Raw genomic sequence first — 234,127 nt, forward strand, 5'->3', positions numbered from 1 at the left:
GGGTGCAATTGCATGTTTGTTTAAAAATAATAGGAAGAGACAGATGTAAATGTTCTGATTATACCCTAATAAGCCCCCTCCCAGGTTTCAGTACCTCAGGTGTGACGGCTGAAGCATAATTTTGTTTCTTTTCTTGGGGGGGCTGTTAGGGTGTTCAGTATGTCTGCAGCACATTGCCTAACTCAGTGGTTCCCAAACTTTCTCTGCAGGGCCCCCTTTTCTAGATAGGAACATTATTGAGCCCCCCCCATTCAAACTACACAGGTTCAGATTCAAACTTTATTTGAAATACAACTCCCTTTTCTAATTGAGCAAAACAAATGCAATTACAAAATACAAATGGTGCAATTTCACCACTGAGAAAAAAAGAGCAATCAATTAAAAATAAAAGTCCAGCATAAGTTTGAAATTATGCTAATGCAGATTTAACATTCCTGTTAATATTCATTGGCGTACACAAATTAAAGTTTGTCTTATGATTACCACATTTTGTTTTTAATGATTACTGCAGGTTTCAGCCTAAACTATGGCACAAAACACTAAAACATACCCATTAATTGATAGTCTCCCTGCTCTTCATGTAGAAAATTTTAAACCACGTTTTTCATGATATGGTTAGATTTTTTTGTCCGGCACTGCAAAACGTCCTCACGCGTCACTATGTCACATGGTACATAAACCTTGCAAGAGCAAGACGACTTAAGACAGATCGTACAGCACCTCTCAGCCAGCTGAACAAACTGGAACAACCTCCGTCACAACACAACTTTCCCTTATTGACTGAAGAATGAGACATTTGGATGACGTTTGTATCCCAGGAAGTTCCGATGTGTTATCTATTTCTCCCGAATATCACGTAAAGTAGTGAGAACTGGTTTTCAGTTAATTTACCTGGTAAAATAAAGTTTAAATTACATGAATGCTCTAATAGTACACATTAGTGGTTTATTTGTTAGTTACTGTAATGTTGTGCTGCTTTATTTGTTTAATCGTCCAGTCTGTGAAGAGATTATTTTAGTGTGGCACATGCCCCTGAGGCTATCCCATTGGTGCACCCCTCCGCAGGGCACGCCCCCCAGTTTGGGAACCACTGGCCTAACTGGACCTTGACAAAAACAAACTAGAGTAACACAACACAAATGCACATCAAGTGAGGTGCATTAAAAAGGCCCCATTGCTCTGCTATCAAAGAGAAATTCAGAGAAACAGGCACACCAGGTCTGCAAACAAAACATCACTTTTTATTTATTTCCAGTATTGTTTAGAAACTGAGACAATTCAGGCAAACAAATGGAGATCACAAAAAATGTATAAGGCAGCACAGTAAACGAAAAATAAGGGATCATAAGCCCAGCACAAAAATTTACATTCTGTGGAGGGAAAAAAAACCATGACAAAAGGATGAAAACTCCTTTATTCAATTATTAAATAAATCACAACAAAAACAACAAATGAAACACATCAAACCGATTTCTAGGTTATGAAGAGCTACGAATGATTCACAGGTAAGACACTGACTTGCATCGGGTCACTCAGGCCCGTGGGGTGGCGAGGTTCCCACAGCCCCAAGACACCTGTTCCTGCGGGCAGCCACAACATTTAATGGGTCTTGGTGGTCAGAGAGTCAAAGAGACAGAGATAGATACAGGTAGAGGTGGGCGGGAAGCAGGGCGGGCGACCAAAATGTCCAGTCAACAAACTGGAAACACGCTGCAGTGACAGAGAAGGAATATCGTTAGGGCATGTCGTGGAAGAAAGCCAACTAAATCAAGTGTGTCACAATGCCACGTTTGCTTGCCACCTTAGAACACAGATCCATTTTAATGGATTAGTGGTGAGCTTTGGCAACATGGCTGATTAGCACTGTTGCCTCAAACCACCAGGGTTGGCTGTTCGAAACCCAACTCCGTTCTGTGTGTGAAGGTTGCATGTTTTCCCCGTGTCCCATGAATTTCCACAGTGTATTCTGGTTCCCTCCCGCAGTCCAAACACATGCGGTTAAGCTAACTGTTGTCTCTATATCACCTGTGGTATATGACTGTGTGAGTATATGGGTATGCATGACCCTGACAAAAATAAATGATTAGAACAGAGTTCCCCAATCTGGTCCTCGGGGACCCACAGACAGTCCACGGTTTTGCTCCCTCCCAAATCACTACTGGGAGTTGGGAGGAAGCAAAAACATGAACTGACTGTGGGTCCCCAAGGACCGGATTGGACAACACTGGATTAGAAGATGGATGGCAATGATGTCATTTAAAGGGCAAAAGAGCAATCTACAGTGCTCACAGAAAGTCTTGGAATGCTTGCCTAATTCAATAAAAATATTGCTAATCTATTGTTTTAGTAACAAAAATCATCACTTTATTAATTTTTAATGTAATATATATCACATCAGAAACAACCATTAGCTTTAAGTGAAAAATGTATTTCAAGCAGTAATAAATTGAAACCCATGATGTTCTGAGTTTAAAAGTTCATTGACAAGCAGGCTCATTGGGTGCTTTTTAAATAGTAACACCTTTGTTAAGATGCCAAACATTTGTGTTTAGTGTCACTTTGGGAGCCAATGACTACAATTGCAATCAATAGCAAAATGGAAAAAACAGAACTGAATGAGTCAGTCAAAAAAATTATGACACTTAATAAAAAGAAAATGTCTGAGTGGAATACGAACATTCCTTGTGAATGGACTTGTGAAATGACACCAATAAATCTGAAACATTTTTACAGAATTAAGCAAGCACCCAAGACTTTCCGTCAGCACTGTAACTGCTCATCCAAGTGTACCACAGGCTTTTGGTACCTACCATACGTGATTTGATAGTCTTTCCATATAAAATAAGTTCATATGACATTCTTCCATTATCTTGCTGAGGTAATTGGGCGACTGGATCTTACCATTGGAAGTTGTCCTTCCATTCTGTGAACTTGTGACGAACCATGAAGATTGAAAGAGCCTCAGCTACCTGACAGGGAAAAACCAATACTGTGAGATGGGGGGGGGGTTTCGTGGTGGTGGTGAGTGAAAAACTTAGCGGGGGTGGGGGGGGAGCAGTGATTCTTACTTTGTCAGGGGCATCTTCGTGGACAGCGTGGCCACACTGTGGGAGCACCTGCATCTGAAACTTCCCTGGAATTAACACACAGATTAACATGTATTATAGGCACCCATCACATATCATTACATTATACTCATGTATTTTAATTTTTACGTTCACCTTACCTTAATATGGCTTCTTATCATTTGATTGTGTTATTTTATTACCATTTATTTTGATCCTATTTAGTTTTTATTTCTTTTAGTTTTTATTATTTGTTATTTGCACTCTCTGTAAAGCACATTGAGCTGCGTTCAGGTGTTTTAAAGGTGCTATAATAAATAAAGCTATTCTTATGAGGTGAAAAATTGTCATTGTTGACACACCACAGCACACAGAGCACAACAATGAAATGTGTCCTCTGCATTTAACTCATATGTGACATAGCAGTGGCCAACTAATTCAGAGCCCTAGGAGCAGTGCTTGGGAGCGGTACCTTGTTCAGGGTACCTCAGTGGTACTTTGCTGGTCAGGGTTATAAATTAGCAATATTTTGAAGTGCACGTCCCTAACCATTAGCCCACCACTGCCCACTATTAGTACTTATTATTATTATTGTTTACTACTACTACTGATTAAGAAAAAGGAGTCTGGTTATAATTTGTGTTACATGGACCGAATTTTCTGTGACGAGTCCTAGTGCTGATAGCGTACCTTGCATCTGTCCAATAGTGAGGTCTTTGTCCAATCTGTCTACACCTGCACCAGTTAAAAAAAAAAAAAAAAAAAAAAAGGCAAACAAAACATTGGGAAAATGTTACATACAGTAACTACCAGGCACCTACAGAACCTGAACACCCAGCTAGAGCACTGTGGTATTACAGTAGACCACAATACTTTGAGTAAAAAGTGGTATTTTTAAATCTCGGCGACAAAATTAGCCATTCGAGGAAAATGTATCATACTCACCGCCCTCTCCACTCAGTGAATTTTACTGTGAGGGATTAATGCTCGGGAAATTTGACCAAGGGGGACCTTGCACAATACCAAACAGCGCTGTTTTTGAAATTACCATCAAAATACCGTATACTATAGGCGGTATGATGGTTCAAAAAATTAGACACTGCCCAAGCCTACCCTTGTTAATACATGGCTACCCAGGTGTCAGCTATAGCACATGCAGGCCCTGGAGATGCCACACCCAAACGTGACCCGACCCCCTGCCTCACACCTGCTAACAGCAACAGCTTGGGCACCGGACAGCTGAGGAAGAGGGAGGATAGGCCACGGAACCAGCCATCCCAGAAGCGCTCAGTCTTAGCCAGCTCAATACGCCAGGTAAAAAGGCTCTCCTTCTTCACCTGAGAATGCAAAAAAGGAGGAGCTCAGAGCAGGTATGACCACGTAAGTACGGATGCCGCACACAAACACATCATAAACACCTCACTAAACAGACTCACTCTAGAATGCCAGGGCCCTACAGCACTGGAAACCAAACTTGTTCCAGGAAACATAGGGTATATGGATTTTCTTCTACAATCTGGCCATTGATTAAACCGTTCACTTCAGTTTGAATTATGTAAATATTTCATGCCATTTTGTCTGAGAGCAAAAAGCTGTAACATTTGCAAAACTTCACATCTGTACCTATTAATTGACTGACATCTAGTTCGGTATCTTGATAGAGTCAGATGACGCCTAATGAATTAAAAGGCTGGTTGGAGCAGAACCAGAACAAATAGGGAGGTTCCCTGTACTGGAGCTGTAAAACAGGCTCTCCTGCACAGAAGAACTTTAACACCCTGATCTGTAAAGTGCAGCTATTAAAGTACTGCCACACCTCCCCTCCCAGACATTGTTAAACCACACCATTTAACAACCTCTTGGTCATCATCCTTCTTCCTTTTGTGATTAGACTCATCACAGCCTTCATCATCCTCATCCTCCTCCTCTTCCTCAATGATGCCTTCACTGATACCTTTTGGGATGCTGGGGCTGGCCAGAGGTTCCTCACACCTGAAAATGGATAGAGTGAGTCAGGGTCTCACCTGTCCCAGACTAATTGTACCCATTAGTCCAGTGTTAATGAAGGTTTTCCTGTTCTGTCATCTACAACTCACATAATGTCACATTTATTTATGGAGAAGTAGTAAACCCTCATAAGCACCAGTGGTTATGTGAAGAAATCAGATTTCCACAGAAAATTCAGGTCTTGTAGACTGACCTTTTCACTTGGCCCACCATGGAGACTCTCGCAGACTCCACATTTCTTATCTGCCCACTCTTCACACTGTCAGGAGCAGGACCCATGTGATTGGACAGCAAACTGAGACTTCCTGCCATTCTGTTAAAGCAAACTGTTTTGTTCTTCCCACTCACCTCCACTCTACGGCACTCTCCACCGACTTAAAGGTTCTTGGTCGACTCCGCAGGAAGTTCTGCATGCTGTTCAAGGCATCCATGGCTGTTCCTGGATGTTACAAGCAACAAACCAAATGACAACTCATTCAAGTGGCCAACTGACCAAATGACAACTGGACAATTCATTCAAGTAGCCAACTGACCAGTAAAGCAAGCAGCCACTTAATCAATCAGATCACATGCTTGAGCATTAATTCCAAGTCAAAGAAAAAAAATACATACAAGTAAAGTCATTCTGAGGAATATCCCTACATTTTTCCCCAACATACCTTCTACCACGTCAATCACACAAAGGCCCAATAAAGATGGCACATGATTGGCTGCAGCAGTGTGAACAGCAATGGCTCCACCCATGCTGTGTCCAATTATCAGGACTGGTGGAGGATTTTCACCATAAAGAGCTTCAACTACTTTGCCCACATCCCTAAAGAAGACACCACAAGCAATTAATTATGGCATTTGGAACACATCTTAAACTTTCTGTAGATTCACCACACACTGCAATCACGTAAATGTAGACGGCTCAGACATTATTCATAAAAAAACACCACCCTCCGATGATTCCCACCTCGATGAACTTACTTGGCCAAAGTCTCTGCTGAAAGATCCTCACTGTTCTTCACTTTTGTGTCACCTGCAAACAACAAGAGAAGTGCAAAATCTGAAAGGATGAGAGCTGCCCTCTCTTGCTGAGCAGCAACATGACCTTTAACACCCCTGTATATGGTTCCTCACCATGTCCCCTGAGGTCCACTGCCACCACTCTGCAAATGATGCGGCTACAGATTGCGGTCTGGAGGGAAACAAACTATGTATATGTTCTGCTGAATACTGACACAGGTAGAAGAACCTTGTTAAAATCACCATGTAACCTTCTATTCACATGTCTGGCTCCACAATCGCCATGACACCCACTCACTACATGGTTGCTCACCGTGAACACAGCCCAGGAGAGAGCAGAATGTCCCCCACCATGTAGAAGGAGCAGCACTGGACCCTGAGAACCACAGCTATAGATCCGGAAAGTGTGCAGTGTAGTCAAGGTCACAGACAAAGCAGTGGCACAATGTCCCCTGGATATCAATGAAACATAAACATGACTCCCCCTATGGCCATTTACAGTATTACAATAGGGAATATTTCAGCTCATTAAAAAAAAAAATCACATAAAACACATACAAATAAAAGTAATATTAAACTCCATAAGAATTTATAACCAAAGTCGACTGACGTTATTAAAATTCATCCAGAAGCAGATATTATTTGTTGCTTTTATATTAATCACAGTCGGGGAACAGAGACAAATGGGATTTGTATTTCTGGATTAGACTTCTTTGGAACAGACTGCGATGATCCAGTCCAAGAACGGGACTGACGCAGAACAGGAAATTAACTTACATGCATGGCGGTCATCCTACTTTGGCAGAAGCATCACCAATACAGCCACAGAGGTCCTCAATTTACCAGAGCAAGTAATCCTAGCTACCAAAAGTATCTTATTATTTACAGAGGAATTAAAAAAAGTTTCAAAGAATCCAAAGATGTTAACTGTGTCACAAAATGCTACAGGAAATTCTGGTAAAGAAACTCATGTTTACATGTGGACATGTTTTAACAAAACCCGCTTTGTTTTCATTTGACCAGTAGTCATTATAGCATCTTGGGAGATGACAAATGCTTCTCTCCTCCACACCTGTGTTGTTATTACTTTTATACTTTGTACTATTTGTCATGAGAAATCATTAGATCCCATTTCACAAAAGTGTCGTTAAGGGTCATGGGAGTCTTTCCAGCAAATAAATTTATTTGTTCACGGTTTTGAAAATTTGAATATGCCCATCACCTGTCAAAGACGACATGGGCAAACATTAGTAGTAACAACAAGAGTGAATTAATCTCCCCCCCCACCCTGCTTCTCAGTACCCCCCCATTCTTTTATGTTAACGCCACAGCTTTAAAGGATATGTCCTTGCCGTTGCCATTTTCAACTTCGACATCTTCCATGGTTTCAAAGTACTGGCTCCAGGGCAATGGGGAGAAATCACGCTTCCTCCCAGGACTGGGAAACAGTCATGTTAAGTTAACAAAACGGTGAACCCACCCCTGGTTCTACTCAAGACTGCACTTTCAGCAGCATGGTCTTTTATTAACACAGCTGGCGCCGTTTCATGTTAAGTGTAATAATGCATCTACATATGAAGCTATAAATTTCGTCTTCGGGGTGCATTTGGCTGTATTTGTCACAGCAAGTCGGCACATCGACAGACCCTGAGTCACGACAAAGCACGATCGCTTCCGAAAAGGCGGGGCTGTGCGGCTCATCCAGACCAGCATAGCCGGCGGGGAGCGCAGAGACGCACGATTCCCCCCGCAACGGTGCACACGCGAGTCGTGATTAGCTGAAACGGTGGGCGAGCAGCGTCACCACTACGGGGTCATCGCCTCCCTGATCGCCAGCAAATCGCTTCGGTCTCCAATTTGCTTCAATATGTCAGCGGATGCTGCTGAATAATATGGAGCCAAATGCAACGCATTCCTATCGTGTCGAGGGCAGCACTGTCTTTTCAATAACATTAAATAACGATAAAGTCGTTAGACATAAAATATATTTCTCGTTATTAAACAAACTAACTAGACAGCAAGTTAACCATCCACCCGATAAACTACTAACAACAGTTTCAAAATATTTAACTGCAATATTAGACTGACCATCGATAATTCAGCGACTTAAATCAATATTATGCGGGTTCAGTAATGATACTAAATTGCACTAAGTAATGGTGCTACTTTAATTAAATAACGAGACATCATATATCTTAATTCACTTTTCAGTGGAACGCAGATTATAGCTTTCTAGCTGCCATTCCTAGTGGTGAGCACACACTGAACTGTATTTGGACCATGCGAAACATTTCATTAACTGACATTATAAACTGATCACTTTACCAATGAGGTACAATCAATATCTATAACTCACCCCATTCTCATTTTTGACCCAGATTGCAAGGCTTCCGGCATCGATGGTCTAGATGACAGTAAATTAAGATGCAACTGCTTCTCCATGATGCTAGGTGGAGGTATCCTGCCTTCTTTTGGGCTCTGGTTCTAACACGGTGAATTCTCTCACCAGCGGAACCCAAACCAACCAACACTTCTAATCTCAACTGTGGATTAAATGAGTATCTCCTACCGCACTGCCTTTTCTGCCGCGCAGCATTCTGGGAGATATAGTTACTCATTGCCGATGCCTCCGTTTGAATTCACACGCAACACCGATCGTAAGACACTATACTTCCCAGAGTGCATTGTGAAGCGTCCTGTTAAAACCTAAAAGGTGACGTAATGCTTTACAGGACAGGAATACCACCAGAGAAGTTGCCATTATATTGAGAAATGTATGTCTTTTAATATGTTTTGGTTTAATAATCATCTTTACCTAAAATAATCTTACCCGTTTATACGCATATAATTGCAATATACACGGTGTTTTATTCATTTTAATTAGCTAGTAGAGGATAAACGTGAAACACGTGCTGGGCATATGTCGATTTTAAATGTGTCTAGATTGACTGTAATTGAATTAGACAATTACATCAACTGGGGAAGCCCATGTACCGATTTGGGATAATCTTCCTACCTTTATCGGCGTAAAAGCTGAAGTATCCAGTAGAGGGCAGCATTCTTTGATTGCAAATATTGTTGATGAGTTTACCATGCACTGTTTACACTGTAGAAGTGATTGGACTAATTTAAGCAGCAAAGAATAATTCGATGATACAATTAAGATTGTGGTACGCTTTACGGGGCACACAGTAAAATATATGATGAGTGGAATTCGAATTAACTGTACCAACGCTAATTTCCCAAGTTTTATTGTAATTTTACAAAATTACTAAATATTTCAAGAGCAATGCTACCTATGGAGCGAGTGAAGAACTACTTCAAGATCACATCAAGAGCTTCGCGAGGGGCCATGTAACGCGTGCCGCAGCAGATGTGTAATAGAAATATGGGGATTCTGGAACCGTATGACACAGCCTGTTTCTTGGAAGAGCGCCTTTATCGTTGGTGTCTTGTGCCTTGCACTGCACTTTTATTTCAGAAGGGGGCAGCAGAGGAAAGAATAACATCAAAAGTAGATAAAAATTCAGGTTTGAACAGTGAGACTGATCCCTGCAGAGTAGACGATTATCTTAATTTTCTCTGACTAAAGCAAATTAGCAACCAGTAACTGAATCACTGGTGCTCATCTGTAGCTCAGATGGGTGTTTATGTTCATCTGATGTGAAGATAAACATGTACAAGAACTCAGGCACACAAACAAGAGATGGGGAGAGGCCCAGGCAAGCACACCATTGTGTCTGTCTCTTTTTCAGATAAACCGACAGAAGCTCAGGTACTGTCATGCATTGTTTATCATCCTAAAGCAGGTTCATAGCTGCAATTCACATGTTGGTGGGGCATCATGAAGCATCATAAAGAACAGGCTGTTTTAGTTCCTGCACATGTCAAGACAAAGTTGTACTAGGTACTGTCAGGTAAATGCATTAACAGGAGGAAAGAGTAAAAACAGGCCCAAAACACTTATTCAACTAGTCATTTATCCATCCAGAAATGTGACATTTAAATAATTCTTCATAAACATAAGGGATATTTCTTATTCTTTTTGCCAACCTGTGACTTTCTCTTTATTTCTTTCAATAACTGCACAGAAATTATACATTGATCAAAGTGTCCGTGTGTGTCAACGTCTAAATGAAATGCATTATCTTTTTTGTTCCACGCATACAGTTATATGAAAAGGCTGCCCTGACCTTAGTATTACAAGTATCGTTAAGCATATCTTACATATGCTGGAGAATCAATACAGGTAACAAGCTGTTTTCTGCAGGAGAAACCGATAGTCTGTTACTGCGGCAACCAGACAAGTACACAGAGGTTGGCCTATGCACCTGATGACATTAGCATGACTTAGCAGTTTTATATGGGTTTGGGGTGCAGCTTGTCACTGTCAGCCAGCCGCTGCACCTCCCATCCCAGACTGGAAACTTCGAGGGTAGCGTGGCTTTCCACCCCAGGCTTGACTAAATGTTTTCCTGCCAGTTTAATGACACGATATGTGCTTGACCTACATTCTCTGCTGTCTTCCGGCAGCACAAGAAAGCAAACACAGACCTGTAGGATTCTTTGACGACTTGGTTCCGTCAAATTTCTATACAAAATGCCTCCCACTGTTGAAAGTCAGCAATATCATCAGTCTGAAATCATGTAAATATTTCAACATGCATTTCTCAACACTTGCTCACATATCTACATGTATTTGTGCCTGACTGTGTGTCCAAAGGTTTGAATATGGATTTCTTTTGCAAAATCAGTGCGATCCAGTGAAAACCGTACAGATTTCCTCACTAACTCACAGATATGCATAATCAAAGGGTTCATGTCTGTTTGCTCTACAGTCTGCAAATCAATGGGAACCATCACATTAATAAAAGATGTTAATAAAACATACAAAAATATAGTACAATAAATGATACCTGTATTAGTGGGGAATCCTTAGTAAGTTTCTGCAGACATTTCTGTGTGTTTGTAGAAATGATTTGAGAAAATGTCCCCACAAAAGGAGTAATTCTAACATCAGATATTGCCGAAAAACACCATTTTGTTTGGGGGGAAAATTTTCGTTTATCTGTTCGTGGTAGTTTTGGTGAGGGGTTACTGGAGGAGAGTGAGTGGGAGGTATTCAGTCAGACAAAAATACAACTGGACACCTGGCGCTGCCATATTCACAAACTGTTTGCCATCTAGATGTAAAGCAGCTCCAGCCAATGGACCCATAATAGGGCATGTTGCTGTTGACCATGTTGTGGTGACGGCTTCTGTCTTCACTGACATTTCCTTAGGTTACTGTAATAAGAGACCCAGCTTTCCGTGAAGGACAGATGCCACCCCCATGCTGCTCTTCGAAGGTGCTTGCTTGGGGATTCGCCACTGTTATATGCATTCTTCTTTCACGTGCTGTTTTTTCCTGACCATTTTGATTGCACCATATACAGCCATGGAAAAAATTAAGAGACCACTCTATATTTTTAAATAAATTTGCATTCTTAAATCCCAGTTTAATTCTGGTTCTGCTGGCAGAAGGCTATACTGAGTATCAGGATGCTTCAAGATTCAAAATTTCTAGGACAGCAGTACATAAGAATAAGGTGAAACAGGAAACACTGGGAACAACCAGAAGCCAGACAGGTGAAGGGCAGAAGCGACTTTCTAATGCCAGAGATAACCGTTAACTTATCCAACAGGTTCTCATGAATCGTAGGATGGCATCAAGTGACCTTTAAAAGGAACGGGAAACATTAAGTGCAGGTGGGAAGTGCACTGCTAAGACATATCAGGCTCCTAGAAGCAGGACTGAAGACCCATAAAGCAAGGATGAAGCCCTTTATCAATGAGAAGCATGGAAGAACCAGGCTGCAGTTTGCAAAAAAAAAAACAATATTCACAGATGCACACCCATAAATTGAGAAATGAGAGAAAAAAATTGTGCTGTGGTTTTTTTCCACGGCTGTATATGTCACACTAGGGGCCACTGGGTGCTACTGCTTACATTTACATCATTAAGAAGACAATTGTTTTTATAATAATACAAAACACCCAATATGATATAACTTACTAATCCCTGGGGGATATTCTTATGAAAAATATTAGGGGTTTTAAATACTATTTACAGTGTAGAATAACCATTCAATATACCTTTTATGGTTGTTTTTATAAAGAGGCAGGCAGGAGATGATTAAGCACAGTTCCTGTATCGTTAAATCGATGCTCTAGTGTCTGGCAGTGGGGTTACGAGGGGCAAATTTAAAAATAGTGCTGAAAATATATTTTTTGGATAGGACAGAGATGGAGCAGAAGGTCATAGGCTGGGGAAGGTGAAGGGATGTTCCACCATGTGACATTCTTGCCAGGGTTTTCTGAGACTAATGTCTGCAGGCTGAGGTCACCAACCTGGCACAGACCGAAGCGGCGACAGAATAGGCGGGGCTGGGGTTGACGGGTAAGCATGGAAAAATTATGATGAACCACAACAGAAGAAGTGCATCGGTCCATTCACAGATGGACGTGTGGTTTAGCTAAATGGTTCTCATTCCTGTTCCTGGCACCTCCTCCTGCCTGTACTCCTCTTTCAGCCTGCTACATTTATTATAAACCTATTTAACACCACATGAGCCTGACTGAGGAAGTGTTGGAACAAAAATATTCCAGCAGGGGAGGGGAGCCAGGAACAGGATTGCAAACCACTGGATTAGCCAGTCCTGCACCAGCAGCCAGAAAATAGACCCACATTCCCCTGTAAATTGAGGCCAGATATAGGAAGATCTACCATACAGTTTGTTAAAGCATTGTTTTGTGCATATTCAATCAATCAGTGTTTTTTCACACACAGTTATACTGAACACTGTGTTGAGTTATGCTTGGTTGTCCAGTTCCCGGACTGTGAAACAGAAGACATGAGTGTAAAGAAACAAAACATCATAAATAACTATAAAAGCGTGCAATTAGAAGTAAAGTGAGAGGTGGTGGTGCACAGAGTCAAATGAATAAGTCAATATTTACATATGTAAGCTGTAGAGTGGGAGTGAATATGGGGCTGGGCAAGTATATGCTGAGTAGGCTGTAGTGAAACATTGTTTATGCAAAGGTCCTAGACACTGTCCTCATTAAGGATCTGAATTACCTGGGGAAAAAAGCTCTTCCTCAGCCTTTCTGCGACAGCCTCCAGATGGTAGCAGCATTTTCCTATCCTCAGCACAGAGCAGAGGAAATTGTAAGGGTGACTGGGGTCTGTAATGATATTTCTGGTCTTGGACCTGCATCATCTGATATAGATGTTCTGGAGGTTGGGCAGTGCTTACCTGCCGTCAGCAGAGCATTGCGGTCCTGCCTTGCAGCAAATTTCTTTAATGCGGTAAACTAAATAATGACTTATTGCAGACATCTGAAATGAACTGCTATTAGAACCTGCGTTCAGGTATTCATGATCTTGAACATTAAGAGTTGACAGAGTGGCATGGCACCCCAGAGGGGTGTGCTGTCGCCTCATCACCTCCAGGTTTCTCCTGGGGCTCCGATTTCCTCTTATCATCCAAAGACATACAGTTAGGCTAAGCAGCAGCTCTAAATTGCCCGCAGTGTGTGACTGTGCATGTATGTATGTGCCAAATAATAACCTACTAAGTACCAATTCCCCTTAGGCTGATTGGAGACCATCCTAACGCTGTAATGGTGGGTGTTAAGCATCAGGCAGAGCTGACTGGTCCTGATGAACCAGCAGTGACTCTCGGGTCCCTGCCAGAATGTTTGCGAATATTCATAATATTTATTTATTTATAGGTGCTGGACAATTTGTGTGTGCATTTTCTTTTTAATGTAATGTTAATGCATTTTATACATTCATTTGTATGCCATTTTAAAATAATGAAAACTTTTGCTGGAAGCTCTTACTAACAGCTGCTGTCCTGCTCAGTCTTGCCCTGTGAGAGACTTCAGCTGGAGCCAGATATGGGTCTTACAGGATTACATAACGGGGGCACGCACAAAAAAACAAGCCTGTCCCCATGAAAAGTCAGTCTGTCGAGTGACCTTTGTGTCTCAGTGCAACACAAAAGGAACAAGTAGGGCTCTAATTCACACTTCTAGCACAAAAAGTACTGTTTTGTGAGGGGGACAGGATATCTGAGTTTTATATTGCCCTTGGAGACTATGGTGACATTTAGCCGCAAGCCAGACACCACTTTCTCAGAGAACACTGCTCTGCCTTCTTCAGCTGGAGTCTCTTTGTTATCTCTAAGGTCCATTTACGTGCTTTGTACAGTTAAATTTCACAAATGTAGCCAAATATCCTTCAATAGTTTTACGTTTCGGGGCAGGAGGGACACAAAGTTTCTTGGCTACCACTGGGGAAACTTCAGTCTCATCTGTATTCCCAAGATAGTTGCTGAAACTGCTGTTTCATTAGAACATTATTGTGCTCTCAGGGTCTCAGGTCATAGGTAAACTGCTGATCTCTCAATCCTCCTTAGTCTGAAATTTGAGGCCACTCATTTGGACCACACAAAATGTATCTAGACACAGTAGAACTATCTGCAAAGGTGACAGTAAAAAGCAGGTGAGATCACGGGTAACCTATGTTCTGTCATATCACTCAATTGATTACTTTAAACCTTGGTAAACAGTAATGCCATTATTACAATTTTATTTTTTATGATGAAGCATTATGCTTTAGGGTCCTAGACTCTGTGCCACAGTAACCTTTATTTAGAGGAACCTGTGCTTATTTATAGTTTTACTGTTATTTTTTATCCATATACAAGTTCTATGTTGGTTGGGGCGGAATGCTTGTGCGTCAGCCAGGGTAACCTCTATCCAATTTCAAACAGGGTGGGGGAGACAGGCGGGGGGGGCTGGAGGGGAGTTTCCGGAGAGAGCAGTTGCAGTTGTTTACCATGAAACGTGTACCTAAATGTGCTAAGGGAGAACCGGTTTTAGCTGGATTCAACTGATAGCTGACAAAGCAGGGCTGGAGAGCTCAAAGCTGTTCCAATGTTTATGTGTATATTTTGAAGGCACCAGCATGTCCTATGGCATGTTTCAAGTGCTTAAGGGACCACAATAATGTTTCATACTGTTCATTCAAGTAAGAGAACTGCTAAAAACAAAAACATAACATTTATATACAGCTCTGGAAAAAATTAAGAGACCACAGCAAAATTTTCAGTTTCACTCATTTCTCAGTTTATGGGTATACACCTGTGTAAAATATACATTTTTTTTGTTGCAAACTCCTGCCTGGCTGTTCCCTGTTTCTCATTAACGAAGGGCTTCTTCTGTGTTTTATGGGACTTCAGTCCTGCTTCTAGCTCTGATATGAACTGTCCTAGCAGTGCACTTCATGTCTGCACTTAATGTTTCCCATTCTTTTTGAAAGTCACTTGAGGTCATCCTCCAATTTACAAGGCACTGCCGGATAAGCTGACAGTCATCTCTGGCATTAGAAAGTCGCTTCTATCCTCTATCTGGCTGATTTCTGGTCATTCCCAGTGTCTCCTGCTTTTCCATCTTCTTGTTTACTGCTGTCTTAGAAGCTTTGGGCCTGGAAGCAACCTGCTGCGCAGTGTAGCCTTCTACCAGCAAAACCAGGATTAAACCAGGAAAAATGCAAATTTAAAACAATATAGAGTGCTCTCTTCATTTTTTCCAGAGCTGTATATGATACTATAATATAAATCATTGCAGGTTTCTCAGGTTATCCATTCTGAACGATTTAGTGAAGCTAGTCTTTGGAGAAGATTTACGTCTAATCATTCGTGGAGACAGTGGACCATTATGTGTCGTGCAAAAATTTCACAGACCAGAGTATTACACATGATTAATAGGGAACCATCATCAGTATCATAGCTTATATCATGCTTGTTCGCATGTTTGCCTTTCTGCTCACTTCTGTTCAGTGGCAGACACAGACAGTCTGAAGGATAAAAAGGGCAGTCATTGTATGATGTACACACCCTGGAGTAGATCAATGGTCACTGTGTGTGGTAAATTAGTGTTCTAGCATGTATCACATAGTGGCAGCATATCTTATTTTCTTCACTAGAAGGGCACTCTATCTCTGTTACAATGGCACTTCATCAAGTTCCCTCACCTGTAAGGGCACCCTAGAGCAGCGATTCTCAACCCATGTGTTGCGACCCAAATTTGGGTCGTGGCAAGTTCCTGAAAGGGTCGCGAGGAAATGTATGCAAGTTCCTATGCTGATCCAGGATCAGATTTCCTAGCCCCAATCCTAGAATTAACCTATATAAACAGGTTTTGGGTCTGTAAACACTTAGCACAAAATTAGTGAACACTCAACCAATCCAAGAAGCCAAACCACAGATGCGTAATTTAAAATTCACTGGCACATCCGATACGAGTTGCATGATAGGCATCAATTGGCATAACTTCAGAGCACACTGCATGCTTGACCATAGCGGTAATATAAACCTATACTTGATATAGGGTTGCAACTGAGCTGGCATGGTAAAAATTGGGTGCCTGAGGGCACTTCAGGAGGTTTTCCCCTAGAAAGGCACCCAGAGGGCACCTCAGGTTTACCCAGGTGAACGGGCACCATATATGGCATTATGTTACATTTATAATGCAATATAATATAAGGACAGCCTAGACCATTGTAAGGGCACCTTATAGGGCATCGCATTCTCTCCATTGGTAGGACACTAGGCCCTGGATGCACCAGATATTTACAGGCACATCAAAATACTATTTCACATGAAGGGGGGCATGCAGTCAACTTTCCCCATGTGATGGGAAGCCAATAGTGATATTTTTGCTTCTTTAGAGATCACTTTGGTGCGGTTTTTTCAACCATACCCCCCTCCCCCCTAGTGCTACTGCTGGTTCTAGGGGCACACACAGATTGAGCTTGTGTGTGTGTGTGTGTGTGTGTGTTGGGGGGGGGGGGCAGATTTAGTCCTAATTAAAAAAAAGAAACCTTGAAAACAAATGCTTTCTTTTGGAAATTAACCAACCCCTCCCCTATGCATTAATACTACCTTCTTCCCGTCTTATGCTTTAAATGACACTCATCGACAATTAAAACACTGGCGAAAGTTATGGTAAATTGGCTCAATGCACACGCTTATGGGCGTATTGAACTTTAAGTGTCAAAGCTATTAGGCCTACATGAAGGTAGACTTGTGATTAAATAACTATTGTGAACTTTTCTGTTAAATCAAAGCTATATTATACCGTTGTAACTGGATGTTTGTTACATTATCCAGCAATAGAAAAATAAGCCTAATTCTACCTGTAATTTTTTGCATTAGTTTTCTCATCGTCTTACGTAGCATTACAAGGAAAAGCTGTTGCCGGTGTTCGGACGAGTTGAGCTACCTATCGAGACGTACTATCGAGCCGTTTTGCGCATTTGCAGTTCCACCGTTTGGGGGTTAGGGTTAGGTTTTAGGGGTTTGGGTTAGGGTTATGGTAAGGGTTTTTAGGGGGTTTTGGGGGGTTAGGGTTAGGGTAAGAGTTAGGGTTAGGGCTATCGATTAACACTACGGTAGCCTAACTCGACAAAGTAGCTCAACTCGACAGAACACCGGTGACGACTTTCATGTTCTTATAAATCCTTACACATTTATAAGTTGATGCATAGATATGTTAGTTTTAATAATATTCAGAAGTAAGTACGCGCAAAACTACACCAGTGTTTTAATTTGCGTTATTCACGTGTTCCGATTTCTTCATTCCTATTTTGTTTTCGTCAAGGCTAGAAGCTACATAGTGTTCCTCACTGTAAACATCTTAGATAAGACTGGCGTAATACGGGCTCACAAGTGCTACTCAACGGAATGCCATTAGGGGGTCTGTCTAGGAGGCGCGTCTATAAATTGTACAGGTCCCTGCTTGGTCTCGGGCAGTTAAGGTGGCCCAGTGCAAGACGCATCACCAAAAGGAATATTGCTTCTAAATCCTTATCGTGGACGAAAAACATATAGGTAAATTTGAAAGGATGACATTTACTTTAATTGACATTTATGTTACTTTATAACAAATTTACTAATCATGTAATATGTTATTACAGTAATTTTGCCTTGTTGGCATTTATTATTATTATTATTATTATTATTATTATTATTATTATTATGCATACTAATAATAATATTTTGATGTTATTTTATCAAGACGTGTTATGCTGTTTTGGGAATTGAGTCCTCTGGAGTTGTATGGACCCGCACAAGCCGGACTGAAAACGATCTCACGAAATAACGTTCTCATAGTCACAGACCTGACTATACGGCCGCAGCGCCTCAGCAGGTAAACTATCACAAAGCGCTGCACTTGAAGACATGTATATACTTCTTAGCTTTCTACAGCGAGAAACAGTTCTAAGATATACATCATTACGATGATTTGTTCTATTTCTATGTATCGTTGTTTAGCAAAATATTTATTATGTGGAAATAATCTATCCTACCTACACATTAATTTGAAATCAGAGCAATGCTGAGTACCAAATATAGGAGACTAATGATCTTGAAGTACCGGAATGACTTTGGACGAACTAGTGATATGAACAGGAACTAATACTTTACATTTCGTGTTGAGACTGATTACAAATACATATTCATGTCATTATGGGGGCAGCTACTAAAGTTTGTTGTACTTGTATAACCTACTTGACAAATATAATTCTTTGATCCTTGATATTCTAGGAGATTACTTCACAAAAAAAAGTTGCATCATCAGAAAAAGAGGGAAAAATCTATAATCCATTTTACGACTATATTTTTTATTCTGCAAACTTGCAGTTTGTTAGATGAGGTATTGCATTGTGGTTCTTGATCTATGACATTCTTGCATACATATAATTTGTGTGTAATTAAGTTACCATCTCTCTGTCTACCATCTCTCCCTTTAAGGTAGTAAAGATCCATTTTGTCACCTTTGAGCTTTGGAAGTCGTCAGTCACCACAGCTATGGTTGTAGTCAGGCCCGCAGATCTTGCCCCCACAGCCACTGTTAAGTTCTTCGGTGCTGGGACCGCAGCTTGCATCGCTGACCTGGTCACCTTCCCACTGGACACGGCCAAAGTTCGCTTGCAGGTAAGGCCAATCAATGAATCTAGGAGCATAAATGGTGATGCGCTATTTGTACATGGGGGCTTCTGAGCAGGTGCAGGCATTGTTCAGCCGGAAATCCTGGAAGCATTTACTTTCTCGTAGTCCTTCATGGAGCAAGGAAAACCGCATGTGAGCAGACCTCAGAGTAACCATAGCTATTCCTATCACTTAGATTCAGGGGGAATCCAAGGCAGTAGAGGAAGTGGGGAAGGCGGCACGCTACCGTGGCGTGTTTGGCACCATCACCACCATGGTGCGCACAGAAGGGGCCCGTAGTCTCTACAACGGCCTGGTGGCGGGTCTCCAGAGGCAGATGAGCTTCGCCTCCGTCCGCATCGGCCTGTATGACACCATGAAGCAATTCTACACCCGCGGCTCAGACAGTGAGTGACCCCTGACACACTTAAAACCCCCACCCCCCCACGGGGGTTGTTTCCCTGCCAGTTCCTGTTTAAAGTGGGCGGAGTCTCTAATTATACCCACCCACAGGCGACAGTGCTTGTGGCATGCATTAAAGTCACATCACACACCGGAGTGTGAAATGCGCACATGGTCTCTCCAGTTTCTAAGTATCTGAGCTCCAAATAGCCTCTATAAGCCTCTTATTTACATTCAAAGAAAAAAAAAACTCATGAACAGCAAATAGCAAAGACAATAAACATGAATTAAGAATAATAAATCTACTCAATCAGAAATTACTAATTTGTTTTTCTGAAGTATTAGTTGTAATATTTTGTTTCATACAAAAAAGACCTGCGTGTTTCACCTGCCATTGTTAGTTGTTTTAGTGTTTGTTGAGTTGACCCCATACACCTTGGGTGTTATTTTTAGATGGTAGTTCTTAGACTCACTGTCACATGGGACTGTGTGGCAGCAGCACATTTGCAACAGGACCACTTCTTCTCTCCAGACTCAAACATCGTGATTCGGCTTCTGGCCGGCTGCACGACGGGGGCGATGGCTGTGATGTTTGCCCAGCCCACCGATGTGGTCAAGGTGCGATTCCAGGCCCAGGTGAGAGTTGCGGATGGCGCCAAGCGGTACAACAGCACCATGGATGCCTATCGGACCATAGCCCGGGACGAGGGAGTCCGGGGACTTTGGAGAGGTAGGGAGTGTCAGGGCCCGATCCCAGCCTGTGCTTCCGAGTTTGACAGTAACATTTGTATATCAGAGACACAAAACAACATTTTCTTTGCTCACTCTGTTCTAGGCTGTCTGCCCAACATAACACGGAATGCCATTGTGAACTGTGCAGAGCTAGTCACCTATGACATCATCAAGGAGCTCATTCTGAAGTATGACATCATGACAGGTAAGGCTGCCTTTGGAAGTTGAAGGCGAAGCAGGACTAAGAGGCACACGGAGCACTTACCAATTGCCGCATGTGTGTCCCTCAGACAACCTGCCCTGCCACTTCACTGCCGCCTTTGGAGCGGGCTTCTGCACCACCATCGTGGCGTCACCGGTCGATGTAGTGAAGACGCGCTTCATGAACTCCGCAGCAGGACAGTACAGCAGTGCCATCAACTGTGCTCTCACCATGTTGACCAAGGAAGGACCAACTGCCTTCTACAAGGGGTATAAGCTTTCCCTTTCCAAAGATGTATTACATCATCTGCCTGTCATTTTGCTAACATTAATGGTAATGTGGAAAGAAATATTGGCATCATGATGCTTAGCTTTTGCATTGAAGCACTAACATGTCATTCATCTCTTGAGCATTATACTTTTCATTGATCATTTTGATATTTTAATCGTTATCTTTTTTTTTGATTGCTAAGTACCCTCAGTGGCACAGTGGCAGGATTCATTCAGAGGCTGAGTTTACTTACAGCCCCCTGCATTTATCTGACAACTGTTCACATGGTATGTTCTCTCCTATCCCATTCCAGGTTCATGCCGTCCTTCCTTCGCCTAGGATCCTGGAACATCGTCATGTTCGTATCATATGAGCAGATCAAGCGTGCAGTAATGCGGGCACAGCAGTCGTGGGAGTCCCCTTTCTGAACCGGCACTCTTGGACACTGAGTGCCTTTATTGATCTACAGACAAGGAGGAAGTTGAATGTCTTGGGCAGGCACGTACTGGGACGGGGGGGGGGGGGGGGCGGAGGGTGGTCTGTAAGCACCTGAGCACATACCCCCTTTGCCCAAGCGATCCAAATTGCCCCAATGACTATCCACCCCCCTCAAGCCAAGGAGGACCCCCCCCCCTCAAGTGTTATTGAGCACAGATGACCATCACACTGAATTAACCAAGGTGGGGGGGATCCCGCCATCCTCAGTCGAGCACCTGCCCCTCAAAAAGTCTCTGCAGGGCACTGGTCATCAGACGGTGCCCAAGGAGGTGGGGCTTGCCTGTGCTTCTGAGGTGGACGACATTCTGACGCACAAGTGGGATTCCCGGTCAACCCCTGGTGTGATGTGTATGCACACTTCTCCTCCCCCACTTTGAGAGGAACACTGGACAGTGTTGAGGACATTGCGCCACTAGACCATATTCCAGAATTATGGTGTTATTGGTTAAGGGTCAAAGACTTCAATATCTCTTTGATAAACTCTATGGCCAAGAGCTATATCAGTTATAAACATACGGATGCAGATTTTAAAGAAGACAAGAAGCAATGTCAAAGTGTCGCCACACCAGAGGAATTGTTTACAGTTTCTAGTGTCTGACTATTCCAAATTTGTAGTTACAAATGTATTATATATGACGTATTGATCTATTTTTTTAATTGTTAATGTTCTGTGTATCGCTGGTCGAAACAATCAGTCCTTATATTCCTATTTGTATCTGGTCCTGTCTTATATAAATGTCAATAGTATTGCCTTGATTTGCTTGCATTCTTTAAAAAACCCGAAGAGCATTGGTTTATCATGAACAGCAGCCTTCACAACACTCAACACAGCTGAGGCAGCTGCAGACCATGTTTGAGTATGTCTGTTTCACATTCTTACAACAGTGCTGTTAAAAACGGGCTTTACTTTAAAGGTGCAGTTGGGTGGGAGCAATGTGTGGCTCTGCGGATCAGCACTCTGTGTCTGTAATCAGAAGGTTACTGATGCAAATCCTGTGCGAGACAGAGTCCTTTAACTGTAGGACCATTGAGCAAGGTCCTTAACCCCAGTTGGTCCAGGGACTGGCTGACCCTGCTTGCTTCATCAATTGTATGTGATTTTGGTTTAAAAAAAAGCTGAAACCTGTGAACTGGTGTATTGTAACCGTGGGACATGTACCCCCTAATATTTAATATGGAATCATGCATCCCCACTATAAATACCATAGTATTTAAATTGTGCCACCCCCCAACATCAAACTCTCTTTTACACTGTTGCCTGTGAAGAAATAACAGAGAGAGTGTAATTCTGCCCCTTAAACTGGGATTTGCACGGATGTTTCAGTTTTCACTGCCAGAAGTCATGACAGCTACTTCCGAAGTGAACTGTTCAATTTTTGCGAGCTGGCACTCTAGGCAGCTGCCTATGTCACTTGATGGAGTGACTGACACTATGTGTGGGAATTTCAGAGAATGTCACTGAGTGCCACCCCTGCGTCCTTCGACAATTTGCCGGTAGGCAACAGGTATAGTTCATTATTTTCCTTGTAGAAATAGCTCTCACGATAAATAAGGTTGGAGACCCATTTCTACATGTATGTAAACTGGTTGCACTTTCATGTAATGCTCTGACCTCGGACCGGTGGATTCCCCCTGACTTCTGACATATTCCGAACACTGATGTGGATAAGCCTGAAAAGCGTCGCATCCTGTTTTTTAGACAATTTTATTGCGTTCCAAGAAATAACGGTACAAGCATTATCGAAGAACTACGTTTTTTTTCTAGGACCTTATCAAACATGCACTTTCTCATACCTAATAGGATCAGCTGAGGGTTAAGACGGCCAAATGAAGATTACAGCGGAGGATTTTCGACCAATCGTACAGTTACGCATTGTCAGCAAGTACAAAAAAACGATTGGATGCCCGCATATGTCGCGTCTTCCGCACCACTCTAACAAGAAGTACCTTTGTTCTGTGACGTAGGAGCGCTAATTACGAGGCACTATAAAAGACATTCGATAGGTTGTTGATTGTATCAAGCCGGCTAGCTGTTACGGGGTACGGAAGTATCGCTGAAGCGACACAAAGCAATTTTTTTCCCCCCTTCCTCATTGTTTCAACTTTACATTTACGGTAATTACGCTTTATAATTTATTTTTTTGTCGTATTGCATTATATGGTTATGGTTTTGGCAGGTTTTGTTTTCACGTTTATGGTATTTAATTCTGGTTAAGAATTGTGTTAATGAATGCTAATTAAACTACGTCTTTTTCAGATCTTGGAGCATGTTTTTTGAGTGTTTCGTTTTTCAACGACTTTCTATGGAAGACCAAATCAACCAAATTATAGTTGAAAGTAATTTCAACGAGAGGGATACTTTTAGAGAATCCTGATCATCGCTTTTCATCCTGGGCATACTTGAAGGTAATATTTAAAACTTGAGAAAATAAAACCGGTAGTCGTTCCCAAAACCCGGAATGATGTCGTCAGTCGTGCGTGAAATTAATCGGAAAAATGAACAAACTTTAAAAAATAATGGCATGGTTGAGTTGTTACAAATGTTTAATTACTGCAGTCAGATGGAAATTTTTAAAATCCTGAATCCGTCTTGTCCTGCGTCCACCGCTCTACTGAACCGAATAATTGTGAGAAGCGGCGTAATTCGTATATATTTTATTTTCGACAGTAGTTTCCTTAATTCCTTTTGATTTTGATCGGAATTACTCCATTGTATTTTTTTCCTCGTTGCGCTCAACTGGTGGTGGAGGGGTTTCCAGTAGCCATTTCCCTTTTGAATAGCGCACTAGCATGGCAACAGGGCGAAGCCAATGAGCGCACGACAAAACCGCATACAGTTTCGCTCCCCCACGGGGTCACAAGCGGAACAAGCTTTGTTTAGGAAACTCCACCCCTGACGGAACAGTACATTCTGTGGTTTTCATAGCGTGCCTCGGCCCTGTTTGTTCCGGGGGCGGCACGTGAAGAGAAGGGTGACGGTGGCCTCTCCTGGCTTTAATTCTGAAAAGTCAATCACTTAATCATGCCTCTCTATACTTCAAAGACGTGCTCATTTAATCCATTAATTTCTGCTCCATCAGAGCATTGGGTGCTGGAGTACCTGCTTTCCTCCAGTTCAACATTCCACCTTTGAGTTAGCTTCTGTCACTGCTGAAAAGAGGGAGAGGGGAAAATGGTTGGATTCGCACCTGTCGATGTACCACCAACTGCTATGGTGAAGTTCTTTGGCGCTGGAGCTGCCGCCTGCATCGCTGACCTGGTCACCTTTCCCCTGGATACGGCCAAAGTTCGACTTCAGGTGAGGGCTGGTCTGTGGGTGGTAGTGTAGGACAAAAGTGGTACTCTGTGATGCTGTACCTTTGAAACTTAGGATACAAGTAATGCATTTTTTTAAAGGTTTTGTACTTAACAACCCCCCCCCCCCCACTTCACTGTTAAGTGGATTGACTTGAGATTAATTGGGGGGGGGGGGGGGTAGAGGGGACTCGAACTACTGGCCCATCTCTTGGTGCCTGCAAAAATCCACCATACATGTCACTAGTTCTTGGACAAGTTCTTCCCCGTAAGCTAGTGAAACTTGTACATGTTTATGATATGTTATGCATATACATTATAGCCTAAACCCTGGCATAGGGAGTCATCTCCATGCCGGTATCATGGTGATGAGGGCTGGTGTGGTGGTTTTGTTCTATACTGCAGTTCCTCCTCAGAGGAACCTTTCAGTATGCTAGTGAGAGCTTGTCTGCTGAATTTGGAACCATCTAATTCCTGGATGGGTAGGAGTGACCTCCATTTCATCAATCTGTAGCCATTACCGTTTTTGGTTAGTTGAGATGGGGAGTCTCATTTATACTTGCACTGATGGCAATCTCCTTGGCTCTCTCCAACCCCACACTTTAGCGTAAGCCGTTCCAGGAGCTGATTCCCATGGCCCTAGGAGAATCCAGAGTTGGGATCCGTGGATGCTGTTGACCTGCTACTAGGGGGTTTTCTGACCCCCCCCCCCCCTTCCTCATGGGCCCCTCCCAGTTTCTGTAAAGTCTCTCCTTGCCCCCGTTTGTCCTGCACAGATCCAGGGAGAGGCCCAGTCCTCTGCTGCAGTGGCAGTACGCTACCGTGGTGTGTTTGGCACCATCGCTACCATGGTGCGCACAGAGGGGCCCCGCAGCCTCTACAATGGCCTGGTGGCGGGTCTCCAGAGGCAGATGAGCTTTGCCTCCGTCCGCATCGGCCTCTACGACTCTGTCAAGCAATTCTACACCAAAGGATCTGAGCGTGAGTGGTTTCTGGTTCTTGACATGTTCACTTCACATCTACCCAGCCAACGCATAACATTTCAGAACTCTTGAATAATGTAGTTCCCCCTCCCCAGACTCATTTTGGCTTGAGCTGTTTCTTAATGTGTGGTATGCAGTTCTATGTTCTAGATCATACACAACCCTAGTCTAACCTCCATGCATCGCCCCTAGATGTGGGGATTGGCAGTCGGCTGCTTGCAGGATGCACCACCGGGGCGCTGGCAGTGGCTGTGGCCCAGCCTACTGATGTTGTCAAGGTCCGGTTCCAGGCACAGGCAGGGGCTACTGGAGTTGGCAGACGTTACCAGGGAACCATGGATGCCTATAAGACAATAGCTAGGGAGGAAGGCATTCGTGGGCTGTGGAGAGGTAAGTCTTGGTTGGAGGTGAAGGTGCCCCTTGCTTTGGATTCTATTGGGTCCTTGAATTCTTTGTCTTGCAGGTACATCTCCCAATATTGCCCGCAATGCCATTGTGAACTGTACAGAGCTGGTGACTTACGATCTAATCAAAGACCAGCTACTGAGAACAACTCCAATGACTGGTAAAGGCCTGTTTATGCAAAGCTAACTTGGCATTGCAAATCTTCATTGTGGCACTTGCATGTGTGACAACCTGATTCGTATTCCAGATAACCTCCCCTGCCACTTCACCTCTGCATTTGGAGCGGGTTTCTGTACAACTGTCATCGCCTCTCCTGTGGATGTGGTGAAGACGAGATGCATGAACTCGGCCTGTGGCCAGTACAGCAGTGCCTTAAACTGTGCCCTCACAATGTTGACTAAGGAGGGGCCCTTGGCTTTCTATAAGGGGTAATGCAACAGCCTAGAGTTCCTGGGGCTTTTTTTTTTTTTTAAATACCAACAACTCCTGAACTGATTTCTATCCATGTATGCTACAAAGCTAGACTAATTGCTTTCTGTTTACAGGTTCATGCCATCTTTCCTACGGCTGGGATCCTGGAACGTGGTGATGTTCGTGACCTATGAGCAGCTCAAGCGAGCCATGATGGTGGCCCGTAACAACCGGCCAGTGCCTCTCTGAAGACCTGAGCAACATCTTCAGGTTTCCCTTTTGAAACCTGATCCAGTGTAGCATTAGATGTTTTAAGGTGCAAGTATGTCAAACTGCAATGCTCCAAGTTCGAGGTACCAAAATCACGTTTTAATCACAAAGCACTTTTTTTTTTTTTTTTTTAATTAATGCTGTTGTGTTTTTCATGATTCCAAACTATCAGGTCTTAACACTGAAATAAATGCATTTCACAAAATCTTGTTTGCTCAAGTAAATTATAAAAAGAAAATGTCTTTGGTCAGGTGAGTACTTTACCAAGCTGTTATGGAATAGTAACACAATGATGTGGCAATTGTAGGGGCTTTGACCCTTACAGTTCATGCTCCTCTTGCCCAAGTGTTATGGTGCATGTGATGTTAATTTCAGCTGAACTTGTACATGTTTGTGCAGACTGTCTAAATTTTTGGTCTTGCAGACTTGTTGCATGTTGGTGTGATGTGTTGACAGCAAGGAATTGCATTACTAGGCATTTCCAGTAGGTGGAATCTGCTGGTCTCTTGTGTTCTAACCCCTGGACCATGGTACCAGTTAGTATTCCACCAGAAAATTAGGGGTAGAGTTACCATCCATCCTGTATATTATGAGAATCCCATACTGAAATGTGGAATGCCTTGATCATGAAAACGTGATTTGTCCCATATTTCTGTACTCCCATTTTTTAATATCTCCAATTTTTTGTACAAACTTCAGTGGCCATTGAAAGGTCTACATGCTGCTTGTGTGGACTGTAATGGTATGCAGACAAGTGGAGTATGAACCAGACTTGGTGTACAGTTGACTTGCACCTTCAGAGGGTGAGGGCTTGCTTGATCAGTCTTTTCCCTTTGAGTGAGAGCTTCTCTGGGAACTTGACATGGAACTTGACGATGAGGTCTCCCCTGCAACTGGGGTCAGCTGACTGAGGCATTCCTTCTCCAGGCACCACCTTGGTGTAGTTGGAACTGGAGAAAAAACAAGTATGTAATATAGGAACATGTAAGACTATCACTGGTGTTTGCTATGTCACTTTCAGCCCATCTGAACTCTAGCCTTAGAGATTGGCCTTGTGGCCCCTGCTTCTGTGAGCTGATGATTTTTTTTGCACATTTCCCCCCTCACTGTGTGGGGGTGGGCCAGTGATAAGTGCTTGGAAGTAGGCTAAAGAACCCATTAACAGCCACATGCTCAGGAACTGACCCAACCTCCTAAGTTTAGAGCTATAATTGGAAAGAATTGCAACATTCACAATCAGCACATATCCAAGGCAATGTACAATTGAGAAAAAAGGGTCAGACAGTCCCTGGAGCAATTTGGGGGACTGGGTTAAGCACCTTGCTCAGGGGCTCAACATTGCGATCATTCTGCTGATCACAGGATTTGAACAAACAACATTCTGACCATGGGCACAGGATCCTACTCCACTGAGCTGCACACCACCCCAAACCTATGTGTAGGGTGACCAGGTAGTCTATACTAGGGAGGACATTTTGAGCTATGACTGGATTTGAAATCTATAATTTCAATTAAAAGGTGCTGGATTTCTCTTGAATGCTGAGTTCTTGCTGTGTGCTGGTAGAGCAGTCTCCTATAATCATGCATGTGTCACTAGTCTTTCAGTCAAGGAAGCAAACCAGTAAAGGCGCAAGAACTGAAGTTTAGCCAAGCACAGTAACCTTTCAGTTTTAACGTAGCTTATAAAACCTGAAGTAACTCAATGTCCTCCCTGACATGAATTTTCTAGTCACTCTAAGAATCTGTGTTTAAAAGAAATGGGACTTCAGTCTCAACTGCAGTCTTTAAATCCAGGTTTATGAAGGCATTTTTGGCAGGCCTGCATGAAAAAAACAAATTATACTATATATTGAATGTGCTTTAGTCTTCCCTTGTGATTTATGCCACGTGACATAAATGCATTTACTCAACATTGCAGCAAACCTAAGTGAAACAAAAACTGAAACACTCTGACAGAGGCCTTAAAGAGAATGAAGCTCTACTCACTGTACTATGTCATTCACGGGAATGTTGAGTAGTCTGCCATCTAGTGTCTCTATCTCCATGGAGAAGCTGGTCAGGGCCTGAATGATTAAGAAGGATCGTATTTTGGCTTTATGTCAAACAGCTCCAGGACCATCCTGATGCTACCAACAACATTTTCAAGAAAGAACAATAATACTATAAGAAGAATTATTGATTCTGCAATGACTGTTCCCCCAAACCAGGTGTGGGGAACCTGATCCATGGAGAGCTGGTCCAGGTTTTTGGGATGACCACTTAATCAGCCAATAATAGTGGGTCCCCGGGGCTGGAGTTGGGAACCCCTGCTTAATTATTGGCTGATTGAGAGGTCATCCCAAAAACCCGCACCCACACCAGCTCTCCGTGGATGAGGTTCCCTACCTCTGCCCCAAATTGAGGCAGGTTTTTAATAACTGTTAAGTATCAGAAAGTGTAGGTAGTCAATTGGATTTAAAATTCTCCAGAATGGAATTCATAATGTAAATGTGTACATAAATGCGCTCTGCTCAGAATATAAGGTCATTTAAAAAATGAAACATAGGGGTGTGGTCACAGGCACCCTCACCTTCTCCAGGTCAATGTCATAAGTGTAAATTAGGTTATGTTCTTGTCTGGAGAACCTTGGATGGTTCTTCTGTTGCACAACAAATATGATGTCAGCTGGGATACAGTTGGGTCCCTTTGCAACAAAATGAAGAACATGAGGTGAATTAAAGAATTTGATACATGTGTTAAGATGTTAACATGTGTTTAACTACATCTGAAAATTTTTAAGTTGGCATATTTTGTTTGTGGTCACCTGGTCACCCTCTTTTTCAAATATTATCCTTGTGCCCTGTCTCCAGCCTGGTTTAATGTTAATACTTAGAATCTTGTCCTTGATGCTTGATGTGTATCCATCTTCGTTCATAACCTGGCCAGAAGAGAAAAAGCAGACTAAAAAAAATCTGAAAAGTGCCACACTATTCTTTACATCCAAATGCACGACTTACTCGCCGAGATATTTTCATTTTTTTGGTGCATCCGTGAAACAGGTCCTCTAGGGCCAGGTGTAGGTCTCTCTCAATGGGCGCGTCCTGCTTCCTCATGCCTCGCCCACACAGACCTCCAAACCCCACGTCGATGTCACTGCCGTCCTCCGCGTAAAAGTCTGGTGAGCAAAAATACAGGACTAAGAGCAACTAAACGATACTGAGAGGAATAAATGGTTTAATTCAATTTCATATTCAATTATTTAATATCTGTTTGCTTACACGAATATTTCCTACATTAATCACACTTACAGCAAAGCTATATATAAACACACGTTGACTATTGCTAAATAAAGAAATTAATAAAATATTCGTATGCTTGCCTCCAAATGGGTTGTCTCCCCCGAAAAAGCTCCTGAAAATTTTCTCCGGGTTCCCATGGAATGTGTAACCTTCTGTCCAAGCCCCATTTACACCGAGATCGGATGGGATACCTCTTTTTAAGCCCTCTTCGCCAAATTTGTCATAAGTTGCCTTCTTCCTAGCTAGACATTACAAGGAATACACAGAGTGTTTTTTTTACAGTTTTCATTGGTTAGTCGGCGTTTTTTTCTGTTTGTTACTCTCCAATGATCCAAAATAATTATACATATACCGACATTTAGCCTAAATATTGAATTCTGGTAGCTACGTACGGTCACTTAAAACATGGTAAGCCTCCGCGATCTCACTGAATTTCTCATAGGCTTCGGAATCACTGCTTTTGTCAGGGTGGTACTTCAGTGCAAGTCTTCGGTACCTACAAATAAATACATACATAAATATACCTAATAACCTATTCAAGAAGTGCAATAATGTTTACTTACGCCTTTTTGATGTCTGCGTCGGTCGCATTTCTGTTTATTTCCAAAGAGACATAGTAATCCCCACCCATTGTTAAATTTGTTTATATATTTTCTGATAAAGTTTAGATATCTACCAGTTTTTAAGATGATCAGTTTGTGGTCGGTTTGTGGATTTATATGATTACTGAAAATTACGATTTGTTCCTACAAATTAGCTTCATCGAAGTTATTGTATTTCGGAGTCCGGTTGCCAAGGACGCTCTAAGCTGAAAGGGTTTCTGGGTTACCATTAAACGTCACGTGATTCATCTAAATATCTCTCCGAAACAAAAATACGCTTCTCATATAAATAGTTAAAAACTGAATTTTGGGTTTTTGTATGAAAGATTATTTTTTCCTGTTATGTAAAAACGCAAAAGCACAGCATCCTATGGTACAACTCCGATAACGTTACATTGTCATTATATTAGTTTGACCATCTAATCCAAGCAACACTTGCGAAATTACATATTTAAGCATTTTGCAGATGGGAAAAACACATAGGCCTATCATGTTTCGATAATTTGAAACAATGGAGTATGCAATTTTACGTTAATAGCCTTAGCATTATACAGGAAACTTGCTTGTAAATTACGTATCCTGGATTTGCTTTATATGTTACCTGGAACAAAAATCTAATTTAAATTGTACTATAAGAAGGGTATGCAACAAAGCAAGACTCTTAGGTCTTAAGACATAAGAATTCCATAATTTTTGGGATATCTAACCTGTTTTTTATTATTGTGAGTTTAACAAAACCAAAGAGAGAATGATAAGAACAACAATTGCTCCAACCAGATGTTTCTGCTAACCTAAACGTCTCTCCCTGTTCTACATAAGTACATAAGAAATTTACAAATGAGAGGAGGCCATTCAGCCCATCCATCTTGTTTGGGGAGAACTTAACTAATAGCTCAGAGTTGTTAAAATCTTATCTAGCTCTGATTTAATGGAACCCATAAGTTACTCATGTTCTCTACTGTAAACACCCGTATAAAATAATCATTAAACTCATTTGCTATATCAATTTCATTTTCAATTATAAGGCCCTTATTATCCTGCAAATTAGTGATTTCAGCTTTTAGAGGTCTTTTGGAGTTAAAATATTGGAAGAAACTTTTATTGCCTCTCCTTGGATTTGCCACCTTATCATGGTGGAGGGGTTTGCGTGCCTCAGTGACCCTGGGGGCTATGTTTTCGGGGGCAATAGCCCCTGGTAGGGTCTTCCAAGGCAAAAAGGTCCTAGGGGAGGGGCCAGACAAAGAGCAATCCGAAAGAACCCTATTATAAAGAATTCTACCAAGGTCTCGTTTCCCTCGCCCGGACTAGGGTCACTGGGGCCCCACCCTGGGGCCAGGCCTGGCGGAGGGGCCCATTGGCGAGCGCCTGGTGGCTGGGCCTTGGCCCGTGGGGCCCGGCCAGGCATTGCCCGAAAGGGGCACGCGGGATTGTCCCCAGGTGGGCATGTCAGGGGTCGGTGCATTGTGGATCGGGTGGCGGCCAAGGGAGGCCCTGGCGGTCTGACAAAACTGGCTTTCGGGACATGGAATGTCACCTCTCTGGTGGGGAAGGAGCCTCAGCTTGTGCGTGAGGTTGAGAGATATTGACTGGATATAGTCGGGCTCACCTCAACGCATAGCGTGGGTTCTGGAACCAATCTCCTGGAGAGGGGCTGGAAGCACTTTTCTTCTGAAGTTGTGGCAGGTGAGCGACGCTGGGCTTGGGTGAGGCTACTGTTGGCCCCACAGCTCGGTGCATTAACAATGGAGTTTACCCCGTTGAACGAGAGGGCTGTCTCCCTGTGCCTTCGGGTCGGGGATAGGCCTTTGACTGTCTGCGCTTATGTGCAAATGACGGTTCAGAGTACCCGGCCTTCTTGGATTCCATTAGTGGTATGCTGGTTAGCGCGCCATGAGGGGATTCCATCATTTTACTGGGGGACTTCAACGCTCACGTGGGCAATGACAGTGTGACCTGGAGGGGGGTGATTGGGAGGAACGGCCTCCCTGATCTGAACCCGAGTGCTGTTCTGTTAATGGACTTTTGTGCAATGCATGGTTTGTCCATAACGAACACCATGTTCGAGCATAAGGGTGTCCATAAGTGGACACGGTACGAACATGCCCGGGGCTACAAGTCGAAGATCGTATCATCTGATCTGCGGCCTTCTGTCTTGGACACTCAGGTAAAGAGAGGGGTAGAGCTGTTAACTGATCACCACCTGGTGGTGAGTTGGCTCAGGTGGCGGGGGAGGAAGCTATTCAGACCTGGTAGGCCCAAGCGCATAATGAGGGTCGGCTGGGAACGTCTGGCAGAGGCTCCTGTTCTCCGGAACAGACGGCAGTGCCAGTCATGGCGGTAACCCTCGTACCCGATGGTGGGCACCAGAGGTGAGGGGGGCTGTCAAGCTGAAGAAGGAGGCCTACCGAGAATTATTAGCCTGGGGGTCTCCGGAGGCAGCTGACGGGTACTGGCAGGCCAGGCGGAACGCAGCTCGGGCAGTGGCAGAAGCAAAAACCCGAGCATGGGAGGAGTTCGGTGAGGCCATGGAAAGTGAGGGGGAAGCAGCTCCTGGTTCCTACTATTTAAAGTGGGGAGGGGGTGCTGTTGACCTCACCTGGGGACATCACTCAACCCTGCCTCAGATCCATCTACGCACACTGCCTTTGAGACATCTGAGGGCACAGAGCCCAAAGGTGCTGGGGGGGGCTTGCCCATCACTGGGGCTGAGGTGGCCAGGGTGGTTAAAGAGCTACATGGTGGCTGGGCCCCGGGGGTGGACGAGATCCACCCGGAGTACCTAAAGGCTCTGGATGTTGTGGGGCTGTCATGGCTGACACGCCTTCTCAACAGCAAGTGGAGGCCAGGGACAGTGCAAAGCGGCGGGGATGAGGATTAGTACCTCCAAGTCCGAGACGATGGTTCTCAGCCGGGAAAAGGGTGGATTGCCCTCGTCAGGTCAGGGAAGAGGTACTGGCTCAAGTGGAGGAGTTCAAGTATCTCGGATCTTGTTCACGAGTGAGGGTAGGCGAGATCGGGAGCTGTACAGATGGAGCGGCGTCTACAGTTTTGCAGGCGATTAACCGGTTCGTCGTGGCTAAGAAAGAACTGAGCCGGAAAGCAAAGCTCTCGATCTATTGGTCCATCTACGTCCCTACCCTCACCTATGGCCGTGAGCTATGGGTAATGACCGAAAGAATGAGATCACGAATACAGGCGGCCAAAATTAGGTTACTCCGCAGGTGGTTTGGACATCTGGCGCAGATGCCTCCTGGGCGGCTACCCGGAGAGGTTTTCCGTGCATGTCCTACAGGGAGGAGGCAGACCCAGGACACGCTGGAGGGATTATATCTCTCGGCTGGCCTGGGAACGCCTCGGCATCCTCCCTGAAGAGCTGGTAGAGGTAGCTGGGGAGAGGGAGGTCTGGGTATCTCTCCTGAAGCTGCTACCCCCGTGACCCGAACCCCGGACAAGCGGTAGTTAATGGATGGATGGACTATTATTGTCATCCTTAGCCTCCAATGCAATTTTTCTTTCTACATTCCCCTTAGAGAGTCTAGTGTTATTTTTTAACTCAACCTGTAGACTTAGATACTCCTGCTTAATTTTGAAATCATTAGTTATTTTCCATTTGTGGAACAGAACCCTTTTCCTCCTGACTTTATTCTTAATTTCCTTAGTAAACCACCTTGGATGTGGTTTCCTAGATTTAGTTTTGCTGGAAACAGGTATGAAGACCTCTTGCACTTGCAACAATGTGCTTTTAAAAAATTCCCATGCCTAGTTTCTAGTTTCAGTCTCATACCATAAAAGTTAGCCTTCCTAACACTGTATACTTTTATCTTGGACTTTGTTCTTCGGACACTAAAATTAACCTCGAATTTAACCATGTTATGATGACTACCGTCCAATGGTTCCAATCCTATCCTGGTTATTAGAGATAACAAGTAGGGGTGTTAACAAACTGAGTAAAAAGCAATCCTGTACTAATTCCACCATCTCAAGATCATTTACAGAAGAGCCAGAGACCACTTTATCCCAGGTAAATTAAAATCACCCATAACCACCAAATCATTTTTATTACTCATAATCCTCATATCGTCATATAACATTCTGCTTTCCTCTGCAGCTACATTAGATGCTCTATAACAAACCCCGACAATTAGGCCATTTGAGTTTTTAGCATCGTTTTATCCATACAGCTTCTGTACTTTCATTTTACGTATACTGCAACACCACCTCCCTTCTTGTCTATACGGTCTCTACGGAACAATGTATAACCATCCATATTATATTCTTCATCATCATTGTTACTCATCCATGTTTCATCCATTATAGGTTATTCCTATAATGCCGTATGTGTCCGATGAAATTAAAGCCTCTAAATCATGAGTTTTGTTTCTAATACTAGTAGCATTTAAATACATATAGGTTTGGTCTGATTGATTTCACACAGGGCAACTTAACGCGCGCAATAGCCATTTGCATGATGAAAGCAGCGCGATTCTTGCTGCAGGGCTAATCTGAAATAAGCGGCAAACAGCTGAACTGATGGCAGACCCCTCGCCATCCACCCCTCATCCAGTGGTACTGACTGAATCCTCATGCTCTGAAACAGTGGCACTGGTGTATTCATAGGAAGGAAAAACCAGCGGCTTACTGCCGCCTAGTGGCGCTCCTTGGGGACACAGCTGACAGTGGTGGAAATCTGAATTAGACGAGCCGTGAAGCGGAACTAAACAGATTAGCTGCCATTTAGGGAGAGTGTTACTATTCCTTCGCAGAGAACATCTACAATGGTGGCGAAAAAAGAGAAGGTCAGGTAAGTCAGGTGATTAATTCATCTAACACTTCAACTGGAAGCCCATGGGAGAGTAATGAACGGCGGCAGCTGTGTAGATGGAGAAATGCTGAATTGCGGCGCAATCCACATCAGGGTAGAGCAACAAGGAAACCATCAGGCATCAGAACTGCGATGGGACATCAAATCACATGGACACATCCTGCTAGTACTTAGCCATGAGCCTGTATGCCCATCTCATAAGAAGACCTTAAAAATAACCATCCTTAACCTACTTTAGTTTCTTGGAAATGATCAACAAAGCATTTGTATTCTAAAGAATTAATTCTTTCTCTTTCGCTTCAGCATTTTCAGTGAACCGCTGTGAACGTGTCCAGTATTTTCCAAAGAGATGAAATGACTGGCAAATGCATCCTTTGGTGGTCAGTTACAGCCCATCAACTGGAAAAAATAAATAAATAAAAAGGATCAGAGACACAGATTCTTAATAACATACTTTTATTAAATGTATTTACTTGCTTCAGACCAGGAAAATGGGAGACTACATTGGCAAGCTTTGGGCAGCAGGCTATGACAGTTAGCCGTTCAGCTTTGCTAGGAGCTCCTCCATCTCCGGGCGAGATTTGAAGCGTGCCCTGAAATCAGCCTCTGTGTGCTACATGACGAAATGGGGATAAAGGAAAAAATATATTTTAACAGCATCCATACTAATGCTGTTCTTCAACACTGCATTAAGAACGACTGAATCCAAAGTCTAAATTTAAGCAAAGATAAGCCTAAGAAAAACAGCATTAGGCCTAGTTCATACTTCTCAGGGTTTCGTGCTGGACAGCTGTGGATGATGCGCGTGTAGCAGATTGGTTTTTTTGTCCCCCGGAAATCATGTGCAGCTATTGTGCATGTGCAAGATAACTGACTAGGTATTTCCTGTAGGTGGCAGCACCAACTTTCACAGACCAGAGGTCGACCAAAAAAGATCAGAGGATGAATAGTAGTTGTTGTTGTAGAAGGTATGGTAAACAGCTATATGATGGGGTGTAGAAGTAACCACTTATCTAATTTTTCATACTGTCCAGTCATTTTACTGCAGTATACAGTTATTTTCAAAATCAAACCTATTCTACGCATTTTAAAATTTTGGTGATAAAATTCGTCAAGTAGAATTTGGATGGGTGCCGGATAATTTTGTCATAGGGATTTTTAAGACTATTCATAAAAGGTTTACCCATTTCAGTACATTGCGTATATTTGTGTTTGTTGTAATATCTAAGCACTCCCCTGGTCTGGTGGAATATCACTACTGTAAGCACCGATCATGACCATCCGCAGCTATGGCCAAATGTAGTATGAACACAAGACTCCGCGCATAAGACCGTCCGTGGCCGAAAGCGCCAAAGTAAAGTATGAACTAGCCTTAAGACTAACTCTCAGATTATACTGTAGAATTGACTGTAAATTACTAAGGGTTCTACAGTGCATTACAAAGACTTCAGAATGATGACATAATGACCAGGATAGCAGAGACAAATCCAAAATTTCTATTTTGCAACATTTACTGAAACCACAGTACAAAAAAGAGAAATGTATAGAACATAATGGATGCTGCTTTCTCTAAAGTCTTTAACCAATCACGGGATATTACTCTAGAAAGGCCTGGTTGAAGGTGGTATCTGGACCCACTGACTTTTAGCACGAAGCAGTCCCGAAATTAGTTTGATTTCTCAAAGCCGCCTCTCTTGGGCAGGTTCACTCACCTCCTTCACCAACAGATCAACTCCCTCTGGCTGGTTTTTCAGCAGGACTTCAAAAAAAACAGGACAAATGGTGGCACTCAAGCCCTTGATCTGAAACAGAGCCAATAAGTGATTAGAAAAGGTGGACAGGGAGAAGTCCACCAACACTGCTATGCATAGACAACCGGTGGTGTACTGGTTAAAAACCTGATCTGCTCAGTAAAACAGTAAAAAGTTAACCTATGTAACTTTGTACAAAACTGTTTACTAAGCCATTAAATAACCAACCCATGACACCTGAACTCACTTGAATGACACGAAAGTGGGTCTTAAGGACAGCATCCACCACCATCTTAGTGCTGTGGTCCTTTGTTACCAAGATCTCTGTGGTCTTTGTTGGCAAAGCATAACTGTAAGAAGCAAAAAAAAATAAAATAAAATCCCCAAAAATACACACATGATATCAAGCTTCAAATGACAAGCATGAGAATTTAGCACAAAACAGTAACTGATTCTCACCAGCAAAATGAAAAACACAGTGTGGCTTAACCACATTTCATCGGATTTGCTGTTTAATTGCTGAATTTAACACATTCAGGCAAGCTGAAGGAAGAGATGCCATGGTCAGAAACCCATCTCACCTTCGGCAGACGTGAACCCGGAGGCGGTTGCAGAGGTGATGGGCGTACTGGGCATATCTAGAAATGAGGTTCATGTCGTAGCCAGAGATGGTTAAATTCAGCAGCCCATACTCCGTCTCTGTCCCCTCATCAATTGGCTTCATCTTTAAAGATTTTCTCCTCCTCTTCTTCACCTTCCAGGGTGTGAACTGAGATTGTGCAGAAATATCTGTATTATTATGTAGGCACATCTAACTGTATGTTTATGCATATAATCAGTACAAACATAGATACATCCCCCATAGAGACAGAACCTACTAATGAACAATCTGGTGTAGCAGATACTGAACTAGCGGCTCAGCAGCTACAGCGGGATCTTAATTTAATTAGTGACTGGGCTGACACCTGGCAGATGAAATTTAACATAGACAAATGTAAGGTACTCCATGTAGGGAGCAGAAATATAAAGTACAGGTATTTTATGGGACCTACTGAAATAAAGGTAGCTGATTATGAGAAAGACCTTGGTGTGTATGTTGATGCTTCCATGTCTCATTCTCGCCAGTGCGGGGAAGCAATAAAAAAGACCAATAGGATGTTGGGGTATATCTCCAGGTGTGTGGAGTTTAAGTCAAGGGAGGTAATGCTAAGATTATACAATTCCTTGGTGAGACCTCACCCAGAATATTGTGTACAGGTTTGGTCACCATATCTTAAAAAGGACATAGCGGCCTTAGAAAAGGTGCAGCGTAGGGCCACAAGAATGATTCCTGGTCTTAGAGGAATGTCATACGAGGAAAGGTTATTTGAGCTAAATCTGTTCAGCCTCAAGCAAAGGAGACTGAGGGGGGACATGATCCAGGTCTATAAGATTCTAACAGGTTTGGATGCTGTTCAACCGAATAGTTACTTCAGCATTAGTTCAAATACAAGAACTCGTGGCCATAGGTGGAAATTAGCGGGAGAACATTTCAAACTGGATTTAAGGAAGCACTTCTTTACACAGCGTGTAGTCAGAGTATGGAATAGTCTTCCTGATAACGTAGTGCAAGCTGAATCCTTGAGTTCCTTTAAATCAGAGCTAGATAAGATTTTAACAACTCTGAGCTATTAGTTAAGTTCTCCCCAAGCGAGCTCGATGGGCCGAATGGCCTCCTCTCGTTTGTATAGTTCTTATGTTCTTATGTTCAAACAAAGCTTGTAGAAAAAAGCAAAAGAATACTCAACACTAGCTTTGGAGTTGTTTGAAACTTTATACTTTATAGTAGGGCTGGGTGATATGACCTCAAATCAATATCACGATTAACTGAACACTTTACCTTGATTACAATTAATGAATGATTATTATTATTATTATTTATTTTATTTTTTTTACATATTTCACTGACAAGGTTTGCACTGTAAATATGCTCAACCATTAAACCTGTGATATTTTTTCTAATGAAAGACTGTATTCTTTATTATTTTAAAATAACTGGAGGAAATGAACCTTTATTTATTGAATATTTTGAACAACTGAAATCAACACAAATCACTTAAAATGAAAACATCTTATTAAAAAAGTCACATTTTAGTTTTAATGTAAAGAGCAAGTAGAAAATAAATAGTTTGCATTTCTTGCAAACAAAATAAATTACAGTGGAAACTAGGGATGCTCATTTCGATTAATTTTCCCAACCGACAACCGCCGTTCGTTAACCGAACATTAACCGTTAACTGATTAGATTAGAATATTAAATTCCTCTGGGGCCGGCGGTCCCGCCGGCGGGATCTGACAGAAATTTCGCCAAACCATTTAAATAACTCTGCGAGGTTTTATCATATACACATTTAAAAAACACCCTCAGAAACCTTGGACGGTCTACTTTTCAAATATATATATATATATATATAGGTAGAAACTAAATATATTTTTATAGCTTCGTGATACGAATAGAAAGAACAAGAGTGACTGACTTAAGCGTCTGCGTCTCGAAGCAGCTCTGATCGCCTTCCCACTTGCAAATTGCGCTATTCGCATGATAACAACATGATAATCCGACAGTTAGTATTGGATAAAGAAATATGTGAATAGGCCCATTGTAACCGAAATAAAACAAGAGCACATGTCTGGGTAGTGTTTACACCGATCGGCTACAATATAGCACACGGATACGTCTCTGCCGCTGAAGCTTTGCGCCAATGTTTCCATTTTCAGCAGCAAAGCTTGTACCTGTGTTCATGGCTCAGTGGGCTAAGCCTGTGTGCCTGTAATCACAGTCGCCGATTCAAATCCAGTGTATTTAGAACGTGAAAAGCGATCTTCAGCTGAGATGCCACAAAACTACTACTACTAATAATTAAAATATATATAAAAACATTTTAAACCGTTTAACTGATAGTAATATTCGGTCAAAATTAATTATTTCGGTTAACGGTTAAACGGTCAAAAGGAGCATCCCTAGTGGAAACCATTTATACTAATTATCACATCTGTCTGGGTGAAATTGATCACTATAAGTTGATGATCATTATTTTTTTTTCCTTTTTCTTTATGTCTCTGGCAGACTTCCATCTAATTGACATCTGTATATTTATTACATCCATATAAGGTAATAAAAAGGACAGTGTCACTATTTATTGAATTTTATTGAGTCTTTCAAAATATAGTACAGCTGTTTCAAACGCTTTTCAAAGTATAGTACCGTACAAATTAAATTACCGAACTGTGTATAATTCAAATATGCTACAATACAGTATGAGACTAGGTAAAACTTAATTTAATGTAGTTTTGCTGCTGCATCTCGTTGGCTTGTTTTTGGCAGTTTATCATAAACTTTGATAAGTCTATATCTGTCATTGAGAAGAAAATTACTTTCTTTTTCCCGTCATGTTTGCTCTGCATGCAGTATTAACCTCAGGTAGCTAGCCAGAAGCAAACGGGTTATACAGCATTTTTCCTTGGCACAAACTGCTTGAGTTGACCAGTCGGCAAGTCATGTGACAAAATACACAGTAGTATGTTTTTAAGGGGACAGTATATGAACACACACTGAGGAAAGTATTGACAGATTTTATTTTAAGCATTAATAGAATAAAAAAAATGAAGTATCTGGCATGGGCAAGATTACATCGATTAGAGGTTCGGAATTTCAGCTTTGATTAATTTTCAATGAATTGCCCAGCCCTACTTCATAGTACTATAGTAGTACAGTCAAACAGCTAATGGTTCTCACACTGTCTGGAATGACCTCAAGGCCTACAGTATATCCTTATACATATTCAATATGGTAATAATTGGTCCAGCAGATATAATCCCATGAGAGGATTTGCTGCTGTATCTATAACAAGTTCCCTACATATATAGCGTGTTTTAATAAAATAAACCATATAAACTGGGTCTTGCCGTATTTCTTGGTATTAGGTGAGAATATCGTCCAATCCCATGGGTTGGCATGGACTTGTACTCCCTCCCATCACTGGGCAACAGACTCCCTGTTGAGGGGAAAGGAAAACTCAGATTGTTCCGGCAATTCAGAAGCAGAAGATTGCTAATATAAACTCATGTTTCTCTGCAAACTCCAGAACTGTCAATATATCCATTCACACATTTAAAAATTACACACTGGATCATTTTAATCAGAAAATCAGAATGGGGAAGAGTTCTTACCAAGGAGTGGATGTTGTTTTGAGACCACAGCCCTTACAAAACAAAAACATGAGGCTAAAGAGATGCTGCACTGATTACAAAAAGACATACCTAACAGATTATAAACAGCAGATGGTTTTGTCATGAGATAACAGTTAATGTCTCCACAAAATATTACAATCATGAGTCTTTTGGGTAAGTGTATGGTAACTTTGAACATCTGAATCATGCAGTATTCACCCAGTCTTCCCACCAATATTCATAATTGCAGCACTTAGATTTGTATATTTTTGTTTAAGGCTATTTTACTGATGCTTTGAAATTTGAATTTGTCCGAGATACACATCTTTTGGAAAACAAGAATTTCCCTAGACTGCAGTCCATCCATTCTTCCCAACCTGTTCCCATCTGTCTTTCCCAATGCATTTAGATGGATATTATTGCATATTATTTTCACTTCAGAGTGCACAAGGTGTTATCTGTGTTGAAATGACATGTACTGTATTTCCACCAAATATTTGTCTGATAACACTCCTGATTTTCCCACAACATAGAATTTTACAACAAACTCTGCCTTGCAAATACAGTTTCAAATAGATTGTGCATAGCAGTGGAAACATTTTATTGCATCATATTTCACCAATAGCCATTGAAAAGTGACAAAACGTCTGAGGGTAAATTACATAATGCTTTTGTTTAATTCTGGATTAACACTGGCTACCAAGCTTATTAAGGATGCAACTAAAAAGTGCAGCTTTTCTGATTTCTAAAATTGTGTTACCCAAATAAGAATCCTTTCCGGCATGTTTGTTGCGAAAATGAAATCAGTAACTGGAAAGAAAAGAATAAATCACAAATTAGCTTAGTTTAAAAACATGAATTCAAATGTTTAGTTGAAATGGTCTGGTTATCCACTGTACATGTACGACTACGTGACATTTAACGCAGCAGGGCGAAAATCCCCAAAACAACGTAGAAAAAGAAATCTAAGGAAATGTAATTTCTGCATTGTATCTATATATCGAGGCATATCAATGCATAAATATTACCATGCGATCTATTTGACCTTTTCCGTTAGTCTTGATTATACGGTATGCTCAGCATATACGTTTAAATAAAAAATAATAATAATAATACATTACCTTTGTGAATAGATGATTCATTGCTCTGTATATCTTGTTCTATAATTCCCAAATTAATGCTACAGCAAATCAGAAAATATGTCCCAGTCATAAGAAAGACGACAGTTGGGCCATTTCCGTTATGTCCGCCGATGTAAAAAGCACATAGAAACTCAGAGCGGAATATTTCGTTCCGGCTGCTATTGCATATGATGGACAACGACCTATTTAATTGTACAGAATGAAACAATATATATCACTTTAACGTTTATGATTTACAATATGATAATTACTTTCTAAACTATTTATCATACAAATGCATGACTTAAAAAAATATATAGTTAAAGAATCTAATAGGATCGAATCAGGAGTGTGTGTGTGTGTGTGAGGGGGGGGGGGGGGTATTTGTTCACCTGGACTGGAGGGGGCCCGGTCGGCCGAGTATTTCTTCCTTCGCCCCTGGATCGTATAACACGTACGTAATTAAGTGCAATGGTTGTGTTATGCTGCAAACACTAAATATTATTAGACTACAGATTTTAAAAATAAATCACGGATATTAAATCCTTTATTCAGTTAGTTTGACGTGGTATTGAATGACATCATTGCTTAAATGTGCAGCATAGCGTGGGAATCAAGGGCAACTTTCTTAATAAAATATACTCACACCCGCATTTCCTCTTTATCTGATTCACGCTGCGAGAATGACGTCGCCAAGCTCAAAGTCCTCAGATGACGTTGCCATGTGACGTTAGAGAACAACGTGGCGTCTCTATCAACCAACCTAACCCAGCGGAACGCGAATCTCCGCCTCTCTGACCAGATTAACGCTGCTGTGGTCTAATGTGGAAAAAACAAGCGAATCTGAATCTGAGCTCCCCTTTAGTATTTTCGTATATATTTCAAATGTTGTCATAATTTAGAATGTTGCCAGGTGTTCTATCATAAAATACTACCTATCGAGACGTGCTATCGAGCCTTTCTGCGCATGTGCAGTTCCACCGTTTTGGGATTAGGGGGTTTTAGGGGTTAGGGTTAGGGTTAAGGTAAGGGTTTTAGGGGTTTTGGGTGGGTTAGGGTTAGGGTTAGGGCTATCGATTAGCACTACGGTAGCATTTTTCGACAAGGCAGCTTATATCGACAGAACACCGGTTCTCATACTAAAACCTACAAACACTCATGATCCATAAAACGTTGCCGAAAATAAAAGCACATTTTTGGAATTACGATGAATTGATAAACACATCACCCAAAACCTCTAGCGTTTAAATGCCCATTGATGATCATTTCATATGCAATAATACCCTATAATAATATACATTACTTCAACACAAGACGTGTCACGCAGCATTACAGATTAATTATAATTGTTAGTATTATAAATGGTAATGGTGCACAGTTCATGTGGAAATTAACAGTCAATGAACTTTTTTAAAGGGGGGAGACAGAGTTATGGAATTTTACATTACATCTGTACATACAATCAGTGCGGCCGCAGCATTAAGGAAACGGGCTCAGGGGCTGTTCTCTGATTGGTCCATCTGCCTGTCAATCAAGCGGTCGCGTACGAGCACTTTCGGTTGTGGCCTCTCCCCTTAGTAACAGCACAGTCAGTGGAGAGGAGAGGAGGCTTAGGCATTCATATGAGCAAGAGGCATACACAAGCAACGAACAGACAGTTTAATGCGGAGGCGATCCACCTAAGCCAACAACGATCCGTCTTTCTCTCCTGCTGGATTAGCGGGTTTCTGCTGCGTTCCAGCGTCGAGTGTGGAGCCGCTCTTCGTCACGACTCGGGCTCGGTGGCTGGAAGGTGGGACGGTGCGCCATGTCTGCGGCTGGGGACTTCGGGAACCCGCTGAGGAAGTTCAAGCTGGTCTTCCTGGGCGAGCAGAGCGGTCAGTTTCATGATTTTTTCTTAATAAATTGTGCATTTTTAAAAAATATGTCCTTTATATGGAGCTCGTCGCTTGGCTTGCTGCCGCAGCGGTAATGGGTCGAAAAACCGACGCATTTCCAAAGATACCACTTAGGGATCTGCTGGACTAACTTATTTAACCTGCTAGTTAGCGGCCCTACTATGTGAAGTCACGTAATCTATATTATTTTTTTCCTTAAAATGATCGGATAAAAACCGGGCAGCCCGATTGATTGTTTTATTTTCAACTAGGCAGCCGCTTGTGTTTTCATCAGTGTCGTCGTGGATAGTTGGGTGATGACTAGTAAACTAGTATTGAAGTTGTTACCAAAATGTCTCGGCAGCTGGTTGGTGTGGTTGACAGTGTCGGCATTCAAACCTTTTATTTTTAAGGTTAACACGGATTTAACCGTCTAACCCTGAAGAGCTGCTACACCCACAGAGAGAAGACGTAACGCAGGAATAACTACATGTTAATATTGGTTTACTGCAACCAGTTAACTCGTTAAATTGGGGACTTGCCAATCAGAGATTAGTATCTGGTTACACGAGATCATCAGAAAAGCCATTTTGTGAGGTATTTTATAACCAGAGATGAGGGGTTTTATGTCGAGATTGTCGTTTAGGTGGAGATTATGTGACTGTCTAGGAAGTAACATCTTGAAGACGATGCATGACAATGAACTAATGACTCGAAATTATGTTGGGTGGGGGGGAGGGACACGATGCCGATTTTTGCTGTCATTATCATACTTGACCTTTGAAATTGCAACGGAGTGTTCTTCTGTCTTATCACACATAGTTATTCTATACAAACAACTGGATTTGTCTTGTTTTACAAAATAAACACCAGTACCCTCCATAAATTAAACGCTGGTGGGTACTCTGCTTTTAAGGACACAAATTTGTGGAATTTATATGGCACCGGTAGACTGCTTTAGTGAAAAGTGAACATGCATAGGGTGCAGAGTGCTGGGAGCTGTCCAGTCAGGTCTGCAACCAGTCCAAGTGACTGTGGAACACAGTCAGCCCTGCATTCGGTCTGATGCGTTGGCTAGATTTATATAACATGGGATGTAATGCATCATGATTAAACCAGAATTTCATAAACCATCTCTCTGTGACCCATATCTCTAATGCCCTGGGTATTGAGTGATTTTTGTGTTTTCTAAATTGTTCATGACGTGGTTTTTTTCCTTAGTGTTGTGTACAGTACATATTGAAAAAAACATTCTTTGTGTCAGGTTTTGTTCCATGCTCCCTGTGGATCTCTCTGTACCTGGCACATATACTGCTAGGGGCACATTTTCCCAATAGTGCAAGTCATGTTCTTGTTTTATGGGTTTATTTTTTTGACAGGACAGCACAGAGTGGTTCTTAGAATGTTGTGTCATATACTATGAATTAAGCCAATCAGTTGTTACTTAGGAAAGGAAACCAGAATCAGACGTTTAAGAAAATACTATTCAGATCATTTTTACGAGGTTGCTGATTATGTTATTGGTCTGTTTCACATGGCAGTGTGCTCTGAAAAAGCAGGTAGCGGTGATTTAGTCCATTGCTATCAATGATGACATCATTGCTTAAACTTTCAGTATATAAGTTTGTAGTATATAGGTTTATGATATGATTATTTCTGTGCATTTAAGATGGTCATTTAACGGCTTTATAATCTGTGTGACTGGGTGTATCACACCTTCTTCCTGTTTGCTAATCAGAGTGCACAATTGATTGCATCACACTGTGTTAATTCACCTGGAGAAATCAAATTATGTGCGAAATGTGGCTGACTTTAACTGTGCTTTTAGCTGAGGTGAAAACTTTGGTCTTTGGTCCAGTATTAGCTCATAGGTATCAGTTCCTGTCTCGGGTCAGGTGATTCGATGACCTGCTTGTTCATTGGCTGGCTGAAAGAAAGCAGCCTATGAAATATGAATTTTGCTGCTGTTCCCTGTTTGTTATGGAAAGATGAGCCAAATAAATACCTTGGATGCGAAATTTGGTCCTTCAGGCAGATGATGATGTTCCTTCACCAGTAGCCCAACATAATGCAGTGGCTGCATCCTTTGTATTCCCAGTATAAACTAGGTACTTGTTGTGATGTCGCCTCCAGACTGGGCTGGACTTTCTTGTCCCTCTCCTTGTCAAAGAACCTGCATAACTCATTTGTCAGTTGAATAATAGCTGTATTAATAATATAAAAAGGTAAACTGTGATTGAATGGGCTGCATTTTAATGCATATGGTCATTGAGCTGCTGATGTATGAGCCCTGAGCCATTGGTCAGTAAGAATGAACGTTTATTGGTGAGAATGGAGCCAGCTGCTGTTGAGAATCAGCCCAGTTGATCATGAATAAGATCATGCAGCAGGTCATTTCAGCCATTGATGGATGTGGTTGATCACTGAAGGATTAAGTGGTGATGGGAGAAGATAAGAGACCCAGTGATGAAAGCCAGCGGGGGGTCTGAAGGTGAAAGCCTTTCTGCCGAAGTGAGGTTTCTCCGAAAAGTAGGTCACCCACTTTATGAAGGAGATTTGTGCTGGTGGACAGGCCTGACTGACTTGTTATGGTTTCAGTTAGGTGGTCATGAGATGGTTAATTCAAATGCTTGCTTTTTTTTGTTGTTTAGGTATGTCACTTAAGTCTGCTTATTCATACTTTCATTGCTGCTTAACCAGCTGTCCATCATCCTGAAAAGCAAGAATTTACAGTTCATAAACGTCAGGTTTAAGATCTTGATGTGTATCTTTTTTCAGGAACCTTTTTAGTAGGTAATTACCCTGGTGGGGTCTGCTGTTTGTGGGCTTGGGCCATAAAGACAGCATGGCTGAGTAGGATGTGACTTGCTAGTATACTCAAGTGGCAAGCATAGCCAACATTCTGTAATTAACTCAAGGGTCAATTATAGCGTGTAGCCTGCGGCTTGTCAGCTCTCTGCTGGCTGTGTTGTCTCTGTGAGTACAGTTGTTTTATGTTTTATTTGTTTAATATTTGGTCTCATTCCTTTTTGGAGTGTCTTCACTTGTATTCTACTTCTCAGATGGAGACCTTGTTCTAGAGATTAAGTTTATGTATATAAAAACATTACTTACATGTTGTAAAGCTGGACTGCACAGCTTTCCTTTTCTGTTTTGGTGGATAACAGTCTGATATTTTTCCTTCTGAGGTTTAGTAATCAGGCTGACAGTGATCATTCATCAGGAACGGTGTCCTTCAGAAAATGAATATTGAACTTTTTTCCATGTCTGCAGCTGATTAGCTGTGAGTCCTTGGTGCTAATGCACTTTAGCTTTCACTGACAATTGGAGCATTGCTTTTTCAAGAACCACTCCTCCCCCCCTTTTTTCATTGTGGTTCTCTGTCCAGTTTCAGCTTGTAGTGGTTGCAGAAACCAAACTACTGGCATTTATGGCCTAGAAATAAAACAATTATTTTGAGAGATGTTGTGGGTGTAGGTGACGGTATGAATGTGACTGTTGCATTTAATAATTGCTATCAAGAAGTATGTTTTAATTTGAATTTTTACTTCCATTTTTTTCCATGGTCTGATTTGAATGCTAGTTATTGGAAAGGTCAGTAAACCAATGAGCGTCTTGGTTGGATGTATGATCTTTGTAGTTTATGGTGCTCTATATAGCCAGAAGATCAGTGAAAGTAAATTAGTTTTGAACTTTCTTGGTTTCCTGGTTGCTTTGGTAATTGTTGTGATTCCATGTCTCTTGACTTGAACTAAACATGTAATTTACTTTGAAACAGTAAGCCTCAGATGTCTGAAAAGGCAGCCGGCTCTCTAATTTGTTAAGAGCCTTCTTGGTCAGGAATCCAGGATCCACCTGTCCTACCCTGCCTGACTCTTGTAAAAGCATGTACTCAGCAGGTGTTGCATAGCTGCGTGGTGTCCTGCATTCTTCATACATGTCTGTGTCCACATATGGAGGCCCTGGTGGGACTGGCAACAGACCAGGCCGGTTAACATGTCATATCACCCTCTGCCAAGCACCAACCAGAGGTTATGGGCAGTCAACAATGTACAATTAAACCTGCAATAAAGGGTGGTAGTATCAAAGGGGGGGTTTTCATCTTTTTAAATTTCTTATAATGAATTTCTAGTCATGTGATCTTAAAACCTCCCAAGCCAGTTGCATAGTGGCATTTCCTTTGTCATTTTTGTACCTTTTTTGTACAACCATTCATACAGCCTCACTTATGACATCTCAGAGTTAAGCAGTAAGTGCTGTTACAGTCCTCCATCTTGGTAAATCCTGTAGGAAGCTGATCCATGGTATCATGTTCCAGAGCTGTTGCTCCACTGATGTCGGAGTGAAGATTTTGCATCCTGGTAACCAGGACAAGAACAGACGAGATGGAGGCAGGAAGTTTGATGTTTGCCAGAAGCTTTTAGTGCAGTTTGTAGCCAGTTTGCCCAATGAATACAATGCCCAATGGCTTCCCCTCCCATCCTGTTCAGTCTAGCCCGGACTGTCACTTCCTCCCAGACATGAGAAGAAAAATACAAGCCCAGAACATCGCCTGTACAATAAACTGTGCACTGCACTTGCTACGTACAGTGATTGTGTTATTTGATGCACTTATCTTATGACCGAACCAATAATGCACTAAAAACGTCTGTGACACGGATGTGTGTAAGTGTACCCTGATCCAGCAGATGACGACCTTGTCCTTATGGAAACACACAAAACCAAGAATCCAGGGACTACTAATGGCCTACTATGCTACACAAAACCTGGCATCCAAAATGTGAGGAACGCACAAATACTACTTTCTGGAACGCTGCTTGTAAGACGGTTAAAGGAAAATGTCAGTGGGTATCCAGGGAAGAGAATATGAATATATTGGAGGTATTTACACTAAATTAGACGAGGGAATACACTGAGATGGTTCACCTTTCAGGATATTTCGTATCATTTGGCAATTATTTTACCAGTAGACCTACAGCAGTGATGCATTGTGGGTAACTCATAAAAATAGGGAGTAAAGTCATGACAGGGGAAAACAGGCTGCAAGCCCAGCTAATAGGACTTGTCCTTGGCAGAGATATCTCTGCGTGTGTGTATGTATGTGTATATTGTATGAAGTGTATATATATTGTGATCAGATCAATGTGGTGGGAGTGACGGCTAACCTGAGCAAACGGGTACGGAGGACCGTAAAAATCCCTGGATGTTTGTTGTTCTTGCCCAAATGAGAACAGTCCCATGATTCATTGCATCCCAAGTTCATTCTTGGAACCAAGTTAGCAAGTACATTCTTTGCATTCTTGGTATTGATAAACACCCTTTGAAAAAGTGGTTCCCCTCCACCCACCAGGCTGGCAGTATTGTGTATGACCTCATGCAGGTCAAATGTCGAACTGCCCTGTCATCTTATGGGTGTTTGGCTGATGTTAAGCAGTGGCGTTCCTGCTGTCTGCACACCCGTTTGTCAGTCCCGCACCGTACCATCTTAGCTTGACTACGGGGATGTGTGAGTAAGGACAGCAAGTGCCATTGTGCTTGAGTCTTTCTTTTCGTTCATTGTCCGCTTTGTCAGCATATGGGGTGGGGGTTATACCTTTTGTCACAAGGCCTTTTGTATATGCGTGTCTGCTGTGGGCAGTAGAGGGTGGGGGTGGCAGGAGAGAGTTGGCACCTCTCCCATGGCACTGGTTTGGTGTCACAGAAGTCCTTTTTTGGAGTTTAGGGTCAAGGCTACACGTCTGGTGTCCATTTGCTGTCCTCCATCCAATAAAGCAGAAATAACTCAGGAGTATTCTAGAATTCTGTCCTTTGGCCTCCTGGGGTGGGGTCTGTTGGTATGTGTTAGGGCTGGGACTGAGCTCAGGGAAGCATTTTGTTTCCTGCTAGATGTGAAAAAGGGCTCTTTGTTTCGCCAGCGGCGGGGGGTACTTCATCTCTCCCCCGTCTTGTCGTTTCCCTCCACGACCCCATCAATGTCTGCGTTGCTTGCCTCTCTCCGCACTCTCCGAATGGGTATTGCTCATCCATGAGGTTCCGGAAGCAGCTGTTAAGAGTAAGTGCTCATCTACCCCTGGCGACCTCAGCCTGGGCTTGGGCCTGCAGTGGGGGTTCTCTGACCTGTTTTATGCAGAAGCATTTCACAGTGTTTCTGTGCTCCAAAACAGTCATTTTAAATTGCTTGTTAGTCATTATTTATGGCCTTCTCTTTTACCACTGCAGAATGTTATTTAAGGCTGGTTTCTGGCTTAGTGCAGATTATTATATTTTAAATGGTGAAAGCGACCGTAAAGAAAGAGAAGGTATGTTACACCATGCAAGCTCACCTTCCTCCATTGTAAATGACTGGGCAGCCTGGGTCCCAGGATGCAGTTGGTTGCTTTTATTTTTCAGTAAATAAAATGAAGATGTGCAGAGTTAGTGTTGTAGCCCCAGTGTGCGGCGTTTGCTAGGCCGGAGGGGCAGGCCTCTTCCTCCGCAGTGTTGGCGGTGTCATGGCTCGCTGACGCACCGATTTTTCGGAGCCGTGGGCTTGGTGCCTCTGCTAGCGTACCTGTAGGTGGGGGAGGGGCATGCTCGATGGCCACGAAAAGGCTTTATAAAAACTGCCAGGCACTGATCTAATTTCTGCAGAGCCTTAAACAGAACTTTTTGCCATGAAGACACACACAGAAGCGCAATCTGGGCCTGTGTGTTTCTGTGTGTGTGTGTGTGAATGAGGGAAAGAGAGAGTGTGCGTGTGCTGCTACTGACCGCATAGAGCCATTTGGCGAAGTACTGCAGAAACCCAGCTTCATCAGTAGGCAGTTTCCTGTCCTAAGGATGTGCTTCCTGCCTACACAGGTGACAGTACATTCATACCCAGTGGGTGGCCGCGTCCCGACCCAGCCTGGGGCGGCACAAGCATAGCTTGTCCTTCCTGCTGAACTTCACCTCTTCCACCGGAGCCTCGCTTGTTTTCCAGAACGCCTCCTCATGGCATGACAGGAGCCCTGTTTGTTTTTCGACTGCCTGTGTGGGATTGTGTCCGGGCCTGTGGAATACTGCACTGGCACAAAGCTCTAATCACACACCCATATCAAGAGGTCCCATGCTGCTGTAAGCGTGTGTGTGGGTTATGTATAATTGTATATATTATATTGTGGGGACCAAATCTCCCCACAGTGTGATAAAAAACCTGTTACTTTGACCCACTGAATTCTATAAAAATATGTGACTGCAATTAAAACTATGAATACCAAAAGTGTTGCATTTTGTTTGGTTACTTATGGTTAAGGTTAGGGCTGGGTAGGGGTTAAGGTTGTCATTGTTGGGATTAAGGTTTTGCCCATAGAAATGAATGGACGGTCCCCACAAAGGTGTATGTGTGTGTGTGTGTGTGTGTGTGTGGGTGGGCACTCTGAGAAGAACTTAATAATAGTTAATAATAGTTTAGATTGTAATCATGGTCCAGCCATTGATTTTTCTGAGAGGATGAATCTCATTCCTGTGTTGCTAAAGCTAGAAATGAAGGTACATTTTGCTTGGGAATGCTGTGTGACAGCAAGGATGAGTGACGGCAACCTGAGCAAACAGGCCCTCGTGGTTTTTAGTCTAGCACAGAAGCTTAGGTAGGAACAGGTCGGTAGGGCAAACCAGAACTGGATTTAATAAAACACAAGCTTTTTAGCTGTTACGTTCCCTTTTGAACATCACTGCCATGCCTGCATCATCTTCTGCTGACGCATACGTTCTGTATGTTCTCTTACAGTGGGGAAAACGTCGCTCATCACCAGGTTCATGTATGACAGCTTCGACAACACCTACCAGGTAAAACCCCCACCTTCAGAATGTGACTCGGCGAGTAATTCAGGATGACCAATGGAAAAATACTAGCCCCACATTTGTTTTTTGTTGTCCCAGTGTGCGACTGATTTTATTAAACATCATAATTATCTCAGACCCCTCTGTGAAGGTAAATTGCTTAATACATTATCATAAAAGATCTGATGGACCACATACAGCCCGGGCAGAAAAATGCATTTCAGACAGATGTGCTTGGCTGTTCCTAGTCCCAGTTCTGTTTATACAGTTTGATATTTCAGAGATTTTATTGAGCTGTACTGCATCAGGAGTGCAGCAGCCTTACCCTTGTTCTTAAGTCCTTGCCCTTAACCACTGTGCCCCCTGCTGTATATGTGTAACTCAGGGCAAGACCAGCAAACAGGTGAACCAGAAATAAAGTTTCTCGTGTTGCAGAGCTTGATGGCTGTAATAGTGGTTGGGGGATGGGGGTTGTTGGACAGCTCTTTGTCTTGGGGGGTGCTGTCTCTGTGCCGCGCCCAGTCCCCAAGCAGAACAATGCAGTTGCCCTCTCCTCCTGCGTTCCCTGCAGTGGAAACAGACCATAGTTCTACTGGGCTGCTGTTGCCAGGGTAACGCTTAAGGGTCTTGGTGTTGGGCAAGGTCGCTTTTCGTCCAGGAGACGTATTCGTTTTTATTTGATTAAAGGTTGGGGCTGTCTCCTCACCTGCTCTCTCTCTCTCTCTCTCTCTCTCTCTCTCCGCTTCTTTGTCTTAGGCCACAATAGGAATCGACTTTTTGTCAAAAACGATGTACCTGGAAGACAGAACAGTAAGTGACGTTTTCAAATGTTTCCCCCCCACAGGAAGGAGTACAATGTGGAGCTGTGATTTATTAAAATGAATGAACTGTAATGATATTTGGGATGGTGGGATTTATCCATCTCATAACAGTGGTCTGCTTGGAAGAGCAATGCCCCACAGGTTTCTGCAAAACACGCAAAGAATTCAGTCTGTGCTTTTGAGAGGACAAATTTGACCACTATACAGGTGGCATTTAAAATTGGCTTTTAGTGAAAAAGGACATGTTTACATTTCATTGGTCATGTTACCAATCATGTGATATTGGTGTATGAAATAGTTTTTCTGGGGATCTCACCTTGTGTCATCTGTGTTCCTATTTTGGACTGTCTGGGTCAAGGATTTGGGCAAAAGCAGCAATAAAATCACTGTAATCTTAAATTTTGGCCGGTGAATGCTAATTAATAGATTTTTTCCAAATCAGGCAGGATTGTTGCTGTTACTGAGTCAGCCCCTGAGCACGATCCAGGCCTTCTTAATACGAGTGACGTATATATGTGTTCATTAAGACAGAATAATAAACAATGACTATTTTAATATCAATATTATTCCTGCTTTGCTGGGCAGTGTGTGGCTCACAGAGCTAAGCCTGTGTGCCTGTAATCACAAGGTCGCCGGTCAAACCCAGCCTCAGCACGTCTGCGGGTCCTTGAGCAAGGCCCTTAACCCCCAGCTCCCTGGGCACCGCTATTGTTAATTAATGTAGCTTTCCAGTAGAACAGACTTTCTCAGCCCAATCCTCATTCTTCCTCGCTCCCTCCCATATCCCAAGTCAACATGCCCGTTCACTTCTACTGCCTAGACACACTTCGTCTGATTAGTTGACTCTATGTTATCTGTGTAAGGTGTGGGGAGGTGGGGGGCTTGAGGACTATGAGAAGCACTGCAGTAGAACCCAAGCCCTCAGTGGCAGCCAGAGATGGAAAGTTCAGGTTCAGAAAGTAAAAATCCAGTCCAAGATTTTGCTTCAACCAACCAGTTGAGTATAGTTACAGTTACAGAGGTGCTCAAATCATTAGTTGAAACAATCTTGCCCTGTATTTTTACTTTCTGGAACTGATCTATCCACCACTGGCAGCGGCCCAGATGGTGTACATCCCTTAACTTAGGTCCACGTTCTCTCTGGGCTGCCTGGACACATGGAGTTGGTCTACTTCCCCTATTTCACAGTCCTTTGTACAACCCTGTCCGTATCCTGGCTTGGAGAATAAATCCTGTGCAGTAGTAATGAAGAAAGGTACAGAGTGCAGGCCGAATCATTCTGAATGTTCTTCATCCTCTAGCTCCTGTGAAGGGCTATGGCTTTGACACTCACCCCCCACATGCTTTCTTCACGGGCCACTTTTATTCTTTTCATTTGCTTTACCTTATGCTTCATCCTTTTATTTTTCTAAATCATTGCAGGACTGAATGATAACTACCCCCCCCCCCCCCACGCAGAGACATACACACGCTCGATGCATGCTGTTTTCATATGCATGGTTCTGGTTTATTTGAGCATTTTGCCGTTTTTTTTGTTGTTTCGCCTCATATCATGTTTCATTTTTCCCCCTCCTTTTTTTGTTGGGTGTTTTGCTCGCCGTCCTCGCCCCGTCCGTCCCGTACAGATCAGACTGCAGTTGTGGGACACGGCGGGACAGGAACGATTCCGCAGCCTCATCCCCAGCTACATCCGTGACTCCGCCGCTGCCGTCGTCGTGTACGACATCACAAGTAGGTCCCCCCCCCCTTGTTCCCTCTCATGACTGGCTCTCTCTCCCCCCTTTCCTCTTCTCTGCTTCGCGCACCTGTGGCTCACCTGACCGGCCAGGTGCGGCTGCAGCTGTGGGACACGGCCGGACAGGAACGCTTCCGGAGTCTTATCCCTAGCTACATACGGGACTCCACTGTGGCGGTCGTGGTGTATGACATCACAAGTGAGTGCCGGTGGTGGTCTGTAACATCACAAGTCAGCTGCTTTGGTCACCTATGACATCAGTTTGAGTGCTGGTGCTGTCATTGACATCATTGAAAAGGGAGTGGCTGGAGTTGCCTGTGACATCACTGGGGAGAGGCAGTGTGTCACATTGCTGTCGATACGAAATGGTGTTGCCCTCTGACAAGACATGGCAGTTGAAGCAACCTTGGCACTTTATGGTCCCAGAAGTTAACTCTTGTTCTGGTTTAGTGTCTTGCGTTACCTCTTATTTTTTTAAATGTATTTATTTATATATTTAAAACGGGGGGGGGGTTGTCTTCAAATGCAGTCCATAGAGCTGCAGGTACCGAAATGCCCCTCGTTATTCTGGAGGTCTGTGTTTGTTAACTGGAATATTCCATCTTATGTCTATCCCAAAAGAGGGAGAGGGAGCCTGAGATTGTCAGTGCTCAGTCCTCCTCAGTGTCAGTATCAAATCTCAAAGGAGACTCCAGCCAGAAGATGCAGAAGCCCACACGATTTCCTGATCCTTGCTGCAAGACCGGTTAAAATCTGTTTGTTTGTGTGAAGTGCCCCCACCCCCAGAGCAGGATACAGCCAGATACTGCTTGTTCTGTAAAGAACTAGTAATGTCTGTTCCTGAGAGTCCTGACCAATCCATATTTTTGCACCCTGCTACATCAGGCTCAACACTGCTACCTCTTAATGGCATTCATGTGTGTGTGTTCACATGTGTGCTTGTGCAAGGAATCCAGCATTCAATTGTGTGGTCAGGGTCTGTCACTGAGGGACCACTCCATTGACAGCCTGATGTCTGTGTGCCCCCATCAGATGTCAACTCCTTCCAGCAGACCACAAAATGGATCGACGACGTCCGAACGGAGAGAGGAAGCGATGTCATCATCATGCTGGTGGGAAACAAGACGGACCTCGCAGACAAAAGGTGTGATGCGGGCATCCTTTAGGTCAGACCGGGCTGTTAGCCCACATTGTAAAGTAACACATCAGGAGTTAAATGTGTATCAGCTAATTGGTGCATCGAAGAAAAGCTTTGAATTTTGTTTTTCAGGAATCAAGCATTTTGAAAGAGAAAAATCACTGATTAAAGAATAATAGATCAGATTTATATTAAATTAACTTTATTGGTCCTAGCAGGAAATTCTTGTGCATACAGCAGCAAGTACGTAGAGCACAAGCGAACATGCAGTACTGTGCAGAAGTGTTAGGCAGTCTAAGAAAATTATTAAATGATCTTTATGTTGGTGTAATTCCATGACATTATGTCTGTAAGTCTATCAGCTTAGCCATTTCAATACCTCTTCTACAGTCACCCCAATATTTGTAGCAACCATTCAATACAACCCCACATCATATGGCATATTTGCTGACTTTTTAAACTAATTTAATTAATGAATTAAGTGAGCTGATGATGATAATTTAATACATTGTATTGCTGAAGTGTCACTGAGGAGAGGTTTGGGATCAAAGCGATGTTCATCTAGCCATCCAATAAGGTATCAGTAACTTTTTGTAGATAAGTTCCTGTTACTTTTTATTGTGTTAATCTTAATTTGCACATGTTCTAATGTTAAATTGTATTTTTTTTTGTTCTGAACAAATACTACTCAGATAAATGAACATTTGCTTCGACTGCCTAAGACTTTTGCACAGTGCTGTACATTCAATGCAGAATGGGCCAGGTGCAAAGGCAGTGCATCTTGCAAAGAAGTAAATATAGTGCAAATGAATTAAAAAAATCCTGAAAAAAAGTTTAATATGGAGTAATAGATCAGTAAGAGATCATCACTAGAGCAGTAGATTAGCCATTTTTGTTCTGCACTATTAAAAATCATTCATCATGTGAGATTTTTCCTGATTTTCTGCCTATTTAAAATGCCAGCATATTTACGGGTAGCCCATGTGTTTTTGCTCACATCCCCGTAGGCAAGTATCAATTGAGGAGGGTGAGAAGAAGGCCAAAGAGCTGAACGTAATGTTTATAGAAACTAGCGCTAAGGCAGGATACAACGTAAAGCAGGTGAGTGTGTTTGTGGGAAGAGGCACGCCACCGCAACCCTGCCTGCTGCTGCCGCTGCCATGCGCCGACTGCAGGGGGCGCCACTCGCAGAGTGATCTGAAGGTCAAACTCCTTTTTGACAGTTTACTGTCAAACCTCCCAGTTTATAATTTGTTAATTTACTAATGGAGTTGTATGGGACAGGAGGTAATTGGTCCTGGGATAGGGGCGGAGCCTCGGCTGCAGGCAGGTGGCGGGACGTGTCCCTGTACTGGTTAGGAATTCATATTCTGTTGTGTTTTTGTTTCCCGTTGCTGGATGTGTGTGCATGGTTGTATGTGGCCGGATGCGTGCGCGTGTTTCTGTGTGCATGTGTATCGGCCCTCCCCATCACAGACATGTCTCCACTGAGGAAGGGGAGCAGAGGGCGCAGGAAATGAACGTTCTGTTTATCGAAACGAGCGCAAAGACAGGCTACGGTGTGAAGCAGGTAGAGAGCGAGCTGGCATCAGAAGCGGTGCGGGTGGAGTGTCTTACCTTTCCTGCCGTGACGCTGCGTGTGCGTACCTGCGTGAGCTCGATGTACAATTCGTGCCTCACCATGGATTCCTTTCGAAACTCTGCGCCACCTGGCTGTGGTCCTAAAAACTGGCCTGGGTGTGGACCTCGTTCTCTGGCTAGACCCCTGTGTCAAGACCTTGAAACATGAAGTGGTCTTTGTGCCACGTCACAGCACGACGGTGGTTCAGAGTCTGGATTCAGTACTGTCTCTGAGCCTTTCGCTGAGGTGACCTTCCTGAGCTCGTTTTCCTGGAAATCTGCACATCCTTGGTGCTTGGGATCCCTTGGGTGTGTCACGGAGCAGACGAATTTGGTGTCTGTCTGTTGCTGTGCTGTGCTCAGTGTGCCTCGGTGTCCAGAATCGTGAACATCACCCACACCTATCTCTCCTAGCTTTAATTTGATTTTGCACATGTAATGTGTTTGGAATTGTGGGTAATGGGGTCTTAAGGGCAGAGGGACTTTCTCAATACAAACTGAGATGAACCTGGAGACCTGTGATGTCAATCTATGATTGAAAAGATATTTGATAACATTATGTAGTCCTTTTTAATTTCTTGTAATGGTCTGATTTTTACTCGGGGGTCAATTTTTCAATTGGCCCTTTGGAAACGATGTGAATGGAGTTTAAAGAATGTGGTCCTTGTCTTGGCTTTTACTTTCATTGAAAAGTAGAATGGGATTTATTTTCACTCTCTCAGCTCCCTGCTGGACAGTCCACATTTTTGCTCCCTCTCAGCTCCCAGGCAAAAGCATGGACTGTCTGTGGGTCCCCCGGGACCGGGTTGGGAAACACTGTTCTAGATAAAGACTCAAAGGTCAGAGCTTAACCAGCCTCCAGGTTCACCACGGTATTATTTCTGGTCACTCGCAGTAAGGCATGTGGTTCTTCTCTCTGGCAGCTTAATGTGTATCCAAACTGCGTGATACCTTGATTGTGAAGGTATGGGTGGGGTGCAGGCGGCGGGGGGGGGGGTCCTCCTGCCTTCCACTACCTGCTGTCTGAAGAAGCAGCCCCCAGAGTTTGTCACTGACTGTTCTTGCCTCCGTCCCCAGCTCTTCCGCCGTGTGGCGGCCGCCTTGCCTGGAATGGAGAGCACACAGGACAAGAACAGGGAAGACAGTATCCTTTACGGGAAGTTACAGCACTGGCTGCTTTTGCAAACCTAGTCCTTGGTTGGACTTTTAAGAACAGACAATAACAGCAATTATTGATGCCTATAGGAATACTTGGCTTTGCACCCACTGTTTCCAGGATAGGCTCCAGACCCCCTCAACCCAGTATAGGACAAGCGTGTAGAATGTGATGATGAATGGAGTATTTGGCAGTTTAAGCTTACGCCTGTTGTCAGGCCTGAAGTGACCAATCGGGAGACTAGGGAGAATTCCACGTGGGCCGCTTAGCTGTTATGCAGAAACAAAATTATTTTATAGCTTTAAAATTCTAAAACAACACTTCAGAATGTTAAGTAGTGAGTCTTCTCACACATACACACACAATAGATCTTAAGTGCTCAGCATAGAGAAACACCAAATACACAGCACATGCGTCAGTATGATCACTATAACTGAGTGATCACAGTGTGCTGCCACCAATAATCGTTTGCTATTCTTAATTACTGGAACTTTCTCAAACGATGGATGTTAGAAAGGGACTAGGCCAGGCTAAAAAAAAGTCTGACTGCTTGAACAGATCAATATGCTGTTTATTTTCTTCTTGAAATATCGGTAATACATTTTCTGGGATAATAAAAATTGAACTATGGCATCATTTATCAAAGTTCTCCCTGGAACAAAGAAAACAGGCTGGTCCTAGGCTGAAAATTAGTCCCACTCTGTGCCTGTCTGTTGATACAGCTGTTGAACCATCATTCTTTATAAAGTTTTTTTTTTTTTTTATAACCATTTTTTGCATACCTTGTAGCAGAAAAATTGGTGCCATTTAGCCCAAAGCATGCCTTGCTGGTACCACAATATATTGAGGTGGAAATCTAGAGGAGATGAGACCAACCAATCAGATGTCTTGGTCCCACCTCCTCCAGTTGCTTGGAACCACCTCCTCTGCAATGTGATTGGTTCAGAGAGGTAACCAATCATTTTTCATTCTGCCCTCAGAACGTTTTTGTGTAAGTATAAGTCCCACGAGCGATGCGTACAGCCTCGTTTGATGCGTCTCCTTGACAGCTTGCTTCCAGTGATCGACATAAAGCTGGAGAAGCCGCCAGAGCAGCCTGTCAGTGAAACAGGATGCTCCTGTTAATGCTGAACGACTCTCCCTGCCTCTCCTCCTCCTCTCTCGCTCCCCCTCTTTCATCCAGTGTCTCAGCTTTGTCTCCCACCCCAATCAGCTGCAGTATCAGTATCAAGATTGTAACTCCCAGGCAGACTGAAAAAGAACACTACTTGTTTGTCGTTGTCGTTATGCTGACTTACTCAGAACCTTAAGCTTCACGAGCACAAGGTGGACACTAATGGTGTTGTAATATTTTATTATTATTTTTTGATTGCTTGTTGTGGGTTTCACTTATTCTGTTTTTTCCCCATTACTTTTGTGCCGATCCTGCACTTCAGGTTTTGGCAGATCTTTGTCATTACAGCAGCTGTCAGAGTTGGATACAGAATTCTCAGTCTTGCTGCTACGGTAACCTGTGCAAAGCGTCCCGCATGACTAAAACTCATAATTCCGTTAATTTCAGAGCAGATCTGAACTTGCAGGAATAATGTTGCGTTAACTTTGAGGTGGAAATGTTTGAATGACCAAGTTCCGATATTCTAAGCCAATAATACTGCGATTTAGAGGTGTGGAATTGTAGCTACTTTTTCTCATGGGTGGAAGGTTTTAAGTATGTAAAAAGATCCAAAAGGATGAAGCAAGATGTTAAGATTCCTTCAAAATGATAGTGGTTTGGAAAGGAGTTGGAATAAATTGAATTTGGGAAAAAATTGCTCTTTCTAATGAAGATGTTCTTATTTTTGTCTCCATTCTTCATATATGATATCTTTTGTCTCTGAGGATTGCATCTGAGTAGATGGGTAAATGATTGCAGTAGATTTTAACATGCATGAGGCTTGTTGAATAAGGGAAGTGTGTTCAATGAATTGTTTTGTTCTTTTAACATCCATCCATTGGGCTTCCATTTTTTTTCTAGCTTTATTAACTTTGGTTTAGCGTAATTCTCAGCACAACTTGTCTTTTTGTTAACTTGTCTATTTAACACCACCCTGAAATCATCTATTTTCTGTAATGTTTATTTTTGCCGGATCCTGTGGTGGTCTGCCACTCATGAGTAATTATATTTATCATCGTCTCCATGTTGCCGTTTTTTTTTGCCTGAAGCCTCCTATTTGATGTTCAGTCTGACATTTTCCTTTAATTTTCCTCTCCAGCTGCCCAGCAATGCAGTGTTTTTCTGGAGTGGGTCTACTGCTTTTGTCTCCTAGGGTGCAACCCTTTTCTTTTTTTTTTATTTTTTATTTTTATCATTTTTAACAGACTAGTGATGAGTTTCCGCTATGTGCCGCTTTGCACAATAGCTCATATTTGCACTGCTAGAATCCATTGTGACACGGTTGTGTCTTTGTCATCCATAATAAAGATCTGTATTTAGTTACTATGGAAAAAGCTTTTTTTTTTTTTTTTTTTTTTTTGGTGGGGATCTGAGGAGGAGATTTGGAGAGGAAGACAGAATCAGGATTGAAAAGGACATTGTTAGCAGGGTGACTGTTCTGCATTGCATAGGAGGGACAGTTGAAGGCATGGTCCTTGGGAGAAAAATATATATAAAACATTCATTACAACTAAGTCGTACATATATTAATCACACACACACACACAAACGGAACTTAAGAACCATAATGTTTTCCTGTTTTTGTCAAATATGACATATTATGAAGACCTGTGGTATTCTACATGTACTGCTAACAAATCCAGGATCTAATCTTGTGCAAATGGACCCTTTTCTCATGGTACAATCCCCCATTTTAATATGCTAACTTTATGTATGTTTGTTTATATAGCTCACTGTACACATTTATATATATATATATTTATGACATACAGGTTGGGCCCTGCAATGGTGTGTACCCCTGCTTTTTGCCCTGTGCTGCCTGGGATAAGCCCCACCCCCCACTATCCTGACTAGGATAATCAGTTAGAAGATGGATGGATGTTAACATTCCTCACAGAAGTGGTAAACTTCGTGCTGCCTTGCTTGGTTCCGAGCGGAATCTCGCAGGGGTGACTTCGGCAAAAACGCATTTCTGGCACGGGCTCGGACAGGTCCGCTGCCCCCGCGGCAGCTGTGAGCAGCTCTCTGATGGCCGCGCTCCTCCTACGCCGTCTGCCTCAGCTGCTGAGTCACGCAGGCGTGGTGCCGCTGGCCCACGCGCCGCGTGCCAACGGGGCTCTGCTTTGTGTGCGCATCATGCTCATACTGTCTTATAAACAAGTATCACGTTAAAATAGACAAACTGCTGCATTTGACTGGGTGACACAATGTCTATGCAAGACCAAAATAAAACAGTCGTCACTTAGATTCCAAATAAGTTTAATATGATTTGATATAGATTTCCACCAACTAGATCATCAATATATTGTGGTGCCGGTGAGCCTGGGTTCAACACACATCACAGCATCATCTTTTTTGGTTCATTAAAATATATCATGAGAAGTAGCCATAAACAAAAACTGTTTGAAATATGAAGTGATTTCAAACCATGGATGTCATTAAAAGAATTTGAATCAAGTTTAAATGAATACTGTAGAAATACTTAAAAGTTTTGCATGTTTGTTGGATAAAAGGAAGAAAAATGAATGAATACCATCTTAAGCTTAAGGAAATAGATATTCCCAATTACTATTCCTAACCTCTGATTTGAATGAATACTCTGCTATTAGTTACCTGAGGGACATAAAATAGGCAACAGATTGAAGAAAATGGAGGCTAATTTATATGTCAGCGTGCATTTCAAGTGCAAGATGAAAATCATTACATACAAACCATACCGGATTAGTGTTCTTGCCTCGCACCTCTAGGGATGCAATTTTCATGCGAAGCCAACTGCTCGAAGATCAGTCGTCTCTTTTTATTATATTTAGATCTGCGTGGGTGAAGTTGCCAACATTCAACTGATTAATCACTAGTCACTATGCACGTGGCGGTACTACAGACTAGACAGCGATTAAGCTGTCAAAAGGAGAAAAGACTTTAATCTGATGTGTTTTAAGGGTCTTGTAAGTGTAATACATAGCCAAATATTTTTTGATGCAATTCCCAACCGACTGAGACTACCGAAGTTATAACGTTACCTATAATCATGCTGCAAAGTTCTTTTTTAAGATTGTAATAACGTTATTAAAACCGCTGCAAACTTAACGGCAAACCAAAGCACGTTATTTGTCTCCACCTAGTGGTGATTATAACAAATTGCCGACGATCTGGAAAACATTACTCTAACGGGACTCTGCACTTTCGACTCCCAGTGTGAAGTGTGACTGTGTAAAAGGACATACCTTTTCAACAATATCCTCCTGAGACCCAAGGAGAAAAGTGTCCTTCAATTTTAGATTACTTGTCTTTTGGGGTAAATAAGACATCTTACAATTTAGATTTTTTCTAAATTATTTTTATTTTTAATTTCACAGCATGTCCTCTTTAGTGTACAACAGGAATAAATACGTTTCCTTACATCAGTGAAAAGATAGATGCAAAAACAAAATGTCCACTACAATGGACATAAATGAATGGGTGGGGTCTCAAGAGGTTACAACAAAAAATTTACATACCAAAATATACTTTTTTCATTTTTTTTATTCAGTGTTGCAGAAGTAATTGCATTATGCAACACAAAGTCCAGGGCCTGTATGCACAAAACTTCTCAGAGTAAAATTTCACTCTTAAATGTGTCACAATTCTAAGAGTGGCGTGATTTTGCTCCTACTCCCAGACTTAAGAATAAGTGGCATGCATAAACATTCTTAAGTGTTAAGACTTGGTCTCAGCTCCTAAATTATTTAAGAGAGCTGGAGAGGACTCCTAAGCCAGTTAGGAATTGAATGATGGCAGCTGCACTACGCGCACCCAGACGGAGACCGCGCACTTTCCGTCGAAGAAAGGACCTCCTGCAGACGTACGACAATAATGAATTGATAAAAAGGTACAGGCTCGATCATGAGGGCATTCTTTTTGTTACCAACCTAATTAGGAACCGGATACAATCTCCTACGTCACCTAAAAATGCACTTACAGTTGAACTGAAGGTGTAAATGATGCTACGTTTTTGGCAACTGGAAAATATAATAATTATTATTATTATTATCATCATCATCTATTATAGCGAGGGTCAAAAGAGCAATATAAGTAATGACACAAACCTGTAGCTTGCATGCTTGCTTTATAAACTGTGATTTCCTTTCGGGAGGTCGATAAAACATTATACCACCTTTTTTCACATTCCTCTGCTGAACGCCTTGTCCGAGGTGACGCAGCATTTACGGAGCTTGCAATAGCCTCCTAAGCTTTTTTGTCCGTGCTTGTAACAGCTGGGCCACACTTTCCTCGCACTACCTCCTTCCATTTAAGCACCAACTGTGCCAAAAGAACCGTTTTGTTTGTCGTCCAGTTTGGTTTTCTTTTAGAATCCAATGTCTTGCTATGAGTTTTGCGTTTGACCCGTAATTTCTACAACATGTGCATCTATTAGTGGAAATTGATTGGTGATGTGCTAGGTAGATTTTCATACAACCAATTAAAGGTATGATCACAGAAAGGTATGTTGTATAAAGCCCTACATTAACGGTTTAATGTCACTAATATATTCACCGTGCAGCTCCTCTATTGGTTGAACTTAGTATTTGGGGCGGGATTTTATTTGTAGTCCTCATTTCACGACACTTAAATGCTGGCTCCGTCAGCACTTAGGAATTGGGCTTAGACTTTGCTGAAAGCTACTTTTAGCAGCTTTATACAATGCTCTTAGGTCCTGTTTTTTGCTAAGATTTTTTTAACTCTTAAGTCCAAGTGTACGATCATTCTTAGGAAGTTTTATGCATACCGGCCCAGGTTACAATCAATGGAGCAGATGTGCTTAGTGATCAGCTGGTATCTGCATCCAAACATCTATCTTTGATGGTGCTAAGGCCAACCCACAAAAGTCTGCTTCTTTATGATCAAATCACTGGATCACTGTGAATCTCAGGCAAAAGACCGCATGAATCACATTTTATTTAGTGGGTGTTGCACAAGAGCCTCTTCAGTAATATTATGTACTTTAATAGGGTTCATTTAATGAGGGATTCTATTAAATTACACTATGGCTGAACTAGAATACATGCTGACAGGTACAACCTGTATCAGTTTTGGTTTAGTGCATAGATTTCACAGACAGTTATAAAACATCAAAAACTGTATACTGGAAGTGCAGATGTTTTTAGTTAAGAAAATAATAATTCTAGATTCACAAAGATGATTTAAGACTGACACCATAACAGGGCAAGATCATCCTGAAATGCCTTACAGGTAAATGAGGGTCATAAATGTCCCTTGCAAGAGCAGATTGTCTTTGTAAAGGACTGTAATGTATCACCACGGGTCACACTGAGACCCCTAGTCCCTGCTGTTTCTCATACATCAACATTTTCCAGTACAGTGAGACTGACAGCAGTGGTTCAACCTCCCCTAAGTCCTTCAGCAAAACCAGAAGGGCATGCACAAGAAAGACCGCATTGCCGCCCCTGTGGCCATCCCAGCCAGGAGCCCCAGTGCCACCTGTTCCCCTATCCCATCTCTGCGCTGCTGATGGACCAGTATGTGGTGAATGCCTATTAAGGACAGGAGGTGAAGAGGAAGAGCAGGGTCAGCATCACTTCACACATGGAGGTTTCCTTTTTACATAATAAATTAGTGCTAACAGTAGCAAGCAATCTAGTACCTCATGCAAGTTTTACTTACACAAAAATGAAAAATGATTGGTTCAAAGAAATAATCAATCAGATTGTAGAGGAGGTGGGTCCAAGACATCTGATTGATCTGTCCCACCTCCTCTACAATCTGATTGGTCATCTCTCTGAACCAATCATTTTTCATTCTGCCATCAGAAAGTTTTTGTGTAAGTAAAACTCCTGTGAGCAATTTAGTATGAAAGACTATAGTAAAAAGTTACATTTACAGGCTAAGATAAGGTCAAATACACTGTATGGATGGAACAGACGTGTGCTGTGGTGTTACCTCCGTTGGCATAATCAGGATTTATGTAGACGGCGTTGTGACTGTCCACTGAGACATACTGGTATCCATCATCATAGGGGTTGTACATGTATACCTGAGGAACAGAGTATCACTCCACTAAAAATAGCTGGTCCAGATTCTAGCTTCCTATAGAAGAACTACCTCATTCTGCCTTTGGCATGTTCAGCCTTGGGTTCTTTGCATATAATTGTCCTGTGACCTCAGCAAGCATTCAGTGATCCTTGAAAACACACCACATTGGCAACAGGTATAGCACCATCCAGATGTTACATCTATACTACCACAAATAGTGTGACTAACCAGGCAGTAAATGATCATGGAAACAATAAAATTTTTGTCCAACTTCAGAGCTCAGAAGTGTTGTTCTAGTAGGCCCTGTTTCCTCCATAAAGCACACAGCCTTTCACTCACTACGGTAAACAAAAACTTACTGTATTTCTTTTGGCCTCCATCATTGTCAGCTTCCATGCCCTGCAAGTAGCAATCAGAAATGACCTGGAGGGTGTTTTCCTAATGGACAAGGAGGAAGAGCTAAAACATAAATGGATGACTCACAGTGATTCATCCTCACTGCTGGCACACATCACAATGGAGGATCTGTCTCTCAGAACCACCACCACCAAATTCTCCTTTGGATGTCCCTCTGGGGGAATGACACCTAAACATGATATATACTAGAGCTGAATCAATGCTGCAATTAACCGGGTTACACTTTATTTGACGGGGCACAAATAATGTAGTACTATACTATTACTTATGTATTAATTAACCACAAATGAAATCTTAGTTACAAACTAATCTCATGTTAATTCATCATTAAAGAATCATGACACGTTTTATCTCAAGCAGTTACTATATTTGTTACTATATCTGTTTATTCTGTAAACCTTTGTGAACTACTCAAGGAACAAGTAATGAATAACTCAAGTGAAATACTGATCTCATGTTTGTTCATCATTAACTAATCGTGACGTATCTTTTATCTCAAGTAGCAACTATATTTGTTCATGATTTGTTCATAAATTGTACTTCAGTAGTAACTGAGTTATTACTAATTGTTTGTGTCCCATCAGGTAGTTACCATTAATTGATATATTGCTATTAAGTTTGTCACGGTTCTTCATGAATATTTTAAATATTTGCATTGAATTCTTAATTTATTGCAGTACCGTTTAACATCGGCAGATGGTACAGTCAAATGTTTTAAATCACAAACATTTTTCAACATTTGTTGATTAAAAATATGCTGTTTATGTAGCCTAAGCTAAGTGATGTCTACCTCTGAAATATTAAAGCACAAATCAAATCATTCATTCTACATGTTTTTTTCCAAATTGGCTGTTTTAAAAACAAAATGTGCACTTTATGTATGCACAAAGATATGCAGAGTCTAAGCAAAGCGGAGATGAAGTGTACAACATCTTCATTCATACTGACAAATTCCTGGTAGTTACATGCTGTTCTTGCCTGTTAATTAAATTTGACCTGTTTTAAATTGCAGTAGTTCCATTATGTCAATTTTGGAATGTTAACTATCAGGATACAGTGGTGATATCGTGATGCATTGTGATATACTGAATCGTGACACTGGTATCGTGATGAGTGTTTTATCGTGAGTTGATTGGCAAAAACTAGCCCTAGTACATACAGTCATGGCCAAAATTATCGGCACCCCTAGAATTTTTCCAGAAAATGCACCATTTGTCCCTGAAAATTGTTGCAATTAGAAATGTTTTGGTATACACATGTTTATTTCCTTTGTGTGCATTGGACCAACACAAAAAATGGGATGGACAAAAATATTGCCACCTTTTCAAAATTGTGGATAAATCGTGTGGAAATTTCTCATCTCATCTGTGGCAAGAAACAGGTGCTAGCAATATAGCAATGACACCCAAAGCCAGTTAAAATGGAGAAAAGTTGACTCAACCTTTCTGTTGTGTGTCTGTGTGTGCCACACTAAGCATGGGGAACAGAAAGAAGAGCAGAGAATTGTCTGAGGACTTCAGAACAAAAATTCTGGAAAAATATCAACAATCTCAAGACTACAAGTCCATCCCCAGAGATATTCATATTCCTTTGTCCACTGCGCGCAACATAATCAAGAAGTTCACAACACATGGCACTGTAGCTAATCTCCCTGGACGTGGACGGAAGAGAAAAATTGATAAAAGACTGCAATGGTCCGAATGGTGGATAAACAGCCCCAATCAACTTCTAAACAAATTCAAGCTGTTCTGCAAACTCAGGGTGCAACAATGTCAGCTCAAACTATCCGTCAACCTCTGAATGAAATGAAATGCTATGGCAGGAGACCCAGGAGAACCCCACTGCTGCCAAATTGTACTTGAGGAAGCCAAAATAATTCTGGGAGAATGTCTTGTGGACAGATGAGACCAAGGTAGAGCATTTTGGTAAAGCTCATCATTCTACTGTTTACAGAAAACTAAATGGGGCCTGCAAAGAAAGAACACAGTACCTACAGTCAAATGTAGTGGAGGTTCTAAGATGATTTGGGGATGTTTTGCTGCCTCTGGCTCTGGATGCCTTGATTGTGTGCAAGGCATCATGAAATCTGAAGACTACCAAAAGATTTTGGGGCGCAATGTAAAGCTGGGTCTGCATCAGAGGTCATGGGTGCTCCAGCAAGACAATGACCCCAAACATACCTCTAATAGCACCCAGAAATGGTTGAAGACAAAGCGCTGGAGAGTTCTGAAGTGGTCAGCAATGAGTCTGGATCTAAATTCGATTGAACACTTATGGAGAGATCTCAGAATTGTTGTTGAGCGAAGGCACCCTTCAAATCTGAGAGACCTTGAGCAGTTTGCAAAAGAAGAGTGGTCGAAAATTCCAGTTGAGAAGTGTAACAAGCTTGTTGATGGTTATAGGAAACGATTCATTTCAATTTTTTCCAAAGGGCATGCAACCAAATATTAAGTTGAGGGTGCCAATAATTTTGTTTTTGAGTTCACTATATTTCAAATTTGGCTTTTTTTCTCAATTTTTTGTGTTGTTCCAATGCACATAAAGGAAATAAACATGTGTATACCAAAACATTTGTAATTGTAACAATTTTCTGGGAGAAATTGTGCATTTTCTGGAAAAATTCCAGGGGTGGCAAAAATTTCGGTAATTTCGGTCATGACTTGGCCCTGCAAATAATACATAGCTGGTGTTATACTCACACCTGGTATCTTGCGTCACGTCATATCAACACACATACACACAGAAGTAAGTAGTCCAATTGTAAGACGTTTCATGAGAATCTGACTACCAGGGGTCTATCCAGTTGACATATGTTTCTTTTCATGCTGTGGTGTGCAGCACTGTCACCCACCCATACATTCCAGTCCTGCTTTTACATCCACGGACTGGATTTTCAGGCGGATGCGGCTCTCGTGGTTCCGCCGGCTCTCCGTTTTGTAAAACATCAAACTGCCATCGATCCACAGATCACACCAGTTCATCTTCCAGCGTTTGAGGATGGAGCCTTAGGGTCATAAGGTCAAAGTGTGAAACATACTAAAAACATTGAATTCCCAGCTGGGAACTCTGCCCCCATGGGGAGCATTTCTGGACCATGCCTCCTCTCCCCCCCAAAATGCCACCCCCCAAGGACAATGTCATTTTATTTATTTTATTTCTTAAGATGTTCATCCTAAAATAAATAAACCCTGGTCTGTCCCATGGGTGTGGCTATGGATCATCAGCTTATCTAACCCACAGTGCCCCAATCAACAACTTTACCATTGCCGCCCCCTCCATTACAACCTTTTCCAGTGTGTACTCCATCTAATATCTTAACTGAATAATGTAACAGTTTCACATTGAAAGTGATTTAACTACATAGATTAATAGACTGATATAATATCAGTTGTGTGAGCATATTCACCCTACTTGTAATTTCCGTTACATCATATTCCAGATTTCCATCTGACACACCCAGAAAAGTGTTCACATACTCCAGACACCTATGTACATACACAGAATTATATATGTAAGTAACCAGTCACATTTTAAAGCTACAGATGTTGCAGGCTGCAACATGCCTAGTAATTTATTTCTGTGTGTATTACACACTTCTCTGTGTCTGAAATATAGTACTTTGTTAATTAAACAAATTTCTGTTGACAAATTTATTTGCATGTAATGAATCTCTGAAAGTGTGGCTTCATCCTCCCCCAACTCACCCTTCTCTTGGCCAAGTAATTGGATTAGAAAGACTTTAACACAAGCACATGTGTGTGTGTGGGGGGGGGGGGGGGCACTGAGGGTGCCAGAGGCCCCTGCCCCTTTTGACCAAATGATCGAAAATGTCCCTCTTTTGAGGTTCTGAGTGCCCCTTTTCAATCACTGACAATCACGCAAAATTTACCCCTTGGAAAGTCACTGCTTAACGAATTCAAGTTTCATAACTTTAGTACCTCTGGGTATCCCAAAAAAATTCTATTTAGTTCTTCTTTCAACTGCAGAAGCAAAATGAAAATGAGACAATTACAGCCCTGTTAATTGAGGATTTCTGGCACACAAAGAAATGCTTCCTTTCCGGTCATCTAACGTTAACAGCAACCAAGTAGTCCATCACTCTGTTTTGGTATCATCTGTTTCCCTTGTGAATTCATCCTATATTTAGACCATTATGCTCCTTATCCCCGTCTCACTTTTCATCTCCATTTCACTGCTGCTACTGCATCTGATTTAAAGGGAAATTGGACACCATAAAGCAGCCCTGCGCTCCAGTCGAGTGGCAATCTATGTCAGGCATGAAGTCAAACCAGCAATCAAAACCAAATACATCTGCATCTCATTGTGCTGACACTACCATCAGTCTGATATGCTCCTGAGGCCTGCTTCTTAGTGCTATATTTGTTATTTGAACCCAACAGATGGGTCAGGTTATTTCAGCTTTTAATCCTGCCCTTAGTTCACAAGCATGGCTGCAGATATCCAAATGCTCCAAAGATTCCTGATGGAAACCAGGGAGAAGAAGCTGAAAGACTCACTTTGCCTCCAGAGCCACCCAGACTTCATCAACGCCATGCTGCTTGTTTGGTTCCAGTCCACGATATGCAGTGAAGTGTGTTGAGAATGTTGTAGTCCACAGGGAGCTGATAGCTCTGTGGCTTAAGCAATGACACGTGAGAATTACTTTACCTTGACCCCACCCACTTCTAACCTACCAGAACTGTGACCTGAATCTGTTCCTGGCAACAAGAGATAATTCTCTCTTTGCCCAGTCGTTTCACAGGGGTCCAGGTGCTGCACAGCAAAAAGTCAGGAGATCTGCAGATGTATTTATTACCGAATGCTCATATTAGTATATATATAGTGTGTTATGTTACTATATTAAAGATAGTATAAAGATTATATATTTCACATATATCATATATTTTCTGTTTGATTTCTTTATATCTTTTAAATTTACATTCTCTATTATATATATGTACAGTAGTAATTATTATTCTTGCATTAATAATCACTTTGACCTATACCATTTGCACAACATCCATAGATGCACTCTCTACCTCAGCAATCCTAGTGTTATTCTATTGTGTATTTTATGTACTTCGGCAAGTTTCCTTCAGAATCAATAAAATCTATCTATCTGTTATGAATATTTTGTAGTAGTCAAGATAACAGTTTCCATGTTAATTAAGTAGAAGAGCTCACAAAAAACCGGTTTTGGCTTGAACAATAAATGCATTCATAACCAACACTAGTCCAACTGATCAACGGAACAATTGCCCACAGAAAAAGAAGTTTATCCTCCTTTTCGATTCCCTAATTACAAACTGCCAGACCCTGACAACCGGCACCGCAGTTTGATCGACACCTCGCTGGATTATCCATATTAATCATTGCACTACGTATATTTTTGTGTTATCCTTCAAGGGTTTTATTAGCGTTTGGATGACTAATTCAGTACATTTTGAAAACGGAAACCCATAGGGTGAAATAGCAAACAACAACAACAACAAAAAAAAAACGCATCGTGGTAAAGATGATTAATCCCACTGGGGTCGAAAATCTGCAAACAAGCACATGACCAAGAAGTCCAATCGTAAATTACCTCATTGTGTTACATCATAGGACTGCGACTCTTTACGGTTTTATTCTTATAATATGAAATGAAAATATTGTCGTGTATGTATAACGCCGTGTAATGTCATGGTTATTTATATCTGATGGTAATATATGTAGGTATACAAATTATTGAAGATAAACACCCTACTTTGCTGCTTCTACTATCCTCTATCAAAACAATTATTGTTGCACGTATCAGTGAAGAAATTTCGATGGTAATTCCATGACCTTCAGTAGTCCTTTTCTGTCATAAACACATTTTATTCACTAGGTGGAGCCATTAGCCACATTTTAAGTACGTCTCCCTTTGATACACATTTTAATCACTAGGGTGCGCCATTGTTCAATAGCAAACTGTGCTATTGTAGCAGACTAGAATATTACCAAACCATAGCTAAAGAATGCAGAATAATTCGAATCGGGCTAACAAATGCCGAGGAACTGTTGAGAGGGATCTAAAAATAAATCCATAATTTTGTGGGGAGGTAATCTGCAGGATCGATGAGTTTCTATAGTTTTACCATTCAATCGTATCGTTAGTGATGTGACAAAAGATTAAATTTATGCGTTTTGTAGTTTTGAAAGTGAAATAAGAAACACATAACACAGACTGTATCCAAAATGATAAAAGTGAACAAAAATAACTATAACAAATATTATGGTAAACAGTTGAATTGCCACTTTCATTAAATTGGGTGTAAGGTTGAATCTGGAATTTAAAGTAGAAATTTGGCTAAAATAAAACGAAAAGAACGAGGCGGAGAAAACTGTCTTGTGTCACTTTTCAGTTTGCGCTACGTCCACTGGCCGCACACTTCCCCTTAAAATAGAAACATTAAAACATTGCTATAACAACATCTCTTAATTAAAGAAAATTGATTTTTTTTCTTCCAGTCTGATGATATAGTCTGTCAAGCGAATCGATACAACCAGCAACGCATGAACAACAGACAAATTTTCGATCAAAACCAATGCAGGACAAGGAAGACTACGATTCTATGTTCTCATATTGCTTTTGTAGCAGCACTGACTTGATGTAACGGAGCAGCTTTCTAGCCGCCTAAAAAGGGCATGTGTCTGTTGCTTGGGACAAGCCACGCCTTTCCTCTGCTTGCTCGAGATAACAGGCTTTTCCTGCCACAGACATTGCTGGGACTAAACAATCGGAGATATTATGTTGAAACTCGAATTCCGTTTGCTTCTGTAATGGATGGCGCCGGGTTCAAGTCAAAGGATCACAGGCTGCTGTTCTTCAGTGAATTACTTGACATAATTGTTTACTGATTTTATGTGGTGAACGGTGTTTTGCTGTGGTGTAACAGTCGACGCAATGTCTGTTTTAACCCCCTGAACGAATTTACACTTTAGTTAAGGCACCATGTGTTATAATAATCCATCCATAACTGCTTATTCAGGTGAACCTAATGTCTGTTCTAGGGCACAAGGCAAGAGATACACTGGGTGGGATGTCAATCCACCACTATAGGCAGTTACGTTAATTTGAATTTATCAAAATACCGTTATGTTGTAGACCTAATTACACTTCCACATCGCAGTGCAACACAAGCCTTAAATCCAAATATTTCACCCACACTACGAATATATGTGTATGCGTGTGTGTGTGCCACAGCCATATATATATTTATATTAAATCGCTCAGCGTTAAATTGCTTTCGTTTCGTGGAATCCAAGTCGATCCAGGAGCGATCGAGAAAACGCGAAAGCTATTAGCAGAGACACTGGCTTGTATGCGCTCTGCGGCCGCTCTCCGACGCGTCAGCGGGAAGGTCCTCCCCCTTTGGTTTTCTGGCCCGCTGGCCCTCTAAATCTCCCCCTCCCTGCATCCCCATCCCCCACCTGAGTGTGTCGATGTTACCGACGTCGCTCTCAAAAAGCTGCGGAGAAGAAACTAGAGGACACGGCGAGTGATTGAAAGCAAATCCGGGGGATAAGATCCGAGGGGGTTGGCAAGCGCACGGCTACAGTAAATTCACCGAGATCATCCGGTAAGTTAGGAGACGCGCGTTTGGCGTTTTTATGCGGTGTTTCATGTTGCTGTTTCTATTCTTCTAACAAATGACAATCGAGCGGTGCAATGGGTATGATGCAAGCGGAAAAGTGACAGAAACGGCGCAGATACTTGGCTCTCTAGAATGGTCATAAGCAGTAGGGTGGCCATGTGAGAAAAGAACAACGGAAGGACACGAACAACAAACTCCAGCACAAACCTTGATCGGTGTGCTTTTTCCATTAAATGAGCTGCAATATGTGATAAATATATGGATCAGAAGAATGCACAAAAAGTAAAACACGGCAGGTCGCTTGTGTGTGGATGCAGCGGGGTCGTTTCCTCTCGCCACTTTCCCTGGCTGTAAGCTGCGTTTCCCCCCTTGTCATACAACAGTCCAATGAGGAAATGTGCTTCTCAAAATGGTGCCTGGAGTTTGTGTGACCATTTTAAAACCAATGGATTTCCGATTGCGGCGCTCATTCCAGAAACCTGGTGCATATAGCAAAGCTTGAAGATGGAGGAGGGAAAAAAAATTAACGTGTAATTTTATGCAAACTATCCGAGTTAAATACGGATACAGTTTGATAACTGTGCAATGCACGGTGGCCAGCTGTAACTGTCCGTGGCGGTAGCAGCGGTGCAGAGTTAGCTTATTAGCTAAAGAAGCTGTGCCATTTTTACCCAGTTACTTCGTAATTGTGTCGTTTTGACCTTTGTCAGCTTCTGTATTTTTGAAGGCAGTTGTTATACAGGTTTAGTGAATTTATTTTTTATCAGAAAATTATCAAACTAGATGCTTATTTTTGAAGGCAGAACTGCCATTTTATTATGTTATTGATGGTCAATATCTCGAAAACCCTGAAATCTGCTTCATTATACTGAATGTTGCATTAATCGCACAGTTATCATTAAATTAAATATTTACCCTCGAAAAGTTTGGCATGATCTCGGCTGTGCATGAAACCAGAACAGATGAAATTTAGTGCTTTTTGCATGCGTGAAGGAACCTTTTTTGTTGGAATATAAACGTTGCATGTAGGCTTATATGGAAATTATTGCTTAAGAGTAATTTTCAGATGCTGTTGCGTGCAACGGTGCTAGTTGAAAGTCGAATCTGGATTGTTCAGTCATGTTTGGATCACAGTTACTTTTTGTTCCTTGTGGTGTAAAACCCTCGGTATATTTTGCGGGCTACGCAATTGCGTATTCCCGTCAATCTCGCTTGTCATCATGCATCACCTAACTGCCAGCTGGCCTTCATCGATTAATGACACTCCAGAGAATTGTTCCAGACGTCACGTATCCAAAATCATAATATAGCTGTAAGATATGTGCAAATAAAGATAACGGAGTATTGTACTGTATATATTTTCTCCATGTATGTGGTTGGTATGAGTTTATTGACGCACAGCTGACAATTAGGTAGTTGTAACTGATTGATTTATTGACTGAAATTATCAGTCAAAGACGTGCAGGGATCCGATGAGTCGTTTTACGATCTGTAAGGTTGCATAGCATAACTTGAGTTTTACAGCGGTTAATTAAATCCAATTAAATACTATAGAATTGTTATAAAAACTATTAATGTAAGCTCACAGCCACCCCCTGGCTATTTTGCCCATCCGAGAGCCATTGCCATCATACCAATGTAGGCTTTTACGACGTTCGCCCATCACCAAAGATTGCTTATGACTTGTTTCCCCCTGTTATTTTTCTGTATACGACGCTCTTTATTGGGCGTAGTAATTACGGTTTGTTCTTATTTCATCCAACACACTGACCAGGAACTGAACTGGTGCTTAGGCTGAACGGCCTGCGTGCCTCCCTTCGTGCGGCGCGGAGCCACTGACCCGTTTGGAACTTGCAGTACTGTATTATGAACGCTTGGTGGCGCCAGGAAAACGCGTGTCCTAAGTGGTTTTAGCGCATTAATCGTTCGGTTGATTTGTTGTACCTGTCATGACGTTAGACTGTTTCGCACATGCTGGAATGTGCTCTTTGTGTGTGTTAGAGACGGACTACCATTTTGGATTCTGTTTCAGCATACTTCTGTGACACTGTGTAAATGTTATATAGAGATAATGCGGGTGAGGTCCTGTTGTTATCCAATATTGATAGATGGTTATATACATCGATCCAGTTTTTTTTTTTTTTTAATTTTTTTTTTTTATGAAGCCCAAAATATATCAGCATTCTTAAATAAGACTTGAGTCATGATAAACATTTGGAAGCATCACCTGAGAGATTAAATCAGAGGTTGGTGGTTGCAATTCCCGTTATGTTATGTGTATATATAATGTGTGTAATTAGTCTTTCGTGCTGATGACAACGATGACGGTAATTTGTGTAGGGGTTAGAGAACTGCTAGTACGCAGGAGACTGAGGTGATTTTTATTTTATTTATTTATTTTTGCATTTTCGCTTTAACTTGTATCAAGGCTGAGTTAGGTTGACTTTTTTGTCTATTTGTGCCTTAAAGTCTTCAACTATAAGTTAAGTCAGTTGGTTAACAATAAAAGTGACCGGCTGTGTGCTACATCAGGTAAAATTAGTTGCCGGGACACTGTCTTCTAAATGCTGTCAGATAAACTAAGCAGTAAAACAAGCCCAACAAAAAACACTGGAAATCTCTCATATCCTTATAGCTGCCTATTAATGCTGCAACTTGCAAGGGAAGGCTTTTTGCTCCGGTCTACCATAAAATTCTCGACTGCGGTAGAAATAAATGATCATTTATACACATATATACTTAGCTGTCAATCTCCCGAAAGAAAATAACACCTGACATCCAACACAGTTGGAAAAAATGGTGCAGCCCTGGTACAGTTTTGTTCCCCAAGGTACAGACAACATTAATGTGGGCCCAGTGATACAAAAATGTTCTTCAGAGTCCATTTCTGTACCTTAAATTAGACTTAAAAAGTACATTTAACTTCAGCTAGGGTACATTGAAGCTGTACCCTCAAGGGTCTGCCAAGTGACATGTAATTCACTTGTAATTCATACCATTCTATACAAATTGGTATGAGCTAAGGAATCCCGCGGGTCGCTCAGTCCCACCTACCGTTTTGTAGCATCTCAGTAGGTATGACCATGGGGTGGGATGAAGCTGAAGAACCCAGATGCTTAACCAACCTTTTGGCACATAGAGAAACTCTGATTTTGGATCTTCTGGGCAATTGCTATGGTAAGGTTTCTGTAACGTTTGGGCTTCTCGAGGATACAGCAGACTTCTCCATAGGGTTTTCATCTTCTCTTCAGCACACAGGGGATTACTGGGTGTCATTAGCGGTGATGAGAAACATTGACCCTGTTGTCTATACGATGACAATGGCTTCTTTATTTTGGTCTGACTTTACAGTAACCTGAAGGGAATTAATTACACCAGCCAATAATTGTCAGTACAGGGTAATTTTGCCAAGTGGGTCATTTCTATTAGCCCTAATCTTTCCGCTTAAAATGATTTAGATAAGTTTTAGCACTACTGAGCGATTAATGGTGCATGGTAGTCAGAAGATGAAGGATATGGCTGCTGGGGGAAAGAAGCTTGTGTCTGATAGTCTGGTCTCAGTTTTTCGTGAAAGTTTTAACCTGGATATTTTCTTGAGTTATTTTTTGCTGTGCTGTTGTCATTGCTGTAGCCCCAGTGATGAGAGCTTTCTGGCTGAAGCTGGGATATATTAAAGGGCACTTTTTATGGAGTGCTGGTTTAGCCATAGCCCAGTACATAAGCCCTGACCGTCTAACCATGGTGCCCCCTTGTGTATGCAGAATCACACTGCATAGCATGCTAATTCTAATGCAAATTCTGAATGACTGTTTCCTGCCTTGTAAACTTGTAGTCCTTCACTGGTGCATTCTGGGAAGTCCGATCCATAGACATGCATCCTCACTCAAGATGAAATGGTCCTAGAAAAAGTAATTAAAACAGGGGTGGCCAAAATTACCCACAAAGGGCTGGTGTGTATATAGGTTTTTGGTATAACCTGTAGGTCAGCTGTTCAAACCCAGGTGTGAGGACTCTTCAGCCAATCAGTCCTCTAATTAGTAATCTAATTAGGGAGTTGCAGCGAAAACCTGCATACACAACCGGACCTTTTTGGATAAGATTGGCCACCCCTGAATTAGAAGAATGTATGATTAAGTAAGTGCAGTTAATTGTTGGCCTGTTTGCCAAATTGTGTTGTGTTTTTACCCTTTATTTGCAAAACCGCTCATCAGGACCGATTTATCTAAAAATGTTTTGTCATTGTCTGGGGATGATTTAAAATAGATGCTGGCATTTAATCCACTTTGAAATTTATTGTACCAAATAATTGGGTTAACTGGTAAATTGTAAGCTGTGCAAGGTAAGAAAGTGTGCCGAGTGAATAACTGACCATAAAATAAGATAGAAAAGAAATTCAATTAATAGAACAAAGTAGAACCGTGGTGCCAGCAGAAAACAGAAGCAGCATCCTGTTGCCTAGGATACAAGCCCCTCCCCCTTCAGGAGCTTGTTTATATCTGGCCACCAGTTCAATATGAGTGGGGTATCACTGTTGTCCTCCATGGTGAAATGACTTCCATAATGTGCTGCTCCCCTCCTCTAATTTCTATGGGATTTAAATGGGAGGAGCCTCATGGGATCAATGGAATCCTGTGTGAATTTTCCAGAGACCTTTGCATGAGTCAGTAGTATTTCACTGATAATTTTCCAGAAGATCAAGTGAGATGGTGTCGCTCCCTGCCAGGAACTTCAGGTTACTTTAACCGCCCCCCCCCATCTCTGGCAGAGAGCCCGCCGTGTCCCTCTGCTGTAGAGGTTCTGGCTGCTCTCTTCAGGCTGACCTGTATGAACTTGGCATGCGCTCAGGATGAGCAGTGCATAAAGACCGCTTCCCATTACATCACCCAGGTATTCCCTGGTGTTGGTCCTGCGGTTAGAGCTGCTTGGATGCGGCCAGAACCTACCATGGACTTAGGTAACGGTGATGCAAAATTATGAAGGTGACATTTCTTTGTTCTTAATTATGTGCTGTAATAATTGCAAACCATTTAAAAAAAATTATCCCCTAATTCCTGGATGTGAGGAATATGTAATACGTTAAGGGGTAGGTACTGTCTGCATTATAGGAAAAATTTCGATATTGCAATACAATTTTTTGCAGTACAATATTGTGGTGATTTTTTTATTTTTTTTTAATGGAATCCCAAATACATACAGCAGAAGACACATTTTTTTTTTTTTAATAACCAGTTGTTTTTTGCCTTTCTCCTTCTCATATACTGGATAATCTTTAAAAGGCACAGTCATTAAAATCGCTAAGCTTGCCAAGTTTTGTTTCTTGCGACAGAATTAAAACGCAGTATATTGAATCTTGGCAACCAAATTAGCGGGGATGGTGGTTCCCTACGATAAAACGTGCCATTTGGCAGAATTTTATCATAAGGGACCTACTGCTCGCTTGGTGAATTTTATCACCAAGATTTCAAACACTAGGATAGTGTTGCTTTTGAAAAATACCATATACCATGGTACAATGTCTGAGCAGTATGACAGTATGAAAAACTTAATAGCACCGAAGCCTTATCTATTGTGGTCCTTGTATGTAATATGAAATGTTGATATTAACATCACAAATCATGCTGGTCTAATGTGTATGTTGGGTTTTTGAGGATTTATGATCAGTTCTTAAGATATATTTTGATTTATGAGCTGTTGCGTAAATCTTTAAAAATAAGTAATTAAAGCAATGCAATGTTATGACATCATAAGACTGGTGCGTGGGTGTGTGCACTCACATCTATAGACTCTATCTGCTCGCCTACAGAAACCAGGTCAACATTTGTCATTTTGTCATTAATGTAATCTTTTGTAAATCTTGAATGGTGTATGTAGGCAGCAGCTTGGGGTGTTGAACAATTAATATTATTAATATTGATGATAATAATAATCAGCATTGTCATAATAATCAATCATAGTAATAATAAAGGTGTTTCCTTTGTTCACTGATTACTGTTGCTCTTGAGATCCATGAGTAATGTGAAATAAACTTCTCTCTGAATAATAGCTGTCTGCAGCACGTGTTAAAAACGTGTTATTGACTTGTTTTAATGATCAGCAGAATTTCCTTCGTCTGCCAGCAGGTTTGAGACACACTTTACTGCCACCAGCTCCCTGGCCCTAAACTACCTCACATTTGTTTATATTCACAAGCAAGCTTAGTGCACCCTTCCTGGCTTACGTTGCAGTCATCTATCTGTCAACTCCTGGTTTGTTTGTAGCCTTCATAAATATTCTGTCACTTTGTCCTAAAGCTTTTTATTTGACATGACAAAGTGTCTTGTGTAATTTCAGCTGTGATATCCTTAGGCGCTTATGCAACATCTTATCTGCCTTACACTTTCATGTTTATTATCCGAATGCATCGTAAATGCTTTCCTTGTGCCTGGGCTATCGATGTCTCTCTTCATCCTTCCTTTTATATTTACTGTAAGCGGGTGTGCCGTTTCACTTGTCACTGATTCTCCCAGACCTTCTGCTTTTGGACTCATATTTAAACAATTGAAACACCAAACATTCTAGAAGTGTCTTATGTCATAGTCAGAGGCAGACATTTCAGGTCCAGAAAGTAAAAATCCAATCCAGGATTTTGTTTCAGCAAACCAGTTGAGTACTCTGTGGCTCTTTATGCTCAACTGGAATTTTACTTTCCACCTCTAGTCATATTCCTGGTGGTTTATGGGGGGGGGGGCAGGGTATGGTATTTTACAGGGTGTGTATGTTGTATGGTTTCCATCTAGCTATTTTATAAATAAATCTTGAGAGAATGAGGGGACCTCCAAGCTTTATGTGCCTTTGGGTGCTGCATTTCCTGCAGAGCCATGATATTCGATGATCATGGTTTTTCAGATCCACTCACGTGTTCCATTTTGCTTTCTGCAGCACAGGCTGACCATCTTCTGCCATGAACCCTGTTTACAGCCCCGTGCAGGCGGGGGCCCCATACGGAAACCCCAAGAACGTGGCATATGCAGGTGAGTGTCCTGCCCAAATTGTCTTATTTCATAAAGCAATGTGCTTAATGTGAGGTTTTGTTTAAGAACCTGTTTAATGCTGATTTTATAGGGTCAACCTGAGTCTGTAAGAAAGAAGCCAGATGGCTTGAATCTGACTTGTGCATCTGCCGATTTGTGTATCCGCCAACTGCCCAAAGGCGCCCGGTCTTCCTTGTGTTACCAGTTAGGCTCCTTCACTCAACGCCAAAAGGCGGGATTGCACAAAACAAAACCGATCGAGGCACCAGTTCGGTTAATTCAACTTCACCCTCGGACCTGAACAACTGTAAAATGAGAGAATAGTTCCAACTACGGACGTTCCCTGAGTTACGATAGGTTAATTGGAACGTAATCCCATCATATGGCGAAAATGCATTTTAATATAGTACACCTAACCTTACAAACATCATAGCCTAGCTTAAACATGCTTAGACATGTTAGGGCGATGGTGGTGCAGGAGGTAGTGCTACCATTCGGAGGGTTGCAGGTTCGAGCCCCGGGTCCTCCTGACCCCATTGAAGTGTCCTTGAGCAAGACACTGAACCCCAAATTGCTCCCGGTGTGCTGGTTGGTGCCTTGCATGGTAGCCTCCGCCACCGGTGTGTGAATGCATGTGAATGGGTGAATGTGAGGCATAACTGTAAAGCGCTTTGAGTGCTCGAAAGACTAGCAAAAATGTGCTATATAAATGCAATCCATTTACCATTTAGAACACTTACATTAGCCTACAGTTGGGTGAAATCATTAACACAAAGCCTATTTTATAATAAATTGTTGAATGTCTGATGTAATTTATTGAATGATCATTCCCATCGCAAAGTCGAATTGTCATAACATGGACCATCGTAACCCGGGAAGCGTCTGTACACAGAGTATATTGGCTTTAAGTCCCAGGAGAAGCCATTGGTGCTGTTCTGAATTTCTGAAAATAGCCTGCTGCATAGATGGGGAAAGTCATGTTGGATAAAGGCATTAAATGTCTTTTCGATTAAATAACGTCAGTTGATTTGAAGTTCCATGTGGTGAAGTGAAAGGCTTGACGGCAAAATAAAATGGCAAAGTACAAAAATATACAATGCAAACAGAAACAATGTTATCTGACTTTTTTTTTTTGTAAAGTTCACATTTCTGCAAACTTTAATCCGCAGCATGTGGACATGTCTATAGTATATTGGTGCCAAGAACTGAGCCGTACCATGAACTGACTGTTTTCCATTGCAAATTATGCGAACCGTACCCGAGCCGTACCCATCCTGATATGACCCTACAGTAGAGCTTAGATCGGGCCCAAAAAATTAAACCCGACCCTACCCGAGCCCGTGCACCTTGTGTCCGAGCCCGACCCGGTCCGACACATTAACTGTAATTATGAGCCCGAGCCCGATTTAAACCCGACTATTTTTTAATACGTGAGCCGTTGTAACAGACGTTCTCAACTACAATTCTAAGTTGTTTGAACTACAGAAATTAGTTTAGATTTATCTTAATGAAAAATGCAACAAGGACGAAGCATGTAAACTGCATTGTTTGTTTATTCAGAATGGATTTTTGAGACACGTTTAGAAGAAAAGCACGTTTTCACTTATCCAGTTCGCTTGCTGCTGGAACCAGTTCGTGTGCTCGGCATCGAACTTTAAGTAAAGGGTTAAGAAAAAGGTTAAATCCTTCCGTAAGCAGCCAACGAGGTATGTGTTAATTAAGTTTTAGTTAAGTTTGTTGTATTTAGCCATGTAAATGTAAATGCTAACTGAGGTTCGTGTTAACTGTATATGAATTCTCTAAGCTGTCTTTATTGTTATTTATGTTTATATTTCATTTGAATTTCAATGTTTGTTAGCTAATATTGTAAGTAAATGTGCTTGATTTTGTGTTTCCGTATCTGTATTTAGTTCTCACGTCTGCCATGATGGTGATAATAACGAAGCCACTGTCTTTCGAATAAACCGTCGGCTCAGTTAAATGCAAAGGACTCTTGTGCTCGTGTCTTACGGGAGGGAGCTACATTTATAATTATGGCATAGCTCTCCACCCAATTAGGCTAATTAAGTAATGATTTAAAAAAAAAAAAAAAACCACACACAAATGCTTGATCATGGCCCCGCCCAGGCCGGCCCGGCCCGGCCCGGCCCGAAGATAGTGGCAGGAAATATCGGCCCGACCCGGCCCACGGGTCGGGTCGGGTCGGGTCTGGGCTCGGGCTCGGGCAGAGAATCTAAACTCTACCCTACAGTATTTCCCCTAGGATTACAGCTTTGGGGGGGGGGGCAGATGGACACCGACAGGGTTCATGTATTTCTTTTGATGACAGTGTTTTAAAAAACCCCAGATATTTTTGCCTGCTTTTCAGGTGGTTGACGCGTCATATTTTCCGACATGTGCTCTCTGTCCACTGGTGGGAGTCTGCTCACCTGTGTGTGTACACGTGTCTGTGCGAGCGCATCGGGGCAGAACTCCGCCATGCGTGATACAGAGAGCAGAGGAGAATTGTAAATGCGTGACCGTGTAGAGACAAAAATTACAAGCTGTTGTGTAAATAAGATAAATAACATAAGGCTATTTAGTTTGTTTAATAAAAGGACAATGTATAGACCTGTTCTATAGAAAAGGTAACCTTAAATGACTTCTGTTGTGATCTGGCGCTATATAGAAAATAAATTAAATCAAATTAACGACCTTCAAGGGGGTGCGGGAGGTGCCGTTGTCGGGGCGGGGGCGGGGGCCCCCCCTAATATAATGGTAGGGAAAACACTGTCCTACTTACTACTGGAGCCCAAAGGATGACTAAACCAAGCTGGTTGCATCATCACTACCATCTGATTGGTCAAAATGCATCAAGATTCTGGTTATCTGCATTGATATGTAAGGACTATCTGAAAGAATAGAAATGTGTATATTATTCATTATTAGAAGCATTGCATATTGTGATAACTTTCCAACCTCCTAAGTACTAGAGAAAGGCCGAACAGTATGGATTCGTAATGCAGATTTATGCAAGCTAATGTTAATTCCACTAGCATAATGGACATGCTGGCAGAAATTAGCACAAAGTAGATTATAATGTACACTGTGTGAATAGTAAATAAGCATCTCTTCGGTTTTACATCACTGTCACTCTCCAAACCTGCCAACGCCTTTATCAAGACAACTCTTCTGCAGCGGAAAACCGAAGCGAGTTGAAACCTCGTTGTAATTATTCTCTTTTTTTGGTGCAGGTTGGGTACGTTATGGTTTCTGTACGCCATTGGAAAAGTGCTACATGTGTGCCAGAATGAATTTCTACAGATTTAGGGTGGCTCTCCCCCCCCCCCCCCCCCCCCCCTTTCAATAACCAGCTTATACTGTATTTGCTAGTCCCAATACCTGTCAGATGTGGATGGGAAATCCAAGCTCTTCGCTCTTTGTGCACCCCCAGTCCTCACTGCTATGAATTTTTGGTCACGGATGCTGAAAGTCTCTGTTGCTGAGGTGCCGTTTGGTTTCAGGTGATGCCCCTCATTTCCATTCCAGCAGCCAGCTGAAGAGCAACATATTGCTATGGAAAAAACATGGATGAGGCACTGTGGCTTTAAGAAAATTAATTATGGTAAAGGAATGTGTAAGTAGAGTAGCAAAGACTAATAACTAAGCAGTAAGGGATTGACAGTAAATAATTTAATCTTCCAGGTCGTAGTCTAATCTTCCTCGATCCTCTTTGATGAAGCTGATGGCCCAATTGGCATTGTTGCAGTATGATTTCTGATGAGCCGAATTAAACTGCAGGAGATGTTAAGTCTGTCCGTATGTGTTTGTTCATACTTGAACCTATAATATGCTTTAGTGATAGTTACTGGTGAAGCAGGTAAATTGCATACAGTGAGAAGAATGCACACAGTAAAGCAAAAATGCAGAAATGTCATTTCTTATACACAACAAAGAACTGACACAAAAAAATCTAGGAAACGTCCAAAAATTATACCCTGAAGAGTGGAGTACGCAAGCTACAGTCGAACCTCGGTACAACGTACCCTGTTTATAACGTTTACACCAATACAACGTTCAAATTTCAATGTCCCGAATTCGCGTAATGCATTATTCCATTTGCCGGTATCGCTTAGAACGTACACCTTTACAGCGTAAACTTCGATATAACGTATGATTTTCAGAAGAAAATAGGCAAACTGACCTTCGTTACAACGTACAGCCTCATCTTCCGAGCACGCGCACAATTCAGAATCGGCTGTTGCCAGCCATCTACATCGCTTAGCAACGCCTAACTGTATGAACCTATCCTCACGAAGCATTCCATGCCGGCCGGACTCCTTGCACGCAGCCCCCGTTTTTTCATGGTTTTGCATGGTGTCATGGTATCGAAATTTATTTCAGCCAATTGAATCATACAGGTGCATAATTTCGGTTTGACATTAGGTTACAGTAAGGCGATTTGAACGATAAGCCGGCAGTGGATTTTGCGTTATTTCGGCTGTCTATGAGTAACTGATATTAACATACACTCACCTAAAGGATTATTAGGAACACCTGTTCAATTTCTCATTAATGCAATTATCTATTCAACCAATCACATGGCAGTTGCTTCAATGCATTTAGGGGTGTGGTCCTGGTCAAGACAATCTCCTGAACTCCAAACTGAATGTCAGAATGGGAAAGAAAGGTGATTTAAGCAATTTTGAGCGTGACATGGTTGTTGGTGTCAGACGGGCCGGTCTGAGTATTTCACAATTTGCTCAGTTACTGGGATTTTCACGCACAACCATTTCTAGGGTTTACAAAGAATGGTGTGCAAAGGGAAAAACATCCAGTATGTGGCAGTCCTGTGGGCGAAAATGCCTTGTTGATGTTAGAGGTCAGAGGAGAATGGGCCGACTGATTCAAGCTGATAGAAGAGCAACTTTGACTGAAATAACCACTCGTTACAACCGTGGTATGCAGCAAAGCATTTGTGAAGCCACAATACGCACAACCTTGAGGCGGATGGGCTACAAAAGCAGAAGACCCCACCGGGTACCACTCATCTCCACTACAAATAGGAAAAAGAGGCTACAATTTGCACGAGCTCACCAAAATTGGACAGTTGAAGACTGGAAAAATGTTGCCTGGTCTGATGAGTCTCGATTTCTGTTGAGACATTCAAATGGTAGAGTCAGAATTTGGCGTAAACAGAATGAGAACATGGATCCATCATGCCTTGTTACCACTGTGCAGGCTGGTGGTGGTGGTGTAATGGTGTGGGGGATGTTTTCTTGGCACACTTTAGGCCCCTTAGTGCCAATTGGGCATCGTTTAAATGCCACGGCCTACCTGAGCACTGTTTCTGACCATGTCCATCCCTTTATGACCACCATGTACCCATCCTCTGATGGCTACTTCCAGCAGAATAATGCACCATGTCACAAAGCTCGAATCATTTCAAATTGGTTTCTTGAACATGACAATGAGTTCACTGTACTACAATGGCCCCCACAGTCACCAGATCTCAACCCAATAGAGCATCTTTGGGATGTGGTGGAACGGGAGCTTCGTGCCCTGGATGTGCATCCCACAAATCTCCATCAACTGCAAGATGCTATCCTATCAATATGGGCCAACATTTCTAAAGAATGCTTTCAGCACCTTGTTGAATCAATGCCACGTAGAATTAAGGCAGTTCTGAAGGCGAAAGGGGGTCAAACACCGTATTAGTATGGTAATAATCCTTTAGGTGAGTGTAGTTTGAAGAATATAGTTCCTATTTAGAATAGGAACTATATTCCTCAAACTACACAAGCTGTATGTCATAGTGTCAACTTGAGGGGTGTTTTATAAAAGTTTTTTTATATACATTTTGTGTTCTATCATTCATTTTGAGGGACTTGGTTACAACGTACTATGGTTGTAACGTACAAATTCTTAATGTCCCCCGAGGTACGTTGTAACGAAGTTCGACTGTACGTTGCTTTGGCATGGAACTCACCTGAGCGCCATTGTCTCAAGGTAGATCTACATATCAGACTTAGTCCCTGGCCCACTCTTGTCTCCTGTTGCCATGGTAATAAACTCAAGTTTGGCAAGAGTGTGTGTGTGTGGAGCGGCTTAAGGGAAGTTGATGAGTATGATCCGTGTCTCTGGGTTACATAGAGGAGATGCAAAAAGACAGAAAAGAAGATGAGAAGGACCTGTATGAAGGAGTGGGTGTGTGTGGATGCCTAGAAAGTTCTGGGTTGTGGTGATGATATATGTAAGCGGGATGAAAGCATTCAGCAGTGCTAAACTGCAGAGTTTGCCTGGGCCTCTTGCCAGGAGTAGATCAATAATGACAGCATTACGGCGAAGAAGTGGAGGAGGTGCAATAAGCTGTTCTTGTGGACCATGTGGAACATCTGGGCATACAGCCTCTTCAGCTACTGCTGATGTTACCTTGGCTGCGCTATCCCTGCTAAGCTCTCCCTGATATGCTAAACCGTCTTTGCTATGCCTGCTAAATTATCCTCGCTAAGTGTACTCTTTTGCCTCACTAAGGCTGTCCTTGCCACACTAACACAGCTAAGCTTCGTCTGCTGAACTACACCTACTAGGCCGTCCCCACTATGCTGCCTCATCTGTGCTGTAGCCGTTGTGCTCGGCCCACCTGGCTGTCTGCGTTACACCACTTCAGCTAAGCTCTGTGTGCTACTCTATGCCAACTACGCTGCAGTTGCCAAAGGCTGAATGTGAAATGCAGGTCTTCATAAATATATAACCTAACCCATTCAGTGGATAGCTACTTTTCAGAGCTGCCGCTTCATATTAAATCTTTATATTTAAAGTGATGAACTGAGTGATAAACTTGTGTTCCCATAAGTCTGAACTAGGTTGTTCTGTCTTATGGTGCCAGTTACTAAGAGCCTTTCTTGATAAAAAATGGCATCGGTGGGTGTTTGAGTGGATGTTGAAGCACTAACTTCTGTGCTGTGAAACATCATTGTGTACGCCACAGCAGCCTCATAACTTTCCTGTAACATCATGGTTTGCATTGGCATTATTGGTTCATTGTGTATTGGGTGGTTTAATTGAAACAGATTAATTCTTGTATACAACTGTATGTCTTAACATTAAGTATACATAAGCTGGGCCGTTCTGGGGACCTCAACCAGAAGCATTCACAAATATTGCAAGTCTTAGTCCTTATCCCTTATCTCTGCTGCCCTAGGTGACGACTAATATTTCCCAGCTTTGTGTGGGTTTAGTTTCTGAGTAGAGCTGGGTGATACGGCCTAAAATCTGTGCGCAATCTGACAAGCCAAAAAAGATGCTTGTAAATGAGATGGCAGACCACGCCATTGTAAACACTTTTAGAATCTTGTAAAAACTTTTAGCATGTTAATGAATCCCGGCTTTTCCACAGTATGTATGGGCACTATGTCTTTTGCAATATACATCGCGACAGCGTTTGCCTTCCACCGTGCCCCATTCTTATCATATGGCACACAGTTCAAAAATGTTTCAGGGACAGTTGCTTGCTTAACTTTGGATGTTGTGCTAGTGCTGTGTGTATTTTCATTTCGCTGGGAGCTGCACTTCTCCCACTCCGCTGTGTGCCTCTGGTTTAGGTGCTGGAATAAATTTGTCGTGCTGCTTCCTTTGGTTGCAACAGTTTTTAAACAGACTTTGCAAGGAGGACTTGTTTGGTCTGTGTCCGACGGCGCAAAACCGGACCATTGCCATGTTGTTTGTGAATCCGCTACAGTGTTTGGGTGCGCCGCGCTAATGTACCCGTGAAGAACGGTGCGTCGCATTAGTTCCGCTTTTGGCGCTCACGTGTAAAATAAGTAATAAAATTGATTTTCATAAAAACACATCGTCCTGAATTGTAAATTCGAATTAATCGATAAAATCGATTTATCGCCCACCTCTATTTCTGGGATATGGAACATTCTTTTTCAGCTGTTAAATTTAGCCATCTAATGTTTTATATGTGCTGTTACAGATTGGTTAGTGGTACTGAGTGTACCTTTTTTTTAATTCTCCCAAATGCACACCTTTGAAATGATGTATGCCTTTAAATATGGGGCTCAATGGGCCTCATTCACCAACCGTTCCTACGATCAAATTTGTTCTTAAACCCCACGTACGCACTTTTTTACTAAGATTCTGACATTCACCAATGTTTTCTTGGCAAAACAGTTCGTTATATCCTGAGTTTCTGTATGCCCAGAACACAACTACAGGACACCATTTACTCATGCCACACCTCAGCAGACACACTTGTGGTATAGATTATTATGTTGTACATGTAGTAATCCAACTTCACCTGAGCAGATGCGTGACTATTAATAATCCCGACTATGTATCTGCGCAGGATATCACCGGCGCACCATGCGCCTTGTAGGCAGAGCTGCATGTCCATTATAGCCGAACAAAACTACAGCTAAAAGTGGCCCTGGGGACCAAATTGTCTGTCCTTTTGTAAGTGAATTTCCGTTATATGTGAGTCCGCTATATCCGATGCTTTTTCTGCATGTTCTTAAAGGCGCACGGCCGGGACCAGCAGACCTCGTTCGTTATAGACAATATTCCGTTATAAGCGAGTCAATTATAATGGGATTTTACTGTATTAATACTTCTACTTTAGCATTACTGAAGTTTTTTTTTCCTCTTAGTGCCAAGCGACTCACAGCCTAAGCGCCTCTTCGCCATTCCTTGCACATGGCCCTACAGTCTCATGCCCTTTTATGGGAAATTGCAGGGCGTTTCCCTATGCTAATTAGGACAAACTGGCACACACTTTCAGTTACGAAGACGTGGGATTCACCATTCTTAAGAACAAAGGTGCAAACAATTCTGCTACTGAAGAACACGTCATGAATCCGACGTAGGTTGTTCTTAACAAATTTCGCAGGAACAAATTTAAGAGAATTCTTAAGAAAATATTGGTGACTGAGGCCCAATGTCCTCAGGTGTATGCCAGTATCGGAATACGAATGGAGATTATGTGATGAAAAGTGGAGGCTGGCCAAACTCCCTCCTGTCATTGAGTGGTATTTTTGGAGCGCTTCTTTGAGAGGCTCAGGTTGCAGCTTAGGTGTGACAAGCAGGCGAGGGTAGGTTTGAACTCAGTGAGGTGTTGCAGGTGCGGCCCAGGCGCAGAGCCCCTGCCGTTGAGCCCTTAAGCGAGCGGCCGGGACAGTGTTAACGATGGGGAGACTTCAGGGTAAAGTTTCAGGTAATACAACATAGGGATAGCACTTTCTAATGATCGTGGGGGAGGAGGGAAACCATTAGAGAATGGACATGATCTGGCTTGTTTAAGGCATAACTATACAGTAACAATTAATTATTCCCATAATGCCTGAGAGTGGTGAACGTGACACAATTGCATTTTTTAATAGCCGCTACCATTATCCTTTTCTCCTTTCATCATGTCTCGGTCACTCAGCCAGTACTGAAATTTGATGTCTAAGTCATCGGTAGTTTTTCCTGCAGTTTCATGCTGCATTAAGATCGGCACGCACTGGTGCTGTGCTGCTTGGACCCACCAGCCACTTGAGATCATGTGGTGTTCCTTTGTCCCATTCTGCCAGGCCCATGTGGGGAAATTTACTGAAGTGTGTTATGGAGACAGATTGTTTCTACTGAATGCCATCTGTTTGTATTCTGATTTGGAAGATCTCTTCCAACCTTAAACCCCAACCCCCCCCCAACCCCCCCCCCCCCGTTCCCCTCATTTCTTGCTTGGAAACGTTCTGTCAGCTCCGCCATCTGTTGAGGCCGGAGGGTGAATTTACTGAGAATTAAGTGATTTGGTTTTGTTTTCTGTAACCCCGCAGTTTGGCGTTGAGTGAAGGAGCCTAACAGGTGACATGAAGAGCGCCTTTAGTTCTGTCCATGTCATGCAGGTTTCCTTTGTCTCTAGATGCTCTGGTTTCCTCCTGAAGTCCATCAATACGTCTCTCTATTGCCCATAGTGTATCTGTGTGTGCCCTGCCATGGATTTTCCATTCTATCCAGGAAAAACCTCTTTCCTCTTGATATGGGGTATTTCTCAATATGCATACTTTATTGTACCCATTTTATGTCGTCTTCCATTGCTGAAAGACCAGTTCCAATACCAAGAACAGAAATACAGAGGACTGTAAAAATCCCCAGATGTTGTTCTCGCCCCACCCCAGATATCAAGGATGCATCGGTTGCATCCTTGCCAAATGGGATCAATTCCATGATTCATTGCGTCCCCAGTTTGTTCTTGAGAGGCAAGTTAGCAAGACTGCTCTTGCCAAGACCACAAGTATAATCTTTGCATTCTTGGTAGTGAGAAACACCCATGATGTAGTGGTATATTTTCTTTTCATGTTAGGCTTCCCTGGAGGATACCCCACGACAGCACCCACCTATACCCCCAATCTATACCAGACTGGCAGCCCGGGCTACCCCCCAGGTAAGGAGTCCTTCTGAAGCAAAATGTATGTCAATTATGTTCTCCCAAAACTGAGTTTGGCTTATGCCCTTGCCATCAGTGCAAGACAGGACCATTCTCATCCTCTTTACCTATAGAAAAACAGAGGCAGGAATGAGTAGTTTTGTGTTGGACAGTCACCTAAGGACCTGGAGAAGCCATGTGCAAGACCATCCTATAAAGAACAAGAACAGCTTGCAGATGAGTGGATTCAGGAGGTGTTAGATTTATACCCTGAGTGGAGTGAATGGCGTTATGTCCTCTGAGCCACTATGAGTGGTTGTCAGCCTTGCAAGAAACGGCAAGTTGGAGTCAGAAAGTATCCTGTTGGGGGATGTCTTTCCCCTTATCCATGTTTCTTGTTTACTTATTTACACTAGCTCAGGGTTATTCACCTAAAATTCTCCAAACTCCAGTGCTGGTGGTAATGGTAATACTTTCGATTTGGGGGTTGGGGTGATGTGCTGGTCATTTAGCCGATACGTTTATCATATTTGCCAGGTAGCACATCTGCTGCTCTGCTAGCACAACAACAGCTATAAACACTGCTGGACAAGACAGTATAACCCAAGGACCCACAGAGCCCTGGTGAGGTGGCCACTCTATGCCTTTTCAAAAGTCATCCAGCCTTAAAATACAATTGTATATGGATCACATAAAAATGCCCAGTGGTCCAGATGTAAACATCACTGGGTCCAGATTAGGACCGGAGTCTGCCAGTTGGTGACTACACTCTACTTGCTTAAGGCACACAACACCCCCCCCCCCCCCCCCCCCATGGTTTGGGTTTATGGGTTTCTCCATGCATCCCTGGAGCAAGTTGATCCTTTGCCACTCTGCACCAATGTTTGCTGCATTATGGCTTAAATTGTTCCCTGGGTTCTTGCCAGAAGTGCTTAGGTAAACAGACTGGTTCAGTTCTGTCCACATGTTGGAGCATGCTGCTGGTTTCATGTAAACAAGCTGCCTGCGTGCCAGAGCATCGTGAATCTTGGTGAAGCCAACTCAAAAGTGGTGCCTTAGTCTTTATTGAGCCGAAAGGCAAATTGGGAGAAATCTTTTCATAAATGTTATTTTCGTCTATAACAGAATCCTTGGTGCGTTCGGTTGATTTTGCAGGCGTTTCTATACTGCCCACTCGCTGTGCCCAAGGTTAGTACGGAGGCGAGCAGTTTATCCGAGACGGTCTGAATGTATTGTTGCCTGAGCCAATATAATAGGCTCGGATCATGTGGCTATGTGACAATATGCTGTTAAAACAAGACACAAAAGGGACTCCTTTTGTCACTAATGTGGCTCTAAGCCTGAGGGATGCAATTATACAGGGTAGCCATGAACGAGATCAGGAAGTAAGTTTAGCTTGTAGTCCTCACCCAGAGTTGTCTTTCTCCCCCTCTTCCCTCCACCTGACTCGTACTGCAGGATATGCCACAGGGACACCGTACAAAGTGCCCCCGACCCAGACTAACGGTGCCCCCCCACCTTACTCCCCGTCCCCCAGTCCGTACCAGGCAGCTATGTACCCCATCAGAAGTGCATACCCCCAGCAAAACCTCTACGCCCAGGTAAGTGGAAGAGTAAGGACGCATTGAGTGATTATTTGGAAATTTTATATTTGGAGGACCGTCAAAATCTGTGCTGGCGACATCTACACCGAATTGAAAATGTTTCTCCACTAGGGGGCGTACTACGCACAGCCCGTGTATGCTGCTCAGCCCCATGTCATCCACCACACCACAGTGGTGCAGCCTAACAGTATCCCTTCAGCCATCTACCCCTCACCCGTCCCTACCCCGCGGTCCAATGGCGTGGCTGTGGGCATGGTGGCCGGCACCACTATGGCCATGTCGGCAGGTGAGCTTCTCTAGCAGTGATGGAAAGTTCAGGTCCAAAATGTACAAGTCCAGACCAAGATTTTGTTCCAACCAACTAGTTGAGTACAAAAGAGTTACATTCACAGAGTACTCAACTGGTTGGTTGGAACAAAATCTTGGTCTGGATTTTTACTTTTTGAACCTGAACTTTCCACCTTTGTCCTCTAGTGGCTTCATCATACTCTCCATTCAGATCACTGTATTCCTCAATTGAAATTATGCTGCACATGTAAAATGGTTTTTGTACAAATACATTGCTTAAAAACGTCAACTATTAAATTGTAAATTGTTAATATCCAGATCCAGCCCAAGGCATCAATAAATTGAGCAGTTGCAATGGGCCCAGTGGCCAGCGGGGGGGCATCTGATCGCCCTGTCAAAATTAAAAGGAAGATGACAGATGACAATGAGGTTAATAGAATTTTGCTTAGGGCCCCATAATGGTTTGGGCCACTACTGTTAATGACCAATAATTTTTCTATGTGTCAGTTGCAATTTCAAAGCCAGCCTTGAATAGCTGTATTTTAATTGGGGAAATATCAAGCAGAAGCTTGTTTAACTTGCTTCCTAGTGGTTATTGGGCTTAAAACAGTCAGTGATCCCAGCTGTTGTGAGCCTGATCTGCATTCCATGTTTTGCTTCTGCTGCTGATGATGCCATAAGTATTTTTATTAGTGGTGTCATGATTCCGTATTTTATTATTGCAATTAAATCTGGGTCAGGTGTATAGCTGGATTCTCTTGCCATGGCAGTATGCGAAGGGCCGCTCTGTTCTCCTCCACATTTGTAGGGACTTTGCTGACCACCCCTCAGCACACGCAGCACATCGGTGCCCATCCCGTTGCCGTGCCAACATACAGGCCTCAAGGGACGCCTGGCTATAGCTACGTGCCCCCGCACTGGTAAACCTGACTGGACAGCTCCATGTAAGTGCCCTGTGCAGGCTTGACCAATCGATCACAGGCTCATTTTTCCCAATGCAACATTTTGTCGTGTTTGTGTTTGCCCTGCCCCAGCCTTCAACACCCCCCTCCCCCACCACCTTCTATATTTTTCAGATCTGGCGTTAAACGTTGTATGCAACTTCTCAAGTCGTTTTTTCTGGTGCTGGGTATTCAAGATCAGAGCCTGAAATCTGTCTGCAAGAACATCGAGGGAGAGGGTAGAAAGTGCAAGTGTCACTTTATACAGTCTTTAGTGTTTTTCGGAGCTGCTTTTCTCCATTTTTACGCCTGTTTTTAGTTAATACTCCACACCCCTGCCCCACTCCGGTGTCCCGGCCCTCTCACGCCTTCTCGCTAGTCAGTATCAGGAAGATGCCACCCTCTTGTCCTGCCTATCACACGTAAACGCCCACTGCGCTCACCCAGCTCCACACATTTTTAGCTTCGCTCGAAAGGTGCACCTGACTTGTGTGTACCTCCACCTGTTTCGCCCCCCCTGGGATTTGTTTTCCGGTTTTTAGCAAGAGTGTTAAAAAATAGTCTCTGCATATGACAGTGGCTGGATTCTTTAATAAGTCCTCTATGCTTACGAATTATTGCATTACCTAGTGTGCTGTCAGTCACTCAAATTAGCTTACCTAGGGTTATACAATATATGAATTTGATTTGAGATATATAAATACACACAGACTTAATCTATACTGTGTATGTATAAATACTATAAATTTAACATGACAAGGAATTAAAGGGGTTTTTATGAATAAAATTCATTGGATGGACAGTTAAAAAATATAACTAAGTAGGGCTATGAATAATCTCATTCTAATTTGCCCCCAATGATCTTGGCTTCTGGATTTCTGGAATGAGGTCCTTTCATGGGGGTGCTTGAGGGGGACAGGGATTCAGAGGTGGCACTTGAGTCCAGGTGACAGCAATAGGCGGGCCCCAGGTTGTGAAGGCATGGTGTGGCGTGCCGTCCAATTTACGGCATTGGAGTGCCCTCTCTGAGTGTACTGGTTGGTGAGGTGGGGTGGGATGAAGGGGCAGGGTATGTGCTGGGAGTGTGGCGAGGCAGTTATGATCATCACCTAGGATGGACCTCACTCCCTCCCCCAGAGAACAGATAGTGTACAGACAGTGTCGCTACATATCAGTGAAGATCCTGGAGCTTTGCACTGAAATATTTAAGAAGTAATGTATGTTATGAACAGGTACAAGAACATAATCTGCTCCTTATTGGTTATACAACTCCGCAGTATGGTACCCTTCGGTTAATGGCAGAGTTTAAGCATCTAATATACGTGAATATACCCAAATATACATAACTTATGCGAGTACTCTGTCAAAGTCATGTAATCATGCATCTTGACAAAACACCATTCGATTTTTAGTGGAACAGGTTAGCATGACTGGGGTTTGAAGCGCCTCCTCCCTCGGCTCCCTGGGACTGATGTGTAAGGGAAATTGTTGTGTGTGTGTCCCCCCCCTACCCGCTATCTCCCCTCCCCCCACTTTGTTGCTTCCTTAGTTGATATGGCTGAGGCAACTCGTCTGCATCTTGGCTAAAGGGTCGTCAGTTTGATTCCTGCTGTCTGCAGTGTGCTCTACCTTGTTTTAAAAATAACCGCAGATAAGGTCGCTGGTCCATTTTCTGTATTTTTCATTTCGCTTTGCCGTGTGTCCTGATAGTGCAATGTATCGTCGTCGTGGGAAGTGCTGGTCCTGAATTAGTCCCTTAACGACATGGGCCCTGACTCTGCTATCGAAGCCGGCACTGCGAGCCCTCGCACTGAAACCTAATTATAACTCCCCGTTTAACATCGTAACACCTCAGAAGGCTTGAGGGCTAGGAAAAGATGCCTGTTCGGATGAGCTGTCTCTGTACAAACATTCCAGATTTGAACTGAGCATGCCCACGAATCGTACCCGGTGACGTCAGCCTTCCTGTCAAATGTGTTACCGTTTTTTGCACCAAGATCCTGATTTGTGAAAAAGCTGTATTTGTGACCGTATCTCTTAGCGTAGCATTTTGAAATAGCTGCTTCTTGTAGACAGGAACACACTTCAAGCAATCTCATTCATCTTCATCAGCAACTTAATACTACATTTCACTCTTTCAACATTTTAAGAACAATTTCCTTTCCAATTTCACATGGGACATAAGCACAATTATCTTACTTTGTAATTAAAAAAAAGCCTCTAATTTCTGACTGGATGAGGCAAATAATGACAGTATGACCATTGGAATATTAGCAAGTCTCTGGGATGTGTCTGTCTAAACTGTGCAAATGTCTCCCATCCAGCATTTTTCCACAGATCAAAAAGAATGTAGCCATTCCCGACGGATTCTGAAACAACCAACCAAAAATACGTTCAGTCAAGGCTATCGCTGATTTTTTTTTTTCCTCTCCCTTACAAGGACATTATAAGGATTAGCATAAATGCCCCAGTATGGAAGCAGGTAGTAAAGATGATTGCATGAGTCTTGTTAGCTACCAACTTCATTATACATAATTTAATGTCATTTTACCATAAGTGTTATTTAAGTTCTATTATTATAATTATTTTATTGAATGGAACCTTAATGGCTTAATGGTTCTGTTTATTTTGAAAAGTCTCTGGGGAAAGGGGGAATTAAGGTTTTTTTCACAAGCGCCTTTTGAATTAGGTTGTATTAACGTGACTTTGCTGAGGGGAGGACAGCGGTTTTTAGGTTTTGCCCCTCACCCCACACATCTTGCAGAATTAGCTAAATTCCATTTCCTCGTCTGCTCAATGAAGTGACTTTCAGAACCCAACTGCATGTGGTGTTGAGGTAATAGCTAAATAAACATCTTTATCTGATGGGTAGCTGGGAGCGCTACGCAGTGAATAGTGTTATCTAACACGCTCCCTTTTTAATTTGGTTCCATCAACAGACACAACCTATAATGCTGAGAGGGAATCTGTCCTCTTAATGTCCACCTACAGGTTCATCTCTTCAGGGGGCTGTTACCTCAGTAGCACTTCATGTCCAAAAATTGGCACAAAGAAATTAGGGGTGTCAGACACGTTTCTTGGTTTTCACCTGAAGTCAGATGTTGCACTTGTGTGTGGTAAGGTACCCGGCACTAATGCTGACCGTCTTTGGCCCACACTGGTATATTAACAAGCATTTTGCAGAAACACTTTTTGATATTTTGAAGATATGTTTGTTTGAGGTTAATCCATAGAGGATTGGTCCTACAGATTCCACCATTCCCCCAAATAAGAAGCACTAGAGTTTTAACTGCTTCCATAATATAGGCAGTCATGTTAAGATTTTATCCATTAATTGCAACTTGAAATTTATTTTTACCACATTTTCTATTGTTTAAACACTACTTTTGAGGCAAAAGTTCTGTGTCTTCCAAACACATTTTCCAAAGCATGATTTAGGAGTATAGTACATGCTTTTTGAGGTGAGCTCCTCGCCTTTGAGGTTCCAGTGTTCCCCGGCTTGCATATGCAGCAAACCTTGAACTGGTTCTGCAACAGGACCGTTGCAAGGAAAACCTTTTTTTTTTTTTTTTTTGCGGTGTGTTGAAAGGCTTGTGAAAGGAGAGACCCTTGTGAATATGAAGTGTAAATCTGTTATCGTTTTTTTTATTTTAAGTTTTGTTTTGGGTTTTTTTTTTTTTGTTCTTGAAGATCAGTCTCTGATCTTGGTGTCAGAATTAAGCCAAGTTTCTAATTGTATATTTACTGTAAGATGTAGAACATTCAATAACTATTAAAGTCTTTCCCAAAAAACTTTTTTGTTTGTCAATCGCTGATGGTTAATAATGGTACTACATTGAATTTATATCTAAAAATTTAAAAATATATAATGTAATTGAAACAAAAACTACATTTTGTTTGACTCACCGTTTTTTTTTTCCCCCATTTAACTGTTCTTGCATTAACCTCATGGCCCCTTTCATTTGACTGGACAGTTATTTCTTAAATATGGGTTTTGTATACTGTACAAAAGTCATGGTGGTTGCTGTGTATGTTTGTCAGACAAGTTGGTTTTCTGCTTGTAGTGTGAATGATACTGTATTGCACTGGTGGCTACCTTTGGCACACTGGTACCTCCCAGGTCTGCAGGACAGACACATGGTAGCTGGCGGCCGGGATGCTGAACTGCCAACAAAAGGATGCCAGTCAAGTCCTGGTTCTGCAATAAGGGTCGAGGGAAAAGGGCAGGCTGCATAATGCTGTGAGATGAATTACGCTTTGTTACATCCACTATGGTTAAGAATGCTGGGAAGCTGAAGAGCTAGTCAACCATCAGAGTTGGAATGTTCAGTTCCAGAAAGTAAGATTCCAGACCATGATTTGGTTTCTACCAACTAGTTGAATCTAAAGTCTGTCACAGAGTACTCAACTGTTTGGTTGGAACAAAATCTTGGTCTATTTCTACTTTCTGGACCTCAACTTTCCACCTCTGTCAACTGTATTGGCGAGGACACAAGAGATGGGAATGTGGAAATGGGAGAAGAGTTGCTAACCCACAAAGCCATTCCTGAAGTTACTTTTGAGGAACACGTATCATCTGGTTTCCATGGATACTTCAGAGACTGCTAAGTGCAAAATGACGTTTGTCAAGTTTACGACTAAGGGTCAATGTGAACCAAGGAAGGTCAATCCTATAAGCGACATAGGCAGCCGCCTAGGGTGGCAACTTCTGAAGGGGTGCCAACTTGCCAGCCAATTTCACTTTGCCTCATACAGGGAGCACCACATTGGTTAGGACCAGCCCTGATGTGAACTGCTACAAAAAGGAAGAACATGCACAGAGCAATGAAACCTGGACTAATGAACCAAATGAGTTATTTCAGATTCGTAGAAAATTACACTTCTAAAACTTTATATTATTTGGGGGTAATTTGAATGTAGTCTTGTCCAGTTGCACACCATGTCAGCTCGTTCCTTCTGGACAGCACTGCCAGATCCAGTTTTCTTTTAGTAGAAGAATGTGCATGTAGGTGTGATAAATATAGAATGGTCAGCCATCTTTTTTACTGTAGAGGGTTTTTTTTAAATGCAAAATGATAGTTTGGTTAGCCGTCGTGGTTTGTTAAACAATCTCTTACTACTCACCAAGGCTGCTGTTAATAAACTTGGGTACAGACAAATTACTATCTGGAATAAATACACAAAGAGTCTGGGAAAAATTTACATTAAAATATTCCCTTTGAAAACAACAGGACAGACTATAAAAAGCAATTTGAAAGTATTTTACTTCCTTCCCATGTTTATGTGTTGGTTGTAAAAAGCAGGACTGTAATTTTAAAACATGACCACAGCAGCTTCCAGAAGGTCTGTGTGGGTGACCGGAAGGTGACCCACAGTTCTGAAAGATCAGAATTTCTTTTACATAGTATGAATTAGGGTGCACCAGGGTGGTGCATTGGTTAGCACTGTTCCCTCACACCTCTGGGACCAAGGTTTGAGCCCCCACCAGGGCTCCATGTGTGTGGAGTTTGCATGTTCTCCCCGTGTTGTTATGGAACTTTCTCCTGGTACTCTGGTCCCCCCCCCCCCCCACCCCAGTCAAAAAACAACATGCTGAGGTTAATTGGAGTTACCAAATTGCCCCTAGGTGTGGATGGTGTGTGAGTGTGTCCTGTGATGGGTTGGCCCCCCATCCGGGGTTGTTCCCTGCCTTGTGCCCATAGGCTCCAGACACCTCACACTCCGGAATACAAGTGGTGGCTGGAAATGGATACATAATATAAACTGCACATACTTAAAGGAAAATAAATAATGAAAATTGGGCAGGAAAAAAAATATTGTGCCTATTCAATGTTGAATGAATCAAATTTTTTTTGTTTTACGGCATTGACTAAATAAAAGTAATTTTGTGCATTTGCTCTGTTGTGTGAAATTGCAAATGGACATCCCAGGATAATATGTTTGGTTGCCTGTATGGAAAAAGGCAGGTATTTAAGAGGAGATTAGTTTTAACTCAATAAAAGCATTTTTGTACATTTGCTTATTTTGCTATAATACAAATGGCTGCCCCTGATAATGTTTTGGTTGCCTGCTTCGATGGCATGAATTTCACATCATTAACTTCACGTCCAACAGAAATGAACCTTTTCCCAATGCCCAATGCTTTATGTATTCCACATGCAGAACTATTATTCACTAGTTGGAAGAGCAGGCAGTTCTCATTAGCAAGTAGGTGTACCAAGAAAACTGGCCACAATCTGTAGATTATCATGAAAATGCTTCATTCCATCCTGTATGGGCCTTAGGAGGACAGCTGGATGATGACTGTCAATGTGTTTCCTTGAGGCTGGTAACAGCAGGAGATACAGCGAGTCCTTCATGGAGGATGTGGTGTGGCTGGGTCTCTGCTGGCACTCACGCTGAGTACATCAAGGTGTCCCTCCTCCACACTGTCTACAACACAAATGTTTTCAAACCGGGTCCTTGGAGTCTCACAGACAGTCCACATTTTTGCTCCCTCCCTACTGGTAGTTGGGAGGGAGCAAAAACGTGGACTGGATTGGGAAACACTGTACTACACGCTCTACACAAGTCACTCTGCCACTCACAGTTACTGCTTATCCTGCACATTTGCAGGTCAGGGGGTGATGCTGGGTTGCAGTGCTGTGTACTTGCTCAACCTAACAGCTCCTGTATTAGATCTCCCTGCTCACCTACTACCACAACCACTATGACCTTTCATCGCCAATGCCTGTAAGCTGGTCGGTGCAGGTCTTTGGGATGACCTCTCAATCAGCCTATAACAGTGGGTCCCCAGAACTGGAGTTGAGAAACACTGCTTTGTGATTAGCTGATGGAGAGGTCATCCCAATAACCCGCACCCACACCAGCTCTCCGTGAATAAGGTTCGCAAACCCCTGTTCCAGAAAGTTCAAATCTAAACCAACATTTTATTTCAACCAACTAGTTGTGCACTGTGTGACTGTGACTCTTTATATTCAACTGGAAACAAAATCTTGGTCTGGATTTATACTTTCTGGACCTGAACTTTCCACCTCAGCTTGTACACCATATTCCACCACACCATCATCAGCACCCACAGCTGCCCAGTGGTCTGCCAGACTCTGGCTACCTGGAAGATATGGTGGTGCAGGAGGGTGGACTGGTTTGTGTGGGTAGTTGTGCTTATACTATGTATTGCCTAATGTTTCTTATTGTCAGCCCAGGGACCCAGTGAGGTTGGACAATGTGCCATGACTTCCCAAGTTGAACTGGGCAGTCCCGTCCTTTCCCAATGGCATGAAAATGACCTCTTTGGGGTTTTGCAGTGTCCTTTGCGGCTGTAGTGATGTGCTGCTTCCCCATGGAATAGGTCCTATGCCAGAGTGCACTGGCGACCAACCAGGTGAATCAAAAGTCATGACTGTGGTGCTGACTGTGTTAGCCGTTAGCCTCCAATGCTAATGCCTCATACACTTCTTTGCCACCCAGTCTTCTGGATGCTGCCGGAGCAGTACTGCCAAGGCTGGCCACCATCCCAGAGAACAGCCACAGTCCCAGAGAGCTTTTTTCTCGTCCATTTGGGCAATCAGTGGGAGGCACAAAGGGGGGAACATTAGGATGATTCCAAGGGCCCCTGAGTGACTGGGGCCCCAAAAAATTAGAATTATAATTGGATCAGTCTGGGTTGGGGGCCCAATATGATATGCTTTCATGGGGCCCTAAATAGCTAGCAGCTCCTGTGGTGGTAAATATCAACAGTTTCACAAAGCTGCAGACTTGATCTAATCACAATTTCAATGTTATTTGATTAATCCTAACAAGATCAGTTAGGAGAAAAACTGAAAATCTGAAATTACTCCAGCCATCCATCTCTGGACTGCTCATCCTGCTCAGAGTAATGCAGTAACTCAGGTTACTTAGCAACTTAGACAACAGTGACTTACATTTAAGTATAAGCTGTCAATTACAAGGAAAAAAAAGATTTGTTTTGTATGCTTTGATCATGGCATATCACTGTGGTGTACTAATATTAATCATTGATCCATGTGAGGAAACTGTCTTTACACCTCATTCAACTTCCTCTTTGTGTAGTAAGCTGTCTGTAAAGGGCAGCCACCTGTTAGGACACCCAGACAGCTGGGGGTTAAGGGCCTTGCTCAAGGACCTGCAGATGTGCTGAGGCTGGGTTTGAACCAGTAACCTTCTGATTATAGGCACACAGGCTTAGCCCACTGAGCCACACGCTGCCCAGTTTAGGGGTGTTAGCCTCTCTCCGTGAGGTCACCCATCTCAGGGCATCCTGAGAACAAGGCTCTTAATCTGGAAATCTGCTCCAGGGCCAATAGAAAAATGGGTGGCCCGGTGCCCTCACCCCCCAACTCCATGGGCACCGCTGCAGGTGGCTGCTCTTCACTATCCAGCTTGCTCTCTCCTACATATGTGTCTCTGTGTCATGGAGAAGGGTAGGCGAAAAGATCATTTCCACACAAGGATCAGTAAAGTATCATTATCAAATGAAGTCAAAAAATGAAATCATTATCATGGTGTCTGCTTCCATCTAGTGAGCATATTTTGCAATACACTCCAGTATACATCCATTCTTATCTAACCACTTTTGCTGGGTTATGTGAGGGAGCATGCAGTTTATCCCAGGCTGCACACAGCACAAAGCAGGGGTACTCACTGAAACATAGAGATACATAATAATGAGAATGGTTATTCCAGTTCTTTTTCAAGTCTTATTCTATTACGTTATGGTGGTTGTACAGCTTAATAGAAACAGTAACTATGACAGTGGGTTGCTTCCACTACGTCTAGATTCTTTGCAATTTCTAGAACGCCCCCTAAGTGTAGACTTTATTTATCTCGCACGTGATACCCTGCTATGGATTGGCGATCTGTTCAGGGTGTACTCCAGCCTTGTGCCTTATGCTAACTAGGGCATAGGGTAGCCTCCCTGACAGGATAAAGGCCCCCTTCAAGCCCACCTAAGCGAGCTTCACCCCCAATAAAGAGTGACAGTATTATATAAATTTAAAATTATATTATATCTTAAATGAGGGGGTTTAAATCATAATAAATTATTTATTCGATCTCGCTAACTTTAGTTGTGTTGATTTTTATATGCCAATGGCAGAATAGTATTAAGAATTTATTTTCTATACTGAATATATTGAATAAAACTTTTTTATGATATTGCAACCTGCTTGTACAGGGTGTGGGATTCATCGCGATTAAAATGTGATCGTTTGACAACCCTATTAATAATCTGACCTTTTTCGTCTTTATATTATTTCTCTTCTTGTTGTCATCACTTCAGTAACGTTTTTTTTTTGTTATATCGTGCTAACCAAACAGACACCCCCCACATGTCGCATAGCTGTTCTGTGCGGGCCCTGCAGAGGGCGCGAGTACTTATAAGGCCGGCCACCCCTGTTGCCACCCCACGTCAACAAATCTGGCGGGATTGATCTGCCGCCACCTTTCCCCCCTGGTCGACAGTCCCCGGCTCCGTAGTTTTTACCCCTGGCCACCCAATCGAAATTTTCTGTAGGTGCCACTGCGTCCGAGACAAAGTAAAATTGAATTAATCGAACTTATGTCGCTTATAACATCAGTTTTGCCAATTTTGGTCAGCTGGCTGGCGTGAAATTGTCAATTCCAGACAAGTCCACACACTCATTTACATGTATGTAACAGTTTTATTACCTTGTAAATAGTGTGTAGGGTTTGCAAACAACAACGCTTCTGATGTAGCTAATTTTAGGTTTATAATGGAATGATATAGATTAGAAGACATGATTACTTGCGTGAGTGTCACGCCAGATGCGTGAGAGTGGGCAACCTTGTAGTACTGACCGGCCATGGTGGATAGACAAATGGGTGGATTTCAAAGCGTCGCCTGTAGGTCCAACTTCTGAACACTTCGCACTCCAGTTCCCTAGATGGCACTATGCTTCTTCCTATAAAAAATAGAATTCCGACAAACTCCACAAAAAGAAGAAGCGGTAAGCCGTTCTTTACTTTCTGGCGTCCGGCTTGGGTTGTGGTTTCCAAGAAGAAGAAGGTTGGTCACTTTAAATGTATCAAACTGTCAATTTAAGCATTTTTTACGCCAAATTCCACTTGTCTGCCGCGAGAAAGGGTGCATAAATATCTCGGGAGGGTTTTATTCGCATACATTATTATGCGATGGATGAATGATAGTTAATGTGAAGTTATAAAGTAAAACTCGAATAGCGTCTGCGGTCAGCGACTGATATTGAGAATATATTGCCCTGGGCGTTGAATTGTGATGGAATTACAAACTTGTTTAAGTCTTGAATTATTGTAGCACATCAAAAGCAAGATTTTAGACGGCGGTACAGTAAGCCCTCGTGTTTCACGAATTCATGGATCCGCGAAAATTTAATTGGAACCGAACTTATTTGCATCTGCCATTTTTCGCACATCTGCGAAATTCTCGAACGGAAGTGTTTGTTTAATTTTCGTAGTAATTTATAAGTTTTCATGCTTTTAAGTGTAAAATTGGTAAGAAATTTAGTTAAACGTGACTTTCTTATGGAAACGTTCTTTTTTATGTGCATACTGTACTGTACCTTTACAAGATGCGAATCCCATTCGCAAAGTTAATTCCCTTTGGAACTGCCACGATCTGCTCGTTCGATTCTCCCGTGTGCCACGCCCCCTCATCTACCTCGTATGGAATCTCCGTGTGATCAGCTGTTTCGAGTTGCTTTCATTAGTCCTGTGTATTTAAGTCTGCGTTTAAGTATGTTTCCCGAGTCCGGTCATTTAACGTCGTTTTGAGCTTGCTGTCTGTTCCGTTGTCCTGCTTGTCTTTACCTTTTTGACTAAACCCCGTGTTCCCCGATTCCTTGCGTCCTGTCCCTTCTTCCCCGGTCCGTGCCCCGGCAATAGGTGACAAGAACGCGGATGGTTACATAAATATTAGAAAATAGTAAATTTACTATTTTGTAATAGTAAGTAGACGTTAACGTAAATTCAACGCACAAAAATTATAAATTTCTTGAAAGGTGCTAATGTTTACGTACAATGTAGTAAATGCCTCCCGGGTTTCCCTCTAAACACTGAAAGGGTTAGAAGTAGCCAATCACAGAGCATAGTTACCAGGTTTCCAACCTGCTGATTTGCTGGTACAGTAGCTCGGATCCTTTGTGTACTGTACTACATGCGTGAAATCGCGGTTCATCTTCCCACATCTCAGTTCAACAAGTGTGATACAAGTGTGATAACTATTTTCAGTGCTTTTTTCCCTCTTCTTACTTATTTATATATGGATGCATAACCCCAAGGCCTGGATAACCAAGGTCATAGCATCCAACTGGTTCCACCGGTGTTTCATCCCTGAAGTGGAGAAATACCTTCTCATCTTAGGCCTTGAATTTAAGGTGTTGCTAATCATGGACAATGCTGGAGGGCACCCCCTAGATCTGTTGTATGATAGTGTGCAGATTGAATTCCTCCCTTCCAACATCACCTCCCTCATACAACCTATGGACCAGGTGTGATCCATGCCTTTAAGGCCCTCTACATATGTAACTCTATGCAACACTTGGTCAATGCAATGGACATAATGGAGAACTTCACCTTAAAAGAATACCGGAAGAAATTCACCATAGTGATGTGCCTTACTGTAATTTAGTCTGCTCTCAAAGAAATTCAGAAGGAAACTCTCAATGCATGCTGGAAAAAACTGTGGCCAGACATAATCCATGACTATAAGGGCTTCTTACCGGATGAGATTCATAATGAGGCTGTCAGGAAGACTGATACTGGCAAGATTGCTTGGGGGTGAAAGACTTGAGGATTGCACCGAAGTAGTCGTCAAAGTCATCGATGCCCATTCTGTCCCCCTGACAGATGATGACATGCTTGAGCTGACTAAGTCAGCAAGTGAAGAGGAAGAGGAAATGGCTGAAGAAATGAGAGGAGGACGAGGGTCATTCATTGGAACGTCTTGGAGTAATCATGAGGACTCAACAGCAGTTGCAATCCTGCATAGAAAAGTGGGATCCCTTTTTTGAACGTGCTCTGAAAACTGTAAATGGATTAAATTCAGCCATGGAGACATACAGAGCCATCTACACCACTATGAAAAAACAGTATCAGCAGAGCAAAATAACTTGGTTCTTTGAGTCGAAACCCAAACGCTCCAGACTCTGAGAATCTGTAACTCCTCATGTACGCTATGCAGTCATTTTCATATTTTCACTGTACTGCACAGCTCATTCATAATTATTTTAAATCAAATTCATCATTGGTGAGTACCCATACTACTATTTCTTTATTAAATATTTTTAATATTTGTATATTTTTGTTCTCGCTCTCTCTCGTGGTTAGCGCAGACAGTATTTTTACAACTTATTTCTATACGTCATTACGTAATTTTTAATTGTAATGAAGTTTACAGCCCTGTTCGTTTACTAATTTAGTAATTTAGTTTACTAACCTTACTGTGAATGCAAAAGAAAACGGCAGCCAATGGCGTGTTCTATGAATTAGTAGGAGTAACATTAGTATACTGTACTGTAAATGTGCTAGTGTGACAAATATCCGTTAGGCGATGCTGTACTCTATTTTTACATCAAACATTTGTTTTTTTAAAGGTAATGTATTAAGCTAACTTTTAAATGAAATTAAAGTGTTTTGGGAGCATACTGTATGTAGGGTTTAAACTATAGAAATAAGCACATATTACCATTTTTAGTGACTCTACAAAACATCTGCGAATCCTCCTCATTTGTGACAGGTTCTGGAACGTAACCTTGCGAATGTCTGAGGTCTTACTGTATTTTATAAATTTTTGTTTTTAATTGTTGAGAAAGCTTGACTGCTTTTTATTTGTAGTTTGGATTCGGATGGTATATTCAAAGCTGTGCACTGGACACAGGAGCAGAGTTTTGGATCACCTCAAACAGGCCTGAAATCATCTTCATAGCAACTGGTAAATCTGGGATTGGAGTTGAAGCAGCAGCCAGAGGAAGACTGCAAGGCACATTTCCTCTGCTTTGTTTGTGCACAGACAAGATTACTGACACCTGTACTCACTTCAATGATACAGTGCCGAGTCAGACCAGGGCACTTTGCCTTTGGGTTCCTGGCCCAGGAGATGTTCTGTCGCTCTGATTTCACACTTCCAGTTATGGTGTCCTTATTACCTGATATTGATGAGGCATTTGTCCAAGAGAGCTGCTTGGTACATAGCGAGTCTGGGATCTGGTGGACTTAATTACATCATGGACAGCCATGATCCAGAAGAGGTCTGGTTTTGCAGAGGGCGCCATTAAGATTTAGGGCAGTACAAGAGCCTGTTTGATGATAATGATGATGATGATGATAATGATGACTGTCCCAGGAAAGTCCTCTTTGATTTGTCTTGTCTGTCTGGTGTTTGTGAATTTGAGGATTTGTCTTACAGATGGCTACAACAATTCGATGGCTACAGTTCCTTGTGGACAATTAGACAGAAGAAATTTTGCTATATTATTGTATTTTAATTTTCCACAATATCCACCTACATTATTATGCACTATATTATCAGCAACATGAATAAATGTAAAATATAAATGCATCCCTTCCTGTTCACGAACATGTTACTTTCTCATCCGCTAGATACAATGTGGCCACCAGGGGGCTCTGCCATTGCCCAGGCAGTCACTGTGCTTCAAGTTGCCAAGAGGGCTGTATGTGTGCAGGTGAGCCTTTGGTAATTTAGGCCTTGAACTTCCCTGGTTATGTAACCAATTTTTGTGGCTGTCTAATCATTGTTTGTATTTTTTACACTAATAAGCAAGTTATACAGCTGCATAGTTTACTGAAGGCTTTAATACAGAACACAAAAGCACTGCTTCTGAAACAGACATGGTGAAGTTTTGTCTCAATTCCAGGTTTTTTTAAAGCCAGTTCAAAGCGCAGCTGAGGTTTTCTGTTGCCAGCAGCATTAGAACTAAATGTGCTAAGTTTTGAATTGTGCTGGTATACTTGTAGTCCCTTCAATGATGATATGATGACGAGTCAGACCAGGCCACATCCTGTCCAGGCCTAGGGCCACGTTCTGTGACTCTACCCCACGGCGATGTGACCTCATCACCTGATGATCTTGAGGCATTTGTCTGAGAAGGGGCTTTGCATGAATATGTACCTAAATGGTGCTCATGCTTGAAACAGCATTTCTCATTTATGGTTCTCCGGCGTGTTCTCCTGGAGATGTTAAGTGTCATTTCCTTGTGCACAGGTGTCCTGAGAATCAAGGCCATTGTGCTGCATTTGGACCCCAGAAGCAAGACTGGCACAAGAAACCCCTCCCACATTGTGGAACCCGAGGAAGAGACATTATGCTGCCCCCCCACCCCCCTCCAATTTCTTACCAAATGGGGGTCCAAATCAGAGGTCTCTGTGATTACTAAGGTTCCCCTTGTGGCCACTAAGGGTAAGGACCACCCACAATACTACACTTGACCCAGCAATAAAATGATTCTTTAAAGGATTCCTACAGATTATTAAATTCTTAATCTTAATATTGAAATATATTTTATATATTTTTCTATTACATATTATTTTACTAAGACGGATTGAATGATCATATTTATATAACTATATATAATTTATTCATTTTCCTGTGGATTCGCATTTTTATGTGTTCCGCCCTGGCCCTCTGTTATTAATCTGCTTATTGTTGCAGAGGTGAAAAGCAGGCAAGCAAAAATGGGGAACATTCAAATTTTAATGAGAAGTTTGTGGAGGGTGCTACTGAATGTAATTGAACTTATGCACTCTTCTCACACAATAACAAAAATTCTTTGTCCGTAAATGGCTAGAGGATGAAAAATCCAAAGACTTTTTGGCATCTGCAAGCAACTACTTTGAGGCTAGATGCAAAATATCCTAAGCCATTCGAGGTGGATTTAAAGACACATGAAATCAAGGGGGATTGAGGAACTTGAAATCTGAGAAGCACCTGTGTTGTGCTAAGTCAGGAGTGCAGAGCCAATGGAATCTTGGAGCCAATGGAATTTGGATTGTCAGTTGCTGACAGTTTTTCTGCTGACAGGATTTGTAAACTATTACAATCAAAAGGCGCTGGACTTCACTTAAGCGCTGAGTTCTTTCTGTGTGCTGATTTAATCGCTTTAAAAACATAAAATTACATGGATAGCTATAGCGTAAGGGTTGCAGATAGCAGGCATTTTCTGATCAAGTACTTTGGTTCAGAGTACAAAAATCTTATTGAAATGGGGGTAAATGTCTATGTTTCTGGTGTAAAATAGGGCGGCTGTAACCATGGTTTATCATGCAAGACATTGTAACGGAAGAAACTTGCTGAAACTTTGATATGACTCTACAAAGAAAGCTTTTGCAGAACTGTGGTACACGATATTGAGGTGCCAGTTAGTGGGAGGTAATAGGACGATAAATTAGCATGATCAGTTGCAATTGTATCCATGATAATTATTTCAGAGTTATTGCAAGAATCACAATATGGCACATTTCGCAGATACTTGTCCAAAGTAACGTACAAGTCAAGCAAACCCATGAATGGCCAGTTACAAGTGCATTATTTTTATATATATATATCTAATTTCTCTTCTAACCAGTTTGCTAACTTGGTTAAAAACACATGGGCCATAGATGGGTTGACTATACTATCAAACAAAGTGTGCAGCATGGCTGATGAAGAATTTGTTACAGAAAAGCTCCTGTTTGTGTGGAAATGGTTTGGAATTTAAATCTGACATGGACCAATCTGCTGTAATTTGCAAACTTTGCAAAGCAACCAATTTTATCTTATTTATTTGTATGTGTTGTAAACTGAGTTCATGACTGCTATTGAGCAAAATGATACATATTAATTTGTCCTGGAACGTTTGAAACTTTAGTATTAAAAATCACTTTTGATATAATGACTCAGTTTCTTTCATATGCACAGTATTTTACATACCTTAAGTGTATCATTATGTTACAAGCAGTGTTCTTGTAAGGACAGAATTGCTGGTTAAGTGGTTAAAATTAAATGGTTAATTTCCACATTACAACATTTCAGTTTGGCTGATTTGTAAACAACAAAAACCATCTATATTGTGAATTGTGATTCTAACTTAAAACACTGATGACATTTTGTCTACCCCTTGGGCTACTCTCTTAAATTGTGAGATGATGATGATGATGAATCTGAGCAGGACACCTCCTGCTTGAGGTCCAAGAGCACATTCTATATCTCTGGACACTGACCTCAGGACAGTGTGACCTCATCCCATGATTGCATGGAGGTATTTGTTTGAAGCTGATATTTACACCCACCTGGGCTGCAGCTTCATGTATCAGCAACCTTCCAAGTGTTTTTACTGAGTACCCCCACCCCCCAGGTATTCTCTGCTTCCTGGTAATGGATATCAAAGAAAACAGATCTGCGGATCAAACATTTCAGTTTTTTTATTATATATTTAATCGAGATTTTACACTATTTCATGAATTGTGTACAGTAAATGCATGTAACTTGTACAGACAAATCTTTAAAAACACACTTCTGGTAGAGTTAAAGGCATATGTTTACTAAACATGTAATGTCAGTCAATTTACTCTCTCATTGTTTGTTGTGCTTCTTGATGCATGCTATTTAACATTGTTTGGGATTAATTGTTAAACTGGCCTGAGCTGTGCTGTGAAACTTGACCACTTTGCACGCTACGTTGGTAGGCTGTTACGCGTCAGTCGTGTGTCTGTGTAGCACCTTAGTCCGAGAGAAACAGTTTCGTTTTTAACTGTGTATTGTACTCAACTGTGTATTGGTTAAAATGACATTGAAGACCTACTTGACTAATAAATTGCATCTTTAACTGAGTATGGTCTGTAATACAGTACGGTCTCTCTGCGATTATTAATCGATAAATGTCTGCTTCGGAAAATTTTGTGGCTTTCCATCTTTTTCCCTGTGTGAAATGTTATCCAACAAAAGCCACACGAGTGATCAAAAAGTAAATGATTAAAACTAAGCGTTTGCTTCGTGTCGCAGCGACCATTCCCGCACAACCCCGTCACTGATATCAAAGATAACGCTACATAACTTATGGTTTTCTGTTACATATTCTCGCTGCAGATGCGTCCTGTGGCAGTTTAACGTCTTTCTCCCATCCTACACGCTGCCACTTCGAAGCTGCTGTGCGGCACATGGTAGAAACGCCGCTCCCTCTAAAGCCAAGAGCATGACTGCGACTCGGTTCACCCTTGAGACCCGATACGGCGTGAACCCGCCTTCCAAACGATGTCCGAAGTGTACTTCGATACAAATCTTAATATAACTGCTTCTAGACCAGTTTTAAAGAAGCTTTGATCAACGCAAATACTCCACAAGAAAACAATATGTACGTTTTCATACAGTTATCATCGTGTATCATTCATTTAATAGTCAGCTACAATAAAATAATCGAGCAGTTTAAAAAAATCAACATTTTCATTCTGTTAACCTACCTGCTTGCTCGGATTTAAATTTAATTATGGCTGCCTATTGCGTATATCCATCTTGAGCGATTCCCCATGCCTTTTTATGAATGGAAGTTCCACGAGCGTCCTTCATCAGTGAAAATACTACTGAGTAATCATTCTTCGGGCATATTCGTTTGTTTACATTAGTGATTTAACTTTTACAGCAAAGGCCTATAGGCCACCGCTCTCGTTGACGCGGTGAATTGTGGGCAGCCATTGGTCCTCCGAGCTCACGGGCTGCTAGTCTCCCCGTTGGAAAAATGGCTGCTTCGGCGGCGGCGGGTTCTTGTCCCGATTCGTGCCCGAGCTTCGCCGTTGTCTGTTCCTTTTTGGAGCGGTACGGAGCTCTTCTGGATCTTCCCGAACTTACGTTTTCGCAGCTGGAACGATATCTGCAAGAGACCTCAACAGGTAAAAGGTTTGAATAGTAGAAGCTTGGGACCTAGAACGGGTGTCCACCTCCATTGCTTGTATGTGTTGCTGGTCGTGCAGACGTTTGCTGTTATTGTGTGGTAATTGGGTATTTAACGTCCCCCTTTTCAGTGTTTACTGCTGTTGTGGCTGTTTCAAAACACGAAGCAACCCAAAGTATCGTTTGTTTTTTAACACGTATTTTTGGTGGCGAAAGGTTTTGGGTTTTTGAAATTTGTGATTGGAGTAGGCTATGTCAAGATGTATTTTCCAGCCTCGGTTGATTCTTTATGGCTCAAATTGTTCCTTATCGTGCGCAGAAAAGGGGGCTAAACTACTTGCAAGTTAAATAACTGCAGCGGCAGCTCGAGTTCTCTTTCCAGTTAATAGTAATGGACATAGTTTTGATTTGTAGAAGCATGCATGTACGTTTTGAAAGCCTAAAATGCGCTAGCGATATTTACAGTTACATTGTAATTTTTTGGCATAGTTTGGTTGTAACAATACTGCGCATGCGCACAATGGATAAACTTCCTGCCGAATGTAGTAGCTGTTTTTGAGCTCTGGAGATTGTTCATTCAAAGTATTTTTGTATAAATATAGTTTTTTTTTTATGTGGAATGTGTACATTTTATATTAAAACTCTAGAATATAAAATACGTGTTTTTGTTGTTTGTGTACAGTATCATCCACTAAATCTTTTGTTTCGCTCTTTTTACTATTACAGTAAACACAATTTCACTTCTGGGAGCGAGTACAATTTTCCAATAACGGCATCGCATAAATCACTACCCAGATGTGCTGTTTACATAATACATAAATTAAACATGAAATTCCAACAGTGGTTAATGCTTTGGAGATTTTGGGTTGTCTTTAGATGGGGAATGAATCAGAACTGGAGTATATCGTGTATTCGTTTATCAGAAAGCGGAACATGTTGAGTTAGCAATTCACACATTTATTCATTTAGCTTATGTTAATTATAAATGTTTAATATTCTTGGCATTGCTTATAGGTAATTACCAACTGAACTTCAGTTACTGAAGGTGGATGTTGTGAGTTGTAGTAATGGACCTGCGTGATTTATTTATACCGTTCTAAAAAGGTTAAATACTAATCATTTGAAATGTTGAACTGAACTTCGTTATCTTGTCGTTTTTCTTTTCAAATACTTAAATATTCTTTAACCCCGCTACTGTAAAAATTTAAGTTACCTTTTGTAATACTGTCGTTTCTGTGCATGGAAGGCGCCAAATGCATGTGCTCGCTGTTTTAATGTTTCACCTGCTGTCACTGTTTTTGGCAAGCAGATGTACCTGTTTTATCTGCACACATGGTTTACTTTTTCTGTACGTAACTATACAAATTTAGTCCACATTACGAAGAAGTCTCTTACCTAGAAAATTAACAGGTATAAAACAATTTCCTAGTAAAATGGCTTCAAACTAATTTTAACAACGTATTTTTTAACATTGTCAAATGTAAAAAAAAAAATGTTTGCTCAGATCTTTGAAATAATAAAATTCAAAGAAATCTCTTTAAGTTAAAGTTTAGATTTGGTCTAGATGAGGCTCATTAGCAAATAACCTGTGCTGAGTGTAACATTCCACATAAAGGTCTTGTAGAAACTCTTTTAAAGCTACCAAGTATTGTACTAGTCTCAAAGTGCGATGATTCTGTTTTCTGATAGCAGGTGCCTCCACTGATGTTGACAACTCCTCCTTTATCCGACCTACCTAGGATGAGGATTGCACAGGCAAAGGGGTTGACAGTATCTGCAAATGACAATGACTTTCAGACTGTGTTGGGTTGTTTTAATCATTTTTATTACCGTGTATGGAATTGCAAGTTGAAATGGACTTACCCATGCAAAAGCAAGTCTGCTTTTCCAGTCTGATCTAATATTTTATGCAATAAAAACATACAGTGCCTGTCTGTTCTTCTGTCTACCTCAGTTCCTAAACCCTTGGTGGAGCTTCACGTGAAGCTTTTGAGGAAAATTGGCAAATCAGTGTCTTCAGAAAGATGGGAGAAGTACCTGGTAAAAGTGAGTATGGCTTTAGGTTGCACCGAGGCCTTTGTCTGATGACGATGTACCATGATTTCAGTTTTAAAGCAGTATAAATATATATCACATTCTTTTAAAGTGGTTTTACTTCTAGTCAATTTTAGATTTTGTAAAGGGGTCTGATCCAATTTTGGTTGCAATGACACATTCATTTGGAACGGTATTAAGTCTTACTGTAGATGAATGAGTGACTGAGGAGGGTGTGTCCATTTTTGTCTAGATTTGCCAAGAGTTCAACAGCACTTGGGCCTGGGAGCTAGAGAAGAAGGGATACCTGGAGATGACTGTAGAATGCAAAGCTGGAATTCTCAAAGTAAGATTCTTAACACTGCTGAAGGATTACTTTCCCATAGCTCTCACTAAATTAACAAGATTATTAGAAATTCCTTTTAATAGCACACGATTCAACAGTGGATGCTTTGGGGATATTGAGTTTTGTTTGTTTTCCTTCTCTTTTCAACTACAGTATTTGTGTGAGTGCCAATTTGATGACAATGTGAAATTCAAGACGACAATCAATGAGGAGGATCCAGATAAAATGCGTCTGCAGCCAATCGGCCGAGATAAAGATGGTCTTATGTACTGGTTCCAGCTGGACCAGGATCACAATGTGCGAGTTTATGTGGAGGAACAGGACGACCTGGATGGATCCTCCTGGAAGTGTATTGTCAGGTAGGGTGGGGATTTGAAGAGCCTCCATAACAAGTGGGAAATTCAGTAATTATACTTGCATGCTAAAATATAATAGTTTTTTTTCCATCAGAGACATGGTACAAAATTACTTACAAAGGATGCTAATAAAATATAAGGTGTAACGCAAAATAGATTGAGATACCAGTTAGATAAAATGTTAATGCATAAAAACGTCACATGAATAATATTCTTTAATGTGTCTGTCCTTTTTTCCACAGGACACGAAATGACCTGGCTCAGGCAGTGGAGCTACTGAAAACTCAGATTGACCCAGCACTGTTGAGCAAGAAAGAGGTAGAAGAGGGGTCTACAAGTACCAGTCCAAGCCCAGAGGATGAGGAAAGGAAGGAGGAGCAGGGAAATGGTATACTTGCGCTGAGGAGTATTTTAGTACAGTAGTGGTTTTGGCATTGCAGTTTCAAATTTAACACAGAGCTGATGCTAAATTGCTCATATATTAAAATCTTTCTTGCAGTGAAGAATTGTGTGTGCGCTAGAACTTTGCTGAGGTCTCAGTGATTATTAATGGTGCTGTTTCTATATCAGGGAATGTGACGAAGAAAGAGAAGCTAGAAGATTCCTCAGAGGATGAAGATGACAAACCCACTCTGGATGCTGCATGTTCTATTAGTCCAAAAATCAAAGGCATGGAAAAGCCATCTAAAGAAGATAAGGACATTGCAGGTGACAAATCCATCACAATGGAAACTGAAGAGAACAAGAATAGTGATGGTTCAGGAACATTGGACGAAATTCCATCAACGGTTACTGAAATTCAAAATGGCAATACTGTCATTAAGGAAGAACCGAAGGAGGAGGCTGTACATGTTAAGGGTGACATTGTGAGCGAAAAATCATCACCAATAACTACGGGTAATTTTGATGGTACTGTTAGGGTAACAGGAACTGAAGAAGTGAAGAAAAAAACCGAGGATGTCCAGAGGGCTATTAAGAATGACCAGCAGGCTAAGATCCCTCTGAAGAAGCGTGAAATGAAACTGAGTGAAGATTTTGACAATATAAGTAGCAGCATTGTCTTCTGGAATCCTTCTGCCACTCCTGTCAAAGAGCCACCAGGTGAGGCTCCTGAGAAGAATGTGGATGTGAGCCAGCTACCCCCTGCTTCTGAGGAAGCCTTAAAATCTGCAGAAGAGGACCACATTAATGGAGAAATCCAATCGATCAACAATACAAATGATAACGATCGATGCAAAGAGGGCTTGGTGCCCACAGAAAGGCCTAAGGATCCTGAAAAGGAGGAATTTGAGAAAACCAATGCTGTTATCCAGGACGTGGAAAGGTCACCTAAAGGGGATTTTGCAATTGGGAAGCTGTTGACTGAAGAAAAAGATCAAGCCATTGAGGTGATAAGAACCAAGGAAAGTGATCAGCTCAATGACATCAAAGCATTGGAGGAAAACAAAGCTGATTCAACTGATAACATGTTAGCATCTGACACCAGTGTAGTTGAAGAAAAAGGTTCTCAGATCTCTGTAGTGAATGTGATGGGACCTGCTCCTGACTTGGACACTGTAGGAGATACAGTGAAAACTGATCTGTATCTTGAGGCTACTCAGATAGAGAAAAAGGAAGTGCCCACTGGCCCTGACGAAACCACAGTAAAGGAAATTGAAATGACTTTGGATCATGGACTCCCACCGGTAGGGAACAATGATCGAGTATCTGGCTCAAAGGATCCTTCAGTAGAAATAATGGAAACATCTTTGGTTTCTGAAGCTATTCCAGATGAAGAAAGGGAATCAAGCTCTAACTCTGCAGAGACTGCTGCTGAGACAATGGAAGTGGAATCTGGTCTTGGGGCTGTTCCAGTAGGGAGCAATGAACAGGGCTGTGGCCCTCAGGATCCTTCAAAAGAAGCAGTGAAGATGGCTTTGGGTTCTGAGACCATTCCAGCTGGGGAAAAGGAATCAGTCTCGAGCTCTGAGAAGGCTGCAGTTGAGGCAGTGGAAGTGTCTTCTGGTCTTGGGGCTGTTCCGTTAGGACATAATGAACAGGGCTGTGGCCCTCAGGATGCTTCAAATGAAGCAGGGAAGATGGCTTTGGGTTCTGAGACCATTCCAGCTGGGGAAAAGGAATCAGTCTCGAGCTCTGAGAAGATTGCAGAAACAAAGGAAGTGATATCTGCTCTTGATGATGTTCCAGTAGGAAATAATAACCAGGTCTGTAGCTCGCAAGATCCTTCAAAAGAAACCATAGAGATGGCTTTGGGTCCTGAAACCATTTCAGCTGGGAAAAAGGAATCCGTCTCAAGCTCTGAGAAGGCTGCAGTTGAAACAATGGAAGTGGTATCTGCTGATAATAATGTTCAAGTAGGAAATAATAACCAGGTCTGTAGTTCGCAAGATCCTTTAAAAGAAACCATAGAGATGGCTGTGGGTCCTGAGACCATTCCAGCTGGGAAAAAGGAATCAATCTCGAGCTCTAAGGAGACTGCAGTTGAGATCACTGAAACGGCACCTGGTCTTGCGGCTGTTCCAATAGCGAAAGCTGAAATGGTCTCTGGTTCTCAGGATCCAGTGGAGATGGCTTTGAATCCTGAGGCCATTCCAGTTGGGGAGAAGGGGTCAGCCTCTAGCTCTGGGGAGACTGTAGTTGAGACAGTGGAAATGTCTTCTGATCTTGGGGCTTTTTCAGAAGAGGAAAACACATTAGGCTCTAGCTCTCAGGAGACTGCAGCAGAAACAATGGAAACTGCTCTGAAGGCCATTCCAGTAGTGGAAAAGGGTTTGGCCTCTGGGCCTCAAACCACTTACAGTGAGAAGAAGGGAACAGTTTCTGGCTCAGAAGACTCTGCAGTGGAACCAATGGAAATAATGCCAGGTTCTGAGCCTATTGCACAAGTGGAGAAGGAAACTGCTTCTAGAACAGAGTATTCTACGGTAAAGAAACTGCAAACCACTTCTAGTAGTGAGGACAATCCACTGCAAGAAAAAGAAATAAAGTCTAGCATCGATACCATTATAGTAGAGAATAAGGTAGTCATCTGTCCTGAAAGTCTTTCTGGATCTGAGGCTATTGATATCGGGTTAAAGGATACTTCCTCTACATCTGAGGACACTGTTTTAGAGAAAAAGCAAACCACTATTGGCTATGAGGATGTTTTAGTAGGAGAGAAAGTAAGCTCCTTGAGCTCTGAAACAACTACAGTAGGAGAAAAGGACACCACTGTTGCAGAAAATACTTCTGGATCTAAGGCCTCTACAATAGGAGAAATGAAAGCCATCTCTGATTATAATGCAACTGCAGTAGAGGAAAAGGAAAATACTTGTGTTAATATTTCTGATATCTCTGATGCAATCAAAGTAGGAAACGGCAAAGCTGCTACTGGTGTGGACAGTTTTGCCCCTGAAATAGGAGTAGAAATAGGAGTAGAGGAAAAGGAAACCACTTCCGTCTCTGATTCAGCTGCAGAAGAGAAAGATGTAGTCATTCCTGTTGAAAATGCATTTGGCTCTACTTCTGTACCCTCAGAAGAGAAAATTGATGCAGTATTTACTGCAACCAAGGAACATCCCTCAAAGGATGAAGGCCAAGAAGAACCAAGGGAATCCACTGCTGAAACCCTTGCTGACACTAATGAGAATTTGAGCAATGGTGTGTCTGATAAAAAACAAAAGAAACTGAACAAAGAACCAGGCAGAGTTGTAGACCCTTCCTTGGATAGTGGCCCTATTATGGATGACACTGCAGAGGAAACTAGTCCTGAGAAGGATAAAAAGGAATTTGGAGAAGAGAAAAGCCAAGAAAAGAAACCAGAGGCAGAAGAAAAAGAGGAAATTGCGGGTCCAACAAACAAAGCAGATATTCAAACGAAGGTGGAAGAACAAGTAGTTCAGCAAATAGAAGACTCAGAAGAAAACAACAAAGAGGACCAGGAGACTGAAGGAGGAAAGGGGAACGGTGAAGTATCATCAGAGATCCAACAGGAGGGCATTCGTTTGAAGATCAAGATTCCAACCCACCGTAGAACAGCAGAGATCCAGAAGGATGCTGACCCAGAACTGGCTGATGGAAGGTCTTTGAGGAGATCACCACGGATATGTCGCCCAACTGCCAAGCTTGCTGAAATCCAGGACATGAAGCTGGAGAGGAAGCAAGCTGCAGCGTCTGTGGCTGAGGAAGATGAGGAGGAGGACGATAAGGAGGATAAGATTGGTCAGAGAAAGCAGAGGGACCGCAAGATTGATCCTGATGGTCAGACTAAGTCTACAAAGGTATGTGCCTTTTCAATATTAAGGATAATTAATATTATTAAATATAAGGTGAACATTCTAATTAATATCAGAGGGTACAGGGTTACGAGGGAGATTTGTTTTTGTTCTTTCAGGGCCGAAGACGGCAGCGACGAGCACGGTGGTCCAACACTCGGACTAGGTGGCGCAAAACAAAAGACTCCAGTGAGGATGATGAGGAGGAGGAAGAAGAGGAGACTGAGGACGATGACAGTGATGAAGATTACAAAGTGGAGAAGAAAAAGCAAAATCGCAACAGACAGAAGAATGATTCTGATACATCCTCACCTTCTTCTTCTGAGGAAGAGATACCAAATGATGATCCTTGCAAACACTGTGGCCTCCCAAACCATCCTGAACTGGTAAGTTGCAACAGTTTCTGGTTACATGGTCCTGAATGACTGGCTTCCAAGAATGGGTGTATGTAGAGAAGTGATAGTTATTTGAAAGGCACCATGCAGCTCGACTTTGGATTTGTAGTGACTCACATGCAATCCACCTAGTAAATAACTTTCATCCGAATAGTAGCTTTAATTAAGAGCTTACTTTTAAGAGCTATGTCCCACATCACCAACCCACAGATCTTGCTCTGCGACTCGTGTGACAGTGGCTACCACACGGCCTGCCTGAGGCCACCCCTCATGATCATCCCCGACGGCGAGTGGTTCTGCCCGCCCTGCCAGCATGTAAGCAGTAAAACGGTCTTTTGGAGGGTCTGCAGCGATACCTCTCTCATTTACTGTGGCAATTATGTGATGAAATAACGTGTTATTGCCTTGCTTATTAATGCTATATGACTCACAAAGTCTCCAGTTAGCTACCTTCTATCTGGCTAAATGGATATTAACAAAAATTGCAAACCTAGCAAGGACTTAAATAGTTATTCCTCTGCATCTGGTGCAGAAACTTCTATGTGAACGGTTAGAAGAACAGCTGCAGAACCTGGATGTGGCTCTGAAGAAGAGGGAACGAGCGGAAAGAAGGTGAGGAGCTGTCTTTTATTTTTGTCTTACTCTGAGCTTTTCCATGCTGGGGGTTTCCGCTGCTTCAGCTGTTTCTCCAGCCTGTTAATTTTTGTAGGTCCGTGTCATGTTTGTGTTGATACGTTTAGTAATATTCCCTTTACTATCTCAACAGGAAAGAACGCTTGGTCTATGTAGGGATCAGTGTTGAGAACATCATCCCTCCTACTGTAAGTGTGTGAAAATCCTCTTAATTAGCACCATTTCAGGATAAATTAAAACTAGTTGCTTCTCTCAGTGCATATTTGCATCCATACGTGGCTGTTACCCCAGTTTGGCGGTAAGTGGCTCAGTGGGCTAAACCTCTGTGCCCGTGATTGAAAGGTTGTAGGTTCAAACCCCAGCCATTTTGAGGGGTGGTGTAGTTGACCCATCCGGTCTTCAATTGTGTCAGTTTGGAATTGGAATTTGCTCCATCCACGAAGACCTAATGACAGACCTTCCATATGGTTCAAAAGCCAGATTTTAACTGTTCAGTCACTATCCCATCTCTCGAAACATTGTTTAGGGATCATTTGTCTTCAGTTGAAATTTTGGGTGAATGTAATTAACTTCCCCATTCTTTTTAGGATGTTGAAGTGGAAGAGGAGAAGCAGGAGAAAGAGGAACAGGAAGGGGAGAAGGAGGAGATTAAGAAAGAGACCAAAAAAAGCCGGAATTTTGGACGACGGTCAACCCGAGCAAGGAAGCAAATTAGCTACAGGTCTGTGTGGTTGTAACCAACCAGTGCTGCTGTGCATTGTGGGCTTGCAGTGGGGAATTCCTGATCTATGTTGCATACCTATGTTCCCTAGGTTTGATGAGTTTGATGAGGCTATTGAGGAGGCCATTGAGGAGGATATCAAAGAGGCAGAGGGAGGAGGTGAGATCCCATGAATTGATTTATGATGATTTGAAAGATTCCAGTGTGTATGGTGAACACTTCTGTCATATTGTTACCTAACTGAAGCGTTATTAAAATGGGCATATATGGGGACGACTTGTGTAAAGGAATTTGTGTTTGATGTAAATGTGGTACCCCACACAGGGGCAGGCCGGGGAAAGGACATGGCTACCATCCTGTCAGAGGAGGGAAAGGAGAATGGCCGGCCTCCCAAGGCCAACTCGGCCCACCGCAGGAAGAAGCGACGACGCCTCAATGATCTGGACAGCGATAGTACCCTGGAAGAGGAGGAGAGTGAGGAGGAGTTCCGCCTCAGCAACAGGTACATAGGTGTCTTGGGACTTAGTCAAAAGACCCAGTTAGCTCCTGTGAGGTGGCTAATTGTATTCCCTGGGGAATACATACGTTTGTGGGACCGGTCCGCTACTGCAGGCACTTATTCTGTTTGCACAATAGGTCAAAAAGTATCAATAGTTCTTTTTCAAACTTCACAGACAGATTTGGTTAAGATCAGGAACCGATCAAATTATGCAACAAATCACACCAATATTGAAGCAGTGCTACACAGTAATAGCAAAGGCAGCCTCAGGAACTTGATCTTGTTAGCGCAATAATTCAAAGTATTTTACGGATCACCCAAACTGAAGCAATGCTGCTTAGTGGCAGCAGAGGGAATGGTTACTGATACTTGACTGTCTTTCTATTCAGTCCTAGTCTATTGTCTACTCTGTTATATGTTCATTTAGATAAATATATGTATATAGGTGTAGTGTAAATTATTATCCCTCTCACCCTCATTGTGATCTGACTTGTGGGCTGTTGTGTTCTATGTTGCACATTTGGTCATGGAGAACGATATTTCATCTCACTGTATACTTATTGTGTATTGTTGGGATGACAATAAAGCTCTACTTATCACATTCACAAGGTAAGGGAGTAAGTCAAGGTTTTTGATGGATATTATCTAAAAAAACATATGAATGAAGATCTAAACCGGGTTTAATTTCAAGACAAATTGCACCAATTGAGCTAGGCAGCAGCATGGGAAGGAAAAGGCGGCTACAGAAGATCGCTTGATCTTGTAAATGTGGTAACACTAAAGGTATTTGATTTACCTTTAGCTACTTTCAGATGAATCACACTAAAATTGAAGGTCTGGCATGTGAAAGGACAGCCACAGATGCAGATCTGGTGAACTTGATTAAATTGAGACAAGTTGGGCTTTTAATTAAGACTTTTTTTTTTTTGGAGAGTTGGGGAAAGTGCATGGGGGGGGCTGTAAAGGTTGAGGGTGTGGGAGGAGTAGGGATTAGATTGGGAGGGGTGGATGATGGAGGTCGTCCGGGAAATATTGTTGTCCCAGCATCATGTAGTTAGCGCTCTATAAAAACTGTGAAATAGCCTTTGCTACAAGCAAGAATGAAATGTCAATTTACCCCTCCAGTTCAGAGGAAGAAGATTTTGTGGTGTCAGACAATGACGTGGACAGTGAAGCAGAAATCCAGTCCTATGATGACAGTGACTTTGGCAGTGTTGACGCAAGCCCACGTTATGGAGCTGTGCGGTCCAGACGGTCCTCTGTGAGGAAGAGAAGTACACGACGGATCGCGCTGAGACAGTCCCACCGGAGACGGCGGTACTCGGATGAGGAAGAAGACGAGACTGACGAGGAGGAGGAGGATGAAATAGGTAAGCAGGAAATATGAAGTGAACTTATTTGACAGTAAAATTATAATTTACCAAATGATATTTTAAACAAATATCATTAAATGAACACAGGCAATGATTGTAAGCACTTTGAGCTGTCCTTACAATAGTTTGATCTTCATAAGTACGCCTCTTCTTCTTTCACAACTGCAGTAACTGAGGGCTCCAGCGAGTTTAGCGCCAGTGACCTGGATGCACGTTGCCGCCGATCCCGCCGAAGTCGGAAGCGACAGGTGAACTACTGTGAGACCTCGGACTCCGAGGGCTCCCAGGGTCGGCCAAAAGCACCCCTCCGCCGGCGGCTCTCCAGCTCTGACAGCGAAGGTGAGGCACCTCTAAGGCTACAGTGCCCTGTTCTCCTCCCATGATGAAGACAGGGCTTCTGTCCCGGCAGAAATGCAGACATCTGGAAATCCAAGATGGTTAAAAGTAAAGCACATAATACAGGGAATGCAAATTTTGTTTCTTCAGATGAGTTAGATGAACAAATAGTCTTCACCCTATGACTCCACAGCTAAATCTGCAAGCCAAGATGGGGCAGGTGTATATTTCTTATGCTCATCCCAGCTTGCCATGGATCAATAGGTTTAAAATTGGGGAGTATAAATAATACCAAAAAATATGATATAGGTATCAATGTAAGAGTCATTCCACATTTTGGTCAGGTAAAACCTAAATCCAACAATGACACTGAATCCATGGGTCTGATACTATGCTTTACTCAAGTATTACTTTAATAACTGTTTTTAGACTGTAGATACTTCAAGTAGGTTTAGAATTAAATGAATGCTTTGAAGTAGGTTTGGTCAGGCAAGGCACTAACTGACTCCTTCTGACACTTCAGGCAGTTTCTGTTCCAAAGATTCTGATGAAGACAAGGGGAGAAGGAAGAGGGGGAGGAGGATCGGCGACTCATCAGAGGAGGAGTCCAGGCAGCAGTGCCAACGGCTGACACTGAAGCGGCGGAGAGCATCAGAGGAAGACGACGACGACTCGGAGGATTCTGAGGAAGAAGAGCGACCTGTGCGCAAGAGGCTGAACCGCATCGACTCTGATGACTCTGAAGAGGAGAAAGCCGATCTTGGGGAAACGGTGGCAGGCAGCAATGAGGGAAGAACCCAATGTGTCCCCACAGATGAGGAGGTAGTAGAGGGGGTCCTGGGCAAGGGAACGAGCCCCCTGGACTACGGTCTGGTGGAGCTGCCGTCGGCCAATGGGCAGAGCTCCATGAAGGGCCTGGAGGGTTTGATCACTCGGGGCCACATGGGGCCCAAGAATGGTGGCCCACCCCCACCCACGACCATGCTGGCACCCAATGGCTTGACCCCACAGGAGATGCTCCCCCAGGAAGACGATGAGGATGACCTCATGGGGGTGACGGACCTTGTTGAGTATGTCTGCAATAGTGGAGAGTTATAAGCCCCAGACTGCTGATGCTGTTTTTGTTTCCGTTACTTTGTGTCACGTCTTCAGTGTCGTCCCCCACTAGCACCTCAACCACCCAGTCTTCCGTTTTCTCCCAAGACCAGTTCAAACTGGAAACTGGAGTGTAATATATGAGATGTCATCCTGACTGTGGTGAGCGGCCAGGGCGGGGGATGATTTTGCATCGATTCCCTTGGGCCCTGCTGGATTCGACTGACAGCCAGTTTCATGTCTCTTCATAGTACCACTTTGACAGAAAGGCCTGTGTATCATTTTATCATTATTATTATTATTATTATTTTAAATGTTCTGCTTGCAAAATTAGAATATTTAAACCCATTGTTTTTATGTGTTCATATGTAAAACTTTTGCAAGTAGAAGCCGTATTCCTTCCTGTCAATTTTGGGTAAATTCACAATACCATCCCCACCCTTTCCTCACAATTCAGTCCCGTGACAGGGAACAGGATGTAATAATATAAAGATTCCCTTTTTGACCATGGTACTGGACAGACACAACAAAACCAGGAATATTTTTTTAAACCATCCTATATAATCGGATTCCTGTATGCATTTTGCACTTGCTTTATTTTAACATTTTTGATAATGAAATACTTAAATATGCCGAGCTGCACGTTAGTGATTTCTAGCTGTAAACGTTGTGATAAAATTAATGTTTTAGTTCCTCTGACACCTGGGTCAGAATTCAAATAATAATAAATTATGAATTTTCTGCCAAATTTTAAGATTTAAAAATGGCGCATTGGACAGCTATTACATTTGTCATACGAATACCATGACATGCCATTTTTACCATTCAGTTACACTCCATATTTCTATAATTCCTTCGTTTAAACATTTTAAGCATCTTTTACACATTTTGTTCACTGAATGTGAGGTGTCCACCAGCAGAACTTAACCTCAAAGCATGTCTTTAAATTTAGCTTTAAAGACTGCGTGATTATGATGATGTTTAGAAGAGTAATGACGCTGTTGGGTGTGTAGTCATACTTCAGCTCAGCCAAAATAGTGTTACGGAGGGGAATTAAAAGGTATATTGACAAAGCAGTTAAGTTACACCCTCTTAAAATTTGGTAATCTTTGTTAAAGGGACCAAATACAGTTGTCAGTATTAACAAAGTAGCCCATTAGCATTGTTGTACAGAAAATCCACAAATTTTACCATAGCATATAAATGGGGCAGTCACTGCCAGTCTCACTGCTAAAAAAAAATCCTATAAAAGATCACCTCAGAAAAGCCACAGTTGCTTTGTACAATCTACATTGTCCTTCCAAACACATTTTCTGTGTATTGGAACTTTCTAGAAAACACTATCCGCTCACTTTTGCAGCTTTCTACAAATTGTATGTACAAAACAACTGTGGAAAGGTGTTCTTTGGCCTAGCAGATTGGGCTGTCTTTTTTTGAACACACTTTTTTTTGGTAAATTTAGGCCTACGTTACAATGGAGGATCTTGATATATTACAAACTTCATTCAGTTTTAAATGTACAGGCTTGGGATGAAATACCAGTACCCTCATTTGAGAAGATGACTACAAAAACCTTATCTTTGTGTGTATATCTGAAGTTTATTCTGTATCATATTTAGAATCTTTTTTAATCATGAAGAAATATATATTTAGCAATTATTTACTATTGCAACTGTTTATAATTTTTGTAGTTGGTTGTGATATTTACACATTTTTCATGTAAACATTGTGCTTGCATGTTTGTTCTATGTCAGTCTGCAAAGGGCATAAGTCTTGGATTTAAAATTTATTTATAAATATATATATATATATTTTTTGGAGGATTTACAATTTTACAGCTTATCCTTGTCGTCAATGTTGAAAATGTTTCGCACCCTTGGTATTGCAGTGTAAGTTGGTCTGGTTTTCTGTCAGAGGTAACCGGTGGAATGACACTCAGAAGATCATGAATATAAATGACGTTCTAGAATGGCTGTTTTCGTTTGAATTACGGTTATGTTTCCCAAAAAACATTTGGATAATATCACCTGTAATCAATAGAGTATCAGCTGTTAGTTACATCTTTTACTTAAAATGATTTACTTCACATACCCAAATATATCGATATTTAGTTTTAAAGCCATTCTGCCAACTTTTTAAATCAAAATAAGATGGAACAATTTGCACCTATTCATTTTTATTTTTTGTGAACATTTACTTCATCGTGTTGTGTTTTTAATATACGGTATTTGGCATTTAAACTACTAGACGTTTTATTTGACTTTAAATCCTCCATTAAAAAAAAATATATTGTATTTAAGAGTCAGTGCCAATATTTTAAAGTGTTAAATGTCTTCAGTGTTCTGCTGAAGGTGGGATGAGATTTTTGAAAACCTAGACCAGATGTCGACATAAGCTCTTCGACCTGCTTTCTGTGTACGTCTTTTTTTTTTCTTAAGTTTTATTACATCTGCTGTAATTTCTTTCATACAGATAACTTGTACATTTGTCATAATAAAATGGGTGTTTAAACCTTTATAGTGTTCATTTTTATGTTTACATTAGTACCTAAACTCATTTGGTCTGCAGCGAAATATGCGAATGAGAACGACTCTGACGTCAACTGAAATGAGACTCCGGTTGGAGTTGGGGTGGTGGAAAAAAATAAAAATACTTTTTAGGTTTTAAATGTAGTTTAAACAGCCGAGAGAGGCCACTGAAAAGGGGTGGATAATATTTTCATATTTTACTGGCAGTCGTTTATGGTACAATTTGAAAAGTTCCCTCCTTGTTCGCCTGCGTCGAAATAATTAATTGCGCTGGGGCTTTGCATCTTTGCATAAGCGGTTTGCTGGTAACCTACAGGTAGACAAAATAATGGGTTATGTGTGCGTCAGATACGTGCGTTCACACGTCGGCTAAGCGAGATAGTTTTGTCCCCCTCCCCTCCCCCCAAAGAGGAAATGTCAGTCTCCGCTTATGATATGTTTTAGTTTTATTATCAACTGGATAACTGGCCCGGTCAGCCAGCATACAGTTAAAATAGAGGGTTAATAAGTATAAGTAGTTAGCAAGTATAATTAAAGTATTTTGAAAATATGTACGTAAAGTATTTCTTCGGAAGCAATGAGCAGGTCATTGCGCACCTCGAACAGCACCTGCAGTGTCCCATGCAGCACCTGGGAGCTCCGGGCTTCATATGACTGCGCATCACTAGTCCTGTAGATGGCAATTGAAGGTGAGTGGTGACGTCACTCGGCGTGAGAATCGCGTCCGAATCGGTTATGGCGTTGTAGAGGGAAATCTCTGTGCCTCCCGGTAACTGGCCGGGGTCTGTCTGTTCGGAAGCGTTTGTGTTTCATTAACCCAACTCTTTAGGAAGGTTTTCTGCTTGCTGCACAAGTTGCCAAGTATTCTGGCGACTTTTGGAGAAGCAAACGGAATCGCCCCGGTCAGATCTTCAAAAGATGGTGTTACTGACAAATGTTGCACCTCCGAGCGAAGGCATTTGGCATGAAGAACCCGAAACGACTGTGTTTTTGGACGGAAAGGGACTTGGATCTGGGACACTCTACGTAACAGAAACGTAAGACTTGTGATGAACCTTTATAGTATACAGTGTATATAATGTGTGTTGTTTAAAGGGATTGAGGATTGATAGCCATTTTCTTCATTTTCATCTTTTAAAACTATGTTATATAATCTTTTCTTCGTAATAGCGTGGTACAAAATTCTCAACTGAATTGAATTGGGAATGGTAATGTGGTCACTAGGATTATGTATAAATCAAGATTCATCTTTAATTTGTATTTCTTCTTTATTTTACTTCTTTGTACTTGACCTCCATTTGTTTGTTATTAAAATGCATTTTCTACGCGAAAACTAACAACATTTACCCTTATAAATACTTATATAGCGTGTTGTCTATATCTTGTCTTGGCTGATAAAATGATGTTAACCAGTCGCCTGTCGTGGTTTGATGGGTCCGGAATGGGCTTCTCCCTCGAGTACCCGTCGATCACCTTGCAAGTCATCACGCACGACCTGGGCGTGCACCCGCAAGAGCACCTCTACTTGGTGGTGAACTCCGGAATGAGCGGTGAGGCGCCTTATTAGTACTAATGTCTGACGAGGTTGCGGCATTTTCAGAAAAGTACCCACAAAGCCAAAACAATTGAATTGATTTTGTTTTTACAACAAACATTTTAGAATACGCTGCAAGTTTTCCTCTGATAATTAATGATGCGGATATAGTGCTTCAACTAAAGACAGGAATGCAAACTTCGCGGCTGTGACCGATGTCTTCAATAATAGTAGTTGGTAGTCAAAGCACGCTGGATGGAGTAGTTTCTTGGCTTTTAGAGTATTTTCCCATCATGAGATTGGGAAGGAAAATGCCGTCTCCCTAGGAGTGCCTGTAAGATGGTCCAAATCGAGTTCCAACTGGCTTTTCACCCATAAAGGCGCACTGTAAGAAACGTGCAACTCTGCCAAAACCTGCCCTGACAAAGACATTTTACAATAAGACGCTGACTTCAGACTAGCTGTGTATGGCGTGTGAGGAAAAAAGGCATTGCAAGCGGTCTTTTTATGTGTCCCAGTAACATTTATTTAATGGGTGCATTCTTTAGTTTTAGTAAGTGTTGTAAATGTCAGTCAGGGCATACATACAACCTGGGTAGTTTTTAAATGGAAAAAAACAGTTGTTTTTTGCACTCATTGTCGACAGACCAGCTTAATATTTCCGGACTGAAATTGGAGATATTGAGAAAAAGGTGCTACCCCTTTTAATTGTTTATGAAGGTACTATTTATGCGTGGTTTGGATATGTGCCAGAGAGAACGGCGTCACCAGGGAGATTTCATAGAAGAACCCGCCGCTGACACTTATGGTGCATCACAAAGAAACAAGACAAATTTAGTCTTCATTTTGGAATTGGCAGCATTGATACTACATTTTTTTAGTGAGGAAATCCAAGATGCCTGGTTTAAGAGAAAAGAACCCCTGTAACTCTATGATAAGTATTTCTAATTAAAGGTTCTTGTGCCACCTGTTCTCAATACATGTATTTTAAAAAGTGCTAAAAGATCCCCCTTTTCTCTCCAGATGTCTCTAAAAAGCACAGTAAAACTGAGGAGGATGATGATGAGGAAGGTGATGGGAGCAGTGATAGTGAACACTCCTCCTGTCCCGTGTCAGAGATTCGTTTTGTGCCTGGTAATAAAGCTTCACGTGAGTCCCAGCTGCACTTATGAGAACGTGAAGCAGTTTGTTTCCATGGTGTCCGTATGCAGCGGAATCTGTATCCTGTGTCTCTGTACAGGTTTTCCAGGGAACTAGGGATCTTTGTTTTGTTATTCATGCAAGACTTCTCTCTCTCTGCTGTCTATGTTATTGTGTCTTAGATGAATGTATGTGCATTTTGGATGAATATGTGACTTATCTGTCTTGCTAGTGAAGTCCATGTTTTCTGCCATGTGCGAGTGTCAGGCTCTTCACCCCGACTCTGAGGATTCAGACTCAGACTTTGAAGGTGACGAATATGACGTGGAGGAAGCAGGCGAGTGCACTGGGCTCCTGCAGACCATATTGAATCATTGGGATGTTTAGTGGTCAGAGGAAACTGGGTTCTAATGAAGGAAATATTGCACTCTGTCAATCACCACTGAGATATCCCTATTTCCTGTTGATTACTTTTATTTCTGGTTTTACATAGGTTAATCCATAGTGATTGATGCTCACAGTAGTTCCATTCATCAGCATTATTTTATGTTTAAAAGCAGCATCCATACAGGGACTATTTACACATTTTAGGAATTAAGAATCATTCATAAAATCTAGATTTTGATCTTGTTTGGCAGGATTGTGACTCTTCACTCCCTCCCTCCCTCCCATACTGCTTCGTCCCAGCAGAGCTGGGCCAAGAACATCTGCTTGACATTTATGAAGAAGGCATGGCGTACCTGAGCCTCGAGGGTCAGGACACGGTAGAGTCCTTGGAGGAGGTGCCGGAGAAGTCTCCAGCACAACAATTGCACGTGGCTGGCGTTCGGACTGAGAGTATCCCTACAGGTGTCGTATTTCATATGTATAATATATATTTGCTATTTCAAATAAAGGTGCAAGAGATGAGTGGTGTCCTAGAGAGGATCCTAGCGTTCATCTTCAGAAAGGGAGTCTCAGCTTATTTGTGTTCCGCCTCTCTAAGTTTGGCACATTATAGACTAGCACCTGGGTTGCAATTTCTGTTAAAGTCCAGGACTGTGCAGTACATTTTGTTCTGGTTTTGGTATGACCATAATCCATAATCGGAATTCAGCAGCCCAATATGATTTGCAGTGACAGCTATTCATTAGAATAGGAATAAGGCCAAATTTACTTGAGTATCAAAGGACGTTAAATATTTGCAGCTCCAGATTTCAGATTATGGATACCAGCACTCTACTTGAGGGGACTACATAATGTGCTGGGCTTCCTGAATCTGCTTGGGTATCCGTGCCCCTCTACAGCACCCCTGCCCCAATTGCCTTCTAGTCCTGACCATGCCATTGTTTGTTCTTGTAAAGACTTTTAGACATGTACCCAAAAATGTGTCCCTCTCTTTTGCTCATACCTGAAGGAGAAAACAAGAAAGACTTGGGCCACCCGGTGGAGAGAGGGGAGTTTGCAGATGCTGATGTTGGTCACTGGTAAGAGTCCTCTAACAATCCCATACATTGGCTGAGGAACTATATCCTAATTAGCACCGCTGAAATACTCTGTTGTTTTTTTTTTTTTTTGATTAGCACAGATCCTGATCTTGTGATTCAGACCAGACCACTCCAGCAGAAGGGAAGTTCAAAGCCTCAAGGCAACTGAGACTCAAGAACCTGCTAGGGCCATAAATGTTACTTGTGTAGTTTGATTCTGTTTACCTGTCAATTTCTTTTCCGATACTAATGTGCACAAATCGCTGTCACGTTACTGTTAGTAACATAACAGCATCACATCTGACGCACACTTTGTATAAAATTTAGTTTACAAAAAATAAATTTATATTAACAAAACACTGAGTAAAAACAAGCAGGCATATCATTAATTGAGGGGAAGAGTCGCCCATTTATTTGGCTTTGATTGGACTGTAGCTTTTGCATAAGAGCAGACCTTCTACCTAATACTGTAATTAAGGCTGTTTCCAAATTACCAACCGCGGTCTAGCGTGACTGCTTTCGTTTACAGCAGCATTTTTTAGGTGTTCTGTTCCTGGAAACATGGCACCAGTGATGACTGGACTTGCTAAGACTTTACCCCTAAAAGAAAACCAATAAGTGATTAGATTACAAATACTACAATGGTGTGTGTGTAATGTGTAAGCAATAAAGAGAATGAAGATGATTGAATGTTGTGCATCTCGCTGTAATACACTTACATTTTCATGTATCTGTCCATTCAACTATACGGAGCCCCCGATGTGATTTTTTTTTTTTAATCTTGTGCGCACAAGTTACGTAATATTTGTAAGGAACAGGTTAGCTGTGTATAGCTGCCGTACTACGTTTGGTAGGTTAAGCTGCATATGCAATTTTCAAGAGTTTACTGATTTCTCAAAAATGATTTCATTGACATAATTAGATAGACGAATTGCTGTGTGTTTGATGTTACTAGCTTGTTTAATCGAATCGTTCTCCTAAAAAAACATTGCTGGCATCAGGGTACAATATAATAAGATACAGTAGCCTTGCAATTAATATTACTCGAAGGAGTAAATGCAACACTGCTGCGCACTACTTTGGCATTAAGGCTGAGTTACAGTCAGAGGCGCATCTTGTCAGCAGGCAGGGCAGGCAGCTGCTTGGGGCCCCCAAGCCACTAGATGGCGAACGAGAGCTGGCTTCATATTTTAAAGTCCATTAACGTGTTGAAAATGGTAACTTGTGAAATAAAAAAAGTTTACTGTTCACAATTTTTTGTTAATGTCAGATTATTAAAATGATGACAAAAACTAGTTAGAGGGGGGGCCCCCAGTGAATTTTTGCTTGGGGCCCCAACAGACCCTAGGATCGCCTCTGTACACAGTCCGTGTGAATGGTCGCGTGAATGGTCGCCATGCATGTGAAGCGCCATGAACAATACTTTTTTCTTTCACTATCGGTAATCATAGTAAAATAGGTATAAACAGGTTCAATAAATACAATAAACAGGTGTCAGTAATGATGTATTTACTGTAGCTGTTTATCATAGTGTATTATTATTATGATTACCGATAACGACCGAAAAAAAAGTATTTTTAATGTCGCTTCACCTCTGTCGCGACCATTCATACGGACTGTAACTATCTTGTGCGCACTAGGTATGTATCTTGTGCGCACAAGATAAAAAAAAAATCAGTCTATGGGACTTCATACCAGCTACTACCTTGTAGCGCACAGAAAAACTGCGGACTAAATCAACGGGAGGTGAAGTCACTGTGAAGCGCAAGTATCAAAGCCTCCAGGAGAGGGCGCATTATATCTATCCGTACATAGAAACATCCTCTAAACGCTTATTCTGGTCTGGGTCGCGGTGGGTTTACAGTACAGAAATAATACGCTAGATTGTTTGAATAGAAGTCAGATTCAGTGCTCAGAATTCACTTCAGGTTCGGGATGTATAGACGTCTTTTTTTCTCACTAATCTGCTTCCACAGCGCTTTTTCAAGAAGTTCCGAGCCGAGGGACGACAGTAGTTTTTCTTGGAGAGACCAGGAGGTGTCACTCTAGCTTTGAATGTAAATTTTTAGCAAACTTCATTTAGACAGCTGATCTAGCTGTAAATAAAAGACGATGAAATACCCAGTAGATAAAACATGAGTGTATAATTTATGACCATTTAGAGTGACTGTATATCTCCGTTTACTTGCGGTGCTCTGATTTATACTGACGTATTTATATTGACTTTTGGCATAACATAATGAAAGCATCAACATTATAAAGCACAATATATTCCCACTGGACCGATATTTGCCATATTTATTATCAAATTCGAATGTCATGTAACGCTGGTTAACTAACAAATTTAGAGATGCGCAACACTAGACAACCTTCGTCTCTCACTAAACTCAGTTAATTTAATTCAGTTAAATCGGTAAGGTGACGTCACATGAAATTTCGCTAACTGCTATAAAAAAGACACAAAGACATAACGTCACCTTCTGCCGGTCACATCTTCTCCCTGAATGGACTGACTGTTCCACAGCAGATCCGCCTTCCCGGCATATTGGCAGCGTGCATGGTGGGCGGGTGTTGCTATGTAGCGGTTTTGCAGGAGCCTAACAATGCTATCAGGGGGGGTATGCTCGTCGGCAAGTTGTTTATACCGGAGGAAAAAAAGCGGTGAGCAGGTAGAGTGGACGTGCATGCTTTAGGAAAAGGGACTAGACTGGAGTGTGATACCCTGAGACCGCTGCAGGTACGTTGCAATGCAGGTGATTGTCGTACTTCTGTTATTTCTTCCGCGGTAAGCGCCACTTTACGCGTTGTGCGGGCCCCTGGGACAGAGCGCTCCTCCCGGGGCTTTTGTGAGGGGTGCAAGCGCGCCTGCGCATCCCTTCAGGCGAAGGGTGTGCAGCGTTGGATAGAGTGACAGTCGGCCGAGATTTTAATTAGCTGTAGTCTCTTCTGACTTATTAAAGTCACCCCGATAAACTTGCATTGATGGTGTTTTGCATCATCCGAGATGCGCTACAAAAGCTTATGTATATTTTCCAAATACATGGGTGCACCACCGTGCATCTGACCTCTGAGATGAACGTTTCTGTGACGTTTACAGTAATTTTGGTTGGCAGATTAATGCATAAGATAGATATCCCTCGTTGTTTTGTGGAATGATAAGGTCCATTTGGCCGTAATAATAAGTTAATGAACTAGGGCAAAACATGTAAAGTTTGTTTATTCGTTTTAATATTCCGGATTGTTAATCATGTATGAAGCCTTATGCTGTACATCAGATTGTGTTGTACGTCTTTATTGAATACGGTTGTCCTGGTGGGCTGCAATGTATCAGCTTTCTGTCAGTCACTAGAAACGTACTCGCCGAGAATAGCGTAATTAGCGTAAAAATTTGTTCAGTCGAGCGCTGGGGAAGGCTGAAAATCTGTGCATCCTGCGCCAGGACAGGACCCTAACTGAGTACCACTGATATTTTGTAACGGAGAAATACATTCTCGCCAGAACTTTGGTTTCTGCATGACATACCGAGTAAATAAAATATTTTCATGGATTTGTAATTCTTCAGGACTGTCATTAAAACAGCCTTAAGATGATTACTGTAACCTAAGCTAAAAATGTAGAAATATCCACACCGCAGCAACTCGGGTTATTGGGTAGCCTATTTTTAGTTACAACTCCACAGCAGCATTCACGACTCGATCTTGGTGCTCCCACGATTTCCTAGTTACATACTGACACATACTCCACGCAATTTATCTTTAGGTGCGTTAAGTACACAATACATTAGGCACATATTTCTGTAAATGCTGTATAAGTTGTACTGCTAGGATGTTTTAAGTGTGCTGGGTGTTTATGGTGGGGTGCAGCTTCCTTGAGGATTTAAAGAAGATACGTACCTACCCTGAGTTACTGTCCCTTATAATATCCGTAAGCATATACACTGAATATATACTTGTGGTAAAAAAAAACGATTATATAGACAGAACCATCTGCTTGTATACTGTAGCATAACTGTAAATGGGATCAGCATCACATGACTCCAGGGGAAAGTACAGACCGTACACTACCAAATCTTTAGCCACTAGTCTCCACATTAAGCTTCCACCTCAGGGTGAGTGTGTGGAGGCTGTAACGGAAAGCTGAGATCATGATCGGTTAGCATGAGAGAAATCTGCCGTTCTGTGTCGTAATCATCCTGCCCTCGCCTCCCTTGGCTGCTCCTGTGAGCGCACTAAAACCCTATAATTTGCCCCGCAGAGATTGGCGCTCCATAAACGACCCCAGCCCGCGGTGTCTCACAGATTATGCACCATAGTTGAAGTCTTTGCAGACAAGATGGGGGAAAAGCAGTCCTCTTGTCTCTGTTTCTCTCTCTGTGTGTCTTACGGTGCACCACGAAACAGAGGACTGCGTTTGTCTGGTCAAATTTGCAGTTTAACGCTATTCTCACAGGGAAAAACACGGGAGGAAGTGTAATGTATATATTATGGGGTTTTGAGCTAATACCGTCGGCGACATAGTACTTAAACAGTTAAATAAGGATGGAAGATCATTGACAATTTTTCTCGTTTATTTCTACTTTGTTTATTTGTTTGTTTATTTCTTTATTTTTAGGCTGTTCTAACAAGTAAATTTCCCTGGTGTGGGTTCAATAAAGTCTTATCTTATCTTATCTTCGGCGAATGTGGGGCATCCTGTGCTTTTTTATATCTGTTGTTGACCCAGTCTTTCATTGTGCTGTAACTTAACTCGGAATCCCTGGAAACTTAGGGTGCGGAGCGAGATTCCCGGCACCTCTGGGATGGGACAGCGAGCTTATTCTCGCTGAAAGACAAGAGTGCCACCTCCTCCGCATCTCCCTTTGGGAACGGCAGGTGTACATTGTCCCGGACCACGAGGCTTTCTGTTGGACCCATTTAAATGCAAATTGGCCTGCCTCCTTTAATGCCATCTGCCGCTCACAGTAGGGCCAGGATGTTTGTACCCCTCCCACCCCACACCCAGTCCTGCTCGTGTGGGACAGTTACAGTTCAGTTTGGGGGCTAACTGTGGATGTAATAGATAACTGCTGAATCTGGACAAGCCAAAAAAAATGTGTGTGTGTGTGTGTTTGTGTGTGGAGCAGTCACCTCACAGCATGGGTCTGAGTCTTCTGGTCTCTCTGTACGTTCCTCTCTTCCGGCTGACAGCCCCTGCGGAGGGACCTTCTGCGCCCGTTGTTTTTTTTCGTCCGTGACGGTGTGGATTCTGGCGTAGGCGGCAGGTTGCTGGGTGTGTTTTGTGGCGTGTGCGAGGGCCTGGCCTAGCGGACATGGAGGCTCGCTTGTGATTCACTGAGACATTACTGCACATTCACTGAAACTGATAATCGGGACGCCGGCGATCATCTAAGAAAATAGCATCTGAAGGAATGTTATATTTTAGTTTTATTTTTATTTTCCAGTAAAATTAAGGATACACAAGGTTTTAAATGGAATTAGACCTATGAGCACCTACAAAATATACTAACAGGTTTCGACTTACATAAAACCACAAACCATCATGAAAAAAACCACAAAGGTTTTATTGATATTCAGAATGAAATACCTCAGTACCTGTTGCTCAAGGACTGAGTTACTGTGAAATGGAAAAAGTGACATTTCTCAAATCTGCTATTAGCATCCATCATACTGCAACGTTAAAAGAGAGTCATTTCCTCAAACAACCCCAAAGCAGCAGATCTTTAAGTCGTGCCATGAGGATAATAAGGACTTCCTGTGGTTTGGTTGGTTTGGTTCTGCCGGGAAACTGGAGATGCAGGAAGGAGTTTGTGGGCAAAGTTAATGGTGGAATTAATTTGACAGAGAGTCAGTAAGCTGTTCATCATTCCCCCAGACCAGCAGCCCCTTCTCTGGCACTGGGGTCTGTCCAAACCCCATCAGCTCAGATTTTCTGGCTTCGTAGCTATCACTTTTCACACAAAACACAATAACTGTGAGCATTTAGGCTAAATGACCCTCCCCCATTCATATTCATGTTTAACTGGGAACGTGAAAACCTGGTGCTGTGTAAGAAAGTAATAGGATTTTGTGGAGCAAGAGACACCTACTGCAAAATGCTTGTAGGCAAGGGAATGTTTGCTGGCTCATCTTTAAGTAACATAATGCAAGAAGTATGTCTCTCAGTTTCCACTTCCTGAGTTATGCTGCGGTTTGAAAGGAGATAGTTGTACTTATTGGTCTTTAATTGCATATTTGAAACCTCATTTCATCTGAATTTTTGGGGATGTGGAGACATTTTAGCAGCCTTGATGAGAACTGCCTTTTTCTATTCTGTTTTTTTTCCAAAGAAACACCGGGAAACAATGCATGGGGAAGCCTTCTCAGCTACCCTAATAATTGTCTGTTGATGATCTTATTCACTGAACTCAATCTCAATCAGTTATTCTACTGCCATAATGGATGGTTTACTGATCATTTCTTTCCACAATCAAATTGAATGTAGATGGCAGAGTGAAATAAGATCATAGGATAATCCATCTGTATCACAGATGGCGTTACACGTGCTCCAGATTCCTGCAATGAGGCTGTATCATTCATCCTGGGAAATAGATTCAGCTTGAATTGGCTTCGGAATCCTGTTTAGCGTTGTCCATCTCGTCACAGGATTTTCCACTAGCCGCACGGTAATGATGGAATGTAGTGAGGCAGCTTTTTCTGGTTTTGTTCCCCCCACTCCCATGTGTCCCCTTCTCGAATTGAATTCCAGGTTGTATTCTTAGTCATCGGAACATTGGCTTCGTGACGGTAATAGCTTTCCGCAAAATCCTGAAATTTTGCCTAGAATTGTGTGTTAGGAAATCCATGCCACTGGAAAACATTGAAAGACTGGCACACTGGGGCTCAGACAAGAGTTCATTAGGTCCATTTAGGCTTGAGTGTAATTTTTTCATATTGTCATACCATCCAGACATTATATCGCCATATACGGTATTTGATGGTATTTTCAAAAACAACAGTATTCTGAGCTATACACAACAGAGCTATACTGTATAACAGTATTTTGAAATTTTGCCAGATTAAAATTGAGTATGTTTTGGGGGGGTAGGTTCTCCATGTCATATTTTGCCAATTGGCAAATTTTATTGTCTAATTTTGTTGGCAACATTTAAAAATTCCCACAATACCATATTATCATAATGCCCACCACCCTCGTTAATTGGCTGAAGCATCCTGACCCATTCTTCCTCCCTTGCATTCAAGGTGAAGCTCCAGTTCAGGGGTCTCCAACTCCGGTTCTGGAGAGCTACTAACCAGTAGGTTTTCTATCCTACCTGGCTTCTGATGAGTCACACCTGCTCCTGGTATTTACCTGAGAACTAGTGTGGCTCATCAGAAGCCAGGTAGGATAGAAAACCTACTGGTTAGTAGCTCTCCAGGACCGGAGTTGGAGACCACTGGTCCAGTTCATCGTATGAACCTTGATTCTGAGACTCTATAGACCAGTCTAAACCAGTAATTTTTGTTATGATGACTGGCAGCTTCCTATTCACCTTCTGCTTCCTCTCCAGCTTGTTTTTTCTTTTCCTCTCCCTCCCAAGTCATCAATCATGGTGAAAATCTCAGTTTTGCCTCCTTTCCTGGTATGACATCATGGCACAGAGCCTCCTGACAAACAAAGCCATTGAACTTCAATTCTTGAAGCAGAAATGGTGATGCAGAAATCTCTGTCACGAACACTGTTGTTATTATTACAACAGATTCAAAAGCACGTCTGTAAATCCGGAATTCTTAGTATAGAAACAACTTTGCTTCCCTTAACCTCTGCTTTCAGTCAAACCATTTGGTCAGGCTGTGGAAGCTGACCGGGTGACTGACTGCACACGTCCGCACGAAGATGGCCGACAGTGGGGAGGTGGATGATAGGCCTCCTGCACCCCCACTGAGGAACACCAGCGCTATGATCGGGGCCTGCGTTAAGGACTCTACTCCACTCGGCCATGGCATCAGACCTTTGCCGCCAAACCCCGAGGATAAGAAGAGGAAGGATCGTTCAATACGCTCCATTCTCACTGGTGGGGGCGACAAGAGTGAGTTCCATGAGCTTTTGAGTGGGTCTCCTGGATTGAGAGAAAGATCACGCCTTCGATCCTTATTGAATTCCTAATGAATTTCTTTTACACTTAACATTTATGCCTTGTTAACCTGTTATATATTTAGTGGAAGCACCTATCCAGAGAACAAACAAGAGTAAAAGGAACATAATGTATTTGCTGTATCAAGAGAATGCGTGCTTTCATTCTCTTCTCATAATTTGTCAATTATGTTAAAATATTTTTTAATTAAACCTGTAGGCCCAGGTTAAAATCCTTGATATTTAATTTGAACTTTAATGTTTATTTTTTTGCTTAATGTTTTCATTTCTTGCTTTCCATTATACAGATGCTCCTCGATTTATGATGGTTCAACTTAGGATGTTACGACTTTACAGTGGTGCGATCCACTCTCAGTAGTCATCAAACCAAACTTTGATACAATTATTTATTTATCGTATCGTATTCATATTTGGCTTACGATATTTTTAATTTACAATGTGTTCATCAGAATGTAACTCCATTGTATGTCGAGACGCATCTGTACTGAAGTCATGACTATCAAGGGTCTAACTAAATGAAAAAGCTATGAAATCCTTTCAGCTTTACTAAGTTCACAGCCCTCCTCAGCATGTACCTCAGTGCTTGTGTCATCCACAGTGGATGCAGCAGTTTTTGTTAGGTGCCCCAAGTTATGCTTGCACTTCTTTTACCAGCCAATAGGAAGAAAGAGAGGCCTGAGATCTCACTGCCTTCAGACTTTGAGCACACCATTCATGTGGGCTTTGATGCGGTGACTGGGGAGTTCACTGTGAGTACCTGCTTGTGTTATTTTCAGCAGTGTGCATTTTTCTGATTCTCAATGTTAGGCAAGTTACTCACAAAAGTAATCCATTACAGACAGAAGTGGAAAGTTTCCACCTTTGTCTGTAATGGATTAATTTTACGAGAAACTTCCCCATCACTGCTGATTCTGTGTGTGCAACTATAAGTGTTCTAAGTGCTTCTAAATGTGTGTACATCCTTTCCTTGACTTTAAGCTACTGATTAGTTCTTGAAAAACCAGGAGAAAATCAGAAGACCTAAATTGAATCCATTATTCTGAACAGAAAAATTAATTGTGTTTCCAGCTCAAACCAAATCTAAATATCACCAGAACAATGAAAACAGCTTATATAAATAACAATCAACAACACTTACTTACTGTGCCAAGGAAGTTGGTGCATAATATGTTGTTTTTACACATAGTGTTTGGCTGAAAAAAATCATGGCTTGTAGCATTATTTTAGTATATTCGGTAACACTTTACATTAACTGCACTTTCATAGTGCATTCATAGAACATTCATAAGCAGCATGTCAGTATACTTAAACATGTCTTAAAGCATTGCAGTCATAATACTTTCGAGGAACAAGATATGGCAGCTGTAATATATAATATAATATAATACAATATAATATAATATAATATAATATCAAACATCATAATTTTATAATCATATAAAATTTGTTATTCATGTTTATTAAAGCTCTTACGGAATGTTAGGATGTTATAGTATACTTACATGATGCTTATGAATGTTCTACGAATACATTATGAATGCGTTATTAAGGTGCACTGAATGTTATATGAATGCATTATAAAGTGTTACTGTATATAATGCAAAGTATATAAATGTATTTATGATATATAAATGTAAAGTCTTACCATATTTTCTTTGGCTGAAAAATGTTATGTCAGTGAATTGGTCCATGAATCAAAATTCTGGTATCAGAATTCAAGATCTGTTACGTTGTGATGAAAAAAAGGGAAACCAAATTACTCTAAAGCATGATGTATATGTACCCAGGGAATGCCGGAGCAGTGGGCTCGCCTCCTTCAGACCTCCAATATCACCAAGCTGGAGCAGAAGAAGAACCCACAGGCTGTGCTGGATGTGCTCAAGTTCTATGACTCCAAGGAGACCACCAACAGCCAGAAGTACATGAGCTTCACAGGCGAGTCTCTTATAGCAGTGATTCCCAACCAGGCCCTCGGGGACCCACAGACGGTCCATGTTTTTGCTCCCTTCCAGTTCCCGGATTGTCCGGGGGTCCCTGAGGACCGGGTTGGGAAAAACTGTATTGTAAGTCCGAGACTTTAAAAACTCAGTCGGGAATCAGGCCTCAAAAGGTGTTTGCCTGTGGCTTACTGCTGTGGCAGCACATATGGTTTAGCAGTAAAGTATTAATCGATTGCTATTTAAATTTGCATTTTTAAAAAATCTCAGGATTATCTTGGGAGTATTATAGGATGCAGACAGTTTTTCAGTCGTGTCTGAATTACTCCTCTCTGTTTAGTGAATTCTCATGCTGGGTTCTGTTTTCCTTGTACAGATAAAATGCTGGATAACTGCAATTCTTTAAATGTTCTGGTAAGTTCTGGGTTGTAGAGGTGACGTAAGGGGGCTGATAAAATGGTGATAAATCTGGGAGGAGATGGATTTTGGCTACACTGTTGCAAGCATCTATGATAAGTTCCCTCCTCAAAACTGATACTGATAACGTCTCCACTCCAACTTCAACTGTACGTAGACTGCCAAGGCTACATCTGAGAACCTCTCCATCAGCACTTTCTCGGAGGATGAGGAGGACGATGATGAAGAGACCATGCCGCCGCCGGTGATCGCACCTCGGCCAGAGCACACCAAATCGGTGGGTGTCACATCGACCCTTCCACCCCCAACCTACACGGCTGTACTGTGTACCTCCATCACTCATTGTATCTCCGTTCCTGAAGCGGAGAGCCAAAATAGCTATGATTAACGTCTATCTTAATACTGATTAATAAAGCTAAAGGAGATGCAAATCTGTCGCCATGGTTTTGATGAATACAAGGAGCCCCCTCCTGACTTGACATGTTCTTTGAGAGTTTTGGAGGGTCTGAATTTGACAATATAGGATGTAATGGAAGGATGAAGAAAGGCTTAATTTTTGGCATCCCTAACCTCCTTAGAAGAAGGGCATTAATAGCATTTGCAAAGACCCCCTGTCACGTTCGGCGTAAGGCGAGCAGGGAAGCAAGCGAGCTCAGCCAAACTTACGGGTAGAATGGGGGTTTATTAGCGAACGGACGGACAGGTAAGGACATCAACGGACAATACACAATGACAGATCTGGGGAATACAGACTGAGACTCGGACTAAATACACAAGACTAGGTAACAGAACGAGCTACAGGTGGGAACACTTAGGGCGAAACAGGAGGTAATGAGGTGGGCGTGGCACACATCGGGAGCGGACGGAGCGGGGCGTGACATAACCCCCCCCCAAAGGCGCGCACACCGGGCGCGCCAGGGAGGAGGCGACGGACGGGACGAGGGAACAGGACCTGAAAGACAAAACAGAACGTCAACCAAACCCAGGGAACAGGACGGAGACGCAAAAGACGAACAGGGACGAAACGAAGGACAGGACCTGACAGAGAACAGGGAAGGCGGAGAGACAGACCCAGAAGGGAGACACAGGGGGAACACCCACAGGCGACACGAAAGGGCCAGGGGTGCCAAAAGGAGGGACAAAGGGACCAGAAGGAGAAACAGGCGGGACGAACGGAAAGGGAGGAGGAACAAGGGGAGCACGAAAAGGCCCAGGCGGGCGACGGGCAGCGGCCGGAGGGGCCGCAGGGGAGAGGGAGAAGGGAGCAGGAGGGGACCACCCAGGGACCAAGGGGACGGGACGAGGGAGTGACGGAGGGGACCAGGAGGGAGCAGGAGGGAACACCAGGGAAGGCAGGCAGGAGGGGGAAGCCGCGGCAGGCGGAGGCGCAGCCGCAGCCGGCGAAGGCGCCGTCCGACGCCAAGCCGGAGCAGGGGGGCCCGGAGGCGGCCGACCGGGAGCCGGAGGCGGGACCGAGGACCGGCACCCAGGGACCAGGGGGGGACCCGGCGGCGACCGCCGACCCCGAGGCGCAGGACCCGCAGGCAGCCACCGAGCCACAGCCAGGGGCCGAACGGGCGAGCCAGGGGGCAGGGCGGGCGGGACCCGGGCCCGACGCCTGTGTCCCCGTCCCTTACGGGACACTGACAGGCGGGGTCCTGGGGGGCGTCGGCCTTGCTGGGGTAAGGGCGAGGGAGTCATGACCTCTAATGAGGCAACAGGCGTGGCAGTCAGAGCCGCGGGCGTGGCCGCAGGCGGGGCAGCCAGAGCCGCGGGCGTGGCCGCAGGCGGGGCATCCCGAGCCGCGGGCGGGACCGGAACGGCGGCCTCAGGCGGGGCCGCGGGCGGGACCGGAACGGCGGCCTCAGGCAGGGCCGCGGGCATGAGTCCAGCAGAGGCCGCTTGGGCGGGCGCCTCGGGTGTCCGGTCAGCAGGGGGCGCCTTGGCGGGCGCCGCCAGCACGCGACCGGGAGGGAGTGCCACGGCGGGCGCCGCCATCACACGGCCAGCAGGGGGCGTAACTGTGGCCACCTCAGGCCGTTCAGGTGCTGGCAGGACAGGCAAAACAGGTAGTTCAGATGCCGGCAGGACAGGCAACACAGGTAGTTCAGGTGCCGGCAGGACAGGCAACACAGGTAGTTCAGGTGCCGGCAGGACAGGCAACACAGGTAGTTCAGGTGCCGGCAGGACAGGCAACACAGGTAGTTCAGGTGCCGGCAGGACCGGCAAAACGGGCGGTTCAGGTGCCGGCAGGACGGGCAAGACGAGCGCCGCCGTCTCGTGGTCAGCAGGGGGCGCCTTGGCGGGCACCTCCACCACGCGGCCAGCGGGGAGCGCCTCGGCGGACGCAGCCTCCACGCGGCCAGCAGGGGGCGCCTCGGCGGGCGCAACATCCACGCAGCCAGCAGGGGGCGCCTCGGCGGGCGCAGCCTCCACGCAGCCAGCAGGGGGCGCCTCGGCGGGCGCAGCCTCCACGCAGCCAGCAGGGGGCGCCTCGGCGGGCGCAGCCTCCACGCAGCCAGCAGGGGGCGCCTCGGCGGGCGCAGCCTCCACGCGGCCAGCAACCGGGACTGCAGGCAAGCCAGGCGGGTCAGGCGGGTCAAGCAGGACAGGCGAGTCGGGCTGGACAGGCGAGTCGGGCTGGACAGGCGAGTCGGGCTGGACAGGCGGGCAAAGGGGTGCTGCAGGCGGATCGGCGGCGGCAGCAGGCAGTGCAGCCGCGGGCAGATCGGCGGCGGCAGCAGGCAGCGCAGCCGCGGGCGGATCGGCGGCGGTAGCAGGCAGTGCAGCCGCGGGCAGATCGGCGGCAGCTGCGGCAGGCGGTGCCGCGGGCAGAGAGGCGGCAGCGGCAGGCAGTGCAGCCGTGAGCAGATCGGCGACAGCAACCGCAGCAGCAGGCGGTGCCGCGGGCAGAGCGGCGGCATCAGCAGCAAGCGGTGCCGCGGGCAGAGCGGCGGATGCTACAGCAGGCGGTGCCGCAGGCAGAGCGGCGGCAGCTGCAGCAGGGTCCGGACCATGCAGGTCCGGAGGCGGCAGGAGGGGTGCCGAGCGCGCAGGCGCCTTCCCTTTAAGGGCTCTCGGGACCCGGGGAATAGCGTCTCTTACGGCGCGGATACCTCCGACGCCCAGACGCTCCAGCCGGTAATAGTACGCCTCCATCGGAGGTGGCTTCTCCGGATGGAGGCGGGCCAGGCTGGTAGTGGCGGTGTCATCCCAGGCGGGGAGGAGAGTGCAGGCTCCCAGGTAGAGCGTGGGAGTCGCCTCCGGCTCTTCCTCTCCTCGCTCGGTGAGCCGGCGCTGTAGCCGACGGAGGCATTTCCGGGCTTTCGTCAGCGGGTAATGCTGTCCGGGCGGGCGCTCCTCTTGAAGCAGGTCCCGGCCCCGGCTAGCCAGCTCCATGGCTACCGGGTCCTCCAGGACCTCTGGCTGGGATTGCCAATACACGAAAGTTTGCAGCAGTCCGAGCCGGTGGTGCTCGGACTGCTGCTTCGTGCTTTCGGAGAGATCTGTCATTCTGTCACGTTCGGCGTAAGGCGAGCAGGGAAGCAAGCGAGCTCAGCCAAACTTACGGGTAGAATGGGGGTTTATTAGCGAACGGACGGACAGGTAAGGACATCAACGGACAATACACAATGACAGATCTGGGGAATACAGACTGAGACTCGGACTAAATACACAAGACTAGGTAACAGAGAACGAGCTACAGGTGGGAACACTTAGGGCGAAACAGGAGGTAATGAGGTGGGCGTGGCACACATCGGGAGCGGACGGAGCGGGGCGTGACACCCCCCCACCAGTTACACATATTCTGCCCCTTAAGCTGTCTTTCCCCTACTGTCCCCCATGCACACACACACACACACACACACACATTTGGAAGGAGTGAGGATGAGATTCGTTAAGTGTATTATGTAGATTGTCCAGAAATTAGGAGACGTGGGTGATTTTTTGTTTTTACCATTTCCATATTAATTGATCTGGTGTAGAAGCCATTTTGTCCCGGTCTTAATCCAGAACCTATATACTTGCAAACCGCACACCGGAGGACTGATATTAACACAGTTTGTGTGATTTATAGGAATGCCTTTGAAAATGAAAGAGCGATGGCTGCTGTGAGCTGTCACAGGAGGGCAAGCAGAGGGTGCATCCCCTGCGGATTAAGTTACGCACCTTTCAGCCCTTTCTTTGTATCACATTAAAAAAGCAGAAGATGACTCTAATGCCGAAATTCACCCAGCGAATCAATTTAACGTTCCAGGAATCCAAGAAACAGATGTAATTTGTTTAACAAGATTTCAGACTTTGCTGGCAGGGCTGCCGTCACATCCGAGGCCTGATTTCTACGCGGTGAAGGAGTGGTGTTCACTGAGCAGCACATGGGGAAGCTTGTAATGATGTAATTATTGCCATCAATATCAGCGTCATTGTTTTTTTTATTACTTCACTGATGCAGCTTCGGAAGTTTTTTGCATTTCGGCTTTTTGTGCAGCGTCGAAATTTAGGTTATGGTGCCTTCTGTGGAGGTGCAGCAGAGGAACAGCCAGGGACATTTTGTCACGCAAAATACCCAGATCCAGCCCAAGGCATAAGCAAACTAGGGCCCCGGCAGAATCTGGGCCCCTGCCCCAGGGAAAATGGAACAATCGATCCGCATGGCAGATTTTACCATCAGAAACCCCCCCCCCCCCTCCAAATCTTGCTTAGGCCAACCCTGAACATACTTATTGGTCCTTCTGATTGTGCAGAGTAACATTTCGTCCAATTACCACTTCATCAGTCTTCACTCATCCTGCCGCTCCAGCTCAGTGGTTTCCCCACTTGACAGTTTCTGGTTCAGAATGATGCCTAATGGTGGCGGAAATATTTACCGAACAATGGCGTATTATAGCCTGTGGCTGCTGTATTTGCACAGATATACACCCGGTCTGTGGTCGAGCCCACGCCTCTCACCAAAGACGCCGCGACTTCGCCCACATTGCCCACCCCGGAGACCAGCAGTCCTGCCCCGGCACCGTCTTCCTCCTCACCCTCGGTGTCGGCCCAGCAGCCACGAGCCATGGACAAAGCCCGCAGGAAGAAGATGTCCGATGAGGAAATCCTGGACAAACTACGTGAGTGTCTTCAGTTTGCAGTGACATACATGAGTTTTGGGTGGTGTCCATATTGTAAGTCCAACACGTTCTTCTCATTATAACCATTCACATTCTCAGAAGCTTAAAAGTGTGCCAGTATAGATTTCCTCTATGTTTTTGTCTCCTCATGGGTATCACCTTGATCTGTGTCCCTTTAAAAAAATGCATCTGCTATAATTAAATTGGTGCTTCCACTCAAAATCCTGCAGTGGAATTTTTTGTCCAATTTTGAGCCACATGTAAAGTAACCCTTTTGCAGTGTGTTGTTGTCGCCCTCTGCTGGCCACAGCTGGTGTTGAGCAACTGAACCAGTTTTGCAGTGTCTTACGCTAATGCTTTAGGGTGGCATGTCTGGGATTATAGGCTTCCATCATTGCAGTTTTAGGATGGGAAAAAGTGGCCACACCATCCTCAGGGTCAAAAGTGGGATAAACTGGGATTTATGGTTCTTATCGTAATCTGGAGCCCCGTTCAGTCATAATCTTCCTTCCTTTTCCCTGGAGATTGTTCTCCACTGTACCCCAGGTGACCCCTTTCTTACCACCTTTTTTCATTTTATCTCTCAGGCAGCATAGTTAGTGTGGGAGACCCCAAGAAGAAGTATACTCGCTTTGAAAAGATTGGACAGGGGTATGTATCCAAACACACTTTACTGTTTTTACACTGTAACATTCATAAAGAAGCATCGTCAGGTCGTTGCTTCAGCCATCATCAGGTCGTTGCTTCAGCCATCATCAGGTTGTTGCTTCAGCCATCGTCAGACAGTTGCTTCTAAGCCCAAGTCCCTAACCATCATTCCTCCCGCTGGTCTCAGTGTGTATATTAATCACATAAAGCAAATTTTTCCCACAAACTCATTCAAATTAAACCAAGCAAAACCATTTTCTGTTATGAAGACTCAGTGTTTGTCTAGTTAACGACCCACAATGGCAAACCTCCAGTGCTGGTTCAATTCTCCTCTCTTTCACAGAGCATCAGGAACAGTTTACACCGCCATAGACATTGCCACAGGACAAGAGGTACTGTCGCATGTTTGTGAATGGGCCGTATCCCCTATTGGTAAAAAATAAGATGACAACCACTATGAATATGGCAACTTGGATAAAGTCAACGTACTTCAGGGAAGCCAGCTTCTTGAAGCACTATTTCTCAGCTACAGTTGCTATGACATTGAGATTTTGATTCTTTAAACACTTAGTTACAACACGGATGACAGTAGCCACCTATTACGTTTGCCTGGTCAACCTTAAATGTGTCCAATTTCCGACTATTAGGACATAGTGTTATTTTTGTGCTCTTCTAACAAAAGCAACAAATCGTTTTTTTCCTCTGTACTTTGTGAAGAACCATTATTTGTTGTCACTTGTTGCATTTCTTCTCTTAATGTAACACACAGGTTTAATTCCATTAGTTCCTGCTAAATACAGATCATGATTATTAGGAACGCATGGCTCTGAACCTCAGATTGTTGCGTTGCCTGTTTCATCGGGTTCCTCGCTTTGTCTCCAGGTGGCCATCAAGCAGATGAACCTGCAGCAGCAGCCCAAGAAGGAACTGATCATTAACGAGATCCTGGTGATGAGGGAAAACAAAAACGCCAACATTGTCAACTACCTGGACAGGTACCATTTGCTAGCTTACCTCTGTTCACCTTTATCAGCTTAGCTTGTTTGCAAGAAGAGTGGAATGTTCATGAAGCAGTTACTGTAAGTTCACACTGGCCTGTGTTGCATCCCTGCCTTTAGTTACTTGGTAGGGGATGAGCTCTGGGTGGTGATGGAGTACTTGGCTGGAGGCTCCCTAACTGACGTTGTAACTGAGACCTGCATGGATGAAGCACAGATTGCTGCCGTGTGTCGAGAGGTGAGTAAATGATAAACAACTTCTTAGGGCCCATGCCAGAGTTCTGCACTGGGGCCTACTAGTGATCTGCAGGGATGGGAACAAGTCATTCCTTGGCGAGTCTTAGTCAAGCCTCAAGTCAAAACATTGCAGTCCGCCAAGTCTCAAGTCATTTGCCCTCAAATCTAATGCAAAGTCCAAGTCATTTCATAATTTTTGCTGTCAAGTCACAAGTCATAAAATTTGTGACCCGAGTCCAAGTCGAGATGTGAATCATATAACTTGAGTCCTTCCTGTGTCGGTTTTTTTAACGCTTAGTGATTAAAACTTGTTCCAGCAATAACCTGCCACTGTACATCAGAGGATACGTACTTTATAGGGAGAGATAGGGGACCACGGTTTGAAAAGAGTCTCCACTCACGGTTTTCCTCACACAGTTTTTATGTCCATGTACATGCAGGGAGTGATGCATCTTTCCAACAAACTATCTCAGGAGACCTTACATTCAGCCAACTAAGAATGCAGACTGCAGAGAATTAATATACACAGAAATTATACAATTAACATTATGGTATACAGAGGGGGACTATAATCCTTCTTGAGTCATTGTCCGAGTTCCAAGGGCAGTGGTATATTAATGGTTAGGGAAGTGCACATGTAATTGAAAGCTTGCTAGTTCGAATCCCCGACCAGCAAAGCACCACTAAAGTACCCTGAGCAAGGTATCACCCCCAAGCACTGCTCCCCAGGTGCTGAATTAGCTGCCTCTTGCTATGTCACGATGTCACATGTGGGTTAAATGCAGAGAACACATTTCATTGTTGTGTACTGTGTGCTGTGGTGTGTCAACAATGACCAATGATTACCTAATTCTCAAGTTCTTAAGTCCATCCAAGTCTTTCCATGAGTTTTGCCAAATTGAGTCACAAGTCATCAAATTTCGAGTTGCAAGTCAATGACTTGAGTCTGTACTTTGAATTCCACTCTAGGGACTTTCTTTTCTCTCCACTGAAGTCTGCAGCAGGGCAGTGCACTAGGGGCCCACAGTGTCATGTGTTCAGTGTCATTGCCCGTTTTCTGATTCTGTCGTCCTCTGGTTTCTGCAGTGTCTGCAGGCCCTGGAATTCCTACACTCGAACCAGGTGATCCACCGGGACATCAAGAGTGACAATATACTGCTGGGCATGGACGGCTCCGTCAAGCTCAGTGAGTCCACTTCCTGTCCTCACTGTACCGCAGTCCTCTTAGTGCTGTGCTTTTCCTCTGCGGGATTTTGCTGAGAAGACATCACATGCACAGCAACAAAAAAACAAGATAAAACCCAAATGATACAGTCTCTCACTGGTAGTGGATTAGCATTCTTGTGCAGAAAAAGCAGTTTAATATTGTTGCCTCCAGAGGGCAACATTGAGACAAGCTCTTAATTCTTGTGGCTTATGAAATTCAGCAATGTGAAATTTCTGCAGTAGTTAGTGTTTACTGAACAGCGCTCTCTGTCTGTTCCTTTGTGCAGCGGACTTCGGCTTCTGTGCCCAGATCACCCCTGAGCAGAGCAAACGCAGCACCATGGTGGGCACGCCCTATTGGATGGCCCCTGAGGTTGTGACCCGGAAGGCATATGGGCCCAAGGTGGACATCTGGTCCCTGGGCATCATGGCCATCGAGATGGTGGAGGGGGAGCCTCCATACCTCAACGAGAACCCACTGAGGGTGAGGGGAGGACTGGGGATTGGCTGGCAGGTTGTCATAGCAACCACAACTTTCCCATCACTGGTTGTTTGTTATGTAAACAGAGAGATGCAGATCCTCACAGATCAGAATATGTAAGAGGTCTGTCTCCCAGCACAAAAACACTTTGGTGTCTTCATTACCAATTAAAATCAAAAGGGTCTAAAACTCATCAAAAACACATTTCCCAGGCACATCAGCACCTGTTTCATTTAATGGTGTTTTTTTTTGTTAGCCCAGCTGTACTTTTTGTAATTTGTATGAGGGGACAAACAAATTCTGGTCCTATTGATGTGCTTCTGCCACTAAGGAATATTTTGGGTGGGTGAGGGGGGAGGGGGTAGTAATGTCGAACGAGGCCCTAGATTCCAGGATGGCTCTGTTGACATTGAGGGCTTCCTGGAGACCCATGTTGCTGTAAGAGCTTGCAGATGTTATGTTTACTAGTGTTTGGTGATATTTTGCAAGAAAACACTCAGAACTATAAACTATTTCTAACTGTTTGGTGTGTGATAAGAATACAAATGAAAACATCTTGAAACAATTATGTTTTTCTCACCATAAAATTAAGTGTTTTTAGAGAAACCTTCGATATCTGTCTTCAGCCAACAACTCGAAAATGCAGGTTCTCTGGAAATGAAATGATGCTTTGTGCATTTTCTTGAGTACAGCTACACTGGAATGCTACTCTTTGCTTGTCCCATCTTCTTTACATTAAACACACACACAGAGAGAAATTTGGGGTCTGAGTGCAGGGTCAGGCCATTTATCCAGAGTCAGGCCACCCTTGGAGCATTTCGGGGTTAAGGGTTCAACAAGAATGTGATTCTTCGTCCAAAGATGGGATTTGACCCAGCAACCTTCCAGTTATAGACAAAGAGGCCTGACTAAACCACACACTGCACAACCCGGTGAAATTCTTATCCCAGAGTTGCAGGGTGCGGGACAGGTTTATCAGGAAATAGGACAAACAATAATGCAATATAAGAAAAGACTATCCTCCTTGGAAGATGTCTTGCCACTGTGATACTTTTGGGATGTCTTCTGTCCATTTATTGTTCAGTGTCCCCCCCACCATTTCCACTCCGTAGGCGCTGTACCTCATCGCCACCAATGGCACACCAGAGCTGCAGAACCCAGAGAGGCTGTCCAGTGTCTTCCGAGACTTTCTAAAACGCTGTCTGGAGATGGATGTGGAAAGGAGGGGCTCGGCCAAGGAGCTCTTGCAGGTGAATTCACCAGGACCTAAAGGATGCTGGGAAAAGCTGAGCTGACTCTCACAGGCACAGTCTTCCTCCAAGTTCATCCCTAACATGATTTCATACAAAAACGAGAAGAGTGTCTCAATAAAGATGCATATTCATTACTGTAGTTTCCACATTAACACCACGGGGTTATTCATTGTATTCCCTGGACCCGGAATACATAAGGTTTTAGAACCTGCCAACTGCCACCACTGCAGGCACACAACTCCCCAGAAGGTTTTTTACAGATTTTTTTTCAAGCTCAGACAAGTTGCACGGGTAAATCTGGAACTGAGAACTGAGACAAATCATACAAAAATTGAAGCAACACTGCTTAGTAACAGCAATTAGTAGGGTGACTACAGAAGATGCTTGATCTTGTGAGCATGATAACTCGAAAAGTATTTGACTGAGCTTATTACAATTAGACAAATTTCATTCTGAAACAAATTGTACCAAAACTGAAATGGCACTGTTTTGTGGCATCAAAAAGAAGAGTGACTGTTGGAGAAAGTGTCTAGGGGGGTTAGAGATTGTAGACGTTGGAGGGTATGGGAGGAGCAGGAATTAGATGGGGGGTGAGGGGGCAACCAGGGAATACATACGGTGTGTCCGAAATCGCGCACTTGCGTCAGTGCACTGAGATGTAGTGCGTAGTGCTCACTGCGCACTTCCTTCTGTAGTTCACACTACCATGGGTAAGTGCTGTCCTAAAAAGAACACTAACGTTTTGCACTTAACGGAAGTGATGGACTAGCATTTGATCGCGATTCTGGAGGTTCAATAACAACGAGTAACATTTACAAACTCCTGGAGCCGACACCTTATCGTGGTGGAGAGGTTTGCGTGTTCCAATGATCCCAGGAGCTAAGTTGCCTGGGGCTTTAAGCCCCTGGGCCCCGGGGGTGGATGAGATCCGCCCGGAGTTCCTCAAGGCTCTGGATGTTGCGGGGCTGTCTTGGTTGACACGCATCTGCGGCATTGCTTGGACATCGGGGGCGGTGCCTCTGGATTGGCAGACCGGGGTGGTGGTCCCCATCTTTAAGAAGGGAGACCGGAGGGTGTGTTCCAACTATGGGGGGATCACACTCCTCAGCCTCCCTGGTAAGGTCTATTCGGGGGTGCTGGAGAGGAGGGTCTGTCGGATAGTCGAACCTCGGATTCAGGAGGAGCAGTGTGGTTTTCGCCCTGGCCGTGGAACAGTGGACCAGCTCTATACTCTCGGCAGGGTCCTGGAGGGTGCGTGGGAGTTTGCCCAACCAGTCTACATGTGCTTTGTGGACTTGGAGAAGGCATTTGACCGCGTCCCTCGGGGAGTCCTGTGGGGAGTGCTCTGGGAGTACGGGGTGCCGGACTGCCTTATAAGGGCTGTTCGGTCCCTGTACGACCGGTGTCAGAGCTTGGTCCACATTGCCGGCAGTAAGTTGGACTCGTTCCCGGTGAGGGTTGGACTCCGCCAGGGCTGCCCTTTATCATCGATTCTGTTCATAACCTTTATGGACAGAATTTCTAGGCGCAGCCAGGGCATTGAGGGTGTCCGGTTTGGTGACCTCAGGATTGGGTCTCTGCTTTTTGCAGATGATGTGGTTCTGTTGGCCTCATCAGACCGTGACCTTCGGCTCTCACTGGAACAGTTCGCAGCCGAGTGTGAAGCGGCTGGAATGAAAATCAGCACCTCCAAATCCGAGACCATGGTCCTCAGTCGGAAAAGGGTGGAGTGCTCTCTCCAGGTCGGGGAGGAGGTTCTTCCCCAAGTGGACGAGTTTAAGTATCTCGGGGTCTTGTTCACGAGTGAGGGAAGGATTGAGCGGGAGATCGACAGGCGGATCGGTGCGGCGTCAGCAGTGATGCGGGCGCTGCATCAGTCTGTCATGGTGAAGAAGGAGCTGAGCCAAAAGGCAAAGCTCTCGATTTACCGGTCGATCTACGTTCCTACCCTCACCTATGGTCATGAGCTGTGGGTAGTGACCGAAAGAACGAGATCTCGAGTGCAAGCGGCCGAAATGAGTTTTCTCCGCAGGGTGGCTGGGCTCTCCCTTAGAGATAGGGTGAGGAGCTCGGTCATTCAGGAGAGACTCAGAGTAGGGCCGCTGCTCCTCCGCATTGAGAGGAGCCAGATGAGGTGGCTCGGGCATCTGCTTAGGATGCCTCCTGGACACCTCCCTGGTGAGGTGTTCTGGGCATGTCCCACTGGGAGGAGGCCCCGTGGAAGACCCAGGACCCGAGGCGTTCCCAGGCCAGCCGAGAGACATAGTCCCTCCAGGACTATGTCTCTCGGCTGGCCTGGGAACGCCTCGGGATCCCCCCAGAGGAGCTGGAGGAAGTGGCCGGGGAGAGGGAAGTCTGGGTTTCCCTGCTGAGACTGCTTGCCCCCGTGACCCGACCTCGGATAAGCGGAAGTAAATGGATGGATGGATGGATGGAACATAGAACACTTATAACATGTATAACCTATCTACGAACGCCTAACCAGCTAAAAACTGCTAACATTTACTGTACGTGTGCGAACTCTTCTAAGTCGATATAATCGCAAACTCAAATTATCCATAACTGTCGTCAGAGAGTGACAGGCTACACACCGCAGTATACATCAGTAAAATAATTTTATTAACGTTACTTACATTTATATGAATGTCCGCCATTATTCAACTCTGAAATCTTGCCGAAAGTCCCTCCCCTTCTGCTACGTAGTCAAAATGCGAGTAGTGTCCATCGTTCTGCACTGCGTTTTCTGGCCGTTTTCAGTGCACCATCTGGGTACTTTCAATTTTACTGACACAATTTTAGCTTAGTTGTCAGTGTTACCCCTGATTTACACTGGATGCATATCCGCTGCGGTGCGTTTCCGACACGGCAGCCGCAGGCAATCGCCGCCAATAAAGTCAATGCATCAGTTTACACCAGATCCGCTGCGTTGCGTCTCCGCTACATCTCTGTTCCGTCACGCGTCCGGCAGATGCGCATCATGTCTATTTTTGACGGATACGGATCAAGAACGCAACACAGAGCGCATGCGCCAATTCTCCGTCACATCATAGACGAGGAAAAATTAATTTTGGAGGTGGAGAAACACGGAATTGTGTACTACCCCAGACATCCTTTTTACAAGGATAATAGTAGAAAGGAGAAGGCGTGGAGTTAAACTTCAGAAGTTTTGGGATTTGACGATAAGTTGAATCTTCCAATTAACTATGTATATACTTGATTTTTAATGAAAGTAACCTGTACTGTGAAGTACTTGTAAACTCCTAATAAAGTGTTCAGTAACCTATATGGGAGTGACACATAATTTTACCCATAGAAACATAGATACATGTTATGTTAAATGTTATTCTCCCGTGGTCATGTGATCTCGCAAACCAGCGGCGCGCCAGATGAGATACGGACCACAAACGCATCCAGTGTGAATTGGCGGACGGCCTCGGACGGAATGGGAACGCAGCGCATTCGCACCGCAGCGGATACGCATCCAGTGTAAATCAGGGGTGAGCGCACTACGCCCTAAAATCGCGCACTAAAAGTGCTCAAGTGCGCGATTTCGGACACACCCATTCTCATTCTGACAGGATCTAGTTAAATTGTGCAGTAAAGCTGTCAGCCTTGTAATAAAGTTCTAGCACACATTTTCCAGTTGTAGGCATGGTGCTCTCAAAATCAGACCTCAGAGAGTTCCCAAAGCATGGTGATCTTTCTGCAATTAGGATGTTCTTAGGCTGTGTCAGCCAGGTATTGGTTGAGTCTGCTGCTAATTAGACATTAGGTACCCAATGAGAAGGCAGCAATGAGAAACTGTAAGCTTAGTGCTTAGCTCTCAGAGTAGGATTTGTCAGGCCTGCTGTGGATTGCAAGGTGTATTGTCAGTCTAGGTCTGTTTCTGGTCTGCATCAGAGGATCTCAGTCATTAACCTTTACTTGTAAGCTGCACACATTGTATGTGTGTCTGAATCCTGACCATTGTGCAGGCATTTAGTGTGATTTCCTTCCAGATTCACATACATACATTGTGCACAGAATTAGTAGGCAGGTACTATTCCTGGAGATAATTTTAAGACAAAGTTGGACAGACATAAAAATGAATTGAGAAGTTTTCTTTTGATCCAAGAAAATTTACTTAGAGAGAAAATGTTACATTAGACTTTCACAAAAAAATTAATAAAAGAAAAGCACTTTATAATCAGTGTGCACAATTATTTGGCATTCAGAAACTAAGTGGATTTTCCCTCTTCACCATAAACAGAAATAATAATTAATAATAAGAAATATTTTTTGTTATTCAGTATATATAACGAATAATGGTCTACTTCACCACGTTTAGTGTTCTGTACAGCCACCTTCCTTCTCAATGACCATCATGAGCCTGTTCTCCATTGAACCAGTCAGGTTTTTGATTTGATCCCATCTATTATTAGCTGAGGCAGCTAGGACCGCTTCCCAGATACAGCTCTGAGAAATGTACTGCTTGCCTTCTTGGTAAATCTCATTCTTTAGTAAGGCCCAGTAGTTCTCAAAGAGGGTTAAGTCAGTCGATGAAGGGCCTCGTCATAATTCAGTCACCTTCCAAGCCTTTCTAAGCCAATCTATGGAATACTTTGGTGCATGGGAAGGGGCATTGTGCTGCATGAATCATCTGCAGCCAGAAAGGTCTGAAAGGTTCATCACTGATAATTGTGGCCCCCTATCATCTCCTGCACCACCGTGAAGAAGGTGTCCATCCGCTGGCCCATCCATCTGCTCCATCAAGAGTCACTTTCATCTCGTCTGTCCACAAAAACCTTTGTAACATCAGTCTTGACGTGACGTGTCTGTGTCCATTCTTAATGTTTTACCTTGTGCACCATATTGAGGAGGTCATGTTTCAGCCTTCGTGACCGTAGCGATGTCACGCAGTACACTGCACTTAGTACTTCCGGAGATTCTGTTCAGATTGCAGTTTTGAAAAATTATGACACTTGATGCTAAAGGGTTTCTGGAAGTCTCCCCTTGAATCTGGCACAGACCTTTGGCAGTTAATTTGTTGTCTTCTCTTTAAATGCTTCTTTAGTCCTCTTTGGCTGTTGGCCACAAAACACTTGATTATACGGTGATCATGTTTCAAAAGTCTGGTAATTTCAATTGTTTTGCATTCCTCTGACTGGCACTTTGCTATGTTGTTTTTCGTCTGCTGTCTTTAAGGTCCTTTTTTGGCCCATTTTAACAGTAATAATAATTTGCTTAATAATTCTGCGCAAGAAAGTATCTATGTTTTCCTGTTTTTCTGCAACCAGAAAGTACTCAGACCAAATACTGAACCTGCTCTGCTTTCAAACAGTTCACTCTTAATTAGAGATTCATCTGGACTGAAAATATTGGTCAGAAAAGAGGACACACTTGCCTAATAATTTTGCACACAGAGTAATATTGCCTGGTGGATAGATTTACATGAACCATTTTACACAGATTTTAGTTTTACTTATAAGTCATACAAGTATAAATCTTATTTATACTTATATGAAGACGTGTCTCTGCAAAGAATTCAAGAGGAATCCTGCCTCTCTGTCCCTGTAGCTCGACCTTTAATGCATTGTACTCAATATGTAGCAGTCTTGGGGTCGAATCCCAGGGCAAACATATAAATTGATGACCTTTCCTTGCAGTGTAAGATGCTAAAAAAAGTGTCCAAAAAAGATGTCTGGATTCGCTCCCACAGTGCCTTATGCTCCATGTGTGATAGCAGACACTCTGGTGCCTATTAGTGACTTTTGCCCATTTCCTCCTCTATCCCCAGCACCGTTTTCTGAAGGGGGCAAAACCCCTGTCCAGCCTCACCCCCCTCATTCTGGCCGCCAAGGAAGCAACCAAGAACAATCGATAGATGCATCTTCCCCGGACTGGCTGTCCTGTTCTCCTCCCCCCCCCCAGTGAAGGCCCCTCTGCGGGTCTCCCCCAGTCTCATTTGCAGACTTCCCGCACCCAGTTGCCAAACGGCAGACGAAAACAAGCCACTGATCTTCGAAGGGACCTCGTTGCCATGGGAACCCCATTGCATTTCCTCTTTGGGGTCCTGAGCTAGGATGATATATTTTAATATTGAATGGTTATTTGGCATAATAGCAGTTGTTCCTACTGTAGCTCTGCAATTTCACAGGTACAAATGATGAATAGATTTTCTTTTGCTATATTCAGGTTTTGGCTTTTTTTGTCCTCTTGCTATTTTTACATCTGCATTGCAACAAAATTAAAAAGATCAGAATTAGTACTCTATATTTATAGGATATTCACTATATAAATCCTATTTAATATTGATTTTATTTTGCATAAGGTGTATCAGTCTGTGCTAATGTGTGTTAACGGATGTTGCTTTTTGTTTATATCAGTGGTTCTCAAACATTTTGTCTGGAGATCCCCCCCCCCCAAAAAAGAAACAATTCACTGATCCAATAGCACATGCTCTGTTTCAGGGGTAATCCACTATTTGTCCTTGAGGTCCACACAGCGACACAAAGCCAAGGTCTGGGGGCGAGTGTCTCCAAAATAAAATACGCCAGTGCTAAAACTTGCTAACGGATTGTTTGCTATATTAATTAATGGGGGGAGGAGAAAAAAATGGTTATAAACTTGTTTGGAAAATCATCTCGTGACCCCTCCCAATTATTCAGCGAGCCCCTCCCCCACTAAGGTTCATGACTCACAATTTGAGAACCACTGCATTATGCTGTCCGATTCACTTTAGCTGTATCAATACTCCCAGCAGAATTCTAAATAATAATGTCCTGGGTGGCAATTAACTTTTGGGGGTGGGAATGTCATTACCTTGCCAAAAAAAATTTCAAGTACTGAGATGCAGAACTCCCACCATCGTATTTATTCAGTGGACAATGCTGGTTTGGTTGCACTGTTTCTGTTTGCAGTTGGAATTTGACAGTAGAAAGTCATATTTTATGTATATCAATTCCTAAATTATTTATTCATAATAATACTGTTTACAGACATAAGACACCGAATAAACATCCCTGTTTTTTCCCTGGGTAACTGATTATGAATGTATTTGTATTGTGTCTGAATTTGGTGATGGTGATACATTTTAATTCTGATATGAATGACAAAAATCAGAGGCTCAGCTCAGATTTCCTCTGTGATCTTTGGAGGCTTTTCCCCACCCTCCCACCCCCCAGTCATCACAGAGATGCCACCTTGCAGCTGGACTACCTGAATCTCCAAGTGATTCCCTGCATCGCAGCTGCTGGCTCTCAAACCCAGTGTCTCAATATTCAGGTTGTTGGAAGCGATCTGCTTATCAAGTCAGGAGCAGAGACTTGTGCAATATGGCAACAAAACAGCAGCTCAGCAAAAACAACTCAGGAGCCACTTGTCTATTGTTTTTTTCCCATTTCATTAGCTAAAAAACTTAATAAGCAAGACAGGACATATTTACACTGATGCAGTTTTGTGGATTCCTGTGTTCACTCACTGAGCACCATATTCTGGTTCAGGAGGACACTGCTCCGACAGACTGTGACACTTTGAACCTCAGCAAGCTGTTACATTGTGAGTCTATAGCTACGTTGTAGCTAGCTCCTGAACATTCATTTCCATAACTACTTGTCCTGTGCTGGGTCACAGGGGTCCAGAGTCTATTCCAGAAGCTACAGGAGCAAGGAGGGGGTAACCCAGGATGGGGTGCCCATCTGTCAGGGTACAACACCATTCATACCTACAGTTTAGCAACTGTACTTAGCGTGGTTTTGGACTGTAGAGAGACCCCAGAGGAAACCCTATGACGACACAGGGAGAACATGCAAACTCAACACACACAGGGCAGAGACTCAAACCCTGGTCCTAGAGGTATAAGTGCTAACTACCAAACTACTGTGCCATCTGACCACTTATTTATTTAATGATATCTCAAGTTAAATGTCAAGGTGTACTTTTTAGAAATAAGGAGCCCCACCTCTCCAGATATTTGATGTCTCACTCTGCTTCCTGTTTGACACATGAAAAGAGACTCAAGCGTTTACCTTCAATGAAAAGTTTAATGAAAAGACCTTGTGCATAATTAGCTGTAGTTTTATCTGAACAGAACTCTTGAGTGTCACATGAATGCGCACAGAGGTGGGGGAAATGCTAGGCACTGCTGATGATAAACTACACACCCTTTTCACTTTTGTACCCCCTGGTCTTCTTTAGAGGTCTCTGACCCTGATTCTGCATATCGCTCCTTTCTCAAACCAGAGAGCTAGCTTTCTGTGTGGGAGAGCCTTGTGAAAAGGATACTGACTGCACCACTTATGTCTTCCTCTGCACTCATCGCAGAACTTTTTTTTTCTTCCAAGGTTATTGAAAAGTACAGCTAGTATCCTCGGGAACACACTGTTCTGACACCTATATAGATATCTAGTCCATTTAGACGTGCCTTTTTCTGGCCATGAAAGAGTGAAGGGCTGAGTAGCAGGAGCATTGAATTATTATTTCACTGTTAGTTATTTACTTTTACATTCCAGATGGGCCTATTTGAAGCCACACATCATTATTAGGTGCCAGTGTTTTATAACTGGTTTTCAAGTTCTGGGTTGTAATGGGCCTAGAGCTCAGGTATTATGGCAAGAGAAACATTGTTATTATTGTCTAGTCATACATCCATTAACTGCTCACCCCCAATGGGCTAGTGGGGTATTGTTATTAGTGGGATATTGTTATTTTTATAATAATCATAGCAGATATCAAAAAGGAATTATGCTGCATTACTTTAAAAAAGGATTTTATATACAGTGTTTGTACAGCTAAAGGTAGGTTATGTTGACTTGTCACAGATACAGTGTTAGTGGTTTGACTCCAGCCCAGTCCAACTTTGAGCCTCTAGGCTATTTATAAATGTCCTGGGTTGTGTGTTTTCCCCATTTATTCCAAGACACAGGTGGATTTAAGCTGATGCAGCAGCAATGTTTTTCCACGAGTCTTGTTTGGAAATATAGAACAAGGGTCCCAAGAGGTTCCATGTGTTTTGTTTTTCAAAAAGTCTTGTGAGGTATGTAGCTGAGACCAGAAACATTGAACTGTTAACTGGACTGATAGGATACCTTACCGATTTTGTTACTATTTAAAAAAAATGTACCAGCCTCTTAACTAACACAGGTCATACTGAAATTTGTAATGTCTTCAATTAGATATAACGATGATCAGTCTGTATATGTATAGCCTGTCTCTTACACATCGAATCTGCTCTCAAAAAGTTTGTTTCATATGAGCCTGAATTTTTCCTTACGGCATTACATTTTAAAACACATTGACTACATAACTAATGTTTTTTCAGTCTCTTTATGAATCCGGCCAAGGTCCAAGCCTACCCCTCCCAGCTGGAGATACCCATTCACAAAATACCCCACGAGGCTCGATGCGACCCTGGTCGCGTTCTATTCGAGTGGGATAATTTGGGGAAACACCACCCACTTTGGATTGGGGAGGGGGGTCCATTTGCACATCGAGGGGAATCACAAGGAGATCAGGCAGACGAAAACCCGTGTAATCAACAGGTTGAATTCAGTTCTGCAGATTTTACCAGCGATTTGCACCACGGTGCTCGTTTCCCAGCGCAAACAGCGACCGAGCGACGCACTGCGGATTCACGGAGCCGTCACTGGGGATGCAAAGGACGGCTCCCGGAAACTTAAACGCATCACTTACGAATGTAAGTAGGGCACCGTTTGCATTATATTTCTGCACGGACGCACTTCGTCGTTAAATGGAGAGAACGAATGGAAAAGCGAAGCGCTTCGCTGCGGCATTTCCTTGGGTACAGCTCTCAGTGAAATGATCAATGGTACCGATTTGTTATGGTAAGGCTGTCTGTACAACATAATGGAAGGCATTCAGTTGCAAGCACAGTTACCCGCGCATGTGTAGGATATTGCGATATTTTGCCGCTTGTCTTCTGTACCTTTAACGCGTTAATATCGAATAAAGAAGAAACATAAAATAGTGTAGAGCATTATAGATGCGCATATTTATATCGTATCATTTAAACGGAATAATGAACGACGCTGCCTTAAGCATCCTTTCAATAATCTGAGTTTTTTAAGGATTTTTTCTGCACATGTGAATTTGTAAGGGCGATTTGAGCATGTTTAAAGTGTTGTGCGTACCAGTAAACCCAAGAAAAACTATAGCTGGCTGCAGTTTTGGTGGGGGGGGGGGGGGCTTTGAGGACCGCTTATTTCGTACAAATGACGTAATATCCACGGTTCATGACTGATTATTTGTCTACAGATTTCCTCTCCCAAAAGGGTCACAGATTCAGTATAATTCGATTTGTTTGTGTTCTTTCCATTATTTGTTACAAAATAGCCTTGTGGTTGGATAACAAAGAAGGTAAACAGTCGTAAAACAATCCAACATAAAACCAAGCACAAAACAGCATGTGATACATGCCACAAGATTGTTATTCTCTTCTGTCTGAGTAGTGTTCATAAGGAAGTATATATATATATATTGTTAGCGAAATGTTAATTGCAACTTATATTGCAACAGTTATAGTTACCTGCACTCAGAAAAACGGGGTAAAAATGTGTTCCTTTGCTTGTCACTGAGTGAAAAGGGTCTGCATCCATAGTTATAGGTCATTATACCTTGTAAGGTACAGAAATGGACTCTGAGGAACATTTCTGTACCATTGATGGTGCACTAATGCTGTGTGTACCTTAGGGATGTTCCTTTTCTTTACCTTAAAAGGTACATTTACAAGAGTGCAGCCCCACCAACAAGCAAAGGTACAAATTTTGACATTTTTTTTCTGAGAGCGTGGTGTGAATGAGCCTGCTCATCACATTTAACACACTTCCCAAACACCTAATCTGCAAAAAGAATACCACTGCTCAGAAAGAAGTTCCTCAAGTGTCATTTCCAGCAGGGAATCTTGCCAGGACCCCCCAAGGAAAATTCTGACATACTTGAATCTAAATTGAGTAAACCTTGGCACACCTTCACAGAAAGATGAAGCACTTCTATAATACCTACAAGAAAAATCTTTGGCAGCAGGTTCGCATCCAGGAGATCATCCTGATCTTCATCACTGAGTATCCTTTTCTCTCTCCTTGGCGACAAGCTTCCAGCCATCTGGCACAGGAGAACCCAAGCTGGACGGATACCCCTTTCCTTAGAGGGGAGCTCCAGATTCTCTGGCTTACAACATGCCTGTGGTTTCCATGGTGATGGCTATTTGTTAATTAGTCTAAGTTTGACCTTAATGCCATTCTTGTTAACCATAAGAAGCTTCAGTATTTCCCTCCTTGTCACACCGATAATGTCCTTGAGAATTCTCTCCAAAAGCTGGGGGGTTTATTTCTCTCGTGTTTTTATCCCAGACATTCTCTGTCTAGCCGTAAGATGGTGAAAGGATGATTCATGTTTGCGAAAGTGAAGTGCGCAGCGAGGAAATGAGCAAACTCTCCCACTCGCGTTGGAGGCTGTGCAATATTGATTCCATTTTTTTTGTACGGCTCTAAGAGGGAACCTGTGTTCAGCTGCTTTGTGGTTTCTGGAGAGTACGTCTTATCACCTGATAGGCAGCTTGAATGTCAGACTTATATATAATATATAAAGTAATTAAGAGCTTAGTTCCAGCAAAACCCAGAATATCCTGTGTCCCACAAGGATCACACATTGTTCTCAAATATCAACATGGAAGGCTTTGGATGTGGATATTTTCATTTCATTTGTTTTGTTTTGTTGTTTTTGGAGCCAAAATGTGATTTTAAGTCGAAAATGCCTCCTGAAAGTAGGACTCTCGGAGATGAGATGCCCGGCCCTGAATTCCGATGTGGGCCAGCCGTCTCAGGGAACGTCCACCAGCAGTTGCCATAGCAACAGTCGCTGGGCAGAGACCGCGGCTTACTCGGTGCTCGCTCTCTCCAGAGGAGCGGGGCGGTGGGGCCGTGGAGTACGCACTTCGTTACCGGGAAACGACCACGCATCCTTCAGTGCAGGACGCGGCCCTCAGAGCTGCGTCGGTATTTCGAGAATGTGCCAAATGTTTTATGGGTTCCATATCCGCACATTTCTAGACGAACAAAGGAGAATAATAGTGTCGGAACAGCATGTGGGTCAGGCCCACTGGGTCTGATGAACTCGCTCCATCCCGCTGGCACTACACCAGTACGTCTCTCAGATTGACAGCCCTAGTTTTAGCCACTTGACGGCACTGCTGATTCTGATGGTCGTGTAAGAGCTTCTTCCCCTCCTCCCATCCCTTCAGCTCAATTTCTCTCTTCTCCCTGTCCACAGCTGGCACCCCCCGTTCCTTCTGCAATGGTTTGGGCCGTGTGAAGCATGGGTCCAACGCCAGTGACCCTATCCAGGCTAAGGCTGGGAAGGCTCAGGGTGGTGCGCCGGCGGCTCCTGCAGCGCTATGAGCACCAGCCTCTGGTGTCATGCCTTGCCGGGCTCTACGGCTGCCAGTGGCGGCGATACCAGCGGACACGTGCACCCCCTGGTGGCAGCTGCTGTAACAAGGTCAGGGGTCATCCACAGCCACTGTGTCAAGTTCAGTGGTCTTTGTTGTCAAACAATTCCAGAAAGTGAAAGCATGAGTACATCTTAGATTTTATGTCTCTGTCTCCGGCAGGTGGAGTGTGCCAGCGTGGCACTCCTAGTGGTTACGTTCGGCTTAACCCTGGTGTTCCTGTATTTCTGGAGTGAAGCTCAGAATGATTACAATGACTTTGACTGGTGGGTCTGTCATCCATGCATTTATAGGTGACCCTGGGAAAGTGGTAAAACCCCTTAGCCAACAACCGTAGTTTTCCTACACTGTGTTAAGTAAAACCCTGAGAATAGCAGGATAAAGTTTTTGCGTGCTGTTACAGACCAAAACCTTGAGCATAACAAGATAAATAGGATTAAATAACTGATGTTGTTACACCCTGTTACAAAGCTGACTGATGCTGACTGACTGAATTTATTCACACAATAATTTGGTCAATAATTGCAATGCCAAGTGCTAGAAACAAGAAAAAAACATTCTGCAGATACGGTCAGTCCTGCTATAATATGCGATATCACACTGCAAATCTATTCTAATGGGATTGATGTATTAGTACCCCAATCCAATACAAAGCAGAATCACATTTATATTTGTGTGATTTTCCATTGGAGAGAAAAGCACTGTGCAAACTATAACGCGATATGGTCTTAGCGAGACACACTACTTGCATGTAAAATCAGCTATCCAAGTGAATGATAATGATGTCTGATTTGTGAGTGAATCGTTCTTTTGAATTGGTTCTTTTCAGTGAATTTTTTTAATCGGTTTTCAGATCTAAAACAATCAAACTTCTTGTACACTAATGCATTACGTAGGTCAAAATCTTAAATTGTACCAGTATAAAATTATTTGACAAATTATCATGTAAAAACACAGCAATGTTTCAATTCACTTACATTTGCTTTTTGTAGACTGTCTAGTTATGTTGCCATCAGTGCCCCTCTGCATACCGTAATCCGATGTATTTATGCTGTGTGCATGCCCGGCCACATGGTGGCTGTTGGTTCACTACTCCCGAATAATGATGGCCAAAACAATGCTTCATGAACCATTTGCTGTATTTTCTAACTCCACTAGGTGGTACTGTTGGTTTACTTTGGGGTATACGTTGAACCTTTTTTGAACAAATAGCACCATCTAGTTAGGCCAAAACATACAACAAATTGTTCATGAAGCGTCGTTTTTGCAATCACAAGCCTTCACTACTATTGACTCTTGGCATTCAACAAATTAGCGAGTTTGGCACATTCAGTTGGTTATTAAGCAATTCTCATGAGACTCATAAGACCCATAGGAGATGTTTATGATATGACATCAATATTTCATTATTATTTCTTATTTAAAATGCATATAATTGCATTATTGGCCACTGGTGTCACTGTTTTTATTATTTAATTAACTTAGCTTGGCGTTAAAAAGTTATGTTTTTGAGTCACATTCCCCTAACCCTATTTTTTCCACTGGGTATGTGTTTACTACATGATTTTAGTAAAGGTGATGTTTTTCAGGAACGCATTGTTTGCATTGTAGCAAGATTGTATTTAGTTCTTTAGAAGACGTTGAACAAGTGGGTTCCCCTTAAAAGATCGAAATAGATGACATAAACATTATTGATCCCACAGGAAAAAATCATCACTGTTTACTACTACTAATTTAAGAACAGTGGGTTTCAAACCCACATCTTCAGAGTGATTAAAGCCAGCACATTAGACCAAGTTTATGTTCCTATTGTAAAGTGAGATTTTCACATGCCAGGAGTTTATACATTTTTCAGCACAGCCTGTTGAGTTGAAATGTTTTGTGTGGCAAGAAGAATGAAAGAATCTTTATAGAATTTTGTAGGCTCATAATTTAATTTAAGGGCTGTGGCGGTGGTATCGGTCTAGTCTGGAGGTCCTGTGTGATACTGCTACTCTGGATCATCCAGGTTCAACTTTGGCAACACGGGCTTCTGGTTTCCCTGGTCGGTGGTGCTCCTGGTCATCGCTGTGGTGCTTTTTGCTTATATCTCCTCGTTGCTGGTGAGTGCATGGAGTTCTGCATTGAAGACGTATCATCTTCTCAGCTTCTCAAAAGCAGTCTGTAAACTGGGAAGATTTTGTTTTTACTTTCTGTAATAAATCTATGTTAAAATAACACAGTTTAGGTAGGACACCTAAGTTCACTTGGGGCTACGCACAAGGCGTTGTTTCTGTGGTGTGATTGATATTGATTCTGTCCACATAGTGATGAGTGGGCCAGAGTCTCTTTATGATGAATTGTTGTTGGTCTTGCTCACAGATGCTTGCTGTGTGTCTGCTCTCGGAGGGTCAGAGGTTGTATCTACATTGGGCTCACAAGGTAGGGCAAGCTCAGTGTCTCTCCATTTCCTGTCCTGCCCTCCCATCTCTGTCATCCCTCACTAACCTGCATCTCCCCTAGTTCATGGGACAAGTGTGTTAATCTGAAGTGTGTTTTTACTTTGGTGTAATGTTTTTGTTTTTGAAAAGATTGGTGTCCTGGTTACACTGACGTTTGCCATTGTGGCCACAGCGGTACTGTCCGACTTGTGGAGCGGGGAGTGGAGTACTCTCCTGCTCTCTTTCCAGGTAGGTCGGCTGCGTGGTTTGGTGACGTCTCTGCACCTGAAGAATTTTATGTCATCTTTGAATAAAAGCAGCAACAACAACAAAAAATTAACAATCAAACGAACCTAAAAGATATTGCCAGTTTTGCTTGTTTTGCCATGATGAGTGGCTCTATAGCTGGATTATGGACCAGGCCAGTGGGGCCAGAGCCCTAGGGCCTTGGGCTGGAGGGGGCCACAGAGCACTAGTAGCTGTAAGTCACAACATTCATAGTGCGAGATAAACACTACGACGCTCATAAACAATGTGAAATTAGGATCCCTAACATTATCTGTGAACTACACTGAACACTTGCTCACATTCTGTGACGTTCCGATGCTCTTCTCTTCTGATTGGTTAGGTCACGGCACCCTACCTCCATGTGGGCGGAGTCTTAATGATGACAGCTTTGTCCTGGCCAATAGCGTTGCATTTCTTCCGCATGACAGGCAGAGGTAAGAATACTGCCGGAGATAAATCTGCTCAACAGAAACACGCAACATAAAGAGTTGACTGTAGACTGTGTTAAACTTGAATTGATTGAATGCATTTTGCATGTCAGCTCCTACTTTTGAATAACAAAGCTGGTAGTGAATCTTTTTCATGTCCTTGGTGTTGCATTGAACGAGAAGGCAGTGTTACAATTTCTGAGTACAATCATCAAGGCCCTGTTCTGCACTCATAACCCCTACAATACAGTGAGAAGGGCTGCTGTCCTGGGCTTGTTCCTGACTCTGCTCCTTGCTCTCTACCTGGTGCCGCTGGGGATGTACTCACCCTGCATCAAGGAAAAGGGCACCCTGGGCCCCGCTCCTACCCTCATTGGACACAGAGGGGCCCCCATGGTAAGTCACACTAGCTTGAAAAATGATCAGTTCACTGGTGTTGTTCCATAGAAGGTGGAATTTTCCTTGGGTGTATCTCAGTCAGTTACAGTGAGCTGGAGAATGCCACCCATTGGTTCACCCTGTCAGTGAAAACAAGTCACTACTCATGTTACAAAAAGGGAACTACATACACATCTAAACTGAACGTCCAAAACAAAGCAGCAGGTGTCAACAAAATGACCTTTCAGTAGGGTGACTTGATAATCCATGTCGTGGAGGACACTTTCAGCTACCTAAGGTTTTACAAAGTATTTTAAAACTAAAAGGCTACTGTACTTAAATAGTTCAATTCTTCTTGTGTATTGACTAGTTTGTTTCCTTGACTGAAAGACTCATCCTAACATTAGTGACACATGCATGATTATAGGAGACTGACCAATCAGCATGCAGCAAGAACTCAGTGTTTAAGTGAAGTCCAGGTCCTAGTAATTGAAATGGTAGTTTGCAGATCCTGTCCCATCATCTTCACTAAGGAGGCAGCGTGGGTGGGTCCAGGTGGTCCTAGGCATACCCAGGTGGAACTCAGACTCATCCATTCAGTGCTGACAGTGTAATAAAACGATTGTGTCTGACAGGTTTGTGTGTGTGCGGTTAGATCAATCGGAGGAATTGTGCTGTTGAGAGACAACATTTGGTCTTAGCAATGCCACAGGTCATTTAATTAAAAAAATATGTAGTGCGACTTTGTTGCCAAGTGAATTGTTATGGGACTGGCCCACCTGATTTTCTGCCGGCCCACCCATGCTATGATTTCTGGCACAGATATTGCACTGTGTAATCTGTCTGGTAAGCAGCACTTGGCATCTTGACAAAGACTTGACAAAGACAAAGACTTCCCGAAAGCCCATTAATGGAGGAAAGGTCTGCTTCATTCTTAGCAGATGGGGATTGGCTGTCTGAAATGCTTGCTTTTGACTGGGATAGATAAGCCCATTTGAAAAGCCCACAATGTGTTGGCCCAGTGGTCAAAGAACTATCTCCACTGGAACCAGTAATTAAGAGCAAGTTGCTAGCACAAAAGGTTAGTGGCTTACATCATCCCAGAAGAAGCGTTGAAAATGAACGTGGAACATGTTTTTTATGTGGATGAATATGACCAGCAAGCCAGATGTTTTTTTTTGTAAGTGGGATTACACTGTAGGTACTTATCTTCCACCCACTCTGTTTTTGAGCCTGTCTGGAAACAGATATTCAGCTTGATGTTCAAAGCTTAGAAGTCTGGTTTCAGATGTCATGAATTGCAATTAAGATGTTTGATGAATGTTATCCTGTGGTCTGTGGTCAAATAAGATCACTTCTTGTGTGATCTTAATACGTCTTCCCATTTCAGATTTAGATTCATATTCATCTTCAGTTTCCTTTCAGATTATGTTAGTTATAATGGACTCATGTTCTTGTGTCGACCGGATACACAGCTCGCACCGGAAAATACCCAGATGTCCTTCGAGAAAGCAGTGGAACTTGGGGTCCTGGGCTTGGAGACCGACGTTACCATCAGGTTGGTAGCTGCCCCATGTGCTTGTAAAGGGATCCCCGTCCGACAGTTGTCTATTCACAGAAATCCCAAATCCTGGAAGTGCAAACATATGAATAGCATAGACAATCACGCATACTAAATTTCACCAGTAGAGTGCAAATACACCTGCGTTATTTTGTTGTCATGGCTACGGTGCACTTATAACCAAGGGATCTGTCGCAACAGCTACGAAGGGGTACCGTTCCTGATGCACGACAGGACCCTGCGAAGGACGACCAACGTGTGGGAGGTGTTCCCCAACAGGACCGAGGAACCAGCAGCCATGTTTTCCTGGAGCGAACTGGAGCAGCTCAACGCTGGGGCCTGGTTCCTCTCGGTGAGCTTGGGGCTCGCCTGCCCTCAGACAAGTTGGCATCGAAATGATTTCCCCACAGCTATTAATGAGGTGAATCTGAAAGCGAGAGAGAAGCATGAACAGAAAGTACTGGTGTGGTTTCATGAGCGAAACATAACACCTTCGCAGGTTCCCGGCTCCAAGTGCTCCTTGGCCGGTCAACCTGCCAGGCCTCCAGGACAGTGCAGAATCAATCCAGTCAACATCTGGGCCGCTTTTAGTCACCTTGACTCATCACTGTGTAGCAACGGGCGTGGGGGGGTATTGTGAAAGTAGTAAGCTGGAGCAGGAGGGAAGTAGTGCTCACAGAAAGTCTTGGACACTTGCTTAATTCAGTAAAAATGTTGCAAATTTATTGGTTTCATAACAAAATCATTACTTACCATTAGAAACAACCAGTAGTTTTAAGTAAGACATTTATTTCAAGTAGTAATACACTGAAACCCAAATTATACTACTAAAGGAGAGTTAAAAAGTTCATTGACAAGTAGTCTCATTGGGTGCTTTTTAATTAGTAACACCTTTCCAATAACATGAAACACCAAGTATTTATGTTTAGTATCCCATTGGGAGCCAGTGACCACGATTGTAATTAATAGCAAAATGGCAAGAACATAACTGAATGAGTCAGTTAACAGAAGTAGGACACTTAATAAAAACAAAATGTGTGTGCAGAGGATATGTGCAGATATGTTACACATTGCTGGTCAAAGGACTTTTTTTATGAAACCAATAAACCTGCAACATTTTCACAGAATTAAGCAAACATTACAAGACTTTTTGCGAGCACTGTATGTTGAAGTTGAATATTTATTATCTCAGTAAATTGCGTTAAGTATATAACAATATAAATGTCTGTATTTCCCCATAGAATCTGAGCAGGAGTCCAATCTGAACTGGGGAAGAGTAAAACTGTAAGCAAAGTGTCTGTGAAGTGTATCAATAATAGATTAATTGCAACAAGCGGCGTCGCCCCGCATGCCTGTCACCCCCTCCTCCTCAGCGGGACCCCTTTGGCACAGCCTCTTCACTCAACACCGCTGACCGGACCCGAGCCAAGAACCAGTCTGTGTGCACCCTGCGGGCCTTCTTGGACCTGGCAGCTCAGCACGGCCGGCTGGTAATCTTCGACCTTTACCGTCCGCCCAGGGGCCACCCATACCGGGATACCTGGATCAGCCGTACCTTGGAGGTCATCCATAACGAATCCTCGATCCGCTCCAACCAGGCACGTTCCTCTGTGCTTCCCTACATACTTCTCACTGCACAAAGAGCAATGCCTCGGTTGGTCATGTCTTCAATACACTTAACCCTTGGATTGACCTGCAGCCAGGCTTGTCACCTCTTTAGTCAGGTTTGTGGCATTGTGTGTTAAAAACCTTGATGAAAGTGCTTACATCAGATTGTAGAGGGGGGTCCAAGCAACTAGAGGAGGTAGGACCAAGACATCTAATTGATTGGTTCCACCTCCTCTACAATCTGACTGGTTCTCTCTGAACCGACCATTTTTCATTCTGATCTCAGAAGATTTATGTGTAAGTAAAACTGGCATGAGCCCACATGTGCTGCTGTAGGTGTTGTGGCTGGCCCCGGAGCTGAGGGAGCAGGTGCAGGAGCTGGATCCTGAGCTCCAGCAGATATCAGGAAGCAGGGCTTCGGTGGAGGAGCTGCAGAAGAAGGAGATCACCAGGCTCAACCTGCACTACAGCTCCATGTCCCAGGAGCAGATTAGGTACTGTGCCTCACGTGTGAGTCAATCCAACACAGGAAAACCCCTGAAAATGGACCATCACCTCCAGCCAATCCGTGTGTGTGTCTTCTGGGTCCCCGTAGCAATTATGCCGCAGCTAACATCAGCACCAACCTGTATGTGGTGAGTCAGCCCTGGCTCTACTCGCTCGCCTGGTGTGCAGGCGCTCATTCCGTCACTACCAACGCACCCCAGGTGCTCCGTGACCTCCTGCATCCGCTCTTCCTCATGGTGAGAAACATCTCAGCTGGCCATGAACCACCTCAGGGCTTGGGGGGTGGTGGAGGTATGAAAAATCAGTAAGCTGTTTTACACATTGTTTCTCAAGGTTTACAAGAAGGCGGTATGGTTCTTAGAAGAAATTAACTCCTAAAAAAAGTCATGATGTACTCAAAGTACTGCATTTGTGCTGACTGTGGTAAATTGATTACTTCATAATTATCTTTCTCTCTCTTTCTTTCTCTCTCTTTCAGACCCATGAAAAGTATCGCTTGATGTGGCTCCTTACAGACGTTGTGTCCACAGTGCTCATATTTGTGTTCTTCTCTTTTCACTGGTGAGTGACACTGGGGGAAGGAGCCAACCCTCGCCACACCCCCTCATTTGTATGCACAGGATTTGGGTTCGTGTTCAACATGGATTTACTGTGGGGTCTCCTTTCAGGTGGAGGGAGCGGGGTCTGGCTTTTTGCACAGGTAGCAGGCAGACACAAGAAAATGGGCTCTACAGCAAGTTTCGGACAGGTATCAGCATAATTAAACGTCAAAAGAAATGCAGGTGTCACCTTTAACTGTAGTTTGGGATTCGATCCCAAAACTTTCTAGTCTAACCATGGAATGTAGGGATATATAGAGGATATACATCTAAGAAAAATGCCCCATGTACAGTCTTTCTCAGTATGATAGTTTGTCTTCTCGCATGCTCTTTGATGACCTTTCACCTCGATTCACTTTTCCTTGACAGAGATGAGCGACGTGTGGTCTGTTTCCAGCGTTCATGCACATGCAGAGGGGCGAAGCCCGCCAGTCACCCCCAACCTGTCTGTGATCTCAGAAGTGCAGGAGCCCTCTCTCTGAGCAGGGTCAAAGCCTACAGAAACATCTCCGTCAGAGATCTCACCATACACCACCTTCTGGAACTCAGTCGAAGATGAACCTAGCTTTCATTGAGCTGCTGAGTTGAATCTTATATTAGCAAGGTGCGCAGTCTATTGCTGTACTGGGAGGGTCATGAACAAATACCAATGCTGCTTTATCAATTAAGTTGGTCCAGTAACATCAAGCATGACTCTAGCACTTTTCCTCCCCGTATGAGTATACATTTGACCCTCTGTCAATGTGTGGAGGCCCCTAATGGTTCTTCTGAACATGTTTATTATAGAAACCATAAGTGTAGTTCTCAGCCCCAACAGATGTTCTGCCAAGAGTAATTAATTTAGGATAGTTTGCCATCTCCCAAATCCTAATTTTGGCCAATATATTAAATTACTGAACAGTGCCAGGGCTGATTCTTAGGAATTATAACATGCCTGCAACTTTTCATTTGCATTGTTGATGGAAGAGGACATGGGAAGAGGGGAGACCTTAAGCCAATATCCCCCTAGTTAGTACTCTTGGAAGTATTTCTTGATGGGACTTGTAGTCAAGATATAGACTTTGCGGAGTATACTCAGACGAGTTCTGGACTTCAACTCCCATCAGTATTGCTGTATAAAACCTCTGCAGAGGTGAGTCCCTGCATCCTGTGTAATGCACAACTTTTCTAATGTACTAAAATTGATACTTTAAGGCGTCATTTGTTTTATACATGTGTCTGTTTCTCCAAAGTCAGGCCACACACAGTCCAGCGAAAGAGAGACATCATCACTCTGATCCGCCTGTCGTGACATTAATTGACTCAATGTGCAGACATTTTTGAGCATTAAAAAGGAAATGAAAACAACAGGTTGATTATATCTTAATGTGCGTATCTAAAATAATAAAGCTGAGTAAGGAAACACAAACAAAGATTAAAAATGTTTTTATTGGTTGGATGCACAATCAATTAGCCAATGTGACACCACCCTGTAAACGAGGTCCAGTTAGGTTTTAACAGTATCAAAGTCAATCAAAAGCTGAGTCTGTCATCTGCTTTTTATTGAACATTCTGGCATTATATAACAAAGTTTGTTGTTTTTTTTTAGCTATTTTATAGTTTTGCAATATATAACTCCAGTTTCAATTTTAATTGGGGGAGTCATTTTATATCAGGCTTCTGTGACCCAGTATAGCCCCCCAACCTTGGTCATAGTGGGTTGAAGTCCTGATTTTTTATTCTCTCTTAAATAAAGCAAATAGGGCTAAGATTAATAATATGAATGGCAAGGTTCAGGTGTCAGTCAATATAATAGAGCAATAGAAATGTTTTTTATAACCCTCTGGGACAATGGCTGGCCTTTCATGGTTTCCACGGACACCAAAATGTCCAGAACCTTTCATAATCATCTTGCGACAGATACCTTGATCTTGGGTTTGGGGGGGGATCAAGTTTGCAGGCCCTTTGTGACATAACCACAAGATTTTCCAGTTTCTTATAGACACTATTACATCCTGATTGCCATAGAAAACACATTGGATCACTTTGCTTAACAAACAACTCGTAAACACACAGCCCCCCTATCCATTCATCTCAAACTACACCCCTATCTACTATTACACCAAACCAATCAATAATCCAAAAAATCAGTCTTAACGTAGGACCTCCCAAAATTCATTTAGAAAAGTACAATAGATGATGATCCAGAAGTACTACAATGCTCATACAGTTACTAATAAAAACCACTGAGGAGATTCTTCTAAAGTAAGGGGTCTCATTCCAGCTCCTAGAGATCTCTCCCCCGAAGAGTTTAGGTGCAGCTCTAATTTAGCACACCTGATACAAATAATCAGGACCTTCAATAGCATCTCAATACTAGATCCAGCCTTGTTAATAACATAGCTACTTAAACCAATATTAAGATATTAAAGCAAATATATTTTCCTATTTATCTTTTGAATATAAAACATTTACCAAGACCCCGCTGACACCTCTGTATGTACACTGTGTTTTGACATCATTACAGTGGTCATCACACAAAAGTGTTTCCCATCCTGATTCTCAGGGACCCCTAGACGGCCCATGTTTTTGCTCCCTCCCAGCTCCCTCTCTCATCACAGTGGTCATCAACCCAGTGCTCAGGGACCATCAGACAGTCTATGTTCTTGCCAGGAGCTGGGAGGGAGCAAACACATGGACCGTCTGGGGGTCCCCGAGGACCAGGTTGGGAAAGACTGACATAAAACATAGACTTCACTTACTGTGCATAATATTTTCAAAAAAATTCTGAAATGTGACAATGCCACTGTGCAGAGACTGTGGGCACAGGGTTGTTTGCCACTCTAAATCCTAACTGAACACTCTCTCTAGAAGCTTTTGTCCTAATGTGTGCGTGTGTGTGTGTTACTGTAAATATTTATTTAGGAAAATTTTATTTACTTAGCAGATGCTTTTGTTGGAACGTGATGTAGAAACGTTGATGGCTTGGGGAAAGGGTCAGCCAGCATCCACCTCCCAGGCCAATTAAGGACCTAGTGGTGATATCATTTGACAGCTGGCCATTATCACAAGCACCTAATGTACTGAGCTACACACCACCCCAGGGAAGGATATATGTGTAAGAGTGAGACAGTATCTTTCTATGTCTGTCTGAATGTGTTTGTAGGTGTGGGATGAATGAGTAGGCCTATATGGTTGCTTGTGAGAATGTTTGAGAAGATATCCGTGCATGTCTTTGTGTATCCATGGGGATTTTCGTGCCAGGGCTCAGCCTTGGTCTTTGAGGTTTGGTTCTGAGAAAATTTTTTTGCTTATTACATTACCGACAGCTGAAAACACAGATTAGGTGACTCACTCAATAGTTGAGGTTGTCGATGGCCGGGACGCATTGATCTAGAATGTGAGATGAGACATTTGGTTTTGACAGCTCTCTTACTAATAGGAGCAACCTGGGGGGGGGGGGGTGAATCTCCCAAACCTGGTCTCAGGGGGCAAAGTTCACCATTGTGGCCTTGGCTGTCGGATATTTGCAGTGGTTGCCTTCTTCAGAGGTTGAATGTCTGCTCAGCTGCTGTTGCCACGGGAACTGCGCTGCTTAGTCATGGTGGTTAGCATCTGGCTGACGTAGGAGGTCAAGAGGTCGTCCATTTTGTAGCCCTGCAAACAGTCAGCCAAGCACAACTTCTCGTGTTAATGTGTACACCAGACTGCAGCAAGCTTTTGACGACAGCCCCAGTTTTACATCGTGCTGGCAGGTCGCAGGGTGAAAGAAAAGCACAAGAAGTTTCTAACTTGATGTCATAGCAAAATCGATCCTAAAGAGGGATTAAGGGGCCGTCATACTTGCATTGCATCAAGCAATGTCCTACGATGAGGAATCCCCACTGGGTGGTATTAGCCATCTGTAGCCAGAAAGCTCAGAGAATGCAAAACTGGTCTTTGTTCCATAAATTGGGTTCCCGTTCCTCTCATCACTCTATACCCAGATAAACAGGAAATAAAAGCTTCCGCTTTCACTGTATATGTATGTATGGGAGCGATGGCAACACATGTTGAACATGCAGTGCTGGATCCAGGTGTAGGCAAACTGGGCAGCTGCCTAGGGACCGACTGGCAGTAGGGGGCCCAGATCGACAGAAGAATGCCCTGGCAAAATGTACTGAGGGGAAACCACCCCCCCCCCCCCTTTAACAAAATTTTCTGAGGGAACTTCCACAACCCCAATCAGTGAAATCTGAGTACTGTGTCACTCACCAATGACGTCTCACAGAGCAGTTTACTGCCCCGTAACAGGTTTCCGATGTTGATGTGGAAGTAGGTGTTCCCGCTGCTCCAGTTGGAGATCTTGGTGAAAGGGTGCGTGATCAGGATGTCCTGGTGGGAGGGGGGCGTGGCACATTTATGCACAAGGATAGTCACACACAAAATATACTTACACTGATGTCAATGCACACAAAATTTAATTATTTGCCAGTCAATTCTGTCCCAAAGCCTAGCGACAGACAGCAGGGTCAGCCAGTGTCCGCAGAGCAGATGTGGTTAACGCCCTTGCTCAAGGGTCCAACGGTGATATGATTTTTCCCCCGGGATCAATAAATTATCTCTTGTCTTATCTCGAAGACACAACCAGGGGCGCCTTAAGGGGTTAGGCGGGGTGAGGGGGTGGGGGTGGGTGTGGAGTTAGGAGAATTTCTAAAAAATTTGAAAAATAACTGAATTGGTCTGGACTGGGGGGCCCAATCTTCAGCAACGCCCCTGCTCACAACCGTTCACGCACAGGAAAAGTTTACATCATCCTCACACTCATTCAACTGATGTAGAAGCTACACTCCCATATAAAAATGTAACACACCCCCCGCCGCCGTCTCACCCACACGAACCTTGCTCTTTGGGTCGATGAGGCTGATGCCGTGCTTGTTGATCGCTATCAGCAGAATCTCTGGGAACCCTGGCTCGGTGGTTTGCTGTAGATACGGGAGAGGCATGTTACAGGGATTTGACTGTACATTACCAAAATCTTCCCTTTATGATGTCATCAGCCAAATGTACTGTGTCCACCAAAATCAAACACGGCATGTACATTCTCTGGTGCAAGTTGCTGCTATTATGTTTCTATTGCTGTTCTCAAGAACTTAACATGAAGCTTTTCAATCAGGTTACATTGAGTCCATGCATGTATCTTAAAAATAATGAATGAATATTGTTACATTTACAGAGTAAATTTAGTAGACATTTTATTACTATACCATGCAAGCGATTGCTCTGACTACATTAATTAGTCAATGTATCAATGTAAATTCATTTTATTTTCCAATTAAAAGTGTTATCTATCTTACTAATTTAACCACAGCGCTGATTGTTTCACAAGAGTCTCTTTGAAACCAGGATTCTTGTACATTTTGTCTAAATAGAGAATAGACACAAGCTTATTGCTCATAACGCTTCGATGACGCGTTTTCGGAACCTGCCTGGATGCTGTGCTTCACTGGGAGTCTATGAGAGCTTCATGCAGAGTTTTTGCTTAGACGACATTTATTGGACTGATAGACTTGCAGTCAGACATTTTAAACCCACCTATTTTTTGGGGGTTTGCTAGTTTGTTTAATTTGCAGTGAACATTTGGGGATTTTTAGTAGTACGTTTGCTAACTAAGTTGTGCAGGTGTGTGTTCAAAATGGTCAGACTGGCGAGCATAATTTACATACAAGTAGCTGGCCGACTAAAATGACAAAAGACAGTTTTTGGTTATTCTTCCAGCTCTTGACACTGTGCTTTGCTCATTTGGGAAAAAAAAAACACCATCTGCCACTGCTATACCGCGGCCTCCACCAGGAGAAGAAGTAGCAGAACAAGAAGAGTTTAGTTGCTATCAGGACTGTGTGTAGAACATTACCTTGACCTCAAAGAATGCAGATCCAAACGTTGGCCACTTATAGATGATCTTTAAAAATGTGAGCTTCGCCTCCTCTTTGGACTTGCCGGCCTGCTTATTGATGTAGGCCACCAGAGCCTATGAAGAAAAACAAGGGTCAAACTGAACACCCGGATGAACATGGACTGCACAGAAACATCAAGAACTCCAACTGCTGGTGAAACGATACATCCTAGTTCAAAGAAAAGGAAGAGATCCTAGTGTATTTGGTGACTTTGACTTAATCCAGCCCAACAGAGATACACATGGAGTGCGGCTTTGGGTGCACGTCCCTCATACTACCATCTACTCACCCGTCTCCAGTCTTCGAGTGTGAGCTGCCCTATGACATCCTGGGGTACCAGTTCCTTCAGCATCTTGGGGATGTTGGAGAAGAAGATCTTGTCCTCCTCAAACTTGACACGGTAGATCAGCGCCCCCAGCTGGAGGACCTCCTCAAGTGTACAGCTGTGGTAGCCACGGAGATATTTGGGTAGCTCCTGAAGAAAGATTAAAGAGAGCTAGAATGGTCGTAAGCACTCACATACACACACATAAGCTATATAACCACATACACATATGTAAAAATATGGTGTATATAAATACATATATATCCTAAACAACACATAACAAACCCATTTGAAAAACACATATACATAAGATACACATAGTTATATACATACAGGACAATATTGTTGCTGACTACCTGGTAAAAATGGAAGACAGAATCAGCCACAGAGTCTTTCCCTGGAACAGTATTGGTCCAGAGTTTCTTCATGAAGAACACCTGGTAGGTCAAAGAAGGTGGTGCACCTGTGGGTAAAGTGTGGGTGAACGTGTGGGAGAACAGCCACCACTTGGTTTTTGTCAAAACCCTGAAGAGGAAGATTAGAAATAGCCCTGAGCTGGCCCAAAAAGTCTGAAATTAAGCAGATTAATAATCACTAACCTGTAGAGCGATGGATTGCGTGATTCCAGAACATTCCAACGACACTAATACTATTAAAGCACATTCATGAAGTCTGTAGACCTAAGAGCTCCAACTTTAGAGAAGTCGTGAGAAACATGCAGCAAATTGGTTTATAGGCATGAAAGAAAGGACTGAGCTTACCATCCTTGGCGGGCCGGGCTGTGCGGATCCAGTCTGTTAGTTGCCTGACAAAGTCAAAGAAGAAGTCCCCTTCTGGCATGCTAATCACCTGTACAACAGAGGGGGGGGGGGCGGCTGAGGCATGGGAATTGCATTTGAATCATCATCATGGAGGCCGCAAGTGTTCTGCTGTCGCTCTGGTCACAACCACTTAACTGGGGTAATTTAATCTTTAATGACAGTAGGAACTTTGTCCTGAGATTACTTTGATGCCTGCAGTGAAATGTAGCCAAAGACTTTTCAATCTGAGTCCCAGGAGGCGCCCTCTAATAAAGCCTGTGTGAAGACCTTAGATTGTCATAGTGTGTAATACAATACTGCAGAAACTTCAGTTGTACACTGCACTGTGGTTTATAATCTTTTTGAAATGTTCCTGTCTGATGAATGTTGACCGTACTCACCCTGTCTGAGATTTTCACAAACAAACTGAAGCCCTCAACTGACTTGAGTTGTAGGCGACTGGAGATGCTCAGGCAGAAGTCTTTGGCTTTTGTGCTTGACTCCACTTCAAACACCTAAAAATAGCAAAAAAGCATAAATATGAGTCTGGGAGTCATTAGGGAGTCCTTACGACCCCCCCCCCCCCCCCCCCGATGTTCTTTGGATGCTCTGACCTTGCTGCATTGTAGTTAGCCTGCCACAATGTTGTATAAAAGCTGTGTGAATGTTGTGTACTGTAAAGAGACTTTTCTTAATCTCTCAATGCCTCACAAATCAAATACACCAAAAACTTACCTGAGGTGCCACATGGGGTTCGACTGCCTCTGCATTAATAAAGCTGGTTTCAGAGACACATGGTTGGACGGAATGCAGAATGCACATTTACCTTTCTTGAAATTACTTGGTCAGGAGGGGTAATTTTAATTCCCCAGTTATCTTCCAGAAGCATGAACCTACATGCTGTAGAGGTGCTCCCCAGCTGGGTCATGGGTGTATAATGAACGGAAAACACCCACCTCTGTAGAGGTGGATATTTCAGGTGCAGAGAGTAAAAATCCAGACCAAGATTTCGTTTCAACCAACCATTTGAGTACTCTGACTGTGATTCTTTATACTCAGCTGGTTGGTAAAAACAAAATCTTGGTCTGGATTATGACTTCCAGAGCCTCAGCTATCAACCTCTGATCCTACTCCATAGCGTAACAAATACCTAAAAGCGGAAATCCACCTTGGACCTCAAAAGTAAAGATTGGCAAGCATAAAGACCTGAAAAAAGCAATGATATTGACGGTGCCTATCCTGGTCCGAACCTGGTCTGTGTCATTGGGGAAGTGGACCTTATGGAAGATCTGGGTGGTCTTGTGCTGGATGGCTTCCACCTCCACCAGGTGAGGGGGGTATTTTCTGGCACCATTCCTGAAATAAAAAAATGAAAAGAAAAAAAAACAAAGGTCCACAAAGACTAAGCATCTGGCAAGAATATGACATCATGGTGCAGTCTCAGCCACGACTCACCTGAGATGTCATGAAGAAAAACAGGATGATAATAGGACTTGGGAAGCCTTACAGCAAACTAACACTAATCCTAATCGATAGAAAGATTGTGTACATATTACATAAAAGGTAGAACCCTAGGGCGTGTGAGCTGCAGACCTAAGTGCCTTTAGAAGCCGCTGCATGCAGTCTGCTGCCAGTGGATGGTGCTTCCTGGCTTGCAGGAACTTCTGGACATGGGATAACAGCAGGTTACTGGGGGGAAAGAGGCCTGTGCAGAGCCACAGCAGCTCCCAGCCCTTCTCCTCGCTGTACCTGCAGAGGTTTAGGGGGGCAGAGTCAAAGCCAGCCCTCAGGTGGGTCTTCTGAGCAATGCTCGGGCAACTGCACCCCCAGCAATATACAATGAACAAGTCGAGCATCTCGGACTTACTTTACATGATTTTCAGTGAGTTGCTTAAGGATCTGGCAGAAGATCTCATCCTTCAAGGGCTCTGACTTTAAGGCACACTCAAATATCTGGCTGGTGAGCTCATTCACGGATCGCGTGCTCTTGGATGGGTAATCGCCCATGTACTTCATTATGAGTTCAATGGTGGTGGTCAAGGATAACAGTACAAAGTGCCTGGAAGTACACACCACTGTGTCTTTGAGGGAGAACCCCCCCAATCAGCGAAATCTGCAGAGGGGGGCATGTCAGAGGTGTGCTTCTCTGAAGCCATACAAAGTTGTCATTAACTGAGTAGGAAGATGTTTGGAATTATGAGGATGAAACGGATATTTGAGCATGAAGCATAATGGGAATATGAATATAATGGGAGTATGAATATAATGGAAGTAGGAAAATAATGGGAGCATGAATATAATGGGAACATGAATTGAGTGTGAGAATTGGTGGAAGTATGACAAAGGTGCCTGACAAGGTGAAGGATATCAGTGAAAGCAGCGCAGGCCTCCTGGGACAGACCCTCATGGCTCAGGATCTTCTTCAGCAAAGGCTGCTTGATGGGCTGTCGTGCACAGCTCCATAGCTTCTCCTGGCCCCAGCTGTTGGAGTCCATCACTTGTGCCAGGGTGCCCTTCAGTGGGGGCCTGCAGGGATGGACATGGGGCAGAGTCAGAATCTGTGTGCAGTGGGGGAGTCACTAGGGTGTTTTGGTCCAAATAAATGTCATTAAAATCAGACCCTCCAGGAAAGGCTCAGTCTCCCTTTTCTTGAATCTCTATGTGACACTTAGCTAGAGGTTAGCATGTTTTAATTAAAGGAAGAAAAATTGTTTCTGAGGAGGTAAATGGAGTGTAAAAGCAGAATTTAGCAGAGGCAGAAAGCTCAGGTACAGAAAGTACAAATCCAGGCCAAGATTTTGTTTTGACCAACCAGTTGAGTATAAAGAGTCACACTAACAGAGTACTCAACTTTTTGGTTGAAACAAAATTTTGGTCTGGATTTGTACTTTCTGGACCTGAAATTTTCCACCTCCGAGACTTAGACAGTAAAAGATTGGTATAAAGAGTGAGAGACAGACAAATAGAATGATGTACCTGAAATAGTTGTAGGAGAACTCCTCCAGTGTATAGGGGGCACTCTTTTCCACACTGTCCTCTGGCGGGAGAACCAACAGGCCCAAAGATTCCCTCCGCTGGTCCGGAGCTGCAGTTATTACTGCCTGTGATGCAGAAATGGAGGGTGATGTCACTGACCTCTGATAATACACTGCTACAAAGCCCAGGGGACTGTTACCTCTATCTGTATTAAAAATAAACTTGAAAACCAGATTTATTTCCGATGAATGTAAAGACATTAAAAGACAGAGGCACAAACTTGAGAGTCAACAATTAATACAAAATAATTGAGAAATTGACTGAAAGCAAACAGACAGAGATTGATAAACACATGGACAGAAAAGATGTATATACACAACAAGCAGATACACAAACAGGAAAAAGCAGACTTGCACGTTTGGCAGAGGTCACTGACCGCAATGTCACACTGAGGCCTGGTGATAGCAGGAAGCACATAGACACAGTCCACTGGGAAGTCACCGCTCTCCTTGGTCCTAACGTTGATGCCATGAGCCCAGCCCGAGTTCATCACCTGCTCCCCTGTGTCCTGGTCCAGTTGGATGAGGTCACCTCTGGCGAAGTCGAGGAATGTTGAGTCCTCTGTGGCTGTCACATAAAACCCAACCCCCCCAAGCTGCTGATTTAGAATTTCAGGTCAACATGTAGTCATGTGTGTCGGGTGAATGTGGGGGGTTGGTGGCACAGAAATTGGCGGAAGCTGTCACCTGAGTTTGAATTGTCCTGCAGCGCCACAACGAACTTCGACCTTCTCCTTAGTCCCTCGAGAAAGATCACCACCAGATCGCGGATGTCCTCAGCGTTGTTGGATGTGAAGGTATACTCTTCCCCTTTGATGGTAGCCAATGTGAAGCTCTGTCCCAGAAGTTTGCCCCCCCTGCCGTGAAACCAGAAAAAGGTCGCTTTAGCTGGGAAGCAGGCATCACTTATTTTGGGAAAATGTAAAAGTGGTGGGAAAATATCACCGGTAACCACTGGTCCAGTACTCATACACAGGGTCAGTAGAATACAAAGGAGATCAAGTTTATGCTTGTCACTGAATCTCGTTTGCATTCTTTTTGTTTTTTATAAACAAAGACCTTTAGATTTTCTGTTTGTTTCAGAATTTTTGTTAAGCTGAGGGAGTGTCGGGCAGCTTTGTTCCATTTCTAAGCCGAAATATAATAGCCCAAATTCTAAATGGTTGCTGACGTCACGCAAAAGAAGTCGCCCATCCAGATATCAGGGACACCTGCTGCTGGAAACGACAGTGATTTCTGGGAAGGAGAGCTCCAGGAGGACCTCCTCTTGATCGTCCACAAAGTAAACACCGGTCCAGTTCACAGCAACGATGACATCATTCTTCGGCAGGCTGGGGCCTAGAGAGCAAGATGGAGCAAAGAGAGCATCATAAACACTCACCTGGATTTCATGGTGGAAGGAATGGTTTTAACCAGGTATCACCCTCTCACTCTGGCATGAAGGTCCCAGAGTTGCCAACATTGGTCAGCTGGCTGGTGTGAGATTTTCAATTCCAAACAAATTTGCACACACATTTACATGTATGGAACAGTTTCATTATCTTTTGAATAGTCTGTAGGGTTTGCAAAATACCCCAACGCTTGTGATGTAGCTAATTTTAGGTTTTTAATGACATAATACAGATCTTCTGTAAGATTTCTTGCGTGAGTGTGAGTCTGAAAGTGTGAGTGTCACGCCAGATGCGTCTGAGTTGGCAACCCTTAGGTCCCACAAGGCACCTGCTCCCCGTGCAGAACAGTCACCCACCTGAGAACTTAAAGGCCTCAAAGAACCGTGAGAATAGCAAAGGCCATTTGAAACGTGCAAAGTCCACCACTTCTTCCTTGACCCTCTGTGCCTCTGTCAGGCTTCGAGTGCAGATTCCCTGTGGAATGCAGTATAGAGCTCATACCAATACAAATGTAAATACACAACAGTAACCACAGTAAGGAGAAAACAGTGGAATGGTCATTGAAGCGTGTTATGGCACATGCTGAGTTTAAGGGCCAGTAAATGTACCCAGGAGCAGGAAAAATAATTAAATGACCAAGTTGTCATTGTCCAAGCCATCCAAGGTCAAAGGGCTGTGATTATATGAGTTTAATATGATGGTATATGGGCAGAAAACCTTATTTGTGGGACAAGGAAACAGACGCCCAGAGGTGCTGAATCCCCAGCTGCACGGAGTCATTAATTAGCGGGAGTCATTCGGAAATTAGCGGGAGAACATTTCAAACTGGATTTAAGGAAGCACTTCTTTACACAGCGTGTAGTCAGAGTATGGAATAGTCTTCCTGATAACGTAATGCAAGCTGAATCCTTGGGTTCCTTTAAATCAGAGCTAGATAAGATTTTAACAACTCTGAGCTATTAGTTAAGTTCTCCCCAAGCGAGCTCGATGGGCCGAATGGCCTCCTCTCGTTTGTATAGTTCTTATGTTCTTACCTGGTAGCCCCAATATTATTTGAACAAAATGTAACTACGACTTTAGCAGCCGGTCTTGCCCAGAAAGCCCTAGAGCAGTGTTTCCCAATCCGGTCCTCGGGTCCCAGAGTCAGTCCATGTTTTTACTCCCTCCAAGTTCCCAGCCAGACAATCTGTGGACTGTCTGTGGGTCCCCAAGGACCGCACTGGGAAACAGTGCCCTAGAGTAAACCAGAATTGTGTTTTGGGGTGAGCAGCTGCTGACTAGTTACCCAATGACTAGTTTGCTGTGCATTTGCAGGGAGTTCCTTGGTTGACTGCTGAACAGCCCAGCAACTGACTGGATGGCACATACCTTCTTGAATGCTGTGGTGACCATTTGTGCCCACTTCTCCATGGTCCTAGAGGAGTTAATCTCACGGTCAGGGATATACGATGAGACTAGGCTGAGGAGACGTTCAGGTATCAGGTTGCGCCCATATTCTGCAAAGTATTGCTGGGCAGCCAGCCGGGCCAGGTCCTCCTCCTGGGGGTTTAAGTGGAGGGACAAGGTCAAGGGGTCACAAAATGCAAAAATCCATCCATCCATTTTCTGTAATCGCTTATCCTATTCAGGGTCACGGGGAGTCCAGGGGAGTCCTATCCTCCAGGCTATGGGTGCAAGGCAGGGAATAACCTAGGATGGGATGCCCATCTATTGTAGGGCACTATTATGAAAATATCACCAAAAAAGGCAGAACTCCCAACTAGCCAATTGGGTACAACATCAATGCTTCCTTATCAGAGCAGCAGGTTACACAAAGTATAGGGTTTTTAACTGAATGTTTTAAAATTAACCTCTCAGACACCCTAAATCTTTTAGCGGAAAATTTGCAGTTTGTTTCTGTACATTAATTTGTAACTATCTGCCATCATTTCAGAGACCTATATCAGCAATCTGAGCATAATGTGACACCACTAAATGATACCTATGCTTAGATCATATACAAAGTTTCTATATCCATCACATAAAATTCCTGCAACATTAAAACATGATCGGGTACCAGCTCTATCCAAACCTAGCTCTAATTTCTCATGTTGCATCTACAATTCAATATGATCTTACCAGGTCACATCGGTACTCGCCAAACTTGACACCACGGACGATCTGTTGGTAGATCAGGTTGGTGGCCACACTGTCATCACCTGGGTTGTGCCAAGGTGTGAAGATTTCCTTGCGGAAGAACAGCCTCCAGGGGGCATTGCGCTCCTGGGCACCCTGCTCCTTGGCATACTGCTCGCACTGGGACACAGCATCCATTACGTGGTCGTTCCCGCTGCCCAGGGAGGACACCTGTATGGTGAAATTCACAGTTGATGCCAACCTAGAAGGACCATATCTATAGTGCTCACAGAAAGCCTTAGGGCGCTTGCATAATTCTGCAAAAACGTTGCAAATTTATTGGTCTTATAACAAAAATCAATTAACAAGCAATATTAAACATATCTGCACATATCTTCCACACAGATGTTTTGTTTTTAGTAAGTGTCATAATTTTTTTTGAATCACTCATTCAATTCTGTGCTTGCCATTTTACTATTAATTGCAATTGTAGTAATTGGCTCCCAAACAGATGTATGGCATTGTGTGTTATTGCAAAGGTGTTACTTATTAAAAAGCACCCAGTGAGACTGCTTATCAATGAACTTTTTAGCTCGGAACAGCTCGTTTACAACTATAATTTGGATTTCAATTTATTACTACTTGAAATAAATGTTCTACTTACAACTACTGGTTGTTTTTAACATGATCTATATTTTTTGTAAACAAATGAGTAATAATTTTTGCTACAAACCAACAATTTTGCAAGCACCCCAAGACTTTCTGTGAGTAATGTATATGAAAATTGCTGTGAAATCCATGGGACAGCACCAACACTGCTGATTATGCTTTTCTGGTGCAAAGAGCAAACGGATTATCATGTAGTAGGTATTTGTGCATTAGCACAGTGTCTCTCAATCCGGTCCTTGGGGACCCACAATCGGTCCATGTTTTGGATTGGGAAACACTGCGTTAGCATATGTGTCTGCGTGCACCTTGTCAAACAGGGCAATGTAGAGGGAGAAGCCAAAGGTGTCGCTCAGGCCGACCCTTTCTGCCAGTGTATCACACAGCTCTTTCGCTGTGGTGGCCGAGTCTGTCAGCAGGGTCTTGGTTGTGCCGTCCATGAAGGTCACCGGGAGCATGATGGGCTTCTTTGACTTAGTGGCCTGGGGCAAGAAACTCAACCAAGTTAGAACCCATGTTTCCACAAATACCGATCGATTGACACATTGCCAATAAATTCTTTCTGATTTAATAAAAGCATCATAGACTATGTAGAATAAGGAAAGTAAAAAACAGCATTTTCAATCTCCAGCTGTCTGTAACTAAGAAGCCTACATACTGAAATACTTAATGTAGCTCAAAGAGCACTGTACAGCATCTGGTCAGTTATGAATTATATACATTAAGTGTGCATTACAATGGGTGTAAACAGCCCTCATTAGTATGAGAATGTCTCAATGCTTTGAAATGTCAAACACAAACAATTAAATGCTACACAAACGGACAAGATGTCGCATCATTCTTCAGCACTGGACGTGTTCAGTGCTATGTGGATAGTAAGGGCCTTATAATTGATAACGAAATTGATATAGTAAATGAGTTTAATGATTATTTTTCAAGGGTGTTCACAGTAGTTAACACAAGTAACTTACCACCAATTAATATGAATACAGCATCGTCTATGACCAATTTATGTATAACTGAGGTTGATGTGATACTAAGCCTAGCTAAACTCAAAATAAATAAATCGCAGGGCCCTGATGGCATCTTACCTATAGTCTTAAAGGAGATGAGGGATATTATTAGCCAACCTTTAACTTTAATATTCCAGAAATCGTTATCTGCGGGTATGGTACCATCAGATTGGAAGCATGCTAATATAACACCCATATTCAAAAAAGGGGATAGAAGTAATCCAGCAAACTACAGGCCAATCAGTTTAACTAGCATTACTGGAAAAATAATGGAAGCTATAATTCAAGTGAAAATGGTAGATTACCTAGATGCAAATAACATTATAAAGGATAACGAACATGGATTTAGGAGAGGTAGATCCTGCTTAACAAATCTACTTGAGTTCTTTGAGGAAGCTACAAGTGAAATTGATCACAAAAAGGCCTATGATGTGATTTACTTAGATTTCCAGAAGGCCTTTGATGTTGTCCCTCACAAACGGCTCTTGCTAAAGCTTAAAGCTGCAGGGATTTTAGGAGCTGTGGCAGCTTGGATCGAAAACTGGCTAACTGACAGGAAGCAGCGAGTAGTTATTAGAGGCACTATGTCACAGTGGGCCTCCGTTCGTAGTGGGGTACCGCAGGGTTCAATTTTAAGACCACTATTGTTACTAATTTACATTAATGATATTGACACAAATACATACAGTAAATTGGTTAAATTTGCAGACGACACCAAGGTGGGCGGTGTAGCAGATACTGATCTAGCAGCAGAGAGGCTTCAACGGGATCTGGATTTAATTAGCGAATGGGGTGATACTTGGCAGACGAAATTTAACACAGATAAATGTAAGGTAATCCATGCAGGGAGCAGAAATATAAAGTACAGATATTTTATAGGTTCCACTGAAATAAAGGTAGCTGATTACGAGAAAGATCTCGGTATGTATGTTGATGCTTCCATGTCCCACTCTCGCCAGTGTGGGGAAGCAATAAAAAAGGCGAACAGAATGTTGGGTTATATCTCTAGGTGTGTGGAGTTTAAGTCAAGGGAGGTGATGTTACACTTATATAATTCCTTGGTAAGACCTCACCTAGAATACTGTGTGCAGGTTTGGTCACCATACCTCAAGAAGGACATTGCTGCCTTAGAAAAGGTGCAACGAAGAGCTACGAGAATGATTCCTGGTCTTAGAGGAATGTCTTATGAGGAGAGGTTAGCGGAACTGAATCTGTTTAGCCTTGAGCAAAGGAGACTAAGGGGGGATATGATTCAGGTCTATAAGATTCTAACGGGTCTGGATGCTGTTCAGACAAATGACTATTTCAATATTAGTCTAAATACTAGAACTCGTGGCCATAAGTGGAAATTAGTGGGAGAACATTTTAAAACAAATTTGAGGAAGCACTTCTTTACACAGCGTGTAGTTAGAGTATGGAATAGTCTTCCTGCTAGTGTAGCGGAAGCTAAAACCATGGGTTCCTTTAAATCAGAGCTAGATAAGATTTTAACAACTCTGAGCTATTAGTTAAGTTCTCCCCAAACGAGCTTGATGGGCCGAATGGCCTCCTCTCGTTTGTAAATTTCTTATGTTCTTATGTTCTTAAGCTTTCAGAGTTTAAATTTATGAGTCGACAAAAACATCATCATCACTATTAAAGAATTTTGGAATTGAAATTGAGGTAGTGTTTGGCATTTCAGGTCCAGCAAGTACAAATCCAGACCAGAATTTTGTTTCTACTGACTACTGGAGTATAAAGAATCATAGTACTCAAGTGGTTGGTAGAAACAAAATCCTGGTCTGGATTTGTCCTTGCTGGGCCTGAAATGCACATCACTAAATTGAGGGTTAAAAGATTTAGTGGAAAAGACTCAAATGACTCAAAGGGTTGAAATAAACGAGGAGACCCAGGTTCTCCTGGTTTTGTGGGTTGTCAGAAACTTCAGACAATGACTTTGACACTGAATGTGCAGGCACTTAGAGTTAGAGGAGGAAGAGGGTGGAGAAGTGAAGCTCACTTGTAGTTCAAGCCAAGATGGTGGTTGGGCCCGAGTCCCATTCATAGCAGTTCTTCTTAGCCGGTCTTCCAAGTAAAGGGCATAGCCAGGAAGAGCTGTGTTGATGAAGTTCTGCAGATACTGTAGGACAGTGGAGCAGAGGTATAAATTTCAGGTCCAGAAAGTAAAAATCCAGACCAAGATTTTGTTTCAACCAACAGGTTAAGTACTCTGTGACTGTGACTTATTATACTCAACAGCATGGTGGATCGAAACAAAATCTTGGTCTGGATTTTTAATTTCTGAACTTGAAATATTTACCTCTGCACAGAAGACAGGTGGAACTCATAGACTAAGAGAAACACACAGTTTGCACAAATTATGCTTCCTAATGAAAAAGGGGGATGAAGAACCAAACAGAAAAATGAAATAGGTATGTGAAATATCCTGTGTGTGCTAGTGATGTCATACTTTTATAAACTTTGTAGAGGGTGCAAAGCAACCAACGCAAAGTGAGATGAGCAGCCATCCGCGTATGTGGCTGGCCTTTGAAGGGTTCTGGGTCAACTGCTTGCAGATCTGACAGTAGATCTCATCTCTGAAAAGAAGAGGGTCACTGCATAATATCATACTCACGCATTCACTGCACAATCTAGCATTCTGCAAATTCTGTAGTAGTCAGAAAGACCGTCTATATCTACTATACAGAATGTATTATTCACAGCTACAGATGCAGACAGACATCTTTTTGGAATTTTGTGTAAGACAATGGGAAAATCACATACGTTAGATGTGACTGAAGAGCAAATTTTTAGAACTCAGTCCGTTTGTTGTTGTTCTTGAGATGAGACAGTGCTGAGAACCAAAAGTCACTCAGTCCTTATGTAATCCAATGAAGATCTTTCATTATATTTCCAAAACTCACTAAGCCCAAAGAAATTTTCTCAAAAAAGTATCGCATGGACGGAGTAAGTTTTGTAAATTTGCTCTTCAATTAAAGACAATACATGCTGATGAATTATAAAGATCATTCGACACCTTCAGTTAGAGAGGAAGAATACACATTTCTGTACAATGCTCTGTTAATTCCAAAGACAACATGCTCTATTCCACTTCCACTGATTTGTATTGGTAGCATATTTAGAGTAAGTCATGGATCTTAAGTGTTTGGCTCACCTGAGGGCAGGCCGCAAAATGCCATTGCCAATGATAAAGTGCAGCTTCTCCAGGTTGGAGGTAGGCCGCTCCTCCAGCATGCTGTTTTCTGGAGCGCTGTAGTCAAAGTCGTTCAGAAGCCTGATCACCTGGAGTACAAACAGGAAATGTCTCCATGAACCCATGTGTCATCCCCCATATAAATACTCAAACTATAATAGGTCAATGTATTTTTTAGTCAAAGGTTACTAGAGGTGGAAATTTCAGGTCCAAAAAGTAAAAATCCAGACCAAGATTTTGTTTCAACCAACCAAGTGAGCATTCTGTGACTTTGACTCTTTATGTTCAACTGGTTGGTTGAAATAATATCTTGGTCTGGATTTTTACTTTCTGGACCTGAAATTTCTACCCCTGAAGGTTACCTGTTCTTTATTTAGAAGCGTTGGTAAACCATGCTTAACAGTGTTGGCTCTCACCTCCACCGTGATCTTTGACTTCCTCTTTAGAGTGAGGGAGACTAGCTTGTGTCGCGCAGTGTTTCGACGGTGGCTTACAACATCAGTGCTCTGTGAGGCAGAGGGGCTTATTATAAGGCTGCGGAATAAGCTGCATTAATTAGAGGATCATTTGTTGCTGATTAAGACCACAAGAGATATCAGTACTTTGAGATGTGCATGAATCACCTCAGGGATGCATAAATACAATTGCACAATTTTTGCAGCTTTGGAGATAAAAATGTTGACTAAAATAAAAAGGACCACGAAAACTAAAAGTTGGGAACCTATTTACCATCCACTTTCTATATCAGTTTATCCAATACAGGGTCAAAGTAAGTTACTCCAGTCACAAGACGTGCTATCACACACAGTGGGTACTTCCCTGCTTATCCAGTACAGGGTTGTGGTGTGATGGGCAATTTATATACACTGGTTCACAAATAATGCACGTCTTCAGATATGTGTTTCTCAAGCCAATTCTCAGGGACCCCCAGACAATCCACATTTTTCCTCCCTCCTGGCTCCCAGCCAATCAAGAACATTGATGACCTGGTTGATTAGGTACAGACTGTCTGGGGTCTTCTAAGGACTGGCATGAGAAACACTGCTTTGGTGGCACCAAACCATAGTACCTAATCAACATGTACATGGACAGAACACACAAACTCCACACAGTTGGGGCAGAAATGAGACAGACATGCCAGCATATTTGAAGCTACGTAAGTATCCACTAGCTACCATGCCTGCTACTCACCAGAAACAGACGGTTCTCTGTTACCTTCAGCTTAGATACATACTTATGCTCAAAACAAATCTGGTCTGCAGTGTGAGAGCTCACAGCTGCTCTGACAATATAACACCCACTAAAATGACTCAGCTGGACCCTTGATGGGTCTTTCTCATCCCTCCCAGTTACACCACATTGCCCGTTCACCTCCTCAGCTCCCTGCAGGGCCTTCAGCTCATGCTTATACGTCCTCTTCCCGAGGGTCTCGTAGATTTTCGTCATGACGGGAATCTTTTCGCTGCCATCACTGACGACAGTGTGGATCTTGGGCTCCGGAAGATCACCCATGAACCTCAGTATCGTGATCCAGATGGCCAAGGCTGCCTGCAAATTTAAAGCAAAGTATGTTAAAAAATGAAGAACAAAAATGTGCATTGCAAATAAATAAATAAATAATACAGCGAAAGCTCTCGTATCCAGCATTCAAGCAACCGACAACTCTAAAATATCAGTACAAAAATTTTATAATTTATCATAAATAATAACACCATTCTATTAAAATTATTGAAAAAAAACAAAGAAAAGCATTGCAGCATACAAATGCTTGTTCCTATTCCTGCCTACAGAGTGGCGTGCTTTAGTCCTCTTTCTGCTTGTTCTGCTGTCGTTTACCATGAAATCTCCTGTCTATTGAATATCTGGCAGCACAATAATCATTAATATGTATGTATAAAATATGGGTGACCAGATAATCCTTGTTAGGGAGGACACTTTGAGCTACTTCGGCAAACTACTTTAAATGGTTCCTGTGCTTGGCTAAATAGTCCAGTTCTTTTTGTGCTGATTGGTTTGAAAGACTCATCCAGCTGTTTCACATTATTAGTGACACATGCAGTATTATAGGACATTGACCAATCTTTGATCATTGACTGATCTTTTGATTGAAATAGTAGTTTACAAATCCAGTCCTAGTTCAAAGTGTCCTCCCTGACATGGATTATCTTGTCACCCTAGTATAAAAGGATTAAAAAGTGTAAGAAATGTGTTACTAGAGTAACATTCAACTATCTGGAAAATACCGGCAGTGCCTTGCTCCCTACTTTGCCAGATATGAGGACTTTTATTGTCATTTAAAGATAAGTAAGATGCTACATCTTTTAGGGAATGGCCCATTGCAATTGAGGTAAACTAGGCAGTGACAATGTGACTGGTCAGGAGCTGGTTAAGTACCATCTGGTCTCCCTCGTCTTCATGTAAGAGAAGTGGCAGTTTGAGGGGGCGCCGCGTGTGGCACGGCGTGGCACTGCCCTGGAAGTATGTGGCGGCGAACTTGGCGAACTTATACTCCGACAGGTCCTCCTCCTCAGCCACAGGGAGAGGGAGAACTCTGGCCATGTCCACCTCCTCCACCTGCTCGGCCTTCCCTGGATCCCGCTCCAGGTCCTGGTGCATTTGTGTGCGTGCGCGCACGTGGGCATACACGCACACGCACGCACAGAGCCACGCACACGCGCGCAGGAAGAGGCGCACACACGCACACCACAGCAGGACACAAAACGGCTCTCAAATTTAAGTTGGCATGAGTAAAATAACACAAATTATACTGAATAGACAGATGGCAGTCAGTTAAATTGGTGATGACGTGTGAATGATACAGAATGCCTCTTCTAGTCAGGGCTGTCCATAATTGGGGAGAAAGGGGAATATTTTCAGTCTGGACACTAGGGGGGGCTCATGAGTGTGTGAGAATGGGTAATGGTAGCCTTGGTTTGGAGAAGGGAGGGGCCCATTTGGTAGAATTTTTGGCAATACTTTACTTAAAGCAGTCATCTATAATGCATTATAGATACCTTCATAATGCACTATAATGCATTCATAAAGTATCTTAAACACGGCTATAACTATTTATAAAAAGGCATAACACATTATAACTATGTTTATTATGTATTATGAATGCTTTATGAAGCTCTCATCTATAATGCACTATAAGTGCCTTCATAATGCAGTATAAGGCATCCTTAATTCTTGTACTGACCATTATAATGCATTATGAAGATATCTAAACAAAGTGTTTCCAAATTATTCAGGGACCCAGCCACATTTTTGTGTATCCCTGATTACAGTACAGGGACTTCCTTTCCTTTCTAATTTTCTACTTTCAGAAAGGAGGCCTTAGCCAAAAGCATAATCAATTTATTAGCATTGGCGGTGCATTAATTGGAGTTAAGCATAGTGGTGCCCTGCCTCATTACCTCGAACCCTGTGGGGGCCTGCCCCTCCTGCCCAGGGAAGGTACCATTAGACCCCAGGAATCCAAACACTTCATCCACCACATCCGAGTCACTGACTGGATCCTGCTGGACCGACTTCCCCTGCAACAGCACCCCCTTTTTGGGGCAAGCTTCTTCTCGTGCCTCCTCTTCCTGCATGGCACATGGGCCGGTCAGCTGTTCGTCATCTTCCCAGGCCTGCTGCACAACCACTGCCTCTCTAGGCCACCATACGTCTTCGGCCAGCAAGAGGCGCTCTTTCTCCTCCGGAGGTGGGCGACCCTGCAAGAAAAGGAAGGAGCAGACATGGGATGCCACTTAAACAGAGGTGGAAAGTTCAGGTCCAGAAAGTACAAATCCAGACCAAGGGTTTGTTTCAACCAACCAGCTGAGTGCTATCAACTAGTTGGCTAAAGCAAAACCCTGTTCTGGATTTGTACTTTCTGTACTTGAACTTTCCACCTCTGCTCTTAAACAATGTAAACAATTCTCCAGAAGATAAATTATTAACAATAGAATCATCGTAGTGGAAAAGGAAATGGATTTAAGTCCTACCAGACCACTTGATACGGGTTTATTTCCTCTCCAGTAGTGCTTCATGAGTAAACATCCAGGCCAATGGAGATAGCATACCTCAGTTTTGAGCCGCTGGCACAGCCTGCGAGTGAGCATGCCACGGGCGTGGGCCTGGACGGTGATGACAGCCCTCAGACGATGCCGGAAGGCCTGTCTCACTAGGAGGCCTCGAGACCATGCCTGCAGGACCATGATGCTTCTCCGTGCAGCGCTGTAGCTTCGGTAAACCTTGCGAGATCGATAGACGGCCTGGAGCCGTAGAAAACCCATCTGCATCTGCCAGACAGAGACAGCTGTGCTTAGAACTTGATGACCGAGGATAGAAATGAATACAAAGGATGATTAATAAGCCATGAGACTGTGGATCCCAGAAAATATAAGAACATGGGATCCCAGTGGAACATGGAAAACATACAATAATCATGGAGACAGTGGAATTCTGACAATAGTTACACAGAAAAACACACAGGACCTTACCGTTCTATAATTCTTTCGGCAGTGGTGGCCTTTCCAGATTTTCTGAATCAGTATCACAGAATCCCTGATCTGGAGAAATCTGGATCTGCAGAAACATGACCATTGATATTGCTGCAGTTATGATACTACCACGTTAACATGTGTTAAGTGTACCTGACATCTCTGACTTAGTCTGTGGATTTGCTTAGTCTGTGGATTTGCTTAGTCTGTAGTTTTGCAAACTCAGGGATTCATCTTAACCTCACCTGTCTCTGAGGCCCCGCACAGCCTTCTGGATGAGGATGACCTTGCATGTAATGGCCGTGTCGCGCTCCATCTCCAGCCGCACGTCATGGTGATCCTACGAGATGAAGCGAACGAGGTCACGAAACTTCCTCGGTTCTTCACAGGGGTGGAGCTGGAAATTCTTGCCCCCCTGACAAAATGTCACCTTGGGCCCCACATTATATCATTTTATATATTCAAGAGCCCCTGTAAAGTGCTGGGTTCCCTCAATCTGCCAGGGTCTCCATGCCCCTACTGTGCCTGTGGTCGTTCATACTTCTTACTTTATTTGTTTTATTTTAATTTGGTTTCTTATGACATCTAGAGATTCATAGGCTTCATCCATCCAAACACTTGGGTGCAGCATGTGGCTCAGCAGGTTAAACCTCTGTGCTTGTGATCAGAAGGGGCAGAGCTAAGGGCAGGGGGGGCAGGGCCACTGCCCCTGGATCATAGAGGCCCCTCCCCCCAGCCATAAGTCTCATATACTAAATACACACTAAGCCATACTGATATAATTTCTCCCAAGCTCTTGACAGCTAGAATATATCACCAACACTTTAATTGTGACTTACGATTTTATATATCTGTCATTTTTGGTATACATTCTTATTATGTATGGTGTAATTTTATTTTATTTTTTTAAAATCTGTAAAATCCATACATCAAACTTAAATTATAATACATAGTAATGTTTTGAAGTCAAACTAAGCTGTTCCTTTTGTATTTAATGGTTTTCCATTTGAGGAATTTGCAAAAAACTCCAGTGCATGATGGGTAGGATCTAAAGGCTGCCTAACGTCCTCATCTGTCTGACGACATACATCAAGACTAGGAAGGTGCATGCCTAATTGCGTTTGTTGGTCCAGAAAGTAATTCAACATGTTTAAAAGTAAAAGTGGGGCACAAAAGAGGAAGGAAAATAAAAATAAAACTGTGAGCAAGTTCTATTCTAATAGGCTATTATATGCCGCAGGCCTTCTGTTTGTTTGCAGTTTCTCCAGGTAGGCTACCTTCTTTAAACTGCGTTTTGCTAGACTACATATTTCGGGATGTTTTATTGTAGTCTTTGTAAATAGGTATATAGTTTAGCCTAACCCAGCCACTTAAGGGAGCAAGCCAGCTCAACTAGGTGCCGGTCTCAAGCCCGGATTAATGGGGAGGGTTGGCATCAGGAAATTCACTGCATCACTGATGTCAAAATGTGGGAAATATGTGGTTGCTTAAATAAATGCGTTAAAGTAGGTTAATGATTCTGTGCTGTCTAAATTGCATAAAAGGCTACACTACATGACATTTGAATGTGCTATACCCGGAGGCATAGACATATATAATCAGAATGAGAAAGACGGTGCGTGCACACTAATTAACCTATACCCTATTCACTTAGACAGTACACTGTAATTTTTGCAACAGAAATGGATGAGATGAGCAGGCAGCTGGAGGTGGAATTTTTGTCCTTGGTAAAACGGTGACGGTCTCTACACTGGTAACAATGTTGATTTCTAGGCATAGCCAAACAAATCTCCTCCTGTCTGAAAAGGCGTAGAAAATGCAATTTAGCCACTAAAACTTTACACAGAGAGGGACAGTCGAATTCTCGAATTCGAAGTTTTTTGTGTTCTTGCGCCCACATTGTAAAGCTCAGTGCCACCACATATACATCTGCGTGTGTGCACGTGTGTGTGCGTGGGGGGGGGGGCCTGATCGGTGTTTTGCCCCGGGGCCTTGTGTGCAGTTGTTCCGCCACTGATCAGAAGGTTGCCTGTTCCAATCCCGGCAGAAGAGACACAAGTCCGTGGGTCCTAAGCAAGGCCCTTATCCCCCAGCTTCTATCCCAGGCAGCACAAGGCTAGGGTACACCAAGGACAAAATGAAAGTCTACCACAGGTCACACACACCCAGTGGGAGGAAACCCCCATCAGACAGGGAGAATAGACACACGTACAAAGCAGAGGTGGGATTTGCCCCCTGACCCTAAAAGCATATGGCAGTGATGCTGCTACCTCCACAGCCACCTTCTAATAAGCAACAAATGACAGAAAATATCAACAAGGTTGTGAAACAGACCTTAAGGAAAATCTTGGTCTTCCCCATCTGCCAGTCCTCACCCCTCCCCACGATGGTCTCCAGGATGCACTGACATGCTACTTTCATGTTCCCCTGTTGGAAAATGTGTGTTTCAGTGCAAATGTGTGCAATTCTTGTATAGTGATCTACAAAAAAAAAAAATCCAAAAATTTCAGACGAAGTTAATCATATTTTTTGACAATCAATTGCCTTTCCAATAGCAACACTGCTAAAACTCACTCTCAACAGAATTTGGCTGCACTGGAATTGATAATTGTCTGGGTGGTATTGTCCACTAGAGGGCAGTATCTGTACAAATAAGCCGGTTCATTAGACTCGTCCTTACTGTACAGCTTTGATACTTAAGGCCAGGAATATAGCATCATATAACCATAGCTGCTATCTCAGGTTTTGACCTGACCCTGTGACTCATTAACAATTTCCTGCAATGCTCTTGAATTAAGTTATAGATTTCACTGAGGTATCTATTGCTTACTTGTGGCTATTCTGCGGACATTTCAACATGATCTAGCATGGATTCTTAAACTATATCCTTAGTCAGGGAAAAATAAAAATCATAAAAGAAAAGTTGTTCTGCTTTTGTAAATTCATTCTGACCCTTATGAGTCACTTGTGCTTAATTATGCCATGTGTGTAGAGGCTGAGAACACTTTCATGTGACACCACAAGGGGGCAGCACTCCCTCACCTGTTTGAAGGCAGGTTTGACATCAGGCACAAGGACTCTGTAGCGGTCCACAAACTCTGCAAACGTGTAGCGTATAGGGTAGCCGGTGTGGCGGATTCGGATGGTCTCCATCATGCCAGAATAGCAGAGCTGCCGAATGCAGAGCACCCGCTCAAACAGCTACAGTGGAGAGATACAGGTGTGCAGATGGCTGAGGCAGAAACAGCAAAAGCCTACAAACTTCTGAGCAAAGCAGTCAGAAAAGTTAGACGTGTAAAATTCCACATTCGGTTCGAATATGTGTGTATGTTTCTGTCAGGGTCAGTGCCCGTCCAACCCTGTGCTATGTATCTTGTCCCCTTTTGGCCAGCAGGTATCGCTGATCATTCTGCTTCCCCCCCATCTGTTTTGTAGCCCTTCAGCCCATAGTGTGTTTCCCTGCTCCCTGGACTGCTGCCTAACTGTATGGGTTGAGTGAGTGGCTCAAAAGCAGTACCTCTCCAGTCCTGAGTTTGAAGCTGGCTGGTGATTATCATCCAGTCTAGCTTCTAGTTTTACACCCTAGAAGACAGGTTAACTTCGTGGTTACATTTTAGTTAGCTCCTATTCTTCCTGTTTTGTATCTGACCCCTTGAGTTCCCTTTATTCTTTTTCCACCTGCACCATGCTTTAGCATCTTTCTCTCTGTATTTCGGCAGCAGCATAACAGTTTTACAATTTTGTTGCTACAGTGTAGTATTATTATCAGCCAACAGAAACACCTTGTCACTTCCTGGTCATAGCGGATTGGCCCATCTTGCATCATTACTTCCAGCAGCACCCATTTCCCAGGACAGGTAAGACACCCATGCCACACTCCTGAGTACCAGGGGAAGTGTTACTATGGCAGCCGGTTGCCAAGGGATTGTCGTGGGCTTACCATAGGCTTCTTGAACTCATTAGGTTTGATACAGCGCACAAAGAATGGCTGGCAGGCGCCTAAGGTCTTCATGAGCAGGTCCAGGGAGCGCTTGAACTGACCGCTCAGGGTTGGGGAGCGTTTCCTGGTCTCTGCCCCCTGCAGGCAGGGAAGTGTGTTACACATTGAGAGCTTCACTTCCTTTTATATCATTCACTCCTTTCTTCCTCTCTGTCCAGCTTCATTTTCCCTTAATTTGAGTCTCTTTTCTTTTCCATCTCAATGGTTTTTTTCATTTAAAGATTGCCCATTCCCTGCCAGTCCTCCTCATCCAAATCCTGAGATAGACTCTTCCTAAATGCCTATGATTAGTATAGCAGTGGAGCTGCATAAATTTAATTGAAAATACATATTTAAAATATTGTATAATTTAGCATGCACCTTCTAAAGTCTAAACTATTGTTTCTCTGCCTGCTTTTCTGATTCTCTCACTTCCTTCTCAGTGTTTCAGATTTTCCCTCCCCCTTACTGTGACAGGGGCAACTTCAAAGCAGGGATGCAACCAATAAACTAACACATGGGGCACCACCAATGTCTGATCACTCAAAGTTACAGATAGATCAGAACTATCTTTGCAGCTGGGATACACAGGACTAGCCCTTCCCAATAGTCATAACTACATTCCCAGAAAATGTCAAGTTTTCACTTATTGGCTATAATGGTTTATTATTGTTTTGTATCTTTTCTGGAATGTATTTAGGCATTAAGGTCATGGTTACATAGTTGCACACAGAAAAAATAATTTAAATTTAATTTTCCAATGACAAAAATAGTATAAGGTGGAAACCTGAGTCTATTTCTGTGTAGTTTGCAATTTCTTCTTTGTGAGTTAACTGTTTTATATGCTATCTGATATTTCCTGTAAGTAAAAAAAAAAAAAACACGTGTGAGCTAGTTATCGCAGCTGAAGAATAGGAGGTAGTCAGATAGGAAGTGATGTCAGAACCTAGAAGGAGTACCAAGTTGGTGCTAGGATGCAGTTGATGGTGTTGTGACATAAAAAACACATTTATCTTCTAATTTCAGTAGAAGATACCCTTGGTGGCTACAGTCAGAGACAAAACCTAGTTAAGTTTGATTATACTTCCCTGCAAAGCTAACACAGAAAGTGAACATAGATGAATCTCTGGCTCGGCTATTAAGATATAACAGACACAGCATTGAGAAATTATCGCTAAGCTAATAAAAGATCTCAAAAATCTATGCGGCATCACTAAGGACCTCCAAGCTATGGTACATCACCATGGCAAGGTCAGTCTGGAAGATCTGCTTGATGAATTTATTGCTGGAAGTGTAGATCAGCTGGATTATGTCACCATGGAGACCGTCTCTGTTTTTCTCCAGGAAGCCTGTAAGAGATCAAGCATAAGATTTCTGGTGGCTTTTGAAGGTCAGCTGCATGTAATGATTCAAACAAAGAAGTCGAAGAGTTTACTTCATTTGAACTTTGTATTATGTATTCATTTCATTCCCTTCCCAGAGGAAATGAATGAACACCACTCTGTGACTAACTTAATTATCAGCATGGTGCAGAGGGACCAGTCAGTGAGATAATTGACTTTGTGGCATTGACAAGCTAGACCAAACCAATTTTGTGCATGGTGTCCAGATATAAGCCGTGACCAATCAAATTAAATTAGGGGGTCATGTGGAACGCAACAATTTGAAACTGCATAACAAAACATTACATAACACTCTAACTCCAGAAAAGAACAACACATTGATTCTGTCAAAGAATGCAACACTCTACGAAAATATTTATACTAGTAAATCCATATTGTATATAGAATATCTAGGGACATATTCCAGGAAAAGAAAATGTTATTTGGTTAGAGTTTGCAAATGCTGCAAAAAATAAATAAAATGTAACATAAACCACAAGCTGCTTCCAGCTGACTGCTGTTTTTGATGGAAGACCTTCAGTCAGTTGTTAGTTGAAAGGATATTATGTGATAGATAAAAAATATCATGCAGATTGGAGGGAAATCCCATACATAGTACCTGCAGTCTCATAGTAAACAGTGCCAGCAAAGTGTTGAATGCCAAACACCGTCTCGCGGCTGTGCTTGGGGGGGATATAGATCGGATTGAGCTTGTGCTGGGAGTTGAGCTTATTCAGCATGGTAACATCCGTGCCCTGAAAAAGGCCCCAGTAAGGAGAATTTAGCAATAGATTTTATATTAGTGAAAATATTTCTATAATCGTGGTTAGAATGCGGACCTGACAATGTCAGCTGTACCGCGCAGAAGCCAGGTTTGCATGAATGACAACATTTCGTCAAAACAAAAGGATTAATTAGACAATGGGAATACGACATTCATCATCTATAGCAGCTTTTCCTGTGCAGGGCCACATGGGAGATTATGGAAGGTCCGGCACAAGGCAGGGAATAACCCTAGACGGGACGCCAACCCTTCGCAAGGCACATGCACACACATTCACACCCATGAATTATTTAGTAACTCCAATTCACCTTAGCATGTTTTTGGTCTGTGGGGGGGGGGGGGGAAATTGGAGAGCCCAGAAGAAACCCCATGACATGGGGAGAACATGTAAACTCCAGAAATAGAAAAATGAATAATCTGACATTTCAGAGATGATCTGAGATTAATTATTTTAAGATTTGACTTCTAATTGCAAAGTAAAGCAGACTGATTTGAAGAGAAAGCCAGGCCCCCTTGGACGGCACCTTTGGAAACCTGCTTTCCTCATCAATGAGAGAAATGATGTTCATAGGCTTGATGGCGATCATGTCGAGGGCATCCTGGTTGTCGGTGAACTCGATGTGTTGCCACCTGATGCCCTCCAGGTTGTACTCCTCCTGCTCAAGCTTGAACACATGGTGCACGAAGAACTGCTGCAAGTTTTCGTTGGCAAAGTTGATGCACAGTTGCTCAAAACTGAGGGTAAGAACAGTCAATCACAACAGTTCAATGATCAGGGGAGCAAGTCATCAATGAATTAAATAAGGGATTTGAAACTGCAATAAGTATCCGCTTCAAAGATGCAAATCGGTCAGCTTTGCAACCCATCTATAGCTATTTAGAAATATATTTCAGTTCTTTAAGTTCCTTGATATTTAAGAAATCTCATCTAGACTTGAAAATGATGGTATACCTGTTAATAACAAAGTTCTCAAACCCAAAGATATCCAGCAGGCCGATGGATGTTTGCATGTATTTACAGTCACTGGGGGGTGGTTTATAGATGGCAGCATTAATCTTGTCCACGATCCATACAAACAATCTTCCATAAATTCCCTAAGATGTGAGAATGAAAAGGTTCTAGGTTCACTGCTAATGGGAAATAATGGTGATAAATGACTTCAGATCTGTAACATAATTTGGAACTGAACCCAGTTATGGTACAACTGATTTTCACAAGCTCATATTTCAGGTCTGACATATTCTCCCTTGGGTTCATAAAGATGTAGGACAGAAGTCGCTCACAGATCCTTAGGAGGATGGAGGAGATAACCTTTATGAAAGCATCGCGCACATCCAGCCCCTGCTCCACATTGAGGAGAGTTGATACAGTTTCTCCTCGAGTGACGAGGGTCCTGCTGGTCAAGCAGCTCATCACCTCCTCAGGGTCCACCTACATAGCAACACATCAGAGCAGGCAATTTACAGCCACTCGCACTGTACAACAACCCATACTGCTGCGATCTGTTAACCATGTGATTTGTAGACAACAGGACAGGAAGGTCTTACAAGCCAGCTATATATAACCTCTATGAAAGATAACCTCCACAGAGATCAATAATGTAACCATATAATAAGTTCCAAATTACTTTAAATCTAATACACACTGTCAATGAGTTGTTGAAAGCTATGTTTTGAGGTTGAAGCCCTGTGTAACTCAGCTGTATAGCCTTCTTGGTGCAAATTGCATTATTTTGAAGCAGGGAGTGGAAGGGGGATTAATGTTCCAAAACTGGCCACTAGGGGGCAGTCCTGCATACATTTAAGGAGTGGTCATAGTCCATTTGTAAATCTCAGACTGCATCAGGTCTTTTATAGACTTGAGAATAAAAATTAGGCAGCCCAATAATACTTAATGACTCATAAAACCGAAAGCTGTAGCCCCATTTATCATAAGTATTCTAAAAATATAAAAATATGAACAACAGAGCGATATTTGCAAGATAATTCTCTCTGAATATATAGCAAAGCATAAAAAATGAATTCATTGGTACTTGACTCACTGGTACATAACTAATAGTTATGACAATCTACTGTATGTACCCAGCCTGCTGGATTAGTCCCAGAGAACCATCACCATGGAAACCACCACACAATTTAATCTTTTCACATATAACATTTGCTAACAGGACCATACCTTTTACATATCCAATTATGATTTCATAAAAGTGCCCATTTGAACAATGTCAAAGCCTTCAGAATATCTAAATAAACATGGCGTGATGAATTATCTCGTCATGCAAAAATCCAAATGCATGAGAAGACAAGGAGGCACCAGCCAGGTCTGAGTTGTTATTTAATTACATGAAAAATACTTCATTCTAAAATGCTGTCATGTATATTTTTGTAAGATGTTGTGAGTTAAAAGAGAAATCTTGAAACTGTCAAGAAATACACAAAATAGAAGAGAATTTCTTCACAGGGGACCAAGTTCCTTACAGAAAATGATTTTGACTTTTACTTTGGTTTCTAACAACCTGTAAGCTTCTTGAAAAGTCAGTTAAAACAATGCGGTGAACTCTGACCTCCAGCAGGGCAGCAGCAGTAGTGAGGTTCACAGAGCACAGCACCATACAGGCATCCATGTTGTCATGCATTCTGGCTAGAGATGAATGGGCAAACAGAAAATTACAATATTAAAAATCACTGACTGGGGTATACTTTTAATAATAAATGAAGCTCATTCCATTACTTTAACAATTGCATTTTAATTTTTTAAACAAAACATTGACTCAGTAATAACATAACTATGATTTTAATTATACCAGAACAATTTATAAGACAAAAAAAATTTACCTCCGAGTGGTGGAGAAATGGAGATTTTTTTTTTTCCGACATAATTTCTTGATAACTGGTAACAATTTACTCACAGTCTGGTGAGAGTTAGTAGTGAATTTGGTGGGCCAGACCTGTGCCATAGGATGGCCATCCCAAAGGTTCAAATTTGCCCCACTGGCTCTGGTGCCCTCTTGCTGGCTCACCTTCAAAGCGCAGGTTACCAATGTGCAAGATGGCTGCAAGTAGTTTGGAGATTTCCCAGCTCTCGGTGTCAGTAAACATCAGAACCTTCATTGCAGAGAGGATGTTGGAGTACTCCTTAAGGTCATCACGGCCATCACACACAACACAATTTCCCTGAAGAAACAATGACCAAGCACATACATACCTGCTATCCTAAATGTGCTCTTTCAAATACCAAAAAACAAATAATCATTGTGATTTCTTTTGAACAGGAGACATTCAGGTGTCTCATATGGTACGATGATACAGGTTTCTTGGCAACAGTACCAAGGTACCAAGTACTAAGGTTTTTATGTCGAGACAGGAGTTAGGTCTTTAGCATGATGTGTAATTAAGTTCTGCGTGAGATGGAGTAAAGCTAATGAGACAAGCATGTAGTTCAATCTGGAGATGCTAGAGTCAAGCTGTCAAATCACAGCCTGAATCAGGAAATGCGGAGATGGGCAGAATTTGTCAGTCACAGTGACGGCAAGATTTTTGCGAACAAACCATTGTGATACCAAGAAATAATTATTCAGTAACAATAAGGTTACTTTTGGTTACCGTGTCATTGCAAAGGCAGTTGGAATGGATGTAGGAAGTAGCTGCAGAAACATGTTTCTCACCATGGTGAGGTAGTCATAATCTACAGCGTTGCCAAGATACAGCTTCTTCTTCATGTCAGGGGACATGCCCTGCAGCATGCAGTAAAAGATGTGATAGTTTCTCTCATCTTGAGTCTGGGTATGGGAGAATATCAAAGATCAGTCCATTGATGTAATGCAATCCATTTGTACAGTACTGATTGTACATTACTACATAAAACATTAGGTACATCGTTTAGGTAAAAGTACGTTGTCATAAACTTGTGTAACTCTTAGTCCACCCTTTGTTGTTATAATAACTTCTGCTTTTCTGGGAAGGCTTTCCATTAGATGTTAGAACATTGTGGGTGGGATTTGCTGCCATTCAGGTTGGGTATTGATGCTGGGTGATCAGGTCCCTGTCTGTGAGCTTGTGGGGAATATCACTTCATAACTGAACTTGCCCCCCAACATTTTCCACTTCATTGCACTTGACCAGGGCATCTCTTTCAGGTGAGCTAAGTATTTGGAAAGATGGCATCCTATTGTGGTACCAAGTTGAAAGTCACTAACCTCTTCCATAAGACCACCCATTCTATTGACAGTGTTTGTTGCTGGAGATTTCATAGCTAAATGCTTAATTATATACCTGTGTCATTAAGTAAGAGTGGCATCCACATGTCTACAGACCTGTCTACAGACTCTGGACTTCTCTAACAAGTATTGCTCAATCCTGGCCCCTTCAATCGCCCCTCTGATATTGAAGTGAATGTCAATGTATTTTCCGAAGCGGCTTGAGTTGTCATTGCGAATAGTCTTGGCGTTGCCAAAAGCTGCAGCAAGTGAAAGACATACAGTAAACATACTTTTGCAACAAAACAACACAGCAGGGATTAGTCATAACACATGTAACAGTACTATCATTTGATAGATGATTTATAACTACTGAGTTGCTGAGATGAGAGTATATGACGCCAGCCTCTCAGTACTTTTGGGTGTCACAAAACACATACGGTATCATTAATATTTTATCCATATTACTAATCTTCTTACCAAATTATGGGCATAAAAAAACATCCGTATGGTACCGAAAAGCTGGCATCCGGCCAAATGTTGTTTCGCCCGTCATCTGAAGCCCTGGTGATTTTTGCGCTTGAATGATATATTGATATGATATCGCCCAGCCCTATGTCAAAGTCACATGTCCCCATCATGTTGTGTGATACAGATCAGCAAGCAATACCAGGGTGCTGTTTGGCGTTTTTGGGCAGCCTGTAGAAAGCAGAGCTGTCTGCTCCTGACCTTCAAGGATGGGCGTGGCCTCCAGAACTTGCTTCTCAATCCATGAGTGCTGCCCGCTGATGGACGCCAGGAACTGTAGGATAAGCTTGGTGCTCTCAGTCTTTCCAGCTCCAGATTCCCCACTGGCGAATAAATGTCAACACATAACCATATCATAACAGACAACAACACAGCATAACAAAAGATGACAATGAAAACTCACTCTTCAATACAAACCATTACGCAGCATCACACCGGTAAAAGAAACATAAGCATAAAATAATTGTTAAAATTTCAAATAATTGAATCTTGTTTGCATGTGCTTGTCAAGTTTTAGCTGTAGGTTTAATGTGTCTGTTGTTTGCTCAGTCGTTGGCTTATTTGTATCTCAGTGGCTGGCTGAGTGTTTGCTATCCATCCAATTCCCCAGAGAAGACTCGGCACCTGATGACACAGCACTGGTCCTTGGCACTGCGTCGCATGCTGAAGTAGCAGTTGTCGGCGATGGCAAAAATATGGGGTGGCATCTCGCCCACCTTCTTTCTGGTATAGAGGCGGATGTGATCTGCCGTGTAGATGGGCAGCAGCTGGTAGGGGTTCACTGCCACCAAGATCGACCCTGTGTAGGTCTGCTGGGTCAAAGGTGAAAGGTCAGGCACAGGAGGGGAAAAAAGACAAAATACAGAAGCTTCAGTCAAAGAAATATTTGAATGACATTCTGTTTTTATGGAAATAAGGCACCCAGACAAACTTCAGGCAATTCAGCAATTTATATAGTTTGACATATTGTGCTTCAAAAGTATTTATATGGAACACTATTTCCAGTATTGCATATAACAGAGGCATGATATAGCTGTACCCACACAAATCTGAACATAATCTCAGAGGTTCTGTAGATGAGGTTCATGATGCAGTGATATACGGCTTGTACTTTCTGCACAGTGAAGGAAGGTCTCATGAAGTCCCTATATTAAATGATGCAGTGCTTCACCAGTAAAAATATACAATCACCTGTCACTGAAACAAGCTTTAATGGGACTTGCTGGTACAGAAGAAAGACAGAGCTCTCTCTGCATAGGTGGGGTACAGATAAACAGTAAAACCGGAAAGGATATTTTTCCCCCACCCTGAGATGAGAAGCTGCTGCGCTATCAGGTGCTGGTACTGGTTAGTCATATGCCACGATTAGGTTCGAGTGGTTGATAAGACAGCAGTTTGTACTTCATTTGGCCTTTTTAAGATTAAGTGAATGCCATTTCGGCTATACTGTTCAGTGCGTGACGAATAGTATGCTTGGCATTCGTATCAATATCTACTGCTACATGTGGGTTATGTATTTTTATCTCTGCAGTTCAGGGATTCTTCTCAAAGTAAACTTTTAACAGGAGTCAAATACGAAATGTAATTTGTACTGGGAAGAAAAAAAATGTGACCGATACAGAAACCTTTAGCTAAATATCAACTATTGTGCATCATCAATGGTAAATTGCACATTTTCATGAAACTTATATATCTGACAGCATTTTCCAAAGCAACTCACAAAAGAGTGACATGTTACAATTGATGAGTGTGACTTGGGATTTCAACCAGTTTTCCATTTGTAGCACAATGCTTTGAACTACAGGAGTTATTCCCAAAGACTGTGGTTTGTTTGCTCAGGTATTATTACTTGCCAATATCTCTCATCATCCCAATTTAGTAAACAATCCCAGTTGTTACAGTACATGCAGAGAGTTCATTCTAAAGGACACCAATAACTGTGATTTAAAGTCTATGCCAGTTGCAGTCTTTGACTAGAAGCATATTTATGTACAGCTCAATGAAGTTGGAATTCCTCACATTAAAGTGGGTGATGACTGAAATGACTAAAAGAGCATTTGCCAGGACAAAAGTGTATTGTGCAGAAAATAATCTGGTTTAACTATGCAAATACTGTTAAGCTTGGTGCTGCAGAACAGCTCTGGGTGACCCAATCAGCAGCCTCTGCTTATACCACACAGTACCGATCAAACTCTCCACCCATCCATTCCATAACCGCTTCCCCTATTCTGGGTCACAGGGGGGTCCAGAGTCTGTGGGCACAGGGCCCAAAACAACCCAAGATGGGGCACCAGCCCATCACAGGGCACGCTCACTGTAGTGTTCGAGCGGCTGCATCATCATCCGGGATTGAGGAAGAGAGAAATTTAAGGACTCGCAGAAACTCGTAATACAAAGAAGACGATATTTATTAACAGACTGAACAGCACACGAAACACTTCTTGTCTCCCGTTTCTTTTTAGCTCACCGCGCTAACCATTCCTCCGTGGGGGCGCTGTAGCGCTCCGTTAAACCCTTTTTAATACACTACACTTTCCTCCCCTGAAAATTACCGCTTCCTCCAAATCACAGAAGATCCAACCATTTTAGAAAAGACACTGTTCACTTCTCAAACCCAAAAACAAGAAATCAAAATCAACAACAGCTTTACACCATATCGAACAGTGTTTTACAGATTTAATCTCTGTGGAGCCCTTTTTACCCGGAAAGGCCTATTATAAACAGAACCTTGAGATATTTCTGGTATCTCTGCTGAATTTCCCCTTTTTCAGAAGTGTCACACAAGTTTTTAGCCGACAGTGTTTCCACCTCCTGCTCAGCCACCTTCAATTGTGTTGCTCTCAACTGATCTACATGCTTTTTGTAGGCTTGTCCTTCAACCCAGACCAGGTATGTAACCGGACCTAACGGTCTCTCAATTTTTCCTAGCTTCCACTTTTCTTCCCCTCCCCTGAATTGCTTCACCAGCACCATCTGCTGTGGGTAAAATGCCCGCACACGAGCAGAACTTCTTGTCTGCACTTGCTGCTTTTCCTGCATTTGAGAAGAGAACCGAGGCTGTATCTGAGACAGCCTCGTTCTAATCTTTCGTTTTAGAAACAATTCAGACGGAGGTTTTTCCGTCACTGTCAAAGGAGCATTTCTGTAACTGAACAAAAATCTATCAATGCAACACTGTATGTATCCTTCTGTTTGTCCAATGACTGTTTAAAAGTTTGAACCAATCTTTCCACCAACCCATTCGAGGCTGGATGGTAAGCTGCCGATTTGACATGTTTTACTCCATTATTTTCCAAAAAGGTTTCAAAATCCCTGGACACAAATTGAGGTCCATTATCTGAAACGATTACTTTAGGCAATCCATAGCTAGCAAACATACTGCGCATAACCTCAACAGTTGCTTTAGCAGTGGTAGTAGCCATCAGTCTGATTTCTGGCCAACGAGAATAGGCATCCATAGCTAAGAAAAATTGGTGCTTTCCCTTTTCACAAAAATCAACGTGAACTCTCTCCCATGGATGTTACGGCCATTTCCAGGGATGCACAGACACAAGATTAGGCTGCTTTTGGTTTAATGCACATACTCTGCATTGGCTAATCATGTTTTCGATGTCTTCGTCTAATTTAGGCCACCAAAAATGACTACGAGCTACTGCCTTACTCTTGACCATCCCTAGATGTGACTCATGTAGTTCTTTTAAGAGTTGGGGTCGTAGTGAGTCTGGTAGAATTACCCGTAAACCCCATAACAGACAATCATTCTCAAGTGTGAGCTCTTGACGCCTATACCAATACGGTTTCAATTTCTCATCCGCCATAAATTTTGGCCAACCCTTCAATGTGAACAGTTTCACTCTCCTCAGAACTTCGTCTTTTTCCAGTTTCAATTTTAATGTCTTTTTCAGCTACAGGAATTGCCTCAATAAATGAGACTTTTTAATTCTGTATTACACGTTTGTCCGGTCCCTCGTACGGGTAATCGCGAAAGCCCGTCGGCATTTGCATGTTCTGCAGAAGATTTATATCTAATGTCATATTGGTATGCTGCCAAAAGCAATGCCCATCTTTGCAACCGTGCAGCTGCTAAAGCTGGCACTCCCGTTTTTGGTCCCAAAATCTTAACCAAAGGCTGATGATCCGTAATGAGCAAAAATTTTCGGCCGTACAAATAGTCTCTAAACTTTTGCACGCCAAAAATGATGCCCAAGGCTTCTTTTTCAATTTGGGAATAGTTCAATTCCGACTTGCTCAGAGTGCGAGAAGCATAAGCAATGGGTTTTTCTGAACCATCAGACATTTGATGAGAAATCACTGTCCCTACTCCATATGCAGATGCGTCGCACGCTAGCAATATGGGTAACTGGGGGTCAAAATGCGTCAGCACCCTTGAAGAAGACAAAAGCTTTTTAGCTTCTTCAAACGATGCTTGACAGGCCTCTGACCACTGCCAAGACCGGTCCTTGTGTAATAGTTCCGTCATCGGTTTAATTACAGTCGACAACTTTTCCAAGAATTTTCCATAGTACGAGAGTAAAGCTAAAAAAGCTCTAAGCTCAGTCACGTTTTTTGGTTCGGGGGCGTTTTCAACAGCCTCAACTTTTTCCGGTACTGGGTGTACACCTTCCTGATCAATTCGGTGCCCCAAATAGGTTACCTGAGGTTGACAGAACGCACATTTGTCCCTATTCACTCTAATCCCTCTTTCTTGTAACCTTCGAAACACCTGTCCGACATTTTCCCAATGTTCCCCTTCGTTTTTACCAGTGATCAGAATGTCATCCAAATAACAGACTACATTTGACAGGCCTTGTAATGTCTGATCCATTATACGTTGAAAGATTGCAGGTGCGCTAGACACACCATAGGGCAACCTATTCATGTGATATAATCCTTTTTGAGTGTTAATAGTCAGATAAGGCTTAGATTCTGAGTCTAACTCTACCTGCTGGTAAGCCTGAGTTAAGTCTAGCTTGGTAAAGTGTTTGCCGCCAGCCAACGATGCAAACAGATCTTGAGGTTTTGGCAAGGGATATTTGTCAACAGCTAACCATGGATTGATCGTGACCTTGTAATCGCCACAAATGCGCACCTCTCCATTTGTTTTTGGTATACACACGATTGGTGCCGCCCATTCACTGTACTCAACAGGTGTAATTACACCCTGCCTCTCTAACAGTTGTAACTGTTTATCAACAGCTTCTCTCATGGCATATGGCACCGTTCTACTCTTGCAAAACTTTGGAACGGCATTTTCCGCGACTTGCAATTTGGCCCGTACACCTGAAATTATCCCTTTTTCTGAATTAAACACGTTGGAGTATTTCTCTGTAAGCTCACTTACTGGGTTAGATACATAGTTCACTCTAGACCAGTCTAGATGTAAGTGCTGAATCCAGTTTCTGCCCATGAGGCTAGACCCCTTACCCTTAGACACCAGTAAAAACAGGGTTTTTGTCTGTTCTCTGCATTTCACAGTAACCGGAAACTGACCCAACAGTGGAATTTGCTCTGAAGAGTATGTCCTCAAAGTTACTTCACATGGCTGAAGTTTACATCTTTTGAACCTCTTTCTGTACAATGTCTCTGAAATGATGGACATGGCTGCACCTGTATCCACCTCCATCTTTACCTTGACACCATTACATCTGATCATTACCATATAGGGTTTTACATACTCACTGCTCCCCTTTAACGCAAACAGTCCATAGTCCTTATTAGTCTCTGCCTGTTGCAGCTCATCTTCCACAGCGGGCTGGTTCAAATCATCGCTTGCATCTGCGTCTGGTGATCGAAATAGCTGATCGGCACTCCATTTTGCCTTTGGATGGCGGCACAGCACTCTGATTGTTGTCCGCGGCGCGATCTCTCCCTCGCCGCCCCCTTCTGACGAGATGTATTTCGTCTCGCGTTCCCAAACTGGCTTATTTGCGGCTTGTGATTTAGTGAAGCCGCATTTTTTTTCTGTTGTTTTTTTTATACATGGCATTTCGGCAGGCACGTTCTAAATGTCCCTTTTTGTCACAGGCTCTACATTGAAAATCCTTATACTTGCAGTTCGACGCAGCATGTCCCTTTCCCAGACAACGGTAACAGGGGATTAATTCGCTCTTATCACGTCTGCCCTTCCCTGGCGTTCTCTCCTCCGCTCATGGGGGCTCTCTCTGTGGCTTAGCGTAAATCACACTGTCGGTCCTCATCGGTGCATGCTGAAAGGCCTTTAAACTTGTAACAGTACATTCAAAATTGCTCACAATGTCCAATACTTTAGACCAGGTCAAAGGTTCACCATAAGCTGCACTCAGAAGCCGGGCTCGTAAATCCTTACTGCATATTCCGTACACGAGCTGATCCCGTAACTGTTCCTCCAACGAAGGGCCGAACTCACAGGTAGAGGCTAATCCCTTTAACGCGGCCACGTATTCGGCTAAGGATTCCCCATTCAGCTGCTTCCGTGCTCGGAAACTGTATCTTTCACTCAAGACGTTTTTCTTGGGCACATAGAAGTCTCTGAGCGCTTTCAAAATATCGGTTAGTGGTGTCTCAGACGGTCTTTTCGGTGCCAGTAAATCTGTAAGCAATGAAAAGGTTTTTGCACCTACTGTACCACAGACAGAAAAACAGCACGTTGCTTGCGTTCTTCAATTCCGTTGGCTTCCACAAATTGTGCAAAACGCTCCTCATAGTCTGTGAAGCTCTCGTTAGCCTCTATGAAACACAGGCCCGAATCTGAGCTAAACACCGCCATCTTCTTGTATTATACCAGCTTCTAGTCCGACTCACTTTGAGCTACTTCCTCTCTCAAATCCCATCCTCGTCGCCAAATTGTAGTGTTCGAGCGGCTGCATCATCATCCGGGATTGAGGAAGAGAGAAATTTAAGGACTCGCAGAAACTCGTAATACAAAGAAGACGATATTTATTAACAGACTGAACAGCACACGAAACACTTCTTGTCTCCTGTTTCTTTTTAGCTCACCGCGCTAACCATTCCTCCGTGGGGGTGCTGTAGCGCTCCGTTAAACCCTTTTTAATACACTACACTCACCATTCACACATACAGACAATTTGGTAACTCCAATGAGCCTCAGCATGTTTTTGGACTGTGAGGGGAAACCAGAGAACCCAGAAAAAACCCTTTGACAACATGGAAAGAACATGTAAACTCCACACACACACAAACCTGGGTCGCGGAGGTGTGATCCAGCAGTGCTAACCATTGCACCACCATGCCACCCCTGATCAGTCTATGTGAACTGATATATCTAATCTCTGTCTGGACAACATCCTGAATTAAACCACTGGTAACTCAGGAAGCTCATCTAGATCTATCCAATGCAGACCTCAGAAAGACACAACAAAGAAATCACCCTTAGGGGTATACATGCTGTCACCTCTCCTTCCTCACTCAGTCTCGGACTTAATCATTTTTTGAAAACAGAGCCCGTTATTAATAATTTAAAGAAAGGCAGAGCCTGAGTTCCAAACAACAGCAGGTCCCCGAGGGCTGGAGTACAACAGTCTGTGCTATCTTTGCATCTCTACGCCTGATAATAAAGGGGAGGCTGCTGTTATCAGCACATGGACTATGGTTACATGATATTTACATCACTGTCATCGAAATGAAGGACTGAAGCAGACAAAGACCTAGATGCCCTTTTCAACAGAATTGTTAAACAGTGGTGTCTGAAGTTTGAGCAATGGCATGTGATACCCTACTGCTGTTGTGGCCTATCAAGTAGCCATTTAGCCATTAGCCATTGATTTTACCCTTCTGGTGTCTTGTGTTGGTGACAGAGATCAATAAGTATATTAACTGATTCTCAAAATATAATGCTCTGGTGTAATGGTGGAGTAATGGTGGTGTAATGATGGAGTAATGGTGGAGTAATGGTGGAGTAATGGTGGAGTAATGGTGGTGTAATGATGGAGTAATGGTGGAGTAATGGTGCTAACATGGGAGTTTGGGATCTCATAATTGATCCAGAGTATTATTGTGGCTTCTCATCTGATAAAAACTTTGAACTGTCCTGTATAAGCTACAATGGATACTAAAAATGCATTAATCAGGACTTTATTATGTAATATGAAGGCTATCCTTTTATGGGGGAATGTGGATTTGACACATCCCTCTCCAGTTTTATTCAGTACACCAGCACTCATTAGTTAATGGACCGCCCGGCCCCTTTTAATCCTATGTTTGAAATTATGAGTGAAAAATTTAGACCGGGAGTTCTGTACTGTAAAACTTTAATACAAAAAATTATGAAATATCATGAGAAGGCACCTGATCTGTTTTATTAATCCAAAGGGATATTAAGTGAAACAACACAAAACGAAAAAGAAATTGGTGAAATAATTTCTTGACACATTATCCAGTTTGGTGAATTTCTAGATGACACATTTAATTTGATGTTGCATAGGACCTTGTATTGTGAGGGAATATCCATCTTAATTATTTACAGGTTTCATCATGGCATGTTTACCAGAAGTTTTTCAGCATCAGAGGAGTTTAATTTCTGATTGGCTCATTTTCTAAAACAATGCTGTAATTATAGGGCAGTGAGAGGAGGCTATGAACTCACGTAGATGAGGTGCTCACGGTAGCGGATGAGAAGGTTCCGGAGGATGCCAGCCTCATTCAGGTCCCCCAGGCAGATCATGTCGGCCACCCCGTGCACTGAGGTGGGGTGCATAGGCTTGATGTTGGTGGCATTCAGAGATGAGAGCCAGTGCTCCTAGTGTGAGAATGGGGACTCAATAATCCAAAATGGCAGGTGTCCAATTTTCAGAATGAAATGCAAACAAGAAACAGCTTCAGTCATGGCACAAGATCATTCAGTAATGCTTTACATTAGCTGCACCTTCATAATTCACTCATTATGCGTGGATTTAATATTCAGTGCACCTTCATAAAGCATTCATTATGCATTCATAGAACATTCAGGGTACCTTCATAATGCAATCACAGAGCATTTATAAGCAGCATGAAGCATACAGCCTTAATATGACGTGACATGACATGAGAGAGATACAGTAGATAATGCCGCTTCTTTCAAAAAGATTTATGACCTAAAGGTCAAAAAGGTCACGGGTCAAAAGTTCATTGGGTGGGCTGGGTTGGGGCGTGGTTAGGATGGTACCATGTGACGTCACGACTAGTGACGTTGGGAGAGGGGGTGTTTTTTTATTATTATTATTATTATTTATTTATTTATATTCTTAATATTTTTTAATTATTGATTTATTATTTGTATTATTATTATTTAATTATTTATTTCATTATTATTTTCATTATTTATTTATTTTTAAATTATTTTTTGTGATTTTTATTTTATTTTGAGGAGAGTGAATTGTGTGCTTATGAGTGGGGTTTGTCGGAATAGCCCCGTGCTATGAGGGTGCTGGCTGAGCGCGGGGCTGAGTGGGTCGGTTACCTGATGGAGTGTGAGCGTAGGCTGGGTCTGCCAGTGGAGCGGTACCTTGGGAAGGTCCCGGTTGGTCCGGCGGAGCGTGTAAATGTTGTACTTGGGCATAGCGCAAAGGACTCGGAGAGAGCGATGCTGGAGCTTATCCCGGTGCTGCGCGAGACTGAAAGAAACTCTGAGAGAATGAGAAAGTTGGAGCTAAGAATGAGAGGAGCAGGAGGTGGGGGTCTGACGCTATCGTCCAATGAACGCTTAGCAGCAGCAGCAGCAGATTGGCCCTGTGTCTGTGTGTGTGTGTGAAAGCTGACACCCCCCTGCAGCAGCAGTTTGCCAGTGTGTGTGTGTGTGTGTGTGTGTGTGTGTGTGTGCGTGGTAGGGTTTTTTTTTTTCCTCAAACTTGTTTCAAGTTAGGGTTTTTCTCATGCACCTGATATGTACATCCCGGTAGGTCATCCGGGTCAAACTGTAATTGGGCCACACATCAAATTGGACATTTTGTCTTACAGTAAGTTTTGTTTGAAGTTTTGGTTTTTGCGATACGCCCATTATGTACATCCCCGGGTCGATCGCATCGTCACAACTACAAATATGAGTTAAAAGAAAAACACAGCAATGTACATCAAAAAGACTTAATTAAGAAAAGAAGATAATCCTAAAAAACTTGACAGGCTCTATATTTCTCCTTAAAGAATCCTAAGAAAAAACCATCCGCAGATATTTTTATTACGTCGAGCGGGTTTTCCTCCTTTGGTAAAGAAGCACAAGTACCCCCAAGTATCATCTACGGCCTTACCCCACTAGAAAAAGAAAACTACACGGCACTTGCATAGAGTGAGTATATTATTTCTTTTATACATGTTTTATGATAAACGCTATACATTCAAATAACTTATTCTAATAATAGGTATTCTCAGTTTTTTTTCTACGAGAGACGGCGCCGACCGGTCAAGAGAAAATCTACGAAAGACCTGAATCAGCAGGTAAGGACAGAGCAACACCCCCTCATATACCCGAAGCCTTATTCGATGAAATAGACAACATCAACAACGCTAATAATGAAAATGCTGCGGTTTATCAAAACTACCTCGCTCAACAAAACTCGCCACACGCTGCGTCTAGTGAAGCGAGGGTCAAAGACCCCTGTTTCCTACTGTCCTTAGAGACATTATTAACCTTCCTGTGCTGTTAGGGTCGGCACCGACCTGTTTTTAAGTTTAAAAATGCATAAAAGCAGCACATATATTTATGCACACTCTTAAAACAAAAGGCTCCATACTGAACCTTTAAGGGTTCTATAGCTTGGTACATATATGACACCCTCAAAGGTTCTATATAGAACCATTATAGAGGGTTCAATTAAAAGAAATAGCACCTTTTTGAAGGCAATGGTTCTATTTACTCTGGTGAGAACCCCTATAGTTCTATATAGCACCCCCCAAGACCCCTTTTTTCTAAATATATACTGCATCAAAGCTTTTTGACTGTGTCAGGAATCTCTATTTAAACGAAATAAATTAAAACAAAATCAAGGTAAGGCATGCCCATACATGTAAGGTAAGATAAGACCAGTTCAGTTTATGTATATAATTCACTCGAGGTTTATTTTACCATTATTATTTTTATTGAAAACGAGAGGAATGCTGTCAAAAGAAAGGTCCAGAAAGCCACACCAAAAATATTTAAAAATTCTTTTCATGGATAAGGAAGCCTAACAAGGTAACCAAGAGGTAAGAAAGAAATTGGATGATAAATAATTGTTTTGAGGGTATCTTATGGCTGATGTAAGACACGGCTTGGCACCGACCCGTCTAACATAAGAGACAGGAACAGAAAGCTAACATAGGCCAAAGGTTAAGCGTGTTAAATGAAAGGCAGCGGGATAATTCCCTATAATGACGCACTATAACAAAATCAAACGCGACGTGAAAACGTTTCACCTGTTTAATAGACCTCGATAAAAATGTCAGGGACGTCTACGACAAACGCAGATTGTTGACTAGTGGAGAAACTCTGCCTTTTGGGTGCTGAAATGTAAAACTAGCAGCATCGCAAAAGGGTGTTGTACATCTTTAAAAATATTTCGTCAAATGAATTTGTTAATGTAACATGAAAGTTTTTTCAAAGTAAGATGTACAGATGTTTTAAAATGTAACATTAAAGTTTTTCGAAGTAAGATGTACAGATGTTTTCAAATGTAACATGAAAGATGTACAGATGTTTTAAAATGTAACATTAAAGTTTTTCAAAGTAAGATGTACAGATGTTTTAAAATGTAACATGAAAGTTTTTCAAAGATGTACAGATGTTTTAAAATGTAACATGAAAGATGTACAGATGTTTTAAAATGTAACATTAAAGTTTTTCAAAGTAAGATGTACAGATGTTTTAAAATGTAAGATGTTCTGGTGTTTTATTTTCCAGACGCGTTATACGAAAACGTTTTGTTACGTGTATGCAGCGCAAGCCTGTTCGTACAAAGTTTTATGCATTCATTTTGCAAATCAGTTTTGAAATCTAACATGAAATCTCTTTTATTTTACAAAAACAAAGTTGTACAAATTTTGTAGGCTTTTTATCAAAGGAGATTTTGTTAATGTAACATGAAGTTTTTTATTTTCAAAGTTGCACAAGGGTTTTAAAATGTAACATGTATACGTGTTTTATTTTTCAAACTTGTACAAAAATGTTTGTGTACATTTATCAAATGAGTTTTAAAATGTAAGATGTACAGGTGTTTTATTATTCAAAATAAAAGTTGTACATATGTTTTGTTATATGTATGCAGCACGGTCATGTTTTTAAAATGTACTCATTTTTGTGGGGTGGTGGGAATAAAGCGTATTTAAAGGGGTACCTCTCATGGAATCTACCAATCTTTAGCAGCTTTTGAACCCTGAGCCACACGGGGACTGGGGCTTTTAACCGTGAGACTCTACACCTACGCATTAGATCCTTACTTCAGCAATGGTCCCCATGTACCCAGTGTAGGGTCAGGTCCATCGCAAGAGAATGTCTCCGCAGTGAAAGAACGATCCAGCAGCATTTTCTGTATCAACGAATCTGTAACCATTCTTTCCATTCATTATATGCTGACTTTTCCAAAATTGTTTTTTAGCTGAAGCATAAAAAGCTGTAACTTCGAGTGCACCTGGTTAATAGCATTTTATTTTATAACAGTAGGAGCTTGTAAACTGCATTTAGCAGTCACATTAAAACACATTAAAAACTTTAAAGAATAAAGCCTTAGTTATTTTTAATAAAGACGCCTTTTCAGTGAATGGTTTTCCTACAAGGTTACCCCACGGCCTATACTTAAGGCATCCATGCGCCTGATTTAAGATGTTTATATACTGTTATATACTGTAAGACAAAATGTCCAATTTGATGTGTGGCCCAAATTATTACAGATGACCTACCGGGATGTACATATCAGGTGCATGAGAAAAACCCTAACTTGAAACAAGTTTGAGGAAAAAAAAAACCCTACTACACACACACACACACTGGCAAACTGCTGCTGCAGGGGGGTGTCAGCTTTCACACACACACACACACACACACGGCCAATCTGCTGCTGCTGCTGCTAAGCGTTCATTGGACGATAGCGTCAGACCCACCTGCTGCTCCTCTCATTCTTAGCTCCAACTTTCTCATTCTCTCAGAGTTTCTTTCAGTCTCGCGCAGCACCGGGATAAGCTCCAGCATCGCTCTCTCCGAGTCCTTTGCGCTATGCCCAAGTACAACATTTACACGCTCCCCCGGACCAACCGGGACCTTCCCAAGGTACCGCTCCACAGGCAGACCCAGCCTATGCTCACACTCCATCAGGTAACCGACCCGCTCAGCCCCGTGCTATGAGGGTGCTGGCTGAGTGCAGGGCTGAGCGGGATTCCGACAAACCCCACTCATAAGCACACAATTCACTCTCCTCAAAATAAAATAAAAATAATAAAAATAAAATAAATAATTAAAATAATAATAAAAATAAATAAATAAATAATAATGATAATAAATAAATAAGTTCACCCAGTGAACTTTTGACCCGTGACCTTTTTGACCTTTAGGTCATAAATCTTTTTGAAAGAAGCGGGATATCTATCTCTCTGACATGATATATGATATGATGTCAGACATGAGTCTGAAATTTTCTGTGCATTAGAGCAGTTCTAATTGCAACATAAAAAAGATTTGAAGACAAAAAATACATACATTTAACATACCATCACAATGTATGTACTGTATACCTTAGCATCCTCACGTACCATAACAGCTTTTATACACATTAAAAAGAAACATTATAATCATATAATTATTAGTGTATTTACATGTTGCTTATGATTTTTTTATAAATGTATTATGAAGGTGCACATAATGTTCTACGAATGCATAATTAAGGCATTATGAAGGCATAGCTAATGTATAGCATTACCGATCATTCATTACCAATGTCAGAATGAACTGGTCATGTACTAAAACACTATTTTTGCTGGTATGCATTCTGATCTGACTATAGAGATGTAGGTTACTGCTAATTAGAGAGACCTCATTAGTCAGCTAGAAGAACCAATGTCCAGACTCACGTTTCCTTCGTCATCCAGAACATGGATCTGGCCAGAATTACACAGCTTGACCACAGCACCGAGGGGAACGTCAAACTCCCGTTCTGTCTTGAGGTCCAACCATATATGGTCCCCCTTCACGAGAACCCAGTCGTTTTCTTAATAAAAATGTACTTTATTCTAAGGGCCTTTCATTAATGCACACTCTGAGTGATTCCTGAATGGCCGCAATGCTGAATCTGAAATTCATCATCAGTTGCCAAGTAAATCTGCATATTTTTGACACTCATTTTTCAGCATCTAATCAATCTTCATTCGGTGTTACTGATTAACCAAACTACACAAGTGACCCTTCCCAGCAAGTATTCATAAGTACAAATACAGTACATCCTAAAATATACCACGAAGATTATAAATTACACTGAAGTTACCCTTATCTGTACAATGAAGAGCACAGAAAATTAACAGGTTACTATTGTCAATGTGGCCATATACATGACCAATCAAAGATCTGGACCAACAAACCAAGTGAAAGGTATATTTGTACTACGTTTCTTCAGTTTAGAATAATTAAGACATCAAAACTTTAATATACAGCCACAGAAAAGAGATCACAGCACAATTTTTTGCTTAACTCATGTCTTAATTTATGGGTGTTTGTCTGTGAATAATAAATATTTTTCTGCAAACTGTAGCCTGGCTCTTCCCTGTTTCTCATTAATGAAGGGCTTCTTCTTTGTTCTATGGGACTTCAGTCGTGCTCCTAGGAGCCTGATACAAACTGTCTTAGCAGAGCACTTCACACCTGCACTTAATGTTTCCTGTTCCTTTTGAAGGTCACCTGATGTTATTCATGTCATTCATGAGAAACTGTCGGATAAGTTCACGGTCATTTCTGGCATTAGAATGTCACCTCCACCTTTCACCTGGCTGGTTTCTGGTCGTTTCCAGTGTCTCCTGCTTCACCTTATTCTTATGTACTGCTGTCTTAGAAATTTTGAACCTGAAAGCATCTTGCTGCTCAGCGTAGCCTCTGCCAGCAGAACCACAATTAAACCATGATTTTAAAATAAGAACATAAGAACATAAGAACTATACAAACGAGAGGAGGCCATTCGGCCCATCGAGCTCGCTTGGGGAGAACTTAACTAATAGCTCAGAGTTGTTAAAATCTTATCTAGCTCTGATTTAAAGGAACCCAAGGATTCAGCTTGCACTACGTTATCAGGAAGACTATTCCATACTCTGACTACACGCTGTGTAAAGAAGTGCTTCCTTAAATCCAGTTTGAAATGTTCTCCCGCTAATTTCCACCTATGGCCACGAGTTCTTGTATTTGAACTAATGCTGAAGTAACTATTCGGTTGAACAGCATCCAAACCTGTTAGAATCTTATAGACCTGGATCATGTCCCCCCTCAGTCTCCTTTGCTTGAGGCTGAACAGATTTAGCTCAAATAACCTTTCCTCGTATGACATTCCTCTAAGACCAGGAATCATTCTTGTGGCCCTACGCTGCACCTTTTCTAAGGCCGCTATGTCCTTTTTAAGATATGGTGACCAAACCTGTACACAATATTCTAGGTGAGGTCTCACCAAGGAATTGTATAATCTTAGTATTACCTCCCTTGACTTAAACTCCACACACCTGGAGATGTACCCCAACATCCTATTGGACTTTTTTATTGCTTCCCCACACTGGCGAGAATGAGACATGGAAGCATCAACATACACACCAAGGTCTTTCTCATAATCAGCTACCTTTATTTCAGTAGGTCCCATAAAATACCTGTACTTTATATTTCTGCTCCCTACATGGAGTACCTTACATTTGTCTATGTTAAATTTCATCTGCCAGGTGTCAGCCCAGTCACTAATTAAATTAAGATCCCGCTGTAGCTGCTGAGCCGCTAGTTCAGTATCTGCTACACCACCCACCTTGGTGTCATCTGCAAATTTCACCAGTTTACTGTATATATTGGTGTCTATATCATTTATGTAAATTAGGAACAAAAGTGGTCCTAAAATTGAACCCTGCGGTACCCCACTATGAACGCAGGCCCACTGTGACATCGAGCCTCTTATAACTACTCGCTGCTTCCTATCCGTTAACCAGTTATCAATCCAAGTCGCTACAGTTCCTAAAATACCTGTCGCTTTGAGTTTAAGTGAGAGCCTCTTGTGGGGAACAACATCAAAAGCCTTTTGGAAATCTAAATAGATGACATCATAGGCCTTCTTATCATCAACTTCCTGAGTAGCTTCCTCAAAAAACTCCAACAGATTTGTTAAACAGGATCTACCTCTCCTAAATCCATGCTGGCTATCCCTCAAAATGTTATTTGAGTCCAGGTAATCTACCATTTTCTCTTTGATTATAGCCTCCATAACTTTACCAGTTATACAAGTTAGACTGATTGGCCTATAGTTTGACAAATTACTTCTATCCCCTTTTTTGAAAATGGGCGTTATGTTGGCATGCTTCCAATCAGAAGGTACCACACCTTCAGATAAGGATTTTTGAAACAGTAATGTTAAGGGTCGGCAAATAATATCCCTCATCTCTTTTAACACTATAGGTAAGATGCCATCAGGGCCCTGTGATTTATTTATTTTGAGCTTAGCTAGGCTTTGCAAAACATCAGCTTCAGTTATATATATATTAGTTATAGACGATGTTGAATTAGTAATAAGAACTGGTAAGTTACTAGCGTCCTCGACAGTGAATACCCGTGCAAAACTATCATTGAACTCATTTACTATGTCAATGTCGTTTTCAATTATAAGACCCTTACTATCCTGCAGATTAGTAATTTCAGCTTTTAGAGCTCTTTTAGAGTTAAAATACTGGAAGAAACTTTTAACGTCATCCTTAGCCTCCAATGCGATCTTCCTTTCGACATTCCTTTTAGCTCGTCTAATGTCATTTTTTAATTCAGCCTGTAGATTTAGATACTCTTGCTTTATTATGTCATCATCAGTTATTTTCCATCTCTGGAACAAAGCCCTTTTCCTCCTTACTTTATACTTTATGTCCCTATTAAACCACCTAGGTTGCAATTTCCTAGATTTATTCTTGCTAGAAACAGGTATGAAGTCCTCTTGTACTTGCAATAATGTGCTTTTAAAAAATTCCCATGCCTCTTCAACAGTTTTGTTATTTAACTCCATCCAGTTCACGGTTTCTAGTTTTAATCTCATACAATTGAAGTTAGCCTTCCTAACATTATATATTTTTGATTTGGACTTTGCTCTTCGGGCACTAAACTTAACCTCAAATTTAACCATGTTATGATCGCTACTGTCAAGTGGTTCTAAAACATCTAATTTACCAATCCTGTCCTGGTTATTAGACAAAACAAGATCAAGAATGGCATCTCCCCTGGTAGGGGTGTTAACAAACTGAGTAAAAAAACAATCCTGTACTAATTCCACCATCTCAAGTTCATTTTCAGAAGAGCCAGTAACAATGTCCCACTGTATCCCCGGTAGATTAAAATCACCCATAACTACCACATCATTTTTATTGCTCATAATCCTAATATCACTGTATAACAATCTGCTTTCCTCAGCAGCTACATTGGGTGCTCTGTAACAAACACCGACAATTAGGCTATTTGAGTTTGTAGCATCTAATTTTACCCATATAGCTTCCGTACTTTTACTTATATCAGTAAGCTCCCTTGCCTGCAAGATTTCCTTTACATATACTGCAACACCACCTCCCTTCTTACCTATACGGTCTTTACGGAACAATGTGTAACCATCCATATTATATTCTTGTCCATCCTTATCACTCAACCACGTTTCAGTTATTGCTATAATATCATAAGAGTCCGATGAGATAAGAGCCTCTAAATCATGAATTTTATTCCTAATACTCCTGGCGTTTAAATACAGACAACAAAGGGTAGGCTTATTACAGTGCCTACTTATAATATGATTTTTTTGGGCTTTCCGTTTCCCCCCAGTTACATACTTAACTAACCTCCCTGCCCCCCCAGTCCCTAGTTTAAACATTCCTCAACTACTCTACAAATACGCCTTCCCAGTACACTGGTTCCCCTCCGGTTCAGATGCAACCCATCCGGCTTGAACAGGTCCCACCTGTTCCAGAAGGTCCTCCAGTGCCCCATAAACCTAAACCCCTCTTTCCTACACCATCCTTTTAGCCACGCATTTAATCTCCTTATCTCAGCTAACTTAGCCTCACTTGCGCGTGGCACGGGGAGTATTTCGGAAAATACCACCATGGACGTTCTGCTTCTAAGCTTATTGGCGACTTCTATAAATTTATCCTGCAGAACAGCCCTTCTACCCTTGCCTATGTCGTTGGTGCCAACATGCACCACGACAACTGGATCCACCCCAGCTGGGGCCAAAAGCTTGTCCACACGATCTGGAAGGTCTCCTACCTGGGCACCAGGCAGGCAAGACACCGTACGGGACCCTCTATCACGCGTGCACACATAACTGTCTACTCCCCTAATAATTGAATCCCCCACTACCACAACCTCCCTCTTTCTGGGGGGAGGGGGCTCCTCAGTGCCCAAGGGCCCACCTGCTTCCCCAGTCCCTTCCGGCTCTAAAGCTGGAAGCACCTGAAACCTGTTAGACACAGACACCTCAGGTGATGCCGCCTCTGTAACGTGTGTACGCCTTTTCCTGCGTCTACGACCTACGGTCACCCAGCTCTCTCGACCTCTCTGCTCTTCATTCTCCCTCCCCCCCGTTAGTGGCGTACACACCGTCTCCCTAAACGGCGTATCAACTAGCTCATCTAACTCACTGTTGCATTGGATGCGAGCCAGTTGCTCCTCAAGGTCGCGAACCTTGACCATGAGTGAGTCCACTAGCTTACATCGCTCGCAGATGAAGTCCGACTGGACACTAACGTCCAGAAGGTCAAACATCTTGCAAACGCAACACTGAGCTGGCCCCATAATTAACTAACTCACTATGACCCCGTACTCCCAGCCCAGTAAATTTATATAGTGTATTTAACTATAAAGATTAATTTGCGTAACAATAAATGCAGTAACGTGCGGAGTACACTAAAATAAGTTATTACTTGTGTTAAAACGGAACTTAATTATTATTTTATTAAAAATTTTAAACCTGATAAACTTACTACTACTTACCAGAAGAACTTCTGCCTGAACCAAGTATGAACTAAAAACAAGGCGAAATCGAAGTTGCTCTTGGGAGGTCGAAAAACCACAAAAACCCCCTCACAGCAGGCTACTGCCGGAGCGGGAAAAAAGTGGAAAATGTCCTCCCGGCCCCGACTGGCGACCGAGCAAAGCTCAGGAGCAACTGTCCTTTTCCGACGCTTGGTAGCGATACCGACGTTAGATGTTATTAGTTATAATTGCCCCGCGGGTGTTTGTTACGGAGTTTAAACGCGGACAGAAAAACGCCGCGCACGCGACACCCGCAGCTCTCTGTCGGTAATAATCGCGCTGTTGATTAACAGACAGGACAGACAAGCACTCACGCTGACCGAAATAAGAACAATAAATAGAAATAAACAGCCACCCACGTAAACAGGTAAAGCACACAAACACTCAAAACACTCCAAAAAAAACAATCCCAAACAATCGCTGCAGCTCAACACCACTCTCTCGCAGCAATCCCAGCAATCCTCGCAGTAATCCCAGCAATCCCTGCGCCACAAGTTGTTTGTAACATATGCAGATTTGTTTCAAAATATAGAGTGGTTTCTTATTTTTCTCCATGGCTGTATATGGAATTATGCACCAACCGAGCCAGTGTGTATTAAACGAAAAAAATAATTTGTTGGGGAGCAGCAACTGTGGATTGGGACTCAGAAGGCTGCTGGTTTAAATCTCTGGGTCAGCAGAGTGATCCCACCTTTGGGCCCTTGAGCAAGGCCCTTAACCCCAATCGCTCCAGGGACTGGCTGACCCTACTGTCTCCCCTATGCCGGGTGGCCTCCTGGGATGCTTTCCCAGCTGTCCTGCAGGAGGTCCCACATATGCTCAGCACTCATTGCCTGCTTTTCCTCTGACTCCTCAATCTCCTCCAAAACTATCTCTACTGTGTTTAGGTCAGGAGTAGGGTGACCACCTAATCCATGTCAGGGGAGATACTGACCTACTACTTCAGGTTTTACAAACTGCTTTAAAACTGAAAGACTCCTGTGCCTGGCTAATTATTTCATTTCTTCTTGTGCTTTGACTGGTTTGTTTCCGTAATTGAAACTCGTCCAGCTATTTCACATTAACATTCATGACACGATTATAAGAGACTGACCAATCAGCACACACCAAGAACTCAGTGCTTAAGTGAAATCCAGGTCTTTCTAATTGAAATGGTAGTTTAAAAACCCTACCCTAGCTCATAGTGTCTTCCTGACATGGATTAGGCAGTCACCCTAGTCAGGTGACCAGGTCATGTGATGCAACACTCTATCAATTTCCTTTCTGGGCAGCTTGGCGTGTCCAAACTCTTGATTCGTAGAGTATATGTGTAAAATCTATGCAACACACACATGGTGGAGATGGAAATTAAATCCTGGATGTGTAGGTGATGGCGATGTCCACTGAGCTAGTGTGGAGAATATAGATATGCAACATCCAAAAGGAGCATTGGGAGACAGAGGAGTTGTGATTGGCTTAGAGTCTGGGGCAAAAAGATATGAAAATGTATGCTTATGGTCACCTGACTCACACTTCTGGCATATAGCTAAGGTGGCATTGCCCTGTTATACACTGACCCTTTGAAATGTAGCATCACATTCAGTATGAGACATGGCATACTTGTGGTCACATGATCTAGTCATATTGTGACATAACATAGGGTTTTCTTTACTCCATTGAGAGATGAAAGGTCCCTTTGAATTTCACCAATAAAATTTGCTTCTCACATATAAAGCAATGCAAAGAACAGCTTACCACATTATCATGGCCTGCCTTACCTGCTGCAGAATGACCATGGTTCTGTTTTATTCCTGGACATCAGAAGTCAGAATGTGGGCCCCCTGTATATCATAAAGACCAGGTGAAGGAGAAAAGGACCACCCAACAATCCAAACACAAAAAGAGGTAGAATCAGCCCTTGATGGAGCAAGACATAACAGAATGAAAAGCAGCACTTTCTTGTGTGCAGTCTTCCATAAAGAATATTACCAGCCATTACACTATCATTAGCATATACTTGCATACATTTAGTGAACAACCTTGCAGAGTAAGCCCCTTATCCATCATTACACTGAGAAATTAATTATTAATTACATGCACGAGTCAGAAAGAGAGAAAGTCAGACCTTTGGGTAAGGAGACAGCATCAGACAATATCAGAGCTACAGAAAAACCTACACGTGAAACTTCACCGATATATGACCACAATTCTCTGACTTACATAAAAAATAGCAACACAGTTCATGGCACAGTGCATAACATAAATGTACAGCAAAACAAAGAACCAAAAAAATGTCAACTGAAGGAATGTAGAAATAGCAATAGTAATCACTGTACTCAGGCCATCAAACTAATGCCCTCTAAGTGAAGCCAGGGGCACATTAGAAGAAAAACAGTGTCCAGGGACTGGAAAATGAAAGCAGGGATTTACACACCCAAGCCTAGCTGTTTAATCACAGTTAGCTGGAGGGAAAATACAGAGGCTCTCCAGAGAGTTTGTCCCTGTGAGAGACATTAAGAATCTCTGGGACTCTCAGTGGACAGAAAAAAAGAGATGCAATTCATTGAACCTGCTTGCAAATGCCTTTTTTCCTACCAAGTACAAAGGCAGTTTCCTATGAATATTGGTCATTAGTCCGTTCTTTTGCTTCTACTAGCATTTCATGAGCATCTTGGTTTGAAGTTTCCTGTAGAATTTTGCCATGTTGTGCAAGGTCTTCTAAGATCGTGTGGTGTCCCTAGGCATTGTGTAGCACAGGGGACGGCAACCTTTTTAAAGCAAAGAGCCATTTTTCCCTAAATATCTGAACCAAGATTTACAATGAGCCGCAATGGGTAGAGAAGGGGGTTTGAGATATGATTTTTTAAATGTGATATGGGCATATATGCATTTAACACAAAAACAAAAGTTCAAGTACTTACAAAAAATAAAGAAAACCAATTTCGGGGGGCATCTCAGTTTTAAATCACTCGGACGCGTAACAGAGCAAAGGTGACTAATATTGCAACATTGTTCAGTTCTGTAGCAATAGTCTTCAGTCTCAGCCCTTCTGCTCTGCAGTCGTCTGCCCTTCACTTTCCTCTTCACTACTGCTGTGCTGACAAGCAGTGCAAATGTAGTCACAACTCAGCTGGCTATAATATGTATACCGGAGAAAATAATTTTTATGAAGACCTGGGAAGGAGTGGTGACGATTTACTTCAAAAAGTATATGATAGAATTAGGAATCCCAATAAATGTTGAAGTGTACATCCAATCTCAGGTACTAAAGAAAAGAAAGCATACCATTTGACTGGAGATGTATGTCGTGACTAGCACGACGGGGAATATTTTGGGGTGATCACTGTGGGATGATTTATTTATTTTTTTTTGATTGTGGGATTTTTGGTTTTGGTGCGGTGTGTTATTTTCCCCAGGCAGCGCCATGGACAATTAGGGGGACCTTGTGCTACACATCGGGGCGTCGATCAATTGCCTGGGATAGGCTGATTGGGCGTGGATGGTGGGACTTTGCTGTTTAAAGATGGCTGCGGCCAGTGTGTGGGAGTTTTCTTCCGGGAAGGAAAGTGTACTTACCTTGTGCGCCCAAATAAACCTGTGGGAATAATTAACAGTATTCTTGGTGTCTGCCTTGTCGGGCACGATTTATTTACATGCCAACAACAGCCTGGGGAGGGGGTGGGTTCATTTGTCCTCCGCCTCCACGAATGTCATTCCAGGTGGCGAAGGAAGGAACCTGCCCGGGAAGAGGACGACGATGCCACCCTCAGGAGTCAGTTGGTGGCAGGCCTCCTAGCTGGTCCAGCCAAGAAAGGGCTGCAGCGGCCTAATCGACGGGCCAGTCGGCAGACGTTTGCAGAGGCATGCCGTGAGGCGAAAGAGGTCAAGAAGGAAGATCAGGCAGGAGTGACATTGGAGGGAGTGGAAGCACGGCTAACCTTCCTACCCCCAACTGCTGCAGCTCCAGGGCCAACCACAAGTTCTCCATCGGACTTGGAGGCGCTGTGGGTCTCATTGAAGGAGGAACTTCAGCGCGAAGTACGCGAGCAGATGTGAGGACTGAGGGAGGTGTTGAAAACAGAGTTTAGGCAGGCTTGCGAAGATTCTATGCCCCCAACTGGGGCTGCCGCATCTAATCCCCCGTCCTGCCGATGGGGTCGTACCCCTCTGGGCTTAGCAGGGCCCCGGTGGGATGAACATGGGCGGCCAATCTGTCTACGCTGCGGGAAAGTGGGGCACATTGCAAGTAACTGCCCCAGGGAAGGGGAGGCAGCAAGTAGCCGAGGGGTGCGGCCTGAAGCGGATCAGGCTGTGGCACCAGCCGGGTTGCGGGAGGCGCTGGTGGGAGACAGCCCTGTGCTCGAGGTGTTGGCCGCAGGAAGGCCGGTCCCATGCATCCTGGACACAGGTTCGCAGGTCACTCTGTTTAGCCACAGCCTCTTCACCCGGTGTGTCAAGGGCGCTGAGGTTAAGGGGGCCGCGGAGGTTCTGTGGCTGGCCCTCAAAGCGGTGAATGGACTGTCCCTCCTGTACGTGGGCTATGTGGTGCTGGACTTCACGGTCGCTGGGGTGGAAATTCCCCAGCGGAGAGTGGTGATCGTGGAGGACCAGCACCTCCCGGCCCCGTACGGGATCTTGGGTATGAATGTGATCAGGCATTGCTGGGAGGTGCTACAGACACAGGGGGGGTCTCGTTATTGGCCGGTCCCCTCGAGCCTGTACCCAGAACTGAGGGAACTCCTTAAGTCTATGCCGGAGGGAGGGGTGATTACTGAGAGTGCAAGTCCGTGGGCTGCCCCCGTTGTACTAGTCAGGAAGAAAGTTGCCTCGTGGCAGTTTTGTGTGGATTATCGGAAGTTGAATGCGGTGACACACAAAGACGCCTACCCGCTCCCGAGTCATTGACGGGGCTAAAGGGGGCAGCCTGGTACTCGACCTTGGACTTAGCCAGTGGCTATTGGCAGGTGGAGGTCCACCCCGACGATTGTGAGAAGACCGCCTTTGCCACGCCCATGGGCCTCTACCAGTTCGAACTAATGCCGTTTGGGCTGTGCAATGCCCCTGCCACCTTCCAGAGATTAATGCAACGTTGTTTGGGTGAGCAGGTGTATGATTATTTACTGATCTACCTGGATGATGTTATTGTGTATTCCTCTGATTTCCAGAACCATCTGTGCCACCTGGAGAAGGTGTTCGCAAGATTGGAGGCCCATGGGTTGAAGTTGCAGCCAGAGAAGTGTCAGCTGTTCCAGCGGGCGGTCCGCTACCTGGGCCATGTGGTCAGCCAGGATGGGGTGACCACGGACCCTGAGAAGATGGATGCAGTGAGGGAGTGGCTGCGCCCAACAACTGTGCGGGAGGTGTGGTCGTCCCTAGGGTTCGTGGGGTACTACCGTTGCTTTGTGCCGGGGTTTGCGAGAAAGGCGGCGGCACTACATGGGCTGCTGAAGGGTGTGGGCGCGGCATCCAGGCAGAAGGTGCAGTGGACGGATGAATGCGAGGAGGCATTCCACGCCCTGAAGAGAGCCCTGTTGGAAGCCCCGGTGCTGGCTTATGCTGATTACACCCTGCTGTTCCGCCTCTACACGGATGCTAGCTTCCAGGGACTTGGGGCCATCCTGACCCAGGTGCAGGGGGGAAGAGAGGGTGTAATCGCTTATGCCAGCAGGTCCGGCCCGCTCCGGACACTCCACCGTCGTCATTTTCGGCGTTGTCCCCCAGGACGGACGTTGGCGACCCCAGAGGCTGAGGGGCGGGAGGCTGAGGGGCGGGGGGCTGAGGTCGACTCTCGGCTAGTTCCACCTAGCCCCAGAGGTTGGCCTGGTCACAGGGTGGAGTGGCCGGCAACAGGGGCAGAAGATCAGGGGGAGCCAGGGACTGCAACCAAGGAGGAGGAATCTGCTGTGGCCGAAGTGTTGCCTCGGGCTGAGACCGAAGGCCCCCCTCAGGGTGAGGCTGAAGAGCCTCTATGTCAGTCACAGCGGGTTAACCTTGGGGTGAGGCCAGCCCGGTATAGGGTTTAGAGGGGCTTGGTATGAGTCCTTATTTAGCGGGGGGGAGTGTCGTGACTAGCACGACGGGGAATATTTTGGGGTGATCACTGTGGGATGATTAATTGTTTTTTTGGGGAATTGTTATTTTATTTATTTATTTTTTGATTGTGGGATTTTTGGTTTTGGTGCGGTGTGTTATTTTCCCCAGGCAGCGCCATGGACAATTAGGGGGACCTTGTGCTACACACCGGGGCGGCGATCAATTGCCTGGGATAGACTGATTGGGCGTGGACGGTGGGACTTTGCTGTTTAAAGATGGCTGCGGCCAGTGTGTGGGAGTTTTCTTCCGGGAAGGAAAGTGTACTTACCTTGTGCGCCCAAATAAACCTGTGGGAATAATTAACAGTATTCTTGGTGTCTGCCTTGTCTGGGTCGTCGCTCCAGGAGATCCTAAGGGGTTTTCCTCAATACAAAAATAATGGTACATGGCGGGTGGGGCCTCTTACCCTGGGTCACCACATGTACTCTCGTCGTAGAGAATGATTTTGAGGAAGATGTAAATGATCGTTAAAACATCACAGAAGCACGCGATGGACTGCCTCATTCACATATAGCTAAAGAAATATCTAAATGAAAAATAATATTAACCCATAAATAAATAATTTATCTTTATGAAAGTATTATCATAATTATGTTAGGACATGAAAATGTGAATGCGGCTGTCGTTCTGAGAAGAGCTGCAGTCACGTGGTCAAAGAGCCGCATGTGGCTCGCGTGCCGCAGGTTGCCGACTCCTGGTGTACAAATTTGTAGCATGTGTTGTACTCTAGTTAGTATACGGTTCTAGAGTGTTCATTGTGACACCTCCCAGTTCAGTGAGTGTTAATCATCCTAGCCTTGACTCAGCAGGTCAGATGAGAGGGAGAAATGAGACCGGAGACTGGAGCTCATTTCTTCTTGGGCTTACTCAGATTCCTCAGGCTAATCTTGTTGATTATGCAAAGAGTTCTGCACACGCCGACTCGAGTTTTCTGGCCCGCTGCTTTTTGTTTGCTCAGGCTTTTTCCAGAGAGTCCGGGGGCAGATTTTTCACGCCAGATGACAAACTCAATAAAGTAAAAGGAGCACCTGGCTCTGGAAGCTGACAGCCCTCAACTGAAGAGGTTGTCCGAAGTTGGGCAAAGGAACAAAAGACTTCCTCTACAGTTTCTGTCATCTCCACTCACACACATTACTCAGGATTCAGAGCATGTGATTTATTAGCTCTTAATAACAGTGACACCCTGAGACATACACTACCAGTCAAAAGTTTTTCGCACCACAGTTTTTACCACTTTTACCATATTTATTTCATAAATTGCAGATTTTATATTCTTAGTAAGCATTGGAAGGTTGAGTGAACAACTGTAAATGAAAATATAAATCAAATAAAACAAGTTTCCATTATAACCTGGAAAGAGTATGTAACAGTGTATTTCTGACATCCAACTAATTGGTTATGTGGGGATGGCATAGTCAAATTCTAGGCTGTCCTTCTACTTTAAATGCACTAGTTAACTGTTTCATCCTATGATACAGAGCAGTGTTTAATGTCCCTTGTAGAAAGAATGCCTCGCAATTTCTCTGCTGTCATAACTGGTAGTGGAGGTTACTTTGATGAATCAAAGACATGACATTTTCTTGTTGGTAAAGGGCGTGTGCAAAATTTACACTGGTAGTGTAAATAAGAGTCAGCCCGTCTAATGTAACAAATATGAAAGCTGAATCAGCAGTAAATGAGCAGTAAGCAGCATTAGCATGCTAACAATATTATAGGACTCCACTGATGAGGAATGCACCCTGGCCCCACATCCCTATTTAGACTACCTTAAATCATCCAGAAGCAGTAGGATGAAGCCGGACAATTCAAGGAGTGATGCCTGTCTCATACTGGACCCATGGGATGTTGTCGGAAAACAGCACACAGGGACTGCTGTAAAATTCAGTATATACTGTAAGTAGTAACCACTGTGAGACATTCAAGTACATAGGTGAATGACTACAGATCACTGAGATACTAAATCCACCAAGCAGCTCTTTGGGGGGTGGGGGTTGTGTCTGGTGATGGTGATTAAAAGGGGTTAATAAAGCATAGAATGGATGATGGGGGGATCTTCAGAGTTGTGTTCATAAATGGTTTTAGGCTCGAACGTTAGATTATGGCCCTTGAAAACTGAAAGCCTGTAAGTTTCCATGGACGTGAATGAGTGCAGGCAGGACCTTTGTTCAACTTCAGCCAACCTTTCTGTCTCAAAATAACACCAACAACAAGCTCAATGGGACAGATTTTCCAGAAGCTTGTTGTTGCCAAAATTTTGTGAAACATGACAGAACTGAAGACTGGTGGTTCATTGTGACAAAACCTACGCTGCACCATTAAAACCATCAAAACAGGTCTCCCTTTTTGGGCGGGGGAGGTGTTAGCTGTAAGAAGCTTTAAGAAAACCTCAGGACCGCAGCGTGTTAAGGCCTGGTGGGACACCACTTACCTCTCGGCTGCTCTGCTTTTGGGCACCAATCACAGCAGCTTCCTTCGCGGCCACAGACAACTGCAGTCAATAAGACAGGATGCAGTGGTGCTCCTCCCTCCTCTTCCAAAAAGTGTCGTTTTGGATTTCAGGTCTCTCACTTTCACACCATTGTCTCTCCGTTTGTTTTTCTCAGCATACTGCTCTCTCTTACTTTTGTCTCTCAGGCCATCTCCATGATAGACTGTATCTCTCTCTGCCCCGGGCCTGCTTTCTTGATCATATCCAACTGCTTGTAGGAGCTTCGCTCTGGAACAGTGTGATAGAGGTGCTGTGTCGCTCATTCACAGTTGCTGATCCTTATTAGAGGTGGGAGGGGCCAATGCGCAGGAGGGTGGAAGTGGAGGGGAACGACAAGGGGCCTGAGAGGACTTGGGAAAGGGCAGTCAGGAGCTATGTTCTGCTGCCATCTACCATGGCTGTTTCTTTTTTAGTCATCCTCAGGCTAAAATTCTTCACTCTTCTTTTTTTTTTTTTTTAGCTTAAAACATAGCAGTAGGATGACACAGGATGTCAAAGTCACCCCCTCCACACTAACTCTTACTCTTGCCTCATTAGGACCAGAAAGTGGAAAATGCTTCCATGAAGTCACTCCTCCACACCTACAGGGGGAGCTGTTCTACACAAGCATCCCTTAGAACCCATTTCACCATTACAACTTGGTAATACTAAAAGTATCACATATGCATCAGACCCTGACATTATTTCATATTGCATTTCAAATATTGTTATTTACATACACTCACCTAAAGGATTATTAGGAACACCTGTTCAATTTCTCATTAATGCAATTATCTAATCAACCAATCACATGGCAGTTGCTTCAATGCATTTAGGGGTGTGGTCCTGGTCAAGACAATCTCCTGAACTCCAAACTGAATGTCAGAATGGGAAAGAAAGGTGATTTAAGCAATTTTGAGCGTGGCATGGTTGTTGGTGCCAGACGGGCCGGTCTGAGTATTTCACAATCTGCTCAGTTACTGGGATTTTCACGCACAACCATTTCTAGGGTTTACAAAGAATGGCGTGCAAAGGGAAAAACATCCAGTATGCGGCAGTCCTGTGGGCAAAAATGCCTTGTTGATGCTAGAGGTCAGAGGAGAATGGGCCGACTGATTCAAGCTGATAGAAGAGCAACTTTGACTGAAATAACCACTCGTTACAATCGAGGTATGCAGCAAAGCATTTGTGAAGCCACAACACGCACAACCTTGAGGCGGATGGGCTACAACAGCAGAAGACCCCACCGGGTACCACTAATCTCCACTACAAATAGGAAAAAGAGGCTACAATTTGCACGAGCTCACCAAAATTGGACAGTTGAAGCCTGGAAAAATGTTGCCTGGTCTGATGAGTCTCGATTTCTGTTGAAACATTCAAATGGT

General features: G+C 42.9%; 13 protein-coding genes and 1 non-coding gene across 38 annotated transcripts; 9 read left to right on the top strand and 5 right to left on the bottom strand.

The window, feature by feature from the left end:
- Positions 1–1,221: 1,221 nt before the first annotated feature.
- On the bottom strand, positions 1,222–8,807 carry LOC111842942 (protein phosphatase methylesterase 1). The gene is made up of 14 exons (XM_072702403.1): positions 8,440–8,807; positions 7,427–7,521; positions 6,397–6,488; positions 6,198–6,255; positions 6,045–6,096; positions 5,732–5,886; positions 5,421–5,511; positions 5,266–5,331; positions 4,922–5,057; positions 4,273–4,402; positions 3,756–3,800; positions 3,069–3,133; positions 2,902–2,969; positions 1,222–1,710 (listed from the first exon to the last, which is right to left on the bottom strand). The coding sequence occupies exons 1-14, from the start codon at positions 8,523–8,525 to the stop codon at positions 1,692–1,694; spliced, it is 1,158 nt and encodes a 385-aa protein (XP_072558504.1). The 5' UTR covers positions 8,526–8,807; the 3' UTR covers positions 1,222–1,691.
- Positions 8,808–17,868: 9,061 nt separating this feature from the next.
- Positions 17,869–21,986, top strand: LOC111842949 (dicarboxylate carrier UCP2-like). The gene is made up of 8 exons (XM_023810117.2): positions 17,869–18,025; positions 18,213–18,344; positions 18,950–19,132; positions 19,323–19,533; positions 20,061–20,258; positions 20,364–20,465; positions 20,551–20,731; positions 21,046–21,986. The coding sequence occupies exons 3-8, from the start codon at positions 19,007–19,009 to the stop codon at positions 21,158–21,160; spliced, it is 933 nt and encodes a 310-aa protein (XP_023665885.1). The 5' UTR covers positions 17,869–18,025; positions 18,213–18,344; positions 18,950–19,006; the 3' UTR covers positions 21,161–21,986.
- A 147-nt stretch (positions 21,987–22,133) lies between these two features.
- Positions 22,134–28,130, top strand: LOC111842876 (dicarboxylate carrier UCP2-like). The gene is made up of 8 exons (XM_023809946.2): positions 22,134–23,345; positions 23,488–23,636; positions 24,311–24,528; positions 25,301–25,505; positions 25,700–25,897; positions 25,971–26,072; positions 26,160–26,340; positions 26,458–28,130. Exons 3-8 carry the CDS (start codon positions 24,403–24,405, stop codon positions 26,570–26,572), a joined length of 927 nt encoding a protein of 308 aa, XP_023665714.2. The 5' UTR covers positions 22,134–23,345; positions 23,488–23,636; positions 24,311–24,402; the 3' UTR covers positions 26,573–28,130.
- Positions 27,243–34,085, bottom strand: dnajb13 (DnaJ heat shock protein family (Hsp40) member B13). Of its 3 annotated transcripts, XM_023809933.2 has the most exons (8): positions 30,435–34,083; positions 30,264–30,367; positions 29,952–30,113; positions 29,590–29,747; positions 29,397–29,510; positions 29,163–29,276; positions 28,580–28,656; positions 27,243–27,543 (listed from the first exon to the last, which is right to left on the bottom strand). In XM_023809933.2, the coding sequence occupies exons 1-8, from the start codon at positions 30,500–30,502 to the stop codon at positions 27,390–27,392; spliced, it is 951 nt and encodes a 316-aa protein (XP_023665701.1). In that variant the 5' UTR covers positions 30,503–34,083; the 3' UTR covers positions 27,243–27,389. The 3 variants fall into 3 exon arrangements, with proteins under 3 accessions (XP_023665701.1, XP_072558505.1, XP_072558506.1); XM_072702404.1 differs by lacking the exon at positions 30,264–30,367 and having other exon boundaries at positions 29,952–30,109; positions 30,435–34,085; XM_072702405.1 differs by lacking the exon at positions 30,264–30,367 and having other exon boundaries at positions 30,435–34,084.
- A 1,649-nt stretch (positions 34,086–35,734) lies between these two features.
- On the bottom strand, positions 35,735–42,534 carry mrpl48 (mitochondrial ribosomal protein L48). The gene is made up of 8 exons (XM_072702207.1): positions 42,377–42,534; positions 42,016–42,065; positions 41,256–41,287; positions 40,992–41,080; positions 37,628–37,815; positions 37,294–37,396; positions 37,008–37,097; positions 35,735–35,908 (listed from the first exon to the last, which is right to left on the bottom strand). The coding sequence occupies exons 1-8, from the start codon at positions 42,395–42,397 to the stop codon at positions 35,831–35,833; spliced, it is 651 nt and encodes a 216-aa protein (XP_072558308.1). The 5' UTR covers positions 42,398–42,534; the 3' UTR covers positions 35,735–35,830.
- A 1,389-nt stretch (positions 42,535–43,923) lies between these two features.
- On the top strand, positions 43,924–60,999 carry rab6a (RAB6A, member RAS oncogene family). Of its 5 annotated transcripts, none has more exons than XM_023809806.2 (8): positions 43,924–44,253; positions 52,001–52,059; positions 52,810–52,863; positions 54,703–54,808; positions 55,642–55,753; positions 57,224–57,317; positions 58,445–58,511; positions 59,584–60,999. In XM_023809806.2, exons 1-8 carry the CDS (start codon positions 44,184–44,186, stop codon positions 59,646–59,648), a joined length of 627 nt encoding a protein of 208 aa, XP_023665574.1. In that variant the 5' UTR covers positions 43,924–44,183; the 3' UTR covers positions 59,649–60,999. The 5 variants fall into 5 exon arrangements, with proteins under 5 accessions (XP_023665574.1, XP_023665565.1, XP_023665558.1 ...); XM_023809797.2 differs by lacking the exon at positions 54,703–54,808 and adding an exon at positions 54,500–54,605 and having other exon boundaries at positions 43,927–44,253; XM_023809790.2 differs by lacking the exon at positions 57,224–57,317 and adding an exon at positions 56,755–56,848 and having other exon boundaries at positions 43,927–44,253.
- A 2,042-nt stretch (positions 61,000–63,041) lies between these two features.
- plekhb1 (pleckstrin homology domain containing B1) lies at positions 63,042–70,746 on the bottom strand. The gene is made up of 6 exons (XM_023810090.2): positions 70,641–70,746; positions 68,975–69,127; positions 66,190–66,292; positions 66,066–66,105; positions 65,614–65,707; positions 63,042–65,207 (listed from the first exon to the last, which is right to left on the bottom strand). Exons 1-6 carry the CDS (start codon positions 70,675–70,677, stop codon positions 65,074–65,076), a joined length of 561 nt encoding a protein of 186 aa, XP_023665858.1. The 5' UTR covers positions 70,678–70,746; the 3' UTR covers positions 63,042–65,073.
- Positions 70,747–72,868: 2,122 nt separating this feature from the next.
- LOC111842684 (protein FAM168A-like) lies at positions 72,869–99,987 on the top strand. 3 transcript variants are annotated; one of them, XM_023809584.2, is made up of 7 exons: positions 72,869–73,727; positions 80,661–80,752; positions 91,080–91,160; positions 92,601–92,743; positions 92,858–93,032; positions 93,843–93,978; positions 94,069–99,987. In XM_023809584.2, the coding sequence occupies exons 2-6, from the start codon at positions 80,683–80,685 to the stop codon at positions 93,956–93,958; spliced, it is 585 nt and encodes a 194-aa protein (XP_023665352.1). In that variant the 5' UTR covers positions 72,869–73,727; positions 80,661–80,682; the 3' UTR covers positions 93,959–93,978; positions 94,069–99,987. The 3 variants fall into 3 exon arrangements, with proteins under 3 accessions (XP_023665352.1, XP_023665362.1, XP_023665344.1); XM_023809594.2 differs by having other exon boundaries at positions 80,666–80,752; positions 94,111–99,987; XM_023809576.2 differs by having other exon boundaries at positions 72,874–73,727; positions 94,111–99,987.
- A 3,315-nt stretch (positions 99,988–103,302) lies between these two features.
- rsf1b.1 (remodeling and spacing factor 1b, tandem duplicate 1) lies at positions 103,303–126,427 on the top strand. Of its 6 annotated transcripts, XM_023809525.2 has the most exons (19): positions 103,303–106,240; positions 106,828–106,924; positions 107,593–107,675; positions 108,215–108,409; positions 113,826–113,917; positions 114,159–114,251; positions 114,405–114,610; positions 114,850–114,995; positions 115,178–118,866; positions 118,980–119,246; positions 119,466–119,570; positions 119,788–119,867; positions 120,022–120,076; positions 120,476–120,609; positions 120,701–120,768; positions 120,934–121,111; positions 122,234–122,478; positions 122,650–122,820; positions 123,341–126,427. In XM_023809525.2, exons 3-19 carry the CDS (start codon positions 107,666–107,668, stop codon positions 123,913–123,915), a joined length of 6,309 nt encoding a protein of 2,102 aa, XP_023665293.1. In that variant the 5' UTR covers positions 103,303–106,240; positions 106,828–106,924; positions 107,593–107,665; the 3' UTR covers positions 123,916–126,427. The 6 variants fall into 6 exon arrangements, with proteins under 6 accessions (XP_023665293.1, XP_023665303.1, XP_023665321.1 ...); XM_023809535.2 differs by lacking the exon at positions 106,828–106,924; XM_023809553.2 differs by lacking the exon at positions 106,828–106,924 and having other exon boundaries at positions 103,303–104,023.
- On the top strand, positions 107,971–108,101 carry LOC111843045 (small nucleolar RNA SNORD15). The gene has a single exon (XR_002838049.1). It is a non-coding gene; the product is annotated as a small nucleolar RNA SNORD15 (small nucleolar RNA).
- Positions 126,428–126,836: 409 nt separating the features above from the next.
- On the top strand, positions 126,837–131,265 carry LOC111842545 (methylosome subunit pICln-like). Of its 2 annotated transcripts, none has more exons than XM_023809271.2 (8): positions 126,837–127,129; positions 127,270–127,477; positions 127,854–127,990; positions 128,998–129,123; positions 129,347–129,451; positions 129,805–129,963; positions 130,511–130,580; positions 130,682–131,265. In XM_023809271.2, coding segments are annotated over exons 1-8 (819 nt in total). In that variant the 5' UTR covers positions 126,837–127,116; the 3' UTR covers positions 130,683–131,265. The 2 variants fall into 2 exon arrangements, with proteins under 2 accessions (XP_023665039.1, XP_023665030.1); XM_023809262.2 differs by having other exon boundaries at positions 126,839–127,129; positions 130,677–131,265.
- A 1,781-nt stretch (positions 131,266–133,046) lies between these two features.
- On the top strand, positions 133,047–158,023 carry LOC111842626 (serine/threonine-protein kinase PAK 1-like). Of its 2 annotated transcripts, none has more exons than XM_023809463.2 (15): positions 133,047–133,333; positions 138,390–138,645; positions 139,365–139,459; positions 140,498–140,645; positions 141,024–141,061; positions 141,222–141,341; positions 145,977–146,175; positions 146,763–146,826; positions 147,167–147,215; positions 147,706–147,818; positions 147,942–148,059; positions 149,145–149,244; positions 149,552–149,748; positions 150,858–150,995; positions 156,775–158,023. In XM_023809463.2, exons 2-15 carry the CDS (start codon positions 138,453–138,455, stop codon positions 156,859–156,861), a joined length of 1,659 nt encoding a protein of 552 aa, XP_023665231.1. In that variant the 5' UTR covers positions 133,047–133,333; positions 138,390–138,452; the 3' UTR covers positions 156,862–158,023. The 2 variants fall into 2 exon arrangements, with proteins under 2 accessions (XP_023665231.1, XP_023665222.1); XM_023809454.2 differs by having other exon boundaries at positions 133,048–133,317.
- A 2,147-nt stretch (positions 158,024–160,170) lies between these two features.
- LOC111842620 (glycerophosphodiester phosphodiesterase domain-containing protein 5-like) lies at positions 160,171–172,576 on the top strand. 2 transcript variants are annotated; one of them, XM_023809424.2, is made up of 16 exons: positions 160,171–160,671; positions 163,263–163,490; positions 163,603–163,706; positions 165,449–165,542; positions 165,802–165,861; positions 166,011–166,109; positions 166,489–166,582; positions 166,827–166,972; positions 168,430–168,512; positions 168,717–168,867; positions 169,889–170,113; positions 170,460–170,617; positions 170,719–170,866; positions 171,109–171,191; positions 171,299–171,378; positions 171,599–172,576. In XM_023809424.2, the coding sequence occupies exons 2-16, from the start codon at positions 163,308–163,310 to the stop codon at positions 171,709–171,711; spliced, it is 1,821 nt and encodes a 606-aa protein (XP_023665192.1). In that variant the 5' UTR covers positions 160,171–160,671; positions 163,263–163,307; the 3' UTR covers positions 171,712–172,576. The 2 variants fall into 2 exon arrangements, with proteins under 2 accessions (XP_023665192.1, XP_023665202.1); XM_023809434.2 differs by lacking the exon at positions 160,171–160,671 and adding an exon at positions 160,686–160,819.
- A 62-nt stretch (positions 172,577–172,638) lies between these two features.
- Positions 172,639–224,187, bottom strand: LOC111842606 (unconventional myosin-VIIa-like). 9 transcript variants are annotated; one of them, XR_002837950.2, is made up of 47 exons: positions 219,043–220,159; positions 213,620–213,772; positions 205,663–205,847; positions 205,240–205,361; positions 204,628–204,770; positions 203,980–204,093; positions 203,335–203,488; positions 202,879–202,955; positions 201,627–201,746; positions 201,267–201,409; positions 200,839–201,049; positions 200,150–200,285; positions 199,391–199,497; positions 198,110–198,247; positions 197,212–197,370; positions 196,504–196,596; positions 194,415–194,509; positions 194,170–194,254; positions 193,750–193,968; positions 193,099–193,398; positions 192,077–192,289; positions 191,054–191,230; positions 190,099–190,188; positions 189,644–189,771; positions 188,939–189,065; positions 188,489–188,608; positions 185,785–185,958; positions 184,814–185,041; positions 184,064–184,234; positions 183,052–183,169; positions 182,516–182,642; positions 181,992–182,161; positions 181,682–181,872; positions 181,246–181,370; positions 180,638–180,795; positions 180,137–180,290; positions 179,863–180,018; positions 179,520–179,625; positions 178,671–178,784; positions 178,231–178,318; positions 177,826–177,932; positions 177,434–177,619; positions 177,102–177,218; positions 176,089–176,172; positions 175,463–175,582; positions 174,687–174,865; positions 172,639–174,601 (listed from the first exon to the last, which is right to left on the bottom strand). XR_002837950.2 is itself a non-coding variant. In XM_072702355.1 (47 exons), exons 3-47 carry the CDS (start codon positions 213,728–213,730, stop codon positions 174,773–174,775), a joined length of 6,354 nt encoding a protein of 2,117 aa, XP_072558456.1. In that variant the 5' UTR covers positions 213,731–213,772; positions 219,043–219,156; positions 224,162–224,187; the 3' UTR covers positions 172,639–174,772. The 9 variants fall into 9 exon arrangements, 7 of the variants coding, with proteins under 7 accessions (XP_072558456.1, XP_023665161.1, XP_072558455.1 ...); XM_072702355.1 differs by adding an exon at positions 224,162–224,187 and having other exon boundaries at positions 172,639–174,865; positions 219,043–219,156; XM_023809393.2 differs by having other exon boundaries at positions 172,639–174,865; positions 181,682–181,700; positions 181,799–181,838; positions 219,043–220,160.
- Between the last annotated feature and the right edge of the window lie 9,940 nt (positions 224,188–234,127).

This window comes from Paramormyrops kingsleyae, chromosome 18 (assembly GCF_048594095.1).
Source record: "Paramormyrops kingsleyae isolate MSU_618 chromosome 18, PKINGS_0.4, whole genome shotgun sequence".
Classification (NCBI taxonomy): domain Eukaryota; kingdom Metazoa; phylum Chordata; class Actinopteri; order Osteoglossiformes; family Mormyridae; genus Paramormyrops; species Paramormyrops kingsleyae.

Coding starts and splice junctions, on each gene's coding strand:
- mrpl48 (XM_072702207.1), bottom strand. CDS start 42,397: ATGAATCATCTATTCACAAAG. Junction 42,066..42,376: donor TGAATCATCTATTCACAAAG/GTAATGTATTAT, acceptor TTTTCTTTCCAG/TTACTGATTTCATTTTCGCA. Junction 37,397..37,627: donor CGGGTTCACGTCTGCCGAAG/GTGAGATGGGTT, acceptor TGCTTCTTACAG/TTATGCTTTGCCAACAAAGA.
- LOC111842684 (XM_023809584.2), top strand. CDS start 80,683: ATGAACCCTGTTTACAGCCCCGTGCAGGCGGGGGCCCCATACGGAAAC. Junction 80,753..91,079: donor CAAGAACGTGGCATATGCAG/GTGAGTGTCCTG, acceptor TTTTCATGTTAG/GCTTCCCTGGAGGATACCCC. Junction 93,033..93,842: donor CACTATGGCCATGTCGGCAG/GTGAGCTTCTCT, acceptor CCACATTTGTAG/GGACTTTGCTGACCACCCCT.
- plekhb1 (XM_023810090.2), bottom strand. CDS start 70,677: ATGGCGTTGATGAAGTCTGGGTGGCTCTGGAGGCAAA. Junction 66,106..66,189: donor AGCAGTGAGGATGAATCACT/GTGAGTCATCCA, acceptor TGCTACTTGCAG/GGCATGGAAGCTGACAATGA. Junction 65,708..66,065: donor TGGAGGCCAAAAGAAATACA/GTAAGTTTTTGT, acceptor TCTGTTCCTCAG/GTATACATGTACAACCCCTA.
- LOC111842606 (XM_072702355.1), bottom strand. CDS start 213,730: ATGCACCCCACCTCAGTGCACGGGGTGGCCGACATGATCTGCCTGGGG. Junction 203,489..203,979: donor ATTATGACTACCTCACCATG/GTGAGAAACATG, acceptor TTGTTTCTTCAG/GGAAATTGTGTTGTGTGTGA. Junction 181,371..181,681: donor GGCCTCAGTGTGACATTGCG/GTCAGTGACCTC, acceptor TCTGCATCACAG/GCAGTAATAACTGCAGCTCC.
- LOC111842626 (XM_023809463.2), top strand. CDS start 138,453: ATGGCCGACAGTGGGGAGGTGGATGATAGGCCTCCTGCACCCCCACTG. Junction 139,460..140,497: donor CGGTGACTGGGGAGTTCACT/GTGAGTACCTGC, acceptor ATATGTACCCAG/GGAATGCCGGAGCAGTGGGC. Junction 141,062..141,221: donor GCAATTCTTTAAATGTTCTG/GTAAGTTCTGGG, acceptor AACTGTACGTAG/ACTGCCAAGGCTACATCTGA.
- LOC111842876 (XM_023809946.2), top strand. CDS start 24,403: ATGGTTGGATTCGCACCTGTCGATGTACCACCAACTGCTATGGTGAAG. Junction 25,506..25,699: donor CTACACCAAAGGATCTGAGC/GTGAGTGGTTTC, acceptor CATCGCCCCTAG/ATGTGGGGATTGGCAGTCGG. Junction 25,898..25,970: donor CATTCGTGGGCTGTGGAGAG/GTAAGTCTTGGT, acceptor TTTGTCTTGCAG/GTACATCTCCCAATATTGCC.
- rab6a (XM_023809806.2), top strand. CDS start 44,184: ATGTCTGCGGCTGGGGACTTCGGGAACCCGCTGAGGAAGTTCAAGCTG. Junction 57,318..58,444: donor CAGGCTACGGTGTGAAGCAG/GTAGAGAGCGAG, acceptor CTCCGTCCCCAG/CTCTTCCGCCGTGTGGCGGC. Junction 58,512..59,583: donor GGACAAGAACAGGGAAGACA/GTATCCTTTACG, acceptor GCTTGCTTCCAG/TGATCGACATAAAGCTGGAG.
- dnajb13 (XM_023809933.2), bottom strand. CDS start 30,502: ATGGGTGGGGATTACTATGTCTCTTTGGAAATAAACAGAAATGCGACC. Junction 30,114..30,263: donor TTACCATGTTTTAAGTGACC/GTACGTAGCTAC, acceptor TGTAATGTCTAG/CTAGGAAGAAGGCAACTTAT. Junction 28,657..29,162: donor ATGACATTGACCTGGAGAAG/GTGAGGGTGCCT, acceptor TTAATCATTCAG/GCCCTGACCAGCTTCTCCAT.
- LOC111842942 (XM_072702403.1), bottom strand. CDS start 8,525: ATGGAGAAGCAGTTGCATCTTAATTTACTGTCATCTAGACCATCGATG. Junction 5,887..6,044: donor TCAGCAGAGACTTTGGCCAA/GTAAGTTCATCG, acceptor TGTCTTCTTTAG/GGATGTGGGCAAAGTAGTTG. Junction 4,403..4,921: donor AGAAGGATGATGACCAAGAG/GTTGTTAAATGG, acceptor TTGCATTCTCAG/GTGAAGAAGGAGAGCCTTTT.
- LOC111842545 (XM_023809262.2), top strand. Junction 127,478..127,853: donor ACACTCTACGTAACAGAAAC/GTAAGACTTGTG, acceptor GATGTTAACCAG/TCGCCTGTCGTGGTTTGATG. Junction 129,964..130,510: donor GACTGAGAGTATCCCTACAG/GTGTCGTATTTC, acceptor TCATACCTGAAG/GAGAAAACAAGAAAGACTTG.
- LOC111842620 (XM_023809424.2), top strand. CDS start 163,308: ATGGGTCCAACGCCAGTGACCCTATCCAGGCTAAGGCTGGGAAGGCTC. Junction 166,583..166,826: donor CTTCCGCATGACAGGCAGAG/GTAAGAATACTG, acceptor CCTACAATACAG/TGAGAAGGGCTGCTGTCCTG. Junction 170,618..170,718: donor ATGTCCCAGGAGCAGATTAG/GTACTGTGCCTC, acceptor GGGTCCCCGTAG/CAATTATGCCGCAGCTAACA.
- rsf1b.1 (XM_023809525.2), top strand. Junction 113,918..114,158: donor GGGAGAAGTACCTGGTAAAA/GTGAGTATGGCT, acceptor ATTTTTGTCTAG/ATTTGCCAAGAGTTCAACAG. Junction 120,769..120,933: donor CAAAGAGGCAGAGGGAGGAG/GTGAGATCCCAT, acceptor TACCCCACACAG/GGGCAGGCCGGGGAAAGGAC.
- LOC111842949 (XM_023810117.2), top strand. CDS start 19,007: ATGGTTGTAGTCAGGCCCGCAGATCTTGCCCCCACAGCCACTGTTAAG. Junction 19,133..19,322: donor CGGCCAAAGTTCGCTTGCAG/GTAAGGCCAATC, acceptor CCTATCACTTAG/ATTCAGGGGGAATCCAAGGC. Junction 19,534..20,060: donor CTACACCCGCGGCTCAGACA/GTGAGTGACCCC, acceptor TCTTCTCTCCAG/ACTCAAACATCGTGATTCGG.